Source organism: Sinohyriopsis cumingii, chromosome 10 (assembly GCF_028554795.1).
Source record: "Sinohyriopsis cumingii isolate HCF-2022 chromosome 10, ASM2855479v2, whole genome shotgun sequence".
In the NCBI taxonomy this organism is placed as follows: domain Eukaryota; kingdom Metazoa; phylum Mollusca; class Bivalvia; order Unionida; family Unionidae; genus Sinohyriopsis; species Sinohyriopsis cumingii.
This window is the reverse complement of record NC_142970.1, coordinates 86,869,259-87,154,580: the sequence shown is the minus strand read 5'-3', so window position 1 is coordinate 87,154,580 and position 285,322 is coordinate 86,869,259. Positions and strand designations below refer to the sequence as shown.

Genomic DNA, 285,322 nt, shown 5'->3' with positions numbered 1-285,322 from the left:
TAGACAGTCCCACGATCTATTCCCCATGTTAAATTCCCCTTGTACGTATATCGGCCCACAGTTTTTTCCCATGTTAATTCCCCTTGTACGTATATTAACCCACGATTTTTCGCCATGTTAAATTTCCATTGTACGTATATTCACCCAGGGGTCTCCGTAATGTTAATTTCCATTGTACGTATAGTGCCCCACTTAACTACTAATGTCAAAGTAACTGGCTAATGAAAGAATCTGAGAAGCTCATGTGTCCATTGAAATTTTAATAGGGATAGGATTGGCAAAAGTACTAGAGAATCATGTAGAACCTTACGACATGAATGTAACAGGATTCTTCATAATAAAATCAGACGGGTTGTTGAACCCAACAAAACAAGAGCATTTAGACTATATCTGTCTTGATTCTGTTTTTTTATATAAATTTGTCACAATCAGAAATAACTTACAATTTATTCTTGCGATAGGTGCAGGTAGGAAGAGCTAAGGATTTCTGATCAATCTTATCAAAAGCGTGTTTCCTAAAAGTTGTGCCACATTGAGATTTGGGGGTACTCGTGTTAGACTGAAATATTTATTTTTTTGCTTTTGTTTCTTTTATTACCAGAAAACTGCTGAGTGTAAGACTTACTGTCAAAATAAACTTTATAATCTAAGGAATACTTGTCAGGTGTACGAGCAGCATTTTCGAAAGTTTCGATCTTGTGCTCATCAAGGTAAAATTTAAGGTCACTGTGAAGCTATTTTTGAATTCTACAACTGATGTGACTTGTCTGAGAGTTTCGCTATCATGAACAACTTTCTTGGCTGAGCACTGTTTATCAAATAATTGCACTTTTTCTCTTGGAAATTCAACATGATATTTTCTATTTTTTATAAGCCTCGGGTAACAACACATAACCCTTCAAAATACATTTGTTCACCAGATCATAATCAGCACTCTGCTTTAGTGACAGTAAAATGTAAATATCACGAGCTCTGCCAATAAGTACACATTGTAGTAATATAATACAGTGTTCTCTTGTTCATTTCATAGAATGTCATCACTTTTCTCAAAAAGAGAAAAATATTGATTTACTTCTTTTTCTTGAAATCGTGGTACTAACTTTATATTTCTGATAACATCAAAAACCTGAGTTTAGACAGATTTCCACTTGGAAACTCGAATTCGTTTAATCTAAATAGAAATTCGTTTTCTTTCTGTTCTCTCTGCATTTCGCGTTCTTTTTGTTATCTTTCTCTTTGCATTCATCTCTGTTTTTTTCCATTCTCTTTCTGTCGTTGCCTTTCCCTCTCTCTTGCCCTCTCTCTTTACTTCTGCATCATTTATATTTGAAACTGAACCTGTCTTAACTCTATTTACAAAGTTTTACCTATAATTCCATTTTCAAAATCAAAAGTTGAACCTCTCCCGGCTAGGTTTCAAGCGAATGTTCTCTACTTTAAAGGATATTACAAAAGCTTGTTGATTTCAATAAAAAATTTAAAATGTAAACAAATTCCTGGGACTTGGAAAATTCCGTGACAAGGCGAATTTTAATTTCAAAAACAAAGATTTATTTTAGAGAACTTTTGATGCCAGGCACAAGATTTTTCTTTTACGACTCTATATTCTAAAAACAAATAATAGAAAAGAGTGAGAAACAACAGGCTTTTTTAAAAAAAAAACTAACAAAATTATTTATTCCCTAGCACACAAGTCTAATCTCGAAACTTCGTTTCTGGAGTATGTTTGGATTATAATAAAATTAAAATACTGAATTAATATATAATGTTTCGCACGATGAAATATAACAGGCATTATCTTAGGAAAAGAATCTATCCTTGAATTTATTAGGATCATTCCCTTACATCCATGTTCCTTGGGAAGGTCACTATTGACACGACCAAGAAGTACAAGGCAAAATCAGTGTTAAAGTACGTTGACAATTTTTGTTGTTGACCAAATCAACAAAATGTATGTTCCAATACAATCCGGACTGAATGTCGAGACTGGTGATGTTACAAATAAAGTTACGCATGTTGATGAACGAATTCGTACTACCCTATATTGAGACGATTAGAGACGGAGTGCTCTTTTCTTGGCCCAGTTTATTATCTGGCCACCATTGCAAAAGTCAATATCGATCCATACTTTTCCTCTGGAGGCATCTTGATGACAGTTAAGATGCAAAGCATTCAGTAATCATGACTGAATAGACTTTGGTAAATATATTTAATTTAGAATGAGTATGCATGATCACTTGTAATATAATCGTTACCATAGTGCTTTTTCTTTCTTAAACCTTTTGATCTTCATGTTTTTCGCACTGGAAAAGAACAGTGTATTGTGCTAATCCTATCTAAATACATTTCACTTTATTAGGTTTGCGTAAACTTTTGCTGATGGGTGTGGTATATGCCTCTGTTTTAAAATGACCTATGCTGGAAAGAGTTAACTCCCCTTTAAACCTCTAGCACTCTTCCCATTCATGTCAAGTTACTTCCCTTAAATCTATTCAGCATAACTTGATGCTCATTTGTTTATCAGCAATACACATGTGTCCAGAATATCTATGGATATACATAGTATTTACTTTGTGCTTATATATCTACATAAACACTTATTAAACTAGCTATATACACCGACTTTCTAGCAATTCAGCTATCTCTCTACTTTTGTCTCTTTATTGTGCTTTTGTCTGCCTGTCCGTCTGTCCATATTTTGGAGGGAATTACGCACGTACAATTTCAATAGACTAGATATTACCGAAATCGGAATCTAACACATTATTAATTGAGATTTTAGATGAATTTGTCTTACATAAATGACCATTGCAATATGTCTTTACATCTTACGATGCAAATTTAGCACACACAATCATGAAATAGCTAATCCAATGTACACTTGGACATCATCCACGTCTAAAAAGAGGACACGCTTCATGTCCCTATGTTTCATCTTTTTAAATCTATCTCATCCAAGGCATTATTTTCATTCGTACACATATACAATGTTCCACTAATTGGCATCTTACTGCAGAGCGTTCTATTTTATGTCATTTTACCCTTAATAAGTCCTTTAAAACAATGTTTCTGTATTCATTTTAATCCTATTTCTTCTAACTTGTTTCATTTTGAAGATGTATTGGCTAAGTTTCCTCGGGCAATTTTTTTCTAAGGTCTTAAACACCATCTAAACGAAAATAGCTTACAACGTCCTACCTTAATATATATATAATCATCCAGTTTTCTTACTTAGACCACACATACAAAATATATTATACATATAATTGTATTAAAGGTCATGCTAAAATAGAAGGAAAATGTCATCAATTTCAAATTAAATCTTCAACAATTTGGTGCTTTTATGTTATTATTTAAGTTATCAGGCTACACATTTTTGACCTTGGCCCTCATATGCCACTTCAATAATTGTTACCTAAGTTTGCTTTAATAAATTTATGTTCGCTCAGCATTAACAGGTTAGTGCTAGTATTATTCGGTCTGGTGTTAGGATAATGTGACTGGGTGCGACATGATGCCGCATGTCTGCGGCACGATGCCTCTGTGCTAGACATCACTATAAACGACCATGCTGCAGGGATCGTTACAGATCCAAATCACACACACTTACAAAACAGACACACATAAACTACAGTCAGTTCTATCGTAGAAAAACCAGCGTTAGATCGAAAAGCATGCAGTTACTTCGTTTTGTGTACAAGACATATATGGCAGATTTTTCTGTAAATTACTGCACCGACACACATCCGAGACATATGGACATAGGACACAATTAATTTTACTATATGTTCTCTACGTTTGTTTCTCAGTACTGACCTTTCCAATGTGTGACAATCAATGCAAATCATATGCTAATCTAAAATACCTTCAAAGATGACTTCACGGTGAAGTTCTCGTCAAAGGTTGACCTGCTTTTTTTTTTTTAGATGCTGGACTGTCAACATAGCAGCATGTAAACAGAACGCAGATTTCACTTCCGGATCATCACCAAGGCCTTATTACTCACTGTGCACTGTCGCCGAAATACACACAGACAACAACACCCTGAGCTCATATTATCAAAAATAAACAGTTACCTTTAAATCCCTACCAAAAATGCATAAATAAACCTCTTCTATCACCACCAAAATGAGAGAGGAAAAAAAATAGACTAGAACTACAATTCTTGGGTACTGAACTGGAAGTATTAATTGTGAACCGATTCCATATCTGTGTTTCACGAAAATAGCCGAGGTGTTCCGAATGATTGAACAGGTAATACACGTGACTCGCATACTTTGTATAGCATTCCATTAAAAAAATATTCGTAGTCAAAAAATAATTTCTCAACTGAAGAAACTGTTATTGTATGTTTTATCTTCATGCCGTTAGGTATATATTTGATTAGACGGATGTTTGTAACGTCACTTTAACACGTTATTCGAAATATTGTGTCAGTTAAATGGGACATAAGTGTCTTTTCCGAGAGCACGCTGTGGACGCCTACCTAGCTGAGGTAGATGAGTATACAACCTGCAACCTCTGGGTTGCAATTCTGAACGAGCTACTGACTCCTCGAGTAATATAGAAGAAACAGTTGTGGTTCAGTTTTGCAATACCAAGTTGGAAATTCAAAGGATGTTAGACATTGAGTGTCCCAAGTGAGAAAACGCAGGGTAGAAATTTAATTAAAATGACGATGTAGTATGATTCGCTTTTTATTACTGAGAATCTTTGAGTGGAAGATATATTTTGACATCTTTGACATCTTTCTGAATTCGATATGAACTGCATTATAATTAGATTCCCCTATGTAATAATTACATATATTAATATCGATCTGATTTCAAATGCATGAAATGTACCAAGATTACAATTGCGCGACTTGTTACAGCTATGTCTTGTCAAAGCAAACGTCTTAGTCCACAATAATACCGAATAGCTACTAACAATAAATAATGCAACCGCAGTTGCTGGTGGTTTTCACAGAATCTAAGGTTTTATTTTGGACCATGACAGGGTTATTATTGACACAAACGTATCATATTCAAAAGAAAGACAGCATTTTATATACCAGAGCTACGTTCGATGAACTATATGCAATACGTATTATAATCAAGAACATTTTCTCGATTGAATTAGTATCTGTAATAAGTAATAATTAGTATATTGCTTAAAACAAGTTCTCACGTTTGCCTGCCCGCGATTACGTAAGTCAGGAACAAAGGAATGGGTTAGCGTCATGAGTATGTCAAGCCTGCACTGTCGTGGCGATTTGTGTTTGTACAAGAGTTCGCACCATTAGGTGTCAAAACTCACATGTAGACGTTAGAAGCTTTGTTCTAGAACAAAGGACCTTCGATGCTGTTGTAAATCTCCCCGCTTTGACAGATGGCCTGAGGCTCGTCTGTTAAGTTAGACCGACTGGGGTAGAATTGATATCCAGTCAGAACTGAGAAAGTGTGGGGCCATCAATTCGAACCAGAATTTAACAGTCATTTGGGCTGGGAACGAATTAGTCATTGTGAAGCATCGTGCTGATAAGTTGTAGCAATAACTCCGAGAGGCACTCGTGATTTGGCGGGAAAAACCTTGGTATGTTCAAGGACAGAAAGCTTCGTAAAGGTCAGTGAGTTATTTGCTCGATTGTTACAGAATGTTACGGCATTGTAATTGTAATTATGTGCAGTATGTGTATTTACTTACTAGAATCGTTAGTACGTAGAATTACCTTTCTATTGTTTAATTTACATGCGTACTTGAGAAATGAGCTATGATTATGTAGATTGCTCGCTCGTCAGAATTAATATTGTAATTCGCTATTTAATTACTTCGTGGTAAACTAGTGTATTTATTTATGTGATTCTAGATTTTGCAATTGTTGAATTAAATTGTAACTTTGGAAATGGTTACAGTGTGTAAATTTTAAATAATATGGTTATTTGAATATTTGTGAACACTTGTGGGAGTGTAATGTACAGAAATGCATCTGATGGTTGTGATATTGTTGAGAATAATGAGATTAAGAATATATATATATATATATATATATATATATATATATATATATATATATATATATATATATATATATATATATATATATATATATATATATTGATGTGACGCAATTTAGTGATTTCCTTATGATAAGTAGGATACCTCTCTTATTGCAACGTTGTTTCTATAAGAACGTGTGGGTTTTTCGATGTGCATGAATGCGTGACCAAAGATGTAGATAGCCTTTATCTGATGATTGATTGATTGTTGATTTAGTGTGAGCGAGATGGCTAACACAAATGCTAACGTCCTTGTGTTTTTGGTAGGAAGCTTTTGTGGTCAGAACTACTGGGTAGTCAAGTCCCGAGTCTCAGATAGACAGGATAGAACAAGGCAGTAGGCCGAGAACAAGCCTAGTTGCTGGAGAAAGAGAGAGAAAAAAAAGGAGGAGAAAAGGAAACAAAAGGGGAAGAGGATAGGAAGAATCGGAGTACGGAGAACGCCAGAAGGAGGAAAGGAATTGGCGGAGTAAACACAGATGCGTAGAAACCAAGTACTGGGGAAAGCCATCTCACACTATAATCACGTGATGAAATAGGCTGTTACATGGTCGAGAGGAAGAAGATTGGTTGAGAAATTAATATCGTTTAATTTGTATTAAATTGTAATTCTTTTGAATTTCACCTTTGTGTTCTTAATAATTTAATTGTCGGTATTGCTGACTGGGGGCTCGGAGCTTTACCTCTCTCTCTCACTAATTTCACTACCTACAAAAACGAGTCATGGTGGGAATTCCACAGTAATTCAAAAAAAAAAATTGGGAGCATCCCACCCCAACGCATAACAGTGGGTCACATAGAACTCCACACAATATTGTTTATATCCTTCGGAGGCTACACTAGTAGTTTGGACACCGTTCTTCACACCATCTCCCCTCCGTTTTGTCACTGCATCCCTCCATCATGTCATCTTCACCAATATAAAAAGTCACATAAATCTGATAAAATATTTTCTCACGTTTTGACACTGTATAAAGATCATGCATTTTTTAATCCCTTGACAAACTGGCCTGTTTCCATCCCGTTTTGTATCACCTCCATCTCGTCGGTCATCCCTGCCAGCTTTACAACAAATCAGCTTTTATCATGATTCCTTCTGGAAAATGTTTACTTACACATTATTAATTGCTTTAAGTTCCAAATTCCATACTAACAGTGGCATCGTCGCAAGCGAGCAGCGATCATTTAGATTGTTCCTTCATCACCCGTGGAGGCTCTTCCTGTGATTCGACTGTTTTTTATGAGTACGCATGAACAAAACTAGGTCATAACCGATTCAATGTTACAGACTCCTACAAGTCGATAGGGGTGCCTGTTTCATTCATCGATAAGTGAATGTGCATGGAACAGGAGCTATGCTTGGTTCATTCAAAAAGCGTGAAAGATCGTGTTGGGTCACAGTGGCAAGAAAAAATGTAATCGCGATAGAAGTGTTTGGTTTACTAGGTTTGTCTATATTTATGAGAAACGAAAGCGAATGTAAATCTGAAGAGTAAATATTACAGGTGACTCGGAAAATCAACCTTTTTAACATAATGGTATCTTGACTATTCTTACCATGTCTATACACATAGACACATGGAATATACAATAAATATGTTGTGCATGTATAACATGACTTCCAATCGACGCAAATAATGGCTGAATAAAAACAGGTCATATTAAGTAAATGCACATTAATAACTTTGTTAGTTTTTCAAGCAAGATATAATCAAAGAAATAAAATGCATTGACGAAAGTCGTTGTCTGTAAAATTGAGAAATAATACTTAATGACTTTTTCAAACTGGATCGAATCAAGGAAGAAAATGCATTTATGAAAGTCGTTGACTGAGTAATTGCATTAGACAGTGAAATTGTCTTGGATGATTAATAAATAATACATTAAATTATAATATCTTTTGTAATCTAAAATCGTTTCCGTCAGTATTAGAAAGTTACAAACTGTTGACCACCTGTATTGCATAAACTTTCTCACCCACCCCACGTTCTCTCTCTCTCTCTCTCTCTCTCTCTCTCTCTCTCTCTCTCTCTCTCTCTCTCGTGTGCTTACACCTATTTTACCTTTAGTAACGTTAATTTAACTTGGGTATAAATATGAAGGTTTTCCTATCACAGAAGTCTTGCAGAATCACCCTTATAAATATGCTGGTTCATATTCGTTTGTTCTTCTAGGGATACGGTAAATATAACACTTCACAATATATGTGTGACTAGCAAGATTTCTAATCGAGGCAAATTCACAGTGAAAACTGGTCTTAGGGTGGAAATACACGCCATTTAGATAGTTATTCATCCTATATAGTTTCAAAGAGTAGAATGTATTAAAGAAAATTTTTGCTATGAAATTAAATTCATACATAATAACTTGAGGTTTTAAAAATGCCTTAATTTTTAATAGGTTTTACAATCAGGAATCTTTTTCATCATTCTTTACTGGAAAGATCAGCCTATTGTGTATTAATATATTTTGTGATCAAATTTGAAGTGTCTTTCGAATTTAACATTATATGTAACGAGATAAACTATTCAACAACCAGGATATGGGACTGATATTGGCATTTCTTTTATTAGCTCATCATAATGTTTGTCTCTCTAAAACTGATAAATGATAATAACGAAATGATTCACAAACACTTGACTCTCTCTCTCTCTCTCTCTCTCTCTCTCTCTCTCTCTCTCTCTCTCTATATATATATATATATATATATATATATATATATATATATATATATATATATATATATATATATATATCACGAATATGGTGAAATTCAGATTCAAAACGGCTGACACAACATACGTGGCGACAAATACGATAAGACAATGTATAGTCAGAAACGGTTTAGAAAGAGTGATACAAGTCTTAAAACACAACGATAATATGTGGGTTCCCGATCAAGGAGGATGTATAAATCTTCTTTGTAAATTGTAAAAAGCTAATCAAAATTAAATAAGGGTGACCTAACAGTGCGACTGTTTGTTCAAATTGCTCAAAATAGATAGGATTCAAAACCATTTAAATATGTGTATAAATGTTTGCTTTATTCAAGAGGTATACAACGGAAGTTACGTTTACTGCATCTGGGTATGGTGGAAGGAGGCCAATCACCTCGACTTGGCTTGATGACATGGACCTTGTTATTCACATCATCATTCCATGTCTACCACTTATTAAATAATTACTGTTTGATGCTAGGTTTAAAATCAGTGTATGGTATATTAATACTGACGGTTGTATACATAGGGCTAATTTAGCAGCGTAATCTGCTTTTCATTACATTGAATACCGACATGGCTGGTAACCACCAATATGCCTTATTGTGAGAGGTACATAGCTCGGAATGTATGATGAGAATATTGGTCAGTAATGGGTTTTCAAACTTCCTATTGTGTAGTTTCAAACTTCCTATTGTGTAGTGACTAGAGTATTGCTAGTGAATAGGTGAAGATGATCGAGTTTAAAATATGTTCATTTTCGATATATTTCAGAGCAAGGTATGTTGCCCTGATTTCAGCTGAAATATTGATGCACCATCAGGAAAGCGAACTTCTGTTTTTGTGATTTCCATTAATGAAGGCTGCAGAAGCCTGTTCCTCATCCTTTGTCCCATCAGTGATAATTATTTTGTATTTCTTAAATTTGGCGAGGAGTTCCTTATAAGAGCTATGAAAAATAAAAAGATTGTTTCCGACCATTTTCGTCGTGTCGCTTAAAATTTACTTCCGGTTATTTAATTCGCTAGGGAGGTCTTTCGGAAACTAACGCTTATTTGGATTTTTGAAAGTCAATGCGCTACTACTTTTGAATAAATAGAGAGTTTTCAGGTATCTATCATTCATGTTCTTTGTGTGTCGAAGAGACAAACTAAAATCTTCGTTTCCACAACAACTGGTATAGGTGTTCCGTCCAGCAAGAGATTGCGATCATCATGATGTCTTCGTAATATAAATGAATGCATACTATTTTTGCATTTGAGACTTCGTGACCGTTGGCATTGAACCAATTATAAATACTGTTTAGATTCTGTTGTACTTGTCTGTCACTTGTATGTATGTGATTTGATTGATAACTTATTAGGAAATCATTACTATATAAAGAGCAAAACATACCAGGGGCCAAACACTTGGTAATGATATTAATTTTGCGTTGGAAAGTGTTACTGATAAATTACTGTCCGGTACATACCAATCTCCTGCTTGTATATATCACAGAGGTTGGAACTCACGCATTGCCTTTTATCTCTGTTGGCGAGAAAGTTAGATATAAAAGACCCAGATCCTGCAGATCGTTCATTAGTCCGTAGTTTCATTTTGTATGATAGGCCTTTTGTACATCAAAGAAAACAGCAATTAAATATTCTTCCTTGATAAAAGCATCGCGACTAAACGTATCAAGTCGAACCAGATGATTAGTATTATTACGGCCATATCGAAAGACACTTTGGAAAGGAGTTATTATATTTTTAGTCTCAATGTGCAAAACAAGCCTTGCTTTCATCATTCGTTCCATTATTGTACACACACACACACACACACACACACACAGCTCGTCAAATCAATGTTACAGTGATTTGAAGGATCTGACCATCCTTACCGGGTCTGGGGATACGTATTACTGTGGCCTCTTTCCATTACATTACCAGTTGTCCATAAATTATTGAACATTTCTAAAAGAGAGACAAGTGGTGGTTTTTGGTAGGTACTTCAACAGATGGTAATGTAATTCATTAAGCCCAGATGATATATCTTAGGCCTTGTTCAAAACTGCCATATGTTCCAGTAGTGAAAACGGTTGATTTTAACTTTCTGAATTATTCAATGTCAATTTTAAATGTTTCTTCTATTGATATTTTAGCTTTGACCACCAACCGAATAATTAGACGATAATGAATTGTCTTAGGAAAACAATCCGTAAGTACATTTGCAATGTCAGGTTTTTATTTTAGATGTCGGAAATAGTTGGTTTTCCCTTACCATTTATTTTGCGTGTCATGTCCCACAGAGAGTTTAAAGTAGAAGCATTTGTTTACCATGATGCTATTTTACATTATTTTATTATTACATTTTCTCATTGATTCTCTGCCTTGTCTAATGTTTTTACAGTATATACTGAAGCATGGTTTGAAGTTATGTTATAGGTAGGTGAGGACTTAGGTATGAAGTCTTCTACAATTTCGATAATTATCAGGCACGAAGTCTTCTACAATTTTGATTATTTATTCTGCAACATGATGGATAGGATCATTGTCATCTAAACGAGTATCTTTGTGAAGTCTATTTTCACAAAGTGTTTCATAATTGGCCCAGTCGGCCTTCCTTGAATTCCAGTGTGAAATTGGCTTATAGATGTTAGAGTTAATGTTTGTTAGAGGAATCGGATAAACTGTCACAGTTGTGAATGTCTTCAGCGAACTTCCAATCCTGATCCAAAAACAGCGAAGACGAATCAATTTGCAGGTCAATGCACGTACATGTACCAGTTCTATAACGTAAATGTTTCGGTGTTTTGGGTGTTACATGGACATAAATAGTGTATATAAATGTAATCTTTGTCCTTTTTGCCTCTCTCACCTAAGCAATTGGATCCACATGTCTAATTCATTTGTTGTTTGCTGATATATAAATGAACAAAACGTAATCACTCGATGAAAACTGATGTTAACAGTAAGGGCTTGAAAAGTTGTGTTTAATCGAATCACATTACGATGGCCATTATTATTTACATGTGAACATTTGTAAAGTATGTGTTTAAACAAGAGTGATTTTTAATTGTAATGTTGTCCGTATTTTTAAAACGGTTCCTGCAAACAAGGTACTGCATGATCGTGCTCACTTCAAAGCAGAAGGATATCATTGTAGGTAGTATTTTAGTCATCGTCAATTCCATTGTATAATGGTGTTCCTTGTTATGGGTTAGACTTTTTGCTGGGAAAATCAATAGACTAATTCATCGAGTGTTGGGTTTTTAAAAAAAATTGTTCTAGGTTTGGAGCTGTATTGAGTACACTACGCAGTTTCTTCGGCACCCATGTCCTCAAAGTACTAAAATCTGTTATGCAGCTTTATAAGATCATCAGACCCCTTGTATTGCATATTAGAGTTCTGTTTCATTTTGTTTGGTCATTTTAGTATTGGGGAAATTATTAAAAATTGTTTGTGTGTAGAGTGTATTTTCCTGAGGTTTCTGCTGTGGGATGTTAGTTTTAGAGCATGCTGCTGAATCAGGTGAGATTGTTTTCGTCTGTGCATGCTTAGTTGTTATATGACCGGTCTACAGCTGAGAAGATTGTTGCAGGCTGGGAGGATCGAACTTGAATAATCTTTCTTGTATTTGAAAAGGGGATATTGAGTGCGCATTTTACCTGTTTTATTTCTTCTCCTATTTCCAGGTGTCACAGTCTTTCTAGTTGGCGTATTGATCACATCCGCAGTTTACGCATTATATAGTAGATTTGCACTCGAGTTTCCGATTAGAAGAGAATGTGAATCAGCCACATACGGGGCATTTGGAGCGTCTGTCTTCATGATAGCCGCATGTCTGAAATTTTAAGCATCGAAGTGGAGTTAAGATGTGTATATCGACCTTTACCTTGTAACAACCTTAACTACTTTAGGTACTGCTGGTATGTTGATGGTGAATATAATGGTGATGGTGCATTAGATTGTATTACGTTTGATGCAAATCCTACGAAAGGTAGTGACACTTTGCTTTTTTATCCTTCAGTGTTTTTAGCGTCATTGACTCCATCCAATTCGCGAAAGCGAATCAGACATTTGGGTAAATTTAGTGCTGTGAGAGAAGAAGGTTAATGGAATGACAAATAAAGTCTTAATTTTCTGAAACTTGTCCGATTGTCTTTCTCGCCTACACTCTTTAAGCAGCCCGATTTTTATTTGTTGAACCATTTGGGTGTGCCAAATAAAAGCATTATAGTCTCTTCAACTACAAACAAGGAACGTGCGGAAATTGGTCGTCAAGCATATTTGGACCGAATGACCATGAAGCGTGAGAATGACTCAACAACACATGGTTGATCATTTGAGTCTGACAGTGGTTTCGTTCTAGCTAACTGATTTGTTTTCGTTTTCCATTGTGTCTTTTATATTCATCACATCTGCCCAGTTGCCTACCACGGAGCCCAACAAGAGGACACTTCACAAGTGCCATCGATATATGGATGGTATGCTGGGCCATTAAAGTTATATCCAGATTGACTTGTTAAGCCACCACCTTTTAGGAAGTCTTTTAAGATGGAAAAAGAGAAAAAACATTGATTCCAGTGGCAATGTTGGTATGATAAGAGAGATATGAGGGAAAAAGTTAATGACCAATTGAGATCGGTAAGTTAAGATCTCCTAGGGCTTGACGTAATAAGCCGATTTGTTAAGACCGGGCACATCTCGACCACCCATGTCGATGAAGTAGAGGCAAAAGAAGTGTATTTCTTCGGAAAGGCGTTGCTCAGCAACCAGGATCCTTTCCTCCTTGGAACCTGACTCGAATTGGAGAAATTCGGTTGAAGAGTGTGTTTAAGGATGAGATTTAGTATATATCGCCAGTAGAATAGCAGTGAACTCGTATAACTTGGTATAAAGGGCTCTTTAGCAATGGCATTTTATCTGCCAATATACCCTTCATTCCCCCCATACGATATTGCTGGTATTGTACGAGAGGATATTATGTAACTGATTTATTGTATATCCATGACTTTCTTTCCAATTTTTACATGATCAAAATCCGTATTATTCATTTTATATTGAAAAGCAATAATGGTCTATCTGCACTAACTTCTCATGGCTTTGAATCACCTGAGCTGCCATAATCAAGCGAACCGTACATTTTCAGCCTGATAAAGGAATGCATGATGCCTCATAGAAGCTGGATAATTTGTGAAAACACATATTCATTGACTGGCACATCATAACTATATTTAGAGGGAGTAAATATCAACTAAGTTCACTATTCCGTATGACTATGTAAAAAAAAAGTTAAACTAATATACAGTGGTTTACTTTTATATTTGTAAAATTGTTCATGACTTTTAAAACGCCATGAATAAGATTTCGAATTCAGATTTTGGGCCCAGACCTTAAAGTCGGAACATAACTTTGAATACAAGCATACTCCATTATGTGCAAATCAACGTTTATAGTGTTGAACTTTCAGGACTTGATATGTTATGCATGGCAGCCATTATATCTGGTAGAGGAAGAATACACGATCACCCGTGAATAACCACCGCTATACGGAAAGTTAGTGGCAAGATGTTCCACACATCCACATTGGTCGAACAGAGATCTGAGCTAACTCAAACAGAAGTCACCTGGGGTTCTAAATGAAAGACATCAAATCACTAACTTAAGCAGGCGTATATGTATAGAAGCAAATGCAATGCTTATATATGTTTATCATCTCCATGCGCAATGTGTTGCAAGCATTAAGAGCGCGATGATGTAAGGCACATATGTTCTGTAATTAAATATTTCCTTTTGGGACTGACGATCTTGGCGATAAATGTTCGACTTCTATCTATCTATCTATCTATCTATCAGCTGAGCGAATAGCATATATCTTAAGAAGTCATTTTGCCGTAACTATAACAGTATCATTGATGAGGTGCACAACCGTTTCCTCCTGTTCTGAATACAAAGCAGGTCGTATTGCCATATGGACGGACATAATTCATTGATTAATACAAACGTCGCATATTTGGGGGCGACTTTGTAATAGGTATACACGCGTGAAACGTGCCGCAAGGAGAATATTTTGACTTCATATTCAGGTAGGATAATGACGCAATATTTTTGCAGATCTACAAGAAATTTGTATATATTTTCAAAAGCAGTTTAGTGTGCTTCTTACGTATATTTGTTTGCTGCTTGGGGAAATTAGTTTTGTATCCTAATTTTCCCATCACTGTTGACTCACTTGTATGAAATCTTAATGAAAAATAACAGGGACCGTTATAAACGCCGCCATTGCATTGTGTAATTTAGGGGGCAGGGGCCAGTTCTTATGTACAATGTTAATGCCGCAATCAGCGACCTCCTATAAAAAATCATAAAAAGGTCAAATACACACGTTAGGTCAATAAGGTTTATATTTTTATATCTATATTAAAACAAAGCATAACAATATTATTCACTTGACCAGAGAAGCCAATGGCAGTTCATAGCAGAAGAAGCTTATGCACCACAACCCCTATTTTATACATGCCTTTTTTTACATCCAAAGGCCATTTTTGACAGCATGTGGTGCTCACAGTGCAAATGTAAGCACTTTCCCTGGATGAAAATTTTGAAAAACATTGTATACTAAATAGCTTCATGCAATTCAGAATATTTGTCATCCAAGCCGTTTTTGAGATATTCTACTTTTCTTGAACCCACGTGTCTACTGCTATGGGAGGCTAGCTCTTCTTGCTAGCCGACTATTGGTATTTCAGTATAAACATATTGCTGAGTAACTATGGAAGGTGTACATGCCTGACATCAATTTTAAGAACAACACAAGCCCGAAACACCTTGTTCACAGATATAGCCATATCTTTAAACAGCAGACAATAGTACCTGAAAAAGTCACACCATAGCCATAAGTTAAGAAATTTGTCAGATGCCAGTTTACGAAACTGGACCCTGCCACCTAAGTGAAGCTTTTTGGTTTTGATGTTTGGACATGAAGGGAGGTAATATTTTATGTAATTTGATAAAACCGATCTCTCTGCATATTTTCCACCGTGCAATAGATGACATAGTATCGGACTTGTGTATCGCTAACTTCTGATGAAAGATATACTCCGAAAATCGCAAGCACACGCCAAGCAGGTAAACGGGAACCTTCCTAAACATTGTTTGTTTATTTTGTTCTAGTCTTAAATTCTTTGAACCAACAATATCTTACCCTGTATCCAAGAGAGGATTTATTCGGTTAGAATTGACGTCTTACCCTGTATCCAAGAGAGGATTTATTCGGTTAGAATTGACGTGTAACCTCAGGAGGTTAATATGTAATATGTTATATCCCGAATGTCCTCTAGTCAAATAAGGGCGGGCACAAACAAAGTATTCGTGCATGGAAAGCGCATATGGTTTCCTGTTCTTCTTGTTTTTTTTTCTTCCATATCTTTTCCTCGGTTTGTCTACTGTCTTCTCTTACTCTTTCTCTTCTTCCGGAATTCAGTCTGGATGCCCCTTGGATTCGTCCTGTTTCTTCTTATTTTCCTTATATTTACTTTCCTTCTCCGAGGTGGCCTTGATCTTTATGCCTTATTCCTCCATGACTTTCCTCACAAGCCTGTCAACGTTGATTAAAGCATATGTCCCCCAACTCAAACTACTTAGGTTTTGGTAATACCAATCGACACTGGCCTCTAGCTTTCTTACATATTACCTTGCCCCTACCATCCAATCTATTGACTCAATCAATTTTCCCAATCTACAATGTTGAAAGTTGAAAATTTCCTTTCCTCTTCATCTCTTCCTAATCTATCTCTTCTTTTACAAGACCCCTAGATATGTTTAGGAATGATACTTCCTTTGTCACATGGTGTAGGGTGATTGGGTAACTCCATCACTTCTCTATATTTTCTAAATTATACTCCAACTCCACTATCCAATGCCAAGCTTCCTTCAGAATATATACTGATCTCATTCTTCTATGTGTCAACGATGGTAGCTAGACTGGCGAACGCTTCATCTTACATAAATGAAGAAGAAACGACGTGAAGGAAAATATACCCTCACACAAACAACACTTTACATACAACACATATAAACAAACAGTGTCTAGGATCTAAAGACATGATTTTTTCGTCTTTGTAAATATAAACGAACTATAACATACAAACACATTATTACAAACAAAGCACGCTATACTCCATAACAACGCATATTTTTGAGAAGGAAACTTTTTCTAAAGACATACCAAAATAATTACATAAATCACCACATTTCCAAACCAAATACTATCATACAAGCATATTTTTGTGACATTTTTATAAACCCACTTTCAAAACCTTACATACAAACACAAACCGTTGTAGGGAAAGAGGATTTTTGTTAAAGACAAAGGCACATACAAACTATTCTAAAACGCTACAATAATTTTGTGCCAAATAAAAAAAATCAAATCTCACTACTAATGCTAATCATCACGCCTTTTATACCCTTCAAATTTAATTTGGATTTAAAACACCTGAGTGTCATTATTTGTATCTGTATAAGGAACTGTAAATAAGCATAGTACTGACTACATCATACGTCATCGTCATCCATCTTGGATTTTCCATCAGGATTCGAACTTGAAATTTTTAGAACGTTTATTACTAGGACTTTTGCAATTTAATTCGTGGATTATTCTTGGATTATTTTTGGATTATTTTTGGTTTAGATTTTTGAAACTATAAGTTCTTCTCCTTTTTTCATTTTTACTGAATTTTTTCAGGCAAATAAATTCTTTGTTAACTTTATAAAAACCTGTTGTTTTCGCCCTTTCCGTGTTACTGTTTATTCGAGCCTAAACACGTAACAAGAGTAAGAGAAGGATATGACATCCCACAAACATAGCACGCAGCCTTTGCCATCCCAAACCCCATACACACAGAAAACGCCTTGTTTTAGCTTTGACCTTTAAAAATGTAATCAAATGGCTCAAGCAGATTCTCCATCACAAGAAAAACTACTATCCATCACAGCATATATACCATCAAACACCCCAAGCACACTATCCAAAGCGCATATTTGTTAGCATAGAATGTATGGAAAGTTGATTAAGCCTCACACACATACTATCCAAAACATATTTATCGAATTCAATACTCACACACACGGTCCCAAACTCATTGTTTAGCCTCTTATATCCCACACCTCATATCAGAAGATTGGGGCGGTGTAATGAAGATGAAATCGCACAAAGATATCATCCAAACATATCTATATCATCCATTAACCCATGCACACAATCCAAAGATGCTTTGTTTAATGCCTAAAATCCTACACCAACTATCAGACTGTAGGGATATTGTGCAGAAGAAGGAGATGAAATTTTATTATCATACTGCTTGCCACACCAACTATATCATCAAACCCACCATTCACACTATACGAATGCTTTGTTATCATAGAGTTTTTAAAAGAAAAAGACATGCCACAATCACATTATCCGCCACACCAACTCTACCATCCAATATCCAAAATACACAATCCAAATCGCTTTATGCAGTCTCAACTATCAGACCAAACTGGGAAGGTTTTACACAAAATACATGTAATACAGCACATATAATATACATACCATCACCTTTGCCACCCAATACCCAATACAGACACTACAAAAACTTCTTGTGTCAGCTAAGATTTGGAAAGAAGGAGACGAAATCTCGCATACTTTCCAAACATATATATACCATTTACCTCCGGACACTCCGCCCACCCCACACACACTCCAAATCATCATGTGAAATCTTCGCACGCCAGTTAGCAGACCAACACCCCAACACATTCTATCCAAAACCTATATTGTTAGCATATAGTTTTAAAGGAGATTAAATCTCATAAACATGATATCAATCACACCATCTACACCATACAACAACAACACCAAACTGTCAAACAAATACACACACACTCCAAAATCCATTGTGTAATTTCCAAACACCACCTATCAGGACAAACTATGATTTTTTTTAACTACATGTAAGGCATCAATCATGCTATTCATTAAAACACCTCTAAATCTCAATGCCTTATACACACAACCCAAAACACCGTGTGTCCCCATACCTACTATCAGGCGAAAAGGGTATCGTGTAAAAGAGAGGAGATTAAATCGTACAAACATAATATATATCACACTTGTATTTTGATAAACTCTTTGAAATTTGTTCTCTCAGCTCTAGAGGTAAACTATGGATGTATTCTACTAAACTAGTCAATTTAAAGGAATGTCGTTCTCTTTGAACAAATTTGAAACACTTGCCGAACAGAATCCAGCGGAAAATGATACCAAAAGAATTTTATTTCCGTATCTATTTCAACGCCCACCATATGTCGCGAAGGAGTTTGAGGCGATACCTCTTGTTATGTCATTTTTTTGTATATCTCTAAGTGTTTCACCTTTTTATTGCATTTCGTTTCACGAAATTGTCTGTCACTGCCACATTTTAAAGTAGTCGCATCCAAAATCTCAGTAGGTGGCAAGTAAATGTTTATCAATGTCTGAGCATTTGTAAATTGTTGAAACAAGCGGCGAACGCATAGTATTCAGATACCAGTGGTTAAAACGTTTATGTCCTTATGGATGAAGTTGTTCTTTGCGTTTCACTTGTGGAATGTTGGAGGATATAAATGGTGTGATCGATATTAGATTTGTGATTGTATGGTAGATTTGAATGTCATACTTCAAAATATGCTTTTTATCTACCTTTTCTTTTCATCTCCTTGAAATATTATGAAATTATTAAAACACAAATTGGATATTAAATAGTATTTAAATTTGAAGACCAACGTATCAATTTTAGATCATGTTAATGAAGGCTACTATGAAGGAATTTTATCTGGATTAAAAAAATAATTAGGTAGGATATCTATTGCTATATTTATTTCTAGAAACACATTAGGTACAACTGTCTATATGCCGTACGGCTGTCCGTATGTATGTAAGTATGTATATGTGTATATGTGTGTATATATATATATATATATATATATATATATATATATATATATATATATATCTGTCTGCCTGTCTTCCTATACATGCAATGCTACTATTTTCGATGTGTGTATCAATATGAATACTTTTTAGCATTTATATACGAATGGATAGGCAGCACAATTGTAAATTTTCCAATATTGCTATAGTTTATGGTGTGTATTTGCACTGGATGTCAGTTCCTTTTGTATTTGTTTGTTTTCATTGGTTCGCCGGATTGTTGACAGTTTTACTCAAACAAAACTAACGAGATACATTATAGTTCCAATTTCGAAAGCAAGGTCAGGTACTAATTTAGCAGGCACATTAATAACTAATTCATTTGGCAAGTAGTGTATTTGCACAGAATACAATTACACAAAACAGTGCTCATAAATGCAAACAATATTGAACAGCTAGCATGTGAGACGAACATACGCAGGATTGCATTTTCTTCCTAAATTAGCTCGTGTCATCTGAACGCCAGACGCTGTAATCGATTCAGAGCGCCACTTTTTCAGAGTTTGTTGTGTTGTTTGTTTGGGGGGTGGGTTTTGGTACAGGATATTGAATAAGAAAATATTAATTTAATTCATTTCTTTTTTATCAGTGACATCTAATGTAGGAAAAAAATCATTTCACTTGTTGTACATTCTCTGGATTAATACCAACCAACTTAGCATCAAGAATCATAAAGATTTTCGGCATCGTTCCCTCTATAGGCAACTTAAAGTATATTGTATGTAACTTCAATCATCCCCAAACATTATCTGCATTTTGTCTTTAAATATGAGCCTTGATCATAATTTCCGTGGCTACATCAATGTAGTTCTGAAACCTGTACAGGTAAATCCTGTACATACAATTCGCCATTTCCTTAGTAGCCAATACAACACGTTTCAAACTTTATCAATCACTTACTTATTCATCAAATTAAGTAAAAAAATCAGTTTTATGGTTGCATAGGTCCGACTCGGAACTGATTCGTGGACTGGTTATTCCATTACTATTTTATTCAGCCGTTTGTGTACTTATGGTTTCTTTCAACGCCGAATTACAACTTCAACATAATGCTAGAAACAGTTGCACAATATCTGTATTTGGTCATCGTCGCAAGCCACATGCGAAAGTCCGATACACTTAAAATGACTTGAAATAGTGGGTAAATTTTAGCATGTGTCCTGCTACGATGCTACGTCATAAAAAGTGTTAAAATTAAAACCTTATTTCATCCAGTTTTTATTTTCCTTTATTCCAGTGTCAAAATCACACACTTCTTTATTTGCTGTATAACTCTAACCAGTGAAAAGGAAGGAATGATTTTAGTACTATTTCTAGTTAACCTGAGCAAGTACAGGTCCATAATGGATACAGCTTTAAAGATATTTGATGTACTGATTCCAAAATAAGTTTGTTTGATTGTACGTATCAAACCATTTTTATTCAGTGTTTGATTTAATTATGCAAACAATTACGCTTTTATAATCTTCCTGTATTGTATCTCTCATTTCTTACGGATGACGATAGATATGGTCAACATCGCAGCCTCCAATGGGACGCTACGGCCTCATTGAGAGTTCGCGATGGGCAGCCATTGGAAACAATTATCCTACATAGGTTAAAACCATGTGACTGCAGGACTTCAAGGAAATCAGCATATCATCGAACGCACATATAATGTTAAAACTACACTTACTAACCAAATGCCGCTTGGATTGACTAAAATCCAGTCATATACTGACCAATACCAACTGTTTCTAACCAATATTGGGGTTTAACTACGCGATACCTTGTTATTTACTGACCAGCACTCACAGCTAATAACAAACAGATTAAGGGTCAAAATGCACACAGATACACGTCCCATATAAATATCTCATGAAAGGCAGGATATGCTATATTTATAAACAAATCTTAAAACCCCTACCACTCTTAAAAGCCACACAACTCTAGTAGCAATGTCAAACTATGCATAAAATCATATATAGGAAATTAAAGTTTAGCTGTGAATAGTCAAAAACCAAGACAAACATACAAATAAACAAGTATAGAAAATCTTTGAGTAGATTGTTAAAATGCTTTGTATACAATCACATTATACCACCAATTTAATGAAACTATATGTGCCTGCTTTTGTTTGCGTTTGAATAATTGTCTCATGGCCAAACAAATATTCCACCTAGATACTCACCCTCAGTACATCCGCCAACCCAGAATCAATCACCTATTTAATAAGAAAAAAGTAACCATATTTCTTCTTCTTGTCTTAATGTCTTGATAAATAAATAACCGACTTATCACGTTACCACGAAATAAGCCGTTGCTAAACTAAATTATTGTCACGTAATATTATATAGTTCAAAAAGGTTGATAGCAGAAGATAATGAATTTGTGCACTGTGTATGATTTATAAGATACAGTCGTTGCCACTCTGGCATAATTTGCAGGGTAAGTACAAGGTCGACGGCTTTTCACAAAAGATTAGCATTATGTAACTTGCATGATAAAATTGTCGAAGAACATAAAAGGCCTATTGAACGATTGTTGTCACTATCCTTCTGCATCCATCGTGAGCTTTATTATATTCTATTCGAATGCTAATTCTCAAACGTTTAAAGGCAAGATCAGAAATTGCTCGAGCGGGTTAATTTCAGTTTACTGGAAAAATTTGTCATCATTTTAAAACTTTACTGTTACTCATAGAAAATGTACTGAATTATTTCATTGCAGTCTTTTCATAAGATAGATGCCAAATTGACTTAGTAGTAAGTGTCGTAATTATGACTACATCGGCTTAGATTCGATCAGTGCAGGCCGGGAGTTAATTAGAGTTAATCTCTGGGCCCGTTTCAATGCTTCGATGGCCTCCGTATGCTATACACTTTCCATTTTTTATATGCGGTTAAACACTAACCAACCAACTAATGAACCATTTTCCTGTATCTCTGAATTACCCTTATCCTTTGCATGTGATTTAATTGATGAATATTTTAGATTTCCTCTCGCTTTTAAATCATTTATTGCATAATAGTCAAGATACGCCTGCTTTTATCTCTATTTAGTTTTATAATTTGATCGATCGATAAAAATATAAAGTTATAGATAGATACTAATATGTGAACAAATGATACGCATCCTCTATTACTTTAGTCATGGAAACGTAAATCCGGACGATGTCTAAATATATATTCTTAGGTATATTTGATTTAATTTATATATGGTTTAATTTAATTGTTTGTTTGTTAGTTTAAAAGTTTTTATTCCATTACATGTTATATTATTGTTATTTTACTTACTTGAATATGACATTTTCCAGATATTAGTTTGACCTGACTGTTTTTCGTAGCACCTAATAATATAACTTTGTATCTTTATGCTGACCTAGTTCTTGAGCTTAATTTACAATCAGTATGGGTTCTTGTAAACAACTTTTTTATTTTATTTTTCTTTCCCAGAGTAAAACATGATTGATTTTAGTCAAGGCTATACTGGGAGTACGTGATAAATAACATGTATCAATTAGGGCTTCCCAGTGAACTGACCCAAATCCTGGCATCTGTTTTGCGCAGTAGCCAGGTTTCATACTGATGTTTTGAGAAATAATCTCAGTTGGGCTTTTAAACACTTAGATATCAAGATTTTTTTCTGTTCTGACCAGTTGGAGTTACATTTTATTTTTTCTTTAAATTATTTGGATTCTATGAGATTAATTAATTTCTATAAGAATATTAATGTGCTAATTCAGAATTCTTGGACAGAGACATTTTTTTGAAATTTTATTCGGAATTCAAACACCGGAATATTATTGTCCGTGGTTCAACAGTGAACTGTTGACACGTCAATACTATACTGGCTACAGTATACATCATCGCCTTCCATTTTGGACTCTAACTCAAATTCACTAGAACATTTTATTACTAGGACTTCTAAATTTTAATTCTTGGATTATTCTTGTGTTATTTTGGGATTTGATTCCAGAAACCATAATTTTTTTCTTCATTTTTACCTTGATTTTTTTTCTTGGGAAATAAATTATTTGTAAAATTTACAAAGCGTGTTGTTTTCACGTATTTCGTGTTTATGAGATCCTAAATACGTAACAATATTTAATGTGATCATATATTGTGACGTTGTATCTTCCATTAAACTTTCCAACAGAGTCTGTTCATAAACATATGTATAAGCGGATATCCAAATAAGTGCTATTTTGTTCAATAATTATGATGTTTATGATGTTTGCTACCGATCAACGTAAATCTTGATATGACACAAGATTGAAAGTTGATTCGCTTATACCACAGAGAGTATGAAGAGATCGAAACGTCCAGAACATAATTTGCTATAAGTTAATGAATGTGAGATATTTGCTGAAACAAACAACATGATATGCACAATATCTGTAGAGATATAAATGAATTCATTAATAAGGATGTTCCATTTAAGTTAGTAGTTTTACAGCATCCGTTTTATCACTTTCGGAGTCTGGTGAAAAGATTGCATCACAAAATCAAAATCAGGAACAAATTTAAATGTCTCCGCATAATTATCATGTAGCTGCAGTACAAACGTTCGTAATCCAGGTCCAGACATTCAGCCAGATGATGGCTTTTTTGACGTCATAGTGCTGCATAAACTAATGTTTCGACAGTCTTTCACTGGTCATGAATTTACTCTCACTCCATAAAGCAACCGTTGTCCGTGCTAACATTGAGTAGATGGAGAGGGATTCGCCAAGTTCACTTGAAATGCTTAGCTATGACAGGGACTGCAGCTGTCAAAGCCCCGACAGCGGCGGGGCCAGCAGCGTATGTGGCTACCCCTAGCAGTCCGATCCCTGCTCCCGCCACCGCTCCTACAATGCTGGATAAAATTGTATGCTTTCTACTTTCCTGTTCCTGTTCTTGCATAATAGTCCCCATTTGTTCTGCGTTAAAACAGTTACCATTCCAGTCCTCTGCGTATTTTTGAAGAACACGTCTGTATACACAAATGCTTTCTTCGTAATAACCCTTCCAGTCACGTGCTATTCCATCCACCATAATCATCACTTTTTGTAGCCTTTCTTGTCTTATTTCATCATTGGGTTCATAATTGTTTAGAGTAATATACCTTCGACCACAGTCATGAAACAAAGCTTTAAGGCTTTCGTTTTCTTCAAGCTCGTAAGAGAGATCTTCAATATTCTTCCCTCTTACCGCTGCGTCATCTTCATGTGTAAAAACGAGTATTGTGTGTTCAAGAACCTTGGTTCCGAACATCATTTTCAGGAGTTTGGTTGTGTGATCCTCCATTTCCAATAATTTGCCATATTTGATCACCAGCAGAAAACAATAAGGGCCATGCTGCACAAAATCTAGAGAACTTTGAATATTTATTAGTGTACGAAGCATATTTTCTTTAGTGACAGGTAGACCGGGTGTATCTATAACCGTAACTATTCTGTTATCCAGTTTAATAGAATGTGACTCTACGTCTTGTGTGAATGGACCATAATGGTTTCTGCTTGCAAAAGCATTTCTCCTCAGAATGAAATTCCCAGTTGCACTTTTGCCAACTCCAGCTTCACCGAGTAGGATCAAACGAACATAAGAGTTCGCCTCTGTCATGGCTGTCATATATATTTTCGACTTTGTACTCCTGTTGACAAAATACACATTCATTAATATCAATATTAGGAAGGCATATGACTATTAAGAACGTATTTAAAAAGTATCTTATAATGAACTCTAATTGCATCAAGACTTACACAATTCACAATAACCATACAATGCATAAACAAAGTGTGCTTAGAAAGAAAGGCATTCATGTTTAACTAAACGAATATAGTCTGCACACATTCTTATGCTACGAATACAGGATAATATAGAATTATAAACTCCCAATAGGGAAAACGATATAGTTTTCGAATTTCAGCATGGTAATGTACTTATTTTATTGTAGCCTATCATATCCTACCATATCATATCCTATCATATCCTATCCTGTCATCTCTTATATTATCTTGTCTTATCTTATCTTATAATTGAAAAAAAAAAACTAGTTTTAATTGCTCCATGGGGGGGGGGAAATATGGTAACAATGTATTGTCAAGTACTGAGAGATACACGCTGACAGAATTAAAAAATGTCGGCTTATTATTTTATTCGTAGAAAACCCATCATTGTAGCTATACCCTTTTAGTTCATTGAAGTAAGAACATATAAGTTATTAAATTAATGTTAGGGGAATGTACGGTCCTATGATACCTAACGAAAATTGGTCATTACATAGTGTGCCGCTAATTGTCAAAAGATGAAAGGCTTTTCTAACCTGTTTGGATTCGATGACACCTGTTGTGAAATGCAGAAGTGGCAACTTCACACGTCTTTTAAATGCAGCTTCACTGACAAAAAAAAATAAAAATCACTGACCGCCGTCCTTGTTAGGAAGGAGCTCCAGTATAATGATCTTCATTGGGAATCCTCAAAGGTGTCAATTATAAACGGTCATCAGATAAATGTTTATGACCGCAAAGGAAGGTTGCAATTAACATTCAATAATATGATAAATCATAAGCATTTTAATATGTTGGAAACAAACACTGAAAAAGCCCCAATTGTAAAGACAATAATCTTCTCATGTAGGTATCATTTAGCCGGCTCGTTTCAGTAAAAAGAGAACAATACATTTGCTCCCCAGAGGGCCAGTTCAATGTGTCGAAGATTCATGCACTTAATTGTGTTCTTTTTTTTTTAAGATAAAGACGGTATATGTAAGGTGACTGTACATTAATGGGTCAAATATTAATACAGTAATAGTCCAGGGGGTCGAGGCAGAGATTCGTATCTTTCAGGTTCGAGATGCTTTTGTTTAAACCATTATTTGCTGAGGCGACATTTATAAACGCGTTGTATATTGTGTGATCTTTTTCTGCAGTACTAAATCATTCTCTAAAATGTGTCACCTAAATTAGATTTGTTTTGAAAAGAAATGTTTACATTTTTAACTGTATTTTCTTTGATTGTTTGCTATCCTAATGTGATAGAGTTTCTTTTTTGGTCTTTAATGGCACAACGACACATGCAAATTGTATCGTGCAAAGGAAATGTGAGTATCCTGCCTAATGTGCAGAGCCTAGATGGCCTGTGTGGATATTGTACATGCGACACTATTATTAAAAGTCACACATGGTTAACCTAACTATTGAGAAAGAGAAAGTTTTCTTATTTGGGGGTGGGTGTTTGATTGTTTGTTTGTTTATTTGTTTGTTTGTTATTTTGTTTCTTAACGGAACTTTTAACTCAGTATTGTCTGTATCATGCCAAGGAAATGGAAGATCATTGCGCTACAAACTGAGCTACCGCGGCTCCCCAGAAAGACACATAAACAGGGAGACTGAGACATAACGAGCACTAAATAATATAATATCGTTGTGGTATTCTCTCTCTCTCTCTCTCTCTCTCTTGTGAAGACAAAAATTGAAGGAGAAAAAAGGAGAAAGAGAAAGATATTTATATTGTCCATTTTAATATTGTCTCGAACATTTTAAGGCATACACTCTATGTTTGGGGTAGGGTGGTGGTGACGTAAATAATTACACTAGGGAAATATATATACATTTGCATGTACTTCACACCTATCCAAAACATGAGCATTCTTTTGGAGGAAAATACAATTTTACCTCCTATAGATTCATTGCAATTTCCACTGATAAATATTTCCTGCATATTGTTCCATTTTGATACAGAACGAGAGATTCCAGATTCAGCAAGATAGTGTCATGCTGTTTTCCTCTTTATTAATGTGCCTGCATAAAAATAATATTTTGGAGGCTCTACGAATTTTGGGTCATTTATCAATGCAAAGTAATATTTTAAGTCGTATTGAACCGACTTTCTTCATAGAGCTTTTGTAGTAACTGTCTTGTTTTGTTTGACATGTTACAAGTACGGGTGGGGAAGACCTATCTAACAGCTGAATTATATTTCTGTCCAATTTTCAGACTTTCATTGTAAACTTATATAACAATTCAAAACTCTTATTCCATATTACATCTAACTGACCATTTTCTCCGTCCAAAATATACTTCTTTCCCTAGACTACAAGCGAAATGAAGAATATGTTTTATGTAATGCTTAGCATAAATGTGGTTGAAAATGAAAGCTGTCAAAATACACATTGAATAAAAATAATGTATACTTATCAAACGATTCTGAGAATCGAAAGGCTAACATAACATTCTAAGACTCGCCAATGTCTCCCCCAAAATCCAACTTAGCTAGATACAACATCCTAATATTATGAATGTCTGGCTAGATACATGATACTAATATTATGAAGGCCTAGCTAGATACATCATACTAATATTACGAAGGCCTAGCTAGATACATCATACTAATATTACGAAGGCCTAGCTAGATACATCATCCTAATATTATGAATGCCTAGCTAGATACGTCATCCTAATATTATGAATGCCTGGCTAGATACATCATCCTAATATTATGAATGCCTGGCTTGATACATCAGCCTAATATTACGAAGGCCTAGCTAGATACATCATCCTAATATTATGAATGCCTGCCTAGATACATCATTCTAATATTATAAATGCCTGGCTAGATACATCATACTAATATTATGAAGACCTAGCTAGATACGTCATCCTAATATTACGAAGGTCTAGCTAGATGCTAGATACATCATCCAAATATTATGAATGCCTGGCTAGATACATCATCCTAATATTATGAATGCCTGGCTAGATACATCATCCTAATATTACGAATGCCTGGCTTGATACATCATCCTAATATTACGAAGGCCTAGCTAGATACATCATCCTAATATTATGAATGCCTGGCTAGATACATCATTCTAATATTATGAATGCCTGGCTAGATACATTATTCTAATATTATGAATGCCTGGCTAGATACATCATGCTAATATTATGAAGACCTAGCTAGATACGTCATCCTAATATTACGAAGGCCTAGCTAGATGCTAGATACATCATCCAAATATTATGAATGCCTGGCTAGATACATCATTCTAATATTATGAATGCCTGGCTAGATATATCGTACTAATATTACGAAGGCCTAGCTAGATACATCATCCTAATATTATGAATGCCTGGCTAGATACATCATACTAATATTATGAAGGCCTAGCTAGATACATCACCCTAATATTAGGAATGCCTGGCTAGATACATCATTCTAATATTATGAATGCATGGCTAGACACATCATCCTAATTTTATGAATGCCTGGCTAGATATATCGTACTAATATTACGAAGGCCTAGCTAGATACATCATCCTAATATTAGGAATGCCTGGCTAGATACATCATTCTAATATTATGAATGCCTGGCTAGACACATCATCCTAATTTTATGAATTCCTAGCTAGATACGTCATTCTAATATTATGAATGCCTGGCTAGATACATCATACTGATATTATGAAGACCTAGCTAGATACGTCATTATAGTATTAAGAATTCCTAGCTAGATACATACTTGTATTATAAAGAAGGCCTAGCTGGATACATCATTGGAACATTAAAATAAACCTAGCTGGACACATTATCCTAATATTAAAAATGCCTAGTGGTACGTCATAGTAGTATTCAGAAGGCATATCTTGATACATTATCGTATCGATTTTGACCTGTGTATATAGACGATGTTGAGTGAAAACAGTTTAAATTATACTAAGGATTCATAATGTCCAATGCATAAACTAAAGCGCTCTCCGTTATGGATCACAGCCATCTTACCTCTGTCTGCATGGGTTCGAGTCTCAGATTCTGCCAATGTGGGTATGTGAGAAAGCTTGCCAGTAGCTTCTCGTGTGCCGGTGATTCTTTCCGGGGTTTTCCCGGATTCTTTCTCCACCATTAATACTGGCCGCCATGTATCGCCTATCGCGTGCTGAAAAATGGTGTTAAACCCCACAAAAACAACATAATTTCCAATGCATAAACTCCACAACAGTTCTACATGCAGCTATGAAGGTTGCGTGCATCTCATCAGCCGTGAAATTTAACAGGTAGATGAACACAGATCGTAAATCTGGCACTTTTATCGCAGGCTAATGTGTTCTGTCTGGTGATTAAAAATCACATGAATGTTTATGTAACTTATTACTCAGCGAAATATAACCTAAAGGTTACCCGGATCCATACCACACAATTTTTGTTTGGCTTGGGTTAGAAATACGATATGGGACGATGTTAATCTCATTCTTTTGGATCTTTTAAGGCTCATACGAAAGGTAAGTGAACGTGTAAACAGTGATATCTATATTGCATATATGTATGTATGTATGTATGTATGTATGTATGTATGTATGTATGTGTCTCTGTGTGCGTGCGTGCGTACGTGAGAGCATGCATGCATGCTGCATGCATGGATGAATGCATGCCATATGTATGTATGTATGTATGTATGTATGCATGCATGCATGCTTGTATGTATGTATGACTGACTGACTGACTGACTTTCTTTATTTCCTCTTCAGAAGAGATTTCATTCCGTTACATTTTCCTTTGTGTAGAAAGGATAGGAACATAGCTTGACATTAATGTACTTACACACTATATATATATATATATATATATATATATATATATATATATATATATATATATATATCAACAAAAGTAAAGAAAACGCAATATCTAAATACATGAGTGAGATAACTTCATTTATTACACACACACACACACACACACATGCATACATGTATTCAAAATCTAAGAGCTGATTTCACCCTTCCAACCAGCATGTACTATTATTATTATTATTATTATGACATAATAACACTTTAATGAATGCTAATTTAGGCGGATGACTATATGATCAACAGTAAGTCGAAACTCCGCACGCATTTTCCTGAAAATAATCTACAACGCTATAAATGTAGGAAGATAGATGAAGAAATATAAACCTATCATCTTGAAACAGTAGATGACGGCATCAATTTTTAATTAAATATCCTAAACAAATACTCATTAGTTCCATATAGGTGACTTTTGTACGTCCAGGGTCACAACTGAAGTATTACATTTTTTGGGACTGACAACCAGGAAATTGTTTAAATTCTCATGCTGAAACCTCCAATGCGCCCTAAAGTAGGCCACCGGAAAATACCCCACTAGACATCTGTTCCAGTACGAATCTATAAATCTATATGAATTTATCGATCACAGTCTATGGAAGCACCATATAAAGTAGTCATTCAAGATAAATTATTTGTAGAGATAGATGAAGTGTTCATGCATTAAAGTATTTGTTTGCTATCCAGGGTTATAATTTCTGCTCAGATGATTGTAAGTGTCGCTGGTCTGCAAGTCTGTATAGATAGTTTACTCTCTTTACTGAACTTCCTTTTCCATAAAGACCACTTGCTACGCTGAGACTTTAAAGAGTTCTAACATAAAATTTGTCCCACGAACTTGCCATGGTTTGCGGCCACCCAAACATATAAGAAAAACCCCAAAACAATATAGAAAAATTATTCGTCTAAAACTAAAAATCGACAATTTCTGCCACAGTGGCTAATTCAAGAGTAATGTGTCAGAGAAAGTCATTTTCATTTTCTGGCAAAATGAAGAACTGTTTGTGCAAGAAAAATCAATTGGCTGTAGCCCCTCTCATAATGGGAAGAAAGGAACAGATTATCAAACATTAAACTATACTATATGTGTTAGTGTCAAGCATACATTACCAGTTACACTACTTGTGTATCAATCAGAATTAGGTTTCTTCACCATCTTAAAATTAATAATCTTACTTCTGAAGCGTCTAGCAACACGTGACAACGATGTCCGTCCTTGAGTCCAATTCTAGTGTAAACGCAATATTGTTCAAGTTATATTTCCCACAAAATGTACGAAATAAGGACGAAATAATTGAATAAGTAAGTCGTTCTTGTTTTGCCGGTTTAATGCCATTTCTCAACGCAAGAAAGACTATAAATGGCGGATGGAATAACTGCTGAAGGATGAACCGCGGTAACCCACACTAAGAGCCACCAACCCACTTCAAGATAGTTCCAGCTTTCTCGCGTGTCCACATTGACAGAGTCCGAGACTCAAACTCACGTAGACAGATGTAAAATGGTAGTGATAAGTAAAAGCGGGCACTTTAGACAACTCAGCCAACCGAAACGTTGAATAAGAAAAACATTCAATAAACTGCACGAGTGCATGCATGAATGGATGGATGGATGACTCTTTTGTCAACGTCTGTTAAATGGAAGCAAGAACAAACATTTTGTTATCCTCTATTAAGTTTTAAGACAGTATTTTATCATCTAGTAAAGGAGTAAAATACCATTTTCGGTCCAGTTACTACTACGTATGCTATATATATATATATATATATATATATATATATATATATATATATATATATATATATATATATATATAAAACAGTTGCAACAAAGTTAACAACTTAACCACAGTTAACAACATAGCATGTAATGTTGTCGCCAATAAGATTCGTATAACGTGCAGTAAGGACGCTCGAAAGTGACTGCTGTTGCCGCAGTTATCTATTCTCGAACAGTTGGCGAGTGTACAGTGTTTTCCTTAAGGGATGGCCTTACTGCATGACATGCGAAAAATTAAACTTCCTAGGGGTAATACGATTTCTATTTAAAAAAAATAATTAAAAATTAAAGTCAGCACTTAAATTATAAACATTAAGTGACCTTGAAGCTAAGTGATCATACCTTGATATGTAAGGATTTTGTTCTGAGAGCACCATTACCATTCTGCTAAATTCGATCCATATCATCTCCCTCTTGAACCATTCAACTTACAAGATATTCAAAAACTGCTTATAATGTTATACATAGTGTGCCACTAATTGTCAAAAGATGAAAGGCTTTTCTAACCTGTTTGGATTCGATGACACCTGTTGTGAAATGCAGAAGTGGCAACTTCACACGTCTTTTAAATGCAGCTTCACCGACAAAAAAATAAAAATCACTGACCGCCGTCCTTGTCAGGCAGGTGCTCCAGTACAATGATTTTCATTGGGAATCCTCAAAGGTGTCAATAATGAACGGTTGTCAGATAAATGTATATGACCGCAAAGGAAGGTTACAATTAACACTGAATACTATCATAAATCATCAGCATTGTTATATGTTGGAAACAAACACTGAAAAAGCCCCAGTTGTAAAGACAATAATCTTCTCGTGTAGGTATCATTTAGCCGGCTGGTATCAGTTAAAAGAAAACAATGTATTTGCTCCCCAGAGGGCCAATTCAATTTGTAGAAGAATCATGCACTTAATTGTGATCTTTTTTGTTTAAGATAAAGACGGTATGTGCTATGTAAGGTGACTATATTTTATGGGTCAAATATTAATATAGTAATAGCCCAGAGGGTCGAGGCAGAGATTTGTATCTTTCAGGTTCGAGTTGCTTTTGTTTAAACCTTTTTGTTGACGCGACATATAAACGCGTTCCATATTGTGATTCCTTTTAGCTCAGTATTAAATTTGTCTCCAAAATGTGTCACCTAAATTACATTTGTTTTGAAAAGAAACGTTTACATTTTTTAACTGTATTTTCTTTGACTATTTGCTATCCTAATGTGATAGAGTTTCTTTTTTGGTCTTTAATGGCACAACGACACATGCAAATCGTATCGTGCAAAGGAAATGTGAGTATCCTGCCTAATGTGCAGAGCCTCGATGGCCTGTGTGGATATTGTACATGCGACACCATGATTAAACGTCACACATGGTTAACCTAACTATTGATAAAGAGAAAGTTTTCTTATTTGGGGTGCTTCTTGTTTGTTTGTTTATTTGTTTGTTTGTTTATTTGTTTGTTTGTTTGTTATTTTGTTTCTTAACGGAACTTTTAACTCAGTATTGTCTGTATCATGCAGAGGAAATGGAAAGTCATTGCGCTACAAACTGAGCTACCGCGGCTCCCCAGACAGAGACAGAGACGGGGAAACCGAGACAGTGACAAGCACTAAATAATATAATATCGTTGTGGTATTCTCTCTCTCTCTCTTTCTCTCTCTCTGTTGTGAAGACAAAAATTGAAGGAGAAAAAAAGGAGAAAGAGAAAGATATGTATATTGTCCATTTTAATATTGTCTCCAACATTTTAAGGCATACACTCTATGTTTGGGGTAGGGTGGCGGTGAGGGAAATAATTACGCTAGAGAAATATATATATATATATATATATATATATATATATATATATATATATATATATACATTTGCATGTCAAACTAAGTATTTCACACCTATCCAAAATATGAGCACTGTTTTGGAGGAAAATACAATTTTACCTCCTATAGATTCATTGCAATTTCCACTGATAAATATTTCCTGCATATATTTCCATTTTGATATAGAACGAGACATTCCAGATTCAGCAAGATAGTGTCATGCTGTTTTCCTCGTTATTATTGTGCCTGCATAAAAATAATATTTTGGAGGCTCTACGAATTTTGGGTCATTTATCAATGCAAAGTAATAGTTTAAGTCGTATTGAACGGACTCTCTTCATAGAGCTTTTGTCGTAACTGTCTTGTTTTGTTTGACATGTTACAAGTACGGGTGGGGCAGACCTATCTAACAGCTGAATTATATTTCTGTCCAATTTTCAGACTTTCGTTGCAAACGTATATAACATTTCAAAACTCTTATTCCATATTACATCTAATTGACCATTTTCTCCGTCCAAAATATACTTTTTTCCCTAGACTACAAGCGAAATGAAGAATATGTTTTATGTAATGCTTAGCATAAATGTGGTTGAAAATGAAAGCTGTCAAAATTCACATTGAATGAAAATAATGTATACTTATCAAACGATTCTGAGAATCGAAATGCTAACATAATATTCTAAGACTCGCCAATGTCTCCCCCACAATCCAAGTTGGCTAGATACATCATCTTAATATTATGAATACCTAGCTAGATACGTCATCCTAATAGTATGAAGGCCTAGCTAGATACGTCATCCTAATAGTATGAAGGCCTAGCTAGATACGTCATCCTAATATTATGGATGCCTAGCTAGATACATCATCCTAATATTATGAATGCCTGGCTAGATACATCATTCTAATATTATGAATGCCTAGCTAGATACATCATCATAATATTATGAAGACCTAGCTAGATACATCATCCTAATATTTTGAATGCCTAGCTAGATACATCATCCTAATATTATGAATGCCTAGCTAGATACATCATCCTAATATTATGAAGACCTAGCTAGATACATCATCCTAATATTATGAAGACCTAGCTAGATACATCATCCTAATATTATGAAGACCTAGCTAGATGCATCATCCTAATATTATGAATGCCTAGCTAGATACATCATTATAGTATTAAGAAGGCCTAGCTAGATACATCATTATATTATTAGGAAGGCCTAGCTAGATACATCATTATAGTATTAAGAAGGCCTAGCTAGATGCATCATCATATTATTAGGAAGGCCTAGCTAGATACATCATTATATTATCAGGAAGGCCTAGCTAGATACATCATTATATTATTAGGAAGACCTAGCTAGGTACATCATCTGAATATTAAGAGGACCTAGGTAGATACGTCATCCTAATATCATGAAGGCCTAGCTAGATACATCATTATATTATTAGGAAGGCCTTGCTAGATACATCATTATAGTATTAAGAAGGCCTAGCTAGATACATCATTATATTATCAGGAAGGCCTAGCTAGATACATCATTATAGTATTAAGAAGGCCTAGCTAGATACATCATTATAGTATTAAGAAGGCCTAGCTAGATGCTAGATACATCATCCAAATATTATGAATGCCTGGCTAGATACATCATTCTAATATTATGAATGCCTGGCTAGATACATCATCCTAATATTACGAATGCCTGGCTTGATACATCATCCTAATATTACGAAGGCCTAGCTAGATACATCATCCTAATATTATGAATGCCTGGCTAGATACAGCATTCTAATATTATGAATGCCTGGCTAGATACATTATTCTAATATTATGAATGCCTGGCTAGATACATCATACTAATATTATGAAGACCTAGCTAGATACGTCATCCTAATATTACGAAGGCCTAGCTAGATGCTAGATACATCATCCAAATATTATGAATGCCTGGCTAGATACGTCATTCTAATATTATGAATGCCTGGCTAGATATATCGTACTAATATTACGAAGGCCTAGCTAGATACATCATCCTAATATTATGAATGCCTGGCTAGATACATCATACTAATATTATGAAGGCCTAGCTAGATACATCATCCTAATATTAGGAATGCCTGGCTAGATACATCATTCTAATATTATGAATGCATGGCTAGACACATCATCCTAATTTTATGAATGCCTGGCTAGATATATCGTACTAATATTACGAAGGCCTAGCTAGATACATCATCCTAATATTATGAATGCCTGGCTAGATACATCATTCTAATATTATGAATGCCTGGCTAGACACATCATCCTAATTTTATGAATGCCTAGCTAGATACGTCATTCTAATATTATCAATACCTGGCTAGACACATCATCCTAATTTTATGAATGCCTAGCTAGATACGTCATTCTAATATTATGAATGCCTGGCTGGATACATCATACTGATATTATGAAGACCTAGCTAGATACGTCATTATAGTATTAAGAAATCCTAGCTAGATACATACTTGTATTATAAAGAAGGCCTAGCTGGATACATCATTGGAACATTAAAAAAACCTAGCTGGACACATTATCCTAATATTAAAAATGCCTAGTGGTACGTCATAGTAGTATTCAGAAGGCATATCTTGATACATTATCATATCGATTTTGACCTGTGTATATAGACGATGTTGAGTGAAAACAGTTTAAATTATACTAAGGATTCATAATGTCCAATGCATAAACTAAAGCGCTCTCCGTTACGGATCACAGCCATCTTACCTCTGTCTGCCTGGGTTCGAGTCTCAGATTCTGCCAATGTGGGTATGTGAGAAAGCTTGCCAGTAGCTTCTCGTGTGTCAGTGATTCTTTCCGGGGTTTTCCCGGATTATTTCTCCACTGTTAATACTGATTGCCATGTATCGCCTATCGTGTGCTGAAAAATGGTGTTAAACCCCACAAAAACAACATAATTTCCAATGCATAAACTCCACAACAGTTCTACATGCAGCTATAAAGATTGCGTGCATCACATCAGCCGTGAAATTTAACAGGTAGATGAACATAGATCGTAAATCTGGCACTTTTATCGCAGGCTAATGTGTTCTGTCTGGTGATTAAAAATCACATGAATGTTTATGTAACTTATTACTCAGCGAAATATAACCTAAAAGTTACCCGGATCCATACCACACAATTTTTGTTTGGCTTGTGTTAGAAATACGATCATGGGACGATGTTAATCTCATTCTTTTGGATCTTTTAAGGCTCATACGAAAGGAAAGTCAGCGTGTAAACAGTGGTATCTATATTATTTGAATGTATGTATGTATGTATGTATGTATGTATGTATGTATGTATGTATGTATGTGTGTGTGTGTGTGTGTGTGTGCGTGAGTGCATGCATGGTTGCATGTGTGTGTGTGTGTGTGTGTGTGTGTGTGTGTGTGTGTGCGTGCGTGCATCCATGGATGCATGAATGCCCCATGTATGTATGTATGTATGTATGTATGTATGTATGTATGTGTGTGTGTGCGTGCGCGTGCGCTTGAGTGCGTGCTGCGTGCGTGCGTGCGTGTGTGTGCGCGTGCGTGCGCGTGCGCGTACGTGCGTGTATCCATATATGTATGTATGTGTGTGCGTGCGTGCGTGCGTGCGTGTGTGTGTTTGCGCGTGCGTGCGTGCATCCATGAATGCATGAATGCCCCATGTATGTAGGTATATATGTATGTATGTATGTATATATGTGTGTGTGTGTGTATGCATGTATGTATGTATGTATGTATGTATGTATGTTTGTATGTAATGATATAAGTATATGCTCCATTTATAAAACATGGGTGTGACGTGGCACTGTATATGGAATATGGATAACGTATCAGTCTAACTGTATTAGATATGCAAAATCGCTTTAGTCACTTATCGTACGTCAAAAATACTGTGTTAAAAATAATGTTGTTAAAGAGACCCTCCGTATCGGCAGTGTTATCTTATTGTAAATACAAAAATAATGAGAGAAAATATGAAATAATAACGTATTAAAGACTTTGTCTTCCTGATTAGACTAAAGAGAAGAGTAGTTAAAATAGGATTAATGCGATAAATAATTTTCCAAACGAGGAGCGAAATTGGCCTCGTTGCCTTTTTCATTTAGTCACAATCAGAAATAACGTACCCTTTCTTCTTGTAATAGGTGCAGGTAGGAAGAGCTAAGGATTTCTGATCAATCTTTTCAAAAGCGTGTTTCCTAACAGTTGTGCCACATTGAGATTTGGGGGTACTCGTATTAGACTGAAATATTTATGTTTTTTGCTTTTGTTTCCTTTTTACCAGAAGACTGCTGATTGGAGGACTTACTGTCAAAATAAACTTTGTGATTTGAGAAATATTTGTCAGCTGCACGGGCAGCATTTTCTACAGTTTCGACCTATCACGGTAAGTTTCAAGGTCACTATGGACTCTACTCTTGACTTCTTCAACTAATACGAGTTGTCTGAGATTTTCATAATCTTTATCAACTTTCTTGGCTAAGCACCACTTATCAAACAATTGCACTTTTTCTCTTGAAATTCGACATGGTTTTCTCCAGTTTCATTTTTTGTAAGCCTTAGGTACCAACTCATAACCCTCTGCTGTAGTGTCAGTGAAATGTAAATATCACGAGCGCCGCCAATGAAGTACACTTTGTAGTAAGAAAATACAGTGCTCTCGTGGCCATTTCAAAATTTCATCAGTTTGCTCAAAACGAGGAAATATTGATCTACTTCTTTTTCTTCAAAGGAAAGTACTAACTTTATATTTCTGATAACATCACAAAAATCGTTTAGTCTAAAGTGGGGGGTGCTTTCCACTTACCAGCTCTAATTGTTTTGATCTAAATTGAAATTCCCTTTCTTCCCCTTCTCTCTGCATTAATCTTTCTTCCTGCTGTCTTTCTCTGCATTATTCTCTGTTATTTTTCTTTCTGCCGTTGCCTTTGTCCCCCCCCCCCACTCTCTACATCTGCATGATTTATATTTGAAACTGGACCTAACTCTAATTACAATTATTTACCTGCAATTCCATTTTCAAAGACCATTTTTTAACCCCTCCTGGGTAGGCTTAAAAGATAGGTCTCTACTTTAAATGATATTGCAAAAGCTTGATGGTTTCACTAAACAAATTTAAAATAATACCTGGGACGTGGAAAATTCCGAAACAAGGTAAACTCAAATTAATTTCAAAAGCCTAGTATTCTGAACTATTTTCGCGAAATTTGTATCCCATGTACAATCTTCTAATTTTATATTAAGACTCTGTGGTCTAAAAACAAGTACTAAAAAGAGTGAGAAACAACAAACTTTTATAAAATTCAACAAATAATGTATCTCCCTAGAATGTAAATTGAAACTGTAAAAAAAATAAACTTACGGTATTGCGAATTAAATCCGGAAAAGACTTAATTTACAGAGACACATTCTAATGATTGAGGTTCTAAATAAACTTTTTTAGTGGAGATCTAAATTAAATCCAAGGCTGGGCGTATAGATACGTCCTTAGTGGTCCGTACAGTGGTGATATGCCAACAGTCTTTTTTGAATCACAATAACACAGTCCAGGAATATACCCGTATTTCACAATAAATATCAAGTCTCCATTTCCAAGAATGTTATTTTCAATGAACACGTTGAATTTTCAGTGAATACATAATCTGAACGTATAAATTCCATCCCAAAGGAATTACTGGACACAACAATAATACAACTGATTATTGTAAGAACTTACATCACAAATAAATAATGTCACTGTGTAACAAATTTGTTTATGTTTCTGGGTAGCAAGTGTTCTTTCCTAATTGCTTATGCCTCCAAAGTATGGAAAATGTTAATTATTCCCCAAATATTTTGCTTTTGTGACCAGGACAGTGATATTTTAAAATTTACCTATCTTCCAGAACATTCCAGATAGATTACACCTGAAGTAACTTCTAGAACCTTCTAGAACTTTCCAGTAATATAAATATTAATATAAATACAGGGGCCTTAGGCCCACCAGTTCAGTTTAGTTCCAGCTGCCTAAGTGGATACATGTCGGCCAATTTATCAAGACAAAAGCGAAAAGAATTCCGTAGAAGCATCTGCTACGATGTGTGAGTTCTACAAGGCATATTTCGGCATGCCTGTCGGGGATCAAGAAAAACCCTGGGCACTTCATTTCACCTGGAAGCACTGCAAAACTACTCTGGAAGGTAAGATGGACAATTGTTGCTCGAAAGTTTATGTTATAAAATTTGTTTAAAAATGTTAAATTGTAAAAGTTTTTAATTTTAAAATGTTTTACAATTTTCAATTTTATTGAAAACATATATCATATATGGAAAATGTTGCGAGAATCTCTTATACATTAGTTATGGGTGAAATACATGTTTTTGTGGAATGGCACAAAGGTAAAAAGAGAGCCACGAAGTTTGCTATCCCAATAATTTGGCGGGGACCCACTGACCACTCAAGCAACTGCTACGTCTTCATGGTGGACACTTGCAATCGTCGGACAGGCAAGAATGCACCTGCTATCACGTATCTGGACCTTCCTTCATCCATGGCACCGATGCCACACTGTCCTGGGTTCCCTGTACCCACTCCTCCGGAGAGAGAGCAGCCGTCTTTAGAAGAGAGCAGCAGGTCAGAGAGTTAGGAAGACTTTGTAGATACAGATGAAAATTTTGGAGGTGAAGCTGAGGAAAGAAACCCATACTACCTCAACCAAAAATACCTCAACGACTTGATCAGAGATCTTGGTCTCACCAAGTCCAATGCCGAGCTTTTGACGTCTAGGCTACAGCAGTGGAACTTGTTGGATGAAAGTGTGCAAGTCGCAGATGAGAAGAAGCGTCACCAAGCTTTTTCCAGCTTCTTCATCCATCAAGATTGGCTATGCATCTGCCAAAATGTTCGAGGCAATCGGAATTGCCGTGTTGCTTCTTAATGCGAACAAGTACCCGTCTCTGGATGCACATCAAAGAGGAGTACAACAGCATCAAGACCTTGCTGGGCGCCTTGAAGTATGATGAGTACAGCTGGGAGGTCATCGGATACTTCATAATGGTGGCATTTCTGGTGGGTCCCCAAGGCGGTTTTACCAAGTTTCTCTGCTATTTTTGCCTTTGTGACAGCAGGGACACCAAGGTGCACTACTACAGGCGGGACTGGTCAGAGCGGACAGAGTTCTCTGTGGGGAGGAACAACGTCAAGTGGAAGCTACTGGTGGACCCCCAGAAGGCTACCACCAGTGCAGATAAAACTGAACCTTATGAAACAAATTGTCAGTGCTCTAGAAAACGAATCGGCAGCCTTCAAGTACCTTCATGACTTCTTCCCTAAGACGTCTTGGGCAAAGGTAAAATCTGGTGTTTTCGTAGAACAACAGATAAAGAAGATCCTGAGTACAATGAATTCCCCAAAAGACTCACTAATAAGGAGAAAGTGGCATGGAACAGCTTTGTCGCAGTGGTTCGAGGCTTCCTGTGCCATCATAAGGCCGAAAACTATGTGGAGCTGGTTGAGACACTGGTGAAGAACTACAGCACAATGAGCTACAGGCTGTCCCTCAAAGTCCATATCTTTGATGCTCATCTTGATAAATTCAAGGAAAACATGGGAGTTTACTCGGAGGAGCAAGGCGAGCACTTCCACCAGGATATACAGGACATTAAACTCCGCTACCAAGGACAGGATAACGAGAATATGATGGGAGACTACATTTGGGGGCTGATTCGTGAAAGAGATTTACAGTATAGTAGTAAATCTCGAAAAACTACTCACTTCTCACTTCTAAATCCTTTGTGGCCATTTTTGTATTACTTTAGTATAAATACATGTTAGTTTTGATTCTTATGTTGTTTTTTTCTGTCTTTTGTGAACGAAAAGACACATATTCGCCCATTTTTTCATTGGAAATGGGTAAATTTCGAAATACCTCTGTCCTGGTCGCACAAACAAAGTTTGTGGGGAATAATTGCCATTTCCTGTACATTTTAGGTATAAGCAATTACATATTGTGTCTAGTATATTATTCTGTACTTGACTCCCGGTCACAATTGACATTTTCTATTAATGAATAAAAATAATACCTAATGGGAAATTTTATTCTAAGAGGTTGTAAATATTTACAAGATAAAATCTTATTTTATAATTAGAAATACTGTTGCTACAATTATAATATACAATGTGGAATGCAACAGGGTAGGTCGTGTATATATATATATATATATATATAGAGAGAGAGAGAGAGAGAGAGAGAGAGAGAGAGGTGAGGGGGTAATTTCAATAACCTCAACCCAGACCCCAAAAAATGTTTTACTTTAATATTAAACGAACATTCAGAGAAAATTTCTGTTATGCATTAGTTTACAGAATTTTAAAAAATCAGTTATTCAGATTGAGTAGGAAATGAACTTTGAAGAAGATCAAGTCCAACATACAATTATCGATATAAAAAGTAAAATTAAAAATTAAAATAAATAACTAATAAACTAACTAACAAACAAACACTGCATTTTAAATACATATGCATAAAGTCAATTTAAAAACAGTTGCTATGATTCTTTTTTAATTCATAGTAACATCAGACATATACAGGCTTCCTGGGAGATGGGTGATTATGACAGAAAGAAACAGTTGTGAGTGAATGTAACGGAATATGCCCTATTTTCCGGAATATGCCCTATTTTCCGAATAAAAAATTCACCCACTTCCAAACAAACAAACAAAAAACATTTTTAAAAAATGAGTAAGTTTGCTGGATGTTCGTCTTGTTAAACTGGAAATGTGGAAGAACCGACTCCATCTGTCCAACACGAACATACCGACTATATGCAAATATACGGACGGCAGTCTACTGTTACGCCGACAGCCCACTTTATAGTACTTTTACGACGTTTTATTGATCTTGCATGACACCCCTAATGCAAGCATGATTTAATTGACAATCTGTATAAGTAAATAAATTAACCCCTTATGAACAGAATGTCGTCGAAAGCTGGTTTCCTGTGAGAATTCTTTCCAACCACAGCATTCTTCCCAATATAATAATGACAGTATCCTGGTTTAAAAAAAAATAATTAGGGAATCACTAGGATGAATATCAGCCCCGAAATACATCCTCCATATTCAATAACACCTCTCGATTTAATAAATATTTTCAAATCCAATATTCATTCCTTTATACGAATATCCTACAATTGGAAAGCCATTTCTTTTGCCGTATCCAATAATGCAATATGATCGCAATGTATATATATTGTGCCTTACGTACTCCAGCTGGCTTGACTCGAATGAACTCTAAGACATCGTACACGAATTTCATTCAGTGATTTGGTGTTAAAAAATGAGGTGGCTTGTGTCAAAGGTTCTATTAATTTCGAACAACAAATGCTCTTTGAATTATAATTTGTAAATAGGGTCCACTTTTAAATTTTACTATTATTGATTTGTGTAATACTATATTAACTGGAGTCTGACTCTTTTTTCACGTGCAAGAATCAAACTTGCAACGTCTGAGTTACATTTAATGAAATGCCGAAACTACTTTTGTTCCTGCGTCCGCCTCGGATGTGGGAGTTCGTGGGTTCGATTCCCGGCCGAGTCATAACAAAGACTTACAAAAATGGTACTAACAGCTGCCTCTCTAGGCGCTCAGTATTAAGAGGTTAGTGTTAGGACTGGTCGGCCTGGTGTCAGGATAATGTGACTGAGTGGGACATCAAGCTACATGTCTCCGGCATGATGCCCCAGTGCTAGACATCACTATAAACTGTCACACTGCAGACATTATAGCGATTTGATTGAAAAAATCTTAAATGTACGTTAAAAATCCAAATCACACACACACACACACACACACACACACACTTCTGTTCCTCTTTCTGACTACACTCTTTCCACTAATGTATCATCTATGACATAAACATGAATCTGAAAAGTGTAATGGTTTAATACTGAATTTATGAAATCATTAGAATAGCATCCTGCTTTAGTTCGCCAAGTCTCCCATAAGGTGGAGATTATTCGCTGAACTAATTAATTATTAAATCTTTACCTTTGTAAGATTCTCTATTTATAACTATTGTGTTAGAAAGATTCGCAAACCAACATTTTATTTTCTTGCAATCAGCTCATTAATATCGCTTTGTAACATCACAGAAAACGTCTTCACGTACCGTCAGATAAAAGTGAAGAGTCAGAGGCATCCAGATTCACTTCGAAATTATTTTGACCTCAATATGAATACGATTTTACTGAATTTGATAAATACAATCCTAGGTGTATGCCTCTTTCAGATAAAATGATATATATTTGGTGAGACGGCGCTAAAATTCGTTAACGAATTACCCGCTAGAGACAGACTCAGCAATGTCTGCTAACCATGTCCTGATAGATAAAAGGTATAAATTATTACAAACTTTCATTTCATTTTGGCAGGACAACTTCTATCGGAAAATGGAAGACGGAGAAGTAGTACAATACAAATTGATGGATATGTACCAATTTAGGTGAGACAAACAAGAGGAAAGTTCTCCCAATGAATATCTCTTATAACAGAACGGAAATAGTTGTCAAGGAAGAATAGTATATCCTAACGTCGATTTAAAACTTTATTTCTCAGTTTGAATGTTGTTGTAATTGTATCACCAATTAATTTCATTACTGTTTTTCACACGCATTAGTAATGCTGTTTTTTTTACAGGAGTAACGAAATGATAAGCTAGCATTTACGACTGGCACGTGTATAACAAGCGCACTCAGTAATTTTTTCATCTATTAGAAAAGAACATGTTAGCATGTTTAAATTTAAAATTATGTATGCCATTTGAAATTTTCATTGTTAAGGATACAAGATTCTATGGACACCTAACTGCATACGATAAACTGAATATTTATAATATATTAGCAAAAGTGTTTTGCTTCTTCTAGGACATGTTCAAGCAATCCTTGTTCTACCAAGAGAGATGGGAGAAAAAATCTTCGTTTCATATTACTTGGAAAAACTGGGACCGGCATGAGCTCGCTGGGAAATTTCATACTAAGGAGGAAAGCATTTGCGTCTAAACTTAGCTACAGATCGGTGACACAAAAGCTGGATTCGCAATCGTCGAAATTGCACGGTAGGCAGATAAGCGTTGTTGATACACCTGGGCTATACAACACTGAAATGGCGATGGCTGATAATGCGATGATGATTCAGGATTCACTGAAGCTCACAGAGCCAGGACCACAAGCTTTCATTCTACTCATCCAACTTGGAAGATTTACGGATGAAGTGGTCAAGACGATTGAGATGTACAAGATCATATTTGGCCCATACTTTTTGCGTCATACAATAGTTGTATTTACTCATGATGAACAAACAGCAGTAAAAGAGCAGAACATCAAATACTTCCTTGAAGACTTTAAAGGCAGCCCAATAGGAAAGTCATTACTTGTTGAGTGTCACCGTCGATACGTATTCTTAAATATGAAGGAAACAAATGAGGATATAATAATGAGAAAAAGAAATACATTGATACTGAGGGCGGACGAGCTATCAGGAAATGGCAGTCGACATTATGCTGACAAGTATGAAATGCATAGAGCTATTCTTCGAAAACATTTCGAAAAGTGGGCCCACAATATTCGGACTTTAGAGCAGGTCAAACCGGTTTGCAATGGTCAGAAGGGCAAACCACATGAACAAGAGCAAGAACCTGGAGGACAAAAGGAAGATGGCCAAACACAAAAGAAAGCAAACCTACAAGAAGAACGAAAACAACAGGAGAAAAAAAGACATGAGGCAGAACTATACAATGAACTGAAGAAAATACTACGTAAAGAGGAAGTAAGACTAAAGTGTAAGAAGTTGCGACGAGAAGAAGCACGAAAACGTGGACAAGACGAAGAGAGACAATGGTTCGTGATATTTTTGATTGCAGCTGTTGCTATAGCCACCTTGTCTATTACAAAAATTCGTGTAACATTACACTACAACAGGTAATAGTTTGCTCAGAATTATTGATGCACGATCAACGTACTCAACTGAAATCTGAAAAGAGAGGTATAGTTTTCCGAATGCTGTATTTAACCTACTAATGATAAACGTACTTTGGATGTTCTGTACTGGACATCCGTTCTAACCTATGTGCCAAACCTTTTCACCCGTTGGGCTATTAGTAAAAGCAAACAATTAACTGCAATCCAGGTTACTGGAAGTCTGTTATATGCTTCAGTATTCACCTTTATGATTGTTTTTCGCTTATTTATTATCAAAAACAGTCAACGTATTGTTAATTTCTGGATCTTTGAATATAACTGTTTATGTACTCTTGTAATTTTATTGAAACGTCCAGTAAACACGCCAAGGCTATAATTAAGGTCTAACCTATTGGTAAAAGAACTGTTTTCCATATTGACACTCCAATGAAGGATGTTTTAACGCACAATCCTCAGCCCGCATTAAACGGGATATTCTCTCCCTGATGTGAACGTTCAGTGCAAGTGAAAAAATCTACAGCCTACCAGAAAGTGGTGCCCCTAATATAACTGATCGCAATTGCAATTGCACCAAGCATATATTAAGTCACTGCAAGTCAAATGACCGAGACACTTCACGAAACAATCAAGGACTCAATCACTGATTCCTTGACTGACCACACAAGCACATCCAGATATAATAAATTAAAACATGATCCATTGTAAAGGAAAATGCCAAAATTAAAATATATTTTCTAATCAAGAAGACAAAACTTGACTACTTAGAATAGCATGTATGGAGAATTGCTCAATGTTTTTTCAATCCCAACATTGGGAAAATATGGAATTTTATCAGAATCTAAAAGTACTATCCAGGTAACATTGCAGTATCCCTGCCTCACAGACAGATTCTAAAATGAAGCTTAGCCCCTTTACCTCACGGACAGATCCAATAATGGAGTCGCTTCCTCTGATATGAGCATGACTCACCCGATAGGTCACGCTGAAAAAAGGAAACTTTTTCCACTTGTTACATACGAGCAATATGAAAATCCAGAATCTTACCAAAGAACGAAGTGGCAAAGTTACAAACGTTCATACTGTGCGCATGTCTCATACCTTCAGTTACGTTTGGACTATTGACGGGTATAACAAAACCAGAAGGCGAGAGAGACACACAGAAAGACAGAGAGACAGAGACCTGAAGTTAAAATTTGTGAAATCTAGAGCTTAGCAATCTAGAAATGGTGTATCTTAATCAGTAAGTCATACGTGTCATGTGGGTGGTAAACGTTTTTCAGAATTTGATTATATGTACCATTAAATAGCAATCATTCACTTTGTTATACACTTAAATGTCAAGTATAGAGACTTACTGGCGAAAAATTTTCGTATTATTTTTCATTCCTATATTTTCACGTGCAAAGAATATACCTGTATAGTTCACATGTGAAAAATATATCCTTATATTTTCACATCTGTAAAAATAAGATTGATTGTTACAATGCTTGATTGTGTGTTACAACAAAAGTTGTACCTGCAGCAACAAAAACGGGTACTTTGTGAGCTAGAACAAATAAATCGAAACTTCCTTACATTGCAAACATGGAAATTAATCTTTGATAAAGGAATCTGACCAGACGCCGTTCGAGTCTCTTTGAAGTTATTTCCCCTTACCTCCTTGACAGCAACGACAAAAACGCTGTGATACATTGCTGAATTGATTTCAGATAAGGTAAAATACTATAAAAACTGTAAAATGTAATGTAATTTACTGCGATAGATTATGTCAGTCTAATCATACCGCTTTCTTAAGTCAAGTATATGTATATGATCATGCTATGAAAGGGATTTGAATTTGCAAATATGGGGGTGGGAGTTGCTGAAGTGTGAGCTTAATCTTTTAAATTTCGATTCTAAATCATGATTGAAATATAATACAGTTAAAATATTAAATTAAAATATGTTTTTGTACCACACGATGAAATATATCTGGTATTAAAGTAGGAAAAGAAAATATCCTTTATTTATTAGGATCCTCATTCATCCATATTCGTCTGGAAGGTCATTATTTACACGCCCAAGAAATACATACAGCAAAATCAATGTTAAAGTACGTGGAAATTCTTTAACGAAATCAACAAAAGGTTTGATCCAATACAATCCAGACTGAATGTCGCGAACTGTGATATTGTAATCAAAGTTATGCATTCTGATAAACAAATTCCTACTATCCTTTATGATGATGATTCGACTCGCTTTGCTCTTTTCTTCTCCCAGTTTAATACCTGGCCGCCGTTGTAAACGTTCATATAGATCGATAATTTTCATCTGGAAGCATCTTGATAACAGACAAGGTGCAGAGAATTCAGTAATCATGACTGAATATACTTTGGTTATACACATTTAATTTAAAATGAATAAATGCTCGTGTATGACCTGATGACTTTTAATATCATTATTATCATATCCGTGCTTTTTCTTTTTTAACCTTTTTATATTCTTGTCTTTCGTTCTGGAAACGAACAGTGTAATTTGTTAAGCCTGTCTGAGTACCTTTCACTTTAATAGGTTTGTTTGAACTTACGTAGGTGGCTGTGGTATGTGCATCGGGTTTTAAAATGACTTATGCTGGAAAGAGTTAACCCAAAGCTAAACAGCTAATAATCTTCCATCCAAATAGAGTTACTTCCCTTAATTATATTCCGCAAGGCTTAATGTTCATTTGTTTGTCAGCAATAGACGTGCGTCAAAATATATATGGATATACCATCGTATTTACTTTGTGCTTATATATCTACATAAACACGTATTAAACTAGATATACACAACCGTCTTCCTAGCAATTCAGCTATCTCTTTTCTTTTGTCTCTTTATCAGTGATTTTGTCTGCCTGTCCATCTGTCCATATTTTGGAGAGTAATTACTCAGCAGCTAACAGCTCATGAGGATGACGAGTATACATATAAGAAATGAATCATATAGTAATACGTCCACCGTACAGTCTAAACAGTTTAAACAAGGCAAGCTGTTTTAGACAGCCCATGCAGTTTATACAGCCCATGTAAATTAGGTAACTGGTGTAATTTTGATATCCCGTGTAATTTAGACGGGACGTTACAAATATAGGAACCTAACACGTTTTACTAACTGGGATTTGCGATGAAAAAATTTGTCTTATATAAGAGACGTATGCAATGTGTCTTTACATCTAGAGATGCAAGTTTAGCATGCACAATCTGTGTTGTGATAGTTAATATAATGTACACTTGGACATCATCCAAGTCTAAAAAGTGTACACTTCTTATGTCCCTTGGTTTGATCTTTATTAATCTATCTCATGCAGCGCATTATTTTCATTCGTATACGGATAGAATGTTCCACTAATTTGCATATTACTGCCAAGAGTTCAATCTTGTGTCTTTTTCCCCTTTAAAAAATCGTTAAACAATGTTTTGGGGTTCATTCTCGTCCTATTTCTTCTAACTGGTTTCATTTTAAAGATGAATGTAGTTTTTTCCTCGGGCAATTTTCTTCTTCGCTCTTAAACACAAACTAAACAAAATCGCTTACAACGTCCATGCATAACAGCTATAGTCATCCCGTTTTCTTACTTAAACCACATATACAAAATGTATTATACATATAATTGTATAAGAGGTCATGCTAGAACAAGAAGAAAAATGCCATCAATTTCAAATAAAATCTTCAATTATTTTGTGATTTTATACAATTATTTAAGATATCAGATTTGACATTGGCCCTCACATACCACTTCAATAATGGTTACCTATGTTTGCTTTTACATTTTTATGTTTGCTGAGCATTAAGATGTTAATGCAAAGAGTAGTCGGCCTGGTGTCTGGATAAGGTGCCTGGGTGGGACATGATGCTACATGTCTGCTGCATGATGCCCCTGTGCCAGACATCGCTATAAACTGCCACGCTACAGCGATCGTAGCAATGTAACTTTTAACAAAATTAAAGCTATTTTAAAATCCAAATCGCACACACACAGCCACACACTCACACTATGGTCAGTTCAATCGTGGAGAAACTCGAGATAGACTGAAAACATTGCAGTTACTTCCTTTTATTTGCAAGACATTTCCGGCGGGGGAAAAAAATGATATTTCTGTACATTACTGGAACAAATCACATCCGATACATATTTGTGTTTCACAAAATTAGCCGAAGTGTTCGGATTGCTTGAACGGTAACACACGTGACTCTCAAACTCTGTATAGAATTCCGTTTTACAATATTTGTATTCAGCAAATAATTTCTCAACTGAAGATGCTGTTATTATATGTTTATTTCTTCCCCGTTAACTTTGCACTGTCAGAATCGTGCAACATTACCTGATTCTGAACTCGCGCGTCAATACACATATTGCATTCACGTGCATAAAGGAACTACTTTCTATTGTAAACAAGCAATGGACGCAGACGCCAGCACTTTTGATTTATTGTATTTGTTTGTGGATAAAGTAAACCAGCTGTTTGAGCCATTTAAAAGGAGAGATGCCAAAGTTGACAATGTGGATGAATTCACAGAATCACAGAAGAAACTTTCAACAAAGCAGGCGACTGAACATGATGTCAGAAATGTGCAGCGATGGCTGTATGATAACAAACGTGAGAAACGGTGCATTGAAAATATCATTCCGGATCATTTAAACACGTATTTGGCCGAGATGTGTATAACGATTCACAAAGCCAGTGGTTCTGAGTATGAGTCATGCTCTTTAGAGTCTATAAGAAGCAACATAGAATGGTATCTTAAGACTAAAGGGTATCCCGTCTCTCTTAGAGACCGTCCATTTCTAAAATCAATCGAAGCACTAAATGCTAAAAAAATACAACTGAAGAAGGATGGTTTTGGAAGAAAAGCAAGAGCATCAGAACCGAAAAGCCGCTATGACGAAGAAGCTTTATTTTCAGCCTGTGAAATGGGCTCTCACACGCCAGCTGCTTTGCAATTTTCCCTGTACTAATCTTTTGGACAATGTTTGGATTTAGAGGCCGAGACGAGCACAGAAAATTACAACTTGGATATGTATCAGTATTCGCAGATTCAACCGGTACAAAATGTCTTCAATATGCTGAGAGGGATAGCAAAACCTTTAACGGTACTGGGAAGGATGATTACAGATCAACAATACCTCGCATTTATTCTACTGGAACAACACCGGAACGAGACCTTGTTAATCTTTACCTGCAATATTTGAAACGAAGGCCCTCGTAAATGATGGATGCCGATAGCCCCTTTTATTTGACACCAATTCCAATGCAGAAATTGACAGAAACTTCTCAGATATGGTAATTATATTTCTAAAGATTCAATTTATGTATTTATTTAAAATATAAATATAAATAAAGAAACACATATTCGTAAATTTTGTTTCCGACAATAAAAAGAATAAATGAAAATAAAATTATATTAAAGTAAACAAAAAATATAGGAAAAATATGGAATAAAGTTTGTACTCTGCGAATACCAAACAATTTTCACAATGAAATGCATCAACCAACCTTGCGAAATATAAGAAAACAGATTTTAATGAAAGTGTGCAATTAAAAAATATACAAAAATATATTTTACTGGACGAAATATTAAAAATTGCAGGTATTATCCGAGACAAATGGGGGTTAATCAACTGGGAACTCTGATGAAACGGGCTGCAGAAAGGGCAGAAATCCAGGGGAGAATTAGCAACCATTCAGTAAGGAAGACTACTGTAACAACCCTGTCGAAGATGGTGTCCTCCAACAAAGATCATACAAGTGACTGGGCATAAAAATATGTTATCTATAACTGGTAATAATAATGAGAATAAATCTACTTGCCTTTAAGCATCTTTAATCGCCTCAAAATGTACTTTGTGGGCTCTTTCTGATAATAAGATATAAGTTGTTTTCCAAATACTGATCCACATCGCGGAAATGTATTGTAAACTGTAGGCCTATAATCCAGACTAAATTTTTGAAATCAAAATCACATTACAAAGTAGACTATACTGCACTCCAAAATGAAAAGAATTTGTTGTTCTCTAAAAAAACAATGTTGAATCCAGCATCTTCTTGAGAATTTAGATTTAAAAACTTTAATATTTTTCCAGCTTACGATTCCAAATTATCCATGGCAGAACAGAATCAGGTATCCAGCATGTCAACGCCTGTCCCTCAGGTCACATGTACATCGTGCGGAAAACACCCAAAAGAAGATCATCAGAATTTAGCTGGATTGACATAAGAACTCAATTCATCCATTCATGACCAGCTGGGAACTTTGTTCAATGGCGCAGTCATTCATAACATGACTTTAAATTTCAATTTCAGATACAGCAAAATGGGATTTCTTTTTTCAAATGAGTGAATGAGTACACGGTACGCTATGAAGTTAAAAGGTCGGTGGGCGGAGCTATGTGCTCACGAATACTGTTATTGTGTATTGAAGAATCTACAGTTGTGAATTTATTTTGCAATAAAGCATAAATGTACTATTTATTGTAATGTATTTTATTATTAAGCCTTTGGTATTTAAACAAAACTTGGTATATAATAAAAAAAAGGTTGCTGCATTTGTATGGGACAATATGAACTCGTTTTGTCGGATGGATCTACTGCACTCCCAAGGTCGTGCAGTATTTTCATCCAACAAACTCGTTCATATTTTCCCATACAAATGCAGGAACCTATAATTAGTGTGTGTTTTATCTTGATCCCATTAGGTATAAATTTGGTTAGATGGTTGGTTTTAGCATCACTTTAACACGTTATTCGAACAATATTCTGCAATTTAAATGGGAGATAAGTAACGTTGCCAAGAACACACTGAGGAAGCCCACCTAGTTGGTGTGGATGAATATACAAACTGCGACCTCTGGAGTAGAACACAGAATATGAGCTCCTGGGGCTCACACCCAGTGAGTTCAGTAGACGAAACAAATGTGCAACTTGGCAATGCCAAGTTGAAAATTAAAAGGATGCCCGACATTGCGTGTCCCCAATTAGATAAAGCTGGGGAGAAATTAACCTAAAAGGACAATGTAGTATGCTTCGGTGTTGATTACAGCTCATCTCTTAGCGGAAGATTTGGAATTTTAACGTAACTTTACAAAAAAAGTTCAGTCATATAGCTATGATGTATTCAGTGTGGTAGTTGATAGTGATGTCTAGCAGTAGCATGATGTCCCACCCAGTCACATTATCTTGACACTAGGCCGACCAGTCCTAACACTAATCTCTTAATGCTGAGCGTCAAGCTAGGTTGCTAATATTACCATTTTTACAAGTCTTTTGTATGGCTCGGCCCGGGTTCGAACCCACGACCTCCCGCATCCGAGGCGGACGCTCTAACCACAGAGTAGAAGACATGTTTTTACCTCGTTCTGAATTCAAACTGAACTGCATTAGAGTTAGGTTTCCTAATAATTGCCTATATGAATGTTGATTTGATTTCAAATGTATCAATGTTGCAATTGCACTACCTGTTAGAACTATATGTCTTGCCAAACAGATGTCGTGATCAACAATAATATCCAATACCTCAGAACAGTTTCTTGACCCAATACTAAGAACCAACTATCTCACCGAACTTGCTGTTGGTGTTCACGTAGCCTAACGTTCTGTTTCGGACCGTGATGTTGGTATTCTTGACACAAACGTAGCATATTAAAGGAAAAGACAGCATTTGATATACAAAAGAGCTACTTTCGATGAACTAAAGAAGCATGTGTTGTTGTTGTTGTTGTAGAGTTTAACGCCATTTTTCAGCACACGTTGGGCTGTACATGGCGGCCAGTATTAATGGTGGGGGAAGAACCCGGGAAAACCCAGGAAAGAACCACCGCCCCACGAGAAGCTACTGGCAAGCTTTCTCACATATCCACATTAGCCGAATCCGAGACTCGAACCCACGCAGACAGAGGTGAGATGGCAGTGATCCGTAACGAAGAGCGCTTTAGACCACTCGGCCACTCGGGGCCCCAAAGAAGCATATGAACCATCAGCTAGCGAAAAGTTATAAGTTGTATAACCGTTATTTTCATGAAAAAGTTATACTTCTTCGACCCTGAAAATGTTATTATCCTGAATATTTATTTTCTTCTCTGTATCATCAACATTATTTGGTGATCATAATTCTCCGCCATTCTTATACAGATTTAGTTTTCGTAATTATATATTATTTTATGGCAGGTGCTATTTTACTTAATTTGTTTCATTTGATAACACAATGATCACGATTCAGAACCAATGTAAAACGAAAATGCTGAGAAAACACTGATAAAGTTTCATCGACCGTCTCTGTTTTCATGCACCATTCCTACTCAGTTAAAAATTGCAAAATTATCTCTATTTTCAAAAGGAAATTAAACAGATGTTTCAAATTACAGATCATTACCTGTATTAAGTGTGTCATTGTGACTTTTCTTTGTATCAGAATAGCTGTTAGATGAATCTGTGTCATTGTGATCATTAGGTGTGTCATTATCACTATTACGTGTATTTGTGTCATTGTGACTGTTAGGTGTATCAGTATCACTATTACGTGTGTCTGTGTCATTGTGACTGTTAGGTGTATCAGTATCACTATTACGTGTTTGTGTCATTGTTAGATGTATCAGTATCACTATTACGTGTATCTGTGTCATTGTGACTGTTAGGTGTATCAGTATCACTATTACGTGTATATTTGGCATTGTGACTGTTAGATGTATCAGTATCACTATTACGTGTAGCTGTGTCATTGTGACTGTTAGGTGTATCAGTATCACTATTACGTGTATATTTGGTATTGTGACTGTTAGATGTATCAGTATCACTATTACGTGTAGCTGTGTCATTGTGACTTTTAGGTGTATCAGTATGACTATTACGTGAATATTTGGCATTGTGACTGTTAGATGTATCAGTATCACTATTACGTGTATCTGTGTCATTGTGACTTTTAGGTGTATCAGTATGACTATTACGTGTATATTTGGCATTGTGACTGTTAGATGTATCACTATCACTATTACGTGTAGCTGTGTCATTGTGACTGTTAGGTGTATCAGTATCACTATTACGTGTATATTTGGTATTGTGACTGTTAGATGTATCAGTATCACTATTACGTGTATCTGTGTCATTGTGACTGTTAGGTGTATCAGTATCACTATTACGTGTATATTTGGTATTGTGACTGTTAGATGTATCAGTATCACTATTACGTGTAGCTGTGTCATTGTGACTGTTAGGTGTATCAGTATCACTATTACGTGTATATTTGGTATTGTGACTGTTAGATGCATCAGTATCACTATTACGTGTATCTGTGTCATTGTGACTTTTAGGTGTATCAGTATGACTATTACGTGTATATTTGGCATTGTGACTGTTAGATGTATCAGTATCACTATTACGTGTATCTGTGTCATTGTGACTGTTAGGTGTATCAGTATCACTATTACGTGTTTGTGTCATTGTTAGATGTATCAGTATCACTATTACGTGTATCTGTGTCATTGTGACTGTTAGGTGTATCAGTATCACTATTACGTGTATATTTGGTATTGTGACTGTTAGATGTATCAGTATCACTATTACGTGTAGCTGTGTCATTGTGACTGTTAGGTGTATCAGTATCACTATTACGTGTATATTTGGTATTGTGACTGTTAGATGTATCAGTATCACTATTACGTGTATCTGTGTCATTGTGACTTTTAGGTGTATCAGTATGACTATTACGTGTATATTTGGCATTGTGACTGTTAGATGTATCAGTATCACTATTACGTGTATCTGTGTCATTGTGACTTTTAGGTGTATCAGTATGACTATTACGTGTATATTTGGCATTGTGACTGTTAGATGTATCAGTATCACTATTACGTGTAGCTGTGTCATTGTGACTGTTAGGTGTATCAGTATCACTATTACGTGTATATTTGGTATTGTGACTGTTAGATGTATCAGTATCACTATTACGTGTATCTGTGTCATTGTGACTTTTAGGTGTATCAGTATGACTATTACGTGTATATTTGGCATTGTGACTGTTAGATGTATCAGTATCACTATTACGTGTATCTGTGTCATTGTGACTTTTTTAGGTGTATCAGTATCACTATTACGTGTATCTGTGTCATTGTGACTTTTTTAGGTGTATCAGTATCACTATTACGTGTATCTGTGTCATTATGACTGTTAGGTGTATCAGTATCAATATTACGTGTATCTGTGTCATTATGACTGTTAGGTGTATCAGTATCAATATTACGTGTATATTTGGCATTGTTATGTAAACCAGTTTCACCTGTAGGTGTTACAGTATTTATATCAGGTGTGTTGATATCACTATCAAGTTTAATAGCAGTATTACTAAGTGTACCATTATAAATAATAAATATTAACACTGCTGAGACCATCACTATCAATATAACATGCATCGCTATCATTTTAAGTGTATCAATATCACTGCCAAGTGTATCATTATCACTAATAAATGTATTAGTATCCCTACTGTGTGTATCAATATCACTATTACGTGTACCGGTATCACTATTAAATGTATCGGTATCACTACACAGTGTATCAGTACTACTATTAAGTGTATTAGTGTCGCTATTACGTGTATCACTATCAATATTATGTGTATCTTTATGACAATTTTTAGTGTGTCGGTATATCTATTAAGTGTACCAGTATCACTGCTAATTGTATCAGTGTCACTACAAGGTGTATCAGTGTCACTATTACGTGTATCGGTATCACTATTAAGTGAATTAACATCACTGCAAAGTGTATTAGTATCACCAACAAGTATATTAATATCATTGTTAAGTTTACTTGGTGTATATATTTTACGATTATAATAACGTAATTGCGTTGCAGTAGATAAAGAGATGGCTAATGGAGACAGCATTTTGCCTTGAGATGTATCATCCCATAATGATGTTACAGCTGATAAGGGCTTAAACGTTTTAAATGCGTTCGGTTTATTTAAAAAAATTTAAATAATTTTTATTTTAATGTTTTTACCTTTGTTTGCCTTTATTGTTTTGCATTGTATGCCTGTTGTTTAGATATCTAAGCTTACGTTGAACTTTATAGCCAGGATTATGCTCATGAGTCGTTAAACTTCATCCATCCACACACTCACGTATACACATTCAAACACTTATACATTATTGTTTCGGAACAGTAGTAAATTTAAGGAATCCTTCATCCGAGAAGCTTTATATTCGTGTATACAGTCTATAATATGAACGCTAACGAGAGTGAAAATTTCTCGTTTACCTATCCAGTTGATAACATTTTTTTTCCCTCAAAGCACAAATGCCTTCAAAATCGTCAAATAATGACGAATACATAAAATATCGTACGAGCTAACGTCGAACGGAAGAAGAATGATAAACCACTTCTGTCTTATCTTTAAGTATCACTGTGTCTTACATGTGTCATTTCCAATATATAACTGATAAGAGGTTACGCCATCTTGTAATGTGTCATGAATCAAACAAATCGTCGTTTCATAAAGTCTGAAATGTTTTGGATCTCACTAATTTTTTTTCTTGTACCTCTGTCTTACCATCAGAGGATGCAAGCTTCTGCAAAAGCAGGTAAAAGATTTTAAATGTAGTAACGTTTTAGTGGAAAAAGATTAATGTACAAACACCAAGTTGCTATATTACAATTAAAGTAAAACTTTGTTGTCATCAAAATTCACCACTGATGCACGGAATGACGATGGATCAGCTCTTTTTAACATACAGTTTCCAGATATCAAAAATAACAAATCTTGCAAGTAGTGCTATTCATAGAAAAGGTGCGATATTTGTCTTGTCTTTCGCTGTTTGTTTTCCAAATTATTCTTCTTAATGTCTTGTATTTTTCACATTGTATATGGATCCGTTTCGATATCTGTGTATCAGATACTATTAGATATTTGTCATATTAATTGATACATCTTGTTGATAAACAACAGAAGTGTTGGTCAAGCATTTAAGTCCGATAAGGGAAATAAACACAGTCTAATACGAGTTTTTGCCCCATATAAAATTCAACAAGAAATAAATATGGCACGAATGTTAAAATAGGTGTCGTTCTTACATTATTTTCTTCATAATCTTTTGACACTTTGACCATGAAAGGTACAGTCCATATATATATAAAACTGAATTTTGTCTCAAACATGGCCCTCAGTATATCTACAATATACCTTTACAGTACATATTAGACAAGTGTCACCAACGTCGTCAACAGGGCACTCGCCGACGGTAATCCAAAGTGGGACCCCTGACAATATGCTTGGCACAGGAGCCGGAAGTTTTGGAAACCTTGGTGGTGGTGGAATGTCTGGTACAGATCCAAATGCCTTCATGCAGTATCTGAACAACATGAATCAACAATTGGCCAACATGATGACAAATCCCGGAAGTATGGTAATGGGAATGAACACCGGAACAGGAAATAACTTTCAAATGAGTTCTGGGTCTGGCAATTTTGGCACTGTAGGATTTGGATCTGGAGGAACATCAGGATCATCTTCAGGTTTCGAAAGTATGATGGGCGGCGGTACTTCTGGTTCCACAAATGGTTTAGGGAACATAATGGGTGGATCTAGTGTAAACGGGTTTGACGCTAGTACTTTTGGCAATATGATGGGAGGGGGTAACTCTGGTTCAAATGTTGGTTCCGCTGCTTTTGTCTCCAGTGGATTTGGTAGTATGACGGGAGGAAGTAGTTCAACATCAGGATCCAGTGGGGTTGGGTCAAATGGTGTAGGTAACATCATGGGAGGAAGTGGCGATTTGAGCTCAGGGTTTGTTTCAAGTTCAGTTTCCAACTCTGGAAACTGGAACGGTTATTACAAAGACAGCAGCAACTCCAGCACCTCTACGACAGGATCGGGTACTTCTGGTGGTTTATCGGGCTCAGTTAACTCACTTACTGGTGGTTCATCTGCTCAAGTTAATGTCCTTGGTGGTTCAATCGGGGGACATCCATCGACTAGTGCAACTTCAAGCAGGGAAGGATTTGGAGGTTCGTCTACTGCGACTGGCGGCGCTATCGATGGGTTCGGAGGTTCCTTTGGCAGCAGCATGACGTCATCATCTAGTGGTTCTTCCGGTCAAGGATCCAGCTCTTTCTCAATGGGTGGTAGCGGGAACGCAGGGACCTTTTATGGATCAAGCGGAAACTCAAGCGGTTCAATATTTTCTGGTCTTGGAAGTGCTGTTCAAGGAGCGACCAGCGGTTCATTGGCCGGGAGTGTTTTAAGCAGTATAACTGGAGGAGGCGGGTCTGGAACTGGCCTGGCTAACATCGATCCTATGAAATCCGGTGTCTTAAACCAAGGAGGTAAGTATATAATATCTTGAAGGGATTTATATATATTCTCGATTTAGCCATCAAAAGAAAAATTAAGTTGTTCAAATTTGAACACAGTTCCTACACGATCAAGATATGGGGAGCACACAACTTGAATGGACTTATAAGTAAGCAATTTTCCATTGCCGTTCCGTGTTTGTACAAATAACTTTCACTCCAACACACCTGTAATGTCTTCTCTCTGGTACGTAGACACACTTCGATGTTAAACTTACAAAGTATATTTTTTTAAAGCCAATTGCCTCCACCATTTTCGGCCGATATACATTTCACCGCTGTTACATGATATTGGTTAGTTAGCATTGCTTGCTAAGGGAAGCAACTCATGACATCCAAAATATGTCGCTAGGACAAGGCACCAAAATATATACTCAATCCACCGAGGTGTAAAATAGGTTTAATATATCGGAGCATTGGCTTGCGAAGATGCATTTCACTTTATTAGTTTATTTATTTCCAATTTGTCACAAAAAGATAATAAAACAATGACACCGAGTTTTCTAGTTTAATGTAAAATATTTTCGCTAGAAATCAGTCGATAACTTATATCATTAATTTTTATAGAATGACTCCATCACATTTACGCGGCCATGATAACTGCCTCAGCTTAATGAAATTTATGATTTCAGTAGGAAGTGAACCATGCAGTCTTTTGTATTACATATATATCATTAATACCGTTGTACTTTGGCCTAGATATACACATTTTCAGACACAAATCAAATGCGTCAAGCACAGTATCTGCTCTATTTCAAAAGACTTTATTCAACAAATATATGTTTGGTTTCCCCAGGTGGCGATATGGTCAATAATCAAGGCAATTTCGACAAAGACACTGGCTCCTTCCACCCGGCAGATGGGTCTCAAGCAACTTCCGGAAAATACAATTATGCTGGATTTACACCAGATCAAGTCAAGAACTGGCCAGGTTGTTTTTTTTTTCTTCATCTGTATCATTACAGCGGTACATACAATACACTAATAAAAGAAAATCAAGTAGTAATAGAATTACCAACGGTATCTTCATTTGTTGGTGTTGCTATTTTGCTAATGTTGCTTCTGCTGTTCGTTTGTTTGTTTTCGGGGGGGATTTTTCTTGAGGGGTGGTAATTCAAAGGAAAATCAGCTTAAAACTACACATTTGGAGTCATGGTAGTTCGACTGTCGCTTAATGTCCATCGTGGTCAGCAATTATGCTAATTAATATTTCACGCAAAATATTATCATTTCGTGCACAATATTAATACTACCAAGCCAATGATGGATTCGTGGCATAAAATTTGCCTTTAATAATAAATGTCGGGACGTTTTTAAGTTGTATCAACAAAATAAAAACTATAATGTCTCTAAATATTGTATGATCCAGTGGCAGCGCTCAGTTCAGATCCTAACATATTAGTTAACACATCGTGGTTTGTACATTTCTGAAACATTAAATAACATAATTCTTTCAAGACCGATTTTCGACTGATGGGTATGGTCTTTGCGTCTCATAGATGTATGAAGCAATGCTCTAACCATCACTCCGTTCCAGTGGCTAAGTGGTTAGATGCGGGAGGTCGTGGGTTCGAACCCCATCTGAATCATATAAAAATTGTACTATCAGGTACCTCGCTTGGCGCTCAGCATTAAGAGATTACGTTAGGACTGGTCAGCCTGGTATCAGAATAACGAGACTGGTTGGGTCATGATGCTACATGTCTGCGGCATGATGTCCCATTGCTAGACATCGCCATAAACTGCCACATTGCAGAAATCGTAGCAATATGACTGCAAAATTGTTAAAGCTAAGTTAAAAATCCAATCACACACACGCTTTTACCAACACAATCCAGGAGATCAGTTTTCTGGAGACTATTGTTTTACTACCTTAATGCAGCATTACGCGCAGTCACATAGTGGTTTCCAAAAAGAAACTCGCTGTCTCAAACTCGTATGCATGGATTGTTCGCAATATTTAGGCCTATTGACTGGGTATATTACGTTTTTATTGGTAGACAAGGTTTTAAGGTAATGCACAAATCGTCCATTAGTGATACCAGTATGGTGAGATCAGTAGCTCTCAAAAGGTTGCTTAGAAAAGCCTTGTGTTGCTTATGTATTTACCGTTGAATGTGTAACGATAACAGTGTTACCGGTCTGCTGACATCCTGATATGAGTGCCAATCGGAACATCTTCATCCTTTCTGGGTAAGTCGAGAAGGACACCTCAAATGTAATTCACCGCAATTGAGAACTTTGTTCGAAAGCACTTTTGTTCACAGGCACAATATGTCTACATTTTCTATCGCAATATGTGGACTGCTCTGACAGTGATGAGTCAGTAAACTCATCATTTACATGTGCTCTCTGCAAAAATGGCCAAGCAATATTCCTCTTGAAACTAGTTCATGACGAACAATGCACATAAAAATACTCCCATCGCATTCAAATCCTGAATCGTCTGTCTGGTGTTTTGACTTCCTGCACAGAGTCTCACATTTTTTTTTTACTCTCGTGTATATTTTCAAAATATTTCGCGACTGTTCTGTATATTCTTTGGGACATCCACAAAATCTCCCCAAGTTTGTGACGAAACATATCTTCAAATCAGTACGCATTACAATGGTTTACAATAGTTTACAGTGGTTTATGAAACTCTAGACGAAAGGGAAATACGTAATAAATCAAGGCAAACCTAAGAAAATGATTTAGTGACCAATAGTATGAAATGGTAAGTGAAGAGGATGAAAGATTGTCTTCTGCAATTATGTATGTCAAATCAGTTTATAAAGTGTTGGTCTGACCGATGAAAACAGTGAGCTAATCGAAACTATGATGCGATACCCAGATACTTGGCTACAAGCAAGTAACCATGGATACTCAATATCAATCGGAATATCACTTGGTTATATCCGTCAAACGATAGATAACTTCAGATGAGGTTTCGGGAAGTCACATAAATTTGATGAGTTTGAAGATGCGCTATTAACTGATGGCGCCACGTATGTTAAGATAGTTAAATCGATCGTATTTTGAACGTAACTTTATGTACTTCCGCCGCCATATTGTGTTACGCAAACAAAAGTATTTCCAAAAATAGTTCTCGATGGCGGTTAATTACATCGTGGATTCTTCTCGCTTTGACCGAAAAGGCCGAATGTGTCTCTATTGCCACAGTACATGTGGATATTGTGTCATATTGGAATTTAAATTTAACACCAAAATTATGGGTGAGCGGTTACATTTTTTGTTGTTGGCTCCTGCACATTGTAAAAAGTAATAGAACGTCTTTTTGAAATGTAAATAAAACGAGATACAAGCCAAGAAGACATTTAAGGTGACAAGAGTTATTCCCCATCTAATATTTTTCTGTCGTTTCTGTCGTCTTAGTTCATACCTTTCTTAGACGGGATATTGTAAACCAAGGTGTATGTCTGTTATGGAGAATCGGAAACTGTCTTGTAAAGCAACACGTATTTCGTAATGGGGTATCTGAACCTGTCTTGTAAAACAAAGTGTATGTCCTTTATTTAGTGTCGTAACCTGTCTTGTAAAGCAAAGTGTATCTACGTTATGGAGTGTCGGACCCAGTCTTGTAAAGCAAAGTGTATGTCTGTTATGGAGTGTTGGAACCTGTGTGGGCCGGATATGGGTCCAAAACAACCTAAATCCAATTCTGAATATGAGCTACCACCCACTAGACCTTCAGAAAAGAACACAAATATAGCATGGCATGTTGTAGATTTTCAAGAGAAAAGGAAAATAAACGTCACAGGAAAAATGGCTTGACTTTTACGTTAAGCGTGCATTTTGACTACGAGTTATATCTTGATGAAGACTGTGTCGGTCTTTTGAGCAAAGATGTCTTCTTATTTAATGTGTTATTTCTAAGTACAGACCAGCAAAAACGTCAGCTGGAACTTTTATAAATAGCTGTCACATACTTTCTGTTACATTTAATTTTGTCGACCTGAAAACTCATTATTTTTGTTTATTTACTTTCTTGTTTATGAATAGGTAGAGACAACAATATGAATAACGGTGATGGTGGATGCTGCGATCCAAGCGTTGGCAGTAATGCTGGTAACTGTTTTGTTGCTTATTTATTTTATCTATATATAACTAGCTATCTAACAACGAAATGATCGGCTGACAAACAGACTGACATAGCAATGACTTAGTGAATTGCATGCCGGGCTCGCTTCAAGGTAAGTACAGGTTCAAATTTTGTCCAGACCAGGAAGAGTAGGCCGTCAGGCCTATCACTGGGCCTGACAGTTTAAATCCAGCAGCAAGTTATAACCTTTCTTGTTAAACGCCACGCAAAAAAACAACCCAATTATAACTCCAAGATTTTCATCTATTGCTTGTGTCAGTTGTCTCGTAAAATAAATCTGACGAAGGATATATCCATGTTAGTATAATCGGAAAACATGCGAAAGTCTACACCGTTCATGTACTAGTTATCGGTGTGTATAAAAAATGAAAAATGTCTTTTCTTAGATCATATTAACGTTTCATGAAAAATGCTTTTAAAATTCGTTTTGTCTTTTCTTATCGTCTCTCGTTTAGTTTCAAAACATATAATACTTTTCGAGCCGCATTTAGCTTGCATCTTATTTACAATATCGACAGTTAAAATATGCGACAACTCTAATTTGATCAAGAGACAGGATTTTAAAAAGACTTCGATTTTACAAGTCTTGAACATTATTCAAGGAACTAGTATGGGATGGCCTGCAGCAGGTGCCGGAAATAGCGGGAATATAGTCGGTTGGGCAGGAAGCAATGGTAACACAAGTGAGAACTCTCACGGATGGATTGACGAACACGCAGGAAGTGGCGGGAGTAATGGCGGCATTGTCGGGGCAGCAGCAGGCCTAGCCTCTACGGTTGTGAATACTGTGGCGGAGGCCGCTAAGGCTGAAGGTCTGTGTACATGTTGGAACATGCATGAATATTGATAACATATAATCTGATAAATTTGGTATCACTTCCGTACATAAGTAACTCGACCTACCTATACTGATATACCCACCCTTACTTACATAAGCGTACGCACGCACGCACACACACACACACAAACACACACGCGCACACACGCACATACATACATACATACATACACTTCCATGCACAGTCATAGAGCCATGAAAGTTGCAGGGATTAAAAAGAAATCGATGATTATTTCCTCATCTGCAAGATCTGTCTGGACTGCCTGCATACTGAGAGATTCACAATGGGGCCACGTCATCGGGGGGGGGGGGGGGGGGGGGCTCAGTCGCTCGCAAGAGCTGAAATTGTCAGCGATTTCCCAATGAGGAGTCTAGGTTTCCAGAACCACCCTACTTATCCGTAATATATGATTCTGATTCAAACTGGTTTAACGTGAAATGATTTTTCAGCCATCAAACTTAAATTGTTAATTGCACTTGTTGATATCCAGTGGGAACATGGATATATAAACATGAATCTGATGCATTCCCCTGCATGTCGGAAGAATCTATATATGTAGGCAAGAGCCGCTGCAGCTCAATGGTTAGCGTACATGGCGTGCGTCTAGAACGGTGATTTGTTGCTCTAGGGTTTAACGCCATTTTTCAACACAAGATTGGCTATACATGGCAGCCAGTATAACTGGTAGAGGAAGAACCCTGGAAAACCCAGGGAAGAACCACCGACCCACGAGAAGCTACTGGCAGGCTTTCCCACGTACCCACGCTAGCCGAGCCTTGGACTCGAACTCACGCAGACATAGGTGAGATGGCAGTGATCCGGAACGGTGAGCGCATTAGACCACTCGGCCACTCGGGGCCCCGACTCAAGAACGGTGAGAGTTCGATTACTACTAATGAATCAGTCAGGTTCGGCTGTCTTGGCGTGTCCTTGGGCAAGGCAGCGCACTCTAAAGCAATTGTCACAGCACTTAATGGCCTAGTTATATGGATGTACCGTAAAATAGCAAACCTAGCCGCACCTATTATTATTCACATTTCTGTTTTAACTCTTCTGCCATTTGTGTTCTTTCTTTTGTTGTTTCGAATTATCTTCTAGAACCAAAACAATAAATGGTCATCCATTTAGTACGTACGCAAAAATCTGGCAAAGCTTGACCCCTTCCCCTCCCTGTAAACATGTGTACTATTTTACACACACACACACACACACACTTGCGTACGTACGCTTAACGCACCCCCTTCCCGAATTCTAAAGAAAGGCCTATATTTAATTCCCGCGGAAACCATAACGGATTAACAATATTAACATGTTTAATAAAACAGATAGTCCGCCGACGTTGAATTTCTGGCTGCATCTAAGAAATAAGCTGCGTAACTTTAAACAGTTTGTCTAGTGTCCGCTAAAATTCAAACGCCAACTGAACCCAGTCGAACAGGTTACGTATCAGACAAATTATTATCGAGGTTTCACACACACACACGCACACACACACACACACACACACACACACACGTTTTCTATGCGTACGTACATTATCATTAGACCTCCCATACGCAAGCTAGTGCATTTGGGTTAACAACCCCCCCCCCCATGCGTACGTATTAAATGGACGGCCCCTAAAAGCAAGATATAAATTAATTTACAGGATGCGCTGACACTCTGTAGCAACGCGATACTAATAATTCACAAGGCTATCTTTTCTTTCTCTGCAGTTATCAACAAACTATTGTTCAATTTTAATGATTTTTTTTCCACGATAGCTGAATGCTCTTTTATTATATTTGTATTTTAATTAAGATTTATGACTCTGCTCTGTAAAACGTATTTGTAAACCTCTTCTTAAACTAGCATGTATTGATCATAGTGTTTCGACCATCACATTAAATAAATTGTCTAAAAATGTATGCCAGGAAAATTATTCATAATAAAAGATAATAAGGATAAACGTTTGGCATAAAAATTTCAGCTAAAGCTCTTGCCAACTGTTTAAATCCTTTGGCAATGGCGATGGCTGCGAAGATGCTGGTGGACCCAAGAATCACCTTGGCAACGGTGCATGCGGACAACCATACTGACGAAGCCACTGCTTATAAGTCGTTCTTAGACTGGACCCTAATGCTAATTACCCGGAAATCACCACAAAGATCAAGGTACGGATCATACTGTTGGTTGACTCGTAGCTGAAATTAGAGTAGTCTATGCCATTGGCATGCGTACCGGCGAGGTTAATCCTACGATTCACATCTTCAATGCACGTCAGTAGCGCCAACATACCTTCAATGCATATTTTTGTACCACAGAAACAATAAAAGTAATTCCAAATGTACCACTGGCAGAAAAGAAAAATCTTTGTTTCCCAATTGGCTGGGCAGTGACGTTAAGGTGAATTTAAGTTATACATTAATTGTATTGATTGGACTGGTAACTTAAAATCCTCCGCAATACGTGACAGGTACAGGACATTTCCTACTTTTCTAAAAGAGAGTGGTCGATATAAACAGTTAGCTGCGGTTTCACATCAACCGGAGGTATTTACATCAACCGGAGGTATTTACGACGCATTGTAAACAAACTTGTAATCAAACATAGACTGATCCCCATGCTCTGCTTTCTGCCTCAGCAACTGGCAGCAAAACCATCGTACTTACTCGCTGCATCGATGGTTATTATTTCAGTTGCGTGGAATCAAGCAAAGACCAAAACAACAAAACAAAATATAAAAAAGAAGAAGGACAATAATTATGTATTAATATTTGTGTTATACGGCACCTCCGAACAAACGTGGCTATCTAATGCCTAAAAGAATAAAGACAGGACGGAAAAATAGAAGATTATGGTGCAGTTGCTTTTTTGTTCTACATCTTCAAGTCGCACATAAAAATAAACATTTTGCTGTCATATAAATAATGCATGCCTTTTACTTTAGTGCACTGGAAGAACAATACAACCAGAGGTGGTTCTCAGTTCGTAAGCTGCATAGCGATGCTACGCATGATGAAGTAACACAGTCTGTTATATGTGGTTATATGTGATTGTGTCCGCTATCATAGATAGATAGATAGATAGACAGACAGACAGATATATAGATAGGTAGGTATGTAGACAGACAGATAGATAGATCGATAGATAGATAGATAGGTATGTAGGTAGGTAGACAGACAGATAGGAAGGTAGGCAGACAGACAGACAGACAGATATAGAGATAGGTAGGTAGACAGATAGATAGGTAGATAGGTAGGTAGACAGACAGACAGACAGACAGATAGATAGATAGATAGATAGATAGATAGATAGATAGATAGATAGATAGATAACGTGTTTCATCAGCCGATTTAGATTATGCGCTGCCTGGAAAAGAAAGGCAATCGTATATGAAATGACACGTTTGAAGTGACTGGTGGGAGGTTTCACTGTCCTATAAATACGCGTTAAGTCCTGCAGTTGCTCGGGTCTGTCTAAGCCAGATAAATGCGATGATATTTTGGGGTGGGTCATTTCAGAATGATTTATCTCCCTTCCCTCCGTGTTAACATGTTTTGACTGCCGTGTTTTGGTGGCCTGGATACAACTCCAACCACAGGTATGCCTTGAATACATCTCCATCGACAGGTATGCGTTGCATGTTTCTACATTACTGCACATATTATTTGGAAGAAGAAAACAAAGTGCGAGACCTGTGGAAACGACGCATTCCATGCGGATAATTTTATTTCATATGTTAAAGATTGTCCACACTGTCATTGTACTATATATATATATATATATATATATATATATATATATATATATATATATATATATCGGTCTTGTGCTTCAAAGACACATCACATGGTCGCCATAAGCTTTTATTTATTTATTTTACATAGGAAGAACACAATTATTTCTACACATTAAACTAAACTTAAAATAAGAAATGAACATTGTGGGATCTGTCTTTTTCAGTTACGCCTGCCCCAAGAGATGTCCAGTACCAGCTCCAGGTCTTTACGGGTGTCCTAGTCTAACAGTTCTACAATACGTCAACAAATTGGCTCAAAACGGACACATAACGGTATTCTCTCTCCTTTTGACCTCCTGTAATTGTCTGCCAAAAAAAAAAAAAAACGATACACAGGCAATCGCAAGAACACATATCTACGTCCTTAACGATATCATGTAAGGTTTTATCGCTATACTCAGAGTATGCAGACATCATAGAAATTAACAAAATTCAAAAAACATTCATCTATGGTAGCAGTATAACAAATCATACATGGGATGCTATTTAAAGTATCAAAAGAAATTATACAAAATTGGTCACAAAAAATTTAAAGCGCTAAATAGTACATGATCAGACGCAACGTTTTGATGGCTCTTTCGATTCAACGTTGTAATTTACGATATAAAAAGATCCGTGTAAATTACCTAGCAAAAGAGTTTCTGGAATAACTTAGTCATTTGTGCAAGTAGAATAATGATCATAAAAATGTTCATTGAATACGAATACCCCATCACAATGGCCTAAAACCAATGTTTAAGAGAATGTAAATGCGTGTGTATGTAAGTATGGTCACCTAATGCTAACACCACATGCTTCCGCTTCATTCATGGTGGATCTATACATGTATTTGTAAACTTGCTGGATTTTTTGTTTGCATGTAGTAATTTGCGCGTGTGTGTGTGAATGTATGAATATATATATATATATATATATATATATATATATATATATATATATATATATATATATATATATATATATATATATATATATATATATATATTGCTTTTGTCTCTGTCGGCGGTAAATGATACATATATGTCTATATAGGTGAACGATTTTGCGGGCGGGTGCCATGACTGTAACTCCCCACACTATGCCGGTGACGCAGTGGACTTAAAGAAAGACATGATCCGCACCAGTGAATTCTGGGTAGAGTGCCAAAAAATGGGTGGCTGGTTCTTCGATGAAGGGGAAAGCCTCCACTGCGACTTCCGGGCCAGACATTAACAGGCTGCCCTGTGATCAGGATATTCAACATATATACCATTTGGACCATGCTTAATCTTTTTGATGGTATTTTTATATTTTCCAATCGTTTGACTTCAACAAACTGCAATAGGCTGCCGATTAGTAAGAAGGACATATTGGGTTCAGTGTTTATAATGTTTATTCCAGACAAAAATATATATTAGTACAATCTAAAAAATAATTATCCATTTTGCTGTTTCCGGTTCACTGCATCAAAAATTAGTGTCTATTAGCAAATATGTGAAGGTATCTTTTAAAGACTACAGTCTGGTTGAAGTAACATTTGTAAAATTTGGTCTTGTCGCTCAACTTGAAATAAAGAGGCCGGAATCTGTTATTTATGCATGGCTTTATCGATAAAAGTTGATTGCGAAACTGACTTTGGTAAAATAAAATGCGAAATAAACTTGTTATGGCAACAAAAAAAAAGAGTTTGGAGGTTAAATATATCACGAAGTTGTCTATTACTTGCCGCCAAGATACCTTATGGAACCAAAGTCTTCGGCCATTCTAGGGACACTAATTGAACATTTTAACAAATGGTCACATTCTTTGTAGAGTCTGATTAAAAATCTATCATATTTTGTTTCTTCCAAAATTTCAGCCTATGGCGTAAAATGTGTTGCTTCACAAGCGATTCTTTCAGGGTTGTATTACGTTAGTCTTTTATTTAGGGTCTTGTAAAACGAAACTAAAGAAGCTCTAATGATATTATATTACTATGAATGAACGGCCTTAAAAAAGTAATATAAAAAGGCACCACCAACTAGTTTTGCAAAACATGAAAAATAATTTGATTCTCTAAGATATGCAATGAACATTTAAGAGGAACTTACAGTGTGCTGCATTAAATCCAAAATAACCCTAAAATTTTCTATCACCCGTCCAAATGAATATAGCATTCCGAATGAATTCCATGTCCTTAATGTGTTGATGTACCTATATCCTTGAATATGCTGATGGGCAAATAGTCCTGACAAATCACAAGGGCATTGTTCAAGCATAAATGAGTTCTATTTTTTGTTTTAAAATAGTTGGTTTTTGTCGAGGTCATCATGGGACTACGTGTTTAAGATGTATACAATTTTTTCTAAATGTTGTTTCTTATAGTAAAATAATTGGTTTTCGTCAGAGCCAAACTGGGTGTACCAGCATTTTAACAAGTACATAATTTCGACGAGATTCTTGAATATGATCATGTGACCCCCTTTTACGTTTTAGAAAACGATATAACCCTTGTTTTGGAGTAATATTCTCAGTAGTGGCTGGGCTCTTACACTGGAAGTTGTATGTTGTGCTGTTTGGAGTTATTTCAAATTACTTGGATTCAAAAAGGATTAATTCCTTTTTTCATGGAAAATACATGTGTTCATGTGAAATTCCTGAACAAAGACAGCTTTTATAAAAATTTATTCAGATTTCCAAAACCGGAGTGATATTGTTTCTACAAAGAAACGTAGACTTCAACACTACAGATTACAGCATACGTCATCGTCTTCCATTTTGGATTCTTCGTCGGGACTCCAACTTGAAATCCTTAGAACGTTTTGTTATTAGGACTACTAAAATTTTATTCTTGGATTGTTCTTCGATTCTTAAAACCGTAAATTCAGAATTGTTCATCCTTACAGAATTTTTCCAGGGTAATTAATTATTATATTTTTCAAAGCTTGTTGTTTTCACTCTTTCTTGTGTTACTGTTTATTCGAGCCAAAACAAGTAACACTTCTTTGAACGCATTTACAATAAACCTGGAATAATACTTAAATCTAAAGTCATTGAGCACTTTGTAATTCCAATGAATAGTTTCAATAAATGTTTCCTCTTAAATTAAAACTAAACATAAATTAATTTATCTGCAGGCTAATGTTAAACCAAGAACATTGGAAAATAGGACTGAATGATTTGTTCGACTCTTCATCCTTATATACACCCTATGACTCTATATCACAATATTGTCCTACTCGATCTATGTCACAACACCTCACACGTGACATATTTCACAGTAACTTATCTCGCAACAGAGCGCACCTGATTTAAATATCCAGTGGTAATTACCACAAACTTATAGACAGGTTCATTATTAATATTGATTTTTTTTAAAATTGTTAAAATCTATGTATGGTTCATTGTAATCTATAGTCATTTACCGAACGTAACAGACACACTATAGATAGACATAGCACTATCTATGTTGAATTTCGACTTTCGTTATAATACATCTCCTTTTCCAAGTTTTTGTAACAATGTCCTATATAGTTGGATACCATGATAGACTTTCGTCCAGTTCTAAGCCCAAATGTTAATGACCACGGTCTTTTTTCAATACTTGTATCATGCAATAACAGAGACGGTTGATGTTCCTCTTTTGATCCTGTAGATATGAAAATTGTTCTGGTTTTATTTGGATTCAAATTTTCTAACCCTAGATCGGTCAACACATTCGTGTGTGTGGGTCTTTGTTCAGAACACGGGCACGACAGTTTGGTCCTCAATAATAACTAACGCATAAGTACCGTTAGCAAACATTCTTATCAGTCCAAATCACAAAGTAAAAGTAAATGTGGTAAAAGTATAGATCCTCGAGCTATACCAACCTGGAGATAGTATTGATGGAATGCAATAACATTTCTAGTCAGTTTGCAAAGATAATTTAAAACTATTTTAGAAATCTACTGCCTGTTCCTAGATGTTTAAAAATAGACCTTTCAGCTAAACCATGTCGAAGTCCTTTTATATGTCTCCAAATACCACCTTGATTAGCAGGCATTGATCTGCTGCATTGCAAAGGGTATTATAATTATGATACAGTTTCACAACAGCTACATTTGTTTAGATAAAACCAGATAGCAAATTACTATTTATATTGAATATTTTCTCCATGCAAGTTAGCAGGGAAGAAAAATAGATTTTTATTTTGAGGCGTTTTTCTCCCATTTGTATGAAAAGGAGTAAAGTTTGCCTGTTTCTACTCTTTAAGAAAATATGACATTAGAACAAATAAATTCTTTATATAACTTATGGTGACTCTCAACAAGACACCATCTACTCCTGCCATGCTTGGCTAATCCCTAGGTTTAAATGCACGTAATTTAAAACATTTGTGTCCGATACACATGTGAAAACATGTTGGTAAAATGGATTCATTGTTTGTTATTCAATATAGCAGTGGTAAACTGTTTTTATTAATTACAGTGACTCCTATGTATTATATAGCACCCTTTTTAGGCAAAGTAATGCAATTATATATTGATCTTCTATCGATAATCTAGTACGAAACTAAATTTTGCAAAATGGGTGTATTAATGGATACGGGGTTTATATGTGTTGAAAGTGTGTATGTATCCAGAATGTTCGTTCTCAGAACATTGTAAGACGTGAGAAAATATTTTCATTTATTTTCCAGAAATATCTTGCTAATTTCAGGAGAAGCTGTATCCATGGTGTTTCCACGGGAAATCAGATTCCACTTTTACATTTTACATTGATGAAATTATACTTTACTGATCGACAGCAGTCCTTTGTTGTTACAATGAATATAAGCATGGTTGGCAATGAAAAGCCTCAACTTGATTGTAACTAATCCAGTAAATACAAACATGGATGGTAAATGAACACGCCAACGTGTTCTTTACTAATCTAATAAAATACGAACATGACTGACAAAGGAACAGTTCAACGTGCTTGTCAATAATCAAGCAAATATAAACATGGCTGGCAAAGGAACACTACAGTGGAGTCGTTACTAATATAATAAGTACAACATGGGTGTCAAATAAACACACCAATTAGCTCGCTACTAATCCAATAAATACAAACAAGGCCGTCAAAGAACAACTCAAGTTCTTGCTCTACTAATCAAATACATACAAACAAGGTTGGCAAAGGAACAACTCGACGCACTTGCCACTAATCCAGTAAATACAAACATGACCGGCAAAAGATCGTCTGGGGTTACTTGCTACTAATCCAGTAAATACAAACATGTTTGAACAAACATGGCTGGCAAACGAACACCCAGACGTGCTTGCTACTAATCCAGTAAATATACTCATTGTTGGCAAAGAAACACCACAACGTGCCTGCTACTAATCCAAGGTATTCAAATATGGTTTGAATAATAACACCTCAAGTTATTTACTAGTAATATGAATAAGTGAAATTTATCTTACAGAATTATCTGTATATAGGTGTCAGCTTTATAGCCCCATCCAAGGTGGTTAACTAGGAGAGGGATTGTACAATTAATTTACAAAACTGACTCTAAATGCGAAATTTTCCTTTAGAGATCTCCTTGTCCCCACCAATACCTAATAGTTATTCAGTTAATGCCGTGCTTCTTTGTTAAGGTTTGGTTTTGTAAAATCCATATATATTTGTACATATAGTTTTGTACCGATGTTAACTACCATAAACTAGCTTTGCCCCCAACGTAAAAATATATCTTTGTATCCTTGAGATAATCAAGTTTTTGTCTAAAAAGACCGTAGCAATATTAAGATGTAGTCCGAGTTTATATAATATTGTGTTTCTTTCTTTGTTGTTTCGTTAGAAAAAATATTTATGTTTGTGAAAGATCGAAAATGTTGGAATTAAATAACATTACTGCTTGTAGTAACCAAGTATCACAAGCCAAGGAAGATAATTAATACTCCATCCCTTGAAAACACTTGTAGATTGTTTTACCATTAGTTGGCTTTTACCTACAGCAGGAATGCTCAACCCTGGCCCGCGGGCATGTTCTGTCCGGCCCTCAGGGCAAATTAAAACAACGCAGAAATCTGCCCCGAGAACAGTAATTATATTAAAGAAATTAGTGTTTGCGGCCCTCGAGTGGTCTTAGAAAGTGCAATCTCCACCACTTGTATCCATGTTTCTCATCTCATGACATCTTTGTTTTCGCTTTCCATAAAATTACCCTCAACCCCCAACCAACATCATAAAGAATGAAGCGCGCAAAGTAAGTTCTATACCAACTAATTTCTGTGTGCAATAATATAACAATGGTTTACAATCAATGGGGCATATTGTCCGTTTTGAAGTACAGAGCATGAGTCAATAAAAGAAATATGATACTCTCATTTGCTATAGGCAAGCTATGAATTCAAACACTTTTTGGTTTGCATTTAAAAGGCAAAGTATGAGTGAACCCCATTTCCCTTTACCTGTCGCGCTAATTTGGAAGGATTTAGTTTCTTTGTGATTTTTTTTAAGAATTCTAGATTTTTACATTTTTTAAACTTTAGTTTTAATTGGCGCCTAATCGCCTTTGTGGTCTTGACGTGCCGATAAACGCTGTTACACGAAAGGAAATCAACTACTTTTTAATTTTCAAAACTTTTCCAACTGGTTAATACTAGCTTGACACCCGTATTTCCTTATCATCAGCAAAGAAATCAATGCCTGGAGGCAGTACACAAGTCTACTTCCACGCGCGCGAAGACTGTTTTCACAAAATTGACACTGAATCACTTGACGAGCGGATGAGTGGTTTACACTTGTCCAATTGCGCCGCAAGCATTTAATGTAACTCGTTGATTGCAAGACGCTAATTGGTACACAATCAACACAATACAATAAAAATATCAATTAACAATAACCGGTTATGCCGACATTTTTAAATACATTCAGCACCAAACCACTCGTTAACTATTATGACAACGGCCGGCAGTATTGTTTATTACTCCAACGGATTAGTGGCCGCAATTTTAGTGATCCGTCCTCATTACGAGGTTAGTGTTAGGACTGGTCGGCCTGGTGTCAGAATAATGTGACTGGGTGGCACATCATGCTACATGTCTGCGGCATGATGCCCCAATGCTAGAAATCACTATAAACTGTCACACTGCTGACATTGTAGCGATATGACTGAAAAGCAAGAAAGCAAGAAAACATGGCGGTTGCACACAAGGAGATAAGAAGGTTGGAAAACAGTTTCAAGTTCAAGAGAGTAGAAACGGATGTTCCTACAAATAAGGTATCTACAACTACACTCAGAGAAATGATACCATCCACATCTACAGTCATGATAGCTTTGTAAGTGAAAAATTCAGACTATATGAGTCAACCCTACTCAGTAACTAGAAATGGCTACAAAGAATATATACTAAAACCCAGAGAGAACCTGCTGATAATACCATAAATATCATGAGAGAAAAGGTCACAGTTAAAGAGCCCGCTCCAATGGTAAAGAAAATCAAAATAAAAACGGGAGAGCTACACCTGTCAGACTTACCAGTGGAAATACCCCTTGACGTTACAGTTGAAAGCTTTGAAAAGACGTTCGGAATTAAAGTAGAAACATCTAAACTGGCGACCATTCCTCAAACAATGAAATATAATGGAATAAGATACTTAGAAATAGAGAAAAGCATACTCAGAAAAATGAAAAGGGCCTTTTACGTCCACGGTTTCTTAAATAAATAGTGGTATAATGGCTGTATACATCACAGAACGTGCAACAGGTGCGTAAAAACTGGTCACACTCCATACAAATGCCCGAATAATCAGGAGACCCAAGCAGCGACATGTAAAGGGGATACAAAAGACAGAACAAACAAACCCATTATGTGACGACCGAAATCTTCCAAAAAACGAAGTACGAGGAGCAGACGAAAAAAAAACAAAAACATTTACACCCGAATAATCAAGAGGAGATTCAAGGGGTGACAAGTAAAGAACTAAATAAACAAACACACGTCGCGACGGCAGAATTCTTCTCAAAAGGAAAGCATCAGGAAGAGCATACAAAACAACAACAGCAACAACAACAACAACTATTACATCAGGGAAACTTTCAACAACAAAAAGAAGAAAACCTAAGCTCCAAACAACAGCAGAAACATCCACAGCAACAACAACCAAGACAAAAGCAAAAGGAAGAAGAAGAGACAAAAAGAAGACAAAAGAGACAGGACGAACATAGAATGGTGGAAACCTACTTACTAGACTACGATTATATTATATTATATTATATTATATATATATATATATATATATATATATATATATATATATATATATATATATATATATATATATATAACACGCAATATGAACACACACAAAACAATTACAATAGCTTAAACCATATAAACCATAGCACACATGTCTCGCTGCAACAATAATAGTGTGGCAGGAGGGAATCCATAAATGGTCTGGAAAAATCAAACAGGAGAAAGCACCCTCCAAAAAAAGATTTTTTTTAATACTAAACTTGTTCATTTTCGCTCTTTCCCTTAATTAGTTAAACACCATAGCGTCAGTACGGTCATTAAGAAATTGTCACTTTGCCGAACGTCACAAAGAATTTGAAAAATAAAACAAACAAACAATAGAACCTTGCAAAACCAAGCGCTGTATAATGCGCAAGCTTGTGGGCTCAAGTCACAAATATTACTTCCGGATCATTGCTTTATTCCTGTCTCGTTTTTGAAATAATTGAGTTAGATTTATGCATTCAAGATGTAAATTTAAAGAACGGTTTACTCTTTACAATCTGATCATTATTTGTGTGTGTGTGTGTGCGCGCGCGCGCGTGCGCGCGTGCGTGCATGCATGCACAGGCGCTTGTGTTTTGTGGCGACAGTGCTCAGTGAGTAATGAGGCGTCGACTTGCACCCTACAGTGAAGTCTATGACCAACTGCTCCTTGATTTCTATACATTTTGTCCTCTCAGTTTGACAGTGAGTTGGAAGATACTTTAGATTAACGTAAGATTTCGTAGGATCTGGACACACTAGAAAGTTAAGAATTGACAATTAAATTTAAGGACTATATTTGGAAAATAAATGTGATCCGAATACATGTGCTTGAGACCGTGATCCGAATACATGTGCTTGAGACCGTAATCCGAATACATGTGCTAGAGACCGTGATCCGAATATATGTGCTAGAGACAGTGATCCGAATACATGTGCTAGCGACCGTGATCCGAATACATGTGCTTGAGACCGTGATCCGAATACATGTGCTTAAAACCGTGATCCGAATACACGTGCTATGGACCGTGATCCAAATACATGTGCTTGAGACCGTGATCCGAATACATGTGCTTGAGACCGTAATCCGAATACATGTGCTAGAGACCGTGATCTGAATATATGTGCTAGAGACAGTGATCCGAATACATGTGCTAGCGACCGTGATCCGAATACATGAGCTTGAGACCGTGATCCGAATACATGTGCTTGAGACCGTGATCCGAATACATGTGTTTGAAACCGTGATCCGAATACACGTGCTATGGACCGTGATCCCAATACATGTGCTAGAGACTGTGATCTGAATACATGTGCTTGAGACCGTGATCCGAATACATGTGCTATGGACCGTGATTCGAATACATGTGCTAGAGACCGTGATCTGAATACATGTGCTAGAGACCGTGATCTGAATATACGTGCTAGGGACCGTGATCTGGATGCATGTGCTTGAGACCGTGATCCGAATACATGTGCTTAAAACCGTGATCCGAATATATGTGCTAGAGACCGTGATCTGAATACATGTGCTATGGACCGTAATCAGAATACACGTGCTTGAGACCGTCATCCGAATACATGTGCTAGAGACCGTGATCTGAATACATGTGCTTCAGACCGTCATCCGAATACATGTGCTAGAGACCGTGATCCGAATACATGTGCTAGAGACCGTGATCCGAATATATGTGCTAGAGACAGTGATCCGAATACATGTGCTAGCGACCGTGATCCGAATACATGTGCTTGAGACCGTGATCCGAATACATGTGCTTGAAACAGTGATCCGAAAACACGTGCTATGGACCGTGATCCCAATACATGTGCTAGACACTGTGATCCGAATACATGTGCTAGGGACCGTGATCCGAATACATGTGCTAGAGATCGTGATCCGAATACATGTGCTAGAGACCGTGATCCGAATACATGTGCTTGAGACTGTGATCGGAATTCATGTGCTTGAGACCGTGATCCGAATACATGTGCTTGAGACCGTGATCCGAATACATGTGCTATGGACCGTGATCCGAATACATGAGCTAAAGACCGTGATCCGAATACATGTGCTTCAGATCGTGATCTGAATACATGTACTAGAGACCGTGATCCGAATACATGTGCTAGAGACTGTGCTCCGAATACATGTGCTAGAGACCGTGATCCGAATGCATGTACTTGAGACCGTGATCCGAATACATGTGCTTGAGACCGTGATCCAAATACATGTGCTAGAGACCGTGATCCGAAAACATGTAGTATGGACCGTGATCCGAATACATGTGCTAGAGACTGTGATACGAATACATATGCTTGAGACCTTCATCCGAATACATGTGCTAGAACCGTGATCGAAATAGATGTGCTAGAGACCTTGATCCTAATACATGTGCTTCAGACCGAGATCCGAATGCATGTGCTAGAGACCGTGATCAGAATACATGTGCTTGAAAGCGTGATCCGAATACATGTGCTTGAGACCGTGATCCGAATACATGTGCTAGAGACCGTGATCCCAATACATGTGCTAGAGACAGTGATCCGAATATATGTGCTATGGACCGTGATCCGAATGCATGTACTTGAGACCGTGATCCGAATACATGTGCTTGAGACCGTGATCAGAATACATGTGCTAGAGACCATGATCCGAAAACATGTGGTATCGACCGTGATCCGAATACATGTGCTAGAGACCGTGATACGACTTCATGTGCTTGAGACCTTGACCCGAATACATGTGCTAGAGACCGTGATCCGAATACATGTCCTAGAGACCGTGATACTAATACATGTGCTCGGACGTTGATCCGAATATATATACTTGAGTCCGTGATCCGAATACATGTGCTAGGGACTGTGATCTGAATACATGTGCTAGAGACCGTGATCCGAATACATCTGCTTGAGACCGTGATCTGAATACATGTGCTAGGGACCGTGATCCGGATGCATCTGCTTGAGACCGTGATCCGAATATATGTGCCAGAGACCGTGATCTGAATACATGTGCTAGGGACCGTGGTCAGAATACATGTTCTTGCGACCGTGATGCGAATACATGTGCTAGAGACCGTGATCCGAATACATGTGCTTGAGACCATGATCCGAATACGTGTGCTTGAAACCGTGATCCGAATACATGTGCTATGGACCGTGAACCCAATACATGTGCTAGAGACTGTGATCCGAATACATGTTCTAGAGACCGTGATCCGAATACATGTGCTTGAGACTGTGATCCGAATACATATGCTTGAGACTGTGATCCGAATACATGAGCTTGAGACTGTGATCCGAATACATGTGCTTGAGACTGTGATCCGAATACATGTGCTATGGACCGTGATCCGATTACATGTGCTAGAGACCGTGATCTGAATACATGTGCTAGGGACCGTGATCCGAATACATGTGCTTGAAACCGTGATCCGAATATATGTGCTAGAGACCGTGATCTGAATACATGTGCTAGGGACCGTGGTCAGAATACATGTTCTTGCGACCGTGATGCGAATACATGTGCTAGAGACCGTGATCCGAATACATGTGCTTGAGACCATGATCCGAATACGTGTGCTTGAAACCGTGATCCGAATGCATGTGCTATGGACCGTGAACCCAATACTTGTGCTAGAGACTGTGATCTGAATACATGTGCTAGAGACCGTGATCCGAATACATGTGCTTGAGACTGTGATCCGAATACATATGCTTGAGACTGTGATCCGAATACATGTGCTTGAGACTGTGATCCGAATACATGTGCTTGAGACTGTGATCCGAATACATGTGCTATGGACCGTGATCCGAATACATGTGCTTGAAACCGTGATCCGAATATATGTGCTAGAGAACGTGATCTGAATACATGTGCTATGGACCGTAATCAGAATACACGTGCTTGAGACCGTGATTCGAATACATGTGCTAGAGACCGTGATCTGAATACATGTGCTTCAGACCGTGATACGAATACATGTGCTAGAGACCGTGATCCGAATACATGTGCTAGAGACCGTGATCCGAATACATGTGCTAAAGACTGTGATCCGAATACATGTGCTTGAGACCGTGATCTGAATACATGTGCTAGAGACCGTGATCCGAATACATGTGCTAGAGACCGTGATCCGAATACATGTGCTAGCGACCGTGATCCGAATAAATGTGCTAGAGACCGTGATCCTAACACATGTGCTAGGACCCTGATCCGAATATATGTACTTGAGACCGTGATCCGAATAAATGTGCTAGAGACCGTGATCCTAACACATGTGCTAGGACCATGATCCGAATATATGTACTTGAGACCGTGATCCGAATACATGTGCTAGAGACAGTGATCCGAATACATGTGCTAGAGACCGTGGTACGAATACATATGCTAGAGACCATGATCTGAATATATGTGCTAGGGACCGTGATCCGAATGCATGTGCTAGAGACCGAGATCCGAATACATGTGCTTGAGACCAAATATTTCGTAAGTTCGGCTACTGGAGTTAGTTTGCAATTAATCAGAAGTTAAATCAGAAATGTAATCTATCTCCAAACGTACTAAATCTGCACCATCCAATACCCCGGTGAAACCCATGTCTCCAGCAAAATATTGAATGAAAAAAGAGAGCAGCGTTTGCAATGAACCGCTTGTAAATCTCTATCCAAGCAATCTCAACTGGACACTCTGTAGAGTCTCCTTGTGATGCTATGGATTGAGTCTAATTCTGATTGGCCCATATAAAAACAACATGTAACGAACTATTCTGCAACTTAGAATCTGTGTAAAATTGGAACATAATGAAAACATATAAATTCCCAGTGCTGTCATTATAACATTTCTACTGTGTATCAGTTTTTAATCCGGGTCTTTGCGACTATTATGACCAAAGTAAATACTCCTTGACATTCTGTAAGTTTTATTATTGTCATTATTATTATTATTATTATTATTATTATTATTATTATTATTATTATCATTATTAAGCCGTCAAAAAATTCCCTTAGCCCTTTTTCTTTGCTACCTGTTCCACCATAATTTGTATCATCTTATTTTAGATGGTAACGTTTTACACTACTGTGGTTTCCGTTCTTTGTCTTTTGTGTGGCATCAGTCCAATTTGTTGTGTGGGCACACCTTCGTCCCTTAGCTATAATAAGCTATTCGCCTCGCGTGTGTCCGAACCCCCAATGGCGTTTTCTGACACTTTAAAAGGCTTTTATGCGTTTCTGTTTCCCCTCCGATATTGTGGGGTTTTTTTCAGTAAAAAAATCAGAAAGAAGTTTGAAAAAATGCTGATGTAATAATTTTATTGCAGGAGTTTCTCTCTTTTTGTTTTTTATTTATCTTTTTCGGACGAGTAGAGCTCATATATTCCTGAATGTATCAGTCCAAGATGGCAACTAATGTCACACGCCCTTTAATTTTTTTGGGGAGGTTGCTCTCCCTCGTTGATCTTTTCAGACCATTTAGAGTGGCCCTCCTGTCCCACTTGTGGTTGTATATGTACTATATTTTTTTGACTGATACCTTGTTTTTATTTATTTATCTATTTCATCTTTGTATGAATTTCATATGTTATGCTTATGCATATATATATATATATATATATATATATATATATATATATATATATATATAGGGCATTTATGTGGCGTGTGCCCCATCTCTCCACAACTGTTACACGTTCTGTGGTGTACTCATCCCTTGTACCAAGCCTTTGTCAAAAATCAATGTAAATAGAAAGCCCTTCTAATTCCTCGAAGGGTTGTCTTTTCAATTTCTAGTATTCTAATCCCATTGTATATTGAAAATCCTTGGACGGTCGCCAATCTTGAATTTTCCACCTTCATTTTCGCGCCGGTCGACCGTGTCTTCTAGAGGTATTTCCATGGGATCGTCTGTTAAGTGGAGTTCTCTTGTCTGCTTGGTGATCTTTTTTAGAAGTGGTACCGGTTTTTTACTACTAGTCTCTCCCGAACTGTTTAATTCCCCATACGGTAGGACCAGCAAGTTCCCTCTGGGTCTTATTATGAATCCCTCATATCCTTTTATGTTTATATGTAAACGTGTTGTAGGGTGTCTGGGTATCTGGTTTTCAGGGCTATTATTACAGCTGATGTAGCAGGTACTCTTTCTCTCGGTATATTCCTCACGTCCAATTACTGGGTACCCTCCTGATAGTAACATTCAAAGAATGACCCTTCTTCTGTCTCAGTTCTCTTTGTTCTGAAGTACTTTTTTCACGTTCTTTATTGCATTGTTGGCAGCCGCCATGTTTTCTCGCTTGTCTTGCTCGTGAGTAGAATTCTATGTTTCCTTTTGCTGTAAAGTTGTAAATCTTTTTGTATAATGTTATACTTTCGATAGTGTCAAAATTTATTCCTTACTAATGTCATGAAGAAAAAAGTTACTGTGCGCTCTTATCTTTTCTTGGAGGATGCTCTCCCTGGTTGGTCTTTTCAGGCCACTTAGGGAGGCCATCCTGTCCTACTTGTGGTTGTATGTGTGCTGTATTGTTTTCACTTATTTATATTTTTCCATCTTTTATATGAGTGTGATATTGTATGCTTTTGAACATATTGTATTTTTTCTACGTTTAATTAAAATTAGGATGAAACTCTATTCAAGGATTCGTTGTCTTCTAAGATGTATGTTTCACACATTTTAGCCTGTTGTTCCCTCTTTTGTCTCTTTATTGATCTGCTATTCCGTCTGTCTGTTTATTTCTGATGATGATGTCTATTTCGGTACTGTTGTTTCTTTCTCTTTTGATGTTATCATTGTAATTTCCTGATTTTTCAACGTGTATTCCGGGCAATTGTCTTAGTCTTCTAGATATTTTTCTATCTATTCATCCATTATGCCCGATTGTGCTGGTTGCATTGTTTCCGTTGTTAGTGTTGTTATTGCTAATCTTATTGTCTTTTTGTTACTCTGCTTTTCTCCTTGTTCCATTATTTGCTCTGGTTTTTGTTCCTTCATGACCGGCTGTGTTTGTTTCCTTGGTTTCTCTTGGATTACGTTTTTTTTTTTGTTTCTGTATTCCTAATACTTGTTTATGTACTTTCTTGTGTTGTTGTTGTTGCTGGCCTTGCTGTTGTTTTGAGCTTTTAGTTGTTTGCTTTTTGTATTGTTTTTGTTGCTTCAACTCTTCTTTTTGTTATTCCTGTTTATGAAATTGTGTTTGTACAGTTTGTTGTGTTTGTTGTTGCCCTTGTTCTAAGCTTTGTTTTCCCCCATTATGTTGCTGTTTCTGTTTTTCTACTTGTTTCATGTTTTCTTGTTGTTCCTACTGTTGTTTATGTCCTGGTGGTTCTTGTTGTTCTTGTTGCCTAATTTTCGGGAGGATTTCCAGCGTAGATGTGTAAGTGTGTTCTTTTCTCCCTGAGTGGGTTTTCGCCTGATTTTGGGAGCATTTATGTGGGATGTGCCTCGTCTCCCCGCATCTGTTAAATTTTCTTTGATGTATACACCCCTTGTACCAGGCTTTCGTCTGAAATGCGTACAAGTAGAACGCTCTTTTGATACCTCCGAGTTTCGTCTTTTCGATTTCTAGTATTCTAGTCCCGTTATATATGGGGAATCTTGGAAAGGTCGCCAATCTAGATTTCTCTACCCTGATACCAAATTTGTTTTCGAAACGGTCGACCATGTCTTCTAAGGGTATTTCCAAGGGGACGTCTGATAAGTGGAGTTCTCCTTTTTGTTTCTTGATCTTTTATAGGCGTGGTAATGTGTTTTTAACTACTACCGTTTCTCCCGATATATTTAGTTATTCAAACTGTAATACCGGCAAGTTTCCTCTTGGTCTTATTATATATCCCTCATATCCCTTTCTGTTTATCGAGTAAATTTGTTGTAGGATGTCCGGGTTGTTGGTTTTAGGGCTAGTATTACTGTTGACGTAGTATATAATATTTCCCTCGGTATGTGTCTCATATCCAATTAATGGATGCCCTCTCGATAATATCATTCAAGGTACGACCCTTCTTCAGTCTCAATTCTTCTTGCTTTAAAACATAGTACCAGGTTCCTTTGGCATTGTGAGTAGCCGCCATGTATTCCCACTTTCCTTGCTCGTGAGTAGTCTTCGCTCTATGTTTCTTTTCCCTGTAGGCTTGTGTAAATTCTTGAATATTTTCATACTTGCGTATAATTATTCCATCGATTCTGTCTTCTATCTTGAAATAAAGTTACTGTGCACTCTTATATTTTTATTGGAGGGTGCTCTCACCGATTGATCTTTTCAGACCATTTGGGGAGGCCCTCCTGCTCTACTTCTTATTGCGTATATGCTATACTTTTGAATGCTATTGTTTTTATTTTTTTTAAAGAGTTTAAAGATGAAATGATAATCTATCGTGCATCAGGAAAGTTTTGCTCCTTTTTCATCTTTTCTCGTTTGTGCCTCTTTATTGCTCTTTTTCGTTTCTCTGTGTCTGCTTTTTCTTTCGTAGTTGATGGGTTTGGTCCGGTTGTTATTTTCTCTGGCATTGTCATTGTAGTTGACACCACATATTCTTGGCATTTGTCATAATCTTCTAGGTACTCATTTATCTGGTTGCATGTCCATTGGGCTGGTTGTGATTGTATATTTGGTGTTCCAGTTGTTTTGTGTTTCTTTTGTAATATTTTATTTCTCTTTGCTTCGCTGTTTTTCTTCTGTTTCGTTTTCCCTCCTGTATATGTTTCCCTTGTTGTGTGTTTTCCTTTTTTGTAATTGGTTGTATTTGTTTCTTTGTTATTCCTTCCATCCTTAGTTTCTTTTTGGGTTCATCTGCTTTCTGTTTTCCTGTTACTTGTTTCGACAAATTCTTTTGTTTTTGTTGTTGGGCTTGTTTTTGTTCTAGGTGTTGTCGTTGTTGTTCTCCTTGTTGGTGTTTTTGTGTTTTTATTTCCTTGCTTCTCTTTTTCTATATGTTGTTGTTGTTGTTGTTGTTGTTCAATCTGTTGCGTTTGCTGTTCTTTATTTTTTTGTTCAAGGTTATGTTTGCCCTCAATTTGGTGCACTTTCTGTCTTACTGTCTATTGTTCCTGACTCTCTTGTTGTTGTTGTTGTATTTGCCCGGGCAATTGTTGTTGTTGTTGTTGATTTTTGGGACATTTGTGCGGAGTATGCCCCGTCTCTCAGCATCTGTTACATATTCTATGGTAGATGCAGCCTTTATACCATTTTTTAACCGGAAAGCTGTGTAAATAAAAGACCCTTCCTTCAGCTTGGTCTTTTCGATTTCAAGTATTCTGATTCCACTATAGATGGAAAATCCTGGGACTTTTGCCAGTCTTGAGTTTTCTACTTTGATTCCAAATTTCTTTCCGAAAGATTCGACAGTGTCCTGTAGGGGTATTTCCATTGGGATATCAGACAAGTGGAGTTCTCCTATCTGTTTCTTGATCTTCTTTCGTATTGGTTTCGGTGTTGTTTTTTTTTCTCACTGCTACCATTTATCCCATGATGTTTAGTCCTCTCTACGGTAAGACCGGTGAGTTCCCTCATGGTGTTACTAGGTAAGTCTTTCTATGTATCGAGTAGATTTGTTGTACTATGTCAGGGTTCACTACTCTTAGAACTATTATTACCGTTGAAGTACTTGGTACCCTTTCTCTTGGTATACTACTTATATTTCAATATTGGGTTCGCTCTTGATAGTTACATTCTAGAAATGATCCTTCTTCTGTGTCGATTCGCTTTGTCTTAAAATATGTCTCCAGATTTAGTATAGCGTTATGAGCCGCCGCCATGTTTTCTCGCTTTCCTCGTCGTCTGAAATGTGTTCACTCCTTGTATATTCTTCCGAATTTTGTATTTTGTTATAATGTTATAGTTAACTTTTCACGATTCTATATCCAAATTTGAGAAGTTTGACAATTATGCCCACTTACGTGCAGCCGTTCCTACTATGGACTTCCTGGCTGTCTTTTTGTTTGTGCCATGGCAAGGGTTTGAGTAAAATCTTAAGACTTTCCTTCTCAGTTACCAAATGCTTTCTCGGAGCCTTTCCTCCGGTGGACTTTTTTTTTTGGGGGGGGGGGGAGCACCAGACCGATCCCCCACTTATCCAGCTAAAAAGCGTTATTATGTGTTAGTGTTGCCCCCAAAGGTGTGTATGTTTGTTTACTTTCGAAAAAGAATTTGGTTCAAAATTTTAGTTTTTACTGTATTTTGATGGGGTATTTTGGTTCATAGTGTATTCTAAAGGGTTGTTCATGCGATACGGGGTTTGGTCCCCCAGTGGACTTTCTCGATGTTCTCTTTGTACGTGCCATTGCCAATGATAAAGTAAGACTTTACTTCTCAGCCAGCAAAATCTGTGTTTTACGAATCTTTCGCTAGTTACCATTTCCGCACAACAGTGACGTAATTCTTATAACTCTAGTTTGGGAATTCCTCCCTGATCTGCAACGATTTGTTGGCAGTATAAAATATGTGCGTAATGGTAACAAATTCCGAATTTATTGCACCTTGTTTAACAGGTGGTGATTGATAGTTCTCTAAGCTCTCCTGGACACCGGATATGTGATACAAATGTCAGCGAACCTTGGTCACAGGCCAGGAATAAATAACGAAACAGTTATTTTTTTCTCTAATAAATACGAAATTAATTCAAATTTTTTGTTATTTTCTATCAACATTGCTATTTTGACTCGAATGCAAAACATTTTAAACGTCCTGATATTGACTTTGATCTGACATTGTTGTCATAATTTAGCTGGTGTGTAGCTTTGCTTGTCATTTAATCATGCACATATTTCAGGTTTCAGGTTTATTAATGTAGCTGCTTCCCCTGATTAAGAACTTAGTTATAAACGTCGGGAAAACATCAAACACTAACCTCTCTCTCTCTGTCTCTCTCTCTCTCTCTCTCTCTCTCTCTCTCTCTCTCTCACACACACACACACCGCTACGGTGGCCAAGTGGTTAGAGCATCCGCCTTGGATGCGGGAGGTCGCGGGTTCGAACACCGGCCGAGTCATACCAAAGACTTACAAAAATGGTACAAACAGCTACCTCGCTTGGCGCTCAGCATTAAGAGGTTAGTGTTAGGATTGGTCGGCCTGGTGACAGGATAATGTGACTGGGTGGGACATCATGCTACATGTCTGCGGCAATTGCTGAAAAATTGTTAAAGCTACGTTAAAAATCTAAATCACACACACACTCTGTCTGTCTGTCTCTCTCTCTCTCTCTCTCTCTCTCTCTCTCTCTCTCTCTATATATATATATATATATATATATATATATATATATATATATATATATGGGTGGATATTTCGGGGCGTGATCAATCATTCGAAGGTATGTATTTCGCGCGCATTCAACTCCCCAATCAAATATTTATTAACAAGGTAATTTATGTTTTATTTATCTACTTTATTTTAATTTTTCTTGAGGTAATATGATTCGCCTTAATAAATCTAATGCACGACAATCAATGTCTCAACCGTAACCAATCTCACCATGCTGCAGATAAAAGAAAACACTAAAACAATATAAGAAGTATCTCAACAATCGTAATGCATACAAGCTGGGTGAGTTGTAAGTAACTAAGCTGTACTAATATTTCAATCATTATCTTCCCATGTAAACTCATAAAATAATTCTGTTATAATTTCCCCCCCCCCAAAAAAAAAAAAAAAAATACTGGTCAGAATATGCATCTTATACCATTGGTTTTCTTTATTTCCCTAGCCATACCATCAACATTAATAAATCTCATGTATAAGTAATCTAATTATCAATTGTTAGACCCTTGTTGGCAATAAATCTATATTCTTATCTTTCTTTCTAAACAAGATAAATTCTATGCAATCAATCTCATATGAAAATTTTGTGACGGAACCAAGAATGTAATATTTTTTTGCGGTGTGTGTATGTGTGTGTTTTGGGTGATGGGGGGGGGGGGAGTAGGCAATGGGTCTCTATTATAGAAAAGCTTCTGTCTGCTAAGTGTTACCAAAACATAACTAGGCATCGAACTATAAAGAAAACTGACTCCTGCAACCGTTCCGATTGTTTCGCGTTCTGTTGGGGCAGGCTGACGCCTTCCTCCACCTCCACACTCTCCATCTTTTCCTTATTGGTTGGAATGCATTTCCTATCTTTGAAAGCATTTATGAAATATTCTTTAATCCCTACCTGCCACATTAAGCTAAAAATAAAAATTTAATTCTCGGTTTCACGCTACATCTGTCTATTGTCTACAGTTTCGTTCGCACAGTATGCTCGGCACTTTTCTGTTGTATTTCAGAAGATCAATATTCGGTCGGCTCCTCTTTCATGCATGATGTCAGAGTGACTCATCTCTTTCCGACCTAAAAAGTATTGGTCTTTAATATTGCGAAGAGACAACGTGAATCGCCTAGACGGACACTCAAACCGTAACAAAAAAAGTTGACAGAGATTGTCCTAGTTCTCTGCCTACAAATTATTCGTTCCATTTAAATTAAGTGTCCGTTCCGTTACTTTTGCGAAGAGAAATCGGGTTATATGAGACGATTGTATTCGAGTCGATCGTTAGAATTTGCAACAGAAACACAGGTATAGTTGCATTGGTCACTCTATGAGTCTTCTGGGATACATTAAACAATGGACTTCTGCACGTGAAACTGCCAACGAAGGACAATTATTGAAAACTGACTCGTATCATGGATCAACGTTTTTGCGTCCCATGATCTGGGAATAACGTGGGCACGTGTTTAGAAGGTAAGAAAAGCGAAGTTAAGAAAAAGGATTATTGATTTAGCTCATATTGTTTGGAGGAAACATAGTTGCATTATGCTGGGACTAATTAAATAATGTGTCTCTTGATTTGGGACTTGTATAATAATACTATGCATACTTTCTAGGAAATGGAATAATAATTTGAATTATGATTGTCTGGGACTTAAATAGTAACACTGTATGTTACCTCTAACTTGCATAATAATAATAATAATAATAATAATAAGAAGAAGAAGAAGAAGAAGAGAAAGAAGAAGAATGTGTGTATTCAAACTAACATTATACAACTAAACATGTTAGTCCGCGACTAACATACCAATGTATTAGTCCCAGCAATACGTCAATGTATAAACAATAAAACACAAGTATACATCGAATGATTGATTGTTCGAAATTCAACAGTAACTTTGAAACATTTCACAGCAAAGCAGACTTTAAGAAAATCATCTTCAGATGAAAGTACAAAAAATCAAGGGTACTAAAATCCGTGAAGCAAGCATACCCTGTTGCTATCTTTCGTTTCGTCACGTATTTCGAAAAATTATAGCTAAATCCCTATGCTGGAAAAGTACAATTTGTACCCCTGTTATCTTTGTTTCTGGCAAATTTGTACCCCTCTTATCTTTGTTTCTGTCACGACGTATCGTCCAAAATGACAAAGTAGCATCTGTCACTTCGGCAATTAGAATGTTTTGTTGAAATGTTATACCAAATTGTCAAATTTAGCTGTAACAAAATTTACAATATTTTCTCTAAAGAAATGTGTAGAAACTATTCAATTCATATACTGTGAATGGTAGGAATCAATAAATGTTTTGCATTATACGAAACACTATGTTTTGTAGTACATGGAACAAAAATTATTTTGTCTTACATATAACAACAATCATACACTATTTTCAACAAAGGAAAAGAGTAATACTAATGGTGAATTAAATCTCAAGACAAAATTAAATCTCTCTCTCTCTCTCTCTCTCTCTCTCTCTCTCTCTTCACACATATTACTGGTATTTTACACCTGAACGGTGTAATGATAGCGCTGATGCATTTTTCATTCTTGACAGCCGCAATACAATGATGTTATTTTTCAACATATTTCTTTCCACGGGTATTAAGGAATTTTAGCCGGCAGGAGCAATACTGTTTGCTTTTTACAAGTCAACCGCACACAAAGGCCGGTAAAATGCTATAAATCATAGGTAATTAGTGGTAGGTCGGCGGCTTTTTATTCAAAAGTTAAGCCAAGGAATGAATCAGTTTATTTACTTGATTGTACTACAGGTACAGAGCCCAATCCAATCATAGTACGGTATTCATCATAATTTACACCAGTAAGAAAGATACGAAATTTCGTTAATTATCGGATCACCAAAGCCTAGATTGATTGCTTAACGTAATGAAAGGAATTAGTAAGTCTGAATGAAAGGAGATTGTCCTGTTAGAGACCAACAATGCGACTGAGGTAGTTTGATGTTTTGTTTTATCACCTGCGATTAGCACGTTATAAAATACCCCGGTCCTTTGTAGAAGCCGGCACATATGTTCCATATAAATTAGCACAGTTTAGTAGTATGTAAAGAGACGAATCAACTTGGAACAGTTCACTTCCATATCGTCGTTCACAAGTGGAAAAGATCGTGGATTAAATGCTGGTTTTATTGGTAAGTGCATATATTTTTCAGATATTCGGTTTGTTGAATATGTATTTGTATTATTTACAGAAAATGAAGAGGCATGAAAATAATGTTACAAGTGTCCGCTCTGTTTAAGATTTTCCGATAGGTTAGTATTGCAGTGGCAGTCTTTGGGTGAATGTATTGGTACGAATTTAGTACAAGTACACCCATCACTGAATCTCTTTAAGTAACATTCACAGATATGATGTTGGTCATTCTGTAGAAATTATAAAACATAAAATTCACGATTTCATCCCTATGCAGTTAAGCAAAGTCCACGATCCATGATGTTATTATTTTAACGAAATTAAACTCTAATCATCAATACAAAAAAGGTGATCTAACACATTTTTTCTTCGCTCTATTTCAACATATTTATTGGATTGGTCTATTTTATTTCGGGTATATAGTATTAGGACTTTAGGTTTGTTTAGACGACGTCACAGCGCTACCACACTGGAAGGCAAAAGCCGTGGAAACAGTAAAACCGAGGCATCTTTTCATACATTCTTCATCAGGTCATATAGGAAAATTCTAGTATATATATATATATATATATATATATATATATATATATATATATATATATATAGCGTTTAATGACAGATGTTAAAAGGTAACATCGAGTGTAAATAATTATTCAGTCCACTTGTACGTTTTTTGTTTTTTTGGCCCCTGTTTGATGATACTCGAAGATATTATCTATCGATTGTTTGTTTGGCTTCAAAAAGTTACCATGCAAAAGCAGGGGGTTCAAGGTCAAAATAGGCCCCTACGAAAAAGGCCCATGGCCAAAGCGGACTATTGCTTGAAAGACCCGGTCAAAAAGGCCTATTTCTGTATGCATTACTAATTACTTACGAACATGCATACTAACAAAAATGAATAATACATAAATATAAAAATCCTTACTTTTAATTGTGAAATATCAATGAATAATGTACAGTAACGTATCATTGCACAATATGTCACATCCATTATTAAAATTATTTTGTTACGTTGGGGTAGAAAGGCAAGAAGAAAAGGTATACTTTTACTACTCACTGTCTAGCTATCATTATTAACAAATTTCAGAGAACATATTCCAATGGAGAAAATGTGTTGTTTTCGCTGCGTATTAGAACCAGATTTCCTGTTATTATATTTTTTAAAAACCCTGTCGAGTACTATTTTTAAACAAAGAATGCGACTATAGTTCCTGGTTTCAAATCGATATCTCATATCTGAAGTTTATCGATAATCTCACGAGATAGTTCAGTCAGGAGTGTATCAGTAATCGCTACAAAAGTTGTTGAAATTGCATGACACAGCAAGCTCTTTTGAGACTGGAGTCATGAAAAAGAGTTGTGATGGCAGTGACTTCGTGTCCTAAAGTTTCCTGGCATATGAAATATTTCTGAGACATACAACTGGTAAAGGAATTGTGAAAGGTAAAACGTGATCGCTGATTTGTTCCTGATACCGGTACTGCAATCTGTATAATCCGCACAGGTCTGCTGTTTGATATCAGTAGTTCATTTGAGTCCTGATGGCAATCCTCACTGTCCAGTGCTTCATTTTGTGCTGCTTAATGTTTCAGATATATATGTAAAGAACATATCAGTCAGTAAGAAGTGAATATATATGGATACTGCACAGTTGTCATTAATGCTACAATGAAAATAGGAGAAGGAAGCGTTGGAAGAATGTAGAGTAAATGACTTTGACTGACGATTGTTAATATGACTTTTTAAACACTCAGGATAAACTGCAGGTACAGTTATAAAAAATAAAATAAAAAGTGATTTGACGCTTATTTACAGACAACGACTCATTATTATTATTATCATTATTATTATTATTGCTATTATTATTGCTATTATTATTATTATTATTATTATTGCTATTATTATTATTATTATTATTATTATTGCTATTATTATTACTATTATTATTTTAACCCAGGCCTTTTCCGTCCAGGTCTTTTGCATCTTGTTATCGACCTTTCTGGACCGGGCATTTTTAACCCTGGCCTTTAACCGTAGGCCTACCGGTCCTTTCTGACTCAACAAAGTTGGAAAGTGGGTTGTGCGTTTGAATAATATATATTGATGCATAAGGAAACGCTATTTTCAAATTAGATTATAAGATTACACACTTTTAAGCGCCTGCTAAAAACAATTACTTTTAATAATTTGTTGGACATGAAATCTATAATTGTTCCATTATACCGAACACACTATTCCGAAATAATGTATCCTCACCTCATCCTCTCTGCTGTCGAAGTCCTTGTTAGGTAATTAACAGGTGATAATAGACTGAATATATCAACACCGATTACAGCACAAGTTACGATGTAAGACACAATAATGAATTGCGCCCATGACCTCCAACTATACTATTGAAGTGCGTTGAAGATCATTATCTTTACGTATGACTACAACAGGTGCCATGCTATATAAGCGACGATTTACTACCAGTCTTTACTATTCCAAGCTAATAAAGTTTACATCAGAAAAGAACGAAATAAGAGATGTTACCTTTACCTGACTGGTATTGTAAAGAGGCTAACATATAATAAAAAAAGTCGGCATAGATTCAGCATTTGATCTCGGTTAAGTTAATTCCAGGTGTACATTTTGGAAGGAAATGGATTAAGTTAGGACCTCCTCACCTGCAGACAAAGGTAATGTTCTTTGCTTAGTAGCGCACATGCGTGTTTTCAATTACAATTGACCTGCGCACAGGTGAGTGTTTTGTATTAGTTTTCAACTGTATTAAATTCCTATCGTTTGTTTACTCGTATATTTTTTTTTTATCACAATGTAAACGCTATAGTGTTTCAAGACAAGATAGGAGGTTACAAGGTTTCAATGTGGTTAATGGCATAAACAATTACAAAGCAAATGTGTGACTCTCACGAATATTGTTTGAACAGAGACGTCTCAAAACACAGGATTTCAGACCTAAAACTGTGTGTTCACCCCTATAACCTGTTTCTCTCTACAATGATCTCTGCCGCAATTCTTTCAGTCAGTTAATAAGTGAGTAATGTATTTAATATATTTTAAAATATATTTTAGTTAGCGACACCACCCACATTCATTTGTTCATGCGTTCTGTACATATATGTATTCGTTCTGTGTCAAAATCTCTCTCTCTCTCTCTCTCTCTCTCTCTCTCTCCAGTGTCTTGTGAATCTAAATGTAAACATTTGTTATAATTTTAGTATCAAGTATTGATGATGTCTATTTACACAGAATATAGCTTTTAACTCGATGGAGAAAAAAAAATCATAATCGATCTTCGTTAGACTACTTTCAATCATATTTAGAACTAACTGGGCCGTTCAGAATAGTTGCAATTAGACACGGTGTGAAAGCAGAAATTTGGTTTACTCCTTATGTTAGAATATATATAAAAATGTGTATTAGAAAACATGGTTCAGGAAGGTATTAGAAATGTGCATGATTTTATTAATAAGGATGTTTCCTGGATACATTTTGATGCCTATTCAAATAGATTTTTGGTTAACATTAGTTTCTTAGATTTTCGGATAATATTTTCAGCTATAAAGACAAAAGAATACATTTAGCATCAATTACGATTCATATCTGCAACAGCCTTTATACATATTGCTGTGTATTCCATTATAAGAAATAAAAAAGGATTTGGAGATATATAACAAAAACTGACTGGAAACAAAGAAGTATCAACTTTTAGAAGAAAATGGAATTTTCAGTTTTACAATTTAGACTTGCAGAAATTTATCTTGTTACCGTATACAAATAAGCAATGTTCAAGTCTTAGATGGTCGCAGCGGAAAATATTACACAGAAGTTTGCCTACATATCCATTTGTCAACAAAATCATAACTTCCTCAATTGCTCATTTTGTATGTTATATGCAGAGACAATTTCTCGTATGTTTTGAAATTGTCAGAATTAAGATGCTTTAAAGTTATACTTTTCTGTGGATAAAAAGTAAATATAGTCATAGATATAATGTAAATTTCACGTATCATGGTATCTTTGGAAATAAAGACAAAAGTCAGGCAGATGGAACGAGTAAACTGAAGTCTTTACGCCGAACGATGAACCGTTTGTACTCGCTTATAAGTCAAGTACAACTGCAAATTAGACAGACATAGCTCTGCCGTAGCATCACGTGCCGTCATATCTGAATATGTGTAGTTAGTTAGGAGTAATCAGTAAAATAAACAAAAAAGACCCTGATCTGCAGGCGCAGTATGCTATGGCAGCTATGTATCATTGATATTTGCAGTTTGACTGGACTTACAAGCAAGTACATACAGTTGTATAAATGTTGACATAACATACACATACCGAGCTTGTCTCAACTCAGAAGATGGCTGCTTTAAACCTGAATGTAGCACGTATTGAAGCTACAAACGGGATAATTTGGATAGTAGATGGTCATTTTACTAAACAGTTAATATTGTCATAAACTATTATATTGGAAACATATGTGTATATCATATATATATATATATATATATATATATATATATATATATATATATATATATATATATATATATATATATGCTATTTCATTTTCTTTCCATTTTTGAAGTTTCTCTCCTCTCGTCTTACAGTGACGAGAATTAATTGTCTAGGACTATTTACAATTTTATCTTATGTTCCAAATATATATCCATTACATGTATGTATCATCTATTGTTCAAATATATATAAAGCATCGTTTATTGTCGGATTATATACAATACATGTACGTATCAACTAAAAATATTACAGAAGTTAAGATGAAAATCCCACAGTACTAACTAGAGAAGTTGACACGATGAAGTATGAGAAGTAATTAATTACATCAATTAAAAGGATAAAATCTGAGTAATAATTACTGAAGTAAACATAAAAAGCGAAATACACGTGCACCGCAAATCTTTTTTTGTTTAATTCTTATGTCGTTTCCTTATTAGCAAAGAATCCCACGTTTAAAATATATCTCGTACAAGGAAAAGTCTGCTCCAAAACCCCTGTCACGCAACCCTGACACTTTTCAGAGAAAGGGTTTGACTGAGGTGACACGCAAATTACACCTCTAACAAGCTTTAATGTCTCCTGTTAAGTATCTTATCTGCTTGGTTTCGGCTGGCATGTACAGGTACTAACACTGAAGATATAGCTCAAATAGGTACGTTATAAGATCGACGATAATATTGTTGTTACAGTGGTGTATGTATGTATGTATGTATGTATGTATGTATGTATGTATGCATGCATGCAGGCAGGCAGGCATGCAGGTAGGTAGGTAGATAGTCAGGCAGGCAGGTAGGTAGGTATTTAGTTAAGAAGGGCCATCGCAAGTTAATGCTGGACGAAACGTCGCCCACACAGTTAAAAAACAAATACTGCAAACTCCACAAAATGCAAACTCTCACGGTCGCCCGCTCCTTACGATGTATGTATGTATGTATGTATGTATGTATGTATGTATGTATGTATGTATGTATGTATGTAGGAGTAATTAAAGGATAAATAGATGCCCCATTGGGTGTTACTACTACATTTTCTCATGCAGAAACACGTCGCTTTAATGACACCAGGTATTCCTGATTATACATGTTATCATATTTACAAACTCTTACGTGAATTATAATATAAACTGAGCAAAGAAATAACTTTAACCTTTTCGTCAATTAGAAATACATTACTGGTACATACAAATACACATCATTTTACAACGCATTATTCGCACCCTTATCCACATAGTAAATGACTAATAAAAATAACAATAACAATAATAATAATAATAATAATATATTAATATGAGGCAGATCGTATTTAAACATAATATGTGCATAATTAATTATTCCTGTCTATAATTTCACGAACGTTGTCATATTTTTCAAAAATATGTATTACCACCTGAGGTGCACGGTTATGACAGGCGTTGTATAACACCATTATTACTGACAAATGCCATAACAATCATTATGAAACAGTATACAATTTAAGTTGCATAAAGGTGGTGGAGAGTGTTGTTTTACGTCTGTAATTGGAAGCACGAAATTCTGTACTTCTTAATTCTCAAAATAAATTTATTAATTTTGTTTCGTGAATTCAGGGTGCTTATTATATATTATGCATGGCAATAATATCGCATTATGCGACAACCGAATGATATATGCATATATATTCATAATTTAATTATTTCTTCACACGTACGAGAAAAACAAATTCAAGAACCGGATGATGTGTTATTAAAGACACCATGGTGAACCATTATATCTTTCCAGTTTGTGTAAATGTACGAGGCTGATTTGACTGATATTCGAATTTGTTATTATAAATCCGAAAGACTTAGAATGCTGTTTCGATGCAAATGCGTAATTGCTAAAATCGCATGACAACAACAATTACTACTACTACTACTATTTCTACTACAATGTTGTTGATTATGCTGATTGTAATGTTACTAATAGCACAAATACTGCTACTGCTTCTACAGCAACTACTGCTACTGCTGTTGTTTGTGTTTGTACTAATACTGTTACTATTGTTGCTGCTGCTGATGCGAATATTATTATAAAAAATGCAACCACCACTATTGCTACTGCTTTGCTAATATTGTTATTATAAAAACTGCAACCACCACTATTGCTACTGCTGATGCGAATATTGTTATTATAAAAAATGCAACCACCACTATTGCTAATGCTGTTGCAAATATTTTTATTATAAAAAATGCAACCACCACTATTGCTACTGTTGATGCGAATATTGTCATTATGAAAAATACAACCACCACTATTGCTAATGCTATGCGAATATTTGTTTTATAAAAAATGCAACCACCACTATTGCTACTGCTGATGCCAATATTGTCATTATGAAAAAATGCAACCACCACTATTGCTACTGCTGATGCAAAAATTGTTATGAAAACTGCAACCACCACTATTGCTACTGCTGATGCTAATATTGGTATTATGAAAACTGCAACCACCACTATTACTATTGCAATGCGAATATTGTTATAAAAACTGCAACCATCATTATTGCTACTGCTGATACGAATATTGTTACAACAACTGCTACTCATACTACTATTGCAACCGCTGATGTTAATGTTGTTGATACAGCGGATACTTCTATTGATGCTGACAGTACTAATATTATCACTGTTGTGCTACCACAACTACAACGATCTCTTTTGGGGTGTGGGGTTCGGTGTGTGTTTTTGTTTTATTCCGTTGAAACTAGTAATAAAACGACAGCTGGTACTGCAAATACTATGCTTCTGTTACTGTTACTCTTGACACCAATGCGACTGCTGCGGCTACTAGTACTACTACTTCCATCGCAATAACTACTATTAATACACGCGCACGTATTCTTTTTCTAACTGATCTCTCCCCCTCCTCATTATTGTAATTAGTAACAGCAGCACTGTAGTTGTGATACTGCAGTAGTTTATTAGCAGGAACTACCTCAGTGTACTTCTTTCAAGCGTGTCAAACTAAAATGACATTTGAGGGTGGTTTAAAGAAAAATAGACAAGCCAAAAATAAAACACTTATTGAGTGAAAACTGTATTTCACGTAAAGTTAAAAATCTAATCGATACTGAAGGATCACAGTTATTCTTCCAGTTTTGTGATATAAAATCCACACTCTCTAACCAGGTTAATAATGCTGTATGAAAACGGTTTTGGCTGGAAGGCCAGTACTTCAGTGGTGACAGGTTGACAATGTTTTAAATACAAGCGTGTATTTAGGACACAAAATTCGGTTCCTTTTATCTTTTCTTCCAACATGATAATACATGACCTGTCTGGTGAGAACGAAATGAATGACTCTTTCCTTTCTGAGCTGCCAATCAGGTTAATTGCTCAGTTGGGAAATTTATCGTGGTGGTCTGCGGGTAAACTACAGGTAAACTGGGGGAGGGACAGATAATTGATTTTGACACCTGCTGATGTGTTCGATATTCTTCTTATCACCTGAGGTGGACGGTTTTGTATACAAAGCGTATTTGTTAGGGGAAGGTGTGCTGTTGTTTTTTATTTAACAAAGAGATCCTTTGTGCTTGACGCTACCAATAATAATAATAATAATAATAATAATAATCTCTCTCTCTCTCTCTCTCTCTCTCTCTCTCTCTCTCATACAAGTACATGATAGTAATTTTTAAAATCGCATTAATTGTTATTGTAATATAATGTCTGACAGTCTGCCGTATGTTTGATCGTTACACCTTCGTATTTTAATTATTTGAAACGAACACATTCAAAGGAGAAAAGAAACAGGATTTGTCGAATGGATATCTTTATTTATTTTCTCGCACCTTCTCTTTTTCCTGATGGAATCCTGAGTAAAAATCTTGAACCCGTTCTACGTGGCAGTCTTATAACTGTCAAACTGCTAACGTAGTGTTTCTACACATAGCTGCATGGTGATTTAAAACTGATTACAATAATCCCCAATCCGAGATGATTAGAATGAAATAAATATCCTGATTTGTTTTATTTCACAGTTGATTTATATCTTTCTTATACATTACTAATGTTTTAATGTTTTAACATAATCCACGACCCTAACTTTACATGCGTTATTCGTGTCTATCGTTATACATTGATACCGGACAGGGTCGTTTACCTAATCTCAAATTTGGAATTATAGCCGCTAAAGGCAAAACAGTCCCGCCCCCCCCCCCCCCACAAAGTCGTATTGTTAATTCATTTATAACGCTTATATTCGGATCACCAACACCGTTTTAACTTCTAATTTACTGTTTTTCTGTATACTCAATAAACCGTAGCAGTGCTCTCACATACCGACTGCGTGTGGCTTGAGTATTTTTTTTCTTCATTCTGATCATCAAACAGTTCAATTACTTCAATTGTAGTTTAGATTGTATCTTTAGTGATGTCGAACGTAGATATGGAGCCTTTCTCGACCAGTTAAGTAGAAAATGAAGGCGCAATTTTCCATGGACCAGTGTTCTCATAAATCACGGATTTATCTCATACATTATGATGCTTATCAATTTTCGCGACAATGTCTCCATTACCACACGCACTTTTTAATCTTTATGCTTTTTATTTTCTGTCCAATGCTGCACAGAAGAGACCAAAAAAAAAAAAAAAAAGAAGAAATAATATTCGACTCCGACTCTCCATCCAGTCGAAGCAACAACCAAATCTTGTGTATACCGCAGCAAACCTGTATGAGGAGTCTTTGAGGACCTAGCTTTCCTCGCTTTCTTTCGACACCTCGCATTTCATTTTCCAAAAAGGTGTTGTTTTTTTTTTTCATTGATCTATTGCGAGAGCTTTGACTCGTTAATACGTAGCGATTTAATTGTTACTTTAAATTACCAGGCAGGAATATGTATATCCTTTGCAGTTTAAAAGCCTACAAGAGCAAATATCAATTTCGAAACATGTATTTAGGAATGTTAGCGCTTTTTGTTGTCTTCCAATTTATAAAGGACTTTATTATACTCCCTTATAATGAAGATCGTGAATACCATCGAATTGTTTTCAATATGTGTGCAGTGTATACTCTAGGGGTGAGATACTGAGTGTCCACAATCTCCTTGGTGTCAAAATTGGCTGCCAAATTGAGCAATTTCATAAACTTTTGTATCAAAATTGGGGGTCAAATTAAAATTTTGGGGGTCTCTGAAGCGCAAATGAGGGTACAGGGAAACACGGTGATATGATATATTACATCTGGGGATTTTGAGGTGGTATATCTCGCTTGGGGAATGCAAAAGCGCTGTCTTTATCCTTCAGGTCATCGGCAAATTTTATACTTTATATTACGGTACTATATCTTATCCTTACCTGATGACCTAACTATATTGTTAAATGTCTTCTCTTCAAAGTAAGTTACACTGGTACGTTAATTATTTAAATCTAATGACTTGAATTTTCTTGAATATTCGTGATGCATTGTTAAAATGATCGTGTTATTTTCCGAACAGGAAGAGGCGGCCCTCATAGGGGAGCCATCAAACACGTCCTCATTATGTCACTAAAGAATACTAATGTGGTGGCAGCCTCAACATCCTTATATTTTGCGATGAACCATCATTTGAGTTAAGGGGTAAATTCGGCTTTTATCCTTATTACCAAAGTTTATATGCATAAGCTAAAAAGCCAAGCCATTCATTGCACCGAATGTTGCCGCTTGGCGTAAAGGAAGCGAAAAATAGTATTTGATCTTAATTTCGTATTCTACACTCAAGCTCACGAGGATCTGAAGAAATCACATTTTTACATACACGTCATATTGGTACCGTATGTACTCATGTAAAACTAAAATTCAGATGCAAGCTTCATAGACCCGTATCTGCCGTAGCAGAATGCGCCGGCAGATCGTTGTGTATTATTTTGTAACGATATGTCACTATAAATTAAAAAAAAAGCATTGGGTCATGCGACAACCTATTTATGTTGTTGACAGTTGGATCCGACTTATAAGCGATAATAGACGGTGATCACAAGGCCTAATTTGGAGCTCTTCTTTTCAGATCGTTGTGCTAAAACCCCGCCATGATATTTGCTAATACCTCACGTTTTGTCTGTTTGGTGATAGTGGCAGTACTGGCTAGTCACGTCGTGTCTGCAGTTTACGTTATCAGCGTAAGAGACTCGACAAAAGGTAAGGTGGTGACGTTTCGCTGTTTGTTTGTCTTTCTGTTTTGTTTTTGTTTGCATGTGTTTGTGTAATTTTTATTATTTTGGATGGACATCACATGGGTAATTTTGAATGCAGTAATGTCTCTTTATTCCAGTACGAACTGAAACAGTTATCGTTCAAAAGAAGTCTGACTAACGGATAAATTAGTTTATTGTTGAGGGAAATTTTATGTTTCATACTCCATTGTGATGTCATATTATATGAATTACGGATAAGTGAATATGCTGTTACCAAGACTTAACGCTATACGTGGCTAGTTACAGCAATAATACATGCATTTCTTTTTCATTGCTATAAAATATTTTAGTTAACAAACATCTGGAAAAAAATAATTGTGTTGTAAGCAGGCCTGGTATAGTTATTGTTATAAAAATACAAGTCAAGGCCAAAGGGATGACTGATAGCAAGTCCTCTGGAAATGAGCATTTAACTGCATCAAGGGCGAAAATTTCCAATAGCAACCACCTAAAAGTAGTTGTGAGGCAAGTAAAATTTATTTTAAGTAGCCTAAGTTATATACTGCCCACCCACAATCATTCCAATTTTGAACCCAACCCACGCCCACCACCAACTCCGCATCATCCTTGCCAAGATAATACGTGAAAATTTGGAGTGTCGCCCGTCATGATATTTACTAATAAATAGACTCTCTGAATGCACATTGTGAAGCCTAATGTGTGGAGTAAGGTTTTGTATGCATTTAAAGTTTTATCATTGATGTTGATGTTATCGACATTAACACCTTCATTAACATTATTTCAGATCTGACATGTTATACTTGTCCCGCAAAGATGAACAATAAAGAATGTAACAAGTGGGCTCCAGATAAATTTTGCCCCCAGAGTAAGTCTCTCTCTCTCTCTCTCTCTCTCTCTCGTTAGGTCGGCTAATGCGTTAAGTTAAACATATATACATGCATACATACATACATACATACATACATACATACATACATACATACATACATGCGTACGTACGTACGTACACGCATACCAGTTTCAGAACAGTATTTTCTTTCTTTTACTTCATTTACTCTTTGCTTTAAATTAGGAAATATTGTTACTCTCTCTTCTCAACTAGATGAACGTGATATATATATATATATATATATATATATATATATATATATATATCTTTTCTCCTAGACCACACGGTATGCAAGACAGTTCATCGTATCAACATTGTTACTGGGAAAAGCATAGTGGTGGATAAAAGCTGTGCACCGCTGGAACAGTGTAATGCCCTATCTGTCGGTTGTCATAAAACTGACATTAATAATGAAATGGTAAGTAATTTACGTACATTGCGACATTGATTCGCCTTTAATATATATTGTTTAATCTATTGTACCAAATCTTAAAACAAATAGGTTATATAAGATTTATTCGACTCTTTGTGGATTTATGCAGATTTTAAAAATGAACTTTGAAACATAATGACATATCCACACACAACACTTATGTTGCTAAATTCAACGAATGCGGACAAGAAAACGACCGGGAAAGATAAAATTGTTTTATCTTAGAATACAAAAAAAAGACTTTGTATTAAACAGGCCGGAGTGGCCTTGAAGTAAGCCATTAGTAACATAATATTGGGTTCATACTGTGTTGCAAGTACAGTAAAGCATGATATTTTAAGGAATTTAAAAGAAGTGTGAAAAAAATCACAAAGACCCAAAAGCAGGACGGATCATTTTTTTTCTTCTCTTTTGTGTAATATACATTAAAAGCAACAAAGCATCGATAATTATCTACCTATTAACATTCTTTGCAAAACATATATGTTGTAGAATATAGATCGCTTCTATCTCAATGAATGTGTAAAATCATCATGACTTCAACTGCTTCAGAAAATTATGCAACCGACCTTTGACTTCCTTTAAAACTTCAAGGACTTCCAAGCACCTTTAGGTAATGATAATGATTTCAAGCACTTTGTTAGCCTTGAGTGTATGATTTGAAAGGCAGACACTCCCAAGGTTTTGAAAAACTTGATACGAATTTCTGTTTTGCTTAAATAGGAACTGGTTGTTTTGTTTTTGTTTTTTTTATTTTGTTGGTTTTTTTTGTTGTTATTTTTCTGTTTTATTTTCTTCATGTTTTCTTGATGATTGGCTATATTCTGCGTTTAAAATGCACATACTCTTGGTGAAATAACGATCAGATTCTTAATTTTTTCCCATTATAAAACTATTAAATCAAGTCTTTTTTTTTTTCGTTCCAATGATAGTTTAAAATAATATTTGAGGAGCAAGATTTCCATTTAGGTATTAGAACTTCCAACTAATGTTACGCCTTATATTAGCTTATTGGTTGATAACAACTGCAAACTGTACATAACCCAGATTTTATCGTCACATAATGCGCAACCAGATCTGTGTCTATGCAGTTTGTTCGTAGTAGCCAGTAGAATAAACAACGTAGACCCTAATCTGTTGCGCATTATGTGACGGCAGATCAGATTGTGTTTTTGACAATTGGACTCGACTTACAAGCAAGTCGAATCCGTTCATATACAGACAGATGGACAGTTCAGTGAAACATTATCTTACTGTAATTAATTATCTTCTTTCTATCTTTCAACTTTAGCAATGTGTGTCCTGTTGTGGATTTTCCTACTGCAATGAGGAGATTCCATTTGACCATTCCATGGCAATCAAACTGTCCACAGTCATCAACGTCTCGTCATCGACCGGTGCCAGGTTTCCCATAGTGAATCGTATAGCCACCATCATTTTTGCATACGTCATCAAAGTATGTGCATACGACCTAGGCTGATTCATATTTCTGCAAACTTACGAATCGGACATTGTGGCAAAGTTTTGGTTTTCGTGTGAGTTGGCAACTGGTTACAGGAATGACCAGTTACCGCCATCATCATTGTTGCGTCTTGTCATCATACCATAGGTAGCGATATGGTTGCTATAGCAACATCCAGTTGTATGACCTTTGAGTTTGTCCAGAAATTAAAGAAATATCGTTCTCTGAAAGTGACAGTCCTACAAGTAACATGACCATCAGCTGCAGACAGCACGCGACCCTTAACATGGCTTCGTTGGTAGGATGCAGCAGGATAGAATTAAAAGCTAGGTTTACAGAAATAGAATTCTGATATTGGTTTAAAACATTTATTTCGTTCCGATTTGGTTTTTATGCATTCATATTATATGAAAATATCGTGTGGCGATTACAGGTTTTATATTTTATATGTATGGTTACCATGGCAATATGCTTTTTGAAATTGTGACTTCCGCTAGTGCTCGAAGTGGTAGTTTTCCATATCTTGAACTATAAACCGTACGCCAATGTTGGATTTGTTATTGGCTGAATATTTGTTTTAATAGACTAAAACAGATAACCATGTTGTATGAGATTAAAGAAATGAGATTATACTTAGAACTTTCAAAGTACATTGTTTTCAAGATGTGCATTTTCTATGGTGTCTATGTACGTTTATTAATTCAGATGGCTCTCATTTCGAAAGTTGAGAAGTAGAGAGTTTATCATGGTTTAAATTGTTGATGATTGTTTGCAATGGTTAATATGAGATGCAAGTCAAGTGTATTTGCTAATGTTAGATAATGTAAAAATGGTGCTAAGTTATTTAGATATATATAAAAAGTAATATATGTTGTACAAAAATACACAATATTATAACTAGTTAAATATACAACTAGTATAAGTCAGTAAACATGTTTCATATTTATAACCTGATTTTGTTTCTTCTTTACTTTTATTCCCAGACTTTTGAGGAAGTATTAACGCTGACAGTAAGACAGAAACGGAGATAATTTTAGACATAAAGACAGAAACGGAGATAATTTTAGGCGCTCAGCAACCTCTGTTTGAATATTCCTTAGGTAAAACACAGCTCTCCATTTTGCTGCTCATAAGAGTAGTATGAAAATGGGGGCTATGGATTTACGCGTCTTTTTTGTGTATTTCTTTTTTTCCGCATCGCTTTTGCACGTCTAACAAGAGAGAGAGCATACAAAGTTCGTTTTCATCATAAGAGGCGAGAGCAACCACGACAACAGCTCTGGAGACGGATTTATTCTGCATAACCATGTTATCGGAAAACAAAACTCAGAACAGATGAGTGTTTTGGAAAAACGTATGGGTGTGTTCTGTAGTCAACTTTCCCCGTGCTACCATTTCGAGTCGCCTATATCCTTGCTTAAACAAAAATTAAAATCAGAAATAACATGATGATAGCTTATATAATGACGATATACAAAAATGACGAAGGGCACGCAAAGAGTTACTTCCCTTGTTAATATTTTATTTTAAAGTATCATGCTCGCAGATTGCATGCAAGATTTACTTTGAAACTGAGGAGCTTGACAACATGTAAAAACAACGGAAACGTCTTCATCTTTTTCGAATGTGAGTCGAATAACTTACACTCTCTGATACTTGATAGATTGGCGAGGTTTTTTTGCGTAGGAACATCCCGCTAGATTGAGAAGGATAAATAGAGTATACTAAAACGACAGGTCCTGAAAATATTATTCGACGAAGCAATGAAATATATGTACGTTTAATTTGCAAAGTTACACATAGATGATATCAAATGGGTAATGATTTGATATTGCATTTGTGAAAGAAGTTGGATAATGTCCAGCTACTGCGCGTCTTGAGGAGTTTCATAAATTTAATATTAAATCATAACACATTTGAGATTCTGTTTATCACATATTTTTGTTTCAGTGGAAATTATTTAGTGAGAAAAAAGAACGAATAATTTTGTTATTTCTGACAAAGCCGATGCACTTTGCATGTGTTTTCTGTACAAAAAAATAACCCCAAAATAAGTTGAACAAGTGATAACGTTTAAAGGTCGATTATACTTTTCTACAAATTATAAATCAAAGAACAAGTGCTCCTCAAGTAAACAAAACCTTTTATACAGACAAAATCATTTATCAGCAGAGAATGTTCAACGTGTGTGATGTCACGTTGTTTGATGCAATACAGTAGACTATCCATGTCTAACCTACATTGTCACTTTCGCAGATAATCATTACATTGTTGTGATATTCATGTGAAAAGAAGATTGCTGGATGCACTAATTCTCATACTTAATGTAATGTACTTGTGACCAAATATTTGCATTATTTGATTTGGAACTACATAAGACATAAATAAATTTCATTTTGAGTCGGAATTGCATCACATATTTACCGCGTAAAGATGTTGTGGTTGGATGAAGTCCAGTAAGTTGGTAAACTGGTTTATTTACACATTATTCTGTGAACAAAGATACGTTTATTTACTTAGTTAACATTTAATCTACGCTTGTATATGTTGGGCTCAATGTCACATGTATAAAACTCAACCCTGCTCCCACACCAAATATCTACAAAACAATAACCTTCGTTTTGTTTGCATTTGCCGTTCTTTTCTTTAGGGTTTTACGCCATTTTTCATAGCATGATGTAATATACATGACGAAGGTTGTAAAGTGGCCTCTTTCTGACAAGACGTAATCATTTTTGCCAATTCAATTTCGGAATTAGCTTTGAAAAATCTCAGCCAATACGTTCATAGTAGTATTGAAAACATTCTAGAAGATGGTGTAATGAAAAACTTCCCACGGTCGCATCCAATAAGTAAAAGAGAATATTGCGCAAGAATGTCATGGGTTATTAAGACCAGACAGAATCACATAAAGTGATATTGTAACATGCTGTAATATAAAAAATGACACTGCACATAGTGTAGGAAAAGTGTGCTGGCTATGTGATATGTGCAATTTTGTAATGCTAAAAAGATTCAAGACATCTAATGTCGATTGTCTGTAACTATTGCTGTTAGCGGTGAGACACCATCTAATCGTTGTGACGTCACGAAGCCATTATGATATAATGCCAATCACTGGTTTGAGGGCAGTTCGAAATGGCCATTATTTACTTCCGAGGTTTCCTCTAGCATGCGATAGGAAAAGCCGAAGACATTCCAATTAGAAACTGAAGATTTGGCAAAGGAAGTACTTATATGAGCATGGGGAATTTTTCGTTTTGCACCCCCCCCCCCCGAAACCCCCCAAAAAGGTAACATATTTTTCCAAATAATTGTATTTTATTCAAATCACGATCAAGATTAGATTGACACTGGCAAGCAAGACAACACTGTAAAGGATCAAAGTGTTTGGAACAATTTTATGAGACTTCTAATATACATACGTGTCTACAAAACTGGTTGTTATAGGGATACTATCTAGAATCGGATAAATGGCCAGATAGCAGATGCGCTTGCTTAGCGACTGTGGTGCAGAATGGCATATTCTCGATATGAAATGGAAGCTAAACCAAATTTTGTATTGCTTTAAGCTACTGCCAGGGCTAACTAAACGGAAGTGAAATTAATAAATAAAATAGAGCGTGTCACTTTGCCCCTTCCAATTAAACACAAGTAATGTGGGAACATGTTGTAAAGATCATTTTTTGTTGCACAGTGTTAAGTCATTTGTGACGTCAAGAATAGTATGCTGTCAGATTCTTACATTCCTAAAGGCGTATGATACTGTTTTCCATTGTAGAATACCGATACAGGATAGCTCTATCCTACATTACACGTGATTGTGTCCGTCTGCTACGAGCATAATGCACACAAAAAAGCAAATATTTCACAACTTCCATCACAACGTGAACATTCTTTAACAATAATCAAGATAAGTATTAACTGCAATACGTTTACGTACTACCATATAGCAATCAGTGTTTGAAGTTAAACCGCCCCGCAAACAGGTCGTTTTGCACTGATCCACCTTGATACAAGAACAACTTTAGTACAATTGTGAGTTGCTGAAAATTTGCTTGTTTAAAATTTTGTATCATTCTCATTATTATTTTTCGAGGGACGAAACAATTTTAAGATTTTTTTTTTAAAATCACCTAAATATAAGAAAACTAACCTTAGGAAACGTTCGGTTCTTTCTGGCTCATTTTTAGCAAATAGAAGATGAGAATTCGCAACGGCTATCATTACCCCGTGCCACGCTCGAATTCGCTCTGATCACGTGTTGTCACGGTGTGTAGTTATACTTTCTAATTTGTTAAATAATTTTTTTATCCCTGCAGAGATCCGGAAGAGAGTACTTTTTAAAGTGTGTTCGGAATATAAGTATTCCTGTAAAATAATATCAAATATAATTCATAATATCGGAAAAGGATTTTAAAGATGAAAACGTATTGCCAAGCAAACCACCTTAAATAATATTTTTAAGAAGTAAATAAATAAGAAAGTAAAAGAAAAACACATGGAAATATTAACTAGATCGTGCTTAAAATGCAATCCATCCTCTAAAATAATATGAAATGAACTTCTGAGCTTGTGTTCTTCACAGATCTAGCGCGGAGAAAACCAAAATATATGGCAACTGTAAAGCACAGTGGTGGACTAAGCAAAATAATTACACAATTATCTCGCAATGGGGCTGGTGCTCTCTAGCAGAAACTAATGTCCGGGAATTAAAGATAATATTTTTTTTCTTCTTTCTGTTAACTGCTGAGTGTTGAAACCATCTCCGATATTCGTCAGTGATAACGAGATCTTACAACTTTCTACTGTGGTAGACGTATTGGATGTTAGACTGGCATCAATTTTATCTAGGACCAACTAGGTAGACTGCTAGCGAAAATGTCATGGTGATGTATCCATTCATTTGGGAGAAGTAGAGACAATAGTTTCAAGAGAGCCACTGATGTGCTTATATTGAGGGTAGGTTTGTCTTATTTTCATTTACAACCATCTAGAAAACATAATATATCTTCTGATGAAAACCTGGTGCCAAAGTGACTTTTAATTTAAAAAGAGGAATAACACAAGATTTTTCAGATGACCACCATGGTAGTCGTATAACCGTTAGATTTGTACATTTAAGTAATATCCAACAAGATGTCATGAATCGTTTGGTGAAAACCCCATGTAAATATGACCATCCATTTAGGAGTAGTGATAGCAACAGTTTAGGCCAGCCATATCGGATGTATGATTGGCAACAGTTTAGGACAGCCATAGTGGCAGCCATATCGGGTGTATGATTGGCAACAGTTTAGGCCAGCCATATAGGATGTATGATTGGCAACAGTTTAGGAAAGCTATAGTGGCAGCCATATCGGATGTATGATTGGCAACAGTTTAGGACAGCCATATCGGATACATGATTGGCAACAGTTTAGGACAGCCATAGTGGCAGCCTACATCATTTAGGGCTAACTAGGTGTTATAATAGTGTACCGGTGAAAATCCCACGTCGGCATAAATATTCGTTTGGGATAACTAGAGATTATTAAAAAAATTCAAGATGGCCGCCATTGTAACTATATTTAGAGTCAGGTTATTTACGACCAAGAAGACACCAGAAGATATGAGAATCCCACGTATAAATCACTTTCCATTTAGAGGAGTAGCGACAAAATGAAGCTCTCAAGATATCCACCAGAGTATCCATATTTGACGTCAGATTAACACCATTTTAATTTAAAATCAAAAAGGTTTTATAAGAAACATTTTCCCATATTGATGTGACTTCTAGTTTTGCAGGAGTAACAATACAGGATTCTCACAGAAGCCATATTAGATTATGTGGGGCCAATGGACATCATAAGAATTCTCTTGGTGAAACAGCAATGTTGACGTGATCAGCCATCAAGGAGGTGAAGTGACAATATATTTTCGACAAGGCCTTCGTGCAGACCTTACCGGGCATAAGATCAACACCATTTTCACTTACGTACAACTAGACACGATACCGGTCTTCTTACGTAAAGACCACACTGATATGACCATTAATTCAGTAAAAGTCCACTGTGGCGATATAATGAATATCTGAGGAGCACCATTATCATTTAGTACCAATTATACATAATAGGCATTTTGTTTGTTATGTTTATAAGACAATCCATTCAGGAGCAGTGATAACAACAGTTACAATATGGTCGCTACGGCGGCTATGTTAGAACCGCCAGATTTACCATTTTAATTTAGGGCCAGTTAGACGTGCTAGGAAGTCTTCTAGTGAAAACCGTAACTTGATACAGCCAACTATGCAGGAAAAGGAGAGATAGTAGGATTTTCAAGATGGCTGCTGTGGTGGCCACATTCACCTTTCATAATACACATTAACTAATCCTATCATAACACATTACACACTTTTCATAACATTACATTTTATGACACATTACACACTTTTCGCAACACACATTAAACACACTTTTCATAATACATTATATGCCTTTCATAAAATTACACAGCTTTCGAAACATAACACACTTTTCGAACAAATATAGTACACACACCTTTCATAAAATATTACACTACCCTTTCATAACATTATTACACACACCTTTCATAACATTATTACACACACACCTTTCATAACGTTATTACACACACACCTTTCATAACGTTATTACACACACACCTTTCATAACGTTATTACACACACACCTTTCATAACATATTACACACACAGTTCATCACAAATTACACTCATCTTTTAAAACATATTATACACACCTTTCATAACACATACTAAAAAGAAAATAATCACATGTGGAATAGCACAATAAAAAATAGATATTAAGGGGTATGTACTTGCTATACAAAAAAATGTGAGCTCAGAGCCATGTGAACCTGCATTACCAACAAAATTATTTATGTTCATAATATACCCTTGACTGACTAAATCTGTTACAAGTGCCGATAAATAAAATTCATTCAAAAATATTTAGAAGTTTGTTCATATTACCAATAATGATAAAAATTATATACATGGACAATATAGTGTTATTTTTTTCTCTCCATATTAAAGTTTAATTTTCTTTGTATATTTATTATATTTAAACACATATCACAACATCTTTAAAACACAGCTAAAATATATGGATATTTCTGAATTAAAAAAAAAGTGCTCCTCCTTGTGACATGGTACATACATTTGTTAATTTTGTTTTTATTCAGAAGTTACAGCAAGCCTGTCTTAATATTACTATAATTTTCAAAAATGTTACCAATGTAACAACTTGACCCTGCACTTAAAAAAAAATTGTCTTTTAAATTATAGTTTTTAATTTGAAAATTACTTACTTAATCCTATTCACGTTGAAATTTTCGTTGCTCTTGCCAACTCTTTTGTATCTTATCTTTTTTTAAGAAAATTTTGTACAAGATGTTTGGAGAGCATGGTGATCCAACAGTCATCAACTACAAGTGCAACGATGAATTAACAAAAATATCTTTTTATTAGCAAATCACTTTGTTTAAATCTAACAAAAAATTGCCTGAAAACTGTAGAAGTCAATTAGCAATATATTTTTGGCTGATTGCAATAATTTCATGCAATTCAGAATGAAAATAATGAATGCTGAATTTGATCATTTTATTAGAGATGGAATAAAACACATGGATTTTCAACTCAGAAATTTGACAGAATTGAAAATTTAAGTCAATATCTAAGTCAGATGGCTTTATTCAATGTATGTACATCACTGAAAAACAACAGAACATTGTATCATCTCAAACATTTGGAATCAAAGAAATTATGAAACTTTCTAGCAAAGCACAAACACTTTTTTACAAGATCACATCTGCCAGTTCTTCCATTCTTTGATGCAATTGATGGGCATGGGCAAGAGACCTGGCATCGGAAGAGTGTTCCAAGTACGGACTGTTTATTATTACGTAAATAAATTTTAATCTATATATTGCTCATTTTATCCACAGCAGATTATTGGACAACACAGACCTTTTAAACACAAGTTTTTGTTTAGCTTGTTACATTCCCTTTGATATGCAATAAGTTTCTTTGTGGTCTGCTATGGGAAAAGGTCAAACACACAGCAGGTATCAGGCTGATCTTACCTACAGCAGTGTTCTTTTGGAAATTAATTTATATATTCTTCTTTTCCTGTTTTCATTATAATTTAACATTATGCAGATATCAGCACCAAAATATGATCAACTTTTCATCCCCATTTTGAAATGTTTTATGTAATTTTATGAGTGATACAGATAAAAACAAAAATATTTTGTTTGCTAAAGTTTAATTTAGTTTTCAACTCATAAGTTAACATTAGCCGCAATTCATATATCAAGAAACTGAAATTATATAAACCCATTTTTCAATAATGTGTCTTCTGTACAAATTTTGTAAGAGGTCTTCAAAAAGGAAGGGTAAAAAATTTGCCATGAAAATTCTGTTTATATTTTGTTTTCATTTGTTCCCTTAAATGTCAAAACAATTTACACCAATGTACTACCACATCTTGAAGAAAAGGATAAATTATGTTAATGATAAATTAGTGGTGAAGTGTGGTTTATAAAATATCAATTAGCTGCTCTGGTCCCTTCAACTAATGCCCCTTGTGGTCTTACATTGCACAGTGAACTTTACCTGAATAGACATTGTCATCTCTAACACGAAAATGAGACCTACATGTCACCCTATGTCAAATGCATACAAGTTTGATGTTAGTCAGTGTAAGCATTTTTAAAATAAATGTATGGATCCCGAATGCAAATAATGGGCTAAAGTAAAGCAAGGGCCATAACTCTGTTAAAGTTTTGTTAGTAAAATGGTGAAAATCTAACTGGACTTCTTAAAGAAATGTCCAATACCAATTTTGACTTCAAAACATGCAGTCCATCTTGAGTTGCCAAGTGGTGACAATTTTGTGACGGACATAACATGTGCCATTCTGGATGAATTCTGACAACATCATATGCCCCATCAATTGGTAGAAAGGGATTAAAGAGAACAAAAGATGAAAACACCATTAAATATCAAGTTTCTGGGTTAAAATGTAGGCTCAAAACAAAAACCTGAGAAGATCTGAACAATGAACAAACTTAAACACATACACAAATTCACTGGAGCAGAACATTCCTATTATAATCTTAAATAGCAACTGAATGAATCTTTATGTGAATCAACGACTGAACACCTGCTAAATTAACCATCCCACAATTTTAATAATTTACATTACACAGATAAAGCACTGAAAAAGAAAATGGCTATTACACAAGGTGAACATGCTTTTATTCCACAATTATAATTTACCTAAACAAAAATATATTATGTCAAAACGCTCTTTTCATTTCATACCTTGCTCATTAAGTTGCCATTTCTTATCGTACATACAGTATATAAAGCACCCATCAAACCATACTTGATGTTTCTGGCTGGAATTTTCATGTAAACAAATAACAACAATATGAAGATTTAACATAACTGGCAGTGATTATTTCATTCATTGGTCCAAGTTTTCATAACACAGCATACATGACAAATACATCTAAAGCTTTTCATTTTCAAACTCAATGTACTTAACGTATGACATGGGAACAGAATTTATTAACAAGGGGCTAAGCGTATAAGCTCTGGCCCCACCGCCCACATAACTGCCAGATTTACACTCAAGGAAATGGAGTGCAAACATAAATATAACTTGAAACTGCTAAATTAATTTCTGGTCTAATGGACATTTTTGAATAAAAATAAAAACTTAAAAAGAAAAATATCTTACACATTAAAAAACATAATTCTTCAAAGAGAGCCAATTAATATATAAATTTTTACCAATCCTTTGAAACAAGCATTTAGATTGGTTAAAACATACATCATGTCATACATTAAACTAGAAGCCACCAGCAAGGAACTACATTTGTATTCATACACCCTACATGATCGCTTCAACAATATTTGCAAACAATGTTTATAAAGTAGGTCTGTTATTTATTTCTTGAGATTCTTTATTATTTTTATATTGTACAGGATTCATGAAATCAATCAGCAATAAAATCCAATTACATGCTGATTATAAATGAACATAATATTGCGAAGGCTGTTCATGGTTTGTGAGAAATACATTCTCAAGTTTCAGAACTTCATGAATCCTCACTACTCTAGTTGCCAAAGTGGTTAATGCATCTGCCTCGGATGTGGAAGGTCACATGTTTAAACCAATGACCAAGTCATACCAAAGACTTATAAAAATGGTACAAATAGCTGTCTTGCTTGGTGCTCAGCATTAAGATGTTAGCGTTAGGCTTGGTAAGCCTAGTGTGAGGATAATGTGACTGGGTGGGCCAAGATACGACATCACTATAAACAGACACACTGCAGACATTATGGCAATATGACTAAAATTGTTAAAGCTATGTTAAAAATCTAAATCACACACTCACACTCATGAATCCTCTAAAATACAATGTTCAATGTTTAAATACTGGCATGTTTCATATTTTTTTCTCTTACCTTCCAATCTTAAAAAAAAAGATCATAAAATCATGTTTGGTATTAGTTTATAAATTCTGGCATCTGAGATATTGAAATATAACACATTATTAGAATATATTACAACACAGTCACATCCAAAAAATAAACTGGCAGATAACAATTTCAACTACTGAAAATACAAATGTGAAATAAACTACCAAAAATACAAATGTAAAATAAACTAGCAGAGCTTTGAAATAGATTATATAACAATGGGCATGACAGGTTTATCCAAGTACAAGTCTCCTGTAATTTCTACAAACCCATGTTAACTTTTGTGCCAAAACATAATGATACAAACTGAAATATACTTTAATTAAAAGACAAAAAAGAGAAAGGATGTTATTCTCGTAAGAAGCAGAAATAAAAACCCTGTCCAACTCCCTCTTTATGCATAATTATATTAACTTGCTACAATGTCCACCTTCATTTCTCAGCTGGTTCCATGCCATGCAGGTAATCTGGTCAGAAATAGTATTTTCTTTTTATATGGGTCCACATCAAACAGGATGGTCTGTTTTGCAATAAATTGATGCATTTGTTCATTTATACAATGAAAGTTGATCATTTTTACAGGCTTCACCTCACCACCAACCTCCTCTAGATCCACCTCCAGTGGTGTCAAGAATCACCAAGTGTAATGCAGTGTTGTGCATTCATGAGTTTCTTGCTTTATCCTGTTCATATCAATCTGGTTGTTGATGTAAAAGGCTGTCTCTATTTGGTGGGTTGATGCAAAACACTGTGATCTGTTTCATAGGTTGACGTAAAATGGTACACATACAATACAGATGTGATATTTACAAAATGTTTAAAATGAAGCGTTCAATTTTCAGTGTTTACATCACCATGTGTAGAGTATGTTAACATGATGTGGTATGATCACACCAACAATAGTCTTAGTGTAAATTTTGGCAAAAACATCGATTTGTGATAAATTTTATTTGTATTCTCATGTAATTGTTTGTTTTTGCAACAACATTAATGTAGATTTCTATACCATTTGGCAATGTTGTTGTTGTGGTAGGGTTTAACGCCATTTCTGAGCACAAAACAGGCTATACATGGTGGCCAGTATAAATGGTGGAGGAAGAACCTGGGAAAACCCCAATAAAAAACCACCGACCCATGAGAAACTACTGGCATGCTTTCTCATATACCCACATTGGCCAAACCTGAGACTTGAACCAACGCAGACAGGTGAGATGGCAGTGATCAGTAATGTGAGGGCTTTATACCACTCAAACACTTGGGGCCCCCATATAGCAATTGTATATATATATAAGAAATTTTTGTATGCAAGGTGTGGATGCATTATCAAGATCAATCAAATCTTTTGGAATGACCCGTTATAGCCATCTTTTATCTTTTTTCCTGCTAAAATGTTATTTTATCACCTTTGTGTCTCTCTGCCTGTTAGTCTCAAGTTACATTTCATGCATCCTCACGTCCATGTCCAAATGCAGAACATACTGTTGGTGCATTAGGTTATGGCCGATCAGGATCTATGTCGTTTGCTACACTCCTTATGCTTAGCAGACTGTATAGATCCAGATGTGCTGGCACATAATGAAATGGTGGGTCTAGTTTTGTGCAGTTTGCAGTTGTGGCTGAATAGCATACATGTATATAGAGTACTGGTGCATCAGAATGACATGTGTAATACAGAGAATAGGATTTGTCTGCAAAGTGAACATGCATATAGTCATGATAACTGCTTGATCATAACAACTGTTAGTCAGCCTTCAGGGTAATGTGTGTGTGTGTGTGTGTTTGATTTGGATTTTTAACGTAGCTTCAACAATTTTTCAGTCATACTGCTACGATGTCTGCGATGTGGCAGTTTATGGTGATGTCTAGCACTGGGGCATCATGCCACAGACATGAAGCATTTTGGTAAACCCAGTCACATTATCCTTACACCAGGCCAACCAGTCCTAACACTAACCTCTTAATGCTGAGTGCCTAGTGAGGCAGCTGTAAGTACCATTTTTATAAGTCTTTGGTATGACTTGGCCAGGGATTCGAACCTGCAACCTCCTGCATTCAATCCGGACACTTTAATCACTAGGCCACCAGAGTGGTACCTGAAGGGTAAATAAAATGTTAAAGGTAGAGAATTGGTAGCCTTACACACAGCAATTGCCCTATTAGCATGGGTTGAAAAATGACACACAAAACATTGAATAATCTAATTTTGATAATAACTCTATAATTAAATGACAACTTCTACTGCTTAATATGTAGTAGTGGTAACCTATCTATACCAACCCTTAATGTAAATGACATCTGTTAATTAAAACCAATTTTTATAAAAAAATCCATTTTCCTAAAATGAAATGCAAATTCAAAATCTTTATGAAAGCCACATAATAGATACCATGTAACAAATCCACAAATGTACTACATTTTGGTTTACTGTACTGGGGAATAATGCTTTTTCCATTGTAATGGAGATTAATAAAATTGGTTTCATTTCACTCGTTAATAATACATTTCATTTCACCATGTTGGGAAAAAATACATTTTCCATTATGAGACAACAAAATTAGTTATTTGATTTTAAAGTACAGAATTATTTTAGAAAACTGATTTATCTCAAAGAAAGAAGGAAATCTTTGTCAAATGCATTCATGATATGACTAGAATAAGATTTAAGTTAAAGTTTTATCTCTGTAGAGCTGATCGATACATTCCTTAAATTCTACCGTAGTGAATCAGTTTTTAAAGTGAAATAATGAACAAATGCCGTGTTAAAAAATCATTGAAGATCATAAATGTATAAATGTAACTTTGGCATCAGATGGGTTATTATTTGGTTTCAACAACAAATATATTTTATACTGTAATTTTTATGTGATGTAATGAATATGTGTACAATACTCATTATTATTACTGCAGTACAGAACGAGCATTGGCCAGGATATCAAGCCAAGCTTACGATCAATGCACTGATGAAAAACAAAGTGTGCTCATGAAGAACAAAACATCACAGGATAACTTAAATAAATTTCGTAATGATTCATCACAAGTATGAAGAAGATTCATAAAGTTTATTAAAAAGGAAATACTGTAAAAGCAAATGCAAAAGCACATGGAACACTAAAACCAAAATCATTTTTATGGCTAACCTTGACTGCAAAGTCATGAGGGTAAGCAAGCATTTTACAGAATGAATTTTCAAAGTTATATAATGATTCATCCCAAGAACAAAAAGGTCCATCAATGGGTTTATGAAACATAAGCAAATAATAGTGTACTGAACCAGGATGTTAATGAAAATGTTTGATGACTGTGTCCTTGACTGAACAGTAAATGTAATGAGTCTGTTGGTGAATGAATTATCTTTGTGTTTTAATTAAGTGTGAATACAATCCATTAAGCAGTTTTAAAAAAATATAACAAAAAAACTTTAGCTCAAACCATAACAAATTTCGACAACAACACTCTCCACAGTGGATATATGACTGCTTTTCTCATTTTCCTCTAAAGTGGGTTGGACTAAAATGTCAAAATTAAAATACATTAAACCTGCTACAGCAATAACCTCTATATAAGTCACTTGTGTATAAGATTCATGGACAGGTCACATATATAACAGTTACAGTAGGTCACATTTAAACATCACTTAGTGCACTCACATAACCATGTCATGTGCAACGGGCCATGTGAATATAATTTAGTGCATGTACACGTCATGTGCAATGGGCCACGTGAACATAATTTAGTGCACATACACATCATGTGCAATGGGCCATGTGAATATAATTTAGTGCACATCCACATGTCATGTGCAATGGGCCAAATGAACATAATTTAGTGCACATACATGTCATGTGCAATGAGTCACATGTGAATATAGTGAATATAATTTAGTGCACATACACGTCATGTGCAACGGGCCATGTGAACATAATTTAGTGCACATACACATGTCATGTGCAATGGGTCACATGTGAATATAATTTAGTGCACATACACATGTCATGTGCAATGGGCCATGTGAACATAATTTAGTGCACATACACGTCATGTGCAATGAGTCACATGTGAACATAATTTAGTGCACATATACATGTGCAATAGGTCACATGAGAGCATAAGTTAGTGCACATATACCGGTGTATAATTGAATGTATCATAAGTCATGTCTGAATATAATTTAGTGCAGTCACCTGTATAGAAATGTTTTATAAAGGTTAAGTACAGTAGGTCACATCAAAAGATAATACAGTGCAGATTTACATGTGTGTCCTTTATAGTGTGTCATCAATTTTAGTGCATATTTACCTGCATATCAATGTCATATACAGCTGGTCATATAGGTGAGTACATATTTACCTGTTAATAAAGGCTGTGTCATGTACGTCACATGTGAACATACTTTTGTGCACATTTACCTGTACATAAAGATAACCTATAACCTAGTTTTCTGGCAGTCCTATAAGTGACCTTTATAGACACACTATCAAGAAGTACAATTAAAACTTTATTTGTATAGCTTCATTTGGTTATGCAACAAGTCCACTTAAAATGTGAAATGTATATTCTGAAAGATTAATGTCCAATTTCTGGGTATGAAATTGAATACTGATGGAACTAATGAATGATGGCTGTTGTACACTTTGTAAGTGGAACATATATGTGTATAATGGAATTTGCCAAATGAAAAAATCCGCAATCCAGGATATATTGTTAGAAAATTAAAAATGCAAAATGCACACATAGTACTTTTAGCACAATGAAGTTCTGAATATAAAAGCATTAACAGAGAACTGTCTGATGCAACACCATATATACTCATATACGAGTTCATCTGTGAACTGCACAGACCCCAATCTGTCTTTTTATAACATGCCAGTAGATTTAGGTCTGTGCAGTTTATTTTATGTAACCAGTAGAACAAAAAAACATAGTCCCTTATCTGCAAGTGCATTATGCAATGGCACATCAGGGTCTATGTTGTTTGCAGTTTGATACGACTTACAAGTTTGTATATATGGTATTTTGGCAAGAAATTTAACATCAGCATTTTATGATAAGGAGATGTCCAATATGAAAATATTTACATGCTGTGAAATTTCAGAAGTTTTTACTTCGAAAATATCACACGTTAAATGTTCCTGATTTTACAATTCTGGGGACACAAATCCATAAACTTTTGCAAAATTAAATGTCTGTTTTTGTTGATTTAATTTCCATATAAATGCTAAGAAAATCTCATTGATAGTTGTACAGTTACATGTAAATATAATATTTAAACTTAGGGGTAAAATATAATTTAATTATACATTAAAAACAATAATGGCATGACTATATGGAAATCTGTTTCATAATTTTGATATTTCACAAGAGAAATATCACATCATGACACCATAAATAAAAATACATCATGACATGTTAAAACATAAAAGAAAAATGTCAGATAGATCCAACCAGGAAAATTAAAATATCAGTTTGTCACACAAGGTCAATGTTTTCTTTGTAACATAATAAAAAGAATCTCTAATTTTTGCACCTCTTTCATTTCAAAATTTATGTAATCGATAAATTGTTGTTGTTGTTCTAGGTTTTAACGCCATTTTTCAGCACAAGATAGGCTATACATGGCAGCCAGCATAACTGGTAGAGGAAGAAGCCTGGAAAACTCAGGGAAGAACCACCGACCCACGAGAAGCTACTGGCAGGCTTTCCCATGTACACACGCTAGCTGAACCTTGGACTTGAACCCACACAGACAGAGGTGAGATGGCAGTGATCCAGAATGATGAGCGCTTTAGACCACTCGGCCACTTGGGGCCCGTAATTGATAAATAAATATCTTTCGAAATTTTGATAGAGCTTACAATGATAAAATTATACAACCTGTTTCATATATTTTTTTACATGAACACCCATAAAATCTATGCAGGATAATTTACGGTTGAGTTTAATTAAATTTAAAAAAATATGAACTTGAATTTCTGCCATCTGTTCAAGTAGTATGTGTAATGGTAGTTATCACATCTTACAAAGATTACCACATCCTACAATAGAACATTAATATTAATCAACTCTGAGTACACAACATTGAAAAAAGCAGACACATGTGAGATGATGGTGCATATCTGTACCTTGTGACATATGTTCATCTTTTCCCACCTATCCAATCAAAGAGTGAAAACTAAATGCTCCATTAAATTGTGGTCTGAAGTTATTTTTTAAAAAAATGCATTTTTTTCATTTATCTGATGATTTTTCTTTCACAATGCATGTTGCTGACCCCTCCCCTTGTTTAAAGTTATGTAAAAGCCAGTCTGAATAAAAACTTATTAAATGTTATACTTCCAACTTTTTTTAAACTGACTGATACAGTGGCTAAAGGTCACAGCATTTGCCTCTGATGCTGGAGGCCATGGTTTGCGAACCCTGGTCAAGTCATACCAAAGACTTATAAAAATGGCAATAGCAGCTGCCTCGTTTGGCACTCAGCATTAAGAGGTCAGTGCTAGGATTGGTTGGCCTGGTGTCAGGATAATGTAACTGGGTGGAACATCATGCTACATGTCTGCAGCTTGATGCCCCAGTGCTAGACATCACTATAAACCATCAAACCACAGACATTGTGACGATATGACTGAAATTGTTTTAAAGCTACGTTAAAAATCCAAATATCACACAAACATTCTTTAACCTCAAAAAAAAGAAAGGGCTTGATTTGTAATTAACTGAATAAGAGATGACATCACTGGAATGGACAAAACACATCAATAATTGAAATAATCATCCTTCTTACACAATAACTGACAACTAACTGACTAGTTCCTGAACACTTTTATGTAATGTTTCCTTACACAATAACTGACAACCAACTGACTGGTTCCTGAACTCCTTCTCATCATGTCTCCTTAGACAATAACTGACAATAAACTGAACTGATCCTTGAACACTTTTACATCATGTTTCCTTACACAATAATTGACAACTTACTGACTGGTTCCTGAACTCCTTCTCATCATGTCTCCTTACACAATAACTGACAACCAACTGACTAGTTCCTGAGCACTTGTACATTATGTCTCCTTAGACAATAACTGACAATAAACTGAATCATTCTTGAACACTTTTACATCATACCTCCTTACACAATAACTGACAATAAACTGACTGGTTCATTTACACTTTTATATCATTCCTCCTTACACAATAACTGACAGTCAAATGACTGGTTCTGATATGTAAGGAAAATGACAATAAATATCACATGACTACAATATAGTCTAGAACAAGTCATTTATATCTCACCATCCTAACTGAACATATATGATCACTAAACAGACTCATAATAATAAATGGTCTGGGAAGAATTGTAATAGTTGTCTCAATAAAAAAGTCACAGCCACAAATAATTCTTCTACTTCCATTTAATAAGTGACTCTTTTGAGCTTCTACAGTTTTCATTGCCACTCATAATCATCCCTAACTTCTAGACCTAATCCTCTTTTCTACTAGATTTAATCATTCAATTTACTCAGGCCTTATCCACATTTCAAACTTACTTGAAATAAGCTTCAGAACATCAGGGGGAATACTTTTCTAGGATAAAGATTTTGTCAAAAAATATGTACTCAAGAAATGTCTTCAGTGACAATTAATCTACCATATATGCTTGCTTTCATGATGCAATCAGTAGTGCAAAAAAACACAGACTGAATTAATTTGTGTACTTTATGTGATTTTTGACAGATCATAATTACAAGGCTTTTGTAAATAAAGATAACACTGTCCATAAATTTTCAAACTCTGAAGAAAGAAAAACTGAATAAATGGCCAGCAAATCTGAACAGGTGATCTACATATCAATACAAACATGCTATAGTCTGAATATACCTCCCCGTTTGTTTGTACCCCCCTATCGATTTTTAAAATATGAAATGCATAAATGAAATAAAAGATGCTCAGAATTTAGTCAGTTCATTTATTGATTTATAATTTCAAACCTGATAATGTCCAGGTGAGACCCTAACACCATTATCGTATGTGTGTTTCATTTTAAACAGAAGCTTTCAGTGTAAAAAAATGACCTGTTTGCCAGTCATTTCCAGTGCCTGGACAAGTCCATTTTCAGTGAAGGGGTGTATGCATGACTAAACATGTATGTACATAGAAGGAAAATACTATGTCCTCTGCTTCCAATATTTACAATGTCAAGTCAAGCAAAGGAAAAGAATGATAATTACCAATTTGCCTCTCAGGTGGATTTAACAAGTGGTGTAATTTCTATGTACATGTGTGCAAAGGATATAACTCTAAACTCTTAACATTATGGTAATTTATGGAATTATCTGGCAGTTACCAAATAGGTTGGACTATGTCACTCTGTTGTCTGAGGAAAATAAACTAGCATATAGTGTATGCAATATGGCACATGCTAGTACTGAAAGTCCGAAAAGCATCAAAGGCGCAGAGGATGCTAGTGTTAGGGCCAATCTGGTCAAAGTCAGGTTAGAAATTATATATCAACGAATGAACTGAGTAAGTTCTGTGCACTTTTTATCACATTAAAGATTTATGTTAATGAAATCAATAGGGGGGTATAAACAAAAGGGGAGTTATAGTCAGACTTTACCAAAGTTCACTTGTCTACTCAAAGTGATTCTTGTTTTACTTAATAAATGTTTAAGTCCAAAAAGTGAACAAAATCTGTAATGAAAAGTGAAGAATTGCTAAGCTGAAAATCTACATAGGTCATAAACTTATTAATACAAATATGTTTACTAATTTTATTTTATGCATCAAAATTTATAAAATATGGGCACAATAACCAAAATCTAATCTAGTCTCAGGACTCAGCCAGGGAATCTAAGTCAACAAATTTGGCCAGACATTGGCTAATTAGGTTCTGACCTATTCTGCATACAAAAAAGTACGATGTATGGATGGTCAGACAGATGATGTAAAAGAACAAAATCATCATGTCTTCTTTCCCTGGGGAAGGTCGAGACATAATCACCACCTCACTTAAGTTACTCTTAATTTTTATTTGGTTTGTATATAGCTGCTTGTAATGACAGAATTATGGACTGCACCATGATCAGAAAGTAATGAACAGATTTCTTTCTCCATTATTTTGCAATAGCAAACTAAGTAGCCATTTTTGTTATCTGTTTACAATATTAATATCAAAGTACTGAAAATACTAGTGGATTTGGTTCAAGTGAGACTAATTTACACAGAATCAGACTGAATAACATAACTTTAGAGATATTGCTATTCATAGCCCTTTTTCACAATGGTAAACAAATCATCTTCAAAACATTTGCTAAATTAGATCTCTTTACAAGTCACTAGAGAATTCACATCAACATTTGCTGCTACTTTTTGTAAGACTAAAATGTTTGTTACTATTATTAGCAATACAAACTATATTTGGTAACAAGACTGAACACTATGCCATAAGATTGGGACGAAACAACTCTTAAGCCCCAAACTTCACATTCAACTTTAAACATGACACCACAAGTCATGTTTTACTGCCCCTTTCACATAAAGAATTAAAACAAACTGGTCCTATCACCTCTCACAGCCTTGACAAAGTGCTATTTGTCCTTTGATATAGTTTCGGCATGGGCACAATCTGCGAAGATTCTCTTGCTTTCCCACACAGCTAAAAAGGAGTTCATCTTGCTGTAATATACAGTCATTAGTCCGTGTATCTAGGGCAGGATAAAAGATATCCATTGCTACTTTCTCTGTGGAACATGGTGCTCCATGTTGTTTCAGTGCTTCCATGGAATTGGTGCGAAGAAAATGACTAGGCTCACAAATAAAATCTGTTAACAGAAAAGAAACAGAAAATAAAATTTCGAAATATGCTACAGTATGGAATTCACTTCCTGCTCACATTCAATTTGCTGATTCAGTTAAATCCTTTAAAATATGTACAAGCTACATTTAAAACCTACACATTAACTAACTACCAAGAAAAATGTAAGTTCAAGATAAAGTTATAGGATTTGCTGCAATATTACTCACAAATTAAACACTTACTTATTTTGCATCTTTTGGTATTAGCATATTTATAAAGTATGTAAATCAAATGTCTTACTTATATATGTGAAAGAAAATCTCTCTACTTTAAATTTGTACCTAATAATGTTTTATGACAAAGTACAAATCTGATGCTTTACTATATCCCACATTTTTGCACAATGTCCTAAAGGTATATTTAAGCAGAAGTGATCATTGACTACTATGTGTTCATGAAGATCTTGCACAAAAGTCATTTCAAAACATAGTTATTAAAAGATGAAACAAAAATTATACAAGTAGTTCAGCCTTGCAACAATCACAATTTTTATTATATATATATATATATATATATATATATATATATATATATATATGTATATATATATATATAGATGGATGGATAGATAGATAGACTGATAGCTGTGTTTACTTGGTAATAGTTAATTTCATTAGAGAGAGAATTTTTTTTATAAATTAGAATTTAGTACAGGGCTTCAAGGAAATTAGTTGGATTTAGTTGAGTTAACCCCATTACTATTATTATTATATGTGAATACGTGCTGCCTCAAACATAAATGAGAAACCATGGCTTGTGATTTTAGGAGTGCAATCACTCTCATGTGTTGTTGTTCTCCTTAAATTACTTTCCTGAGATTGATTAATTGCACTCTGCAATCTCATTGTTCAAATCGAAAATCTCACTATGTTTTCTGAGAGAACTTCTTAATTTTTGTCCCAGATTTCATGGCAGTTGTCGTGGCAATACTAGTATGGTTACAGATTCTGCCATACTGATGAAAATCTGTTGAAAATGTATATATGCCATGCAACGATGATGTGCTGTAATCGATGTTGTTGTAAATATTTGAGGAAAGTGAAAAATAATTTAGGTTTAATTTTAGGAAAAAGCCTGATTTATTCCTATGGTGGCATGACTTGTGAACAGGCATGGCAATTTATTACATTCACACCCAATTCAGGATGATGGACATCTCTTTACTATTGTTGCAGTTGTTTGCTATAGCAATACCTCTTAACTCTTAAGTTAATGTTTCAAGCACATAGACTAACAGTCTCATGTAAGGCTCTTTTTACAGAACACTGATTATTTACCATAAATCAAAAAGGATTACTCACTTTTTTCCCAGCAGACCTCTTTACAGGATTTGTTGGGTTCTCCAAAAAGAAGAGTGATGGCTTTTTCTGGTGGCCATTTGGACAGCTGTCTCTGAAACTGACAGAAGTTCTGATGCTCAATATAGCTATTCATCCTCTGTATCATTCCTTCCTCTGTAAATTCATATGGCATGTATGCCTGAAACTAAAGAGGGATGAACTTTGTTCATATACATTCTCTGTATCATTCCTACCTCTGTAAATTCATATTGAGTTTATCACCTGAAACTTAAAAAAAACTGAAAAAAACTTTGTTCATTTACACATACTTAACAAGTCATTATGTGTCAGATGAAAAAAAGATTTCCCGCTGTCAAAGACAAATAAACTGTGATCTCATTACAAATAATATGCTGGATTGGAGCTTATTAAATCAATTATTAAATCAACAACCTCAGCAAGGTATTGACAAGGAATTAATTGTGTTTATTACAGTTTGTGTCCAGACCATTCAAAGTAGCTGCCAATGAAAGCGAAATGTCATCCAATTAAAATCTGATGGGAAATTCAATATGTATTAGGTTTGTAAATGTTTCATATTGCTGATCTGAAACATTTTCTTCCTTCACCAAAATATATTGTCCACCATGTATAGTCTATTATCTACTGAAAAATGGCATTAAACCCACAAACAATGAATATATTGTTCTCTCACAAACTTATGTTCCACAGGAGATCATTGCATCTTGTTCACTTTAATCCAACCTATGAATTAAACTATTACTCTCTCTTTTTAAAATCACTGCTCTTACTTTGTGCACTGTTACAAAGCATTAATTTTACTATTATTATACTGCTTGCATATGACTGTGAACAAAGGACTAACTTTCTTTTCATCCAACATTTATAAGTGTGCATTGAAACAGCTGTTCATACTTCAAACAATATCTGGATTAACCAGTTCCTTAACTCAATGATCTCAAGAGATGGTAGACTCATATGAGAGCTCTGTGATAAATAAGAAATGACAAGAAATTCTACGTTTTTTTGTCAGCACCACATGAATCAAAACTGCAGCTTGATTTACAGACAACTTTGTAAATACTAACTTACCCTAGACTCTAGTGAAAAGGGATTTATGTCATGACTCTCGTCAAAGATATTTATTTTATCACTGGTCACTTCCCATCACAAGCATATTTATGAAAATATCAAACTATACCTGCCACAATGGCAAACAAGGTGACTCCCATTTCTGCTGTGACAACACAAACATTTTCCCCACCATCCAGCAAACAAAAATATCGGACTCTCACCCCTGTTGATAAAAATTTCCTCCCTTTCAAATCTGACATATTACATCTTCATGTTACACTGACAGTGTGACTGGCGTACCGTGAATACAAGCAAAAAATGAAATGTTCAAACATCAATTCACATGATATGCCTTCATCCAAACAATGCCTTAACCTAAAGCAAATGATGAATTTGCATGCACTAATTAGTCACTGTTGTTATAATCAAGTAACTGCTAAAAGCAGTGAGAAGAATGATTATTTGGTTAGGAAACATCTAACCATTAACTCTGGGAAGTAGGTGATTGTTATACATAACAGGTTGAATCATAGTGAATTTACACCAGGTGACCATTCAGACATTATGTTGCACGTGTATATATGTATATACTTAAAAGCGATAGAACAAACCATGTCAAAATCTAGTATTTTCTGCACTGTGCTCCTGACTTGCTCCTCATTTCCTATGTCAATAGTGTACACATACGGTTCTCCAATGAACTGCTCTGCATACGGGTGCTGACTTGTAACCTACATTATACAAAAAGGATCTTATACAAGTACCCATTAGAGAACAAAATTATGAAACAGATTGAAATAATATTAATATATTGTGTTATTCAATGCATTGCATATAATTTTATGCCTAATAAGGATGTATTTCAAACATATGTACATCATCAGAGAATGAGGCATTACCAGTAGCCAATTTAACCCTATGAATGGGGATTACCCATGAGCCTGGTTAAATTGGATCATGTGCATGCCTATTTTTTTATATGGTTATCCTTATGTGTCACATAAATTTTCAAGCTCCACTCAGTACCTATTGTTTATGTCAACAAATGTCACATAGAAGTCCACTAAACAACAACATTCCTTCAATACAAGTGCTAGTCAAGGAAATGTTATATAATAGTCTTTCAATACAGCAAGAATAGTTAAGGAAGTTTTATACAATTGTCCTTCACTACAATAATTATTAGCCAAGGAAGTTTTATACAATGGTCCTTCACTACAATAAGTATTGGCCAAGGAAGTTTTATACAATGGTCCTTCACTACAATAAGTATTAGCCAAGGAAGGTGTATACAATCATTGCTCTTCACTACAATAAGTATTAGCCAAGGAAGTTTTATGCAATGGTCCTTCACTACAGTAAGTATTGGCCAAGGAAGTTTTATACAATGGTCCTTCACTACAATAAGTATTAGCCAAGGAAGTTTTATACAATGGTCATTCACTACAATAAGTATTAGCCAAGGAAGTTTTATGCAATGGTCCTTCACTACAGTAAGTATTTGCCAAGGAAGTTTTATACAATGGTCATTCACTACAATAAGTATTAGCCAAGGAAGTTTTATGCAATGGTCCTTCACTACAATAAGTATTAGCCAAGAAAGTTTTATACAATGGTCATTCACTACAATAAGTATTAGCCAAGGAAGCTTTATACAATGGTCATTCACTACAATAAGTATTAGCAAGGAAGGTGTATACAATCATTGCTCTTCACTACAATAAGTATTAGCCAAGGAAGGTGTACACAATCATTGCTTTTCACTACAATAAGTATTAGCCAAGGAAGGTGTATACAATCATTGCTCTTTATTACAACAATTGTAAGCCAAGGAAGTTTTATACAATGGTCATTCACTACAATAAGTATTCGTCAAGGAAGTTTTATACCACGGTCCTTCACTACAAGAAGTATTAGCCAAGGAAGTTGTATAAAAGCATTGTTCTTTACTACAACAAGTATTAGCCAAAGAAGTTTTATACAATGTTCCTTCACTACAACAATTATTAGGCAAGGAAGTTTTATACAATGGTCCTTCATTACAACAAGTATTAGGCAAGGAAGTTTTATACAATGGTTCCTTCACTACAACAATTATTATGCAAGAAAGTTTTATACAATGGTACTTCATTACAACAAGTATTAGGCAAGGAAGCTTATACATTTGTCCTCCACAATATAAAGTAGGCAAGGAAGGTTTATACAGCTGTCCTCCACTACAATAAGAAGTAGGCAAAAAAGGCTTATACATCTGTCCTCCACTACAATAAAAAGTAGGCAAGGAAGGCTTATACAGCTGTCCTCCACTACAATAAAAAGTAGGCAAGGAAGGCTTACACAGCTGTCCTCCACTACAATAAAAAGTAGGCAAGGAAGGCTTACACAGCTGTCCTCCACTACAATAAGAAGTAGGCAAGGAAGGCTTATACAGCTGTCCTCCACTACAATAAAAAGTAGGCAAGGAAGGCTTATACAGCTTTCATCCACTACAATAAGAAGTAGGCAAGGAAGGCTTATACAGCTTTCATCCACTACAATAAAAAGTAGGCAAGGAAGGCTTATACAGCTGTCATCCACTACAATTCCTCCACTACAATAAGAAGTAGGCAAGGAAGGCTTATACAGCTGTCCTCCACTACAATAAAAAGTAGGAAAGGAAGGCTAATACAGCTGTCCTCCACTACAATAAAAAGTAGGCAAGGAAGGCTTATACAGCTTTCATCCACTACAATAAGAAGTAGGCAAGGAAGGCTTATACAGCTGTCATCCACTACAATAGGAAGTAGGCAAGGAAGGCTTATACAGCTGTCATCCACTACAATTCCTCCACTACAATAAGAAGTAGGCAAGGAAGGCTTATACAGCTGTCCTCCACAGAAATTCTTTCATGGGGAACCAATTAAATAGTGTATAATATTATATGTTAAACTGTCTTATACTGACAACATTTCCAGAACAATTGAACAGATGGCAATTTTATTTCTGTTGTTCTCTATCAAAAACCATAATCCATTTAGTTAACTTTTGCATAGAGCTTCAATTTTAGTATTTCTCTACTGATCGCGTAGCAAAATAGAAAAAGTCTATGATGCACAATTATTAGGATGAAAGATTTTCCATGGATTCCAGCACAAAAAATGGAAGGAAATTCTGTGTGCTGGAGCTGTCACATCAGGTTTCATGGACTATAAAAACATATAGCATAGCCCCATCTTCGCTAGCCAAGGTTCCAACATGTTAACCCCATCCAGACCTTAGCTGATCGACCCGATATTTGAGTGCTTTCACCTAACAACATCTATTGGATTGCATGTGTTGCCTCCTGTAGTATGTAACTAACCATTAGTGTGTAACAGCAGTGCATTGTACATCGGCCAAAAATGGTGGAGGAAATTGACCTCAAAAGGATACTTTTTAAGTTAAACATAAAAAGTATGATAAGCCAAAACAGGTGTATCTGACTGACAGGTATTTGTACAAACACAGACCAGCAGTGGAAAAGTGCTTATTTATGAGTCCATTCAAGCTCTGAGCTCCCCTTGTCTCAAAAAAAAAATCATGTAGGAACTGTTCAAAATTCTCAGACCTGAAGCACAGAAATATCTGCTCATTCTGCCAAGGTGTAGATAGAGTTAACATACCGAAGGTATACGTTTCCAAATTATTAATTTGTTAATACTGCATATCTGATTTTAATCAAGTATGTTGGATTTATTACTCCAAAATTAGTTCACCTACATAATTAAAAAATAAAAAAACATTGGTATTTGATCGTTAATAACCAATTATTGTGAATTGCAATCGATGACAATATCTGTGTCTCAGCAGAAAACATTTTATACTGAGATACTTTTTCATGAGGGTTTATGGTACATCATAAATATTCCAGATTTTACCACTCTACCCACCATAATATGCATGCTGAGAATAGTATGTATGGAGTAAAATCCAAGTTAAAAGTACTTTGCCAATGATCATGAACTTGTCAATATTTGATAAAAATGGCTTATCCTCATTCAAGGCAAAGAAGTCTAATCACATTCTTAATAACATTTTAGACATATTTCTAACATTTTTACCACTGGGAAATAATTACTTAAAATCTTAATTCAAAACTGTTTTAAAATACTTTTTCTAAATATTTGGAATCAAGATTCCACCACAACCTAAAAATATTTCAAGTATATTTTGAAAAAAATACTGGAAGCTGTTGTTGTTGTTGTTGTTGTTGTAGGGTTTAACGCCATTTTTCAGCACATGATAAGTTATACATGGCGGCCAATATTAATGGTGGAGGAAGAACCTGGAAAACACCGGAAAGAACCACCGACCCACGAGAAGCTACTGGCAAGCTTTCTCACATACCCACATTAGCTGAATCCAAGACTCGAACCTACGCAGACAGAGGTGAGATGGCAGTGATCCGTAACAGAGAGCGCTTTAGACCACTCGGCCACTCAGGGCCCCACTGGAAGTATATTTTGTGATAATACGCCTATGTACATATCATAAAATTACAAAACAAGACCACAAATCAATAGGAATGTTTACCGAAAAGAAAAATTCAACAAACGCCATAAGAAGAAATAGACATACAGCAAATGAAATAATCGCAAGTTGAGTGAGGCATGGGATGCACATTATCGATGGCATACAGATAAAAGAGCTGTCAGCTACAAGTCCAAGGTACAGATCAGAAGAAAGGAGAGCTTCCACTCACATTCATCAATGGCATCATTTGAATTTTGTATACGGTGTACACATTAAACATTTTGCTAAATGTTCTGGTTTTATAACAAAATTAAAAGTTATTAAAAGCACTATTAAATGCAATGACAGTAAAATTCCATTGAAAAACTACAAAGGCGACAAGTATACCTGGCCAAGACATCATCATACAATACCTCTCGCTCAGTAGGTTTCCCCTTGAAGAAGGCATTGTTGTTGCGGTTGTGTGGGGGGTTGAATTTAGGGTTCAGAAACACTGCACCATTGGCTATGGCTTCCAAAGGGGCAGGTCCCTCATATGGAAATCCCAACCCTACAAAAATCTGAAAGGAAAAATAAATATAAATATCCTACATTTGGAGAAAACAGTATTGAAAAAAGTTCATATAATATCTTTACATGCATCTGTACAGAAAGAAATTCATACTATATATTTTAGGTATCTGTATAGAAAGAAATTCATACTATATATTTTAGGCATCTGCCTAGAAAAAAGTTCATACTATATATTTTAGGCATCTGTATAGAAAGAAATTCATACTATATATTTTAAGTATCTGCCTAGAAAAAAGTTCATACTATATATATTAGGCATCTGCCTAGAAAAAAGTTCATACAAAAGATCTTAGCCATCTGTATAGAAAAAAGTTCAGACCATATATTTAAAGCAACTGTATTGAAAGAAATTCATACAATATATCTCAGGCATTTGTACATAAAAAAATCAACACAATGCATTTTAGGCATCTTTACAGAAATAAGTCCACACAATATATTTAAGGCATATATGAAGAAAAAGTTCACACAACATATGTAAGGTATCTGAATAGAAAGAAGTCCACACATTATATGAAGGCATCTGTACAGACAGAAGTCCACACATATATTTAAGGAATCTCTATATATTAAGTCCACACAAAATATTTAAGTCATCTGTGAATATTAAAGTTAACATATGTAAGGCATCTGAATAGAAAGAAATCCACACAGTATATGAAGGCATCTGTATAGACAGAAGTTCACACATATATTTAAGGAATCTCTATATATAAGTCCACATAATATATTTAAGGCACCTGTATGGAAAGAAGTTCACACAGTATATGAAGGCATATGTACAGAAAGAAGTTCACACAATATATTAAGGCAAATGTGAAGAAAAAGTCCACACAACATATGTAAGGCATCTGAATAGAAAGAAGACCACACAACATATGTAAGGCATCTGTATAGAAAGAAGTCCATACATATATTTAAGGAATCTCTATATATAAGTCCACACAATATATTTAAGGCACCTGTATGGAAAAAAGTTCACACAGTACCTGAAGACATCTGTGTAGAACGAAGTTGCTACAAAGTATACAGTCAACTGCACTTTCTTTTGTGTCCAAGTAGAAAACACAAAGTGCACAAATAATGAGGTAAAATTGATTTTATATATATCATCTTACAATGATTTAAATTTGCTAATCATTTACAAGTGAACCAGGCTGAAGGTGGGAGTAAAATATTAAAACCAACACCTTCATTAACAAAGTCTAAGTTTAAAAGCAACTTAAAGCACTAAAGGCAAACTGAATAATTTCTTCCATAATTTATTAACTATTCCACCAAAAAAATAGTTCATCATCATAAATCTTTGTAGAGTTTTACCCTTCAAGAAAATATTATATTTCACATTCCACTCTCATCAATAAAAAGAACTGAAATACAATGTCAGCTTATTTACTTTTCAATGTCCTTGACCTTGACCTTTAGAATTATGCTTTTGTCAACAAAGAAGGACCTCATTCAAACTTAATGTTTAATGACAATCAACATACGTAATTAAGCTGCTCTTGAATACCCTGTCCAAAATTTAATTGGATGTAAAATAATGAGCAATATTTGATGGGTAAAACTGTAAATGGCTCACTTCACTTGTACAGAATATAACAAATCAACATAGAGTACTCTCATTGCAATGCTATCCATGGTAGCCACTGAGTATACAACCTCACAATGAGTGCCTTATAATGATGCATAGCATCCTGTTGCATACTTTTATTATTACACAATGAAATGGGATCCACAAAAATATTCAGTTTATAAAAGGAATGGTCTTATATTGAAAGGACTTATAGCAAAGAATCTTACACAAATGTTCATTGATAAGAAAATAATGAAATGAGTTGAATAACAGTATATGCCATGAAATGATTGCAAAAATGGCATATTTAATTGTGTGAGAGAACTGATTTAATAAATTTCAATCAAATTAACATGATTCTGTTTATTGCATAAAGTCTTCTGCAGTATTATATGATGCTGCTTTATGATATTTCAAGTGTTATAACAAATGACTTTCTTTCTCACGCTCATGATCCAGTTTACCACAAAACATTAAGCACTTTTACAGTTCTAAATGTGGTTGCTGTAAAGCATGGCTAAGTGCTACCAAACAGTATGTCAAATAATTTTTTTTATCTCAAACATTATTGTATTAATGTTTATGTCTTCTGCAATACTAAAAGATATTGCTAATTAGGGATGGTGTGTTATACTACTGTGTCAAATGAATTTTATTTCACACTTGTGACTATTTATTACATAACATTAACGTCTTCTACATTAGTAATTGAGGCTGTTATATGGCTGTGCTTATTGCTATGAGATAGTATGTCAAAGGATTTTCATCTCATACTCATGATGTTATTAATGTTAATGTATTTTACAGTGATAAATGCCACAGCTATACTTAAGTTGAAAAGTGTTACAATATAGTGTCAAAAAGATTTTTATCTCACATTCATATTTCTATTTAATACTGGCTGTAAAAATGACATAAGAGTCCTGTAGTACTTATTACTCACTGTCTGCAGAACTGGCTAAGAGTAATGTAGTACTCGTACTGTCTGTAGAACTGGATGGGAGTCCTGCAGTATTCATACTGTCTGTAGAAATGACCAAGAGTCTATTGCAATAATCATGCTGTCTAAAGAACTATTTTGTAAAACTGGCTGAGTGTCATTAAGTGCTCATACTGCCTGTAAAACTAGATTGGAGTCATTTAGTATTCATAATGTACATAAAACTGATTGGTACTCCTGAAGTACTCATACTGTTTTCAACATGGGTTGGGAGTCCTGTAGTATGCATACTGTCTGTAAAACTACTGGGGAGTCCTGTAGTACTTTTACTGTCTGTAGAAATGACTGGGAGTCCTGTACTACTCATATTATCTATAAAACCAACTGGGAGTCCTGTAATACTTCTACTGTTTGTAGGATAAATTGTGAATGCTGTAGTCATACTGTCTGTAATTGAACATACCCTTTAAGTTTTCATAAATCATTAATAAAAAAGAAACCACAATTATTTATATCCTCATATTTGTCATAGAGGTTATTCTTATCTTATAAAAAATATATAAATTTAGTGAATATTTATGCAAAGTATAATTAATATTTTTATCTATAATTTTTCATATACATCAAAAACATTTTTTATTTTAAAATCAGAAAAAAGTGAAAGAAGATACAAAGACATACAAACCTTAGACTGCCTGAGAAGAGTGTGAAGATCTTCCCCATTAAGAAAGCCATGATTGATCACATAGCTTGGGATAATGGTACTGGCTGTGTTTGCATCTTTATTTGACTTTTCATTCACATAAACTGTAGCATGGACTTCTAGAGACTTATTAATAATGTCTAGGTATTGGGTTTTGTCCTAAATGGAGAGAACAAAAATTTCTGGATTTAAAAGATCTAACATTTCAAATGTTCATATTATATGAAATTTTTGAAATATTATATGTCATTACTATATCATTCAATTAACTTCATGTACATCAACATGAGCCTGATATTCTTTTTATCACACAGCATTAAGGACTTACTGTAGCATTAGATTCTAACACTGCTGTATGGCAGCGCTGTTATGTCACAGTACATTACTGTAGCATTATATTCTAACACTGCTGTATGACAGCACTGTTATGTCACAGTACATTACTGTAGCATTATATTCTAACACCGCTGTATGGCAGTGCTAACTGTTATGTCACAGTACATTGCTGCAGCATTAGATTCTAACATGGCTGTAGGACAGTGCTAACTGTTGTCACAGTACATTATTCTAGCATTAAATTTAACATTGCTGTATGGCAGTGCTAACTGTTATGTCACAGTACATTACTGTAGCATTAGATTCTAACACTGCTGTATGACAGTGCAAACTGTTATGTCACAGTACATTATTGTATCATTAAATTTAACATTGCTGTATGGCAGTGCTAACTGTTATGTCACAGTACATTATTGTAGTATTAGATTTAACACTGCTGTATGGCAGTGCTAACTGTTATGTTAGTACATTACTGTAGCATTAGATTCTAACACTGCTATATAGCAGTGCTGTTATGTCACAGTACATTACTGTAGCATTAGATTTAACACTGCTGTATGGCAGTGCTAACTGTTTTGTCACAGTACATTACTATAGCATTAGATTTAACACTGCTGTATGGCAGTGCTAAATGTTATGTCACAGTAGATTTCTGTAGCAATAGCCTCAAACACTGCTATATGGCAGTGCTAACTGTTATGTCACAGTACATTATTATAGCATTAGATTTAACACTGCTGTATGGCAGTCTACCTGTTATTTGACAGTATATTACTGTAGCATTAGCTTTAACACTGCTGAAAGGCAGTGCTAGCCATTATGTCACAGTACATTACTGTATCATTAGATTTAACACTGCTGTATGGCAGTGCTAACTGTCATGTCACAGTACATTACTATAGCATTAGATTTAACACTGCTGTATGGCAGTACTAAATGTTATGTCACAGTACATTACTGTAGCAATAGCCTCAAACACTGTGCAGTGCTAACTGTTATGTCTGATTAAATTACTTATTAGACTCCAACACTGCTATGTGGCAGTGCTAACTGTCATGTCAGTCACAGTACATTATTTTTGCATTAGCCGCTGTATGACAATGCTAACTGTTAAGTCACAGTACATTACTGCAGCACTAGATTCTAACATTGCTATATGGCAGTGCTAACTGTTATGTCACAGTACATTACTGCAGCATTAAATTTTAACACATACAAATTTTCTATGACTGGGACTTTGACCCCAAGGTATAAGAGGTGTGTGGATATCATATTTTCTATGACTGGGACTTTGACCCCAAGGTATAAGAGGTGTGTGGATGACATATTTTCTATGACTGGGACTTTGACCCCAAGGTATAAGAGGTGTGTGGATATATTGTGGAATAAACTGACTTAGTTTTGTCATGATTCATTTCCAGAATGATGAGATTCTATCAAGGGTTTTAAGAAATATACACAAATAAAAGACCTGAACCAAGCCTAAACAAATTGTTGATAAAGATACATCAATACTGGCAAAGGGACAATGGTTTTACTTCCCACTAATAGGGACTTCCATAAATGTTGATCATTATGATCTTTAACTCACAGGTGTGGCTCTGAGTGACACAGTGAACACTATGACCAAGTTCCATGAAAATACAACACATATAGCTGGCAATTTGCCTGTAAGAAAGAGCTTTTACTTAATAACAAATCATTTGTGAAAAAGGAAGGAAACTGTGACCTACAATCCCATGGGATGGCTCAGGATTATATGAGGAACACTGTAAGTTCTATAATACATACAGCTGGCAGGTGTGGTAGTCAAACAAAACCTTTACTGTTATTCTGACTAAAGAAACCAACGGTAATGACAATGCTGAAAATGACAAATAGCACAAATAGTCCTGTAGTATGCATACTGTCTGTAAAACTACTGGGAAGTCCTGTAGTAATTTTACTGTCTGTATAAATGACTGGGAGTCCTGTACTACTCATATTATCTATAAAACCAACTGGGAGTCCTGTAATACATGCCAAGTTAATAGCTAGAAACATGTCCATATGGCAGTAATGCGCATGTCCGTATGATGCAAGTGAATTGCAAAAGCTTAATCAAACAGGGGCCATAATTCTGCTAAATTATGTCAGATAATGGTGATAAGTGAATGAGATTTTGATCTTCCTGATGTGAAGCCTCAGAGTAAATTTATTTAAATCCACGAAGCCCTTCAGAACTTAGTGAATAAAAATGAAGTTCTAGATGGGGCAGAAGAAGTGTGATTGGACATATAGACAGGGATGGAAAATGATATATAACAAAAAGAAGGTATCTACAGCAACACAATTTTATTATACTGGATGCCCTGGGTCAATCCCAAGTAAAGTCATTAGTTTTTCAACTCTAAAATCTGAGGCAGCAGTAGGATTAAGGTACCTCTGAAAAGGAGGATGGTGGTACAAAACCAGCCCTTCTATCCCCACTGTCACCAGTGCCCCAGGTATGTATGTTTGCATACATGTGTGTAGGTAGGTAGGTATGGATGCATGCATAGGTGAGTAGGTAGGTAGGTATGTCGGCATGGATGGATGAATGGATGGATGGATGCATGCATGCATATGTCTGTGTGCATGTACAAGTGCCTGCCTGCCAGCCAGCCTGCATGCATGAATGCCTACCATTCTGCATGTGTGTGTGTGTGTGTGTGTGTGTGTGTGTGTAAATTCTCAAGTGTAAAGACACAGGAACATGTCTTTTAAAAAGGCAGGGAGAATGTGTAACTGGTAGCACTGGGAATATTAGCCTGGAAAGCTGAAGCAGTAGAGTGTCTATCTCAAATTAGGGAGATTCCAGGTTGGAGCCTTGGTCCAGGCACAAATTGTTTTTCTGTGACATCTGGTGGGATCAGCAGTAATAATGTATGCCTGAAAAGAGGATCAGGGGTACAAAATGAGAAGCCATCCTACATGTCCTTCCATAAAGATCCTTATAACTTGATACTTTCTTGCCTGGAAAAACCCATTAAAAAAATTTCCAGGTGCAAGATGTAAACTCTTTAAGCAAGGTTTTTACAAGAATTAATACTGACCTGCCACATGTATTCATTTTTTCCATACACAAGAGCTTGGTTTCCGCGTGGGATTTCATTGACTAGACTGTCATTCAAATGCTGTTCCACCACAAAACCCATAAAGGAATTATCTGGGCTATGGGCTGTAAAGGCAAGAAAAAATAGATTTACAAGTATTATTTGGAACAATCAGATGCAGTCTAATCCCATTAACATGAAGGCCTTCAAATGTCTGTCAACAAAAGTACAACAAATGCCACATGATTTGTCTATCCTTTGTTTAACAGTTCTTTATCAAGACACTGGTAAGACACATTTGACTCATGAAAGTATTGATCAACTAGTGTCAATCTCCTTGAGTAAACAAATTTAAGGTTAAGGCCACAACACATTGTCTCAACATGTACCTGGTATACAATAACCCAAATGATGCGATTTACCTGATCCAATTTGCTACTCTTGTGTCTGCTTCTGCTGTGAGAGGTTGTGTGTTTAAACCCCAGCCAAGTCATACCAAAGATTTATAAAAATGGAACTAGTAGCTGCCTTGCCTGGCTCTCAGCATTAAGAGGTCAGTGCTAGAAACTGTCAGTCTAGTGTCAGAATAATGTGACTGGGTGGGACATGGTGCAATATGTCAATAGTATGGTGCCCCAGTGCTAGACATCACTATAAACAGCCACACTGTAGACATCATAGCAAAATGACTAAAATTGTTAAAGCTATGTTAAAAATCCAAATCACACACACAAAACTGAACCGATTTTAAATTAAATTTTCCTCTGATCTTAAAGTTAGACTTAGAGCAGACAGTTATTCATTGTTAGCCACAGAAAATATGTATATATTATCCTCACTCCAACCGCAATCATTTCATTGGCTGTATATCTACCTGACTCCAATTGCAATAATTTCATTGGCTGCATATCCTACCTCACTCCAATTGCAAAGATTTCATTGGCTGTATATCTACCTGACTCCAATTGCAATAATTTCATTGGCTGCATATCCTACCTCACTCCAATTGCAAAGATTTCATTGGCTGTATATCTACCTGACTCCAATTGCAATAATTTCATTGGCTGCATATCCTACCTCACTCCAATTGCAAAGATTTCATTGGCTGTATATCTACCTGACTCCAATTGCAATAATTTCATTGGCTGCATATCCTACCTCACTCCAATTGCAAACATTTCATTGGCTGTATATCTGGTAACTCTTATTATGCCATCTGATTAGTATACTCTTTCTGAAAATGTTGGTAAAACCTCCTAAGAATTGACGTGATATTATTTCATATGGCCATGTATATGTAATGATGTAATAATTGGTAATGCAGCCAGACAAACTATACCACATCTGCTAACACCTAATGAACTTTATTCATGACTGTTTACATGGTTACCAATTCTATTTATAGGCAGTAAACCAAACTAGGCTGTTCTCACATGCCAATGCTGAAGCCATGGTTAAGTTACGAAGAAAACTTACCAGGCAGATACCATTGATTTTTTTTATAATTATCATGACCTTGATAACTGATCCCTTGCTTAAGTGCAAATCATTTAAAGTTCAATCAAGGAAATTAATTCAGAACAAACAAGGTTGTGCAAAACCCAATTTTCTTTAAGTCATAATGATTTTGGCCTTTTGACTTCCAAGTCAACAGGATTATTCATGTCCTCAATGCAAGCCATCCATACAATTTTGATTTGGTCTATCATGAAAAAAATTAGTCATTATGCTGAAAGCACTTTTATTTCAATTTAAGTCACAGTGACCTTGCACTTTGACCTTTTAATCTAGTCGATACTCTTTTCCCTATCCCCCACTGAAAGCATTCCATAAAGCCTGGTCCAGGTTTTTAACACAGTAACCCCTGGATGAGGTTTTTGTCATTTTCGCCTGGAGTTCAAGTAGGGAACACATCTTGAAAGCTATTTCTGAATACATCCTAACACATCAACTTCCAGGTGATTTTCAAATAACATAATGCCTAGTTGTGTTAGAAACATTGTTTTTCATTGGCTATTTGGGTCGCAAATAAGCAGAAGGGTAAAAGTTGGATTTTTGTTTTTGTTTTGCTTAATGGACTCATTATTTTCATATCAAGACCACTCTTTATTCCAAATGCCCATCTTATCCTACTTTTTGCAAAGGTTCATCTGTCTGTTTGCAGTTCATACCAATCTGTGTTAGATCCGAGACCAATAAGGCTAAAATCCAGACACAAAATCAGATTCCGACCATGTGCAAATTTTGTGTGGAAAAAATCAGGTTAAAAAATCGAGGTTTTTCCCTCTGTATTTTGCAGTGCAACTAGAACTTCCAGATTATTTGGTATCATTGTAGAGCTACATCTATCTACCTTTCTATAATACCACCCACTTTAGTGTATTATACATGACCTTGATGCTACAGCGCTCGGCAGTAGACTACTACCTACAGGCCATGTAAACTCGTCGGCAGGGGTTAATGTGTTAATGTAGAATTGTGCAGAGACCCTTTTTCTTCTTTCAATCGATAACAATGACTTCTGCTCTTTTGACTTCAAAATCAATAAGATTTTTCCTTCCACTATGTGCAAGCCATCCACAATGTTTGGTAATGATAGATGGTCAGAAAATGAAGGCTTCTGTATTGAAACCAAAAAAGCAACAGATACATGTACAGACAGATGGAAGGACAGATGTACAATGTCATAACATAATGCACTCTGCCTCTGTTTCGATATGGAATATCAATATGTCTGGGTTTGACAGCCTTGATATTACCTTATACCATGTCAAACTCATTCTTTCTTAAGACTTGTAGCATAACACCAGTGTTGTAACTAGGATCCCAAAGAAAAAGGGGAAAAGTTGCAGTTCCCATATTTCCAAATTGGGAGACATGGAGAATTTCAAATAGACAGTGAAGATACTTGGTAGCACTTGTAGGGGCAACACAAAAAAACTTATCTGCTTGTACAGTTCTGCCACTTTATCAGCCACACTTCACTGTCAGCCTTTCCTTGGGCATTTAGATTTACTGTTACAAATATTTTATCCATGTGCTCACATAACCCATACAAATTTTTAAATTTTTTAATATTTGGATGCAATTACATTTTGGAATTTTCTGTTCCAGATTGTATTCATTGCTAAGATAATACTTCCCTTTTTTCTTAATTAGTTTTTCTTTTTAAGCTAATATTCATAGATTAAATGGCAAACTCTGCCATTCAAGTTGTTCTCCCCTTAAATTTAATCTCTTTGGTCATTAACTGCACCTCAAAAATATACTCCACAAGCAGCCAGCGGTAAATGTGCACTGAAACTTGATGGACCTCAACAAAACTTGTACATATTGACTGCAAACAATTTTATTTTAAAGTGGAAATAAACTGCCAACTTCAGGCTTGTACTGATTTTAATGACCTTTGTCATTACTGGAGCAAACATAGATGTGTACAGAAAAAAAACCATAGCATGTAGATTTTTTACATTTTCCTGGTTATCATTTATAAAAGACCTACTTAATACCAGCCATTTCAAACAAATTTCATGCAAAGGGCTAATCTTTTTAAAGACTGGAACTGTATATACCAAATGCAATGTTGAATGTTTCTTAGAAGTTTTTCACAAATCTGAAAAGTATAGCAAATATGTATAAAAGTTTTGCTTTTGCATATTTTAAGTAGAAAAAGGGACTAAAAATATGTTAACTTTTTTAATGCAATCAAATTATGCAAACCAATAAAATTTTAAGCATTTTGTCCAACACTGTTAGCATACTGATCCTGCTGTAAAACACTGATAATGTTTAATGATGGCACATTAAATCAATATACACTATGCTAATAAGTACAAGTTCCGAATGTTCCTTACAGGTTTGAAATGATAGTACTTGATTGCCATGAGAACACTCAGATTAATACAGCCTTATAATCAAGCAGGCCCTGAATCAGTCATGGTATAAATGGTATGATAAATGTCTACATGACTAAGACTTGAATATCAAAATGTATGTCGTACTGTGTTCACAAAAATACACTAATCTAATTGTAAACATGAGTCCCTTATAGGAACTGTTGCTCAACTGTCTGAAATGAATTTCCAGGAATTTGAGGTATGACAGTTTCTTTACTTTATCTGTACAGAGTTGGAAATATCTCTAATATTCTTGAGTGATAACATTTTCAAATTAGCCATTGTGGCAGCCATACTGATTGGCACAATTTTCATTTAAGACATACTAAACACCACTTAAAGACTTTTGGTAAAAATCCCAGGAGAATCAGAGACAAGATTTTCAATATGATCATTGCGGCATCCAGATCAGCTATATTTTCATTCAGGACCAACAAGATATCATAATTACCCCTCTGATAAAAACCCAAAATCGATTTGACATTCCATTTAGAAAGATTTAACAATAATGAAATTTTCAAGACAGCTGCCATACTGGCCATGGTGGATATCAGACCAACACTGTTCATTTAATAAGATGTCCTCTGATTAAAAATCAATATCATTTGACATTTCAACAGGGAAGAGTTACGATAAGATTGTCAAGATGGCCACTGTGGTAGTCATATTGGATACCACATTGCCACAATTTTATTTAAGCCCAGCTAGACATGATAAGAAATCCTGAAATGACTTCCTGTTCAAAAGAGGAAGCACTAACAGGTTTTCAAGATGACTGGTGGGTATTCTAAATGTAAGATTCGTGCCATTTTCATTTAGAACTCAACCAAACATCATAATATGTCTTTTGAGGAAAACCACATGTGATATGACCATTCATTCCGGTGGTGTAGCAATAACAAAATTTTATTGATGTCCACTGTGGTGGCCATACTGGATGTCCAGACAGAACAATGTTCAATTAAGACCAACTAGACATTATATGAGGTCTTTTGAGGAAAACCACATGTGATATGACCATTCATTCAGGTGGTGTAGCAATAACAAGATTTTATTGATGTCCACTGTGGTGGCCATACTGAATGTCCAGACAGAACAATGTTCAATTAAGACCAACTAGACATTATATGATGTCTTTTGAGGAAAACCACATGTAATATGACCATTCATTCCGGTGGTGTAGCAATAACAAGATTTTATTGATGTCCACTGTGGTGGCCATACTGAATGTCCAGACATAACAATGTTCAGTGAGGACCAACTAGACATGATATGAAGTCTTGTGCTGAGAACCTCATTTCAATGTATTTCCATTCTGAAGTAGCATAAACAAGATTTTCAAGATGGATGCCATGATGGCCATATCAATGTCAAAGTGGCACCATTTTCAATTAGGACAAACCGCATGTAAGAAGTCTGTCAGTGAAAAACACATGTTCATATGACCATCAATTCAAGAGGTAAGATTTTTATGATATGGGCTGTGGTAGCCCTATTGGATATCCAAGAAAGACCATTATCATTAGAATGATTGGGAGCTTGGGATGATTCGGTGCATAAAGTTTCATAGGAATTGAAGTTGTTTATGAGGAGTAGCAAAAACAAACTTCTGTTAACGGGCGGATGGATCATAGATGTTGGATGATGGACCAAGACAGCAGGCCATCTAATAAGCATATCTTTTCTATGACCAACAGACCTAAAAATAGTTCTAAATTAGGAAGTAATATAAACAATTTATTTAGTTATTATCTTGAGCTCTGAGTATAAAATGCTACAAATGTATTTGTGAACTTGAATTATTGGTTTATATAGAGACAAAATTTGTCTGTTCATATTATGACTGCTAGAAATATTGCGAGCACCAATGCATCACATCATATTAGCATAATGATATCACACTGAGTACATTCAAATGAGATAGATACATTTAAAATGAACTTCTCACATGGGCATGTGTCACATATACAGAATCATGATATTACTGAGACACTCAGTGCATTCAAATGAGATAGGTACATTTAAAATAAACTTCTCACATGGGCATAATGTGTCACATATACAGAATCATGATATTACTGAGACAGTGCATTCAAATGAGATAGGTACATTTAAAATGAACTTCTCACATGGGCATAATGTGTCACATATACAGAATCATGATATTACTGAGACACTCAGTGCATTCAAATGAGATAGGTACATTTAAAATGAACTTCTCACATGGGCATGTGTCACATATACAGAATCATGATATTACTGAGACACTCAGTGCATTCAAATGAGATAGGTACATTTAAAATAAACTTCTCACATGGGCATAATGTGTCACATATACAGAATCATGATATTACTGAGACAGTGCATTCAAATCATGATATTACTGAGACAGTGCATTCAAATGAGATAGGTACATTTAAAATGAACTTCTCACATGGGCATAATGTGTCACATATACAGAATCATGATATTACTGAGACACTCAGTGCATTCAAATGAGATAGGTACATTTAAAATGAACTTCTCACATGGGCATGTGTCACATATACAGAATCATGATATTACTGAGACACTCAGTGCATTCAAATGAGATAGGTACATTTAAAATAAACTTCTCACATGGGCATAATGTGTCACATATACAGAATCATGATATTACTGAGACAGTGCATTCAAATCATGATATTACTGAGACAGTGCATTCAAATGAGATAGGTACATTTAAAATGAACTACTCACATGGGCATAATGTGTCACATATACAGAATCATGATATTACTTAGACACTCAGTGCATTCAAATGAAATAGGTACATTTAAAATGAACTTTTCACATGGGCATAATGTGTCACATATACAGAATCATGATATTACTGAGACACTCAGTGCCTTCACATGAGATAGGTACATTTAAAATGAACTTCTCACATGTACATGAAATATCACATATACAGAATCATGATATTACTGAGACACTGAGTGCATTCAAATGATATAGGTACATTTTAAATTAACTTCTCACATGGGCATGATGTGTCATATACACTACTGAGAGATAAGAGATACACTGCTTACGGAACATGTTGAAAAACTGTTGCGGCTGAAGGTTCTGGCCTCCCCATGAGGAGGACTTTTTCCTCTTTTTTGCAAACTGTTGATGGTTAAATGCTGGCTCTGTGCCAAAAGTATCCACTATGCGCAAGAGACAGCTGGAATGATAAAGCCATTACACGAATGAGTAAAGTACTTAAAATAATATTTCATTGTAATGTAGGATAATCCCAAGTTTGTATAACAACACAAAAATATTATTGGGTGCAATTTTTTATGTACTGGGCTCTGTAATATACATTAGGCCATAAAAACTGATAATTACACAGAAAATATTGGAAATTAAACCCTACTGTCCTATGTTTTTTTACAATAGTTTTATCGTAAATACTGTCTACAACCATTTATCTGACAGTCAAAGTTTACTACAATTTATGTGACAAAGTTTACTACCATTTATGTGACAAAGTCAATGTTTACTACCCTTTATGTGACAAAGTTTACTACCATTTATGTGACAAAGTCAAAGTTTACTACAATTTATCTAACAAAGTATACCAACCTTTATCTGACAAAATCAAAGTCTACAACCATTTATCTCACAAAGTCAAAGTTTACTACCCTTTATGTGACAAAGTTTACTACCATTTATGTGACAAAGTCAATGTTTACTACCCTTTATGTGACAAAATTTACTACCATTTATGTGACAAAGACAAAGTTTACTACCATTTATGTGACAAAGTCAAAGTTTACTACCCTTTATGTGACAAAGTTTACTACCATTTATGTGACAAAGACAAAGTTTATTACCATTTATGTGACAAAGTCAATGTTTACTACCCTTTGTGACAAAGTTTACTACCATTTATGTGACAAAGACAAAGTTTACTACCATTTATGTGACAAAGTCAATGTTTACTACCCTTTATGTGACAAAGTTTACTACCATTTATGTGACAAAGTCAAAGTTTACTACCATTTATGTGACAAAGTCAAAGTTTACTACCATTTATCTGACAGTCAAAGTTTACTACCCTTTATGTGACAAAGTTTACTACCATTTATGTGACAAAGTCAAAGTTTACTACAATTTATCTAACAAAGTCTACAACCATTTATCTCACAAAGTCTACTGCCTTAAAAATCATTGGATAAACATAACTGTAGGATAAATAAATCTTAAATATAAGCAGAGATCATTCTTTAAAATTTCTGCTTCATTAACTTATTGCTAATCAGGAGAGTGGTAACCAAAACAAACTTTTGTTGTGGCATGTGTTAACATTTCATTAATAAAGCAACACACCCTACATCAGACTGTTTTAACAAGTACATGTGAGGTTATGTTTGCCTTGAATCAGGAAAGAGAATTTTTACAATGAATATTTTTTTTGTTGACAGACACAAGCAAACACTGCAGAACGCAAATGGTAAATAGATGATATTATCACACAGGATACCATAATAAATCTGCTATTTCAATATGCTATACATATTGCCAGCTAATATGACTGAGCTTAAAAAAAAACATGTTTGCTTCTCCTGGGTGAATGACCGATATATTTCATCTCATTAGTGATAAAATAGAGTATTTTCACTTGTGACTTTGCTTCTCAGGAAAATACTGAATAGTTCAACCAATCAATGAAATATCCATTATTCACTCAATCAAATCAAATATCTTATAAGCATTGAGTATTACAAGTGTGAGATAAATACAAAGTGTGAAATAAATACTAAGTGTGAGATAAATACTGAAAGTGAGATAAATACTGAAAGTGTTAGCTCAATATCAAACAAGCAAAAGAATTTATTGTGGGTTTTTTTATTAACAGTGAATTTAAAATACCAGTCTGCTTTCAAGTACAATTACATGAAGAAATGGCTAATTCTGTCTTTGCCTGTAATACATGAGAGTGAATGGTAGAAACAAGAAAGAACATTAGTGACAAATTAAAACATACATAGGTCTAACAAGGGTTAATTTAAAGCTGTGCTGAATCTTAGAATGATGACAATAAGCGAAGGCAGGAATACTTGTATACCAGTACAAACTTGATATTGTCAAAAAATCAGGAATACTTGTATATCAGTACAAACTTTATTTTGTTAAAAGAATCAGTAATGACTGTATTTTTCAAAACTTTCAGTTCAATACTGTAATTATTGTAACATTCCAAGACTTAAACACAGAACATTAACATTGCTGACACTGCCATTAATGCTATAAAAGTAATACTTATTTTATCACACGACTATCATGTTATCTATATATTAAATATATACATTATCATAACTTTTATACATAAAATGTGTAATAACATGTAATGACATCACAAATTACATGAACATCATAACGTCATGCAAGAGAATTCAATAATGACCAAGACTTCGGAATGTTTTCAAGTACACTTCTCTGGGCTATTCTATTATTACACTGAATAAAATCAGTATTTTTCACCATGTGATATACAGAATCTCACAAATGTGCTCTGTTCCAGTGAAATGTATGAATCTCTTCAAATGTTTATCATTTACTTGCTAATGGTCACAAATGCCAATTAAATTTCATTTGAAATGGGCACTAATGTAAAATACTCTCTCACCATTCACAAGCTCGACAAAAAATGCAAAATAGAGTAAACTTTTATTATTGAAAAATAGTTATGACAAGTTTTCATGTTAAATTTTTTCCTTCAATTCAAATGGTTTTTACTGAGTAGCACATTACAAATACGAAATATTTATGATGCTGACCAATGAACAACTCTGAAATAGCTCTAATAGTTGAGAAACCAATAAATTCCATTGAGTTAATTTCTTTCTTTTTGTTATAATAATTATTTTTATGATATTGAAATAACATTACTACTTTATACTCCATTGAATACAGTAAAAAAAATATAGTCCCACTGGATTCAAGTTCAGTACACAAATTCATTTAGTCAAATTCTGTAGTCATCAATTATGCACAGCATGAACTTTGACCTTTGTGAAAGAACTATAGAGTCTGTGATCAGACACAGAAAGCATCCAAGTCTTGAAAGGTAATAGCATAATGAAACGCAGAAAAAGGTATATAATATTGTTACAGCAAAATATGGCATTGACTGTGCTATGTAACGGTATGCAATATTATAACAGTAAATATGACATTGTGCTTTTTGACACGCTTTAAAACTGCAAAAAAAAGGCATACCAAGCTTCATCATGTACAGACCTGGAGTTATAAAGCATAACACAAAAATTTAAAATTTTTAAATCATCTGCTGTGACATTCATCTTGAGGAAAAATACCTGATACATTATAATGCATTTTCAAGCGATTATTTACACACCTATCAGTTTCATCCATATGTTAAACTGAAGATACATTGGAGCAAAAATGTGACAGTTGTAGTTGTAAAGGGGTTTAATGCCATTTTTCAGCACAAGATAGGCTATACATGGCAGCCAGTATTAATGGTGGAGGAAGAACCCGGGAAAACCCCGGAAAGAACCACCGACCCACGAGAAGCTACTGGCAAGCTTTCTCACATACCTACATTAGCCAAGCCCGAGACTCGAACCCATGCAGACAGAGGTGAGATGGCAGTGGTCCGTAACGGTGAGCAATTTAGACCACTCGGCCACTCGGATCCCCGATGCGACAGAAACTAACCATTATTGACATTACTAGTACAGGTATCCAACCTAAGCGAACATCACAATAAGTATGAATTTTTTAATTTAATTTTTTCGTGAAGACTAAAAAAAATAATGAAATTATTTGTTCAAAAGAAAATAATAATAATAGTAGTAATAATAATAATAATAATAATGAGGACTTTGTATAGCAGCTAATATTTAGAAGCTCAAAGCACTTTACAATATCAGACAATACCTATAACATAAAAAACATATAATGATATTATTACAAAAAACAAACACCATGAAATTAGAAAACGTAAAAAACATGCTGAAAATATTTAAGGTAGGAAACATTATTAGGTCTTTAAGTTTGTTCTTGCAGTCGAAATAAGTGAGTTTTAAGAGCACTCTTGAATGGGATCACCGTGTCTTTGTGTCTAAGTTCAGTGGGCAATTCATTCCACATTGCTGGGCCCTGGTATGCAAAAGAACACTGTCCATATGACTTCGTTTTCATAGTGAGAATAATGAGTATACGATTGTCAGAAGAGGAGCGTAAGTATCTTGCTGGTGTGTACACACAGGTGAGGTCAGTTAGGTATGTTGGACTGGAGTCCGAACAGTGAAACCTAGCACAGAGAACAAATTTTTTGTTTGATTCTGGATCGAATGGATAGCCAGTGTTAGGTACAGAGTAGCAGGGAGGTGAGCTCTTATCGTGGTACTCTATGTATGATCCAAACAGCTGTGTTCTGAACTTTTTGAAGTTTCCGGAGTAGATACTGAGATGAACCAGATAGAACTGAGTTACAATAGTCCAGTCTTGTTTTAGTGGCATCAACTGAAAGATATTTGCGAATGGAACTCATGCGTCTCAGCTCAAGATATGCAGCCTTGCATATGTTCATGACATGTTGGTGCAATGTGAGAGTACTGTCCAAAGTAACACCTACGTTTTGTACTGACTGTGTGAATTTAATGTTGGTGCTACTGATATTTATTGTTTGAGGTAAAGGATGTGAATGAGAAAGTCTTTGTGTTGTGATCAGAATGGCCTCAGTTTTATCATCATTCATCTGCAGCTTGTTACATGTCATCCATGATTTTACATCAGAAATGCACCTCTCTACACCTTCGATGGTAGCGTCAACTTCAGTTGGGTGGCTAGATTTGTATATTTGGGTGTCATCAGCGTACGTTTGGTGAGACACTGGATGATGATCTATGACACTAGAGAGCAGCTAAGTGTATAGAATGAAGAGAACAGGTCCAAGACCAGACACCTGTGGAACACCACAACACAGATTAACTGGGTTGGAGTGTATTCCATTTGCAGACACAATTTATGTCCTGTTGACCAAGTAGGACTTGAACCACAGTAAGGCTGTATCATGAATGGCAAATACATGCTGGAGATGGTGAAGTAATATATCATGGTCTGTTGTGTCAAATGCTGCAGACAAATCAAGGAGGATGAGGACTAATCTTTCCGCTATCCAAAGCAGAGAGAATGTCATTAACTACTTTTAGAAGAGTATGTTTCAGTACTGTGACAAGGGCATTATGCAGACTGGACATTGCTAAAAGACTGTTTGAATTCAGATGAGATACAAGTTGGGATGGAACAACCTTTTCTAAGACTTTTTATATGAATAGGAGATTAGAAACTGGGCAGTAGTTCTTTAAATCGTTATGGTCTAGTGTTGGTTTCTTCAGCAGAGACTTTACAATGGCAGTTTTGAAAAATGATGGGAATTCTCCACATGAGAGAGAGGTATTAATAAAGGCAATACTGGCTCTAAGCGCTCAAGCAGCAGTGATAATGGAATTGGATAAAGTTCACATGACTTTGGTGCACTCTTAATCATCATAAATAATTGGGATTCATAAATGGCTAAAATGAATGGCATTAAAGTTAACTGAAAGATATTAAAGTATTAAAGTTAATTGAATTACATATTTTGCAATGAAAAATAAAGGCAGTTAAACCAAAATTCTTGAGTTGTGCAATTTCAAGTTATGCAACCACTCTTGGGATAATAGAGTTAAGTCTGTGGTTAGCTCTGCTAACAAAATAGGAAAGACATGTGGTAGAAATTATTACAGATACAGCAAAATAATGAATAGAACAAAAGTTTTGTTGTTGTTGCTGTAGGGCTTAACGCCATTTTTCAGCACAAGATAGGCTATACATGGTGGCCAGTATTAATGGTGGAGGAAGAACCCGGAAAACCCCCGGAAAGAACCACTGACCCACGAGAAGCTACTGGCAAGCTTTCTCACATAACCACATTAGCCGAATCCGAGACTCGAACCTACGCAGACAGAGGTGAGATGGCAGTGATCCGTAACGGTGAGCGCTTTAGACCACTCGGCCACTCGGGGCCCCCAAAAGTTTTGTACCATTGCAGAATGGCAGAAGAATATTGTGTAATTATGTGAAATAAAGAATTCAAACCCAGATACAAAACATTATTTGAAAGGACAATTACTTAAATGGGTCAAGGTCAAATGCGTGAAGAATATGGTTCAACTCTACAAATCTGTCCATCCGTTCAACCATCATACATAGCAATGTACCTGTCCAATGTCTATGGTTTCACAACCTATCCATTTTAGGCTGGCATGTACAGCCACCTATGGATTGGTCGTGTCTGTGTGTCTCTCAGGCAAAATGGCTAGCATCAACACAAAGTTAACACTGCATATTGCTTAGCACCCCATTCATTGCAGACTGTAGATTCACGTAACTTGGTAATTAGATCTCTTATGAGGTCTGCAGAGTTGAAAAGCTAGGTTACTGTAACCTATATTTCCAGCTGCTGTGACTTAAATTCTAAATTAGCAATAGTGACTGTGTTGTGAATACACACCGAGAAATCTTTAAGACAACTCATCCATTAAAGAAATACAACAGGTCATTATGACATTTTTTAGTCTCATGAGATGTGTATTAAATTTTGTGTTAATCTCAATCACGAAGATGTTATCTGAAAATCCATCATTAGGAGAGCAAAGCAATTCAGACAAAAAAAAATGCTTTGCAATCTGACCAATGCAGTTGATATCAAATTATTCCATCCCATGTATATGAAGATGATAACAGAAACTCAAATGAATTTATCAAATCAAAATTGTTTTATTGTTGTTGTTTTGGGTTCAATAGTATGTTTCAGCACATGATGGCCAGCAGAACTGGTGGAGAAATAACCCATGAAAACTCTCGTCAGAACCACCAATTTATAGAAGGCTAATGGCCATCTGTCTCACATACCCACATTGACCGAACCAGAGAAACAAACCAATGTTGACAGGTGAGATGGAAGTGATCAGCAAAGGTGAAAGCTTTAGACAACCCTTCCACCTGGATTCCCTCAAATCAAACTAACTGTTTAAATAATTTTTAACGCATGTACGAATATTGGAACTAGCACTTGTTCTACACCCACCTACCCCACTACATCCCAGATATAACTGTTCAAGTCAATAAAAAATTACTCTGACTTTTCAATAAACAATTAAATGCTTTCGATCTGACTGAAGAATTTGCACTGTGACCTAGATTTTCACAGTTTCATTACGTTTCTGTGTGTGTATGTGTGCCCCTATCTTTGGTGAGAGTAGACTGGTTCTACTGAAAAGACATCCGATTTTCCATGGACAAGAATACCATTCTATCATGATGCAGCAAACAATTCGCAACATTTGTTGAGTCTTCTTATCAAAAACTAGTTTTCTTTTTAGGTTTCCTATACTGATAGCTGTCACATTTGTTCTCAGGTTTCTCACATTGATATTTGCTCTCTTTGCTTAGTTATGGTGCATTGTTAGATGGCCTTTGTTCAGGTTCTTTTATTACTGGTGTCCTTTATATAAGTTTCTCTTTGTTTAGCCTTCTGATATTGTCAGCTGCTCTCTTTGTTTAGCCTTCTTATTTTGCTAGTTGACCTCTATTTAATGCTTGCCAGCCTCTTTGTTAAATTTGTTTTGGTAATGCTGGCTGTCCTCTTTGTTTAGGTTTCTTATAATACCTGCTGTCCTCTCTATTGAGGTTTCTTATACTGCTAGGTGTCCTCTCCATTAGGTTTCACATACTGCTAGCCATCTTCTTTGTTCAGGTTTCTTAAACTGTAGGCCTTTGGCATGACTTATGTTCAGTATATTGCTAGCCATCCTCTTGGTTTAGCTTGCTTATATTGCTAGCTGTCCTCCCTGTTGTTGTACATTGCTAGCTGTCCTCTCCATTGAGTTTCACACACTGCTAGCCATCCTCTTGGTTAAGCTTGCTTATATTGCTAGCTGTCCTCCCTGTTGTTGTTGTACATTGCTAACTGTCCCTTTTGTTTAGGTTGCTTATATTACTATCTGTCCTCTCCATTGAGTTTCACACACTGCTAGCCATCCTCTTGGTTTAGCTTGCTTATATTGCTAACTGTCCTCCCTGTTGTTGTTGTACATTGCTAACTGTCCCTTTTGTTTAGGTTGCTTATATTACTATCTGTCCTCTCCATTGAGTTTCACACACTGCTAGCCATCCTCTTGGTTTAGCTTGCTTATATGGCTAGCTGTCCTCTCTGTTGTGCTTGCATATATTGCTGCGGTCCCCTTCATTGTGCCTGCTTATATTGCTAGCTGTCCCCTTTGTTTGGGTTGCTTTAATTGCTTGCTGTCCCCTTTGTTTGGGTTGCTTTTATTGCTAGCTGTCCCCTTTGTTTGGGTTGTTCTTTTTGCTAGCTGTCCCCTTTGTTTAGGTTGCTTATATTGCTAATGCTGTTTCCTATATTGCTAGCCTTACTCTCTGATCCCTAGCTGCTGGCTTTGTTTTACACACTCATGTCTTTGCTTAGGTTTCTTATCTTGCTAGCAATCCTCCCTGTTTAGGTTTCTTTCATTACCAGCTGCTCTCTATATTTAGATTTTTGATATTGCCAGTTGTCCATTTCTTAAAATGCAAGCAAACCATCTCTGTTTAGGTTTCTCATATTGCTAGTTGCCATATTTTTCTCATATTTCTAGTTACTGCTTTTTAAATAATTATTTTGTTTAATATTTCTAACTCTTCTACTTATTTAGGCTTATATCTCTAGCTGCCATTTTAATTTATGTTTATAATATAGCCATTTGTCATCTTTGTTTAGGTTTTCTAAACTGCTAGTGCCTTCTAGGTTGAGTAGGTTTCTCATATTGCCAGTTGGCCTCTTTGTTTCAGTTATTCATATTGCCAGACCTCTCCTTATTTAGGTTTTTCATATTGCCAGCTGGCCTCTTTGCTTAAGCTTTCATATTCCAAGACCTCTCCTTGTATAGGTTATCCTTATTGGCAGACTTCTCCTTGTATAGGTTATCCATATTGCCAGTCCTCTCCTTGTATAGGTTATCCATATTGCCAGACCTCTCCTTGTATAGGTTATCCATATTGCCAGACCTCTCCTTGTATAGGTTATCCATATTGCCAGACCTCTCCTTGTATAGCTTATCCATATTGCCAGACCTCTCCTTGTATAGCTTATCCATATTGCCAGACCTCTCCTTGTATAGCTTATCCATACTGCCAGACCTCTCCTTGTATAGGTTATCCATACTGCCAGACCTCTCCTTGTATAGCTTATCCATATTGCCAGACCTCTCCTTGTATAGGTTATCCATATTGCCAGACCTCTCCTTGTATAGGTTATCCATATTGCCAGACCTCTCCTTGTATAGGTTATCCATATTGCCAGACCTCTCCTTGTATAGGTTATCCATATTGCCAGACCTCTCCTTGTATAGGTTATCCATATTGCCAGACCTCTCCTTGTATAGGTTATCCATATTGCCAGACCTCTCTTTGTATAGCTTATCCATATTGCCAGACCTCTCCTTGTATAGGTTATCCATATTGCCAGACCTCTCCTTGTATAGGTTATCCATATTGCCAGACCTCTCCTTGTATAGGTTATCCATATTGCCAGACCTCTCCTTGTATAGGTTATCCATATCGCCAGACCTCTCCTTGTATAGGTTATCCATATTGCCAGACCTCTCCTTGTATAGCTTATCCATATTGCCAGACCTCTCCTTGTATAGGTTATCCATATTGCCAGAACTCTCCTTGTTTAGGTTTTTATACTGCCAGCTGGCCTCTGTTTAGGATTACACTTTAGGATCGTACTCCCACTCCTACCCAGCCAATCACCAAAATGTTTGCAATTTCAATCTCATCTCTCAGCCTGGATCAAGATTTTAAATTAAATTTTGTAATGAAAATAATGCTTGTATTATCTCTTTAATCAACTCGATAAAAAGGTTAGTAAAATACTGAAATGTGAGAAAAATAAAGCTTACATTGATTACCTTTGTATGACTTGTGAAGGAACTGAAATTTTTTCACAGATTACTGCAATTTCATTCATTTTTGTGGGGTACCTATTTTGGTTTGGTACCAATTTTTGTGGCTGACCCATTTTCATGCATTCTAGAGGTGAGATAACTGAGAATTTTGAAGACACAGTGAACAAAACCATTATGTGGAGAAAAATGACTAATTTACAAGTCCATTAATTTAATTTACCAATTTGCAGCACCAGAAAATAAAGATAAACCCCACCCCTGCCTAAAAAATAAATGAATCAGCAGTACAGTGGACATTTGTTATAAAATCATGCAGCATACAGTCCCTCAATATAAAGCCCTTAGTGTGCCATCATGATATATAAAAGATTTTATACAGTGACCCTCTTGTAATGAGGGTATACCCATAGATCTCAATCACGTGTTGTTACTTCAATTACTGCACTTAACCTTATTTCTTTGCTTACGAAAACTAATTATAATGTTATTTAACTTTATTTTGAAATGTCCTATTTTTGTGTTTTTATGCTCTAGTGTTGGACCATCCATCCAAGAACCCTCACTTATAACATGAAGTTAAATTAATCACTCCCATCGACAGCATTATAATGAGGGAACATTGTATATTGCAATTTATAAGGGGAAAAAAATCATCTATAAAAGAAAACTAAAGTAACCATAATTACTGAAATATTAACCAAACAATGCAACCAGGTAAAATGTTTTTTTTTAAACATTAAATTGGAAGTGAATATAAAGTACAGTCTAGTTCTTTTAATCTGGAGCAACTCAACTCAATTGTTAAACCAAAAGGATGCAGGTTCAATACCCACCATTGCTAAAGCCCATATTAGTTGCCATAGTGCATCCTTGGGCAAGCATTTTACTCTAATTGGATCTTCATGATATAACCTGGAAAGTACTGATGTGGCATATAATACCAAACTGAACGAAACCAGACCTTTTGGTTTGATTTCCATTACGCAAACATTTTATTACTGTATATCTGTACCATGTGTAATGTGCACAAACGTTTAACAGCATCAACTCCAACGTACTATTTCACATTAAGTGCACATAGAGCAGTGTTTTCTCTTTGATGCACTAATGCACAAATTACTGATAAATTTTAATAAATTCACTTAATTTATTCTAAGATAGGGCATGAATATCACACAGAGAAATGACTGAGACCCTATCTAAACCTGTAACCTTCAATAACACTGAAACCCCTTACTTATCACACAAGTGCTTGATTTATAAATCAAACATCAAAATCAAGCATTAACTTAAACTGACATTGTAAATCTTAAGTAATGAGATGCCTGCACTGATTATCAAGCTTTCTAAAGCATGTCATCTACCATTCTTGGTGAGTATGACAATGGCAGAAATCTAGATTGCATTATCTGATGGCTATGTCTCTGCTATTACTTGCAGTTATAACTCATACCATGTAAAACCAATGTCACAGGTACTGTGCTGATAATGTGGATCAATAATTACAGGTATATCCTTATTCATTTAAAGTTATGTATCACCAACATTTCTGGAGATATAAGTTGACTATAATTTTCTTTTTTTATATAGACAGTTAAAATGTCCACTTTAAAAACAGGAAAAACCCTAGTATGAAAATGTCAGAGCAGAAATCACCCAGCTGTATAAAAATTCTGAATACATAATTGTATACATCAGGGTCTATTTTGTTCTCCATTATCACAGAACAAACAGCATAGACCCTGATCTGCAAATACATTATGTGATGCAGACTGGAGTCTAAAATGCTTAAAGGTATATGTGCATTACACAAAGGACAAATTAAACAGTGCTGTATTTAGCCTGCCTTAATGAGGCACTGTAGGATGACCTCCCAAGGTTGTACTCTAACCTCTCTGGGGTACAATTTAACTGCACTGAAGGGTGCCCTGCCTTAATGAGGCACTGTATGATGCCCTCCTAAGGTTGTACCCTGCCCTCTCTGGGATCCAATTTAACTGCACTGAAGGGTGCCCTGTCTTAATGAGGCACTGTATGATGCCCTCCTAAGGTTGTACCCTGCCCTCTCTGGGATCCAATTTAACTGCACTGAAGGGTGCCCTGTCTTAATGAGGCACTGTAGGATGCCCTCCTAAGGTTGTACCCTGCCCTCTCTGGGATCCAATTTAACTGCACTGAAGGGTGCCCTGTCTTAATGAGGCACTGTATGATGCCCTCCTAAGGTTGTACCCTGCCCTCTCTGGGATCCAATTTAACTGCACTGAAGGGTGCCCTGTCTTAATGAGGCACTGTAGGATGCCCTCCTAAAGTTGTACCGTGCCCTCTCTGGGGTGCAATTTTCTCTGAATTTTATCAACTGTCATAAGGTATCTTTTAACAATTGCATCTTACACATCAACATAGCATCATTCATCCTTATTTTTTGCTTGTGGTGCACATATTATGTGATCTGAATAATGGAGTATATAAAATACTCTCTCTTGTAGGAAGGGTACCCTCAAAACAAACTTTACCCTGCTTAAAATGCCGGGACTAGCTGTCTGGCAACAAGACTGCACTGTATGTAAAGTGCAGGAACAATTACCTTAGGAAGGGACCTTCAAATCAAATGCATTTATAATGTAGGTTGTCTGTCTGTTTTGCTTGTGGTAGTGATCGCACTAGAGTAATAAAACTAGACTGTACATGTAACTCCAGGAACATGGGGTGAAAATTTACGAAAAGATTCTAATCTTCTAGGAGATCATACTCTCTGGAAATGAAAATAAAGAAAGTACTAATTGAAATAAATCATGAATATAAGCAAAGACAATCTTTTTTCATTAAATAAGATCAATTTATGATCAACTAGACACCACAAGAAGTCTTCCCATGAAACCCCATGCTGACATGACTTCTATTCACAAGGAGAGGCACGTGGCAATAACAAGATTTTCAAGGTGGCAATTGTTGTGGCCATATTGGATGTTGGATTGCCACCATGTGGCCATACTGGATGTTAGATTGCCACCATTTTCGTTTATGTCCAATTAGATGTTATATGAAGTCTTTCAGTGAAAACTCCATGTTGATTGGATCATAAACTCACCAGGAGTAACAACAATAAGCTTTTCAAGATGGTTACTGTGGTAGCCATAATGGATGTCTTGATGGCAAAATTTTCATTTATGACCAAAAAGACATCATACAAAGTCTTTTATTGAAAAACCCGATTGATATTACCATCCATTCAAATGTAGTAGTGATAACACGATTTTCAAGATGGCTGCTGTGATGGCCATATTGGATGGCATCACTTTAAATTTATAAGCAGTCTTTTGGTGAAAACTCAATGCCTATATGACTTCTGTTCCAGAAGAGTAGCAATAACAACACCTGTATAATGGCTGCTGTGGTGGCCATATCAGATTGGCACCATTTTCATTTAGGAGTAACTGATCATTATAAAAAGTCTATTAATGAAAACCCCATGGTGATATCACTCTTCATTCAAGAAGGGTAGCAAAAACAAATTTTCAAGCTCGCCGCTGTGGTGGTCAAACTGAACATCAGGGGTGAATCATTTTCATTCAGGACCAACTATACACCATAAGAAGTCTTTTAGTAAAGAACCATGACATGATCATTCACCAATGATTGCTTACCTTGCCTTCATAAAATACGTATCAAGTGAGTCGGAAAATACTATCTTATGATATCCTCACGTGTGCTTCCAGTACAATTACCGTGAAACAGAAAAGACCAAATGGATTCTGATTGTTTCTCTATGTGCTACAGTTTTCCCGAAAATATCTAAACACCAGATATGTCATCAAAAGTATCCTCAAAACATTAAAATTTGGCTGTCAAACTCACATTGGACTGTACAAACCATATTGGGCTGTACAACTCTCAATCTGCTATACAACCCACATTGGGCTGTACAACTCTCATTTGGCCGTATAACCTACACTCGGCTGTACAACTCACATTAGGCTGTACAACCCATCTTGGGCTGTACAACTCTCATTAGGTTATATGATTCACATTATGCTGTACTATCTACATTAGACCATACAGTTTGTATTAAGCTGTACTATTTTCATTTGTACCATTTTCATTAGGCTGCTTTACAAATTTAATAGGGTTGCACAGTTCATATTTGGCAATACAATTCTGATACTGTAACTAATTTCTGTGACATTCCACACACAAAAAGCCATCAAATTTTGAGAAGATCTGAATGAAAACCATACTGAAGCAGGCTTAAAATTGCCATTAGTCTATCAGGTAAGAGAACCATCTCTAAAAAAGAGACCCATAATTATTCCAATTTAATTGAGATGGCAGTATAAAGAGGTATGACAATAACTTTATCAGGATCATAAAGTATGTGGTCAGATTGCAGACGTGGTCAGGTTACAGAGGGATCACTTCTTGGAAGTGTTGCAGTAGATAATGCATCACTACAGGCATTCCATTATATCAAGGTCCCTGTTAAAAAGCAAGTCCTATTTCTTCAAGTGCTAGTAATATTAAATGTGTCAGACACTTTCTTTTTATAGTATTAAACTCCTTGGCCCAATGGTCAGTGTTAAAATGAAGGACTACTGTATCACTTACCTCATTATTACTTGGCCACATTTTGATGTGGCATACTCTTGGCCCAATGGTCAATGTTACATCGAAGGACTACTGTATCACTTACCTCATTATTACTTGGCCACATTTTGAGGTGGCATACTCTATGGCCCCATGGGAAGCGTTATAATGAATGCTAAGTACGTTATCATCTAGTGCATTTTAAGACAGTCTCATTATAAGGTACTAAACTTGATGGCCCCCATGGCCAGTATTACGGTGAGGGTGTACGGTAAATGTACTTCATTATAATACAGTTTCACTATTAGGTAATACAATTTATGACCCTACCAGGCAGCATTGTAACGAGGGAGTACTGTATCATGTACTTCATTATAAGGAAGTCTCACTTTGAGGTAGTACACTCTATGACTCTTACAGATAGTGTTATATTAAATGAATAATGAAATTACTCTTTTAAAAAATGATTCTCATGACAGACATACTGCATGCAAACCATGATGCATCTTATCAACATGCCCTATATTGCAAACTACATGCAGGGACATACAAAACTCTCAAATACCTGAATTTTCCATATCCTTCCTTCACAAATTTCTTAAACTGTCGCAGGCCTATGATGTCAGTGTAAATAATATGGACGGGAAGTTCTTTGCGACTCTGGCAGGGGGAGTTTGCAGCTGGAAGCTTGGATAAAATGCTGAAGCAAAAAATTAAAATTTATCTATTTCAAAAAACAATGGATTGATTAATAAACATATGGAAATAACAAATAACAACTGAAAACATTCCTATCATATACCTACTTACATACCCAGCACATACTGTAGTTTCACTTTTTTTATTTTGTGTCAATTTAAGTGACAAATTTACAGACCTAAAGGAAAATGAGCCACATAGGAGACAAATAGGACCCCCAACCTATGTTCTTCAAGCACAAACATCTGTCAATTCATTTTCATTACTGTAAAAATAAATTATCTTTAACATGTGCTTGTTTCATTTCAACCCTTTTCAAAATACAAAAAAAATCAATACAAGAATTAAAAATCATATTATACAGCTCCAATTCACACGTATGTATACAGTATCCGAAAAATGTCATTTCCACTTACTGACCAAATCAATGCATTGTGAAATCAGCAATGACAGAAAAGAGAAAAAGTGTAAAGTGTTTAAGTACATGTATTATTTAAATGAATGAATCAGTAATCAAATGATATCTGCAAATTAGATTTATAGCTTATTTACACCATTCTTTCCTTCAGCTGAACTGCTGTTGAAAATACATGTATGAAATAACTGTAATTAGTACTTTATTCTCTGCAATTCCTTGTGATACAGCAAACAGTCATGATCTATATGTGATATAACAGTCATGATCCATCTGTGATATAACAGGCATGATCCTTCTGTGACATAACAAGTCAAGATCTATATGTGATATAACAAAAGTCATGATCCATCTCTGAAATAACAAGTCATGATCCATCTGTGATACAATAGTCATGATCCATCTGTGATATCAGTCAAGATCTATGATAAAACAAGTCATGATCCATCTGTGATATAACAACAGTCATGATCCATTTGTGATACAAGTCATGATTCATCTGTGATATAACAAGAGTCAGGATCCATTTGTGATATAAACAAGTCATGTTCAATCTGGGATTAAACAAGTCAGGATCCATCTATATTATAACAATATTAATTATTTGTGATGTAACAACAGTCACAATCCATCTAAATAAATATAATAATAGAATGCAGAATTTATACTTCTAATTGCAGGTACAGTTGTTCCAAATTTTCCTGTTAAAATGTAAATCCTCCTGAGAGTACATCTCACTGCAGCCACACATTTTTAACCCAAAGAAATAATGAGACTGTAAAATACTCGACTTATTGCTTCAATCACAAATACCAGTACCAATTACACACTATGTATCACAAATGCTAATTAAATACTATATATCACAAATGTTAATTAAATACTATGTATCACAAATACTAATTAAACATAATGTATCACAAATATTAATTATATAATATGTATCACAAATGCTAATTCAATACTATGTATCACAAATACTAATTAAATACTATGTATCACAAATACTAATTAAACGTAATATATCACAAATATTAATTATATAATATGTATCACAAATGCTAATTCAATACTATGTATCACAAATACTAATTAAACATAATGTATCACAAATATTAATTATATAATATGTATCACAAATACTAACTGAACACTAAATATCACAAATATTAATTAAATGCAATGTATCACAAATATTAATTAAATACGAGGTATCACAAATACTATTTTAAAAAAATGTATCACAAATATTAATTATATAATATGTATCACAAATACTAACTGAACACTAAATATCACAAATATTAATTAAATACAATGTATCACAAATATTAATTAAATATGAGGTATCACAAATACTATTTTAAAAAAATGTATCACAAATATTAATTAAATATTATGTATACAAATACTAATTAAACACTATGTGTCACAAATATTAATTACTTACTAGGTATCACAAATATTAATATGTATCACAGATACTAATTAAACACTGTATCACAAATATTAATTAAATACTATGTATCACAAATACTAATTAAACACTATGTATCACAAATATTAATTAAACATTATGTATATAAATTACAGCACAGCAATAAAGCTCCATCACAAATACTAATTAAACACTACGTATCACAAATATTAAACACTATGTATATAAACTAATTACAGCAAAGCAATAAAGCTCCTGCTTATTAAATTACTGATTTTCTGATGAAGCCACTGATTAAATGTTGTGTCAATCAGGTTTCCTGGTGCACACAAACAATTGTCATATAATAATCCCATAATTGCAGAATAATACAAGCGCAGTTTCTCACAACCACAGATTATTAGGACTAACCTCTCATACATTTCATCACAAGCCATAATTATCATTTAGAAAGAAATCAGCTTGAGTGTTAATGTCTTAAGGTCCACTGATAAAGTGTATTATCTTCACCAGAAATGTCTTCTCTTTCATCGTCTCTATTACCTGTTTCGTATATCAGTCATGGATGTATGATTTCAATTCTTCTTTGAAACCTTAGCTTTACTGTAAGTGCTAATGTTTATAGCTTCTCCATGCACAAGCAGGCACCAATCAAAAAGTGATTGCACTGTTTTTCAGTTTAGCTAGCATCATCACACATTGATAGGTTTATACACATCACAGATTGACGCAGTCAGATGATTACATGTAAATGGGGCCATATGTCATTTGCAGAGGTGCAACAATTCACCGTCATCAATATGTGCCATAGGTGTATCATTTCACCCTTAGTTACTTGTCTGATACTCACGCTGATAGACAATATTACCAAGTTTAATATTTTCTCCACAATCAAGCCACTGTATTTAACCATGATTGGAATGTACTAATGATGCAACTTCACCGACAGCCGTTTAAGTAAAAGATCTTATGCATAAGCTTCAGTAATTGCTTGCGTTAGTGTTGTTGGCAGTCTCAGCTTGATCTAATGCTCAACATTTGGATGAAAGCAGAGTATACAGCATCGATCTTTGCAGGTGTTTACTGTTGGCTCATATTGATGATTTTGAGTACTATTCAAACGACCATCCTTTGTTTTTGGGTGGGTGGGATATTCATTTATTTTGTGCACTTTCCTTCTGTCATTCAAAGTGATCATGAATTTTGGTCCCAAAATCAATATGGCTTCTTCCTTACCACAGTGTAAGCTATCCACAAGGTATGGTCTGGGGGGGGGGTGTATGTGTGTATATGTGTGTGCATATGTGTGCATGCATTTGTATTTGGTGTAAACCGAGGATATTCATGAGATTACACACCAACGTACCGAGGACACACTCCAACCGAGGACATCCTCAGTTGGAAAAATGGTAAAATCTTGCTTGTCCCAACTATTTTAGCTTACAATAACGTACAATCATGATTTGTAGGAAGGTCCCCATTTACATGCTTGGTACTTGTTCGCGATTGTGGAGTGTATCTTTCTTCCAAAGCTGGGGATAAACACATCCTCAATTGCCCGGTGGAAAACTTGTAGAGATCTTCACTTAGCCTATCAAATTACATGCTGCAAAAACGTATTATCTCCGTTTAGATCCAAGCATCAGATACCAACTACTTAACTAAACTATAAAAAGATAAGCTGGTGCATATAACAGTCCTTGGTATTTTTTATTAATATTTCATGCATGTGAGACAAATAGTGTTGGGAAACTCACGATACATTCATACCATGCAAGTCCAATACTAGCAAATAAATCTACAACATGTACGAAAGAAGTACAACAAAATGCTATTGGAAATACGTATAAATTCTTTGTAGAGTTGTATCCGATCCATCTGTAAAATTAAAATGTCCTGTTTGCGGCGAGATTTTACACAAGTAAAGACATTGAAAAGATATCCTTGATATGCAAAATGTATTTTATGATTATTAAATGAGCTATATCTGCCCCTATTTCATTATTTGCCTACTTAGTATTCAAACAGGAGAGAACAGATGTGAATCAAGTGAAAAATCCCGTCAAGGTGAGATCAAATTATTACTAACCGAATTTGGAAGTTACATGCACAGAACTTCAGTAAATATATAGAAAGATAAATATATTATACAGAGGTCAAACATTTATCATCAAGATGACCAGTAAAAAAAATGAAACATTTAATTACAGCAATGTTTTTCATTATCATGCTCTTAAAAACTGCGACTAAATGTGCAAGCAATCATAAACTGCTGAATGCATTCAATGTTCTTTTAAATGTATTACTTGCTTCATTTGATGATTTGATGACTTTGTTTAACATATCATGAATTATATTTGCATCGATAGTTCTGTTGTAAACGAAGTCTTATTAAAACAACACACAACATGTAAAAACAAGGTGTCAATCTATATTGTTTTCCCAAATTTAAAGAGGTTTTTAACAAGTCTAAACACTCTAGATGTTCTACTGGACCAACTTGTATTTATAACTAAAAAGAACATTTATTTCGAGCTGCATTTGACTGTACTATTCTTACTCATTTAGTCTTTTTTCAGTATGTTTTATACAGAAGGCGACGTGGAAAAATAAGTTGCTGAAAACTTCCAATCAGCGATACGGAACACCTTTATGTGGTACCTTGAATTAGCAAGTGTATAAAACTAAGTGATTTGGAAGGTGAACCAAGAGAGTGTTGTACCATTAAAGTATATTCTTGCTCATTCATGGCTCCAAAACAATAAAACAGGATAAACTGTTTGTAACAAGGTGTTAGAAAATTATCCTCATCCACTAACTCTATACATACATGTACTCTCATAGAACTCTGTACTTCACTTCTGCAATTACTGAACTTTAAAGCTATTTAGGGGGTTTCAATTCAGTTAACATAGATAAGTTGTTGCTGTTATTGATAATTTAGTCTATCATTATTTTTTGTGTTTAGGTTGAGATAAAACACTATACAGATTACAACAGAAATAATGTTGCATGCATCATCTATTTATTCAGCCAAAGTAACTTGAAAAATAGAAAGTCTCCATGAAATACACAATATGGGTAACACAAACATTCTTATTTTCAACATTACATCTGCACATGCCTGAGAGAGAGAGAGAGAAAAGATTCGTACGTGTATTATGTAATGAAGATATTACTCTATTTTCTCAAAAAGAGAATAGTCATTGCCGATAAGGCGAGTTTCCCGCCATAAATGTTCAAATCCAGCCAAATAGTATTGTTACAAGTCAGGGGTATTTGCTTTACCAAGCGGTGTCAAACCCTGGTGAGATTCCGCTAGAAGTCATAAGTGTAGCCCAATTTTCCAAAGACTTCTATACAACTTCAGTTGTAAATTAGAAAGCCCGATGTGTCCATTCTACACACAATTTTTCACTTATCAATGCAAGATGACAGATCTCAAAACTTGCCAAATATCTATCAGCTGCACATCTGCATGGTTTCTCTTCGTCAATTTTCCATACCGTCAGCAGTTCACGCTATAGAAACTATACCTATCCCCTAACACAGGTAACTATTTTTACTGCTCCACTTTAGACCAGTCAATTCATGGTTTCAAAGCAAATTTCGCCAGTACAACTGCGTCACATTTGCCACCATGGCGACATAAACAATATCTGCCAAGTCCCTTCTTGTTTATTCCTTTGTGTAATTTACCAGTCTCCTACTGTAAATACTGCCACTGTAGTCACACCAACAATGTACACCATTAGGTTTTAATAGGGACTATATTACTCCAGGGACTCTCATGCAGTTTTGACCTGAATGCACTAAAAGTCAACCATGGCATCATGGAAACTCACTAACACTTCACTCTGTGATGTTTGCTCCTACTAACTGGCTAATTATTTCAGGCTATGGAATATTTTCATTGCACTCAGTTCCAATAATCAAACAAAACAACAAAACCCCTTACAAACTGTAACATCTTTCTTACCAAAGTGGATATAAACAACAGCAAAACCCCTTACAAACTGTGACATCATTCTTACTAATGGAACATAAACTGCTAAACCCCTTACAAACTGTGACATCATTCTTACCAATGAAACATACAAATGCTGAACCCCTTACAAACTGTGACATTCTTCTTACCAATGGAACACACACAACAGCTAAACCCCTTACAAAGTGTGACATCATTCTTACCAGTGGAACACACACAACAGCTAAACCCCTTACAAACTGACATCATTCTTACCAGTGGAACACACACAACAGCTAAACCCCTTACAAAGTGTGACATCAATCTTACCAATGGAACATACACAATAGCAAAACCCCTTACAACCTGTGACATCATTCTTACCAATAAAATACACACAACAGCTAAACTCCTTACAAACTGTGACATCATTCTTACCAAAGTGGACATAAACAACAGCTAAACCTCTTACAAACTGTGACAACATTCTTACCAATGAAACAGACAATTGTTAAACCGCTTACAAACTGTGACATCGTTCTTACCAACACAACAAACAAAACAACAAAACCCTTACAAACTGTAACATCTTTCTTACCAAAGTGGATATAAACAACAGCAAAACCCCTTACAAACTGTGACATCATTCTTACTAATGGAATATAAACTGCTAAACCCCTTACAAACTGTGACATCATTCTTACCAATGAAACATACAAATGCTGAACCCCTTACAAACTGTGACATTCTTCTTACCAGTGGAACACACACAACTGCTAAACCCCTTACAAAGTGTGACATCATTCTTACCAATGGAACATACAACTTCTAAACCCCTTACAAACTGTGACATCATTCTTACCAATGGAACATACAACTGCTAAACCCCTTACAAACTGTGACATCGTTCTTACCAATGGAACATACAACTGCTAAACCCCTTACAAAGTGTGACATCATTCTTACCAATGGAACATACAACTTCTAAACCCCTAACAAACTGTGACATCATTCTTACCAATGGAACATACAACTGCTAAACCCCTTACAAACTGTGACATCATTCTTACCAATGGAACATACAACTGCTAAACCCCTTACAAACTGTGACATCGTTCTTACCAATGGAACATACAACTGCTAAACCCCTTACAAACTGTGACATCGTTCTTACCAATGGAACATACAAGTGCTAAACCTCTTACAAACTGTGACATTGTTCTTACCAATGGAACATACAACTGCTAAAACCTTTACAAACTGTGACATCATTCTTACCAATGGAACATACAAGTGCTAAACCTCTTACAAACTGTGACATCGTTCTTACCAATGGAACATACAACTGCTAAACTCCTTACAAACTGACTTCATTCTTACCAATGTAACATACAAAACAGCTCTTACCAAAGTGGACATAGATAACAGCTACTGCTGTGATTAAGAATGAAATGAAGTATTTAAAACAATGTTTAACATATACTATACAGCAACACTGTTTTCATTTACTGAAGTTAACTACATATTTATTTCTCATAAATTCAATGCAGAGATGCTTCCAGGATTTTATTACAAGGGGAAGTTGCCTCCTTGTCACTAAAATATGAAGAGAGTAGGAAAAAACAGGAGGGACAGTGAAGATGTGGACATGGTTCAATAACACTTAAATATCCACTCTCTTTGTTCCTACTCCTCTCTGTAAGGGTTCAATCAAAGTCAAAATCATCCAACAATGTTCCCTCTAGTTGTATAAACATCAATTTGTTTATTGCTTCCGAGTTTAATCTGTTCCTAAAGTGTGTGAATACTGTTGTGCTGAGAAACCCTTTCATAATCTGCTTCCTGAATGGCCATAACTAGCTTAGCCAGTTTCAGTGCATTGGGAAATGGCTGTTATTTACTCTTTTCCACAGCTCAAATGTATCTTTACTCCAAAATAATATTTTTAATGAAAAGAACTCTTCTGAAATCTTGCTTTCTTTAATCAGTGTTTGCTGACTACACTGCCAGATTTCTTATTTGTTCCATAATGCTGTATTAGAGACTTAAATCCTTCACTGCCATGGTCTAGTTTTTTCATCTTTGCAAAGCAATTAGAGTCGATTAAGACCAATGACTTGGAACTTTATGCAACAGAAGTATTTTCTAGAGGAAATCTCTGCTTTATTTCATGTTTTAAGCCTTCAATGAAATGTTTTCAAAGCAGTAAAATAAGCTGTCCTCATTGTGCATACAACTGTACAGGAATTTTCACACTCTTTCTATAAAACAATGGAAGCAGTGGCCTCGAAGTAAGATTTGATTATATTAGCCTTTAATATTGCACATGACCATATGATTTGGCATGTTCTGTAAAATTTAAAAGTTGATGTCTTCAAGTTCAAACAGCAGATTTTTTATGCAAAAGGGTTACTTTACCCATAACATTTGCAAATATCACAGAACATACCTCTTGTCTTGGATCTCTGTTTTAACCATTTTACTCTGATAAATAAGAATTATGAAACTTTGCTGTACATTTTGGTTTCTTTTCTAACTTGGCATCTGACATTGTTGTTGAAATATTGTCTTCCTTTTCAAGAGAAACTCCAATACTTTCTTCATTAACCAGTTCACCTTTCACATTCCTGCCACAACTGACTTGAAGTCCACATTCCACATTTCTGCCACTACTAACTACACTTTGAAAATAATCAGTAGTTTTACATCCCACCATCGCTGGTTTAACTTCCCAAAAAATTGACTCACAGCGCATTTCTGAGACTATGAACAAGAAATGACCAGACAATAGCTGAAATGCCAACGTCAACAGAATGCAAATGGAGTGCAGATAAACTGAACTCTGAATGAATTTCAGTTACAAATAAAGCGCAAATGAAACGTAAACTTGGTAAAATTATCTGTTTCTGGGCCTGTATATGGTTATTAAATTTAATATCACTGAACAAGGATGTGAATATTTCATTCAGGTCTAAAAATAAGCCCAGACATCTTCAGACCAAGGGCTCGTCAGAATAATTTTGAGTAGCTTACTTTTTGAGTTGCTCCACTTCACTGGTAATAGTCAGCTTGTGCCCAAGGATATACAATGTGGTGATCAGGTCACTCCATTGGACTAACTCACCAAGTGGTCCTCCTGCAGAAAATGAATCAAATGTTTATATAACTGTGCAGGGTTCCATCTGGTTTAACAGCACATGCTTTCAAGAAATCAGCTTTACTCAAACAATTGAGATTCACTTTTTTATATTTAAAATCATCAATTTCTGTGGGTTTGTTTTGGATTAGCTTTGTAGAGTTTAATATCATTTTCAGTACATGATAAGTGATAAATGAAGGCCAGTATATTTGATGGAGGTAGAACCTGGGAAGAACCAAAGACCCATGGGATGCTTCTGGAAAGCTTTTTTTCATAGCCACATCGGTCAAAGTGAGACATGACCTCACACGGAGAGAGGCAAGGCATGTACGAGATCTGTAAAGGCTTGAGCCTTAGACCATTCAACCACCTGGGGGCCCGTTTCATTTTTGAATGCATTTTATTTATAAATATTGTTCCAGATAATGGATTAAATAAGAACAAACAATAATGCTGTATTCAACATGATACATAAAACAAGCCTTAAGTAAACAACACTTGTTTCCGTCAACAGTCACATGCAGAAATATCCAATACCAAGCACAAGCCTAAATTCTTACCTGATCCATGGGTGAGAAATAAACAACCAAATCTGTTCAGGACATCATGATTCTGATAGAACTTACCACCAGGCATGCCGCGTCTTTTTACAGCTTATCTGTGTGTGTCATCAGTCATACAAAATCATCTTCCATGTGATTTATTTACTGTAACCATACTGTACTAGAAAGAGGAGATAACTCATCTTCATTGAGGTTTCAACATCAGGTAAGGGAGATAACTCCTCTAATCAGTGCATAAACCTGATGCAGACATTGCACATGATATTGTCAATGTTCACCTATTCTCATATGTTTTTATCAAAAGAAATTTACCGTAACAATAATTTTGTAAGCCAGAGCATATGTACAAAACGCTGAACCCAAAAAGCTAAAACTCTTTCCTTGTCCTCTACCAATGACTGCATACAGCACACCATGATCTGTCCCTGTAATATAGACATTTTCTGTTGCATGGAGTGAAAATTTACTCGAGACCAAGTTCAACTAAATTTTATGTGTTTTTCATCATAAGAAGTGCTTCTTATTTAAACCAAAGTCTGAGACTCCACTAAAAGATTTACATACAAACGACATATCCTCCAGGTCTCCCACTAATGTCAAGATCCTCACTTATGACAAGGTCTCCACCTACATATGTCGAGGTCCCCACTTACATCCAAGTTCTTATTGAAAGTATCATATGGTCCATCACAAAATTTTGTATGCTACATGCTAGTACCCTACAAAATTTGGTCTAGTATTTTCAGTTTTATACTATCGACACATTGATTCCATGGTAACATAAAAATACTGAATGGAGAAAACTCTTAAGTTTGAAAATACAGGTCTGTTTACTTGACTGACATGTGTACAAAGTCTGCTTGAAACACCACAAATGGTTTTAAAGTTATACTTCAGAAATGATCATGTTCAAGGATTGAAGAGTGAGATACAAACAGATAGAGGGACATGGTGATAGTTACATCATCCCAATTTTTAAATACCGGGGAGACAAAAAGACAGTATATGTAGTAGGTTTAGTTTAATTTGTTTTTATCTGAATACTGGTTAACCCTGATAATTATGTGACACAGTGAGCAAAAAGAGAATCGTGACTTAACTGATAACTTCATTTAACTGTGGCAAATAATTCTGCAACTTGATAAGGATGAAATACTGGCCTGTTTGGTTGGGCTTAACACATTTTTTCACAACACGTTAGGTTATATATGGCTGCCAGTATATTTGGTGGAGAAAAAGCCCAGGAAGACACAGGGTAAAATGACCGACACAAGGTAAGCTACTGGGAAGCTATCTCACATACCTATGTTGGTAAGTGAGTGATCTGTAAAGGTGAGCACCTTAGACCAATTAGCCACCTGTAATCCCATGCCTAGGATGAAATGGGGGAGAGAAATAAAAAGGACAAACAGTTAAACAGACAGGTATACAGAAAAACATATCAAGAATGATGAGAACAAACATGGAGATACATTAATAATAACAAAATGTGGGAGAAAACTGATTAACACATTGCTGTGATTGCTGTCAAGTGTGCATCAGGAGATATGATAAGTTATCAACACTATAAGCAGGAAACCCAAATTAAGATACAAGAAGAAATGAACCAAACTTGCTATTAAACCAATGTATCCATCAAAAATTGACACGACAAAACATACCTTTAAACTGATTTTCAGCAAATTTCCAGCCAGACTGTTGTGATAATAATCCTAGATGAACCAAAATCTGTAAAAGAACAACATTACAAGTTGAATGTGAAATACGAATTTGGGATAGGAGAGTTGTTAAACCTTTGTTTTCTTTAAAATGTTGAATAGAAGAGCTTTATAAGTATATGAAGACTAAGTGTTGTATATAACCATCCATAAGATCCCATGAAATCTGCCTTAGCCTGCACTTTCATATTAAGAGCAACTGCTCATAAAGCACACAATTAACAAACATATTACTTACATCAAGGCCAAATATATATATTGTAGCATTGTGTAGTCTCCTTTGTAGAAAGGTTTCACTATAATCGCTGTCCTAATTACAAAGTGTCAATACATATATCATGCAGACGAAAATCATGATATCAGGTATATAGGAGATCTTACAGATATCAACATGAAGTCATGTTCTCAGTGCCCATGAAAGTGACAAGTTTCATTTGAAACATGTAGTTCTGAACAACAACTCTCCTCAACATGAATTTCTATGCTTGTTCAAATAAGTTACTAAAAATAAGTGGACACAGAATTCCAAAGGATGGGTGAATATGAACCATCACAGATCTACTTATTATTAGATCTTGATTTGGAACTGACATTACAGTGCATATACGCTATAATGCGCACTGCTATAATGCGAATTCAGATATAATGCAGTCGTGGCATGGCACCCAAAATTATTAGGTCTTGATTTGGAACCGACATTACCTAAATTTTAAAAAAATTAGGTCATAAAGTCACTCACATTATCATCTTTCGAATCTGTATACTGTCAATACATTGGTATCGATTATTACGTTTTTTCTAAAACTCACATTTTTGTTGGTTATGTATTAGTCCCATATTTCCACAGTACAAAAACTGGTTGCTGGGTTTTTATGGATTTTGGAAGCAGTCCTCCAAAGTAAAAATACTGGTCAATGGGTCTTTATGGGTTGGGAAAATTGCTTCCACAGTAAACATACTTGTTGTTAGGTCTTTATGGGTTGGGCAAGTAGTCCTACTGTTTCCACAGTAAAATTACAGGTCTTTGGATCTTTGTTGACTGGGCAGTAGTTCAATTGTTTCCAGAGTAAAAAAAAAAATACTGGTCATTCGGTTTTTATGGAATTGAAAGTAACTATATTATTTCCATAGTAAAAATATCAGCTGTTGAGACTTTATGGATTGGATAAGTAGTCCTTCTGTTTCCACAGTAAAAAAAACAAGGTTTATGGATTCTGGAATTAGTGCTATTGTTTCCTTAAAAATATTCTAGTCTTTGGGTCTAGTTTATTGCAAACAAAATCTTCACAAATACTGATATTACACAAAAATGTAAAATTCACAGAAAGATTATAAACTACCTAGGTCTGTCAGTTCCCTATTTTTAGGGTTCTTATGAACAGCTAGTGATGACAAAATTAATTCATGTAGTTGGTGATATTTCATATAGAGATAAGAATTGTTCAGGGTTCCTGCACCAAACAGATTTTTATTTTCCAAGAGATTTTAAGAAGAAAATGAAAATTTCAAGAGTCAGTTTAAAAGTCTGAAACTTTTTTAAAGATACAATACTGCAGTTGAAAGCACATGTGCAAAAATCTCTTAATTACCAGACTCAACCATGGCTACCCATGTAATATTACAATCATTGCAAAATTGTTCATTGCAAAGTTGCAGTGGATAAATAATGTACTTTCTCTTTAAAAAAATTTAGTTTAGCTCTCGAATATCAAATTCTGGGACATTTTCAAGGAGGTTTCCAGGACAGTTTTATGTAATTCAAAAAAATTCCAGCTGGATTTCAGGACCTACTTAAAATCAGGAGGGAATGGTAATCCTGATTATTTTATAGATCTTTACAAAGATTACAGAACATCAAAATATCAGTGTAGATAATGTCTTGGCTACAGTGATCTGAAATTTACTACTCACCAAATACCTTAGCCAGAAATCTTCAACATTTAAAACTGTTTATAGTCTAATTTTTATTGTAGGCAAAGTTGCCAACAAGGAGTTATTTAAATGTTAACTAATTATCCATGACCAACGTTATACAACTAAGCAAAATATCGAAAATGTAGCTCCTTCAGCTCCTGAAAAACAGGCTAAATTACAGAATAAAACCTGCACACCTTCTTCTGTCTCCTTCCACTAAGGTCCTGTTTTGCAGATAAGCTGTTCAGCGCTTTAGTCCATCGATCCCAGATACGCCGAATACGCATTCTGATCCAGGCGTAACTCTCCCGTTCATTTGGATCGACTAACATTTTCATCAGTGGTTCTATATTTGTTGTAATATTTGCCTGTAAGTTGTAATTACATGCCATAATTAATGTGCCCTTGGAACTTTTAAGATTCCTACATGTACCTTAGACGCATTTCAAAACTCAAGTCAAACATCGTTATACACATCCACTTTGAGACACCATTTACTCTCTGAATGTCAGCTTTGCTGATAATTTATTTTAATGAAGATTTAAAATGTTCTGGGAAAGGTGAAGGTCTGTACAATCAAACAATCCAGATAACTAACCTTTAGATAATCTCCACTGAAGCATAACACAAAAACAATTCTACTGAATGATTTAACTTGCCCAATGCCCTGACATAGAATCAAGCCAGATGTGTGTTCTATAATATCATTGCCCCATAATACTCATACAGTGCTTGAAAACTGACCTAAATACAAAACTTAATCACAAGGACTATACAGAAGGAGAATATATATTTATATCAATGGATGGCGATATGTATCTATCAATGGATAAGGATATGATACTTATCTAACAATTAATGAGGATACATATTTATCAATGGATTAGGATATGTATCTATCATTGGATGAGTACATGATATATATATATATATATATATATATATATATATATATATATATATATATATATATATATATCAATTAACAAGTACATGATATATATCTATCAATTAACAAGTACATGATATATATATATCAATGGACAAGTACATGATATATATCTATCAATTAACAAGTACATGATATATATCTATCAATGTACAAGTACATGATAATATATATATATATCAATGGACAAGTACATGATATATATCTATCAATGTAAAAGTACATGACATATATCTATCAATGTACAAGTACATGATATATATCTATCAATGTACAAGTACATGACATATATCTATCAATGTACAAGTACATGATATATATCTATTAATGGACAAGTACATGATATATATATATATCAATGGACAAGTACATGATATATATCTATCAATTAATAAGTACATGATATATATCTATCAATGTACAAGTACATGATAATATATATATATATCAATGGACAAGTACATGATATATATCTATCAATGTAAAAGTACATGACATATATCTATCAATGTACAAGTACATGATATATATCTATCAATGTACAAGTACATGACATATATCTATCAATGTACAAGTACATGATATATATCTATCAATGGACAAGTACATGATATATATCTAACAATGGACAAGTACATCATATATATATCAATGGACAAGTACATAATATATATCTATCAATGTACAAGTACATGATATATATCTATCAATGGACAAGTACATGATATATATCTATCAATGGACAAGTACATGATATATATCTATCAATGGACAAGTACATGATATATATCTATCGATGGACAAGTGCATGATATATATATAAAAATGGACAAGTACATGATATATATCCATCAATGGATGAGCAGGGCTTCCGATAACACACAAATATGTTTCCCTGATGCAATAAAATTAAAAATGAAACATTAAAACCCCCACTTAATTGCTGACCAAGTCGATTTCCAGCTTGCAGAAAAGGTCAAGGTTTCACAAAACAGAGGTCTCAAGGATTTTATATGCTGTCTGTTGAGGTTATGCTCATTAATTATACAATGTGTTCCTTTACGAGTCTAGCCGAATAAGTATAGTGCATGTGATCTGGAAGGATGACGCACTAAGGAGTCAAATTAAATTGGAAGATAAACACTACGATAATAAATATTACTACCATTTGTTGCTTTCACGTCGAGACATGGACAAAATGCTGTTTGCAAATTTGGATAAGTATTTTGGGGGTTAAACGCATTCATGCCAGCCATTATGCCTTTTGTTGTAATCGTTATGCCTTTTCCAACAAATCATGTTTTATGTTCCCCAGTATATGGATTCACTGTTTTAGTAAACTAAAAGGTAAAATAAATTAAAATCTGTCAAAAGTTGTCTTTATCATTTTTAGTTTCATCTCTATAAGTTCCACTTGTATAAATTTGAGAATCTGCTTTAAAAACATCACCGCTACGCAAGAATTTTTGTTGTTTTCTATTTATAGCAACTGTACATGACCCATTTAATTTCCAAGAAAAGACAGGGGTTTCATCAAGTTGAACTTAGCCGCACAGATTCATTATATTCATAACAAAAGGTAGCGGACCAGTCTATGGTTTTATAGACATTGGTGCCAGATTATAAGCAAGATGCTTTCCAGAGTGACAAGTGGATATTATACGAATTTTTTTCAGAACAGATCTTAAAAACTTTAAAAGATGACTATAAGAGTAATGTAATTCAGCACTCAGGGATTTAGCATAATGAATACTCATTGCTAAAAATGCAAAATTAAATTCACAACTATCAAGTTCTATAATTAAGATGCCTCGCACAATATCTTTGTCTTGGAGGGTGTGATGTATTAATGTCTAAATAAAGGCTTTGTGTAGCGTGTTCTTAAGTTGACTGACTGGATATCAATTTTAATACATGAATATTGAAAGAATTACAAATAAGTAAAACTGAAAAGGTTTTGCGTCTCTTTATTCCTGGCATTATAATGGATATGTATTCACTTCATGTATACCCAACATACTTGTGAGAGGGATTGCAACTTTTGGTAGTGGAACTCCTATTTTCATCAAAATTCCAGTAAGACCTCTTTCTCTCTCACACACACACAAGATAGATACACAACTTACTGTAAAAACTATAAAGTGTGACACTTTAACATCTTGTAAGGATCCTATAAAATTTGAATGTGGGGGTCCTTGTGACTCCATAAAATATCAATTTAATGGAAGCCCTGATGAGGATAATGCATCTATCAATGAATGATGACATGTATCTATCAATGAAAGTGGATATGTATTTATGAATGAATGAGGAACTGTATCTATCAATGGACAAGGATATGTATCTATCAATGGACAGGTATGTATCTATCAACAGACAGGGTATGTATCTATCAATGGACGGGATATGTATATATCAATGAACAGGATATGTATCCATCAATGAACAAGGACTGGTGTTTATCAATGGACAAGATATGTATCCATCAATGAACAGGATATGTATCCATCAATGAACAGGATATGTATCTATCAATGGGCAAGGATTGGTGTTTATCAGTGGACAAGGATATGTATCCATCAATGAACAAGGATATGTATCTATAAATGGACAGGATATGTATCTGTCATCAGACAGGGTATGTATATATCAATGGACAGGATATGTATCCATCAATGAACAGGATATGTATCTATCAATGGGCAAGGATTGGTGTTTTTTACTCTATTGGTGATGAGCAGTTTTTATTAGATTTTTTAAAACTTCACTAATATTAGGCAATTTTTATTAGTTTTTAACTTTATTGGTATTGAGCTATTTTTAATAGTATTTTAACTCTACTGGTATTGGGCTATTTTTAATAGTTTTATCCAACTTAAATCTTAACAGTAATAAGACTTACCATTAGCAATGTTGTGGGATCATCTTTAGGTACTGTTGATGACCCATGCCAGGCTGACCGGGGACACCAACCCTCAACCTGAATGGAATTAATGATAGAGTGAATCAATACATGGGTGGAAAGATCTTTATTTGAATATACATGTACAGCGGAAACTGTTTCTACCCTAAAAACTCAAAAATATAAGCAATAACTTGGATTGATCATTACTGTTTGTTTGGCTAATTTTTGAGGGTATATTAATCTGGAGGTAGGCATATTTTCAAGAAAAGTGTTTTCTGAATATCCAAAATTGTTTTTATTATAAGAAAGTAAAACAAAAAATGATGAATACAAATGCAGTACTGCACATTAAACACTGTACTATCTATATACTTGCATATCAGTTAGATCAAACTGCATAGATCATGTGCTATCAGTGGTAGATCTAGTCTATTCAGCAAAATTGAACAAAGACCCTGATTTTCTGGTGCATTATGCTAAAGCATATCAGGATCCATGTTATTTAATGTAATGACGAAAATACTGCAGGTGGCTTATTTCAAGATAGTTTACTTTTAAGATCAAAACCGTAAGGACTAGATGGCTTCCAAGCAAAGCTCATTTTTAAGGCTGGCTTAATTCTTTAATTTTATGGTATTTAACTTGCAATGACCACTACAATTTGAATCATTAATGAGCGAATTTTGTCATGAGAGGAATCAGATAAAGTTTTAATTCGACCAAATTATAAGTAATGAGATAGACATCCAATGATAAACTTTAAGCCACACCTGGCTGAAACCACTTTTCTTTTTGAGTCACTCTTTGACTATTACCCATTTGACCCCAAGAGTTTGGTAAAGGTATGATGTCTAATAACAAGGTTATTTATGGAAAGTCATCTTGATGTCACAGCAACCATGACATTGACCCTCTGACCCCTTACTAGGTTTCTTTCATTCCAAATAAACAACCACAAAATTTGAAAAAGGAAATCAGTACACAAGTAAAGTTTTTGCAATGAAACCATTCTTCTTTAAATAACAATGACCTGGACCTTTAACTTTTTGATTAAAAAATCAAAAGCTTTTTTTCCCACCCCAGGTACGAGCCATCCACAAGTCTGTTCATTAACTAATGTTATAATAGTGAAAAACACATTTTCTAATGAGACTTACAATGACATTTGACCTTTAAAAAATCAATATGTTTCTATGACATATTCAATACTTATCACCTACAAAGTTTAGCTGACTTTGGTCCAGATCTAATATTTAAGCGTGGGTGTGTGTGCATGTGATTTGTAATTTTTATGTAGCTTAAACAATGCCGCAGATATGTAGCATAATGTCCGACCCAGCCATATTATCACGACACCAGGCCGCCCAGTTGTAATAATAGTCTCTTATTGCTGAGCGCATAGCGAGGCACCTGCTAGTACCATTTTAATAACTTTGGTATGATTCAAAGCTTGCGACCTCCTGCATCTGAGGTGAATGCTCTAACCAATAAGGCCACTGGAGCAGTCCAAGAACTAATGTTACTGTGTGCAAGCCAATTTTGTTCAAGTTACATAAAAAACATGTCCTGTACATTTTGACACCCAAACCAACAAGTTTCTTTCTCACCCCAAGTGCAAGCCATCTGTGAATGTATCTGGTCTACAAGCAATGTTCCTGTGAAGAAGCCATTTTATGAGGCACGACAATCCAATCTTTGACTTTTGGACAACTAAATCAAAAGTTTCTTCCTCACATCTTGTTTCTGCCATTGATACAATTTGGTGATGGTACTAAAACTAAAGATACTGTATGGACACCAAAAAAATGATTGACAGTTGATGTCATAACAAAATACACTCAGCCTCACAGTGTGAAATGATGGTGAAAAGAGGCAAGAGATAAGGTTTCCATTATTTCAGTCAGAGGTCTTTCCAGTATGGTGGTTATTCGGCATGCTTTGCACCTTTACCATCAATGGCTCAATACCAGGTTACTGCAGTTGCAAACATTTTGGTTGCCAATCTGAAATCAATGGTTTCCTCAATGGTTTGTAGTTCCCTGCAAGTCACAGCTGACCAAGGGGAAAACTTGAGCTTATATTAGGTTCTCTTGTGTTCAGTTATAAAACTTGCAAAATTTAAATACTGATAACAGCAATATTTTGATGTCATTAAATTCATTTTCATTCATGCTGGCTTTATAATGCCACTTTTAACACATTTGGTTATATCACGCTGAGAAATGGAAGCAAAGTACCTCTCTAATGGTAATGGATACACCACGGCAGTAAATGTGGGCTAGCATAGGCAGGCATAGAACCCAAGACTATCAGCTGAGCTTATACATTATCATACTAAAACATGACACTAATCAAAATAGTTTTTATTTCATATACGTTATGACTTTTTCATTGCATATTTTTAATGATTTAAATCCTTAAAAAAATAAGTTCATTTGTTAAATTGAAAAAAGTTCAATGCAAGTTAATTGTTTCTAATTAATAGTAAATCAAGTTTGTAACATACCTCACTGAGGTATAAATCAAGTTTGTATCATACCTCACTGAGGTATAAATGAAGTAACATACCTCACTGAGGTACATGATGAAGGAACAAAGAGAACCATCCACTCCATAGTTAGTGTAGCATGGATCTGACTTCCACATCTGTTTCATCCACTGAAAAATAAATCACACATCGATTTTCATTACATATCAAATTATTAAATGAATTTGCTGCAACATATAACATATTTTATCATTCAATAAGTTTTATGTTTGTTAAAATCTAAGTAACATGAATTGGCAATTCTATTTATTACACTTACTATGACCTGATGAAATTGTTCTGTTACTTTTTGATATGGTTATTACTTGATGTGTAACATCAAAGTCTGATATTTTCAAATGCAAGTATCTTGCTGATAAATCTGAAGGTTCTTGTGAAATTACTTTTATCTGTGTGTTCTTAAAGGAGACTAGAAATCAAAATTTTCCTTTTACGTATGTAATTATCTACATATTTTAATTTGACTGTCATGTTTATAAATTAAATATCGTAAGGGGGTAGTGATTTTATTGCATGGACGATACTACGATTCCGTAAATTGCCGAGTTTTTCCGAGTTTTGATGAGACGACAGATCACATGGTACCGTGATGCAATACTAGCCACTCCTCGAATACAAACATAAACATTGGCGAGACGGAAAGAGACCACATTTGGGTTGCACATTCAAAACTTGAATCTGCAGTCTGATATAATAGTTTATGTACTGTACTGGTCAGTGCTAAAAGAAATAAAATTGTCACCAATTAACTTAAATGAATGATCACTGTGAAATTTTCTTTGCAAACAAAATCGCATCTCCATTTCCGGCAAAGAAACTCGGCCAGTTAACACCTGACATTTCTCTACCGTATATGTAAAGTTTAATTACCATGATTAAATTACAAGGAATAAAACAAAATATACCATGCAGTATATGTGGCACTAAAGAACTAATTCTGAATAAATATTTTGTTCAGCAAACAGTGTTACATGCATTAAGACTTAAACCTGAAGTCCATGACATCGTAAGTAACAACAAAATATGCATCGTTTATTTGGCAATCAATTGCTGGTGCTTACACATACACACACTGTCGAACATGGTTTCTTTGAAGTATGTCCGAAGGGCAGTCCTTTTCACAAGATCAATGCAAGGATAAGGAGTATGTTCATTAGTCACACCGGCTTTATTGTTTGCATACTTAAATCAAAACTTTAACTATTTTGCAATTTATCCAGAGCTGACCAGAATATGCATAATGGGCTTGTCCTGGGGAAATAATAAGGCGTATCACATGGAGAAAAGGTACGTCCCATGGGCGCTTACACATTGGGGCAAGGGGTTGGGTCAATAGTCTCCCCTCCCCCCAGTTTCTATTATCAGCCATTTAATGTGAAACTTTGGCCTCTTTTCTTTTAATCACTGCTATTTAAACTGCCCAAGGAATAGTTTTATATCAGTTCCAATCATTACAGATTACTGTTTATACATACTACATGTATACAATGATTTTTTTAAAATAAATTTGTAAATTTTATAAGATCACTGAAAATTGTCTTTTCTCGAAACACGACAGGTTTAGAATCTTATTTTTGGCAAAACCTCCATTTGATTAAACTCAAATCTAAATTTCACCTTGGACAGTAGTGATTTGATTTAGATTGTGCCATGTTAAGGCATGTATGTCAACATCTTGAAAATACATTTACTCATTTCACCAGCGCGATCAAAATTTCCTCAGGCAAACAATTTTTGTTTCGACAAGCCTGATGGGCACCTAACTTTGAATACAGGATGGACCGGAACTAAAACCAGAGGGGCCCAGGGTGTCGGGCTATCAGATTTATTTTTAGCACTGCTGGTGTAGATAAAAGATCTGTGAATTGATTGTTGCATTTTGTGGTCACTTACTCAGCCTTCTGCCTATTTTCGTAACTCGCACGTTTAACACTTTTCCCAGGATTTAAAATATTCAACGTTATGTCTGGAACAGTGCCAACTTTTAGTCTAGGCATAGCATTTGCGTATTCTTGAGCTGCCATTTTTTCAGAATCCCTCTCGTAACAGTCCTTTGAGAAATGTAATGATCACAGAGTGCTGTATGGTGTTGCTTTGAAATCGACTCGTTTGTAATAATTTATCCTTTCTTTCATTATGCCTTTATCTTTCAGAAAAGAAAAAAATGTTGTCCACAGGCTTTTCTTAATGTTCTATTACACCTGTAAGCAACGCAAAACCGTATTGTCTTTTACTCTGGCAACTCCCACCTGGGCTGCTGGAGTCGCTACTATGACGTCACATCCTGAAAGTAACCGAATAGGCGCGGAAATTTTGCATACAAGGTCACGGAAATTCAGCTCCTAGAAGATAGGCCAATATTTTAATATTGGCATTACGGTCGCAGATGATACTTCAGAATAAGGTTTTCTGCTTTAGTACTTTTATTATTATTCTATATTTCCATTGGTTTCTGGTCTCCTTTAATGTTTTAGAATTTGTGAAGCAAAACTAAAATAAATATAAACAAACAAATTTAAAATTTGAACTACAAGTAGCTGACTTGCTATATAAAATAGTGGCAGATATGACATACTGAAAGTTTTTATAATGAATGCCCACTTTTAATTAATGAAAGTCTAACCCTGCAGTCACATTATCATCAACTTTAATGAAAGTCTAACCCTGCATCATATTATCATCAACTTTAATGAAAGTCTAACTCTGCAGTCATATTATCATCAACTTTAATGAAAGTCTAACCCTGCAGTCATATTATCATTATACAATACTCCAATGTAAATCTGTTAATGGGAAACATATTATAAATGAAGTGTGGATACCTTCAGGTGTGTTCTAACATGGCTGTGTCAATCCTGTGCATATTAAACAACACAAAAAAGGATATTTCATATTGTGAAACCAAAATATAGTTTTGCTCTTGATGACTGAAACTCCTGTGAAATAATTTCAGTGGCTACAGGAAAAAATATTTAACGTAATGAAAACTATCACATCTCTGTATGATCAAAAAGGCCCAGATATACAGCAATGCTTTATAGTTAGTGACCAATATACTGTAAGTTTGAGGTGCTTTATAGTTAGTAACCAATATACTACAAGTCTGAGGTGCTTTACAGTTAGTGACCACTATACTACAAGTCTAAGTCTAAGGTGCTTAATAGTTAGTGACCACTATACTACAAGCCTGAGGTGCTTTACAGTTAGTGACCACTGTACTAAAAGTCTTAAGTGTTTTATAGTTAGTGACCACTAGACGCTAAGTCTGAGTAAGTCTAAGATGCTTTATAGTTAGTGACCACTATAATGTACGTCTGAGTAAGTCTAAGGTGCTTTATAGTTAGTGACCAATATACTATGTTACATATATTTAATGTATATTGTGTGCTTGACCTTTGTTTGTGACCGAGGGTAGAGGTCTGGCCTACCTGACTTTTGTCAAGTTTTTTTAAAGCTATTTACTAAAACTTGAGTTCAAGGCCTAACCTTCTTTATGAGTTTGGTATGTTTTTTGGAAGTGAACCTGTTAACAATGTTTTGGAATTTTCAAATCAGCTTTTCAGAAAATGCTATTGTGACATAGGTCAAATGGGTATGTGTACAAAGAGGGTTTTGTAAACCAAATCTTCATTCCTGTTTTGAGTTCAGTCTTGTGGAATCTGCTGATGAATATCAGATTGGTCAATATGGAGAACAGCAGCATAATGTATGTTGCCCAAAAAACATTTTAAGCACGGAGCACACAACACTTGTGCAACTTCCTGGTGCAGTTAAGAATGTGCTTAAATCAAGTGTCATATCCTTGGTTATTGGAAAAATCATATGAAACTGATTTAAAAGCTTATCAGACCGAACCATTGTAAATCTTTAATTCCATTCCAAATCTTGCTTAAAAATATGCTGATTAATCAAAACAATGTATTAGTGAATTTCAACAAATAATTTTCCAGCTGAGAGTAACATTCGTTACCTGAAATGTTACGTGAAGTTTTATGACAGACCAACCTGAACCTTTTTATGCAGCAAGTGGTGGAGGGGGTGGGAGATTTGTGAATTAGGCCACACCAATTTAGCCTTGTTTAACTCACAGCCCTTTTTATTTTGTGGTATATACAAACCTAGAGTCCAACCAGCCAGAGCTAATCTGGATCTGTCACTATTTTAGTCAGCAGCTATGGGTGTTTGGCTATGGAACAACAGATTCCAAGCATAACAAGTTTTACAACTGATACACTATCTCATTTACCAGACCTTTTAGTTTTCATTTCAAGTTTGGATTTCACTAGCAAAACTTTTGTCAACATAAATTTAAAATTTTAGTTGAGCCATCAGTCATTAGGTCAAGTTTCAGTCAATCAGTTCCCTGGAATCCAAATTTAACTTTAAGCCCAGATTTAAGTTACATTGGTAAAATCGTGATTTTTCCATCATACAAATTTCCTCAGTTCCAAATCTTACTAAACATTCTTACCAAAGGAGGAGTTGGACACATCGATTTCAGTAAGGTTTCAAAATCTGGAGTTACATATTTGCTCTAAATGCCAAGTAAAGTTTTACAATGGAAATGAAGCACTCAGGTGGCCTAAGTGGTTAGAGTGTCCACCATGGATACGAAAGGTTGCAGATTTGAACCTCGGCCAAGTCATAACAAAGGCTTATAAAATTGGTACTAGCAGCTGCCTCATTTAGTGTTAGGACTGGTTGGCCTGGTGTTAGGATAAAGTGGCTGGGTGGGACCTATTGCTGCATGTCTGAGGCATAATGACCCAGGGTTAGACATCACTGTAGGCATTTAGGTGATATGACTAAAATTGTTAAAGCCGTATTATAGATCTAACTCACACATCATACACAATGGAAAGGCCAGGTGTGAACACAAACTCATGTCCAGAATCCAGTGATCATTCTGACTGACACTGACATACAAAAAACATAAAACTTGACAAAACCAACTGTCTCAAATCTAGAATCAAACAATAAGACTTATTTTTTAAAATGTCAGCCAGGTATCCAATATATACCTCTATTTTGCCCATACACTGTGGATAAAGCTGCTTGTCCTTCTTTGTAAGCTCACACTGCTCATTCTTTCCTTCTAATAAATCTGAAACAAATAAAAGAATGTTTATGCTATTTCAGACTAATCCAATTTTTAAAAAATATAAACCACCTAAAAATCCAGTGTTTAGTCAGATTTGAAAAAAAGGGACCCATTAGAGCCATTTAACTTAAATGGGGGTCAACCTCACCACCTTTATAAATGTTACATGGCCACATATCTCTGTCATATCACATTGGTAGTATATGGGTACAAAATTCCCAACATGCCAGCCTCATAATAAAATGAGATATCTTTTTCATGGCATGTTATCTGCATGAAGAACCTAGTAAATACCTCATACACTTTATAATTTTCTTCTTTGATGCCTCCAACTACACTCTAACAGCACAAAAAACCTCAACATCCACAATTATACACCCCTCCAACATTACAAGCATCACTTTTTCTGAAGTTTCAGCTCTCAAGCGAGTTCTAATGAATGTGATGACTTCTACCCTTAGGAATCCAATACCTAGTCAAAAGATTCATTTTCTGTTTGACTCTCATACCAGTTTTTCTTTTGATTTTACAAACTTGTTCACTAAAGTCATCATATCTGCAGATACTTTTATCCCTTTCATAATTCTGAGCATGATACTGTGATAAAGAAATCAGCTGTCATTCCATATCTACCTCTCTGTGTAACCTCTGTAACTTTATTAATGTTACATGGCCATATGTCTACGCCATTTCACACTGGAAGCATATCCTTGTGAAAATTGCTGGACTATAATTATTCCTTCTGTTTCAAATGTTAATAAAATAGAAGCGGACATTACCTCTATATACTACCTTAATTTTTTCATATCTTTTTCTTTCAAGAATTTCTTTGCATGCTGTACTAATTTTTAACATCACAACAAAGAAGTATTATATGATATATTGAGTACACGATTATCTCTGCACAATGCCTAGGTCTGCCATATATGAGATTCAGAAAATGGGGTAAAGTAAATAGTACCAGCTTACCAAATATTGCAACTGAAAAAAAATCATCTGATGAATTTCTTTTTTTTAATAAGCAATCACTGAGCAATATGAACATTTAATAACTGGATAGTGCTAACATATCAGATTAAAGGTAAATACAGCATGCTTTGTTCTTTTTGTTTGTATGACTTGTGTCATATGGTTAAATCTTTATCTGCAGGACATGGTGTTTATATTTTCCAAGACCCTGCAAGGATGCATTCTGGATGAAAATACTTTAGTTGATGCTTCATGTTAGGCATATATATGACAATAAATAGAATGTATGAAAATGTATTACAATAACATTCATTTTTTAGGTTCTTAAGATCACATCAGTGAAAACATTATAAACAATGACACATGGCAAAATCAGTCATGCAAAGACTGATGTCATGAAATAAACCCTCATAATGTCACCATTTAAAGTTATAAAATTCATGAAATAACACATTATGCCACTCAATGAAAGTTATAAAATCCATGGAGTAATACACTATGTCACTCTGTGCAAGTTATTAAATTGACAGAAAATACACAATGTCACTGTGAAATTTATTAAATCCATGAAATAATACATTATATCACAAAGTGAAATACACTATATGGATCATAATGATGAACTACTGAAATAAGACACAGTGCTCATCAAGATGTATACCTTAACAAAGTCTTGATGATTCTAGACAGGATAGCACGTATATAGCATGCACAAAACCTATGCAGTCATCAGCTAAAAAGTGCAAGCCAATAAAATGTGAAATGTAGGTCAAAGTGACCCATTTCTCTATTGCTGTAGTACTAAAAGAGCTGTCTATAAACATCAAGATTAATCTCTCAAGCATTAACCTCGAAATTACAAAACATAACCAAAGTAAGTGAAGAATGAAATATGGGTCATAAATCTACTTTTTTTATGATGACAGTACCTTGGTCACCTAGGGGCATCCCCAGGGACTGCAGTTATTGCAAAATATTTATTGTGGAGTGTACTACGCAAATTTAAGTTGTCAATATCCAAGTGTATTTCAGGTTAGTTATCTTCATTTAATCAAAATCAAACATTTCCATTTTTTTCCTGCATAAATTCTAGTCACTGACAAGTCATCTCTTAAAAATGTAACTTGTATGCTAAATATCAATTTATTTTCTGCTCCCCACCCCCCGGTCCACTTATCTAAACATTTGCTTATGTAGACAATATAACCTTGGTTCAAATGATGTTGAGATAAGCAGATAGTACTCAATTTTGAAAATTGCGAGATAAAAAATGACGTTGGTTATATTTTTTGGACGACAACTTTTTTTAAAGCCAGCGCCAACCCTGATCTCATAAAATTTCATAATTTTAGGTACAACAGTATATACACACTGTGCAAACACTTTTTTGGTCTTTACCTAATACAAAAACATAATAAAAGTCAGAAAAATGTGAAATGTATTATCACAGTGTCCTTATGTTGTAAGGATGTGATGTAAACAGAAATGCACACAATCATCAAGATTGATGACTAACATGCTGAGCTTGAGAAATAAACTTAAAACAAAATTTAACCAAATGCAGCAAAGTGTGGAATATGGGCCATAGGAACCTTCATTTATGATCTGGCTATGGCACTCAATGAAAGGAATTGCCTTACCAAGTTTCAAAGACTCTCACAATAACAGCAAATATACAGTTACCAAAAGACTGTTTGGTCATAAGCTAAAAAAATAAAATCTTAACATAAGCCAGTAAAATATGAAATATACATCACTGCGACCTTTTTGTTCCAAGGGTATGTTAGTAACACAGATGAATGCAATCATCTAGTTTTATGACTTTAGCATGAAGAAAGATCAAGAAGCATGCCAAAAACAAAATTTAGAAAAAGTCAGTGAAGCATGAAGTATGGGCAAGTGAATTATTTTTGTAATAAGGGTGCAGTACCCATCAAGATGCATCTACTCTCCAAGTCACATGATTCCTGATATGCAGATTTTAGACAGTGTGCAAAAGCCTACGTTAAATGCATGAACTTAACAAAGAATATGTAACTTCTTGTACATGTACAAAGTTAGCCCCATCAGCCCCTACCCCAGATGGTAAGTGCTACCAAATCCACTTCAAAATGTTGACTAGGTCCTATGATTTGTTGTTGTTGTTGTAAGGTTTAAGGCCATTTTTCAACACATGATAGGCTATACACGGCAGCCAGTATTAATGGTGGAGGAAGAACCTGGGAAAACCACCAGAAAGAACCACCGACCCACGAGAAGCTACTGGCAAGCTTTCTCACATACCCACATTGGCTGAATCCGAGACTCGAACCCACGCAGACAGAGGTGACATGGCAGTGATCCGTAACGGAGAGTGCTTTAGACCACTCGGCCACCCCCTAGGTCCTATGAAGAAAGAGCTTAGATTCAGTGAGGCTGTGCATAGGTAAATTCTTTTACCTCTGGATGCCAATGGCAATACAAGAGTAGTACAATAGTCCCCATATACTTCATAGAGATGCTTTTTAAAAAAGTATATTGTCTAAAAGTGTGAAAGAAAAAAAACATTTGATTTTAAATTCTGTACAAATTCCATCTACAAACAAATTTTTTTAATATCTGCATGTCTTGTAAGTCTGACCTTGTGCCTGTATTCCACTGGCTTCTGTATTGCGTGTAAAGTTCCTGTTACTCATGGTCTGGTTAAAAAGCTGGTCTTCGACTCGATTCAACCGCTCCAGAATGCTCTCTAACAGAACGGCAATGGTCTTTTTCAGGTCTGAAATGGAGTATATACTTAAGCTGACTTGGAAACAGGAACATGTGAAATAAATAACCATACAGGAGCAAAATTTAGAAACACCTAAGGTAACACCAAAGTTCGCAGCTCCAAAAGTGGACTCTTCACCCAAATGTCCCTATTGCTCACCCCTACAGTTAATAAAGGTTGATGTACATTTTGTTGCTGAAATACAAGGAAACTGACATACTGAAATAGCTGGGTACCAGTCAGGGTATATTCTATTACATTCTGCAACATCTGTGTGCCAGTCAGGGTCTATTTTAGGACTTAAACTTTAGTGTGGAAATGCCCCTCCATGTGAAGACAAAAAAACATGGGCATGATTGTTTTAGTAAACAAAGGCAGGATCTAACAACATTTACATTCTGTCAATATTTTGGCATGACTGCTGAAACTTAGCATGTCCTAGAACAGAAACTGTTGATTTATTGGCATGACTGTCTAGACATACAAAATAAAAAAATCTGTCACAAAGATGCAGTGAAACAGTCATCCTGGGTTGGTTTCAGTGAGAATTGAACCTGAGACTCTTGGATTACCAGTTAGATGCTCTACCACCTTAACTACTATGGCTTGCTCCTAGCCTCAACCCTGACCAGTTTGGTCATATTAGACTGGACACTACTTTCTTACAAGCCAAAATCTTTCCCAATGCAAAAAGTGTTGCACAGTCATCTTGAAAAGTAAGTCAAGGTCACAGTACTTGATCAGGCCTTTGGACTGATTTAAGCCATGCTAAAAGTCAATTAGGTCTGGTCTGGTTCAATAGTATTTGGGATATAAGCCCAGTGTGATGGACTGACAAATACAGATGGACATCATAAAATCAATATTGCCCTCCTCTGGGGCAAGACATAAGTTTTGGATATTCAGGCTTTTGAAATGTTTTCAGTTTCTGTATTTAAATTAATTTTTAATATCCAATTAAAATGGCAGAAGTCGAGATCTATATTCCATATCAGAAATCATATTTCTTAATATAAAACAATGTTAGAGACAATCATTTTCTTTTCTTTAAAAGTTGCATTTAGATAAATACCTGTTGTTGCATCAGAAATCTTACTCCAAAAGGCTTAATAATGATGCCGAAAGAGCTCCTTCCATTTAAACTTCAATAACTGTTTGCAGCCCTTTCCTCCATTTACACAAACATTAGGCAGACATTTCAATCATGAATGTTCAAGGTATGAGTAATGAAAATTGGCATTTCCCAATAACACTGAGCACAAGTTGGAATAGTACATTTGAATAAACACGTACTACAGTCAGTAGTATGGTTTATAATTAAAGCTGCCATTTTCCAAAACAGAAAACGAACTGCTTGAAAGCATAAAAAACATTTCATAAAAATGAAACAAGATGACATTTGAATATTACAAAAATAGCAGATCTGAAACTGCACACTGATTCTTTGTGAAACTATGCTTACACAGCAGTTTTAACATTCTATTAAGCACCGTGAGCCATCCATGGTGAATCAATGAACATGATTCATACGAAGAGACTCAGGACTGCACAAAGAAGAAATGGAATAAAATTTGAAAGGAATGGATGAATGTTTTTAAGCCGTTTACCTGAACATATTTTTTATACAAATCTGAGTCTCATTGCTGGTTGTAAAGAACAAACTTCTTACCATAGGCAGTGAATCGACCAGCATAGGGTCCATCTACGATCCCCTCATTCTCCCTGGCCAAAGCTTTTACATACTTCTCACTGAGATTGATAACATCTTTCTGTTTAAAACAGATAAAAAGGAACAAGTCATTAAATACAGTGACATCTGTCTATGCTATCAAAGCACTGTCTCCTTGAAGGTTAGGTAGCTATTATGATGAGAAGAGATGATACATATATCTAAATAAATATAAGATTTTGATGGTTTTAATGCCAGTTTTAATACACTACTGGCAATATTATGCTGAAGAAATGCGAAAAAAGTGCTTTCCCAAGGACACACCAAGACATCTGACCCATAATGGCTTCAGTGGGTATTGAACCCATGATGACTGGATTACAAGTACAGTTCTCCATCAAATGTTCTACTATTGCACCCTACATTAACACAGTAAATTTTTTAAAGTTTTGTCTGGTATAAAAAAGTTACTTTTTATGGAGATGTCCTCTAAAGTAGGTTTAATTGTGATCCTTGTTTACAAATGATTTCTCTTTTAAATGCAAGTAAGACAAAAAAAATGCTGCATGCAGATCCTCAGGTTTTTGGAGCTACCAAGGACATGTACAGTAAAACCTCTGCTATAAGCGACAACCTGTCATGCCTGCATGATTTTATTATGTTACTGAACTGTCTTGAGTGACCACCTACTGAATGCTACAATTTGCCATATATTGTATTTCCATACTGAAAGCACTGAATCACAAAACCAGATATCTTGAGTTGATCTAAGAGTTCTACCATATTTCATGTAATTTTTTGTACACAAAATAATTATTAATTTCACTGTATGACAAATTATATCTAAAATAAGTAATTATCATTTGTTGATACTGACCGTGTACGAAAAATAAAGGGATCATACCTGAACTAATTCTGTGGAACACATGCTAATCAACAACATAATGGTACAAACATAAAAAGTAAACATATATTTTCTGTCTCATTCTGCTCTCAACTCAAGAATCAAATTACAATAAAAATAAAAGCACTAAAAATGATTGTTGTTGTTATTAGTGAACGAGAGAGAGAGAGAGAGAGAGAGAGAGAGAGAGAGAGAGAGGATTATGTCTCAGTGTGCAAGCTCAACTGCATTTAGAGCATATGCAACTGTTATGTCGGCAATGTTGGCAAAATGATTTAGATGGCTTGAACATGTATGGGTATTATTTATTGGTAAATTGTAATGCAATGATATGAGACCACATTGTCAAGAAATTAAGTGCAACTTTTATTTTTACAGCAGCAATAATCTCCATACTGAATCGCAATAAAAAAATAAAGAACATGAAATCACGTTTTAGTTAATATGCACAAGTATGTGAGAGAGAGTTGAAACAAAATTTTGTAAATTTTGTCAGTGTAAATGACTGTATTTATTCAGGGTGGTTTTTATTTGTAGCATTTGCAAAGAGAAAAAAAGACTTTTACCTGACAATTGTGATAATCCTCATGTATTACAACCCTACTGTATTCTATTATCAATAAACACCATTAAATCAACAATTCATTCTTGTTTTAATTATGATTTACATTATCACACAAACTCCAGGGCTATGCAGTGTTTTTTACACAGTAATTAAACATGCTTAGTGCTTTGGGTTATTCCAGTTGAAACCAGATTGAGTGCAAGAACCAACAGAAGAGGTAAAAACAGCAAGGCTGCCAATAGGGAAATGAGGTGTCTTTAGGGAAACCAAAATCTGTCAATGTGCTACTGAAGCCATTGTCCATACAGCAGATGTTATAAGGACAAGCAATCATACGCATTACTTGTTATTCGAACTTGCCAATAAAGAAAACAGTGGGGTATATCATACAATAGATTTGCAATAAAATGTTAATTATATCCAAGTCAAAACAGAACAAGTACTTAAAAGATAGTACAGTCGTACCCACTTATATCGACATCACTTATGTCAACAAGCCGCCTATTTCGACAAAAAAGCAAAGTCCCGGTCTTTTGGTCTACTATTACTAACAAAATTTTCATGCTTATGTTGATGTCGAGATAAAAAATAAATGTACATGTCGACAGAAGCCCTTGGTCCCAGCTTGAACAAATCCTTTGTTTTCTAATCATTTATGTCAACAAGCTGCCACTGCCGATCCATACTTTGTTCAACAATTAGTTGATCTTGCTGACAGGCTTTAATTTTCCCACCTAATCATTTGTGTTGGCAAGCGGCCATTTCTGACCTTACTTTATTCAACAATTAGTTGATCTTGCCGCCAGGCTTTAATGTCGCAGTCAGATTAAAAAAACAGGCTTTTATTTGCTCCTATAACGTTGGTCTCTCGTGGCGACTTTAATAAAAGCAATGAAATCTGATCGATTCTTGCATTTTCCAAAGTGATCGGTGATTAAAACAAGTTTATTGTACCGTGACTGTTTCCTTTTTAACTTTATTTAGCATGTGTCAATGTATACAATATTATACCTTCATTAATCATATCAGCCACATATCTCTTGTTCACTTTTATGTACTTTTCACGATGACTTCTGTAACTAAATACATGTACTGTTTAAACCAACTTGCTGACAGGTTTTCATTTCCCTACGAATAGCCCCATCCCCTTGGTAGCCTCAATAAGATGAGAACAGACTGACCAAAATCTAGGCCAATTTAAGTACATGTACTTGAAGCATGTAAATAACAACTAAGCAACCATGTGCTAAGGTAACCAAAATGTAATTTGTCAATATAAAAGTGTATTTCACACTGGTTTTGTCTTCATGTACTCAAAGTGTAAATGCTACTCTATGATGACAGATCACCCCTTACACATGATTAAGCATTTCCGACAACTCTGCAACATAACATTTTAAAATCACTTGCTGTTCAAAAATTAGCTTATGCATGACTCTGACACCATGCGTGCATATATGATGCAAAAAAAGATGTCACTAAATCTGTGACATTATCAAATTAAAAATCACATCACATGCTAAATTGGTACATTTTTTTTCTGTTATAGACAGGCACATTTTGATAAGATGTTGGCTTGCTTTGTTTGGAAAATATTAAGTTCTTCTACAACTGCTGATTAACTCTTAACGAAATGGGCTTTTATTTAATCATGGTAACCATGAATGCTGAGAAAGGTCTGCATGCACATAGAGAGAGAAGATGGTTATGTTTATAAAACCAAATTTTGTTCAAAAATAGAGCTGAATCTGGCGACTGGTTGTCTTAAAATGCTAATGCCCATAAATAAGACTAAAGTCACTAAGTAAGTAACTAAGTAACCATTAACCATCACTTTGTAAAGTCGTGTAAATACGCACTACAACTGACATTCCTGTATAATGGGGGCTGTCATGGGCATACATAGTCCCGAGGTCCATAATGCAAATCATCTGTTAGAAAAATCCAATAAAACATCAACAAGGTCACAACAAAAGATCTCTCCAGAACTCGACAAGTTGAATACATTGTTTGTCCATGGAATTAATGTCTAATGCCTGGGGAGGTGAAAAAGGACTTTGTCATCTAATACGCTATGACAATTTTCCCCAAGTCTTAATACATTCTATTGTCACTGTAAAGCTACCGTATGTATTGTTGGTTGCTTTTTGGATGTTACAATTATTAAACTACGCCAAGCTACGCTCAGAAATGTCAGAGATCTCATCATCTGTTTGCTGTTGTTGTGGGGTTTAACACCATATTTCAGCACATGATAGGCTATCCATGGCGGCCAGTATTAATGGTGGAGAAAGAACCCGGGAAATCCCTGGAAAGAACCACCGACCCTCGAGAAGCTACTGGCAAGCTTTCTCAAATACCCACCTTGGCCGAATCCGAGACTCGAACCCACGCAGACAGAGGCGAGATGGCAGTGATCCGTAACGGAGAGTGCTTTAGACCACTCGGCCACTCTGGGCCCTCATCTGTTTGCCACAGCAAATTTGTTATGTCAGTTTATCAAGCTAATCAATATGGATTTTGTCCTTAATAAATGCATACTGTTTCAAAACGAGTTTTATCTTTGATTTAATTGGTACACATTCCATATTTAAACAGGACCTTATTAGAACTGCTGAATTATTATAACTGGCCACAGATATGCTAATATCTTCACAGAAATAACTGTAAATGTTTTGTAATACTGTATATCTATACCGCAAAATAAAATTAATCTGATATGCTTTTAACCTGCTTTAGTGGTTTCCTTCATATAAAGGACACACAATACAACCTGCTTTAATGGATTCCTCCATTTAAAGACAATACTTTCTGCATTAGTGGTTTCCTCCATATACAGGACATGATTCTTCCATATAAAGGACATGCAATACAACCTGCTTTAACAGATACCTCCATATAAAGGACAAATAATACAACCTGATTTAGTGGATGGCTCCTTATATTAAATGACACAAAATACAACCATCTTTAGTAGATATCTCTAATATAAAGAACATAAAACAACCTTCTTTGCTTCATATTAAGGACACATAATACAACATGCTTTAGAGGATGCTTTCATATACAGGAAACTTAACACAACCTTCTTTATCAGATGCCTACATATAATAAGACACCTAATAATTCAACCCAATTTTAAAAAATGTATTCATATAATGGGCACTTGCTTTAATGGATGTCTCTATATAAGGGATGTGTGCTCATAATGACAACATTTATCACTTCAAACTACACCAGTGGCCTAAGTGGTCAGTGTTCACCTCAGATGCAGAAGGTCCTCGGTTCAAACTCCAGCTGAGTCATACCAAAGACTTATAAAAATGTTACAAGCAGCTGCCTCACTTGATGCTTAGCATTAAGAGGTTAGTGTTAACTCTGGTCAGCCTGGTGTCAGGATAATGTGACTGAGTAGGACATGATGCTTAACCCTTTACCTCATAGAGCATAGTTACAAAGTGCAGTGCGCTATAAACAGAACACGTTACCTAGTCGACTCCATATGCATAGGCCTGCCTGTGAACTGTTAAGCAATGTAGTTTATGTTACGTTTAACAGCGATTTTAACCATTTTATATTTTTGGTACACATGTATTATATGTGGAAAAATTTAAGAGTAAAGTCTGATTGTTATAGCTGCGTAATTATTTTTCACGGAAGAATTTTTTATGTGCTTTAAAATCTTGAGAAAACTCGTTCACCGTCATGTCAGTGAGGCTGTGTGACCAACCGTAGCTGCCATTTCTCATACTCGAAATTTACAAGTTTTTCATCTGCGTCTACATCACTAAGTCATCTGAATTTGATAATTTATAAAAACTAATTGCTGCCTACATCAATATCAGAGCCATTACGTAAGTTACTTAATCTTTCATAGTTGTAATTCTAATCATGAAAACTTCGTAAGTACTGAATGAAGTCCGTGACCGTCATTTTGGAGAGTGGAGATTATGACCCAGTTACTTTAAATAGCAGATATCGACCAGTGCATAAACAGTGACCACATGATCTGACGTAATTGTCACTCTCAGAAATGAATGTAGTATTTAATAGGGGGGTTTTCTTCGAAGGTGGCGCATCGAAAACCAGCTCAAAATGGCTGATGTTTACAGCAGGTGTCAAAAGGCGCTTCCATGCGAATGGAGTAGAGGAGTCAAAAGGCGCTTCCATGTGAATGGAGTAGAGGAGTCCAAAGACGCTTGCATGAGGTAAAGGGTTAATGTCTGTGGCATAATGCCCCCATGCTAGACATCACTATAAACTGTCACAATGCAGACATCAAGGTGATATGACTAAAACTGTCAAAGTAATGTTAGAAATCTAAATCATACACTCTAGTTTTCATGTGTTAATATAATAGGATTTTTTGTAGCAGGTTAAAAATGTAGACAATACCTCATCCACTTTATTAAAATTATATTTTCTTTTGTAAGTAAAATGAAAACTTATTTCTGCTTCTCTTTAGAATTTATTCATAATTGCAATAAAAATAATAAAATGTTTAGTTATCACATGACAAATTTTACATACTTAACTTCCAAGGAAAAAAAACAATTTTCGACTATCATAATAATAACAGAAGATAAATTCTACTTTGCATAACTGCTTGACTGTCAGCATTTAGCTCTACCATGACAGAAATTAGAAAATACAATTAACAAAAAGATACAGAAAAGGACCAATTAATGCAAAGTGTACACCTGTCATCCTTTTATCATATGAAATATGAAAAAGAATAAGATTAATAATTACCCTAAGTTTTTCGCTCTCTCGCACACCATACTGTGACATGGAGGTGCTAAAGTTAATGATGGTCACTGTCCAGATAAAAAATGCCAATGTTAACACGATGATTGTCTGACGACGATGAAGTATTGCCCAATTTTTCAGCATTCTCCATTGTCCCCTGCCCATCCTATCAAACAGCAGAGTTCCTTTCAGCTGTCAACATCTGAAATTTTAAATCATGAACAATTAAGCATAAAACAAAGTTACGGTATTCACATACACTACTGGAAGTTTGCTTTACAAAAGGCAATTTTTAAAATGAAAAACAAGAAGGATAAAACAAGTGCAAAATACTTGGTCATTTAAGTCATCAGTTTACCTGACATTTACCAGGAGGGCATCCTGTTCACATTTTAAACCAAACCAGAACTGTCAAATTTAATCACATGACATGGCCCATTAGTGGTTTCTAGGACAGTCCTTTCTCAGTAAAAATTGTGCTGTCTGCATACATGCCAACCCCTGGTGAGGAAAAAGTGTAATCCAAGTGGACAAAAAGAGTAATCTGAGCAGAAAAAGAGTAATCCACATATAACATGATAAAAATTCAATAAGCATATGTACATAATGAATTATTTGTCCCTCTGGACTTGTAGCATCAATCACTGCTTCAAGTTTTCGTATGTAACATATTGAGCTTTAAAAAGCAACAGACTCTCATATTGCATTTCAAAACACTTTGTACCAGCTGTGACTATGACTGTTGTGCACACCAGTAGAGCACTAAGTTCTGGTTTACAGAGCCTGGATCTGAATTCAGATTTATTTTTGTTACAATACTGAACAATCTCTCACAGTCAGCATTAGAATGGTAAAGAACCAATATTCTTTTCATAACCTGACAAAGATGAGGAAATTTATATCTTACAGTTATTGGATCTTTTAGCTGGGAAATAAGATGAAAAAAAATCAACTCTGCATGAATTACATTGTCAGGAAGAGTGCCAACTTAATACTTCAGGAGTTCTCCTTCTAATTTATCAGCAGCCTTTCCTGCAGCATGGTGCATAATATGACAGAGACAACCTGATATGTACAATGATACAGAATACAAAATATAGAATGCAATTCCTTTATGAATTCCAGTCATCACTGATGCAGTATCAGCTGAAAACCCCATACAGTTCGGCCAACTTATGTTTATTCAAAGCATTATCAAGCAAATGAAAAAGATGTTTTCTCCAGCGGAATCTACTCTGAATTCTGGTAATGAGAAAAGAGCACTACTCTGACTTTGCCCTTTTCGTTGTCAAAGTCTCTTACATAGACTGGGTACAACCTTTTTTCATAATCACTACTCCTGTCTGCTGCAATACTAAATGGCCCAATTTTCATGGCTTCTGCAATTTTAAGTGAAGTATCTTCTGCTAAATACCTAACAGTATTAGAAGATTTTGTTCTTGCACATGCATATTTTCTGCAATTTTGGAATCAGGAAACATTCGTTTGAACAAAGGACCAATGTAGTCTTCTACTGCTAGGGGTAGTCCGTGTTCTATTAAGAACTCGGCAGATAAAGCCTCTGCATTTAAAAAATTCATGTCCACAATTAAGTTCTGCAGTAAAAATAGAAGTTTCCTTAGTATTGGAGTTAGTAAAACGAGCCAATTCAAGGTTTCTTTGTTTTACCACCATGACCAATATTAAAATCCTTTCCCTGTAGCCTGCAAGGGGCGTGAATGTGCCCTAGAATGGAATGCTGTATTGTGTAATTCATGTAGGAAAGTGCATGCAAGTCTTCAGACAAGTGTACTCTTATGTCGTAGTTACATAGAAACCGTCTGTTCTAGAATACAGTCTGTGGGATTAATGGGATGTTAATAAAATTAGAAAACAAATTAATTTTTTTTTGAGGGGGATATACCGAAAACGCGTAAACCGAATACAGTTACGCGTAAGGCGTAATTTAGTGAAAAAAGTGTAATGATTGTGCCAAAAGCGTAATGGTTGGCATGTATGTGTCTGCATCCAATATCTGCAATGTCATGTTTAAATATTTCTAATTTAAATTTATTAAAAACTGAACAAAACAAAAACATGTCTTCCAAGGGATGTAACTCCCAAAGACAAGGAAATTAATGTAATTATTTTTGAACCTTATCAAAGACAGTGAACTTTATCACATCTATTGTCTAAAATATATAGACTTGCCCATGCAAATATGGTAAGCATGTTAGTAAAGAAAGTACCATTTTGTTTGAAATGTGAACAAGATAATAGTGTCAGAGAACCCATGATGACAATCATGTTAGAAATTATAAATAGATAAATGAAATGTCTATGCATTCTTTGCATTCTTAATGCCTTTAATTTTTAAATTCAGTCAGGGGGTACAAACCATCTGAAAGTGGGGGATACTAAAGTGTTTAGCTAGAATTCCAGTGCTGACCCTTGGTTGAGCTGTCACGGGGTCAAAATTATGTACCTCTGTCTCCCTACAAAGACATATGTACGGAATTGTTTTTTAAATTTGTGGTGGGAGAATGTCCCCATAGCTCGGCCATGGTACAACATAATGAAAGCAAAAATATACTTCCTTCCAGCATTCAAGACAATTATTGTCATTCTTTGACACCAGTTCTTGATGAAAAGAAAGGTAGAATCTAGCAAGATGAATGAGACAAACTTGTATTATGGTGCTATATAGAAAGCTACACCTCTGGAATGTCAAAGGGCATCATGGAAAGTCTATGTGTGACAATGATATTTACAGTGTCAGTGTACAATATCTGAATTACCATATGTACTCACTTATAAGCCAAGTCAAACAGAAAACAACAAAGATTCTGGTCTGCCACAGCATAATGGTTGTGCAGATCAGGATCTATACTGTTTGTTGTACTGATTACTCCTAAGAAACTGCACAGACCCACATCTTCTGGCATATGAAACAATGGCAGACTTGGGTCTGTGCAGTTTGCAGATGCACTTGTCTTATAAGCGAGTATATATGGTAATTTTAGTTTTTGGTGACCTAAACCTGCTCTCCAAGGTCACTAGCTGACATCATGTGCAAAGGAATGGATGTTAAATTTTGTATTAGATATCCTATAATCCATCTGTGATGCAAAATGCTTGCAAAAAAATTCAAAACTATTGAAAAGTTAGACAAAATTGCAAATGTAGAATTCAAACCATCTGTTCAGATATGCATAACTTAAGTTCATATGTGAATCATGGTTTCCGTGTAATTGTGGTAACAATTTTTTTTTAAAATAAATAAAATGCCATAAATAAAAACCATACAATAGAAAATAATGCTTACCAAATGTTTTGGCTCATTTGTGCTTACAAGATATCTATCAAAGGTCTAAATTCAAAATGTTTCAAATGCATAACACAATTAGCCATGGGTGCCATTTAAGATTTCTAATATCCAATTTGGTTTTGTTTGTCCAAATTAGTATATAGATACCATGGTTATAATAAGGTAAGAGTAATGGAAGGACAGCAAGGTAATTACAATGGATGGACAGCAAGGCAATTGCAATTTATGGACAGTAAGGTAATTGTAATGGAGGAACACCAAGGTAACTGTAATGCATGGACAGCAAGGTAAATTTAATGGATGGACAGCAAGGTAATTGTAATGGATGAACAGTAAGGCAATTGTAGTGGATGGACAGCAAGGTAATTGCAATTGATGGACAACAAGCTAATTTTAATGGATGGACAGCAGGGTATCTGTAATGGAGGAACATCAAGGTAACTGCAATGGATGGACAGCAAGGTAATTGTAATAGATGAACAGCACGGTAACTGTGTTAGATGGACAGCACAAAAAACCCAAACTATATCCTTGCTCTCTTCATGTAATTCAGCAATTTACAAAATTACACTAAAATCAATGATGAGAAACATGTACTGTGTAAAAACATCCATCAGTAATCTGTATATATGTACAGTACAAACATCCATCAGTAATCTGTATATATGTACAGTACAAACATTCATCAGTAATCTGTATATATGTACAGTACAAACATTCATCAGTAATCTGTATATATGTACAGTACAAACATTCATCAGTAATCTGTATATATGTACAGTACAAACATTCATCAGTAATCTGTATATATGTACAGTACACACATTCATCAGTAATCTGTATATATGTACAGTACAAACATCCATCAGTAATCTGTATATATGTACAGTACAAACATTCATCAGTAATCTGTATATATGTACAGTACAAACATTCATCAGTAATGTTTCTTGAACCAAAGGCCATGAAAGTCATAACAACTTATGATAATCATCTCTCATTAAACTTATGATAATCATCTCTCATTAAACTTATGATAATCATCTCTCATTAACAATGCAGTCCATTAGAGCCATAGAATATTCTGTATTTTACAAACTTGTCATGAGGTAAATTATACATATAATTTACATAATGTAAAGAATGAAATGGGATTCAAACTTATCATGAGGTAAATTATACATATAATTTATACAGTGTAAAGAACGATGTGATGTGTTTTGGATTTTTAACGTAGCTTTAACAATTTTTCAGTCATACTGCTATGATGTCTGCAATGTGGCAGTTTATAGTGATGTCTAGCACTGAGGCATCATGCTGCAGACATGTAGCATGATGTCCCACAGTCACATTATCCTGACACCAGGCCGACCAGTCCTAACACTAACCTCATGATGCTGAGTGCCAAGCGAGGCAGCTGTTAGTACCATTTCTGTAAGTCTTTGGTATGACTCGGCCAGGGATCGAACCCACGACCTCCCGCATCCGAGGCGGATGCTCTAACCACTAGACCACCAGAGCGGTGAGTAAAGAACGAAATGGGATCCAAACTTATCATGAGGTAAAGTATATATATAATTTATACAGTGTAAAGAATGAAATGCGATCCAAATTTATCATGAGGTAAATTATACATATAATTTATACCGTGTAAAGAATGAAATGGGATCCAAACTTATCATGAGGTAAATTATACATATAATTTATACAGTGTAAAGAAAGAAATGGGCTCCAAACTTATCATGAAGTAAATTATACATATAATTTATACAGTGTAAGGAATGAAATGGGATCCAAACTTATCATGAGGTAAATTATACATATAATTTATACAGTGTAAAGAATGAAATGGGCTCCATGACCATCACCACTTATAACAGGAATGCGGTAATAATGAAGAAATGTGTGTGCATGTATACATATATATTGTTATGTATATCTATATTTTCTGTAACTTCTGGTATAGGATAGTATTTAATTTTCATAATTTTTATTCATGGTCATAAACTGTATAGAATATTTCCTGTTATAAATTGTTTGTATAATTTGGGTTTATTGAAAATACAAATCACGTAGGATCTAAAAATAGTTGTTTAAGTACGTGCTGACAATTAGTAGTGTGTGTGTGTGATTTGGATATTTAACGTAGCTTTAAAAACAATCAGTCATATCGCTATAATATCTACAGTTTGGCAGTTTATAGTGATGTCTAGCACTGGGGCATCATGCCGCAGACATGTAACATGATGTCCCACCCCGTCACATTATCATGACATCATGACATGAGGCCAAACAGAGTATTTATATATATATATATATATATATATATATATATATATATATATATATATATATATATATATATATACACACACACACACACACTCATACATACATACAGCAGAGAGAGAGAAAGAGAGAGAGAGAGAGAGAAAGAAGAGAGGGGTAGAAAGAAACAAGAGACATATTAATACATATACAAACACATAGAGAAGAACTTCTATATTCAATCATAAAAGACAATAAACCACGCATTATAATACTTATTTTGTTAATTCAGAAGATCTAAAAAGATTAAATAACTGAAGATACAAGTATGATCAAGGACAGTATCACTGTATTAACATGTAGTTTTATTCCATGTATGATGTGCCTCAGTAGCATGCTGCATCTAAATTGTGTCAGATCAAACTCTAACAACACACTAGCCTTGGTCAGCTACCACAGTGTGTCTGTGGGGGTGTAGTGGTTGTCTAGGGGGGGGTTCTTCTTATAGACTTTAACGAATTATGAGAAGTTCCCCTGGTCCTTATTCAGAAGGTTAATTCTGGACACTATATTATTTATTGACTAAATATATTTATGGCTACGAGCCCCCAGTCAGCAATGCCGACAGTTAAATTAAAAGAAATACAAAGATGAAATTTAAACAATAACAATTTAATAAATGAAATTTAAAAGAATTTAAAGTAATCAATGTCTCTCTTTCACCCAATGATCCCTTTGATCATCATTTGAGTTCACAGTGTGAGGAGATTTTTCCCTTCTTGAGTGCTACTCATCTAAATCTCTTCGTTCCCTTGTCTTTCTCTCCTTTCGTGATCTCCACTTCCGCTTCCTCTTCTATAATCCTTGTTCCTTGCCGTTATCCTGACTTCCGGTTCCTCTTCTAGTATCCGGAACCCTTGACGGTATCCCTTGAGGTCACCCGAAATTCACTCGGTATCTCTCACCGTCACCCGAAATTCTCTGAACTTCTCTCGTCCCCCGAAATTCTCTGAAATTCTTTCGTCCCCCGAAAGCTTCCTGTTGAAAGGTATAATGCATTAGCATAGGGTTATAAAAATCTTCCCTCACACTACGTCACTGAACTGAACCATCAGTTTAAGGCGGGACATTTGGGTCGCGCATGCGCACACATCGAAATTCCCATACACTTCCGCCGCTTACAAAAATGGCGCCATAACACAATCACACAAAGGATTCAAATATCTACATACTGAGCCCTATCAGTATATACATACAAAATATTTCAAACATGATTGTACTAAAATATTACTACGATTAGTAATATGACTATCTATATATTTATATATATTTCCTACACAAGCGTACCAAATCCACAGTATTCACATTCAAATGGTGATAAACGGCAATCCGTTACTCAATGGCAAAATCTATCATTACGTAAACAAATTTCTTGTCTACCAAAATATAACTACGCAAAGAAATATTAATTCTTATAGCGGCTAGCGAGCAATACAATTCTTCACAAATACAAATCGTCCTTTCAAAAGGGCGTAAACGTAATAATCCACGAAATAATATGCACACATATTACTAGCGAAAGAAGAGAACATTTTCGCCTCACAAAATAAGGTGTACATAGTAACATTATGAATAATGATGCAACGAATCAACATCGTAATCAATCGTAAACAAAAGTACTAGCTAAAGTCATGAAAAAAATGCAAAATATTAAGGTCATAATTAACTATTCATACTTCAATACAAGTAAAATGTATACATACGACAAATTCTCTTCAATTAACAGCAGTCGTATCAAGCAGAATCAACGTAACATCAAACTTACCTGATCGAAGCTATTTCATGAATTTCCTAAATTCCGCCAATTTTTACGAATGGCTAACGGAGTGTGTGTCACTGCGACTCTTAAACACCAACTGACGAATTTCAGGCTTGTACAAGTCTTATTCCAGCTTCTCGAATCAAGTCCCACCTACAACGCATCCCGATTGGATGGCGACGGACTCTGGTCATTTGATCGAACTGTCAATCATAAAAATGTCAGTCTGTGTGTCCCCATGTACTGTCCAGCCTACCATTGTCGGCTTCCGGCTCTTTGAAGTTGTCTACGTCACGTGTTCCCATGTACAAAGATTCCCGCCAGATTTCCACTCAAGAGCTCAAACAAAGACTGGGTTACGTAAGACGATTAGCCAACTTAGGCACTTGGAAAAACAAAGCTTACCTGGCTCCACTTACAGACTTATAAATACATGTATAATACAAGGGGTTGGGGTAAAACATCACATCCCCCCACGCTTGAGAATAAAATCAGGATTTTATTCACTCAAACTAAAAAAGCAAAAGTGTTACACGATATAAGGAACAAAATCAGCAAAATGAACTAAATGCTAAACTGAGTATGAACACGAAAATATAACAAATGATCTATATCATTTCGGCGCTTCTACTCATGAAATCTGCGCCTACGTTTTCAGATCCTTTCACGTATCTGATCTGCATCTGGTACTGCTGTAAAAACAGCGACCATCGCATCAATCGACCACTGGACAACTTTGCCTGCGCCAGATAGGCGAGTGGTTGGTGGTCGGTCTCCAATATGAACTTACGTCCATATAGGTATCGCTCGAACCGTGATATGCCGAACACGATTCCAAGACATTCCCTCTCCGATACTGAGTAATTCTTCTCGGCAGCAGACAACTTCCGGCTGCCGTATGCGACAGGAAAAAGCGTCTTGTCATGCTCCTGGAGCAGTACTGCTCCCAGTCCCGTGTCGCATGCATCGGTGCGCAGAACGAATTCTTTATCCAAGTCCGGTAGACGAACAACTGCGTCGGATGTAAGTCTATCCTTTAGCGTTTGGAATGCGTGCTCACACGCATCTGTCCAAACGAACTTACTCGGGGTCCGTTTCTTGGTTAGGTCAGACAACGGGCCCGCAATCGCGCTGAAATTAGCGACATACCTCCGGTAATATCCGGCCAGTCCCAGGAATGACCTCACTTCCGTTTTCGTGGTGGGGCGTGCGGCGTTTCTCAACTGCTCCACCTTCGACTTCTCTGGAGACAGCGTGCCTTGGCTCAGGGTATGTCCTAAATAGTCTAATGTCCTGAAACCAAGGTGACATTTGGAAGGGCGGGCTGTCAAGCCCTCCTGACGTAGCCGCTCCAAAACGTCAGCTAACAGAGCGAGGTGTTCACCCCATGTCTCTGTAGCTAACAAGAGGTCATCCATGAAGTTGTGGACACCCCTATCGCGCAAGGGCTCCAACAACTTCCGCATCATTCTGGTAAAGACGCTGGGCGCGTTTTGTACCCCGAACGGCATCACCAACCATTGGTATGTCCCGTCGGGAGTAGCAAAAGCAAGCTTCGGTCGGTCTTCTTTCCTTACCGGAATTTGCCAATACCCCTTGGACAAATCCAGTTTGGAAAAATATTTCGCTTTCGAGACCGAAGCGAAGATATGTTCGGGGTCAGGTAGCATTTCAACTTGAAATTCTGTCACCTGATTCAGCTTCCGGTAGTCGACGCAGAACCGATGGGTGCCGTCCTTCTTCTGCACTAAGACTACTGGTGAGCTGTACGGAGAGTCGGCAGGTTCGATTACTCCCAGAGCAATCATCTGCTCGATTTCTTCCCTTACAACTTGTCGTTTCGCGTGGGGCAAGGGGTAGGGTTTACGCTGAACTGGTCGGTCGTCCACCATCTTTAACCCGAACTCGACAAGCGTCGTCCTCCCGGGTTTTTCTGTTAGCACGTCGGAATATCCGGCCAGCAAGGTCTCTATCTCGTTCCGCTGCCCTTCAGTTAACATGGGGTCACACTCCACGTCCGACGGAGTCTCGGCCCTCGTTAATGGACAGCTCGGGACAGTGTTAGCACCTTCCGTATCGCCTTCGATATCCTCGGTGACTATCGCTGCGACAACAAAATCGCTGGCGGTCTCCCTTTCCCGGTACCTCTTGAGCAAATTGGCATGGTACAATTTCTCTTTCGTCGGTAGCTGTATCCGGTAGGTTTGACCTCCGACCTTCTTGGTGACGACGTATGGACCCCTCCAGGAAACTTGCAACTTGTTGTGTTCCTGGGGCAACAACAACAACACTTTGTCCCCTACCTCAAACTGACGTGGTTTTGCGCGCTTATTGTAATTTTTCGCCTGTTGCGCCCTAGCTCGTTTGAGATTTTCTTGCGCGAGAGAACAAACCTCTTCCAGTTCGTTGCGCAAGTCCGCGACGTACTGGTAGGTAGTGCGTACTTCCTCTACAGCGTGGTCGTCTGTCCACAGCTGTCTCAGTACGGCGATTGGGCCGCGTACGGTTCTCCCGTACAAGAGTTCAAAGGGAGAGAACCCCAAACTCGCTTGCGGTACTTCCCGGTATGCAAAAAGCATGGCCGGAATATACCGGTCCCAATCCTTGGGGCGGCCTTCGCACAATTTCTTGAGCGTGTTTTTCAAGGTCCCATTAAACCGTTCGACCAATCCGTTACATTGGGGGTGATACGGTGTAGTCGTGAGGTGTTTAATCGACATGAGACGATTCACCTCCGCCATCACACGACTCATAAATTGTGTTCCTTGATCGGTCAAGATCTCGTCGGGCACTCCGACTCTTGACCAGATCGCAAACAGAGCTTCCGCGACGGTTTCCGTGTCAATGTTACGCAACGCAACGGCCTCCGGATAGCGTGTAGCATAATCGACAACCGTTAAAATATATCGATTTCCGTGCGCAGACGCGGGTTTTATCGGTCCGATTAAATCCATGGCAACACGTCTAAATGGTTCATCGATAAGGGGCGTACTCCCCAAAGGGATGGGTCGCTGATCCGTTTTCGGTGCCATTCTCTGGCATTTGTCACAGGAGAGACAGAACCGTTTTACGTCTCCCTGGACCCCTGGCCAGTAAAACTCTTTTACAAGACGGTCACGCGTCTTAGCAATTCCCATGTGTCCACCCATGAGACTCTCGTGTGCAAGTTTCAGTACTTCGCAACGCTTTTCCTTTGGCACGACGACTTGCTTGAAGTGTTCGTTGTGTTTCCTGGCGTGGCGATACAAGATTCCCTTCTTGTAGACAAACTTCACCGCGCCGTTCGGAGTTTCCCTTTCTGTTCCCGCTTCTGCGTGTTTGTGCAACTGCGCCAGAGTTGCGTCCTCCTGTTGCAGCTTCCTTAACTCCGCTGGAATAACATTACTAACCGGTGTCGATGTAACTTGGATTGGCTTTTGTTTCGGCTGTCGACTCATGGCCCTGGTTTCAACAGCACTCACTGGCATAGGTGTGCAGGTTTCGGGGTTCGGCTGGGGTAACACATAACGGCAACCCAATATGACGTCATGTGATAGCCCCTCCAAGCAAGCAGCTTCAATTTTCCCCTTCACGTATGGTGAATCGAGGTCAATGACAGCTACTGGTAATGAGTCACGCGCGCAGTTCGCGTACTGAACGTCTATTACCTCCCCTGTATAGTCCTCCGGCTTGACATATTTCTTGTCGACAAGCGCGGGGACGCTGCACCCAGTGTCATACAAGATGGTGGCGCCTTCACCATTGACAGTTGCGGCCGCAAGGTTGGCTGGGTTGCGACTCGCTTCCGGCACACATTCCTTCTTAGCTACGACATTCACCTGGGTCTGCCTGCCCTTGGGACAGTCCCTGGCAAAATGCCCCAGGCGCTTGCAATTAAAACATGTCGGCGGCCCTCGCCGACTTGCAAGTCCTGGTTTCGTGGGTGAGGCCTGTCCAGGTCGATAGGCGGCAGCCCTACCTGTAGGTGCCCCTCCGACCTTCCCGTCGCCCTGACGGTTACGGACAGCCGGCTCAACCTCCCCCATACGACGCGACTCAGAGGGTCGGGGTCGGTCAGCAACCCCGGAACCTCCACTCTTCGAGTGCGCCTGCTCGTATCGCTCCGCCATGTTAGCGATCTCTTCGAGCGTCCGGTGTTCTCTTTCTGCTAAGAAAACTGTCAACTCGCGACGGTAAGTACCCAGGACATGTTCCTTGAGTATTACCTCGCGTAGCCCTTCGTACGTGCGTTCGACTTCGGCCATTTTCATCCACTTCTCAAATAAACCTCGAACACGGTTGTGGAATTGAGAGTGGGTCTCTGTTACCTTTTTCACCGAGTCCCGGAAAAGTTTCCGGTAAGTCTCGGCGGTCAGCCGATAATGGCAGAGAAGCGCCTTCTTGAGGGCAGTGTAGTCATCAGCCTCTTCTGCAGTTAAGCCGTGGTAGACTTCCCGAGCTGCACCTTGCAAAAAGGCTGAGACATTAATGGCCCAGTGCTGTTCAGGGACCTGATGAGCGCGTGCGAGTTTCTCAAACTGGACGAGAAAATCGTCAATAGCCTCCTCCCTATCATTGAAGCGTGACATGTTGATCTGGACTATCCGGTGGTCGATGGAAGGTCGGCCGGTTGTTCCAGAGCTTGTACTGGCGTCGTCCCGTCCGTTGGTCCTAGCTTCAACTCTGACCTTTTCCATCTCCAGAGTGTGAGCGAGTCTGGCTAGCTCCAGCTCTTTCTGGGCGTCTCGGTCCGCTGCTATCTTGGCTAACTCTTGGTCCGCTGCTATCTTGGCTAACTCTTGGTCCGCTGCTATCTTGGCTAACTCTTGGTCCGCTGCTATCTTGGCTAGTTCTCTCTGGGCTTCTCTTTCCGCTGCTTTTTCGGCCTTCCATTCCTTGATCCTTTCTTCTATAAAGGTTGCCAGGCGATCTCCCTCGTATCCAAGATCTTCCGACCCCATGGCGCGGTATTCCTTTATCATTTGTCGTTCGGTAGCCATTATACTAATGTAAAGTGATACCTTGTCTCAAAATTCAAACAATATACAGATATTTGTAATACCAGTTTAAATACTTACCTGTCGACAACAACTAGTTTCGTTCAGGTAAGATATTTGTTCGATATCTGCTTCACACGTACTGCTATGAATGGAAGATCTACAAAGCCTGCACATATGACAATAAAAATACAAGATGAGAAAATCACAAAATTTCAAATACAAAGAATGGAAAATATCTCACACTGTTCACTAATACTTCTACCAATAACTTTAAGTCCCAAAATAATATATATGTCTAATTCATATCCCGGACGAAGCGCCCACTGTGGGGGTGTAGTGGTTGTCTAGGGGGGGGTTCTTCTTATAGACTTTAACGAATTATGAGAAGTTCCCCTGGTCCTTATTCAGAAGGTTAATTCTGGACACTATATTATTTATTGACTAAATATATTTATGGCTACGAGCCCCCAGTCAGCAATGCCGACAGTTAAATTAAAAGAAATACAAAGATGAAATTTAAACAATAACAATTTAATAAATGAAATTTAAAAGAATTTAAAGTAATCAATGTCTCTCTTTCACCCAATGATCCCTTTGATCATCATTTGAGTTCACAGTGTGAGGAGATTTTTCCCTTCTTGAGTGCTACTCATCTAAATCTCTTCGTTCCCTTGTCTTTCTCTCCTTTCGTGATCTCCACTTCCGCTTCCTCTTCTATAATCCTTGTTCCTTGCCGTTATCCTGACTTCCGGTTCCTCTTCTAGTATCCGGAACCCTTGACGGTATCCCTTGAGGTCACCCGAAATTCACTCGGTATCTCTCACCGTCACCCGAAATTCTCTGAACTTCTCTCGTCCCCCGAAATTCTCTGAAATTCTTTCGTCCCCCGAAAGCTTCCTGTTGAAAGGTATAATGCATTAGCATAGGGTTATAAAAATCTTCCCTCACACTACGTCACTGAACTGAACCATCAGTTTAAGGCGGGACATTTGGGTCGCGCATGCGCACACATCGAAATTCCCATACACTTCCGCCGCTTACAAAAATGGCGCCATAACACAATCACACAAAGGATTCAAATATCTACATACTGAGCCCTATCAGTATATACATACAAAATATTTCAAACATGATTGTACTAAAATATTACTACGATTAGTAATATGACTATCTATATATTTATATATATTTCCTACACAAGCGTACCAAATCCACAGTATTCACATTCAAATGGTGATAAACGGCAATCCGTTACTCAATGGCAAAATCTATCATTACGTAAACAAATTTCTTGTCTACCAAAATATAACTACGCAAAGAAATATTAATTCTTATAGCGGCTAGCGAGCAATACAATTCTTCACAAATACAAATCGTCCTTTCAAAAGGGCGTAAACGTAATAATCCACGAAATAATATGCACACATATTACTAGCGAAAGAAGAGAACATTTTCGCCTCACAAAATAAGGTGTACATAGTAACATTATGAATAATGATGCAACGAATCAACATCGTAATCAATCGTAAACAAAAGTACTAGCTAAAGTCATGAAAAAAATGCAAAATATTAAGGTCATAATTAACTATTCATACTTCAATACAAGTAAAATGTATACATACGACAAATTCTCTTCAATTAACAGCAGTCGTATCAAGCAGAATCAACGTAACATCAAACTTACCTGATCGAAGCTATTTCATGAATTTCCTAAATTCCGCCAATTTTTACGAATGGCTAACGGAGTGTGTGTCACTGCGACTCTTAAACACCAACTGACGAATTTCAGGCTTGTACAAGTCTTATTCCAGCTTCTCGAATCAAGTCCCACCTACAACGCATCCCGATTGGATGGCGACGGACTCTGGTCATTTGATCGAACTGTCAATCATAAAAATGTCAGTCTGTGTGTCCCCATGTACTGTCCAGCCTACCATTGTCGGCTTCCGGCTCTTTGAAGTTGTCTACGTCACGTGTTCCCATGTACAAAGATTCCCGCCAGATTTCCACTCAAGAGCTCAAACAAAGACTGGGTTACGTAAGACGATTAGCCAACTTAGGCACTTGGAAAAACAAAGCTTACCTGGCTCCACTTACAGACTTATAAATACATGTATAATACAAGGGGTTGGGGTAAAACATCACAGTGTCCTTCAAGGGCAAGGCACTTTACTAAAACTGCCGTGGCACGAAATAAACCAAACCAAACCAAATCAAACCAAAACCCACAAAACATGTAGTGCAATCAAACTAAAGTCAGTGTCCATACTCCGAACACATATACGTCATTATAATGTTGTCTATGGCAGTTGAAGCATATACCATTTAATACCACATTATAACAAAGAACATTATAGAGTACTCCCTTATTATAACATTCCATGGAAGCCATTGAGTAACTGCCTTATAGTAAGACCCCCTTATAATGAATCTCTGTATGCAGTATTCCCTCATTATAACAGAGCATATTGCTTTATAGCTAGGCCACATTATAATGACATACATTATATAGTATTCCTCGTTATAATACTTACCATGAGAGTTGTAGAGTATACTGCCTTATAGTACAATGAGGTACATGAAACAAAATTCCCTCATTATAATTTGCATGAGTTGTAGAGTATAATGCATTATAGTAAGCAGGCCTTATAACAAAGTACATGATACATACAACTGTTCAACCAATTAATGAAATGGAATTCATGATGACAGTTATCTTTCTAACAGGAATAATGTTGTAATGATGAGCCTTATGCTGAGACTGTCATATAACCAAATACATAACTCCACTACCACTTGATGAAAAGGAATCCATAATCTGATACTTGCCTAACACAGAAACCTTGTTATAATGATGAGTGTTATAGTGAGTTTGCCTTATAATGAAGCACATAATGCATACAAATGCAATACCAACCACTTAATGAAGTAGAATCCATGAACATACTTGCCTAACACAGGAACCATGTTATAATGATGAGTGTTATAGTGAGATTGACTTATAATAAAGCACATGATAAATACAACTGCACTATGACTTAATGAAGTAGAACCCATGAACATACTTGCCTAACACAGGAACCATGTTATAATGATGAGTGTTATAGTGAGATTGACATAATAAAGCACATGATAAATACAACTGCACTACGACTTAATGAAGTAGAATTCATGAACATACTTGCCTAACACAGGAACCATGTTATAATGATGAGTGTTATGCTGAGATTGCCTTATAATGAAGTACATAATGCATACAACTGCAATACCAACCACTTAATGAAGTAGAAGCCATGATCTGATACTTGCCTAACACAGGAACCATGTTATAATGATGAGTGTTATAGTGAGATTTACTTATAATAAAGCACATGATAAATACAACTGCACTACGACTTAATGAAGTAGAATCCATGAACATACTTGCCTAACACAGGAACCATGTTATAATGATGAGTGTTATGGTGAGATTGCCTTATAATGAAGCACATAATGCATACAACTGCAATACCAACCACTTAATGAAGTAGAATCCATGAACATACTTGCCTAACACAGGAACCATGTTATAATGATGTTAAGAGCCATAGTGAGATTGACTTATAATAAAGCACATGATAAATACAACTGCACTACGACTTAATATAGTAGAATCCATGAACATACTTGCCTAACACAGAAACCTTGTTATAATGATGAGTGTTATAGTGAGTTTGCCTTATAATGTAGCACATAATGCATACAAATGCAATACCAACCACTTAATGAAGTAGAATCTATGAACATACTTGCCTAACACAGGAACCATGTTATAATGATGAGTGTTATGGTGAGATTGACTTATAATGAAGCACATAATGCATACAACTGCAATACCAACTACTTAATGAAGTAGAATCCGTGATCTGATACTTGCCTAACACAGGAACCATGTTATAATGATGAGTGTTATGGTGAGATTGCCTTATAATGAAGCACATGATACATACAACTGCACTACGACCTAATGAAATAAAGCCAATGATCATACTTGCCTTATACAGGAACCATGTTATAATGATAAGCCTTAAAGGTGAGACTGCCTTACAATGATGTATATATGATACATTAACTTTGCTACTATTTAATAAAACAGTATCCATGTGATGTCCATACTCACCTTACATTAGAACTGTTATAGCCAAGAGCCTTGCAGCATGTGAGTGCTGTACTAGATATACATTGTGAATACAAGGCCAATACAAAGACAGCATGCAACATGTAAAAGTATGGCATCTGAATGATCATGCTGTCACTTATAATAAATCCAGTTTTATATCAATATTATTCACCAGACCAACCAACAGTTACTGAACCCTCAATGTAATGCTCAAGATGCAACACTTATTTGAAAATCAGATGACTTTTTGTTTAAGGTGAAAATGCCATATAAAACACTAACACAATTCTCCCCCACCCCCAAAATGTATTATACAAGATTGGGAACTAGGGCTATAAGTGATGAATCCAACACAACTGGGTTATTTGCCACAATTTTTTAAGCAAATCTATTATGCAATTAGTCTACAGAAGGATGATGAAAAATAATGGCAATCAAACTCGTGCAAAATGTCAAAAATTTCAAGCTAAAATTTGCTTGAAATCCTGTATGCAAAAATTAGAGTTGGGAAAAAATGTGCAGACAGAAAGCTGCCAATTTGAATTAAAATATAACATAATATCTCTCAAGTTATATTTGGAAACCACGGTCAAGAAAAATTAAAATCAAGGGTCATAACTCTTGTACATGACTGTCATTGAATGCTGGATAACTGACTTGAACAAGGTCTCAACAATATCAAGCTGCAGAGCCAACCTTTTTTGAAATTCACCACTCCATAGAAATCCAACAATCCATAGAAATCAATCACTCCATAGAAATCCAGAAATCCACAGAAATCAATCACTCCATAGAAATCCAGCAATCCACAGAAATCCAACAATCCACAACAATCCACAGAAATCCAACAATCCACAGAAATCAATCACTCCATAGAAATCCAACAATCCATAGAAATTCACCACTCCACAGAAATCCAATAATCCATAGAAATTCACCATTCCATAGAAATCCAACAATCCATAGGAATCCAAGTTACATGTTACAGAGCCTGACAGCATACAAATAAGGCATGGTAAATTCAATGTTTCACAATTGTCCAGTTATATCTTCTACTAAGATGCCTGCTCAAAATTTGCCCACCCATCCATCAAGAGAGAAAAGCTTTCCTACAAGTTTCTGAGTGGACATATTCATGTAAGAATTGGCTTTTATAACAATATTCTGTCAGTCTTATGAAAGTCAGTTCATGTGCACTCGTGTTATGTATTTCATTGTAGTCACGCTTAAATGTATCTCGTATATTACACAGATAAGTCAGAGTATTTTAAGCTGCAAAAGGGATCTGTCAGCATTTCCCTTTACCCTCATTTGTGCATCAAAAACCACCAAATTTTTAATCTGACCCCAAGCTTTGAAACGACGGTGTTTTTTTCTTTCTAGTCTGACCCCCAGTTCTGACACCAATGTAATTTTTGACTCTCAATCATGCTCCCCTAGAGGATACACTGTATATAAAATCCGCATTTGTGTGGCCTGGATATACTGTGGTCAAAGGTGATGTTGATGTGGGGAATGATATGAGGACAATGGGTCTGCAAAATAGGGCAGTTCTTGAGGGATCATTCTGCAGCATACGAGGAGCAAACCAAACGAGGTTTTTCATGAACCATTGGTCTCAAGCAGTTGAATCATTAATATCATCGCTGGATGCCAGATTATAAATATCATCATATATGTTGATGAATACATATACATGTATTAGGTTTTTTTGAAGATAATAGGCAATGTCAATATATCTGTGACATTCAATCAAATATGACATCATACTTGTAGATGGAGTATATAAATCATCAATTGAAAATTCCATTCATTGATCATATCTGTTGATAAATTCTTATATCAAGCCATATATCATCATATATATTGATAAAACCATATATTAATATATATATGTTGATAAAATCCTTATATCATCATATATATTGATAAATCCATATATCAATATATATATATGTTGATAAATTCTTATATCAAGCCATATATCATCATATATATTGATAAAACCATATATTAATATATATATGTTGATAAAATCCTTATATCATCATATATATAGATAAATCCATATATCAATATATATATATGTTGATAAATTCTTATATCAAGCCATATATCATCATATATATTGATAAAACCATATATTAATATATATATGTTGATAAAATCCATATATCAATCCATATATCATCATATATATTGATAAAACCATATATTAATATATATATGTTGATAAAATCCTTATATCATCATATATATTGATAAATCCAGATATCAATATATATATATGTTGATAAATTCTTATATCAAGCCATATATCATCATATATATTGATAAAACCATATATTAATATATATATGTTGATAAAATCCATATATCAATCCATATATCATCATATATATTGATAAATCCATTTATCAATATATATATATCAATCATATATGTTGATAACATTCCATGTATTGGTCATATCTGTTGATAACATTCTGTGTATTGATTACATCTGTTTGCAAACAATATCATTTGTGATTATTTATAGAAAATCTTTCTTGATCATATCCGCTATGGAACGATACAATACTGTTATATCCTTTGCTGAACTTGTGCACGAGTAGGGTAGGGTTTTATCATTTGTACAGTTCAGCCTATGTTTAGTGGAAGTGTGTGAGCCAGGGTATTAGAGATTCACTCATCATTAATTGATATTTATAAATAATCTCATTCACATACTTGTATTAATTAATGCCTTCACTAAATCCATTCCTAATCAATTTATCATGTTACATATAGGAAAAGTTTCACAGTATCTGAATACAACCAGAATATTTTCATTCCTTTCCAATTTAAGTCAATTAAATTGGATGTAATCAGGGTGACTCTTAAAATTTTTATAAGTTTAGTAAGTTTTTGATGTACAAACACTGGCCAGATTTGCAAATAATAGACCCAAAAGAAAAAATAAGACTAGTGTGGAAAATACCACTCAATGGCTTTTTAACAATCATATTTAATTTCTAATTTTATACCTACAAGTTTTAAATGAAACAGATTTTCTTAAAATATAATTAGGTCTTGATAGCCTAAAATCACTGCTTATTTTGCTACTGATTAAAAGTTTGGGTCATTCTGACACCAGTGAAGTTATAATCATGTAACGGCAGCCAAGGGCTATAAATTAAAAATGGATATTATTTACTTCATGATCTTTTCTAGCATGCAATGGAGGTTCTGACTCTATTTCATAACCACTGTATATAATGCAATAACATTCGCAAAGAATCAGTTCTATTACAATACTAGATATATATGTCATAAAATGTGCATTGTTATACACTCCTTAAGAGGGCATCAAGGGAGAATAGCCCTTGACTAATGAGTCACCCTCTATAAATAAAGCATTATTATTATTATTATTATTATTAAATCAAAAAAGAATCAAATGTCCAACCTTCTTTCTCTCATTAGTAACTATGGTATTATCATTATATAACAAAGTAGTTTTAAGGTCATGGTATTTTTCTTATACTCTTACCCCATGGGTTTTGGAATAGAGAAAAGATCTAATCTGTGTTTTTGTTAGTGATGCCAAGCCTGCATTAAATTACATAATGGCCTAGTAAAACATACAAAGCACTTTATACACTGTAATAATCTACACTTACTGTCACTTCCAGATCAAGTGGTAAATTATATATGGTTACAATCAATAAATCCATCATATACAGGTTTTACTCCAGTTCACTCTAGCAAAGCCATACTAAAAGAATACCAGGATCTGCAATCTGCTTGCAGTAATGTAAGTGATCCCCAGATGTAACAGGAAACGTGTATTATTTGATTTCATGAAACTGTAATTTCCCAGAAATACCAGACATATTTTAACAGTAGTCTCAATTAAAATCTGCAGGATTCATTAGTTTTTACCTGTGTAATATACATGTAACAGCCAAAAGTAAATGCTTTTAGTGATCAATGCATATATTCATAATAACAAAAAGTGCAGGCAAGCATACAATGGGCATGTTCCTCTTTGTACTAGACAGGTGTTCATATTTACATCTGGGCCAGATTGCAAAGATAAAAGGGTGATGAACCAACCATTTATTTTTTTGGGGGGGTCAGGTGCAACGATTTTTTGTTTTTATTTTCAGATATCGAATAGAATTTTTTATATATAAAAAAAACATCAATTCTTGCCCTGAAAAATAGCAACAAAACAAAAGCAAAACTATTATATCCATTATATTGTCAAAAAAATATTACTTGAGTTAAAGGAAAACAAATGGAGTTCCTCAAAGGGTCCTGACTGGCTGAAAAATAATTTCCAGGCTTCGAGATATAACCATTTCTTCCTTTAAACTGCACAATATTTAAACCATCTCTGATATTTCTTGAGCTATAAGATTTTTAAATTAGCCACTGTGGCAGCCATACTGGATCTAAGATTGGCACCATTTTCATTTAAGACCAACTGAACACTATCAGAAACATTTGGTGAAAAAGACCATGTTGATATGACCATCGATTTACGAGAATTAGTGACAATTTAGTGTGTTCCTTGTGTCAGCATTATTTAAGGCCAGATTAGCACCAATTTATTACACATCAACTAGATATCATAATTAGTCTTCCTGTGAAAAGTCCATGTCAATATAACCTACCACAGTCTTCCTGTGAAAAGTCCATGTCAATATAAACCTACCATAGTCTTCCTGTGAAAAGTCCATGTCAATATAACCTACCAGTCTTCCTGTTAAAAGTCCATGTCAATATAACCTACCACAGTCTTCCTGTGAAAAGTCCATGTCAATATAAACCTACCATAGTCTTCCTGTGAAAAGTCCATGTTAATATAACCTACCAGTCTTCCTGTTAAAAATCCATGTCAATATAAACCTACCAGTCTTTCTGTGAAAAGTCCATGTCAATATAACCTACCACAGTCTTCCTGTGAAAAGTCCATGTCAATATAAACCTACCATAGTCTTCCTGTGAAAAGTCCATGTCAATATAAACCTACCATAGTCTTCCTGTGAAAAGTCCATGTCAATATAACCTACCAGTCTTCCTGTTAAAAGTCCATGTCAATATAAACCTACCATAGTCTTCCTGTGAAAAGTCCATGTCAATATAAATCTACCATAGCCTTCCTGTGAAAAGTCCATGTCAATAAAAACCTACCATTCAGAAGGAGAAGCAATACCAAGATCAGAGGCCATACTGGATAACAGAGTGACACCATTTTCATTTAGTGCCAGATCACAAGAAATCTTCTGGTAAAACCTCAATGTTTACATGACTTTCCAATGGGGACACGATTGTCAATATCATGGTAGATTATATCAGAGCAGCACAATTTCTTTATTCATAAAATGTCTTTCAATGATAATCCAAAGCTGAGGTGATACAGGCGGAGTAGAAATAACAATATTTCAAGATGGCTGCCTTGACTGTCATAGGGATTTGTTGGAGCAGCATTTTCAAATAGAACCAGATAGATATCATTAAAGGTCTTTTTTGATATAACCACCCATCCTGATGGAGTAGCAAGCAATAATAAAATTTTCAAGATGGCCACTGTGGCAGCCACACTGGATGCCCAAGAGGAACTATTTTCATTAACTCATTAACCACTTGCGCCTTGTTCACACGTCAGGAGGTAGTAGCCTACTTCAGAGCTCTGTAGTATAAAAGTCATTTAAGATACACTAAAGTGGGCTGTATTATAAAAGGTAGACAGATATAGCTCTACTATGATACCAAATAATCTAGACTTTCAAGTTGCACTACAGAATACAAAGAGAAAACAAAAAACATTAAACCCAATTTTTTAAACCATAAATTTGCCTACTGCCAGAATCTGATTTTGTGTCTGGATGTTACTCTTTGGCCCTGGAGATAAGTAGGATAAGATGGGAATTTGGAATAAAAGTGGTCTGCATATGAAAATGATTGGTCTGTTAAGCAAAAAAAAAAAGAAAAAAAAAAAGAACTCTAACTTTTGCTTTTCTGCTGATGTGCAAGCAAAATAGCCAATGAAAAATTATGTTTCTAACAAAACTAGGCATTAGGTTAACCAGAAATCTCTTGCAAGTGATTTATTAGTTAGTATTCAGATACAGCACCCCCCCCCCCAATAAGTGTTTCCTACTTATATTTCAGGTGAAAATGACAAAAACCTCCATGGGTTCATGATTTAAGAACAAACATCATAAGAAGTCTTAAATTGAAAATCCAATGTTGACATGACAATCCATTCAGGAGGTGTTACAAGCGATAACATATGATTTTCAAATTGGCAGCTGTGGCCATAACTGGATGTCTAAACAGCACTGTTTTAATTTAGGCCTAACTAGATCCTGAGATAATTGTGTCCATAAAGTTTCATGACAATTGTCCTAGCAGTTAAGATGGAGTAGTGGTAACAAACTTGTGGTAACTGGTGGATGATATAAGATGACAACAGATGGATGATATGAGATGACAACAGATGGATGATATAAGATGACAACAGCTGGATGATGTGAGATGACAACAGATGGATGATATAAGATGACAACAGATGGATGATATGAGATGACAACAGATGGATGAGATAAGATGACAACAGATGGACGATATAAGATGACAACAGATGGACGATATGAGATGACAACAGATGGATGTAATGAGATGATAACAGATGGATGATATGAGATGACAACAGATGGATGATATAAGATGACAACAGATGGATGATATGAGATGACAACAGATGGATGATATAAGATGACAACAGATGGATGATATAAGATGACAACATGCATTCACATAAGCTCTTTTGTTCTATGACCAAATGAGTTTAAAATTGTAAAAGCACACTGATTTGTCAATATGTGCAACTTCAAATGTTGACCATAACATGTACAAAGTTGGTGATCCATTAAAAGTTAGAAGGCTAATTGCATTGACACAATTCTGTCATACTTAACTTAGCTCCATTTTAAAAGAAGCAACAAAACAAAATAGCAACAGCAATGTAGTGATTTTGCCATTATGCACATTTTCAGATGAGTTGTAATACGTACCGAATTTCACAGCAATCGTCGAACAAAAGCTGCAAGACTAGCTACTCCAATAACAGCAATACAATTATTGGTCATGCATAAACTGCCGACTTCATGGCCAAAAGTCCCTGAGAGATAACTGCATAATCACTAGTAATCAAACCCATTCAAAATGTTAACATGCCCAACTTATAGCATTGTACAATTTTACCATAATTTAGCTTTACATAATGTACTATTATGTGCATTAACTCTTCTATTCAAAACACTTTCATTGGTAAACTGGTAGCACACCAATCTGAATCCACACATGGTCAACACTTCAGATGTTATGTCACCTGTTGGGTAATAGTAAACAAGTTTAGGATCTGTCAAAAAAGAGCAGTGAAATTATTTGGATTTATTTATAGTATTAAATGTATTTATGGTTCATCCAAACATTAATATATTTGAGGAATTATGAAAATATAATCTCTCACTTAAATCTGTTTATAACAAAACAAATATTCCAACTTTCTCATCATTAACAGAGCTGACAAATGGATTTGGGGCATTTTGATCACTTCATGTAACTGACACTGATTACTATGGAGTGGAAGGGGAGATGGAAGGGTTGCTCAACACTTACAATTAAACAGCCATATAAATATCAATTCATTATTTATGCATCTGTCCTATGATGACACACCATGCAACAAAATTTCTATGAACATCCTGGCTGACTGCAGTAAGAATGAATATTATTATTTGTCAAATGAAATACAGCTTGGATGATCAAGTCACAAACTACTAAATACATGCAGTGCTGTGGCAAATGAAGTACAAGCACCTTACCCTGGGACATGTGGTCCCTAGCTGATAACAGGGAGTTATATTAGTTCCTGTTGATTCAAGACTGAGACAAAAATCATTCATAGGAATAATATAATATAAATACAAAGTAATATGCATCTACCTAGGTGTAGTTAGTGTAACTTTTATCCTCCATGTTCTAATTTGTATTTTCTAGAGTAATTTCTCTTCTCTGTAATGTAATTGTTATCCTCCATGGGGTAATTTGTATCCCCCATAGTGTAATTTGTTTTCTTTCATTAGGAAAATTTTCCCCTCTGTAGTGTAATTTGTTATCCTCCATAGTGAAATTGCTATCTTCCATAGCGAAATTGCTATCTTTCATGGTGTAATTTATATCCTCCAAAGTGTAACATCATCCATGGTGTAAATGTTATCCTCCAAAGTGTCATTTGTTATCCTCCATAGTGAAATAGCTATCTTTCCTGGTGTAATTTATATCCTCCAAAGTGTAAATGTTATCCTCATTAGTGAAATTGCTATCTTTTATGGTGCAATTTATATCCTCCAAAGTGTAATATTGTCCATGGTGTAAATGTTATCCTCCAAAGTGTAATTTGTTATCCTCCATAGTGAAATTGCTATCTTACATGGTGTAATTTATATCTTCCATGGTGTAAATGTTAACCTCAATAGTGTAATTTGTTATCCTCTGTAGACTGTTATCTTCCATGGTGTAATTTATATTCTCCACACTGTAGTTCTTATCTTCCATAGTGTAAATGTTAACCTCAATAGTGAATTTGTTATCCTCTGTAGACTAACTGTTATCTTCCATGGTGTAATTTGTTATTCTCCAAACTGCCACTCATCCTGGCATGTACATCAATAGCATAAATTGCTATTGGTCTTTGTCCACCCAGGAAATTACTATATATAATCACTTGAAAGTTAATTAAAACTGCAAACTGCACAAACTCATGCAGACCTGCTGTTGCATTATGTGTTGGCATATCTATATATATTCAGTTTGTTATGCGTAATCAGTAGAACAAACAACATAAACCCTGATCTGCAGGTACATTATGTGTCAGCAGATCTAGATCTATTCAGTTTGCTAGAAGTAATCAGTAGAAAAAAATAGACCCTGATCTGCATGTGCATTATGTGTAAGCAGATCTATATCTTTTCAGTTTGTTAGGAGTAATCAGTAGAAAAAAAAAAACACAGACCCTGACCTGCAGATACATTATGCGTCAGCAGATCTATATCTATTCAGTTTGTTAGGAGTAATCTGTGGTAAAAACAACATAAACCATGATATGCAGGTACATTATGTGTCAGATCTAAATGTATTCAGTTTGTTAAGGGTAATCTAGAAAAAACAACACAGACCCTAACCTGCAGGTACAATATGTACAAGCAGATCTAAATCTATTCAGCTTCTTAAAAAAAGAACATAGACCCCAATCTCCAGGTGCATTATGTGTTTGCAGATCTATATATATTAAGTTTGTAGTAGCCAAGTGGTCTAAAGCGCTCTCTGTTATGGATCGCTGCCATCTCACCTCTGTCTGCGTGGGTTCGAGTCTAGGATTCGGCTAATGTGGTATGTGAGAAAGCTTGCCAGTAGCTTCTCGTGGGTCAGTGGTTCTTCCCGGGGTTTTCCTGGGTTCTTCCTCCACTATTAAAGTTGGCCGCCATGCATAGTCTATCGTGTGCTGAAAATGGCATTAAACCCCACAACAACAATTAAGTTTGTAAGCAGTAATCAGCAGAAGAAAAAAAAAGAACATAGACCCCGATCTCCAGCTGCATTATGCATCAGCAGATCTAAATCTATACAGTTTATTTGGAGTAATCAATATTAAAAACAACAGCACAGGCCCTGACCTGCAGGTACATTATGTCTTGGCAAATCTATATCTATTCAGTTTATTCAGAGTAATCAATAGAAAAAACAACAGCACAGACCCTAATCTGCAGGTACATTAAATGTTCGTAGAGCTATATCTATTCAGTTTGTTAGGAGTAAATCAGTCAAAGGAAAAACAAAATACAACCTTATCTGCAGATACATGACTTGGCAGACAAATATCTATTCAGTTTGTTAGGACTAACCAGTATTTAAAACAGAACATAGACCCTGACCTGCAGGTGCATTATGTGTCAGCAGAGCTATATCTATTCAGTTTGTTAGGAGTAAACAGTAGAAACAAAACGTAGACCCTGACCTGCAGGTACATTAAGTGTCACAGATCTACATCTATTCATCTTGTTAGGAGAAATCAGTAGAAAAAACAACATAGACCGTGACCCACAGGTGCATTATGTGTCGGCAGACATATAACTATTCAGTTTGTGCAGAGTAATCAATAGAACGAAAAACAAACATAGACCCTGACCTGCAGGTACATTATGTGTTGGTAGATCTATATTCAGTTCATTAGGAGTAATCAGTAGATATAAAAAAAGCAACAAAGACCCTGATCTCCAGGTACATTATGTGTTGGCAGATCTATATCTATTCAGTCTGTTAGGGGTAATCAAAAGGAAAAAAAACAACACAGACCCTGACCTGCAGGTGCATTATGCAACAGCAGATCATGATATATGTTTTCTGCAGTTAGACTCAACTTAAAAACAATTAAAGAAGGAAATGAACAAATTAAAATAAATAATTGGGGCCTGTTGCATTTAGTACTTAATGAAAAGATACAATGTTACTGTATAGATTGACTCAGTAGTAAGTTATTTAACAATTCCAAACATTACCATAGCCTCCTGATAATTTTTCCCTTTTACAATGCCATTGCTTTTCTCCCTTTTAACAACATCCACCCTAAGGAATACATGTAACAACACTTAAACCTTTAAGGTGAAAGTCAGGAGTCCCATCTGTGACTCCATAGTTTGCTCATATCCACATTTCTTCCCAGATCTGTGATGTGTGCTGAATGCATATTAGAACAGGTACAATAGATAAAGTAGTCAGCCCACATGACCAATATGACAATGTAAAAGAATCACCAGCATTGCTCACATCAGATAGGTTCAATCAAGTTTACTATTGTTACCATTGAAAAAAGAACAAGTATATCATGCCACAATTCTTGGACTTCGTTTAGTGCAAGCACCAGGTTTCAATTTCTGCGTGTGAACTGCACTAATAGGTCAATGTTTATGTAAGTGCCAAATGCAGTTAATGTGTTATAATTAAATTTTTTGCATGGTTAGGGACACCGAGTCATGGTTCTATTTTTCAATATGTTATACTTTATACAATGCACACCAATATAAGGCAACCTCATATATAACACTGTACACTCGAATTACTCCAGAACAATATTATAGTGATACAGTACAATTTACACCAATATAAGGCATCTCATATACAACATTATACACTCGTATGGCTCCAGAACAGTGTTACAATGATAATATACAATTTACACCAATATAAGGCAAACTCATATATAACACAATACACTCTTATGGTTCTGCTGAACTGTGTTATAGTGAAGAGGATCCATCTCTTACTATCTTCCGACACCTACGGGCAAAAATTACTTGTTGTGATACATACCATGTGGAAAAGAATTATCCATTGCTTTTAGTTCAGGAACCAGCTTATTAATATCTAGAAATTCAGCTATTTTCCCCCAGCATGATATGACTGGGGCATGATCAGCATCTTGTCTCTTTTTCCCAGAAGGCAATTTAGCACTAAGGCAATTGGGGTAAATTATCTTGTCCAATGATACATCATGGTAGTCAGTCCTTGGATATCGTACAAGTTGTTAAGTAATTCATGTAATAATCCTTGGATATTATACAAGCTGTTAATTAATTGATATCATAATCCTTGGATATTATATAAGTTGTTAATTAATTGATGTCATAATCCTTGGATATTATACAAGCTGTTAATTAATTGATGTCATAATCCTTGGATATTATAAAAGTTGTTAAGTAATTCATGTAATAATCCTTGGATATTACACAAGTTGTTAATTAATTCATGTAATAATCCTTGGATATTATAAAAGTTATTATTTAATTCATGTCATAATCCTTGGATATTATACAAGTTGTTAATTAATTCATGTAATAATCCTTGGATATTATAAAAGTTGTTAATTAATTCATGTAATAATCCTTGGATATTATAAAAGTTGTTAATTAATTCATGTAATAATCCCTGGAAATTATACAAGTTGTTAATTAATTCATGGTGGGGCCCTGAGTGGCCGAGTGGTCTCAAGCTATGTCCGTTATGGATCACTGCCATCTCACCTCTGTCTGCATAGGTTCGAGTCTCCGATTCGGCCAATGTGGGTATGTGAGAAAGCTTGCCAGTAGCTTCTTGAGGGTCAGTGGTTCTTTCTAGGGATTTCCCAGGTTCTTCCTCCACTATTAATACTGGCCACTATGTATAGCCTATCGTGTGCAGAAAAATGGCATTAAACCCTACAACAACAACAACAATTCATGTAATAATCCTTGGATATTATACAAGTTGTTAATTAATTCATGTTATAACAACAGATGTACAAGCATCCATGACCTTTTTGGTGTCTGGATCAGTCAAATTTTGCACACACATAAAAGGTTTAGGGACTAACCATTTCCTTCTTAAAAAGTGTGGGTGGGTGGGTTGTGATTGTTTTTTTTAATTTCTGATCTCAAAACTGATTGTTTTTGTTGCTTTGATTTATATAGCAAAAGAAACCCTATCAGATGTATATTGTTTATATTAATTAAAAAAACAAAAATAATTTTTCAGGTAAATTTTAAAATAAAATAAAATTTCAGTTTTTAAGGAAAAAACCAGCCCCACCCCACCCCCATCAAATTTTCTGGTCTATTATGGTTAGAGACTGCAAGTCCAACCCACAATCAAAAGTAAATAAAGGAGTGTGTTAAATAATTAATTGTCTTCAAAAAGAAGAGATCCCAAGGAAATATATAAGTAAACATTTAACCAAAATCATAACACAAATCTTCAATGACTGATATTAATATGAGGGCAAACAAGCTAGTGTGTCCCACAATAAATGACTTTCAATTCATGTTGATTCATTCCATGGGGACCGGGCTTGCCTTTTTTCAAATCACTTACATGTCACCTCTCTGCATGGGTTTGACATTCAGCACAGCCAAGTATGGTATGGAAGAAAGCCTGCCACTAACTTTTTGTAGGGTGATGATTCTCCCCAGGGTTTCCCAAGTTCTTCTTTCACCAAGTATAATGTTGGCTGTGTATCATGTGGCACAAAAACCATAAAAACTATACCAAGGCTGATTTGTGCTACATGTCAGTCTGAACAGAATTTTTCAGGGGTTAAAGAAATATAATAATAACGCAAGAGTCACTCAAAAGGACCATTGATCTACAGATCAAAAGGATTTCCAGGAATCCAAGATAATACTTTTTCTTCGTTTTTAATCCTGACTGAAATCATCTGGCAACCATATGCAATGCTAGATTAAGGCCTTTCCAAGACCCAATATAAGCACTGAAATTATGGTGCCTCCCCCTCCCATGTGAAACTAGAAAAAATGGAAAATACCAGTGCTGCCATCATTCTAAATAAAAATAACTATGTACAGATCTAAATGGGGGGGGGGGGGGCCGAGTGCCGAGTGGTCTAGAGCACTTACCATTATGGATCATTGCCATCTCACCTCTGTCTGTGTGGGTTAGAGTCTCAGGTTCAGCCAATGTGGGAATGTCAGAAAGCTTGCCAGTAGCTTCTCATGGGTCAGTGGTTCTTTCCGTGGTTTTCCCAGGTTCTTCAATCACCATCTATACTGGCCGCCATGTATAGCCTATCTTTTGCTGAAAAATGGCATGAAACCCTACAACAATAACAAGAGATTGAAGCGTTCAAATATAAATAAATTTTATCATCAACAATTAATTTGAATTTTTTCTGGTGCTGCTGTTGGGCTGGTTCCCTAAGCACATGCTTAGTGTGCCTAGTGGTTACTCCGGCATTAGCCATACAGGATGTAGAATCAGCACCACTTTCATTTACAACCAACTAGACATCATAAGAAGCCTTCAGTTAAAAAATTCCATGTTGTTATATCCTGCTATTCAGGAGGAACAATGATAACATTTTCAAACTGGCCTTGTGAGTGTATCTAAAAATGTATTATACTTGCTCCATAAAGATTCACAACACATTTGAAGAAAATCCATCAATTTGAAGGGGTTTATCAAACATTTTGCAAATTAATCTTTTCAACCAAACCTTAAAACAGTTGGCGCCTGGACTGCTGCCATCTTTTTAAGTTGCTAGAAATATAACTGCTAATACAGCCTCACTTTTCTACATGTGGGCTCAATACAAATTTGATAAAAATTAAGCAAGCTTTCCAATATGAAACAGAACTTTAAAAAATGAATGAATATATTTCATCCATCCATCAATGTTTCCGAGTTGACTCCTAAATTTTGACACAGCCAATTCATTTTCTCTCTTTCACTAATTCATAGCAACATATGAGATGGAAAGGCGCAGCTTTTAAGGTAAATAACAAAGAAATCAATTACACCGAACACAAATGCTTTGAAGATACAATTCATACTGTATGTACCCACTTATAAGCTGAATCTAACACAAAAATCCACAAACCCTGATACATCAATGCATTATGCGATGGCAAATACGGTTCTATGCAGTTCAATAGGAATAATCAGTAGAACAAACAACACACACCCTGATCTTCAGGCATATTATGCAATGGCAGATTTGGATCCAAAATGTTTGCAATTGGAGTACATACAGTATGTCTGGTGCAGAAAATAAAACATCTTAGCTGTCACTAAATATTGATATATAATAAATATCGATATATTTTACAGTGCATAATGTGAGATTCCATTCTTTTTGTTATTTATTTAGCAGAAATTGCTCAGCAACATGCATGTATATCAGCTGAAAATTTTGTCAAGAGACCCAAGTCAGCTGGATAACACTCACCTGGCTTACATAACTTAACAGTTGACCAATTTCTCTACACAGATTTATGTAGTACAGTAAAACCCCAATATATGTCTCTAATGCATTCCTGAGAATCTCATCTGTCAAATTTTGTGACTTGGTTGAACACATACAAAACAGCAGTTCCCACATGCATCTTGGGGAGCATTTTTATGATTGGTTAATTGTAATTCATGTAAAAATTGAATACACATAAATCAGATGTTTATTGTATAAACACAACCTATGTAAAATATTTCCTAAACTTTATATCAGGTCAATGTTACTTATTTTACATGACCCCGCCTCCGCATGAAAATTATTTACAAACATCAAGGCATAATTAATATGCAGAGCTAGTAGTATATAAATGAAGTGATCAGATCTTGACAGCAAAAAGTCTGTTACAGCTGATATACTGTACAGGCAAAATATCATGTCAATATTTTCTTCAGCTCCTTTCTACAGTGGAATGTGGTTTACAAGTATACCTGTAAACTGCTCCATTGGCCTAGTGGTTAGAGCTTCCACCAAAGATGTGGGAGGTCATGGGTTCAAACCCCTGCTGAGTCATACCAAAGACGTATAAAAATGGTACTAACAGCTGTCTCATTAGGCAATCAGCATTAAGAGGTCTGTGTTAGGACTGGTCAGCCAGGTGTCAAGATAACGTAACTGGGTGGGACATCATGCTAAATGTCTGCGGCATGATGCCCTAGTGCTATACATCACTATAAACTGCCACACTGCAGGCACTGTAGCAATATGACTGAAATTTTTTCACATACACACTAGTATATCTGTATGTGGTAGTATGGATCCTGCTAGTACATGTACCTGTATACTGGTATAATATTCCAATGAACTGTGTTTTTTTGCAGTATCTCAATAATCAGCACACTTTCAATTAAATTTCTCCTTCTTTTGCCTTTAATTTATTTTTGTCTGTTTCAAGATATATTGTTCTAAAAAAGAAAAATATATTTTTAACAATGTTCCCAAAAAGAAATTGGTTGAACTGCACATAAATATTGCTGCATTAGCATTGACCCAAAATGGCTGGTGAGGGAGCCTTTAGTCTTGTATGAGCAAGTGCTAAATAAAATGGCAACATTTAGGCACTCATCTAGCAGCACTTTCGGCTACCACCATGCCATACGACTGGAATGCAATCCAAAGGCCAAGTCTGCCATTGAGGCAATAAACTTGACTGCAATAGCGTGAAATATGTGACAATGACCCAAAAGGTCAAAAGGAGAGAGCAAGCATGCAATAAAAAATATTGCTTAATGAATTACCTTGGCTTTATAATCACTTATCCACTGTGTGAACAAAATCCATCAAAGGTTAAGGAAACATAATGGACAAACTTTAACATGATGTTCAAAACAAATTTTCTGACTTACTTTAACCCCACAAATAAAAGGTGAAACCTTTCATCACAAAATGATCCATCATATGTATTAATAAAATCCAAAACACCAGGTCAGTAAATGTTTTCTAATAACAACCCTACAAATAAAACCAAAATGCAAGTTTTCCAAGATTGTGGCCAACTCAAGGTCAAAGGGGCAGGTATGCAGGTAGGAAATGATTTGGCTCAGCTTCCAAACCTATCTTTAAAAAAAACCCAGAAAAATCCATCAAAGGGTTTAGAAAATATAAACAAATTAAAAATATGTTGTTGTTGTTGTTGTTCTAGGGTTTAACGCCATTTTTCAGCACAAAATGGGCTATACATGGTGGCCAGTATAACTGGTGGAGGAAGAACCCTGGAAAACCCAGGGAAGAACCACCAACCCACGAGAAGCTACTGGCAGGCTTTCCCATGTTCCCATGCTAGCCGAGCCTTGGACTTGAACCCACGCAGACAGAGGTGAGATGGCAGTGATCCAAAACGTTGAGCGCTTTAGACCACTCGGCCACTCGGGGCCACGAAAAATATGTAACCCAAACCTTCATGTAAATCTACTCACGGCTGCCTTGACACCAAGGTCATAGGGGCGAGTGAATATAAAGCTGTGTTAGCCTTGAAATTGATTAACGTTATGTACGATGAGAATCAACCAAGGGGTTTAATAAATAGTTACCAACATAAAACTTTAACCACAACATTAATGCAGATTATTTTCTTGTGACTGGGACACTGATCTTAAATTAAGGGCAATCATATCAAAATATGAATTTGCTCAGATTCTTAATGATTCATGCAATGCATCATGAGAATTTATCAAAGGGATAAGGAAGTGCAAGCTAATGAGAGACTTTAAACAAGTCCTTAACTGTTGATAATGAGAATGCTACAGTTCCTGTCATAGTCACAAAAAACAATGCTGCATGTACACTGTAGGTCTTATTTCCCAACAAATGAATGTATTCAAACTGTCCATGTGCAAGGAAGATATGATCTTAATCAGATCTTAAGTTACAGAAGAAAACAAAGACAAAAAGGTTTATTAAAATCAATAAATTTATTTCTTTAGTTGCAAAGTGACAATTTAAGAGGAACAGTATTGTGAATTAAATCTAAAACAATATTAAATGATCTATCACAAATCCAAAAGTAAAGAGTGTTTCAAACGAATTCCAGTACTGAATGTGTACCAAGTCTGGATTAGGTTAATGCACTGCATGGACGGTCCTGGCTTTTAAAAAGTTGTTGCCAAAAAAATTGCCAACCGCAATATTTTGTCACCAATTTTCAAAAAATGTCACAAGAACTGGTGAATATTTTTGCAAGTCTATTAATGTAATAGCCAATGAAAATTGAAAAAGATGGGATAGTTATTACTTTATTGCCATAATATTACAAAATAAATCATTACATGAATGTTTTGCATGACTTCCATGGTCTTTGCATCCCACATCACCATTAGTGTATAGGTATGACTGTTGTCTCCTGAAATAAATGCACTATCAAATCTAAAATATCTACTTTCCTGACACCTACAGTCTCTCTCTCTCTCGTTTTTTTTAATAGAAACATTAAAGCAAATCTATAGTATGTGTATCATTTTGCAAACAACAGTTTTGTAAGGAACTTTAAATAATGACATTTTACTACTAAAACCCTATCATCGTACTTTACAATGTAAGATAAGTGACATATAATGCGACCGTCAATTTCATGCATTCAGGAATTAAATGCCCCCCCCCACACACACACACTTATGGCTAGCTTCACAAAGTACATCTCCATCAACCGGGAGTTCAGAAATTTTTTTTTGGTGTGCTTTACATGTAGTGAATTGCTTCCTAAATCCCAAGATTGATCACTGAATGCTGTAGATGTTCTTTTCTCGACAAGCAAACTGGGATCTCCATTCCCACCAATGAAACTTCAATGAATCAACACCTGGCATTACTGTAACACACACACACACACACACACACACACACACACACATATATATATATATATATATATATATATATATATATATATATATATGCATTAATTACCATCATTAGATTAAAAGAAGGAATGAAGAAACATCACAGTATATGTGCCCCCCAAAACTCATTCAGAATAAATATGTTGTATGTATATATGAGTTAACAATAAGGAAATAAGGTGGGATATAAATTGTGGGAAATAGTTATCACATGTATGGTAGCTTGAGACCACATCTGAACTGTTAACATCAATTCACACCCATTTTAGGCATTGTTAGTCATAACAAAAAATGGCAATGTTTATTTGTGAATCAATTGCTTGTGCTTTCACTCACTGTAGAACAGGTGGTTTCTTTGAAGTATGTCGAAGAGGCTTGAGTCTGACCTTTAGCTATTATGAAGTTTGGACACAGCTGACCAGAATATGAAATGGTGGCACATGGAATTACATCACAATTAATACTTCCAGTTCAGTACCCACGAATGTAGTTCTAGTCTATTTTTTGAACATTTTTTCCTCTCTCATTTTGGTGGTGATAGAAGAGTTTTATTTATGCATTTTTGGTAGGGATTTAAAGGTAACTGTTTATTCTTGAGAATATGAGCTCAGGGTGTTGTTGTCTGTGTGTATTTCGGCGACAGTGCACAGTGAGTAATAAGGCCTTGGTGATGATCCGGAAGTGAAATTCGTCTTCTGGTTACATGCTGTTATGTTGACAGTCAATAATCTAAAAAAAGCAGGTCAACCTTTGACAAGAACTTCACCGTGAAGTCATCTTTGAAGGTATTTTAGATCAACATATGATTTGCATTGATTGTCACACAGTGGAAAGGTCAGTACTGAGAAACAAATGTAGAGAACATATAGTAAAATTAATTGTGTACTATGTCCTGTCAGGGCAGTATTGGAGCAAAGTTTAAATTGGTATAAAATCTTTATTATTAAAGATAGACACATGAAATTTTAATATGTCATGTATATTGACCTTTAAAATATAAGAATGAAATTAAAAGTAAAAAATTAATTTTTATTTTAAAAATTTTAATAAAATTTTTAAAAAAATTAAAAAAAATAATTAAAAAACCCCTAAAATGCACATATATAATATTTTTGGGAATCATATTAAATGTTATCAGCATGTATGTATTCCTACACCATATAAAAGCTCCAATGTTGGATTTTTGTCACATTTTGTCAGAGAAAATATCTTTGTAGACCTTCATTAAAAATACATGAAGACAAAATTATAATTTGTATTGGCCATTCAGACTATTTATTAGGGGTCCAATCAGTTAATTTGTGTTTATGATGGGGTCACTTCCTGAGTAACAAACATCTGCTTGTATAGCCTTCAGTAATTGTTTATAAACATAGTTATAAGGTATTTAGTGAGAGGACAGCGATGAAAACTTTATACTAGAACCTACTCAAGTTCTCTACTAAATCATTTTAAACTGTCTGAGAATGAAATACAGGTCAAAGGGATAAAATATGCTTCCCCCAGGTATATTTACCCTTGGATGTAAGAAAAAAGCAAAATGATGTAAGTTGAATACAAAATGCATTCCATTTTATTGTTCAGTTAGGTTAAGATATTGATTGGTGTAGTGCGGCATTGTGGCCTATATGATGTTATGGGAATTGTAATGATCCATCTTGCTTTATGCATTATTAATTACTAATACTATTTGTTAACTGACACTCTAAAGATTACATAAGAAGCATTCAAACAAATTATTTGAATTTAACTTTGTACATGGTTACATATCCCACATGTACAAATATCCATCCATTTTAGAATGTTTGGGATCAAAAGTTCACATTCAGTACATCATATAGGCTGACATTGTACCTATAGTGAACCTGTAAAGCACATTTATGGCTATGTGCACTGAAAATATCCCAAAATGTTATTTTCATCATGAATATGCCTATGTATGGTAACATATTTCAATTTAGTACTTTGACAGAGTGCGGTATTGAAACATCAGCTGATATCTGATTCCATTCAATCAATGAGCTTAATAATTGGTAACCAACACTCTTCAAAATACCATATAAATGTTTAAACAGATTATTTGAATTATGTTTGCACATTTGATCTTAACAAGAACATTGTATATGTCCCACATATGCAAATTTCCATCCTTGTTTACAAGTTTTGGGGATGAGAATTTCACATTTAGCTGATGATATAGGATTTATTGGTACTTATAGTTGATTTGTATGACCACATTTGGCTGTATTCACTTGCAATATCCAAAATTGTTATTTCCCTCATGAATAAGAATGCTTATAGTAACACATTCTAATTTAGTACATTGTCACTTGACTTTCCTGTATACTGGTATGTAATAATGTTTACACCAATGATCAAACCTCACCGCCCCAACATTGCCTTAAACTTTATGATACATAGTCTGCCTGATTAGTTATTTAACTTGTAAATGGCTAAATGTGCTTCTAGAAACCTCATATACTTTTAGGATGAATTTAACACTTTAATACATGGCCACTGCTTCACATTTCTGAGTGTCACTCTGTCAAGTTTAATATTTTCCCCCATGCTTGCAACCTTAATGTTAATTTGAAATCACCATATCTAACAGAGTTTAACTTCATTTACATAGATCTTACTGTTTTCTAGAATTAAGTGAAACATATTGTATCTTTTCAGGTCTAGCCTGGTATTTGGAACAAAGTGTTAGAGTTGGATTAGCTTGGAAGCTCTCCTGAGTAGTCTGGTGGTAATAGCATGGTTTCATAAGGGCATGTGCAGTGTACTGCCATAAGTGACCAAGATTAGTTCATATCACCACACTGATATATGGCACCTCAAAGACATGGCTTAGGTTTTCATGAGAGAGATCAGCACCATTTTTCAGTAAGGTAGAACCTCCCTAGAAACTATTTTCCTATCCCATTGTCACCTTTTGTTGTTATCGACATTGAAATGGAATGCATTTTTGCTATAAAACATGGTAGTGGTCCCATTAGAACTTTAAATCTGAATGTGCTATTAGTTATGGAAACAACTGCCTAAGTACCTGACACAATAAATGTGGAACATAGCACCTGTCAGTGTTTCTTTAGTGTGTACACCTATATGCATCTGGACAGGCATATTGCGGTTTGCTGCCAAAATCACTATGAGCTATGATGCTTCACTACCCCTGGGGAAAATGTTATCAGTTATACAGACCCAAACTACCATTTGTTTTAAATATCATTCATTAGTCAACTTTTCTGTCTAAAATTTGTCAAACTGTGTTTTAAAACTTGTATGAAAATTTAAGTTTTCAATAAAGTTTAGTTTTTAAAATTTAAATGTTTATTTAATTTGCCATTAAAACTGAATTTATCAACATTTGTAATTTTCAAACATATTTTCAGACAGGGTTTATCTTGTATCACAATTAGGTTTTTACTGCATTGAAAAATTCCTATAATTAAGGAAGATATAGCAAATTTAGTTTTGGTTTCTCAAGAGCACTTGGACCAGAACTTGCACCCTGTGGAACACCAGCACTACATACTTTCTGACAGGTGTCACATGTTTTCCTTGCAAGGAAATTCAAAAAGACTTCATGTATAAAGTTGAAATAGGTATAGCATGCAAATATAAAAGTTTGACTAAAATTGGCGTAAAACATGGAGCCTGTCAGGAATTACATCACAATTAATACTTCCAGTTCAGTACCCACGAATGTAGTTCTAGTCTATTTTTTGAACATTTTTTCCTCTCTCATTTTGGTGGTGATAGAAGAGTTTTATTTATGCATTTTTGGTAGGGATTTAAAGGTAACTGTTTATTCTTGAGAATATGAGCTCAGGGTGTTGTTGTCTGTGTGTATTTCGGCGACAGTGCACAGTGAGTAATAAGGCCTTGGTGATGATCCAGAAGTGAAATTCGTCTTCTGGTTACATGCTGTTATGTTGACAGTCAATAATCTAAAAAAAGCAGGTCAACCTTTGACAAGAACTTCACCGTGAAGTCATCTTTGAAGGTATTTTAGATCAACATATGATTTGCATTGATTGTCACACAGTGGAAAGGTCAGTACTGAGAAACAAATGTAGAGAACATATAGTAAAATTAATTGTGTACTATGTCCACATGGGGGGGGGGGGGGGGGGGTAAATAACGCACTCCACAGGGAGAAACGGTGAGAATATCATGTGTATTGGACCCGGAAAATCTGTGAATATTTAGTGAAAATGATGCTTAAATATTATGTGTTTTGGGATTCAATCTCCCAACATGGTTTTTGGAAAGATTTTGTGTGTGCATGACACGCTGGAATAACTTAACGGTATTAGCTAAATTTATTCTACGACTATTCTTTTAATTCTTTTGAAATCTTTCTGTACTTTGGAAAATTCAAAGCAGAAGGGTCATTTTTTGTTGGAACATATTCATAATTCTTGGAACTATTGGAATTTAAGGGACTCTTAGGAAATAGGAAATCATTCACCATGCATTAAGTTAATTTAATTCTTCCACTCCTGCATTTTGAGAAATGTATTATTTCCAATTATGAAAAACTTGTTTGTTTTGATATTTCCTGTTGTATAGTTCAAGTCCCTGGAGTTGTAACATGGGACTGATGGCAAAAGTAAAATATCAATAAGCAAATTTACCCCGCCTGAATTCATGCTTGGTGACACACTCCTTCCTCAAAATATCACAGCCAGTTATAAATGAATTGATGACGTGTGCCTTGATACATATATCACAGAACATCTGCTTTAACTTTGTATCATATTGCAGCCATGGAAGCCCAAGTTTTCAGCTGTCAAGAAATTTCTGGGAACTTCTGACCCGTTCATCATGATGTGGTGTTTCACTTGAAGCATTACTACCATCACTACATGTAGATGACGTTGGACTGTCAGGTATAACATAAGGTTCAGTGACTGTGTTGTCTGATGAATTTGCACTAAATGCAAATACTGTTAATTTTGTTAACTTACTCCTAAAATGAGATGATGAACACACAACGGTAAACTTTCATTATCCCGTGATAAAGTTGCACTGTTGACAGTATATATTTCTGATTGTGATTGTTCCATTTGCTTTGTATTTATACATAGCAATTGGTACTTCAAAAATAATCAAACTATTTTATTGTTACATTTGAGAAAAAAAACAGAAGGAATAAGCATCGTTCAATTCATTGTAGCTGTTTCTATTCGTGTCTTCAGAGGTCTTTTGATTGTATGTATCGTCCAGTAGCATGACTGAGTGCATCACAGCACACAGTATTCAGGCCAGATGTCAACATAAGCGGATTATGATGCAACAATACACTTTAAAGACGGGTTTGTCAATATGAACAAAGGATTTGCTTATGTAACAGATAGATTGCAGTGCATTGTGTATCCAAGTTTGTGGCTTCCTTTAGTAGTCCCTTTGAATGTCTCCACTCCAAATCCATGACTGTATGTACAAATTAAACAGCCAAAAAGGTTGCTGCAAAAAAATCGCCAGATGGTATATTTTGTTCCCAATAAGAAAGAAAAGAATTGCAATTTGTGACATTAGCAAAAACCAGGACAATCCCTAGTAGTGAGTCTCAATGTATCCCATTAATATAATCCAGAATGCCTTTCAGCAAATTCACAATAATACCAATTTGTTTTAACCCAAAAGTAAATGAGCATTTTGTTACATCAATAATTCCATTATATCTGAAGACAACAAAATGATTCCACAGACTGCTCTTTAGATGTGAATAATTTTGTTCATCACCACCTTATATAACAACCTAAGACACAAGAAAATAACCAGGATGTGGGTCACATTAGTTACCTTCCAGAACATTCCATGTTTGTAAATAACACTAGACCTTGAACTTAAATATTAGTAAACAACTTATTAATACTTTATAAACATGACAAAAAACACGACAATAGTCAGGTAGGCCAAACCTCTACCCTCAACTATAGACAGAGGTCAAGCACACAATACAAATTATGTGTAACAAATTTAAGGTAGCAAATTAAGTTTCAAGTAAAGTGAACAAATACATGGGCAATACTGTAAATTGCCTGAGCTACCTCTTCTACATCTGAAAATATGTTAGCAAATATTTAAATACAGTACAAACTGCAGTTGTACATGCAGTGCAAAGAAAACAAGGTAGTACAAACAAACTAAAAGGAAAGTTTCTGGAGTGGTCTAAGCCAAAGAATTTGCAGAAGAAAAAAAATCAAAAACATGAGTTTGGAACAACTGGAAGTCGGAAGATAAAATGGTTTGTAAATAATAAAGAAAATACAGTAGAACCTGTCTTGAAAGACCACCCCTTCTGCCAAAAAATAATGGTCTCTCAAAACAGGTGGTCTCTCATAAAAGGTTACATAATAAATTCAATAAATCAGTACATGGTGATCGATGCCTCTCAAAACAGATGGTCTCTCAAGTCAGGTTTTACTGTATTCTCAAAATTACTGTAAATTATACTTGATTCTAAAATAAAATATTTTATTGGAACATCTGCTCACTGGGATCATACAGAAAGTTCTGACTGCATCTACCACTTCATGAATGTACCGTATGCACAAGCTGATACATTCATGAGCTGTGCAGGTATTGGTGGATTAAGACATGTAATAAAATATGATTTATGTAATCATCAAGACAATGTTCAACTATTTTTTTAAGTAATCAAGACAAATGCACATAAATCTAAGTGTCATTTAAATTTTAAACACCTGTGCTTCTTCCCAAGTACTTGACGAATGACACGAATATAACTGTTTCAGAATCTCTTCAAATCAAATATGACCTACATGGAGTGACCATGAGGCTTTTGTATGTACAATAAAAAGCCATTTTCAAAACCTGCATCTTTTTAAAAGACACTGTATATGTTGCAGTAGCCAAGATGGTAAAGCAACTGACTCCTAATCCAAATGTCAAGGGTTTAATACATTCCAGGCCAGCCTCAGTGTGTCCTTGAGAAAAATGCTTACCAGTGGTGCCCATTTCCTTGCATGATATAGCCAATAAAGTGCTGACACATTTTAAAAGCGCAGAAGAATACAGTACCATCTTGACTTGCTTGTAAGTCAGGTCCAACTACAAACTGCATGGACCCAGATCTGCTGGCACATAATGCACCAAAAGATCGGGTCTATGAAGTTTGATGTGAACGGTAATCAGTAGAACATAGATCTGCTGGTGCATTATGCAATGACAAATCAGGGTCTATCCTTTTTTTTTGCTGAACTTGAATTTTAAGTGAGTATATACAGCACTAAATCTCTTGACAAGACCAGGGATCAAAAGATTCATAAATCTGTCAAAAAGAAAAAGAACATGGTCAGATTATTATCAGACATAATATCCAGTAAAGAGTAAAAGAATGTTAAAATTCCATTGGTGTCCCATGGGAATGAGCTATGTAAAACCTTTTGCCAGGAAGAATTTTCTTATTGCCCATCAAAGTACTGCAGTTGCCCCAAAAACTCCACAATCAAAACCTTTTGCCAATTTTTGTTATATATAATATACATATATATTTGTATATATAAAAATCTACATCAGTCCACTAATGAAGTGTCACATACGTTTACACACATACATTTATTTAGTCGTTCATCTGAGATCAACAAATAAAAGATAATGGACCAATTTCCTTTTTTTGATAGTGTCTTGTTATCTTAAGCTTTCAAGCAGCTGGAAACAGCTGACCAGAGATTTATCAATATTGTATGCTTATATGGTGTTCAGTGAATGGTCCATATATCCAAAATGGCTAGCATTATGACCATTGCTACTCTATCTAAACAGACAGTTCTATTAACATGTGTTTTTGACTAAAAGACTTGTATATGGTTGTTTTAAATGGTGTCAAACTGACCCCCCAAACAAGGTAGCTACCTGTAAATCTTTTAGTCATTATTTTATCAAACAGATGAATATGTCAACATTAAGGTTTAAATAGAACAGCTTCTTATGAGCTCTATTTTGTCTGAAATGAAAATGGTGCCAACCTGACATATAATAAAGTCATCACTGTAGCAATACTGGAAATCTTGCTATTACTCCTGAATGGTTGACACGGAATTTTCACTTATATGCATCTCTTAACTAGAACCTAGAGGAAGATGGTGCAAAAAAATCCAGCATGGCCAACACAGTAACCATCTTAAAAATCACTGGTCACATTAACATGCAATTTTGACTTGAAGACTTCACATAATTTGTCCAAAATGGTGCCAATCCGATGGTTATCAACTCTTCTGAAAGAACCACTATAAATGCACAGGACAGCATTTGCACATATGTCTTCATACCTGTCTGGCAGATAAACAGATAAGATTTCACAGGACTTGTACTATATACATCAGTTAAATATAGTAGTTACATGATTTCTGATTTGGCTACACACCTGTAACTGTGCACTACTAGGAGTTCTCAAGCCAGGCACCAGATGCAACAGGCATTTCATTTGGCATACTTACAAGCCATGTAATTAGTAGTGTTCATGAAAATACTAAGGGTACTACTTAGTGTTAGAACTAAAAGCATACAAAAGCACATTTAATATTCATACCAAATATAAAATAAATGCATATACATGCCTCAAATGTGATTGATGAGCATACAGATGGTATAATCCCCTTTTATCCGACTTGCAAAAACTTAACACTGTTTGTCTTGCAATGTCTATGACACCTATCACTAAATCTCACCAAGCTGTTACCTATGTTTCACCATGCTATTGCAGGTGAGACAATACACAATCTATGACAAATTAAAAATCAGAAGTTTAACTAAATTAAATGTATGTATGTATGTATGTATGTATGTATGTATGTATGTATGTATGCATGTATGTATATATGTATGTTTGTATGTATGTATGTATATGTCTGTATGTATGTGTGTGTGTGTATGTATGTATGTATGCATGCATGTATATATGTATGTAATAAGCCTCCAGAAACACTTGTATATGCTGGGCAAGTCTGACTGTAATGATATACTGGACCAACTGTAAAAGACTCCTGTCTGACATTCGTTTCCAAGACATTCTTTTTTATATTGTATATAACTTCATACCTGTAAAACTGAATAAAATTGAAGCCACATAGAAGAAATAAAAACAATCAAGAGATGGAAATCTGAACAAACCATCAGTCCTAATTGCTGTCTAATCCACACTCCCAACAACAAAGTGGAATACGTTATACACTCACACACCTGAGTGATCCCATCTATATGTATATTGCACAATGTTGGGCATCACACAGAATCTTCACTTCATAGTGTTGGCATTGCTATAACAATAAACTTCATAGTGCTGGCATTGCTATAACAATACACTTCATAGTGTTGGCATTGCTATAACAATAAACTTCATAGTGTTGGCATTGCTATAACAATACACTTCATAGTGTTGGCATTGCTATAACAATACACTTCATAGTGTTGGCATTGCTATAACAATACACTTCATAGTGTTGGCATTGCTATAACAATACACTTCACAGTGTTGGCATTGCTATAACAATACACTTCATAGGGTTGGCATTGCTATAACAATACACTTCATAGTGTTGGCATTGCTATAACAATACACTTCATAGTGTTGGCATTGCTATAACAATAAACTTCATAGTGCTGGCATTGCTATAACAATACACTTCATAGTGTTGGCATTGCTATAACAATACACTTCATAGTGTTGGCATTGCTATAACAATACACGTCATAGTGTTGGCATTGCTATAACAATACACTTCATAGTGTTGGCATTGCTATAACAATACACTTCATAGTGTTGGCATTGCTATAACAATACACTTCACAGTGTTGGCATTGCTATAACAATACACTTCATAGTGTTGGCATTGCTATAACAATACACTTCACAGTGTTGCATTGCTATAACAATACACTTCATAGTGTTGGCATTGCTATAACAATACACTTCATAGTGTTGGCATTGCTATAACAATACACTTCATAGTGTTGGCATTGCTATAACAATACACTTCATAGTGTTGGCATTGCTATAACAACAAACTTCATAGTGCTGGCATTGCTATAACAATACACTTCATAGTGTTGGCATTGCTATAACAATAAACTTCATAGTGTTGGCATTGCTATAACAATACACTTCATAGTGTTGGCATTGCTATAACAATACACGTCATAGTGTTGGCATTGCTATAACAATAAACTCCACAGTGTTGGCATTGCTATAACAATACACTTCATAGTGTTGGCATTGCTATAACAATACACTTCATAGTGTTGGCATTGCTATAACAATACACTTCATAGTGTTGGCATTGCTATAACAATACACTTCACAGTGTTGGCATTGCTATAACAATACACTTCATAGTGCTGGCATTGCTATAACAATACACTTCATAGTGTTGGCATTGCTATAACAATACACTTCACAGTGTTGGCATTGCTATAACAATACACGTCATAGTGTTGGCATTGCTATAACAATACACTTCATAGTGTTGGCATTGCTATAACAATACACTTCATAGTGTTGGCATTGCTATAACAATACACTTCATAGTGCTGGCATTGCTATAACAATACACTTCATAGTGTTGGCATTGCTATAACAATACACTTCACAGTGTTGGCATTGCTATAACAATACACTTCATAGTGTTGGCATTGCTATAACAATACACTTCATAGTGTTGGCATTGCTATAACAATACGCTTTATGTATATCATTGATGCTTTGTTTCAAAAAGATAGTAAATATTCAGAAAACAACATCAAACAAATTACCTGTCCGAATCTTGCCAACTAATTAATTTCATTAGTTAAAAAACTATCAAGCATCAAACATAATTCTTCACTTTACACTTGCAGTATCACGAAAACAATAAATACCACTGCAACATATGTGAAACTGCCATAGGGTTTTTATAACGGATACCATGTAACTTATAACTGGGAATTACACAATGGATCAGTATCCCATTTCCATGAAAATAATGATCTCAAAATTCCAAAATGAGGTGCTCACTGCTGTGAGATTTACAAACAAAATATCAGAACATGAGAAGCATATCGATTATATTGTAAAGGATTTACCATGTTTAACAATCAAACAATTAAAATAAATCTTAAAATCTGAACAATGACAGCGTCTCCAGACAAATGGACATGCTAACATCATGTACATACACCCTAATTTGCAGAAAAATGGACACCACTAGTTAATAAAATTTGTGTACGTGTTATGTTGACATCCAACAATTCATTGGCTGCAACGGCTCTCTGAAAATGCTGAATGAACTGGAGATGTTTTAAATACAATTATTATAAATGAATTTCCATCATATTTATGACTACATGTATTTAGTAGAGAAAATAAAAACAGCAATGAAAGGAACAAGTTATTAAAAAAATAAATTGCCTTTGCATTTTCATTGAAAGGCAAGTCACTGAGATTAAAATTTCAAGGCACATCGACCCTATTTGTGATCGTGAAAAGCAATTGTTTCCATTAAAAATAAAATAATACTATAGAAGTATGTTATTTTAATTAAAATACCAAAACTAAAGAATAATTTTATTTTAACTAAAATACCAAAACAACAGAATAAGGTCATTTTAAATTAAAATTGCCTCAATAACTGTCAGAGTAAGAACCAGGATTCTGAAAATTGATCTATGTAGACATTTTCAGGGTTTGAAACTAACATTAGTCCATTAGTCAGAGACTAGTAACGTTCACTACAGATCAAAATCTTCTACACTGGTATTAGTCTAATGGGACTAAGGAAATTTGTATTTCAAATTTAAGTTCGACTGAAATGGGGGGGGGGGGCAGGTGCCTTTTGAATCTGTAAAGGATAGTGATTGTTTTTCCGTTGATTGCAGTTACAGTGCTTTGATAGCTAGACTGTTAATACATCTAAACAATATTTGACAAATATTATTAAAACTTAAATAGAACTTGTTTAAATTGGTTTAGTGCAAGATAAGATAAAATACATTCTAAATAAAACTTTAAGTATAACATTAATTTTTAAGAGATATTTGTCACTTGCATGGCCATGTGTTAATTTTTTTTAAAAAAAAGCATTGGGGGACAGGTTGATTATTATTATTATTATTATTATTGATCTAAATATTCTGAATGCTCATATTTATCAAGGATACAAGTAAGTGTGCATGATGCCATGACATTCTTCAGACCTTCCAAGTCAATATAAAAAAATATTCATCCAACAGTGATAGCCTTGTATTGATTTTTAGCAACTGTTAACAGTAACTGGTCCAAAACATGCATTGTCAATGGGGTCTATTCTATGCCTCAACCAGGTCTGGAGCTGACCCTCACATTTCATGGGTATGGATTATCCCCAATAAGGGACCAATGCATAAATGGGGATTATCAAGTACAGTTGGAAATTATGAGGCTTCTTACAGATCAAATAATTATTTTTTACCTGCAATCTTTATTGAAGTCTTTGTTGTCTATTTAGTCTAGGTGGTTGTAAATTTGCCTTTGAATATTTCTTTTTGTTCAAAAAATTAAACTTGTTGGATTAGACCTAAGTAAATTGGGTGCTGTTAATCAACCAGCCATCATCAATTTAGTGCAGACTTCAGCTATACATATGAAAAAGCAATTTAGCTGTATGTGAAATTTGCATTTGCTCAATATGGTATATAAAACAAATACAACACTGAAACCCTCAGAAATGCACAGCAGTTCTTTCTTACTCCAACAGCACTGTGGCATACAGTACAGATTAAGAAAAGTAACATGTAAAAAAAAAAACAGCTGCCCGAGAGAAAAATTTGAGCCATATTTTCAGGATACTGTAATATGATACACTATTTTTTGAGACACCATGATAGCCCCATTGGTACAGTATTAAACTTGTAATCCAAAGATCACAGGTTTAATACCCACACAGATTAATCCACATTATAAAAAATGCAAAAGTGAAGTGCAGTCTCATCACTAAGGTATCCAAATTACTATTAATGCCACGAAACTTTACTATTTGCAGCAAAAAAGTGCGTACAGATGACTCCTGTGTGAGTGATTTTCTACATCTCAGATCAAACATTTGCATCCAAATACGTGTAATTAAGCATTTCTAAGATCTCTGCTGAATACCATAGTAAAGATGTCAATGAAAATTAGATACAAAAGTTCTCTAGAGTTTTTGCCTCCCCCCAGCATCTTGTACCCTACCTACCAATTTTAAAACAAAAAGCGTCAAGGATATTAACAAAAATGCACAAAACTTAGGGAACACTCGGAGACAATCAAGTTATAAACATTTCAAGTAAGTGAATGAAATAACTAATTTTGTGGCATTTAAAAAAAATATCCTTGATACTTTTTGTTTTAAAAATGTGAAGGGAACATGCTGCCAGAGAAGTGGGTATGAGGAAATTTAAGTCATGTGACTAATCAATAGCCTAATTCACTTGAGTCTGACGTTTTATCAATAAAGTATGGCGAAATCTCTGACATGAAATCGGCAATATAAATGAACACAAGGAGTGCAACAGAGACCACAACCCTCCTCTTGATTAGACTTTTCTCATGCATCTTTTATGGCTTCAGAATAGCAAGGAGACTGAAAAACTACACATATACATATGTACATTAAAAGACAATGCATAACTCTCAGATGACCATGTCATTAATCCATTCTGGCAAATTAACCTTTATTTTCACCATTACGGTCACAAACCCTTTCATATAGAATCTACCAGACAGAAGTAGCCCATTCTACCAGCTTCTACCCTGCAGTAAATATGTGTTAGGGTCTATTAATTGTGCCGAACACAGCACTGAATCTGTGTTATCTTTTAATACTAGGAAAATTAATAATGTGCTCTCGATAGATTAGTTGAATTTGCTCAGAATAATGAATGCACCATGAAAATGTTATTTACATTATTATTTCAAAAGTTGTAAATAAAATGCTCTCCCTCTGCACATACATACGTGTATTTGAGGGGGTAGTTTTGAAGATGGAATATTGTAACCTTTCCAGACCTTTGAAAGAAATTATTCAGGTATTAGATGAACTATTAAAATTTCAGTACAAATTTTTTATCACTGGCATGAGCAAGGTTTTAAACAGTGAAACATTTATCTTCTTTCGCCTTGTTCACTGTAGTCATCATTATTAATGATGGTATATCTCTAGTAAACAATATTGTAATCACAAGTGTTTCTTTTTTCTCATCATCATACATGATAAATGTATCATTCATGGTTATCCTTCACCACCACCATGATTTTCACCTATCATTCAATGGTTTTATTACCAGTTAAAGTAACATTTGTACCTAACGTCAGTATTACTATACATGCTAAATATAATTCATTTTTTCATTCATCATCTGCCTTTGCTCTCTATCATCATCGAAAAATCATACAAGAATCGTTTTGTTCTCTCTCGCAACGTCATTAATTGTAATGCATTTATTTCGTATTGATTTTATCCATCACAACTATTTTCTCTTTCTTTCTCTCTCTCACACACACAAACACATCACCATCATCATCAATGGTTAATCAGTGGTATTAAGTATCAGCTATTCTCATTTCCTACTGGGCTTTTTCTTCTTTTCTTTCTCTCAATCATTATCTGCATCATATTCCAGTTCGATGATCATGCTATGATTGCCACTTATTACGCATTTTAAAGAAGAACAGATCCGTTCTGAATAATAAATGTAGTGCTGTAATACGTCGAATTCTCAAGAACTCGTAAGTAATTCATAAAGTTACTGGACCGAGAACTTAAGTTCTTAACAATTTTCAGGCAACACAGGTCATATCCATTTTCGTATACGCGTATCCTTCTACTCACCTTCACATTTTTATATGTTCATAGTGGTGCCATTTACTACGTGTGTTGATTATCGCTAAAGTGAAAGTATACCCAGGTGTCTTTAGATTTTAATATAACTCTTTCTGGTTCGCCACATACGAGTGATCATCACTGTTCTCAGATGTTTATTTCAAGTACAGAGCATCAAAGGGAGAACACTATATCGTATTTTCTGACATGGCACTCACATAAATTTTCCCCTTCAGAATTTCTAGAAAATATGCTTGTAAGTTTTTATCAACTTTTTTTTACATTGAGAAAGTTAAAAGATATTATAAATTACAAATTTTTTCACCCTATGATTTTGGACCGCAGCAAGTTTATACTCTAATTTCCATTCGATTTTAGACGGAAGTACTATATGTACAAGAAATTGGAAACAAACACCGAAGCGGAAACATTTGACTCGTTTTGTATCCGGCATAATAATAATAATAATAATAATAATAATGAGGACTTTGTACAGCGCCTAATCTTAAGAAGCTCTAATCGCTTTACAACATTAGACAACGCCTATAACAAAAAAAAAAACATATAATGAAATGATTACAAAAACAAACACCATGAAATTAGAAAACATAAAAAAATGCTGAGAATATTTAAAGTAGGAAACATTATTCAGTCTTTTAAGTTTCTTTTTGCAGTCGAAATAAGTGAGCTTTGAGAGCCCTCTTGAATGTGATTACTGTGTCTTTGTGTCTAAGTTCAGTGGGCAATTCATTCCACATTGCTGGGCCCTGGTATGCAAAAGAACGCTGTCCATATGACTTTGTTTTCATAGTGGGAATAATGAGTATACGATTGTCAGAAGGGGAGCGTAAGTATCTTGCTGGTGTGTACAAATAGGTGAGGTCGGAGAGGTATGTTGGACTAGAGTCCGACAGTCAAACGTAGCACAGAGAACAAATTTTGTGTTTGATTCTGGATCGAATGGTTAGCCAGTGTAGGTTACAGAGCAGCGGGGAGGTGTGCTCTGATGGTGGTACTCTAAGTATGATCCGAGCAGCTGTGTTTTGAACCTTTCGAAGTTTCTGGAGCAGATATTGAGATGAACCAGACAGAATTGAGTTACAATAGTCTAGTCTTGAAAGTACTAATGAACACACAAGTGTTTTAGTGGCATCCACTGAAAGATATTTGCGAATTGAGCTGATGCGTCTCAGCTCAAGATATGCAGCCTTGCATATGTTCATGACATGTTGGTGCAATGCGAGAGTACTGTCCAGACTAACACCTAGGTTTCATACTGATTGTGTGAATTTAATGTTGGTGTTGCTGATATTTATTGTTTGAGGTAAAGTATGTGAATGAGAAAGTCTTTGTGTTGTGATCAGAATGGCCTCAGTTTTATCATCATTCATCTGCAGCTTGTTACAAGTCATCCATGATTTCACATCAGAAATGCACTTCTCTACACCTTGGATGGTATCATCAACTTCGGTTGGGTGGCTAGATTTGTATATTTGGGTGTCATCCGCGTACAGTTGGTGAGAAACTGGATGATGATCTGTGACACTTGAGAGCGACTGAGTGTACAGAATGAAGAGAACAGGTCAAAGAACAGACTCCTGTGGAACACGATTTGCAGATACAATTTGTGTCCTGTTGACCAAGTAGGACTTGAACCACAGTAAGGCTGTATCATGAATGCCAAATACATGCTGGAGACGGTGAAGTAATATAGCATGGTCTATTGTGTCAAATGCTGCGACTTCATAGATTTGCTTATGAATAGTGAGTCTGGTGGAAAGCCAGAGCCTCTCAGCTTTACGGCGGTCTCTTTTAGCAGTGCGAAGCTGGTCCCTAACACTACTATACCATAGAGAACACTTTTGAACTGATATTCTGCACTTGGTAGCTGGGGCATGTTTGTCAAACAATGAACGAGTTGTTCTGCGGTAGGAGGTAAGCAGGTTGTTAGGTTAGCTTGGATGTCGTGCATTAGTTTGGTTCTTTTTATCATACGGAGGTTTCTCTTAGTAGCAGATAAAGGTGGAGGGTTAGGGACTGAAACGTCAAGATGGCATATAATGCAGAGGTGATCTGATGCAAGGTCATGGAATACCATGGAGGACCGTAGAATATTATCATCAGGTCTATGAAGAATCCAGTATAAAATGTGACCATGCTTATAGGTAGGTTGGTTAAGTGACTGTTTGAGGTTGAACACATTAATGGAATCTATGATTTTTGATGTATTTGAGTTTCCGGGACAGTCAAAGTGAAAGTTGAAATCTCCAAGAATAATCAGATTGCCACCTATCGAATTTCCATAGTCAAATAGATTCGGAAACTGCTCCAAAAAGAGAAAGTCAGCCAGCATTATTATTATCATTATTATTATTAAAGTTAAAAATTGATATGTGTATAGCTTTCACCATTGTGTTTAATTAAGAAAATATTTTAAACCATTACGGGTCGATACACACCTAACCAGATAACTCCATTGACCGTAACAACTCGTGTAAAGTATGGAGTAGCCTCAGTCTGATTAAGATCAGAAAGACAGTGGAGATCTGATTTTAATCAGAGTGGGAGTAGCCTATTGATAATTTCGACATGCGCACTACAACCAATCTGATTAAAATCGATTCTCCACTTTTATACATGAAGATTTGACAGCGACCACTTATGGATCATGTTCTAGTAATCTAAGTTTTAGCCAGTCAGACGAAGTCTTATATCTTCGTGTTTTGGGGACTGAGCAGTGTGGATGAAGAGCATCAATGTGTACCGAACGATCTAATTCACTGTCCAATTTTCGGAAGCTGATTTTCAATGGGCTGATTCAAAGGTCACATGAACATGACCCCTAAGCGTTCATAGTCAGATCTTCACGTAGGACAGCGGAGATCTGAATTTTATCAAATTGCGCTACAAGCCCGCTTTACGCCTGGAAAACATGTGGTCAACTCAGGTCTTATTCTCACCCTGCCTTACTAAGTGTCTAATTTCGTCATCATAGAATTTTTCAAAATGAATCTTAGAGAATCTTGGGAATACATTCCAAAATGTTTTTGGTTATAAATATTTAGTTTTAAAACAAAAATAGCATGCTACAAAGATTTTCTTTGTTATCAAGACAAATGTCTAAAATGATAAAACTGACTCAGTCACCACCTACTCGAATAAATCAGAAGGTATAACGGTACCAATTGCGCAAGTCCAGGTGGTCGGGGTTTAAGGTGTAGGGAACATTGTATTTCGAAATAAACAACAAAACTAGCTGTGATTGGTGCATTATGTAAGAGTTGTACTTTCTGTTAGGCTTAAAAAAAGTTGTGCCTCCTGGCAACATGTGAGATTATGTTAATTCCTATCTAGATGATATTTTGTATTTTTTTTTTTGTTTTTTTTTTTTTTTTTTGATTTTTTTTTTTAGAATGTGGTACACGTGTCTGAAACTGTGTCTGTTGTGACTAGATAACTCTTACCCCTGTCTAGTTCCAGCAGAGTTATATATCTTTAATGCAATGGAGTACCTGGTTTTGTCCTTGTCAAATTGACAATCTAACACTGCTCTCTAGAAAAGTTTGTGACACGCACGCTAAAGTAGGATAGAAAATATATTTATTCCTCCAAACATTAGCATTAAGGTCTATGGAAAAACAATTTGTACCGTGATACCAGAAGCTGTGCTTGATTGGTTGAATGGCAGGGATGATGGCATATCGGAATTATCAATTTGTGTATTTATGCAGGACATAAATATAATATAGCCGAGAAAGTTGGGACCACAATTTATAAGCTTATAAAATCTGCATTAAATATTACCAATTAGGCAAATATTTTTAGATGACCATACAATGGTATACATAACACTTCAATGGAGATAATGCTGAGTGAACACGAGGATGAGTTATCTGAATACGCCCAACAAGATTGTGTTCATCGTTGAAATATTTTGTTTTTTCTCAAGAAATAACAACCAGTGGCCAAAATTATGTGTTAGTAAAAGATATGATGATTCGCGTAATAGTTGGTATTCCAATAAATCTATTCAGTTGTTAAAAAAATGAAATATATAAAACTTGTTGCTACCAATGTTCAAAGAATCATCTCAAAACAAAACGAAACAAATATTCTAGATAGTCTTGAAATAATGCCAATCAAAATATCTCAAGATTATTGCTGGCACTGTAAAAACATATTAGAAAATAATAATAATAATAATAATAATAATAATAATAATAATAATAATGATAATAATACTAATTATAGGTTACTGCATTTGTATGGGAAATTATGAACGAGTTTTCGGAATGAATACTGCACGAACTTGTCAGTGCAGTATAAGTAGTAAGGTGGGGTACATTAGCGACAATGGGAATTAGCATTACAGAGACCCCTGGGTCAGATTAGCGACAAGGGAAATTTAACATGGCGAAAAATCGTGGGTCAGATTAGCGACAAGGGAAATTAACATGGAGAAAAATCGTGGGTCACTCTAGCGACAAGGGGAATTTAACATGGAACTATAGTGTGGGTCTGTCTAGCGACAAGGGGAATTGAATATGGGATTTTTTTTTTTTTTGTAAATTTTTTTAAATTTAAATTTAAATTTAAATTTAAATTTAAAAAAGGGTAGGCAATGGAAAGGCTATCTCTTTTCGAGAAATATGGCTGGCCCTGAAAAGGGCCTTTGGGTTTATGTTAATGTATTCATTAACATAAATGGTACCGCATTGGTCTTCTTCTTGTCCTTAGGCTACGTCTCACTGTTGGTCCGTAAATCAGCACTCTTTTCAGGCATCCTTGTCTTTCAACGTAGATCCTACGTATCCACAGGCTGGTGTTTGTCCTGTGGACAACGGTCCACTTAGATCGGACATACATGAGCATGTCCGTTCGGAACATCATGGAAGACACAAGCGTAGAAGATTGCACATCGGTCCACATCTTGAAGCGACGAGAACAAGTGAATCAATGCAGTGAACTGCGCTTATTTATAGGTACAGGAAGGATTGAAACGGATTGAATTCATTCACCAATCCGAACACGCGTTACAAAATTCAGTCAGCTCGCATCCAATCCGAAGAGAGCAGTCTGTGACGTCACGTGGTCTATATAGATTCGTTAGCGCTTGTGTGCAGTCAATCTATGCGACAGTGATTCAACATGACGGAAACTCAGAAAACGATCCATTGGGGTGCACCAGCAGGGGAGACTGCCCAAGGGAACCCGTACTTACTTTCAGAAGAGGTACATTGGGATTTTGTGGATTTTCTTACCTCGCAAGAATTTGTTCCGGAACCTTCGTTACCTTCTTCATTACCGCAAGTGGAGAATTTTAGACAGAGACAGAAAGAAGAATTGGAGAAATTTATGCAACGACAAAAGGAAGCGGAACAAGCTTTTCTCCTACAGCAACAGCAACAGCAACAAGAAGAGGTAAGAAAAAAACAACAACAACAAGAAGTAGCAGCAAAGAAACAAGAGGGTGAAAATCAAACGGCTACGGTACTGTTGGACATTTTAGCGGAGTTAAGAAGTCTGAAACAAATGTATCAGACTTCTTTATCACGACCGAAGAGAATACGACCTTCCCGAGCTAAACACGCCAACCCTGTGACTAAGCCTGTCGTACCACCCTTACTGATTTCAACCCAATCATCAGAAGTAGGCCTTGGCCGTGGCAAAGGCTTAAGGCAGTTAAAGTTGATTGGTTAAACTCACCCCTACACCAAAATAAAAAGGCCCTTTTCAGGGCCACCCACATTTCTCGAAAAGAAATACAATTTCAATTTGCCAATAACTCAAAAATAAACCCCACCCATTTTACCTTATAGTACGTGTCTGTGTATGAGTGCGTGAGTGTAGCTTCTTATTTTAAAATCAAAACTCAAAGACACTTACCTTATATCATTCATGTATTCTTTTATCCATTTTTTTACAATCCAATTCACAATTCACCACAGAACACTTTAATCAAAAGTTCATTGACTTCTTCTTTCTCCTTGTTTAGTCTCTCTGTTTTTTAATTTCTTCACCGTTTTTTCCTCATTTTCTTCCCTTCTTCTTTTCTTCTCCTGTTTCTTTGCTTCTTTTAAATAGAATTGTCTTCTTTCTTCCTCTTCTTCCTCTGAAGAATCCCTCTCTTCTTCCGAAGAATCCCTCTCTTCTTCCGAAGAATCCCTCTCTTCTTCTGAAGAATCCTTCTTTTCTTCTGACTCCTCTTGTTTCTTTTTTGGGCAATCTGGAGACCAATGTCCTTTTTCTTGACAATAATAACAGGTATCTTGACTTTTGTCTTTTTTAGCCCCTGTTTTTTTTCTTTTTTGACGGTCTGGACACTCTGAAGACCAATGCCCTTTCTTCTGACAGATATAGCAAGTATCTTGACTTTTATCTCGAAAGGAAGGAGAGTAGTCCGTCGGCTGGTCTGAAGAGAATTTTCTAATGACCCCTCGCAAAGCTCTGACGAAACGTTCCATCTGGGTAGTCTCTTCCATTGTTGTGCTCGGCTTGAGAGTGAAATGAATAGTGAAAGGACAAGACACACACCCTTTTTATATACGCTGGTTTGCCAAGACTATAAATTAGTCTATGGTGTTTACACTTGAGTCATTTGACGTTTTGCACTCAAGATGAAACGATCCCATTCATTCGAGAAGAAAGAAGAAGAAGAAAGTAAGAGGCAGAAACGTGATCTATCGCCTCGTACCAGGGCTGAAATCTTGGCACAAATTCATGCCAGTGATTTTGAAGAGGACATGAGTGAACCAGAATCCGAACCCTCTAAACCAAGTTCACCACCCTTAGCCAACCCTGAAAAGTACTATTCCATTCGAGAGACGGAAAAGCGCTCCTCTAGAAAATTTAGAACCACGGCTTACACCTACACGGTGAAGTTTAAAGATTTCAAGGCCGACGTACCCTTGGAGAAAGCAGAAGGGTTTATCACCGAGATGTGGGATTCTTTGCTCACCGCACTCAAGCGACAATGTCAAGCCAAAGAAGACGATCGCTTGACACTATCCATAGATCACGACGGTTTGAAATCCCCTGCTTGGATCGAGTTTAGCAGACCCGCAGAACTGACCCCTTCCAAAGTCATGGACAAGATACAACAGGTGCAACAATCTAATGACCAGTTTGACATCACCGATAGTAAAGCCACACTGAAAATGGCCCACGTCTCTCCTCCTCAAGGAACTGGACGCAAAAAGATGTTATTGGTGGACGACCTTCGCAACACCAAAAAGAGTATCGTCCGAATTAACAACCCTCAAGACCAGATGTGTTTAGCCCGTGCCATCGTGGTGGGACGAACCTATGCCAACAAGAACGACACGGTAGAATGGAAAAGAACCTGGAAAACTATTCAACGATGCGATTGAGCCAAACAACGAAATGAAGCAGAACTCCTGTTGCAACAAGCCGGACTGTCCAAAGACACACCCTGTGGCATTCCTGAGATGCAAAACTTGCAAGATGCCCTAGCTCCACGCTACACCTTGAAAGTGCACCCTCAAGAAATGCGTGGAACTCTGTTGTTTCGAGGCCAAGATTTTAAGGACGGAAAATACATTCATGTCTATCATCACGATGACCATTTCGATACCATTACCAGTATCACTGGATTCCTGGGATACAGTTATTATTGTGAGAAATGTGACTATGGTTATAACAATCGAGAGCAACACAAGCATTGTGGAATGAAATGCCCAGGATGTTTGGCCTCTCCACCCTGTCTGAGCGAAGGACCAGTGCCTTGTTCGACTTGTTTGCGCACGTTTGTCAGTCCTACCTGTTACCAACAACATTTGAAAACACAAGGTTCACAGAAGAAATGTGCTTGTCAACTCCTGAGATTGTGCCCTACCTGTGGACAAGGCATACTTACCAATAATGCCAAGGCACACGTATGTGAGGAAAGAAAAAATGTCACATTTGTCACCACATCGTGGACTTGGAACACCAATGCTACGTGCAAAAATACCAACCCCCACCAGAGAAAGAGGACGGTCACAAGAAGAAAGGCAATTTCATCTTTTTCGATTTCGAATGCATGCAAGAGACTGGCATTCACATTCCGAATTTCTGCGTGGCTCATCGAGCGTGCGAGAAGTGCATTCAAGAATATATCTTCAGTCATTGCCCTCACTGCAGCAAGATTCCTGGAGGGCGTGAAAAAATCTTTCGGGGACCAAACACGTTAGCCGATTTTGCCCAATGGGTCTTAGACCCCATCGACAAGACGTGGAGCCAAGAGGACATCGAACGTTACGGAGATTGTCATCGTCATGCGACGGTGATGGCTCACAATTTCTCCGGATACGATGGACAGTTTCTTCTCAGATACTATACGGAACAAGGCACCGAACGTCCTAAAGTGACTTTGAACGGAGCCAAAATCATTTTCATGCAAGTGGGACAAGTACAGTTTAAAGATTCGATGAGTTACTTGGCCATGCCTTTGAGCCGAATGCCTAAAACGTTTGGAATGACAGAAATGGCTAAAGGGTACTTTCCACACTTTTTCAATACGGAAGCCAATCAACATGCCGTTCTACCCCATTTGCCTGAGGCTCACTATTACGACCCCGACAACATGCGTACCGAACAACGAGAAGCTTTCTACGCTTTGTACCAGGCTCATGCCTCTGACCCCTTCGACTTTCAGGAAGAAATGTTAAAGTATTGTCGTTCCGACGTGGACATTTTACGGCGTTGCTGTGGAAAATTTCGAGAACTGTTCATGGAACACGGAGGGGTCGATCCTTTGAAAGAAGCTTGCACCATTGCCAAAGCGTGTTCCTTAGTGTACCGCCAACGATTCATGCCTGAAAAGACCGTGGCTGTCATCAGTCCTCAAACGACCCACTATGTCAAGCGTCAATACTCGGTCAAAGCCCTACGTTGGTTACATTACTTGTGCGACAAGGAAGACAAATGGATTCAGCATGCCCGCAACGGAGGAGGCGAAAAGACCATCGGAACGTATTCGGTAGATGGCTGGGACTTAGAAAACCCCAAGATCGTGTACGAGTTTAACGGTTGCTTATTTCACGGATGTCCCGTCTGCTACCCTGACCGTGACACTAAAAATCAGTTTTTGCAACGAACCATGGAAGACTTGTACCAGGACACTTGTCAGCGACGCCTAAAGTTAGAACAGCAAGGATACCAAGTGGTGGAAATGTGGGAACACGAGTACGATCACCGTTTGAAAACCGATCCCGAGTTTAAACGCCTCGTGGAAAGTTACCAGTTCATGGACCCGCTGAACCCGAGGGATAGTTTGTACGGAGGAAGGACCAATGCCACCTGTTTGCTGTACCAAGCCGACGAAGAGAAAGGAGAAGAAATCAAATACTTGGACGTGTGTTCGCTGTATCCCTACGTGTGCAAATATTGTCGCTTTCCTGTAGGGCACCCGCAATTGTTCACGGAACACATCGACCTGAAAAACATTCGACAATACGAAGGCTTGATCAAGTGTAAAGTTTTGCCTCCCACGAACCTATACCATCCCGTCTTACCTCACCATTGTCAAGGCAAACTGATGTTTCCCTTGTGCTGTACTTGTGCCGAAACGTGCAACCAGGACCAACCTTGCCATCACAGCCAGGAAGAACGTGCCTTGACGGGAACCTGGGTCAGCGTGGAATTGTTCAAAGCTCTGGACATGGGATACCAACTGTGTACGAAATTTGCCACTTTCCCAGGCATTTTCGCCGACTACGTGGATGCCTTTTTGAAACTGAAACAAGAAGCCAGCGGCTATCCTTCCTGGTGTCACACTCCCGAAGACCAAATACAATTCAAAGAGAAATACTATGCACAAGAAGGCATCTCTTTAGACCACATCGAAAAAAACGAAGGCAGGCGATCGTTTGCCAAAGTGATGTTAAATTGCTTGTGGGGTAAAATGGCACAACGACCGTGTTTACCCAAGACGGAATATTTGACAGAACCTTCCCGCTACTTCCAGATGATTCACGACAAAACCAAATACATGAAACACGTGGACGTCGTTCGAGAGGATTTGATCTTGGTCAATTACGAAGAAGATCTGGACTTTGTACAAGACGACCCTTTTGGAAATGTCATCATTGCGGCTTACGTGACAGCTCATGCTCGCTTAAAATTGTACGAAGCTTTAGAACTGTTAGAAGAACGCGTCCTGTACTTTGACACGGACAGTTGCATTTACATCCATCACCCGATTCAACAGCACCCTGACATCGAAGGAGACCGTTTAGGAGCCTGGACAGACGAGCATCCCGACGACAAGATTCTAAGTTTCGTCAGTGGTGGTCCCAAAAATTACGGCTACGAATACCGGGACAAACAAGGAGAAGTGCACACGACGTGCAAAGTGAAAGGACTGACTCTGAATCATCGTACCAGTCGAGTGGTCAACTTTGGGGTATTGAAAGAAGCCTTGCAATCGGGAGAGGATGGAAACTTTAAAGTGACCACCTATCAACCGAACAAGATTGTACGTTTACCCACTCACGACATCGTCAGTCGACCCTTGGAAAAAGTCTATCAAATTGTATACCAGAAGCGAGTGCGACTTCCCAATCACTTCACCTTACCGTACGGTCACGTCGGTATTGGTCTGTATATGAAAAGGAACCCTAGGCAAGATCGATAGTTCATTGTTCATTGAAGTAACTTACCATGTCGTTGACGAAGAAGAAACCAGATTGGTTAGGAGTCAAATGTTGGACATCACCGAGACCAGGGTTTTGAGGCTTGGACACAAGAGGTGGCCCAGTATGCACGAGAGTTATTCAAGGAAAAAAGTTACTTTTCAACCTGTGTTAGTGACGGTGAGAGAAGAACCCGTCACCCAGGACAGGACTGTCGTGGACAGGCCTGAAAGACCCTTTCGGGAGGACACTTGTGTGACCTTACCCCTACTATAGAACTGGTTAGAACTTTACCCAAAACATGTTGTACAGACACTTGTGTTTATTCCACGTTCATGGTTATCATGTGCCTTTTATTCTTGTACTTAAGCCTTTGGCTTTTATGTATTTTTTGTCTTTCGTATTCATGTTTGAAAAAACATTCAATAAACGTGTTCTGAAAAAGTATATAAACTCTTGTCTTGTTTGTTTTTCGTGTCACAAGTGACATTTCTCACACCATGGCTACCTCTGCTGTCTCTGCTCCCTCTTCCTCTACTGTCAAAGTCATCGACGAACACTTAGATCGTGCCAGTTGGGAGGCTTTGTATCTTCGCCATCCCTTTAACATGCTCATTGCTGGACCTAGCGGTTCAGGCAAAACCGAATTCGTCAAACGTTTGATCGAACATAAACATCATTTGATCGATCGACCCCCTCAACGAATCGTGTGGTGTTACAAAGAGTGGCAATCGGCGTGCAGCCTCTTGCGAGAAAGTCAAGGTGATTCCATCGTGTTTGTGGAAGGCATTCCTAATGAAGACGATGGCATCGTCTCTGACTCCCGTCTAACCCATTTGGTCATTTTCGACGACATGTTAGGAGAAGACGAAGAAGAAATTAAACTGTGGTTCACGCGCAAAGGGCATCACCGTGATGCCAGTGTCGTTTACATCACCCAAAATTTGTTTCAACAAAGTAAAGCCCATCGCACCATCAGTCTCAATGCGCATTACGTGGTCTTGTTTAAAAGCCCTCGAGATAAATCGCAAGTGCAAGTCTTAGCCAAACAGTTAGGAACGCCTTGGTTGACTCAGGCGTACGACGATGCCACTCAAACTCCACACGCCTATTTACTCGTCGATTTGAAACCTACGACTCCCGAGGATCTGCGATTTCGTACCCACTTGTTTCACCACTGGTGCCAAGACGGAGGGCCTGTCCTGTACACGTCTCCGTCCTCGACTTCATTTCACTCCCCATAAAAAAAATCTATCAAAAACTCAGACCCTTTCTCGTCTGTCTCACTCTCAGTGCGAACATGACGTCCCTTCAGTCGCATCTTCCCGTCCAATTGATTCGTGCCTTGTATGGCATCAGTCGAGAAAAAAATCCACAAACACGAGCTCGTGTCTTAGAAGCTAGTCTCAAAGAAGTCTTACGATGGTTCACGGTGACGGCACGTCAATTACTCCAAGGAATCATTCAGATTCCTCATCAAACCAAACGCTTTTTCGATCGAAACAAAGTCGCTTTGGTCCAACTGGCCGATCCCCGCATCGACACTCAAACCAATAAACAAATCATTTTGTAACCTGGAGGGAGCGGTACTCTAGGAGGGGTCATCATTCGCTCACTCTTAAGATGGGATCCTAATGCCCCCAAAGTTATCCCCAAGACAAAAGTCCAACGAAGCCCCAAGAAGAAAAAGACCAGGTCCCCAAGGAGAACTTCTCCAGTGGCAGGACCCTCCTCTGACCAGACACCACCACCACCCCGGAAAAAGAAAAGAAGCCCCCAGAAAAAGAAAAGTCCACAGAAAACTAGTCGCAAGAGAGGCACTTCGGCCAGGACGCAACCTTACACTCGCAAACCACGACCTGCCACGGCGGTGACTGCGTCTCCGGCAGCTTCACGTTTGTCCACTTCTCCGTTAATGACACCCAGAACTGAAGAGTACTTGGAGACGTTGATCACACCAAGAACTTCTCCGTTGATGACCCCCAAAGGAACTTCCCCAGTGGCAGGACGTTCCAATTTAGTGGCAGTGGCTGCTGCTCACAAAGTACCTTCTCCCAAAATCAAAGTTCAAGAAAGATCGGGCATGTTACAAAATTTGCTGGATTTGTCCAAGCAAGAACTGGCTCGATTTAGTCCGTTACGTACCCCTGCACGACGTGTCATGCCTGTCCTCAAACTAATACGACGTAAAGACAATCAGTGGCGACGTGTTCCAGTATAAAAAAGGCCTGTGACCAAGTCGGGTATCAGTGTTTTTTGGTGCTCGTGAAGACTCAAAGATGTCACCCTCCAGAAAACCCCAAGGAAAGAAAAGGAAAGGACTGCCACCACGTTTAGCCAAACATGGGGACATGTTATCTGTCCTGTCCAAAGCTTCTCCACCCCTACGAAAAAAACTCATTCAAACAGCCTCCAAAGAGGTCATCGATACCGTGTGCGAATGTTGTTTGAACGTTTTGAAAGGCACGATCCCTTTGTCCAAACACCAGAAACAATGCTTAGGCAAACATCGTCACGTTCTTCGCCAAATGGTTCAAAAGAAAATTCCCATTCGTCAAAAAAAGAAGATGTTAGTGCAACGTGGAGGTATTTTACCTCTCTTGTTAGGCCCCATACTGAAAGGAGTCTTGGGAACCATGTTGGGAGGACTGGTGGGAGCAAGATAAAAAGGCCTCGGAAGTTCCAAGATCTCAGAATCGACCCCTGACAACCCCATGGAAGGAGGAAAACTAGCTTTAGTGCCTTACAAACGATGGATGGAATACCATCGGTGGCAAGAACAACACACCCCGCATTTACCTCCCAATCCCCATTTGAGCGAGATGTCCCAGTTACAACACGAATTGCAGTCCTTGATGGATCGCCAAGATTTGTCCGAAACAGAAAAATCGCAAAAGTACGGTCAACTCTTGCAACGACTGCAACTCTTTCACCAGAAAGCTTTAGACGAAACAGCTTTACCCACTCTGAAAGATTTTAAGACCTTGATGAAAAGTCCAGCACCATCACCAGTACCAGTACCAGTACCAGTGACCAAGACAGAAAAAGTAAAAGAAGAAGAAGAAGAAGGGTTTCAAACTCCACCAGAAAAAGTACGCAAGTTAACAACACCACCTACCTCCAGAATTGGATGGATTAAAAAGATGATGGCCACCCCTTCTTCATCACAAGAGAAAAAGAAAGTGAAGACAGAAGTGAAGACAGAAGTGAAACAAGAACCGATATCCCCCGCTCAGACATCCTCCTCCTCTTCGACACCTATTGCCGGTCGCACACGCAAAGCATTGCAATCCAAGAAAATACCCCAAGAGAAAAAGAGTAGCATCCTCCAAGAGTGGGTGCCTTATTAACACACCAGCCAACACAAAAAAATGGAAAAAGTCTTAGCCAGCATTTACTACGATCCCTCCCATCCTGCAGGTTACGCAGGAGTTCAAAAATTGTATCGTGCTGCCAAAACGCGACTGAAAAGTCTCCGTTTACCTCAAGTGCAACGATGGTTACAAGAACAAGCTACCTACACTTTACACAAACCCATTCGACGCAAGTTTGCCAGAAGTCGCACCCGAGTGGAAGGCATCGATCATCAATGGCAAGCCGATTTAGCCGATGTTTCTCATTTGGCCAGCTACAATCGTGGCTACAAATATTTGTTTTGTGTCATCGACGTCTTTTCCAAATTTGCCTGGGTCGTACCCTTGACTTCCAAATCGAGCAGCGAGTTAGTGCGAGCCCTGCAACGAGTGCTGAAACAAAGCGGTCGTCACCCTCTTCGATGGCAAACGGACAAAGGCACCGAATTTCTGAAACAAGCTTTCCAAAAAGAATTAAAGAAACGTGACATTCATTTTTTTACCACCGAGAATCCCGAAACCAAAGCCAGCATCGTGGAACGTTTTCAACGCACTTTGAAAGAACGCATGTGGAAATATTTTACGCATCACCACACTCTGAAGTACATCGACATCTTACCGCACCTGGTGCAAGCGTACAACCAATCTTACCATCGAAGCATTGGACGTGCCCCGCAAGACGTGACTCCCGAGAACGAAGTGTTGGTGTTTGAGCGCCTGTTTGGTACGTCCCCGACGAGGGCTGTCCCCAAGAAAAGTGGAGACTTGGCCGTAGGAGATTGGGTGCGCATTGGCAAAACCAAACGCACTTTCGACAAAGGTTACTTACCTAACTGGACGACCGAATTGTTTCGCGTCACTGGACGAGTGCATGGCCGTCATCCTGCCGTCTATAAATTGGAAGACATGAACGGAGACGTGCTCAAAGGAACGTTTTATTTGCCCGAGTTACAACGTGTCACCAAAAAAGAAGACGACGTGTACGACATCGAAAGCATTCTCGAACGCAGAACCCGTAAAGTGGGCAAACGACGTGTCAAAGAAGTCAAAGTACGTTGGAAAGGATATCCGCCCAGTTTTGATTCTTGGATCGACGCTTCGCAAGTCATCGACTATAAAAAGAAGTGACCATCATGCCTTTTCACACAGCAGACGCAGCTACGTCGACCACTCCTCCTTCCCCTAGTTCTTCTGTGCAAGATTTACAAAAACAACCCTTGTGGGTGTGGTGTGGAGAACGTGTGCCTAAAACGCAAATCGTCTTTTTCTGCCAAATCTTCGTGGTGTATTGTGTCATCGGGGCAGCCATCGCCAATTTGAGTTTGCAACAAGGAGACAAACAATTGTGGACCATTTTATTGAGCAGTTGCATCGGTTACCTGCTTCCTAATCCCTCCCTGAAATTCACCTCGAACGGGAACCCCGGGAACCTTGTGTCCAGTGCCAGTGCCAGTCACCACTTCAATCACAACCAGAACCCCATTTTAGACGGAGACACACCTCTGACGTCCAGTAACCCCTCGGACAGCCACAGAACTCTGGAATTATGAGTCACCAAAACCAATTTTACTTAACTTTACCCAGTGACAGTTCCATGGAGGTGTTTCCCAAGAACACGTTGTGCTGTTACACGGCCAAATTACCTCAGGCCATCCAGTTAGATCACGAAGCCCATTGGGAAGTGGCTTTAGTAGAAATGATTCACCCGACCCAAGTCCTCAATGTCCTTCCCAATCAAAATTTTTTTGATGTGGAAGTTCATGACGAGCAAATGCAACAGTGGATGGATAGCAATGTCAAATATGACAAGAAAACCCGTACACAAAAGTACACCACCTATCACTTGTTCATTCCCCCAGGCTATTATTTTAGTGGTCAACATTTGGTCAGCACCATAACCTCCAGCTTTAATGTCGTGTTTCTGAAAGCTTTGGAGCATGTCAACAAAATTGTCACCATGGAGTACTACAAAGCAGCTCGTCGCTTCTTGATGAAATTTGAACGGAGTAAAATCCTGTCCATTTTATTTTGTCCTGAATTGTTTGACATGTTGGGCGGAGACATGGACATGAGAAAGGCCATGCTCAAGAAAAACGAATTACCCATCGTTTACGACAACGAGTCTTTTAGCAAGTTATTTCGTGCCCCGGTAGAACTGAACCAAGGACTGAATTTGATGTTCGTGTATTCCGATGTGGTGGAGTACAACGTGGTGGGACACACCTCCGTACTGTTACTGCGTGTCATTCCTTTCAAAGTGGATTCTGCCACGAGCGCTAACGAGGAAGGTGGAAACACTTACCACGTCCACCGCGAATTTGTCCATCCTCACTATTTACCTGTCAGTAAGTCGTATTTGGACACGATCAACATTGCTATAAAAGGAGATCTGGGACAAAATATTCCATTCACCAAAGGAAAAGTCACGGTGAAACTCCATTTTCGAAAACGGTTCTCTCACGACTCGTCAGTAAGTCATGTATCCAGTGTACCGAGGGGTTGCTCGACAGCGAGGACACGGTTTAGGAGACATGTTAAAATCGGCCTTTCGTTCGGTGGCCCCGGTGTTGAAACCGATGGTGACACGCGGATTGCACGCCTTGAAAGATGCGGCACTGACGCAAGGCAAAGAATTTCTCCAAAATGTCATCATCGACAAACAAAACCCTAAAGAAGCCTTCATGAGGGCAGGCAAAAATGTCTTGCTGCAAACGGGTAAAGACATTTTAGGCCAACGAGAAACACCTATAAATGCCCTGCACGCTACCGAGTCAGGCATTCAGCAAGGACAAGGCAGAAAGAGACGACGAAGAAAACACCCTTTCACCAGACTTCAAGCGAGAGAGGCCAAGAAAAGAAGAACCGTTCGAGACTTAGACGTTTTCGATTATTGAGAAAAGAGACAAAAAAATGATGCACCGAGAATCTTGCGCTTGTTCCAAGACGGAACTGGATCTGTTTGCCATGCCCCCCACCATGATGACCATGCAAGAATCCCAGTGGGTGGAATTTCACCCCGTCTCCTCACTGACCGATTCCGCTCCCATCGAGTTTGAAATCAAAGGACAGCCCGAAGATTACATCGATCTGAATAGCAGTTACTTGTACCTGAAAGTCAAAATTCTAGATAAGACTGGAGGTGCTATAGACGATGAAGCAGTAGCTCCCGTCAACAATTTCATGCATTCCTTGTTCAGTGGAGTGGACTTGTACTTGAATAACAAACTGGTCAGTAGCAGCATGGATACTTACCCTTATCGTGCCTACCTGGAAAATCTCTTGACGTACGGAATAGATACCAAGAACACTCATCTCAATGCCTGTGTGGTATGGGAAGCTGACGAACCTACCAAGTTTGAAATATTGGAAACTGATGAAAAGAAAGACAACAATGATGGATTTGTAGAACGAAGAAAGAGAATCACGGGAGCCGACACAAGTTTAGAACTGATGGATCGTTTGCATTTGGACATGTGGTTGCAAGAAAAGTATTTGCTGAACGGGGTGGATGTCCGCCTGCGACTGAATCGTAGCAGTGCCGCTTTCCATTTGATGGCTGATAGTGACGGTTACAAAACCAAAATCCTAGAAGCCAGACTCTACGTACGCCGTGTGGAAGTGTTACCTAAAGTGGGAAACGACATCAGTCAGACGTTGAGCAGAACGACTGCCAAGTATCCCATATGACGCGTGGAAGTGAAAACCTTCACCATTCCCAAGGGACAGCGATCCATGATCGAAGATCATCTGTTCCAAGGACAGTTACCCAAACGTTTGATCGTTGGTATCGTCGAGAATACAGCCTTCAACGGAGCTGCCGAAAAAAATCCTTTCTACTTTCAACACTTTGGCGTGTCCAAAATCGAAGTCAGTCGCGATGGCAAGACCTTGTGTACCCGACCTTTCGAACCTGACTTTACCAAGAAGAATTACTTGAGATCGTACTTGTCCCTGTACGAAGCCACCGGACAGTTAGGAACCAATACCAGTCACGGCATTACGTACGAGGATTATGCAGGAGGCTACGCTTTGTGGGCTTTCGATTTCACTCCAGACCAAGGCAGCGACGAAGGACATTTCCACCCTATAAAATCCGGCCAGATTCGTGTGGAAATTCAGTTTAAAGACCGAGACCCTGATGAAACGGTGAACGTCATCCTGTATGCAGAATTCGATAATACCATAGAAATCAACAGTTTGAGAGAAGTCATCCTAGATTACTAGAAACCATGGAAGACTGTTATCCCTCTTTACCTAGTGGAGAAACTTTTAGTGTTGGATTATTGTTAAAAATGTTAGAGTTGTTGTTGTTTAGTGTTAAGTGATTTTTGAATAAAAAATGCTGTGTTTTGAAAAAAATTGTTTGATGTTATATTGTTGGATTATTGTTAAAAATGTTAGAGTTGTTGTTTAGTGTCAAGTGATTTTTGAATAAAAAATGTTGTGTTTTGAAAAAAATTGTTTGATGTTATATTGTTGGATTATTGTTAAAAATGTTAGAGTTGTTGTTTAGTGTCAAGTGATTTTTGAATAAAAAATGTTGTGTTTTGAAAAAAATTGTTTGATGTTATATTGTTGGATTATTGTTAAAAATGTTAGAGTTGTTGTTTAGTGTTAAGTGATTTTTGAATAAAAAATGTTGTGTTTTGAAAAAAATGCCTTTGTCTTTTGTTTAGCTATAAGAATGTTGGATTGATGCTCTTTCATTTCTTACTATCCCTCTCATGACACTCACTAAACGTTGCGACTCAAAAACCGTGTGGGGGATGTTTTCCTTCACGTCCGCGCTTTGACTTTAAGAACCGGGTTGTTTCCAGTCTAACCATCCATTGTCGACTCATCCTCCTACGAAGATGTGCTCCAAACTAGCTAAACTCAACGAAGCCTACGTGAATTTGCATAGGGTCAGACACAGTCTGATACCGAAGCCAGAAGAAATAGAGAATGTGAGAATGTTAAAAATCACTGAAGACCTGATAGAAGAGCTCTTCAGAGAAGAAATGAACAGGGAAAAAGAAGAATGGACAGAGAAGTACAGACTTCAGAGACAGCAGCAACAACAACAACAACAAGAGCAGCAGCAGCAACCTGAAGCTGACAGAGGCTTTGTCGATTGTCGTATCGACACCAAAGAGTTCTTCTTCTCTTTCCGAAGAAGCAGACCTATCGCCAGAAAGTCTATCCTCAGAGGACATCGCATTCTTAGAAACTAAAAAGAATGCCATAGCAAACAAAAAAACAGCCCTTTTCAGGGCTACCCAAATACTCTAGAAAAGAAATAACGATCGATTTGCCAATGTGTGTAGGTAGAGTAGTGTGAAAATAAACACTAACTCTTTTTTAAAAAGATGTGAGGGTATGTGTTTGTGTGTTTGTGTTTGTAAGTGGTTAAGTAAGTTGGTATGGATAGTAGATTAAAATGATGTCTTTTTTGGTGTTTGAGGTGTATATTTGGGGTTAGATTGGATTCCTTTGCGTATGTGGATAGTCTATTGAAGTGATTTATAAAAAATTTTAAAATAGTGATGGGTAGCATAATAAAGTGAGTGAGTGTTTCTTTTAGGTCCGAGCGTTGTTGTTTTTTGGTCATGATCTAGGTAAGATCAATTTTATGTTTTTAAGGGGATGTTTTCCTTCACGTCCGCGCTTTCACTATAAATTGAAACTCGTTCGGCAATCCAACTACCCTTGTTGATTGATCAACACCAAAAATGAACACGAGACTGGAGAAACTGTTGGAACTTCATGTGCATCTGGAATATGCCAGGCGCATATTAAATGAACTGGCCGCGGAAGCCATTGTGGAGGAGGGAAGGATAAGAGAGGAGGAGGAAAGAAGAAACAAAGAAGAGGAGGAGAGAAGATATAAAGAAGAAGAGGAAAGAAGATACAAAGAGGAGGAGAGAAGATACAAAGAAGAGGAGGAGGAGGAGGAAAAGGAGAGAAGAAGAAGAAATTTCAGAATCCCAGAGAGCGAAAATTGGGATTCTGAAGCGACATATCCTGCCTCTGCTCTCTCCCCCCAAAAGGTAAAAAGTAACTGGGGGATAAGATGTGTATGCGGCGCCAGGCCTGGAAGGTGCCACCATTAACCAGGTGTCCATGAAGTTCCAAACAAAAAACAGCCCTTTTCAGGGCTACCCAATACTCTAGAAAAGAAATAACAATCAATTTACCAATGTGTAGGTAGAGTAGTGTGAATATAAACACTAACTCTTTTTTAAGATAGTGTGAGGGTATGTGTTTGTGTGTTGGTGCTTGTAAGAGCTAAGGTATGTTTGTGTGAATAGTAGATTATGGGTTTCTTTATTGTTTCTTAGCGTAGGTGAAGAGTATAGTTAGGGTTTTGTAAGCGCTCACGTACGATTGTGTGGATAGTAGATTATGGATTTTGTTTATTGTTTCTTAGCGTATGTGGAGAGTATAGTTTTGGTTCTATTATATGAAATGAGAAAGTAGGGGATGTTTTCCTTCACGTTCGCGCGTTGTTTGGTCATGATCTAGGTAAGATCAATTTTATGTTTTTTAGGGGATGTTTTCCATCACGTCCGCGCTTTCACTATAAGAACCCACAAAGTTTGATGTTGGAACCATTCTAAGGAATAACTGAGACAAAAATGACTCAAGTATCAGTTCTATTTAATTTATTGAGAGACATCTATTTCTGGATAATGGATGTAGAATATGTTTTAGGAAGAATAGAAGAGGAATGGAGGCATGGAGATATGAAAGACTTTGTAACGAGTCAAGTTCAAGGCCTAAAGACAGCAAGAGATATCATAGCAGGGATGATTGAAGAAGAAGTCAGTAAGTCAAGAGGCTTCATTAACCCACCTTACTTCAGAGTGGGAAGTTTGAAGGAAGCACTGGATCATGTCATCCAAGTCCGGTGCTTCCTAGAAAAAATATTGTACTGGACAGAGTGGAGAAATGTAAAATGGGGATTGGAAAAGGTGAAGAAAGGGGAAGATCTGATGAGAAAAGTAATGGAGGAAGAAGTAGAGAAGATTAAAGTGAAATGGAGGGAAGAAAGAAAAGATGTGGAAAGCAAAAAGAAACAGAGTTTGAGAGGATGAATGAGAATTGGATCAAAGTCCAGGAAAAGTTTAGAGCCTTGGGCCATCCAGACTGGAGGCCAAAGGAGAAAAAGAAGAAGAAAGGAATAATGGAAAAAGTGAGGACTTGGTGGAAGAAGTTAAGGAGTTAGAAGAAGAAGAAGAAACCCAAAGGCCCTTTTCAGGGCCAGCCATATTTCTCGAAAAGAGATAGCCTTTCCATTGCCTACCCTTTTTTTAAATTTAAATTTAAATTTAAATTTAAATTTAAAAAAATTTTAAAAAAAATCCCATATTCAATTCCCCTTGTCGCTAGACAGACCCACACTATAGTTCCATGTTAAATTCCCCTTGTCGCTAGAGTGACCCACGATTTTTCTCCATGTTAATTTCCTTTGTCGCTAATCTGACCCAGGGGTCTCTGTAATGCTAATTCCCATTGTCGCTAATGTACCCCACCTTACTACTTATATATATATATATATATATATATATATATATATATATATATATATATATATATATATATATATATATATATATATATATATATATATATATATATATATATATATATATATATAGTCTAGTGACTTTGCTTAGTTTTGTTTTATTTCGTTAGCTTTCGTCATCAATTTGTTTCTATAACTGTATCATGTTCTTTTGTTTCTTCATTTGCACCATTTGGATCCAATGTCTGAAATACGGAATTGCTTTCTGAAAATATAAAATGTTAACAATATCACCTACGGTCATGATTGCCATGTTTGGTGCTTGCGCTGATTCGGCGATTTAGTGGTAACAAAATTCCTACATTAAATTTTAAATGAAACGATTCTTACCTATAATCAACTCTTCCAAATGAAAAAATAAAATTGTCACTAACCAATTTGTAATATATATTTTCAGTCAATTTATCATTATCTACTAAATAAGCAAATTTAAACTTTAGCACTGATATACTATAAAATTGAAAATTAGTGAAATTGAAACTTTTAAGTTTAAATAAATTGCATAAAATATTGCTTGTTTTTTCTTTCTCTTAGTGACATACTGTTCTGGTTTATCAATTGTGTGATGCTTATTTACAGCAATAACTTAAAGCGGTACAATACATTGCATAATTAGTATTCATTATACGTGTGTTGTGAACCCAGAGGATAAGTCAGAAAGGCCAAATTTCTTTTTAGAAGGCTTTCGTCAAATCTACCAAAAGTATATTGTAAGTAACTAATATTCTTTGATGTAGTAAAGAGATACATTTCTGGATAGTTTTTGTACACGGAATTTGTCAAACTTGTACTTATAATCATAAACTTGTTCGCTTTTCTCTCATTCTTTTTTCTTCTATCTGAACACTTGTAATACCTATTATAATTCTCTGCACAATCATGTTTCTGTACAATGCACTTTTAATTTTTTTTTGGTCTCCTTATATTTGTGATTTACTTTTAGAGCGTGTATGTGGGTGGTAAATTTGAATTTAATTCATTAAAATCATTTCTTAATCGTCTTACAGTTTTGTCTAATTCATCATCACTTACTTAAACAACACCTGCATTAACAGATGTTCGGTTGTCATTGTCTGGTTTTTTCATTGCGTTCAGCCTTTAGAGTTATCTCGATCTGATGTATAAGAACTTTCGTATTGTCACATAAGACGGTAATAGATACATCATACTTAATTCATACAACTTATTCATATTTTGAATCACATTTGCTTTGTAGTTGTTTTTGTCTATCATTTTCGTTATCTCTGTGAACTAATACTTTGATGTAATTGTGAGAAAGTATTAGTGTTAGTAGTTAAGTGGGATACATTAGGGACAATGGGACTTAGCATTAAAAAGACCCCTGGGACACTTTAGGGACAATGGAAATTTAACATGGAGAAAAATCGTGGGTCACTTTAGGGACAATGGGAATTTAACATAGAGTTTGGGTCTGTCTAGGGACAAGGGAAATTAACATGGGAATAGAGTTTGGGTTTGTCTAGGGACAAGGGGAATTGAATATGGGATTTTTTTTTTTTTAAAAAGTTTTTTTTAAATTTAAATTTAAATTTAAATTTAGAAAAGGGGTAGGCAATGGAAAGGCTATCTCTTTTCGAGAAATATGGCTGGCCCTGAAAAGGGCCTTTGGGTTTTTTCTTCTTCTTCTTTTAACTTCTTAACTTTTTCCACCATCCTCTTATTTTGTCCATCATTCCTTTCTTCTTTTTCTTTTCTGTTTCTGGTATCCAGTCCGGGTGACCCATGGCTCGGAACTTGGCCTGTATTTTCATCCAGTTGTTATTCAGTTGGTCGAATTCTAATTTCTTCTTCTTATTCTGTTCTTCCTTTCTTTCTTTAGTCCACCTTTCCTTTATGTTTTCTACTTCTTGGGTCATCACTTGTTTCATTATTTCTTCTCCTTTTTTCAACCTGTTCAGTCCCCTCTTCATATATGACAACTCCGTCCAATACACTATATGTTCTAGGAAGCACCGGACTTGGATGACATAATCCAGTGCTTCCTTCAAACTCCCCACTCTTACATAAGGTGGGTCAATAAATCCTCTTGATTTGTTGACTTCATCTTCTATCATTCCTTCTATTATATGTCTGGCGGCCTTTATACGTTCGACTTGACTGGTTACCAAGTGTTCTTTATCTTCATACTCCCATTCCTTTTGTATCCTTTCTATAGCATATTCTGCATCTATTATCCAGAAATAGATATGCCTCAATTAATTAAATAAATCAGTCACTTGCGTCATCTTGTCTAGATTATTCTTTGTAGAATGGTTTGAACGACGAATACTGTGGGTTCTTATACGAAAAGCGCGGACGTGAAGGAAAACATCCCCCTACTTTTTCATTTCATATAATAAAACCCAAACTATACTCTCCACATACGCTAAGAAACAATAAACAAATCCATAATCTACTATCCACACAATCGTACGTGAGCGGGTACAAACACAAACACACAAACACAAACACACAAACACATACGCTAAGAAACAATAAACAAATCCATAATCTACTATCCACACAATCGTACGTGAGCGGGTACAAACACAAACACACAAACACATACCCTCACACTATCTTAAAAAAGTGTTAGTATTTATATTCACACTACTCTACCTACACATTGGCAAATTGATGGTTATTTCTTTTCTAGAGTATTGGGTAGCCCTGAAAAGGGCTGTTTTTTTGGAACTTCATGGACACCTGGTTAATGGTGGCACTTTCCAGGCCTGGCGCCACATACACATCTTATCCCCCAGTTACATTTTACTTTTTTGGGGGAGAGAGCAGAGGCAGGATATGTCGCTTCAGAATCCCAATTTTCGCTCTCTGGGATTCTGAAATTTATTCTTCTTCTCTTCTTTTCCTTCTCCTCCTCTTCTTTGTTTCTTCTCTCCTCCTCTTTGTATCTTCTTTCCTCTTCTTCTTCTTCTTTATATCTTCTCTCCTCCTCTTCTTTTTTTCTTCTTTCCTCCTCCTCTCTTATCCTTTCCTCCTCCACAATGGCTTCCGCGGCCAGTTCATTTAATATGCGCTTGGCATATTCCAGATGCACATGAAGTTCCAACAGTTTAGACAGTCTCGTGTTCATTTTTGGTGTTGATCAATCAACAAGGGTAGCTAGACTGCCCAGCGAGTTTCAATTTATAGTGAAAGCGCGGACGTGAAGGAAAACATCCCCTAAAAAAACATAAAATTGATGTTACCTACATCATGACCAAAAACAACAACGCGCGGACCTAAAAGAACACTCACTCACTTTTTTATGCTACCCATCCCTATTTTAAATTTTTTTATAAATCACTTCCTTAGACTATCCACATACGCAAAGCAATCCAATCTAACTCCAAATATACACCTCAAACACCAAAAAAACATGATTTTAATCTACTATTCATACCAACTTACTTAAGCACTTACTAACACACAAACACATACCCTCACATTTTTTAAAAAAGAGTTAGTGTTTATTTTCACACTACTCTACCTACACACATTGGCAAATCGATCGTTATTTCTTTTCTAGAGTATTGGGGTAGCCCTGAAAAGGGCTGTTTTTTTTGTTTGCTATGGCATTCTTTTTTTAGTTTCTAAGAATGCGATGTCCTCTGAGGATAGACTTTCTGGCGATAGGTCTGCTTCTTCGGAAAGAAAAGAAGAACTCTTTGGTGTCGATACGGCAATCGACAAAGCCTCTGTCAGGTTCAGGTTGCTGCTGCTGCTGCTGCTGTTGTTGTTGTTGTTGTTGCTGCTGTTGCTGCTGTCTCTGAAGTCTGTACTTCTCTGTCCATTCTTCTTTCTCCCTGTTAATTTCTTCTCTGAAGTGCTCTTCTATCAGGTCTTCAGTGACTTTTAACATTCTCACATTCTCTATTTCTTCTGGCTTCGGTATCAGACTGTGTCTGACCCTATGCAAATTCACGTAGGCTTCGTTGAGTTTAGCTAGTTTGGAGCATATCTTCTTAGGAGGATGAGTCGACAATGGATGGTTAGACTGGAAACAACCCGGTTCTTAAAGTCAAAGCGCGGACGTGAAGGAAAACATCCCCCACACGGTTTTTGAGTCGCAACGTTTAGTGAGTGTCATGAGAGGGATAGTAAGAAATGAAAGAGCATCAATCCAACATTCTTATAGCTAAACAAAAGACAAAGGCAGTTTTTTCAAAACACAACATTTTTTATTCAAAAATCACTTAACACTAAACAACAACTCTAACATTTTTAACAATAATCCAACATCATAACATCAAACAATTTTTTTTCAAAACACAACATTTTTTCCACAGTCTCATCACATTCCATCTTTAAAGTTTCTCCACTAGGTAAAGAGGGATAACAGTCTTCCATGGTTTCTAGTAATCTAGGATGACCTCTCAAACTGTTGATTTCTATGGTATTATCGAATTCTGCATACAGGATGACGTTCACCGTTTCATCAGGGTCTCGGTCTTTAAACTGAATTTCCACACGAATCTGGCCGGATTTTATAGGGTGGAAATGTCCTTCGTCGCTGCCTTGGTCTGGAGTGAAATCGAAAGCCCACAAAGCGTAGCCTCCTGCATAATCCTCGTACGTAATGCCGTGACTGGTATTGGTTCCTAACTGTCCGGTGGCTTCGTACAGGGACAAGTACGATCTCAAGTAATTCTTCTTGGTAAAGTCAGGTTCGAAAGGTCGGGTACACAAGGTCTTGCCATCGCGACTGACTTCGATTTTGGACACGCCAAAGTGTTGAAAGTAGAAAGGATTTTTTTCGGCAGCTCCGTTGAAGGCTGTATTCTCGACGATACCAACGATCAAACGTTTGGGTAACTGTCCTTGGAACAGATGATCTTCGATCATGGATCGCTGTCCCTTGGGAATGGTGAAGGTTTTCACTTCCACGCGTCGTATGGGATACTTGGCGGTCGTTCTGCTCAACGTCTGACTGATGTCGTTTCCCACTTTAGGTAACACTTCCACACGGCGTACGTAGAGTCTGGCTTCTAGGATTTTGGTTTTGTAACCGTCACTATCAGCCATCAAATGGAAAGCGGCACTGCTACGATTCAGTCGCAGGCGGACATCCACCCCGTTCAGCAAATACTTTTCTTGCAACCACATGTCCAAATGCAAACGATCCATCAGTTCTAAACTTGTGTCGGCTCCCGTGATTCTCTTTCTTCGTTCTACAAATCCATCATTGTTGTCTTTCTTTTCATCAGTTTCCAATATTTCAAACTTGGTAGGTTCGTCAGCTTCCCACACCACACAGGCATTGAGATGAGTGTTCTTGGCATCTATTCCGTACGTCAAGAGATTTTCCAGGTAGGCACGATAAGGGTAAGTATCCATGCTGCTACTGACCAGTTTGTTATTCAAGTACAAGTCCACTCCACTGAACAAGGAATGCATGAAATTGTTGACGGGAGCTACTGCTTCATCGTCTATAGCACCTCCAGTCTTATCTAGAATTTTGACTTTCAGGTACAAGTAACTGCTATTCAGATCGATGTAATCTTCGGGCTGTCCTTTGATTTCAAACTCGATGGGAGCGGAATCGGTCAGTGAGGAGACGGGGTGAAATTCCACCCACTGGGATTCTTGCATGGTCATCATGGTGGGGGGCATGGCAAACAGATCCAGTTCCGTCTTGGAACAAGCGCAAGATTCTCGGTGCATCATTTTTTTGTCTCTTTTCTCAATAATCGAAAACGTCTAAGTCTCGAACGGTTCTTCTTTTCTTGACCTTTCTCGCTTGAAGTCTGGTGAAAGGGTGTTTTCTTCGTCGTCTCTTTCTGCCTTGTCCTTGCTGAATGCCTGACTCGGTAGCGTGCAGGGCATTTATAGGTGTTTCTCGTTGGCCTAATATGTCTTTGCCCGTTTGCAGCAAGACATTTTTGCCTGCCCTCATGAAGGCTTCTTTAGGGTTTTGTTTGTCGATGATGACATTTTGGAGAAATTCTTTGCCTTGCGTCAGTGCCGCATCTTTCAAGGCGTGCAATCCGCGTGTCACCATCGGTTTCAACACCGGGGCCACCGAACGAAAGGCCGATTTTAACATGTCTCCTAAGCCGTGTCCTCGCTGTCGAGCAACCCCTCGGTACACTGGATACATGACTTAAGAGTCGTGAGAGAACCGTTTTCGAAAATGGAGTTTCACCGTGACTTTTCCTTTGGTGAATGAAATATTTTGTCCCAGATCTCCTTTTATAGCAATGTTGACCGTGTCCAAATACGACTTGCTGACAGGCAAATAGTGAGGATGGACAAATTCGCGGTGGACGTGGTAAGTGTTTCCACCTTCCTCGTCAGCATCTGTGGCAGAATCCACTTTGAAAGGAATGACACGCAGTAACGGTACGGAGGTGTGTCCCACCACGTTGTACTCCACCACATCGGAATACACGAACATCAAATTCAGTCCTTGGTTCAGTTCTACCGGGGCACGAAATAACTTGCTAAAAGACTCGTTGTCGTAAACGATGGGTAATTCGTTTTTCTTGATCATGGTCTTTCTCATGTCCATGTCTCCGCCCAACATGTCAAACAATTCAGGACAAAATAAAATGGACAGGATTTTACTCCGTTCAAATTTCATCAAGAAGCGACGAGCTGCTTTGTGGTACTCCATGGTGACATTTTTGTTGACATGCTCCAAAGCTTTCAGAAACACGACATTAAACCTGGAGGTTATGGTGCTGACCAAATGTTGACCACTAAAATAATAGCCTGGGGGAATGAACAAGTGATAGGTGGTGTACTTTTGTGTACGGGTTTTCTTGTCATATTTGACATTGCTATCCATCCACTGTTGCATTTGCTCGTCATGAACTTCCACATCAAAAAAATTTTGATTGGGAAGGACATTGAGGACTTGGGTCGGGTGAATCATTTCTACTAAAGCCACTTCCCAATGGGCTTCGTGATCTAACTGGATGGCCTGAGGTAATTTGGCCGTGTAACAGCACAACGTGTTCTTGGGAAACACCTCCATGGAACTGTCACTGGGTAAAGTTAAGTAAAATTGGTTTTGGTGACTCATAATTCCAGAGTTCTGTGGCTGTCCGAGGGGTTACTGGACGTCAGAGGTGTGTCTCCGTCTAAAATGGGGTTCTGGTTGTGATTGAAGTGGTGACTGGCACTGGCACTGGACACAAGGTTCCCGGGGTTCCCGTTCGAGGTGAATTTCAGGGAGGGATTAGGAAGCAGGTAATTGATGCAACTGCTCAATAAAATGGTCCACAATTGTTTGTCTCCTTGTTGCAAACTCAAATTGGCGATGGCTGCCCCGATGACACAATACACCACGAAGATTTGGCAGAAAAAGACGATTTGCGTTTTAGGCACACGTTCTCCACACCACACCCACAAGGGTTGTTTTTGTAAATCTTGCACAGAAGAACTAGGGGAAGGAGGAGTGGTCGACGTAGCTGCGTCTGCTGTGTGAAAGGGCATGATGGTCACTTCTTTTTATAGTCGATGACTTGCGAAGCGTCGATCCAAGAATCGAAACTGGGTGGATATCCTTTCCAACGTACTTTGACTTCTTTGACACGTCGTTTGCCCACTTTACGGGTTCTGCGTTCGAGAATGCTTTCGATGTCGTACACGTCGTCTTCTTTTTTGGTGACACGTTGTAACTCGGGCAAATAAAACGTTCCTTTGAGCACTTCTCCGTTCATGTCTTCCAATTTATAGACGGCAGGATGACGGCCATGCACTCGTCCAGTGACGCGAAACAATTCGGTCGTCCAGTTAGGTAAGTAACCTTTGTCGAAAGTGCGTTTGGTTTTGCCAATGCGCACCCAATCTCCTACGGCCAACATTCCACTTTTCTCGGGGACAGCCCTCGTCGGGGACGTACCAAACAGGCGCTCAAACACCAACACTTCGTTCTCGGGAGTCACGTCTTGCGGGGCACGTCCGATTCTTCGATGGTAAGATTGGTTGTACGCTTGCACCAGGTGCGGTAAGATGTCGATGTACTCCAGAGTGTGGTGATGCGTAAAATATTTCCACATGCGTTCTTTCAAAGTGCGTTGAAAACGTTCCACGATGCTGGCTTTGGTTTCGGGATTCTCGGTGGTAAAAAAATGAATGTCACGTTTCTTTAATTCTTTTTGGAAAGCTTGGTTCAGAAATTCGGTGCCTTTGTCCGTTTGCCATCGAAGAGGGTGACGACCGCTTTGTTTCAACACCCGTTGCAGGGCTCGCACTAACTCGCTGCTCGATTTGGAAGTCAAGGGCACGACCCAGGCAAATTTGGAAAAGACGTCGATGACACAAAACAAATATTTGTAGCCACGATTGTAGCTGGCCAAATGAGAGACATCGGCTAAATCGGCTTGCCATTGATGATCGATGCCTTCCACTCGGGTGCGACTTCTGGCAAACTTGCGTCGAATAGGTTTGTGTAAAGTGTAGGTAGCTTGTTCTTGTAACCATCGTTGCACTTGAGGTAAACGGAGACTTTTCAGTCGCGTTTTGGCAGCACGATACAATTTTTGAACTCCTGCGTAACCTGCAGGATGGGAGGGATCGTAGTAAATGCTGGCTAAGACTTTTTCCATTTTTTGTGTTGGTTGGTGTGTTAATAAGACACCCACTCTTGGAGGATGTTACTCTTTTTCTCTTGGGGTATTTTCTTGGATTGCAATGCTTTGCGTGTGCGTTCAGCAATAGGTGTCGAAGAGGAGAAGGATGTCTGAGCGGGGGATATCGGTTCTTGTTTCACTTCTGTCTTCACTTTCTTTTTCTCTTGTGATGAAGAAGGGGTGGCCATCATCTTTTCAATCCATCCAATTCTGGAGGTAGGTGGTGTTGTTAACTTGCGTACTTTTTCTGGTGGAGTTTGAAACCCTTCCTCTTCTTCTCCTTTTTCTGTCTTGGTCACGGGTACTGGTGGTACTGGTACTGGTACTGGTACTGGTGATGGTGCTGGACTTTTCATCAAGGTCTTAAAATCTTTCAGAGTGGGTAGAGCTGTTTCGTCTAAAGCTTTCTGGTGAAAGAGTTGCAGTCGTTGCAAGAGTTGACCGTACTTTTGCGATTTTTCTGTTTCGGACAAATCTTGGCGATCCATTAAGGACTGCAATTCGTGTTGTAACTGGGACATCTCGCTCAAATGGGGATTGGGAGGTAAATGCGGGGTGTGTTGTTCTTGCCACCGATGGTATTCCATCCATCGTTTGTAAGGCACTAAAGCTAGTTTTCCTCCTTCCATGGGGTTGTCAGGGGTCGATTCTGAGATCTTGGAACTTCCGAGGCCTTTTTATCTTGCTCCCACCAGTCCTCCCAACATGGTTCCCAAGACTCCTTTCAGTATGGGGCCTAACAAGAGAGGTAAAATACCTCCACCTTGCACTAACATCTTCTTTTTTTGACGAATGGGAATTTTCTTTTGAACCATTTGGCGAAGAACGTGACGATGTTTGCCTAAGCATTGTTTCTGGTGTTTGGACAAAGGGATCGTGCCTTTCAAAACGTTCAAACAACATTCGCACACGGTATCGATGACCTCTTTGGAGGCTGTTTGAATGAGTTTTTTTCGTAGGGGTGGAGAAGCTTTGGACAGGACAGATAACATGTCCCCATGTTTGGCTAAACGTGGTGGCAGTCCTTTCCTTTTCTTTCCTTGGGGTTTTCTGGAGGGTGACATCTTTGAGTCTTCACGAGCACCAAAAAACACTGATACCCGACTTGGTCACAGGCCTTTTTTATACTGGAACGCGTCGCCACTGATTGTCTTTACGTCGTATCAGTTTGAGGACAGGCATGACACGTCGTGCAGGGGTACGTAACGGACTAAATCGAGCCAGTTCTTGCTTGGACAAATCCAGTAAACTTTGTAACATGCCCGATCTTTCTTGAACTTTGATTTTGGGAGAAGGTACTTTGTGAGCAGCAGCCACTGCCACTAAATTGGAAGGTCCTGCCACTGGGGAAGTTCTTTTGTGGGTCATCAACGGAGAAGTTCTTGGTGTGATCAACGTCTCCAAGTACTCTTCAGTTCTGGGTGTCATTAACGGAGAAGTGGACAAACGTGAAGCTGCCGGAGACGCAGTCACCGCCGTGGCAGGTCGTGGTTTGCGAGTGTAAGGTTGCGTCCTGGCCGAAGTGCCTCTCTTGCGATTAGTTTTCTGTGGACTTTTCTTTTTCTGGGGGCTTCTTTTCTTTTTCCGGGGTGGTGGTGGTGTCTGGTCAGAGGAGGGTCCTGCCACTGGAGAAGTTCTCCTTGGGGACCTGGTCTTTTTCTTCTTGGGGCTTCGGTGGACTTTTGTCTTGGGTATAACTTTGGGGGCATTAGGATCCCATCTTAAGAGTGAGCGAATGATGACCCCTCCTAGAGTACCGCTCCCTCCAGGTTTCAAAATGATTTGTTTTTTGGTTTGAGTGTCGATGCGGGGATCGGCCAGTTGGACCAAAGCGACTTTGTTTCGATCGAAAAAGCGTTTGGTTTGATGAGGAATCTGAATGATTCCTTGGAGTAATTGACGTGCCGTCACCGTGAACCATCGTAAGACTTCTTTGAGACTAGCTTCTAAGACACGAGCTCGTGTTTGTGGATCTTTTTCTCGACTGATGCCATACAAGGCACGAATCAATTGGACGGGAAGATGCGACTGAAGGGACGTCATGTTCGCACTGAGAGTGAGACAGACGAAAAAGGGTCTGAGGTTTTTATAGATTTTTTTATGGGGAGTGAAATGAAGTCGAGGACGGAGACGTGTACAGGACAGGCCTTCCATCTTGGCACCAGTGGTGAAACAAGTGGGTACGAAATCGCAAATCCTCGGGAGTCGTAGGTTTCAAATCGACGAGTAAATAGGCGTGTGGAGTTTGAGTGGCATCGTCGTACGCCTGAGTCAGCCAAGGCCTTCCTAATTGTTTGGCTAAGACTTGCACTTGCGATTTATCTCGAGGGCTTTTAAACAAGACCACGTAATGCGCATTGAGACTGATGGTGCGATGGGCTTTACTTTGTTGAAACAAATTTTGGGTGATGTAAACGACACTAGCATTACGGTGATGCCCTTTGCGCGTGAACCACAGTTTAATTTCTTCTTCGTCTTCTCCTAACATGTCGTCGAAAATGACCAAATGGGTCAGACGGGAGTCAGAGACGATGCCGTCGTCTTCTTTAGGAATGCCTTCCACAAACACGATGGAATCACCTTGACTTTCTCGCAAGAGGCTGCACGCCGATTGCCACTCTTTGTAACACCACACGATTCGTTGAGGGGGTCGATCGATCAAATGATGTTTATGTTCGATCAAACGTTTGACGAATTCGGTTTTGCCTGAACCGCTAGGTCCAGCAATGAGCATGTTAAAGGGATGGCGAAGATACAAAGCCTCCCAACTGGCACGATCTAAGTGTTCGTCGATGACTTTGACAGTAGAGGAAGAAGGAGCAGAGACAGCAGAGGTAGCCATGGTGTGAGAAATGTCACTTGTGACACGAAAAATAAACAAGACAAGAGTTTATATCCTTTTTCAGAACACGTTTATTGAATGTTTCAAACATGAATACGAAAGAGAAAAATGCATAAAAGCCAAAGGCTTAAGTACAAGAATAAAAGGCACATGATAACCATGAACGTGGAATAAACACAAGTGTCTGTACAACATGTTTTGGGTAAAGTTCTAACCAGTTCTATAGTAGGGGTAAGGTCACACAAGTGTCCTCCCGAAAGGGTCTTTCAGGCCTGTCCACGACAGTCCTGTCCTGGGTGACGGGTTCTTCTGGCACCGTCACTAACACAGGTTGAAAAGTAACTTTTTTCCTTGAATAACTCTCGTGCATACTGGGCCACCTCTTGTGTCCAAGCCTCAAAACCCTGGTCTCGGTGATGTCCAACATTTGACTCCTAACCAATCTGGTTTCTTCTTCGTCAACGACATGGTAAGTTACTTCAATGAACAATGAACTATCGATCTTGCCTAGGGTTCCTTTTCATATACAGACCAATACCGACGTGACCGTACGGTAAGGTGAAGTGATTGGGAAGTCGCACTCCCTTCTGGTATACAATTTGATAGACTTTTTCCAAGGGTCGACTGACGATATGGTGAGTGGGTAAACGTACAATCTTGTTCTGTTGATAGGTGGTCACTTTAAAGTTTCCATCCTCTCCCGATTGCAAGGCTTCTTTCAATACCCCAAAGTTGACCACTCGACTGGTACGATGATTCAGAGTCAGTCCTTTCACTTTGCACGTCGTGTGCACTTCTCCTTGTTTGTCCCGGTATTCGTAGCCGTAATTTTTGGGACCACCACTGACGAAACTTAGAATCTTGTCGTCGGGATGCTCGTCTGTCCAGGCTCCTAAACGGTCTCCTTCGATGTCAGGGTGCTGTTGAATCGGGTGATGGATGTAAATGCAACTGTCCGTGTCAAAGTACAGGACGCGTTCTTCTAACAGTTCTAAAGCTTCGTACAATTTTAAGCGAGCATGAGCTGTCACGTAAGCCGCAATGATGACGTTTCCAAAAGGGTCGTCTTGTACAAAGTCCAGATCTTCTTCGTAATTGACCAAGATCAAATCCTCTCGAACGACGTCCACGTGTTTCATGTATTTGGTTTTGTCGTGAATCATCTGGAAGTAGCGGGAAGGTTCTGTCAAATATTCCGTCTTGGGTAAACACGGTCGTTGTGCCATTTTACCCCACAAGCAATTTAACATCACTTTGGCAAACGATCGCCTGCCTTCGTTTTTTTCGATGTGGTCTAAAGAGATGCCTTCTTGTGCGTAGTATTTCTCTTTGAATTGTATTTGGTCTTCGGGAGTGTGACACCAGGAAGGATAGCCGCTGGCTTCTTGTTTCAGTTTCAAAAAGGCATCCATGTAGTCGGCGAAAATGCCTTTCTGAGTAGGGTCACCCTTGTGGTACTGTTGTGTCTTGGGAAAGTGGCAAATTTCGTACACTTCTAACAGTTGGTATCCCATGTCCAGAGCTTTGAACAATTCCACGCTGACCCAGGTTCCCGTCAAGGCACGTTCTTCCTGGCTGTGATGGCAAGGTTGGTCCTGGTTGCACGTTTCGGCACAAGTACAGCACAAGGGAAACATCAGTTTGCCTTGACAATGGTGAGGTAAGACGGGATGGTATAGGTTCGTGGGAGGCAAAACTTTACACTTGATCAAGCCTTCGTATTGTCGAATGTTTTTCAGGTCGATGTGTTCCGTGAACAATTGCGGGTGCCCTACAGGAAAGCGACAATATTTGCACACGTAGGGATACAGCGAACACACGTCCAAGTATTTGATTTCTTCTCCTTTCTCTTCGTCGGCTTGGTACAGCAAACAGGTGGCATTGGTCCTTCCTCCGTACAAACTATCCCTCGGGTTCAGCGGGTCCATGAACTGGTAACCTTCCACGAGGCGTTTAAACTCGGGATCGGTTTTCAAACGGTGATCGTACTCGTGTTCCCACATTTCCACCACTTGGTATCCTTGCTGTTCTAACTTTAGGCGTCGCTGACAAGTGTCCTGGTACAAGTCTTCCATGGTTCGTTGCAAAAACTGATTTTTAGTGCCACGGTCAGGGTAACAGACGGGACATCCGTGAAATAAGCAACCGTTAAACTCGTACACGATCTTGGGGTTTTCTAAGTCCCAGCCATCTACCGAATACGTTCCGATGGTCTTTTCGCCTCCTCCGTTGCGGGCATGCTGAATCCATTTGTCTTCCTTGTCGCACAAGTAATGTAACCAACGTAGGGCTTTGACCGAGTATTGACGCTTGACATAGTGGGTCGTTTGAGGACTGATGACAGCCACGGTGTTTTCAGGCATGAATCGTTGGCGGTACACTAAGGAACACGCTTTGGCAATGGTGCAAGCTTCTTTCAAAGGATCGACCCCTCCGTGTTCCATGAACAGTTCTCGAAATTTTCCACAGCAACGCCGTAAAATGTCCACGTCGGAACGACAATACTTTAACATTTCTTCCTGAAAGTTGAAAGGGTCCGAGGCGTGAGCTTGGTACCAAGCGTAGAAAGCTTCTCGTTGTTCGGTACGCATGTTGTCGGGGTCGTAATAGTGAGCCTCAGGCAAATGGGGTAGAACAGCATGTTGATTGGCTTCCGTATTGAAAAAGTGTGGAAAGTACCCTTAAGCCATTTCTGTCATTCCAAACGTTTTAGGCATTCGGCTCAAAGGCATGGCCAAGTAACTCATCGAATCTTTAAACTGTACTTGTCCCACTTGCATGAAAATGATTTTGGCTCCGTTCAAAATCACTTTAGGACGTTCGGTGCCATGTTCCGTATAGTACCTCAAAAGAAACTGTCCATCGTATCCGGAGAAATTGTGAGCCATCACTGTGGCATGACGATGACAATCTCCGTAACGTTCGATGTCCTCTTGGCTCCACGTCTTGTCGATGGGGTCTAAGACCCATTGGGCAAAATCGGCTAACGTGTTTGGTCCCCGAAAGATATTTTCACGCCCTCCAGGAATCTTGCTGCAGTGAGGGCAATGACTGAAGGTAGGTTCTTGAATGCACTTCTCGCACGCTCGATGAGCCACGCAGAAATTAGGGATGTGAATGCCAGTCTCTTGCATGCATTCAAAATCGAAAAAGATGAAATTGCCTTTCTTCTTGTGACCGTCCTCTTTCTCTGGTGGGGGTTGGTATTTTTGCACGTAGCATTGGTGTTCCAAGTCCACGATGTGGTGACAAATGTGACATTTTTTCTTTCCTCGACATACGTCTGCCTTGGCATTGTTGGTAAGTATGCCTTGTCCACAGGTAGGGCACAATCTCAAGAGCTGACAAGCACATTTCTGCTGTGAACCTTGCGTCTTCAGATGTTGCTGGTAACAGGCAGGGCTGACAAACGTACGCAGACAAGTTGAACAAGGCACTGGTTCTTCGCTCAGACAGGGTGGAGAGGCCAAACATCCTGGGCATTTCAATCCACAATGCTTGTGTTGCTCTCGATTGTTATAACCATAATCACATTTCTCACAATAATAACCGTATCCCAGGAATCCAGTGATACTGGTAATGGTATCGAAATGGTCATCGTGATGATAGACATGAATGTATTTTCCGTCCTTAAAGTCTTGGCCTCGAAACAACAGAGACCCGTGCATTTCTTGAGGGTGCTCTTTCAAGGTGTAGCGTGGAGCTAGGGCATCTTGCAGTTTTTGCATCTCAGGAATGCCACAGGGTGTGTCTTTGGACAGGCCAGCCTGTTGCAACAGGAGTTCTGCTTCGTTTCGTTGTTTGGTTCGGTTCGATTTTCGAATGTTCTCCCAGGTTCTTTTCCATTCTACCGTGTCGTTCTTGTTGGCATAGGTTCGTCCCACCACGATGGCACGGGCTAAGCACATCTGCTCTTGAGGGTTGTTAATTCGGACGAGACTCTTTTTGGTGTTGCGAAGGTCGTCCACCAATAACATCTTTTTGCGTCCTGTCCCTTGAGGAAGAGAGACGTGAGCCATTTTCAGTGTGGCTTTACCATCGGTGATGTCAAACTGGTCATTAGATTGTTGTACGTGTTGAATCTTGTCCATGACTTTGGAAGGGGTTAGTTCTGCGGGTCTGCTAAACTCGATCCAAACAGGGGATTTCAAACCGTCGTGATCTATGGATAGTGTCAAGCGATCGTCTTCTTTGGGTTGACATTGTCGCTTGAGTGAGGTGAGCAAAGAATCCCACATCTCGGTGATAAACCCTTCTGCTTTCTCCAAGGGTACGTCGGCCTTGAAATCTTTAAACTTCACCGTGTAGGTGTAAGCCGTGGTTCTAAATTTTCTAGAGGAGCGCTTTTCCGTCTCTCGAATGGAATAGTACTTTTCAGGGTTGACTAAGGGTGGTGAACTTGGTTTAGAGGGTTCGGATTCTGGTTCACTCATGTCCTCTTCAAAATCACTGGCATGAATTTGTGCCAAGATTTCAGCCCTGGTACGAGGCGATAGATCACGTTTCTGCCTCTTACTTTCTTCTTCTTCTTTCTTCTCGAATGAATGAGATCGTTTCATCTTGAGTGCAAAACGTCAAATGACTCAAGTTTAAACACCACAGACTAATTTATAGTCTTGGCAAACCAGCGTATATAAAAAGGTGTGTGTCTTGTCCTTTCACTATTCATTTCACTCTCAAGCCGAGCACAACAATGGAAGAGACTACCCAGATGGAACGTTTCGTCAGAGCTTTGCGAGGGGTCATTAGAAAATTCTCTTCAGACCAGCCGACGGACTACTCTCCTTCCTTTCGAGATAAGAGTCAGGATACTTGCTATATCTGTCAGAAGAAAGGGCATTGGTCTTCAGAATGTCCAGACCGTCAAAAAAGAAAAAAAACAGGGGCTAAAAAAGACAAAAGTCAAGATACCTGTTATTATTGTCAAGAAAAAGGACATTGGTCTCCAGATTGCCCAAAAAAGAAACAAGAGGGGTCAGAAGAAAAGAAGGATTCTTCAGAAGAAGAGAGGGATTCTTCGGAAGAAGAGAGGGATTCTTCAGAGGAAGAAGAGGAAGAAAGAAGACAATTCTATTTAAAAGAAGCAAAGAAACAGGAGAAGAAAAGAAGAAGGGAAGAAAATGAGGTAAAAACGGTGAAGAAATTAAAAAAACAGAGAGAATAAACAAGGAGAAAGAAGAAGTCAATGAACTTTTAATTAAAGTGTTCTGTGGTGAATTGTGAATTGGATTGTAAAAAAAATGGATAAAAGAATACATGAATGATATAAGGTAAGTGTCTTTGAGTTTTGATTTTAAAATAAGAAGCTACACTCACGCACTCATACACAGACACGTACTATAAGGGTAAAATGGGTGGGGTTTATTTTTGAGTTATTGGCAAATTGAAATTGTATTTCTTTTCGAGAAATGTGGGTGGCCCTGAAAAGGGCCTTTTTATTTTGGTGTAGGGGTGAGTTTAACCAATCAACTTTAACTGCCTTAAGCCTTTGCCACGGCCAAGGCCTACTTCTGATGATTGGGTTGAAATCAGTAAGGGTGGTACGACAGGCTTAGTCACAGGGTTGGCGTGTTTAGCTCGGGAAGGTCGTATTCTCTTCGGTCGTGATAAAGAAGTCTGATACATTTGTTTCAGACTTCTTAACTCCGCTAAAATGTCCAACAGTACCGTAGCCGTTTGATTTTCACCCTCTTGTTTCTTTGCTGCTACTTCTTCTTGCTGTTGTTGCTGTTGTTTTTTTCTTACCTCTTCTTGTTGCTGTTGCTGTTGCTGTAGGAGAAAAGCTTGTTCCGCTTCCTTTTG

The 285,322-nt window shown here is 36.5% G+C and overlaps 5 protein-coding genes across 7 annotated transcripts; 3 read left to right on the top strand and 2 right to left on the bottom strand.

Annotated features, from left to right (window-relative positions):
* Positions 1-23,417: 23,417 nt before the first annotated feature.
* Positions 23,418-26,136, bottom strand: LOC149790536 (GTPase IMAP family member 9-like). The gene is made up of 2 exons (XM_089971415.1): positions 26,040-26,136; positions 23,418-25,367 (listed from the first exon to the last, which is right to left on the bottom strand). Exon 2 carries the CDS (start codon positions 25,343-25,345, stop codon positions 24,467-24,469), a length of 879 nt encoding a protein of 292 aa, XP_089827541.1. The 5' UTR covers positions 25,346-25,367; positions 26,040-26,136; the 3' UTR covers positions 23,418-24,466.
* Positions 26,137-29,899: 3,763 nt separating this feature from the next.
* Positions 29,900-48,749, top strand: LOC149790535 (GTPase IMAP family member 3-like). Of its 3 annotated transcripts, XM_089972578.1 has the most exons (6): positions 29,900-29,994; positions 33,633-33,744; positions 38,251-38,352; positions 39,851-40,144; positions 44,376-44,446; positions 44,868-48,749. In XM_089972578.1, exons 5-6 carry the CDS (start codon positions 44,394-44,396, stop codon positions 45,922-45,924), a joined length of 1,110 nt encoding a protein of 369 aa, XP_089828704.1. In that variant the 5' UTR covers positions 29,900-29,994; positions 33,633-33,744; positions 38,251-38,352; positions 39,851-40,144; positions 44,376-44,393; the 3' UTR covers positions 45,925-48,749. The 3 variants fall into 3 exon arrangements, with proteins under 3 accessions (XP_089828704.1, XP_089828705.1, XP_089828706.1); XM_089972579.1 differs by lacking the exon at positions 39,851-40,144; XM_089972580.1 differs by lacking the exons at positions 29,900-29,994; positions 33,633-33,744; positions 39,851-40,144 and having other exon boundaries at positions 37,726-38,352.
* An 8,636-nt stretch (positions 48,750-57,385) lies between these two features.
* Positions 57,386-70,856, top strand: LOC149790534 (uncharacterized). Its single transcript, XM_089971414.1, has 8 exons — positions 57,386-57,510; positions 58,118-59,251; positions 60,075-60,209; positions 63,281-63,346; positions 63,983-64,192; positions 66,189-66,372; positions 68,165-68,273; positions 69,033-70,856. Exons 1-8 carry the CDS (start codon positions 57,399-57,401, stop codon positions 69,210-69,212), a joined length of 2,130 nt encoding a protein of 709 aa, XP_089827540.1. The 5' UTR covers positions 57,386-57,398; the 3' UTR covers positions 69,213-70,856.
* Positions 70,857-91,964: 21,108 nt separating this feature from the next.
* Positions 91,965-105,003, top strand: LOC149790533 (ly6/PLAUR domain-containing protein 6-like). The gene is made up of 5 exons (XM_089971413.1): positions 91,965-92,370; positions 101,123-101,253; positions 102,055-102,135; positions 102,438-102,577; positions 103,884-105,003. The coding sequence occupies exons 2-5, from the start codon at positions 101,145-101,147 to the stop codon at positions 104,070-104,072; spliced, it is 519 nt and encodes a 172-aa protein (XP_089827539.1). The 5' UTR covers positions 91,965-92,370; positions 101,123-101,144; the 3' UTR covers positions 104,073-105,003.
* Positions 105,004-111,750: 6,747 nt separating this feature from the next.
* On the bottom strand, positions 111,751-246,702 carry LOC149790532 (alpha-1,6-mannosylglycoprotein 6-beta-N-acetylglucosaminyltransferase A-like). The gene is made up of 19 exons (XM_089972577.1): positions 246,555-246,702; positions 196,946-197,144; positions 190,725-190,824; positions 188,927-189,064; positions 185,258-185,340; positions 180,257-180,346; positions 177,686-177,763; positions 174,032-174,202; positions 171,864-171,930; positions 169,534-169,636; positions 160,547-160,681; positions 145,462-145,595; positions 138,492-138,616; positions 135,064-135,240; positions 131,703-131,849; positions 127,410-127,529; positions 125,725-125,908; positions 124,133-124,388; positions 111,751-116,663 (listed from the first exon to the last, which is right to left on the bottom strand). The coding sequence occupies exons 2-19, from the start codon at positions 197,105-197,107 to the stop codon at positions 116,528-116,530; spliced, it is 2,406 nt and encodes an 801-aa protein (XP_089828703.1). The 5' UTR covers positions 197,108-197,144; positions 246,555-246,702; the 3' UTR covers positions 111,751-116,527.
* Between the last annotated feature and the right edge of the window lie 38,620 nt (positions 246,703-285,322).

Excerpts from the sequence above, each read along its gene's own strand:
- LOC149790536 (XM_089971415.1), bottom strand. The coding sequence starts at position 25,345 with ATGACAGCCATGACAGAGGCGAACTCTTATGTTCGTTTGATCCTACTC.
- LOC149790535 (XM_089972579.1), top strand. The coding sequence starts at position 44,394 with ATGGAAGACGGAGAAGTAGTACAATACAAATTGATGGATATGTACCAA. Across the intron at positions 44,447-44,867 it reads ATGGATATGTACCAATTTAG|GACATGTTCAAGCAATCCTT; the intron begins GTGAGACAAACA and ends TGCTTCTTCTAG.
- LOC149790534 (XM_089971414.1), top strand. The coding sequence starts at position 57,399 with ATGAATCAAACAAATCGTCGTTTCATAAAGTCTGAAATGTTTTGGATC. Across the intron at positions 64,193-66,188 it reads GGAGGCCGCTAAGGCTGAAG|CTAAAGCTCTTGCCAACTGT; the intron begins GTCTGTGTACAT and ends TAAAAATTTCAG. Across the intron at positions 68,274-69,032 it reads CTCAAAACGGACACATAACG|GTGAACGATTTTGCGGGCGG; the intron begins GTATTCTCTCTC and ends ATGTCTATATAG.
- LOC149790533 (XM_089971413.1), top strand. The coding sequence starts at position 101,145 with ATGATATTTGCTAATACCTCACGTTTTGTCTGTTTGGTGATAGTGGCA. Across the intron at positions 101,254-102,054 it reads CGTAAGAGACTCGACAAAAG|ATCTGACATGTTATACTTGT; the intron begins GTAAGGTGGTGA and ends ACATTATTTCAG. Across the intron at positions 102,578-103,883 it reads CTGACATTAATAATGAAATG|CAATGTGTGTCCTGTTGTGG; the intron begins GTAAGTAATTTA and ends TTTCAACTTTAG.
- LOC149790532 (XM_089972577.1), bottom strand. The coding sequence starts at position 197,107 with ATGGGCAGGGGACAATGGAGAATGCTGAAAAATTGGGCAATACTTCAT. Across the intron at positions 180,347-185,257 it reads AGTGTATGGGCAAAATAGAG|TGGATGAAACAGATGTGGAA; the intron begins GTATATATTGGA and ends TTTATTTTTCAG. Across the intron at positions 125,909-127,409 it reads AAATACTAGATTTTGACATG|TTTCAGGCATACATGCCATA; the intron begins GTTTGTTCTATC and ends ATCCCTCTTTAG.